This window comes from Dasypus novemcinctus, chromosome 16 (genome assembly GCF_030445035.2).
Source record: "Dasypus novemcinctus isolate mDasNov1 chromosome 16, mDasNov1.1.hap2, whole genome shotgun sequence".
Taxonomy (NCBI): Eukaryota; Metazoa; Chordata; class Mammalia; order Cingulata; family Dasypodidae; genus Dasypus; species Dasypus novemcinctus.
In genome coordinates this window covers 49,196,542-49,484,899 of record NC_080688.1, presented here as the reverse complement: position 1 = coordinate 49,484,899, position 288,358 = coordinate 49,196,542, and the positions used below count along the sequence as shown (strand labels likewise).

Here is a 288,358-nt window from a genome sequence, read left to right as displayed (position 1 = left end):
ATGGGTTTTCTCCTAATTAAGTCAGCCCTGCCTTGGATTACCTCCTATTTGAATAACATCATCTGATGTGGCACCTTAATTACATCTGCAAAATACTTTCACCTTTGCCCTATTCAATGGCTAGAGGCAATTACCAAGTTCCATCTACCTTCTGGAAGAAGAAATTATACTGGGCACGAACACCAGGGGGTGAATATGTGGGGACCATCTTAAAATTCTGCCTACCACAGAGTCAGGAGAATGATCTGCAAAAGTTACCACAATATGACTGTCCATAAATATGTTAACATCTTTTCATGATTATGTGGATTCATAGCTAAAGGAGGAAATGCAGGATTCATTGCTAAAATAAGTGATATGTACTTCTATAATTCAGCTTCTCTTTTCGAGGTTTCCATCCTCATCCTAGTAGTAAGATACTCTCCAGCTGCAAGATATATTTAGCACTGGGTTAAATATTTTTACAAAATGCCTCCTCCTATGGCTGCTTTACTATTCAAAATAAAAAATATTACCCCTTCTGGAATATATTTTTAATGGAGAAAAATGTGTAAGACCAAGATATAAATAAAATGACAGTGACAAGAAAAGCATCGATAGGCACTGAAACTGTTGAGGGAGCCCTCTTGAAGCCTCACAGACCATGTCTTTATCATGAACACACTAATTCTCTTCAGATCCAACTGTGTCCTTTCAATCCACTAAAACTGCTTGAAAGGTAATTGATGATGTATTCTTTGAAGGTTTGCTCACTTTATATTCTCCTTTACTTTTTTGAAGTAACTAACATTCTTGACCACCGATCAATCATGGAACTTCTTTGGTTATATGAGAATGATAGAGGAGAAAGAAGACTGATTAGTCTGGGAGTCCTTGAGCCTCCCCATTTAACTGCTGCAAAGTTGAATTCTATATTTTCCTCTCTGTATTTGACCACTCTTTCTCTGTCTCCTTTACTGAACAGTTTGCTTCTGCTGATTTTCATTCAAATCAGCAGGAGGTAGGAATTTTTTTTAAATAATAAAAAAGCATCATGACATTCACTTTTAGGAAAATTTGAACATAACACTTACATCTAATTTTCTAGGTGCTGCCCTTGGATTTTTCTATTTTTAGGTCTTATTTTTCATTTTACTTTTTTCAACAGATTTCCCTTTAAAAATTAGTAGGGTTCCAGCAAATTTACATTTAGACAAATACTGTGAAAATAAACGTAATCATAAGACAAATTATGTCTGATAATTCTACCCAAATTCTCTTTGTTCTCTATGGTCTCTATACCCTGCTATATATCCAGAATTTAGCCAATCACCCTACTTCATACCATTATTTGAAGAGTCTCCGTCTTGTTCCATTAAAGAGTATTTTATTGAAAATGTTGAGAAATCATTTTGAGAATTATTGAGAAAAGTTTTGAGAAAGTTTGAGAAATCAATGGGCTATGATGTAGCTATCTGTATTTTTTAACTAATTGGTTGTCCCTATTTATACAAGCTTAGATTTGGAATTTTTCAACCCTCTAATACTCCAGGTTAGGGGATTCTAAATTATCCTAGATTTCAAGCCCTAATTATAAAACATTTTTAAAAATTTTATTTTTAAAGAAGCTTTAGAGTACATAAATGTTACATTAATAATATAGGGGATTCCCATATAACCCACCCCACCCCCACTCCCCTTTTTGCCCATTAATGACTTTCATTACTGTGGTATATTTGTTACAAATGATGAACATATATTGAAGAATTGCTACTAACCATGGCCTACAGTTTACTTTATAATTTGCACTGCACAATTTTATAGGTTTGACAAAATGTTTAATGGCTTGTATCTGTCATTGCAATGTCATGTAGGACAATTCAAATGTCCCCAAAATGCCCCATGGTACACCTGTTCTTCCCACTGCATCCCATCAGAAACTCTGGTGGCCACTGCCTTTATATCAATGATACAAGTTCTTCCATTGCTAGAATAATAAGTCTACTTTAGCCCATAGTTGCATTCCCACCCCCACCCCCCTTATATTTGTTCATTCCTCAATCTTGAAAATTTGGGGATGGTGATGCCCACTTTGTTTCTGATTGAGAGGGGCTTAGATCCCATGGGGCAGATGGATGGAACTGTCTTGCTTGCAATTGTAGATACTGTTTTTCGGGATAGGCATTGTTCATCAACATCCTTTTGTTTGTTGCCCTGGGTGAGTTCAATGAACTGGACAGTAGGTGTTGCAATTCTGCTGAGAATCGGGGCTCAACTGACATATGAACAGGTTGAAGATTTAAATATGTGGGATATATGTTTAATGAGTATAGTGCTAATTATACATTCAAGTATAAGAAGCAGAAGGGCAATGTGTAGGGAAATTATAAATGAGTCTAATTATATTGGGGAACATATATTCCAAAGTAAGTCACACTGACAGCGTGCCAACTTCCTGAAATTGCCTGTGCTGCCTGTAGTGTCTAGATGTATCTAGAGCATTTGTTTTATGTTTGTCTTTTGAGCAAAGCACTATGTCTTTTGGTGCTTCTTAAAACTGACTCCCTCTAATCTGAGTTCATCCTACCTTCTACAATTCTGCTGAAAGTGGGCATAAATAACCGAGAACATATATAAACTATAAGCTTTATGTATGTAAAAATAAAGATATTTAATATATAGAGTAAAGATAATGTTTCAAAGAGAAACTACCATATATATCTACACTCATTGTGGGGGTTTTTCAACTCACTTCTATTTAAAAAAAGTAATAGATCAAACAATGAAAAATTGTTTGAACAAGATAGCAAGCTTAGTAGATAGATAGATGACTGATAGATAGTGCATAGAAATAGACCTTGTAACCATCAAATACAGACTTCACATTCTTCTAAAAAATGAAATGAAATTTTATAAAATTGGAACATGTGTTAATTTTAAATAATTAATGTCAATCCATGACAGAGTACAATTATATTAGGAATCATCTGTTAAAAACCATTGCAGTTCTGGTTGACTAAGATGGCAGCATAAGATGATCCGGGTTACCATTCTTGCACAGAATTTTTGAACAACTAGCCTTAACTGGCAGAAACATCTTCCTCAAAACTCCTGAAAACTGTTAAAGGTTGCAGCAACTGTGCAAGGACCAAATCAAGAAATTGCAGCTTTAAAAACAATAGAAGCTTGTGGCATTTTTGCTGTCCCCATCCCCCACCCCAGCCACTCACTATTGCAATCTTGAGCCAGCCTGTGATCCTATTGTGTATTCCAGAGGGAGCAGAGAAACCCCTAATCACATACTGGAGTACACGTATGTCAGTGCCAGTCTATTGGGTGGCATCCTGAAAGACTGAACCAGTAAACTCATCTTTGGCTCAATCTACCAGAACTTGACCTGTGGGCAGAAATAGTCTATGGATAGCTAAAGCAATGTAAGAAATGAGTCAAAGCAGACTGGAGCAAAGAATTACCTGCCTTAAGTCATACAGTAGAGAACCCTGAGAAAGTCTACTTCACAGGGAGTAGAGGGGCCATTCGAATTCCTGTAAACAGGAAAATTCCTAAGGTCATGAGCAACCACAAACCCAGGATAAGCTGTAGTCTCAGAAAAGATGGTTAGGACCATGTACTCCACATTTGCTTTGGGCAGGTCTTCTTGATAGGAGACAAACTCTGAAGGAGAGTGCCTTTTATAATCTATGAAAATAGACTTTTTTTTGCATTGGTTTGTTTTTGTTAGCTCCACCCCCTCAATGAAATCGCTATTGTGTCACTAGCAGGGATAAACTTAAGAAACAGACAGCTCAGGGACTAAATCCCAGAGGTAACACTTAAAAATTTTGAAATATACAGTGTGCAGTAAAAGATTACAAAAAAAAAAAAAAGAAAAAAAGAAAGACACAAGAAATAATAGCTTATCAAAATCAACAAGATAAAAATCTAGAAACCATGGATGAAGAAGACCTGACTTTGGACTTAGTGGACAAAACTTTAAAAAATGATCCTCAATATGCTTAAGGAAAACAAGAAAAATAACTAAATTATATCAGTATATATTATTTAATGAATGAACAGTGGGAAAATCTCAAAAAAGAGAGAAATTTTTAAAAAGGAAACAAACAAATACTGGAGTTGAAGATGACAATAACTAAATTGAAAAAGTTACTGGAGGGTTTCAAGAGCAGATTGGAGCTGGCAGTAAAAAAAAAAAAAATCAATGAACCGGAAGACAAAGCAAATTAAATGATTTAAGCTGAGGGGCAGAAAGGAAAAAGAATAAAAAAGTGAACAGAGCCTTAGAAACCTGTGAGGCACCATTAAACATACCAACATATGCATTATGCTAGTTTAGAAGAACAAAGAGAGAAAAGGTCCGAAGGAATATTCCAAGAAATAATGGCAGAAAAATCCCCAAATTTAATGAAAGCCATGTGTATGCACATTCATTAGGATAAACTTGAAGAGAATCATGAACAGACAATAGTTAGCCAAACTGTAGAATGCCAAGTACAGGAGAAAGTTCTGAAAGTTTTAAGTGAAAACAACATGGTATGTAGAAGGGAGTCCCAATAAGATTACATGATGATTTCTCATAAGAAAACATGGAAGCAACAGGCAGTGGGATGAAACACTTAAAGTGCTAAAAGAAAACAATTGCCATCCAAGAATTTTGTATTCAGTAAAACTGTTCTTTAACACACGGGAAGTCTGTGGTTCAAACCCCGGGCCTCCTTGACCCATGTGGAGCTGGCCGATATGCAGTACTGATGTGCACAAGGAGTGCAGTGCCATGCAGGGATGTCCCCGCGTGGGGGAGCCCCACGTGCAAGGAGTGCACCCCGTAAGGAGAGCCACCCAGCACAAAAGAAAGTGCAGCCTGCCCAGGAATGGTGCCGCACACACGGAGAGCTGACACAACAAGATGGCACAACAAAAAGAAACAAAGATTCCCATGCCGCTGACAACATCAGAAGTGGACAAAGAAGAAGACACAGCAAATAAACACAGAGAACAGACAACCGGGGTCGGGGGGGAAGGGGAGAGAAATAAAAAAATAAATAAATCTTTAAAAAAAAATAAGGGAATGATTAAAACATTCCCAGGTTTTTAAAAATAGCAAAGGGAGTTCATCACCAGAAGACATGCATTATAAGCAATGCTAAAGGGAGTAATTCAGAATGAAATGAAGTACACTGGAGAGTACATAAAGTAGCATAAAGAAATAAAGAATCCTGATAAAATGTATGTAGGTAATTATAAATGCCAGTAATATTATATTGTGTTTTGGAATATAACACTAATTTTTACTTCTTACAGGTTCTAAAATGCATAAAAGGTAATGATAAATTATGCTTTTGGACATACAAGGTATAAAGATGTAATTTGTAAAAAGTACAACAAAAAGGTGGGGAGCATAGGGGTTTAGGAATAGTGTATGAGTATGCTATAGAAGTAAAGTTGGTATTAAATCAAATGTGATTGTTATAGATTTAGGATGTTAAATTTAACCCATTGGTAACCACAAAGAAAATATATACAGAAACAAATGAGAAAGCAGTTAAAACAGCAAAGCACAAAAAAATCAAATAAATATATTAGCAGGCATTAATGGAAGACTTGAAGGACAAAAATGGTCTAAAACTTACAAAGACCAAACAGACAAATGACGGAAGAAAGTCCTGCATTCTCAGTAGTTACTTTAATGTCAATGGATTAAAATCTCCAGTCAAAAGGCATAGATTAGCAGAATGGATAAAAAAGCATGACCCAACAATATGCAATTTACAAGATACTCATCTTAAATTCAAAGACACAGATAGGTTGAAAGTGAAAGAATGGAAAAATATTTCATGCAAATAGTAACCAAAACAGAGCTGGGGTTGTTACATTAATATCATAAAAAAACATGATCCAGCTATATGCTCAATGTATATGCTAAATACATAGAACTCACCTAAATACAATAACTCACCTTAATTCAAAGACACGTGTAGGTTGAAAGTGAAAGGAGGGACAAAAATATACCATAAAAGTATTAAACAAAATAGCCCTGGGGTACAATTAATAATATTAGATAAAATAGACTTTAAGTAAAAAACTGTTACAAGGAATAAACAGGGTTACTATATACTCAAAGATTGGTCAATTCAATAATAATAATAATTATAAATATTTATGCACCTAACAGCAGAGCCCCAAAATATATGAAGCAAATATCAACAGACTTGAAGGGAGAAATAGACAGTTCTACTTTAATAGTAGGAAACTTCAATACACGACTTTCAATAATGGATAGAATGTATAGACAGAAGATCAGTGAGGACATGGAAGACTTGACTGATACTATGACCAATTAGACCTGACAGACAGACAGAAAACTTCACCCAAAGAAACAGGATACACTTTCTTCTCTAGTGTACATGGAGCATTTTCTAAGATAGACCATGTGTTAGGTCACAAAACAAGTCTCAAAAAATATAAAGATACTGAAATTATACAATGTATCTCTCCAACTACAAAGGAATGAAGCTAACAATCAATTTCAGAGGGAAAACTGGAAAATCCCCAAATATGGGGAAATTAAACAACACACTATTAGACAATCAATGGGTCAAAAATGAAAGCACAAGGGAAATTAGGAAATAATTTGGGATTAATGAAAATGAAAACACAGCATGCCCAAACTGATGGAAATTTACAGCTCTAAATCAGTTCTAAACAAGGGGTCTGTGAGCTTGAACTGAAATTAAAAAAAAAAAAACCACCATTATTCTTATGGGGATGTGTTGGGTGTAGGTGTGATATTTATTAAATAATACACAGTATAGTGTGGTCTTAGTAAGGGGGCTGTGGTTTTCACCTAACCGGCAAAGTGATCTGTGGAACAAAAAAGATTAAGAACCCCTGCTCTAAATGCTTATATTAAGAAAGAAGAAAGATCACAAATCAGATCTCTAACCTCACATATGAAGGATCTAGAAAAAAGATTATGGCAGAGATAAATGAAATAGATAATTTAAAAAAATACAATAGAGAGAATCAACAGAATCAAAGTTTGGTTCCTTAAAAGATCAATAAATTCAATAATCCATAAGATATATTGACAAAGGAAAAAAGAAAGAACACAGATAAACCAGAAATTACAAGGGGGTCATTACTACCAACACCACAGAAGTAAAATAAAAAGGATTATAAAAGGTTACAATGAAAAATTATATGCCAAATAATTAGATACCTTGATGAAATGGATACATTTCTAGAGACTCACAAACTACCTACACTCTCTCAAGTAAAACAAGATCTCAATAGTAAAGAGATTGAATCAGTAATTAAAAACCTTTCAACAAATGAAAGCCCAGGACCAGAAGGCTTCAGGTAAATTTAACCAAACTTTTCAAGAAGAATTATCACCAATCCTTCTCAAACTCTTCCAAAAAAATTAGAGGAGAAAACACTCCTACCTACATTCTATGAGTACAACATGACCCTAATAGCAAACACAGATAAAGATACCACAAGAAAAGAAAATTACAGACCAATATCCCTTATGAATACAGATGAAAAAATTCTCAACAAAATACTAGTAAACCAAATCCAACAACACATTAAAATAATTATACACCATAATCAGCTAGGATTTACCCCAGGTATGCAAGGGTATTCCAACATAAGAAAATAAGAAAATCAATTAATGTAATAAACCACCCTAAAATAATGAAGGAAAAAAACCACACGATCATCTCAAATTGACACAGTAAAGTCATTTAAGAAAATCTATCAATCCTTGATGAAAGCGCATAGGTAACTAACAATAGAAAGAAACTTCCTCAACATGACAACCCTCCAGCTAACATCATCCTCAGTGATGAAAGACTGAAACCTTTTCCTCTAAGATAAGAAAAAAGACAAGGATTCCCACTATTCCCACTGTTTTACAAAGTGTACTGGAAGTTTTAGCCAGAGCAATTAAGCAAGGAAAAAAAAAGAATAAAAGACTTCTGAATTGGAATGGAAGAAGTAAAACTTGTTCTATTTGCAGATGAAGTGATCCTATATATAGAACAGCCTGAAAAATCCACAACAAAGTTCATAGAACTAATGAACTAATTCATTAAAGTTGTGTGGTACAAGATCAACCTGCAAAATTCAGTAGTATTTCTATACATGAGTAGTGAGCAATTTGAAGGAGAAATCAAGAAATAAATTCCATTTACAATAACAACTAAAAGAATCAAATATCTAGGATTAAATCTATCCAAGGTTGTAAAGGACTTGCATGTGGAAAACTATAAAACATTGCTAAAAGAAATCAAAGACAACCTATATAAATGGAGGGACATTCAATGTTTATTTGGAAAACTAGATATTGTTACCATGTCCATTCTACCCAAAGCTATTTACAGATTCAACACAATCCCAAACAAAATACCAACAGCTTTCTTTGCAGAAATGGAAAAGCCAGCTGTCAAATTTACATAGAAAGGAAAAGGGTCCAAACAGCCAAAGCCAACTTTTAAAAGAACTCTCAAATTTAAAGTTTATTACAAAGCTACAGTCATCAAAGTAACATGGTTCTAGCACAAGAACTGACATATAAAAAAGTGGAATCAAACTGAGAATTCTTATATAAACCCTCACATATATGTCCGATTATTTTTATTTTAACAAATTGATTTTATTAATATATATTAATAAAGCATAAGTCCTTCGGTGATGGTTAGGCTAATGTGCCAACTCGACCAAGTAATTGTGCCCAGTTGTTTGGTCAAGCAAGCACTGGGCTAACTGTAATATAGGGGCATTTATGGATTTTAGTCACCATTGACTTTACTGCAGTGGTAAATCATAGATGGCAGATTACAATTACATCAATCAGGGAGATTGCCATCAGCAACAAGTGACACTTTATCCAAACAGTCAAATGCCTTAAATGGGGAAGTGATTTCAGCATTGAGTGAGAATATCCCAGCTTATCTTTGGACAGCCAACATCTCCCAGAACTCATCAAGAACCTACACTGGACTTTCATCAGAGCCCCTGGTTGCAGCCTGCCTGCAGAACCTGGAATTGTGCATCCCCACAGTCATGTGAGAGACTCTTATAAAATCACATACTACTGACAGATATCTCTTGTTGACTCTGTTTCCCTAGAGAACCCTGACTAATATACAATCCAAAGAGTGTTCAATGGTATTTGGTATAATCACATAGTTGTGCATTCATCACCCCAATCATTCCCAGAGCATTCTTATTATTCCAGTAATAAGGATGATACTAAAAAACAAAAACCAACTGAAAAACAAAACACATCACCTCTCAATCTATCCTTCCCCTGCCATACATATCAGCAATTGATTTTTCACAAGGATACTAAGACCACCCAAAAAGGAAAGAATAGCCTTTACAAAAAATAGTCCAGAAGAAAGTGGATATCCATATACAAAATAATGAAGGTGGGTTTCTACTTCATATATTATATGCATATAATTAATGCAAAATAAACCAAAGACCTAATATAATAACCAAAACTAGAACACTCCTAGAAGAAAACTAGAGAAGCCTCTTCAGGACCTTTGTTAGGCAATGGTTTCTTAGGCTTTACACCAAAAAGCACTAGCAACAAAGAAAAAAATAGATAAATGGGCCCCTCGTTTAAATGAAAAACTTCTGTTTATCAAAGGATTTTATCTTGAATGGAAAAAGAAAAGCTACAGAATGGGAGAAAATATTTGGAAATCACATATCTGATAAGGGTTTAATGTCCAAAATATACAAATAAATCCCAATGATTAAAAGATAAACAAGACAATTTAAAAATGGGGAAAAGACTTGAGTAGACATTTCTCCAAAGTAGATACACAGATGGCCAAAAAATGTATCAAAAGATGTTCAACATCATTAGTCATTAGGAAAATGCAAATCAAAACCACAGTGAGATAGCATTTGATACCCAGTAAAATGACCTCAATTTAAAATAATGGAAAATTATATGTTGGAGAGGATGTGAAGAAATACTATTCATTGTTGGTGGGAATGTAAAATAGTACAGCTGCTGTGGAAAACAGTTTGATTGTTCCTCAGAAAGTCAAGTATAGAACTACTATATTACCCAGCAATCCTACTTTTAGGTATATGCCCAAAAGAATTGAAAGCAGTGACTCAGATATTTACATACTGATGTTCATAGTGTCATTATTCACAATTGCCAATAGATGGAAGCAACCCAAGTACCTGTCAACTGATGAATAAACAAAATGTGGTATATACATATAAATAGACTATTATTCAGTCATAAAAAGAAATGAAGCTATGATACATACAACACATAGATCAACACTGAAGATACTTTGCTTGAAATTAGCCAGACACAAAGGACCAACATTGCATGAAATCACGGCTATGAAATAATCAGAATAAGCAAATTCATAATCATAAAATAGAATACAGGTTACCAGGGTCTTGGGTAGGGGTAGGGAATTGGGAGTTAATGCTTAATTAGTAGAGAATTTCCATTTGTGGTGATGGAAATTTTTTGGTAATTGTTGGTGGTGATGGTAGCACGATATTATGAATGTAAATAAAAAACCATTGAATTAAGTATTTGAATGTTGTTAAAAGAGAAAATTTTAGATTGTATATGTTACTCAAATAAATATAACAAAACATAAGACTGTACAGCACGAAGAGTGATCCCTAATGTAATATGGACTGTAGTTAATAGTATAATGATAATATTATTTCAGGTGTAACAAAGGTATAACACTAATGCAAAGTATTAATAATGGGGGTGGGTATATGGGAACTCTTTTCTGCATGACATTTCTGTATACTTACAACTTCACTAACAAAAATTATAAAATTTTTAAAAAGCATTGCATTTGGTAATTGATGGTGGTGCCGGTGGCACAACTTTTTGAATGAAACTAATACCACTGAATGGTTAAAATGTTAAAATGTATATTTTATATATAGGCTTTACCCCATTAATTTTTAAAACTTTTTTCATTGAAATATATCACTCATACATAAACATACATAATAAATGTATAATAGTTGTGAACTTAAAAACCAAACATATATAACATCTCACCCTACCACCAATAGCTTGCATTGTTTTTAAATCTTTTTAACTAATGATTAAAGACCATTGTCAAAATATTACTACTAAACAAAGTATTTTTCCCCTAACCAATCTGATTATCATTATCTTTATGTCATTTATCTATGAACATACATAAAAATTAAGTGTATAGTAAAAGTTGTGAACTTACAAAGCAAACATGCATAACATCATACAGGGGTCCCATACATCAAGCCTCCACCAACACCTTGTATTGTCATGAGACGTTTGTTACAAACTATGGAAGAACACTGTCAAAATCTTACTACTAATCATAGTTCTTATCTTACATTTGGTGTGTTTTTCCCCCAACCCACTCTATTATTATTTTTTAAATATTTTTTTATGACAGAAGTTGTAGACTTATAAAAAAAATTATGCACATGTGCAGAATTCCCAAACAACACTCCTCCATCAATACACCACAATGTGGTGTGTCATTTGCTGCAGATAAAATATTATCATCTGATTATTGCCACGTCCATAGCATACATTTGGCTCACTTTTTCCGTACAGCCTCAGTATCAACACAGTACATCTTTCGCATAGATGCAAGAATATTATATTATTACTATTAATCACAGTCCATGGGTCACTCCAGCTGTATTTTTACCATGCTTCTCCACATTCCCAACACCCTGCAGTAATGATATAATTTGTTGTAGCTCACAAAGGACACTCTTGCATCTGTACCATCAACCACAATTCAAACCCACCTTTTGGTTTACTGTGCTATCCAGTGCCTAGATTATTCTCTAGTATTCTGTCAATTGGCATTTACATAACTAGATTATCATTTTCAGCCATATCCCCATTTATAAACTAGCTGTTACTCACTGTGTTACCATCCACTCTATACATTTCCACAATTTAACAGTAAAGCTAATTAAAACTTCTACATATATTAAACATCAGTAGTCCACTCAGTCCTTCTCTTAATTCCTTTAAGAATCCATCACCTATCAACAGGTCTTGAAGATATTTTCCAATAATTTCTTCTAGAAGTTTTATGGTTCTTACTTTTCTTTTTAGTTTTTTTAATCCATTTTGAGTTAATTTTTGGATAAGGTGTGAGATGGGGGTCCTCTTTCCTTCTTTCAGCTAAGATGTCCAATTCTTTTAGCACCATTTGTTGAATGGATTGTTCTGCCTGAGCTGTGTGAGTTTGACAGGCTAGTCAAAAATCACTTGACCATACCTGTGAGGGTCTGTTTCTGAACCATAAATTTGGTTCCATTGGTCTATTGTGTCTGTCTTTAGGCCAGTACCATGCTGTTTTTACCACTATAAGTAGGTTTTATGATTTAAAGTCTGGAGATGAGGCTTCACTTTTCCTTTTTATGATGTTTCTGGCTGTTAGGGCTCCTTACCCTTCCAAAGAACTTTAATGATTGTGTTTTCAATTTTTTCTTAAATGCTGTTGGAATTTTTATCAGGATTGCATTGAATCTATATATTAGTTTGAGTAGAATTGATGTCTTAATGATATTTAGTCTTCCAATCCATGAGCATGGAATGTTCTTCCAGTTATTTAGGGTTTTTTTGATTTAACATTGAGTTGCAATTTTCTGAATACAAGTGCTTTACATCATTGGTTAAGTTTATTCTGGACTATTTGAGTTTAATCTGTCGTATTTTATTTTCACCACTCTTTTGACACTTTTAGTTACTTTTATTGATATAATCTTCATTTCTAGACTCTCTTCCAGGCCTCTCTCTCCTGTCTTTTCAGGCTCTACCACACACTTTAGTATTTCCTGAAAATCTGGTCTCTTGCTTAGAAATTCTGTCAGTTTCTGTGTATCTGTGAATATTCTAATTTTACCCTCATTTTTTAAAGACAGTCTTGCTGGATATAAAATTCTTGGCTGGAAGGTTTTCTCTTGTAGTATCTTAAATATGTCAGACCACTGTCTTCTTGCCTCCATGGTTTCTGGTTAGAAATCAGTGCTTAATCTTATTGGGTATCCCTTATATGTTATACATTGCTTTTCTTTTGCTGTTCTCAAAATTTTGTTCTCAAAATTTTCTCTTTATCTTTAGCATTTGACATTCTGATGAGTATATGTCTGGGAGTTGGTCTATTCAGAATTTTTTGGATGAAGTACATTGTGCTTCTTGGACATGGATATCTATGTCCTTCAATAGGGTTGGGAAATTTTCTACCATATCTTTAAATATTCCTTCTGCCCCTTTTCCCTTCTCTTCTCCTTCTGGGACACCCGTGACATGTATGTTTGCATGCCTTTTGTTGTGATTTAGTTCCCTGAGATCTTATTCAATTTTTTCCATTCTTTTCTTCATCTCTTCTTTTGTATGTTCACATTCAGAGGCCATTTCTTCAAGCTCACCAATCCTTCTGCCTCCTCAAATCTGCTATTATATGATTCCAATGTTTTTTAAATTTCATTGATGGCACCTTTCATTCCCATATAATCTTCTATTTTTCTATGTATGCTTTCAAATTCTTCTTTGTGCTCATGCAGTGTCTTCTTAATATCCTTAATCTCTTTAGCCATCTCACTGAATTTATTAAGGAGATTTGTTTGAACATCTATAATTAGTTGTCTCAACTCCTTTATGTCATCTGGAGGCTTATCTTGTTCTTTAAATGGGCCATAGTTTTCTGTTTCTTGGTGTGGATTGTAATTTTTTGTTGGTGTCGTCGCTTCTGGGTTACTAGAGTATTTATTCTGGGTGCAGTTTTTCTCTTTAGTTCAGAGCTTCCTATCATTTCTCCCTTGCATGTTGCACAGTAGGAGCCAAGCATGTAGCTGGTGCTGTAAGCTGTGGAGGCTCAAGCTGCCCTCATTGCACCAGGAACCTATGATGCTTCTTCCAACTTTCTCTTTTGCCAGGGGTAGGGACAAAGTCACAGCTATGTGGAATAATCCACTTGCAGGCTTAGACTGTAATTGCCCAGAGAGACAGATGGAGCTTCACATCCCTTTCTCTCCTGCCTGGGGCAGGGATGGAGCTGCAGGTTTGGGCAGCAATCTATGAAGTGCAGGTCCAAGATGACTGCAGTTGCCCTGGTAAACTTCTGATTTTCTCTGAAGTTATCTGTATAGGCTGGTGCAGGGCTCCTCAGCCTCCTTCCTGCCAGAGGTGGTGCTGAAGCCTAGGCTAGGGTTGCAGGCTGATCTGCATGAAAGAAACTGGATCCTGCCACACTGAAAGTTTCAGTCAGCCCGGCTTCCCCTCAGGCTGGGGGTGGAGCCAGAATGGTGGCTACTGGCCTCTTTCTGATTTGGGCTAGTTCTCACTCCAGCCATTCCCAGGGTTATCTCTTAGCCAGCCAAGTCTCCCAATCCATAGCAGAAATCAGCAGCCAACCACCTCCTCCTCCCCTGTTTCTGGGAAATGGAGCTTCCAATTTCTGTCACAGAACAGCTCCTGGGGTGGCTCCTGCTGCCAGAGCAGGATAATCACCGAACTCCGCGGCTTGGCCAGTAATTTCCTGGAGAGGCTGCCACGGCTCCCTGCAGCTTCCTTCCTGCTGAAGGTGGCACTGGGGCCTAAGCGAGACCTGCAATATGATCTGGATGGGAAGAAGCTGGTCTCCACCAGCACTGGGATCCTCAGTCCGCCCCGCTTCTCCTCGTGCCAGGTACAGAGTTAAGATGGCAGTTCCCATCCTCTTTCTAACCTGGACAGGCTCAAACCTTAGCTGTTCTCAGGATTATACTGTAGCCCACTGAATTTCCTCATCATAGCTGAAATTGGTGCCCAATCTCTCTTCCTCCCTGTTTTGGGGAAGTGGAGCTTTCAATGCCAGCTCAGAACAGCTCCTGAGGCTGCTTGTGCCTCCAGTGGAGGATGGGCACCGACCTTCATGGTGTGGAGCCTCTACTTACGAGTCTTCTCTGCAGAAGGAGGGCATCTCCTCCTTCCACTCCTTCAAGGACGTTGCAGGATGCTCTTCTGCCTCCTGGACCCCCAAACAGGTGCTTCAGCTAACTCCAGAGAGCTCTGGGTATTTGCTAACTGCCCTGTAGCAGGAGCTGACTTTAGGAGCTCCTTACTTCGCCATCTTGCTGGTTCTCCTAAACCATTAATTCTAAACCATTAAAGGATTGCATTTATGTGCATTTTGTGTAGACTTGTAGTAATGTTTTTGTACAAAGATATTTGGTGTATACATGGATATGTGTATATTTTAATATGCTGGGATATCTGGATTGTTTTATAACTTGTCTGTGGTAGTAGTTACACAACTGTCTAGTTACAAAATTCATCTAGTCATGTACTTACAATGGGTGAATTTTACTTTATATGAAACCTGGAAAAATGTGTGGGTGTGCAGTTTCCATTGATACCAGGGATTAATTATTCTGAATACATCTCCCATTTTTAAACATCAAGAAATGATAAATGAAATAAAAGTTAGAAAAGAATAAGCCATGTTATTTAAATATCCAAATAAAACTTCTAGAAATGACAAATATAATAAAAAATGTTAAACATACCAAGAATAATAAAAAACTAATGAATGGACTTCTGGTTAGATGTGATTTTTGAACAATTGCATTTAGGTACAATTTCTCCAAAAATTAACCTAAAAGAATACTAAATGGAATTAAAATCGTTTTTAAAGGTAGAATTTCATAGGACAACCAGACTAGCCTAAAAGGCCATAGTAAAACAATGGTAGACATTAGAAGGGTAAATGGGCATTGACTTAGATGATATAAGACAGCTGACTCCTAAGCTACCATCAGGGCAAACAAAGAAGCAATATAATTTGCATTGCAGAACTCCTTAAAAAGTCAACAATTGTGAGCATGAATTATTTTAAGACATAGAAGTGAAAGTGGAGCTGTGAACAGGGGAAAGGCTCATTTAAAAGGTTGTTGATGTGGGAGGAGTGGGGTGAGGGGGGTGCGGGGTATATGGGGACCTCATATTTTTTAATGTGGTATTTTTTTAAAAAAAGAAGGAAAAAATAAATAAAAGGAATAGACCCCACATTCTCCTCTCCATTGTCTCTCCTCAGTAGAAGAAAAGCAGCAGGAAATAAAATGTTACCATCTGGACCCAGAGACAGAAGACACATTGTAGACAAAGAAATTATACTAAAAACAGAGGGATTGAAGTTTAAATATAAATATTGAGACACTAACCCCTCTTCCCCCAGCCTTACTGCAAGAAAACTAGTAGCCAGGCTTATTCTACTAGTTAGGAGTAGGAAGATCCTTCTTCAGGGTGTCTGGCTACATCCTAAGGTAAATGTATAGATTTAAATGATCTTCTTAGGAAAGAAAAACAGTGAAAAAGTAATAACCAAAGAATCTTTGTTAAGAAGTTAGAAAAAGCAAAACTGAATAAAAAGGGAGGTATAAAGTGAAGTAAGCCAGACACAAAAGGACAAATATTGCATGGTCTCATTAATATGCACTAAATACAAATAATAAACACATGGAATTAAAACCTATAGGTTATAAGGAGATAAGAGGAGGGTTGAGAAGAACTACAGATGCTTAATGTACATAGAAGTTTAATTAACTTGACTGTGAAAGTGTGGAGATGGATAGAGTTGATAGTAACACATTTTAGTGGGTAGCAACTGGTTTATAAATGGGATTGTAACTGAAAAAGGTAGTCTGGGGAAGTAAATGTCAATAGAAAGAAAACTAAAGAATAATCTAGGGACTGAAATACACAGTGAACCAGAGGCTATTGAGAATGTGGTTAAGGGTACAAATGCAAGAGTGTCCTTCTGTGAGCTAGCGCAGATGTACATCACTATTGCAGGGTGATGGGAATATGGAGAAATATGGGAAAACTACAATTGGTGTGACCTATAGACTGTGGCTAACAGAAATACTATAATATTCTTGCATCAATACCAAGCTGTACTGTGTTGATAATGGAGGTGTATGGAAAAAGTGTGCCAGATGTATGCTGTAGACCATGATTGGTGGTAATAGTCTGATGATGTTATCTCATAATCTATAACAAATGTTCCACCAAGCTGTGGAGTTGTATGGGAAATCCACACATCTTTATGATTGCTTTTCAAGTTCACAATATCTGTAACAAAAAATATTTTTAAAAAATAGTATGGATTGGGGGGAAAATACACAAAATGTAAGATAAGGACTATAGTTGGTAGTAATATTTTGATGATGCTCTTGCATAATTTGTAACAAATGTTTCACACCCATGCAAAGAGATGGTGGAGGGGTGATGTATGAGACCCCTGTGTGATGTTATGTATGTTTATTTTGTAAGTTCTTCAATCTTTACTATACACATTGTTTATGTGTGTTCATATATGAAATATACTTCAATAAAAATTATTAAAATAAAAAAATGGAGGTATATTATTTTTAAAATAAGAGCAAATTTAATAATAGGAAATCAGATACAAGAGATTGGAAAAACATGGCCACCCATATTTTTTACATGGGTGACATTTATTACATTTGTGATAAATGTAAATCTTAGGAAACTTGGAATGAAAGGCTATTCATTTTGGTATATACCAAAAGCCTGTAGCAAATGTCACACTTAATGTGAAACAGTATAGGCATTCCCTTTAAAACCACAAGAGTGCTTTTTATTTCTACTTTTATATAACATGATGCAGGAGATCAACTCAAAGATCTAAGTATAAGAAATGGAAAGGAAAAAAAAAAGATTATTCAAAGATGATATGCCTACTGATTAATCATTAGAAATAATAAGAATTGAGAACAATTTCTGGATATGAGGTGGATAATAAAGTCAAAAACAATCTTATATACCAGCCAAAGAGAGTTAGAAAGTGCAAGCTGAAACCCTGAAGTTAAGATAAGGGTGCCCCTCTTCCTTCTTAAATCTCATTACAAAGAATTGTTGAGGTAGAGAGGACTCAAAAGTCTGTGGGCACTAAATGGATGTAATAATAAATAAGCAACTTTAGGGCCTGAGTTAGCTTTAAAATAAACCCCTAGAATAATATTAGAGTACCTGTATGAAAAGTATAATGGTTTTCTCTTCTCTCAATATTTGCACTGTATAATCATGAACACCACCCAATTAACATCTCATTTGAAGAGACCCACAAGGGATGGTATCTACCACCCAAAAAAGACTTGCTTGTTTTATCATTGGCAAATAAATCTTAAAATTTGCACTCCAAAATTTTAAGCTCTTGGTATTGGTTCCATATTTTGGATTTGTCTAGGAAAAAAAGCAACAGAAGTTTCCTTGGATGGTTGGTTATTCACTTGAGTAATTGTAAAACATAACATTTTGTAAGGACTTAATATTCATTTTGTGGAAATAGAAATATAACTTAATATTTTTTTAGGATGTTATGCTGGTAGGATAAGAATATTTACATGCAGTGGTCAAAGACTCAGAGTAAACAAAGTGGGTATTGAGAGATGAGGCAGGAGTAAAAGGTTCCATTTAAAATTATGAAGGCTCTGCTCTTGCTGTATTTTAGTTATGATGTTGAAAATGAGCAGTTATCTTCAAGAGATATTCAGTGAGAATTGCAAGTTAGTTTGCAGTTTGTTTCTCCTAAGGCATTAAAGAGTTCTTGTTTCATCTTCCAAGAACAGAACTTTCAACTTTGATGAGGCATGTGAAATGCCGTATTTCTAATTTAATCTATAGAATATATTTGTTACAGAAAGTGGAGTATTTTTATTAAGTTGAAAATGAACTGAACAGTCTTGTGTATTAAATATGTAAATTATGTGAATGATACTGTTAAACAGAAAAACACTCCTGGTGGTTTTCTCCTATAGATAAATATAGTCTATAGCTAAATATAGATAAAAATAAAATTTAACTGTGCCTCTTGCAGATTACAATCACATTTTAACATAAAGTCTTTGTTCTCTGACAGTCATACACAAAATCACCCTCTGTGTGTTTGTTGGCACAATTTTAATTCTTTCTTTCTTTTGTAAGTCTAAACTATTCAAGCTAACTTTTGTGGTAACTGCTTACTGATTTAGATCATATACCTATTCTAATTAACTGATTTCTCACATCCCCATATGTTCTTAATCATTAATATTATTTTCGACTGTTGCAATCACTTTGCTCAGAGTTCATTTCTTTTTTTGACTACCTGAAGTAGAAGGTCCATACTATTAACATATTAATACACTAATATGAATTCACATTTCAGCTTCATTGAGTACTGCCTTAATAAAGAAACAATTAGCACACTGTAATTTGCTATATGAAGTTTTCACATTTTTATCTTAGAAAAATATGCTGAGGAGGTCAGAAAGTAAGTGAGAAAGAAAACTGCTTGTTGTGCATGTCCTAGAAATCATTTCTTCTTCAGTTAAGAAGAAATGTACCTGTTAATAAAATGTACCTACAAATAAAGTACCTGTTAACTGAAAATAAAAGTTATAATCTAATCTTAACAGCTCTTAAGAATAGTAATTATAGTTTGTTTACAGTAAATATAATTTACTTGTATTATCTTTTATTCTTTTCCAAACTCTATGAGGAATAAACTGCTAATCTCCTTATTTTACTAAAGAGGAAACTGAGAAACAGGGCAATGGAGTAAGTTGCCCAAAGTATATATCAGCAAGTACAAGGAATCAAAGCCAGACAGTTTGGTGCAAGGTTTGTCCTTTTAATTCCATCGTTACTGCTTTTGACATCCTATTCACAACAAATATACCTTGGTATCCAGTTCACACCCAATATCCTTCTTTACTTGTAGTTGATGCCAGTAAAACAAAAATACTAAAATTGTAATAAGAGCATCAAAAATTAAAGACATGTCATACCTACCTTATTGAGTCTAATTCTAAACCCTAAGGCACTCAAAGAACAATCTCCCCTTTATTTCTAGTGAGTATATAACTTAAGGAGGTTTCTAAATACATATTTCATGTTTCTTTGACATTTATATATATTTTCTTTATAACCTTTTGTTCACCATGTGGTTCATTTTATTTTTTTCTGGTCTCTACCTAGAAAATTACATATTCTTCTATGTTCTCTCCTATTAAAACAAAACAAAACAAAAAAAAACACCCTTCTGCTTTCCCTAAGATCAATGGCTCCACATCTCTATTTGAAGATACTAACTCTTGTAGTGACCCATGATGGGTTATATCTTTGGACTATCACAGAAGAAATGATTTTTCTGAGTGAATCCTGTCTGCTTCCACCCCATCTCCATTATACCCTTCTCTTCCTATGTTCAGAAACAGCAAAAGGTCCATTCTATTTTATATAAAATGTATATTTGTCACCTGGTGCATTTATTTTAAAAAATCAGCTTCTTGACATTGTTTAAAAGTATTTTTAATGAAGGTAATGTAGGTTCTTAGCAGAAACTTGGAACAGGTGGCACTTTTTTGGGTATAAGAGCCATTGGATTATTCTATGACTTTTTTTTAATGCTAACTTAATCACAATAGTGAACATTAATGAAAGTTTATGCCAGATGAAATGGGAGGTTGAAGGTCCCATGAAGCTCGATATAATTAACAAAGCAATTATGAGTTTCATGAACGTTAAATCAAGTGTTTATGAACTATTTCCTTGAAAGATAGGGAGGAGAGCATCAAATTCACATTTCACATAAAACCCTTTTCCACAGAAAGTAATATTACATGCTGAGTGGTCCCGTACAGCTACAAATGTCAAGATGTGGCCAGTTTCTACCTCAATAAATATGAACCATCAAGAGGGCTCTGCCAACAAACTTTGTGTCTACTGAAGAAATCTCAACTATATTTGAATTCAAGCAAGCAAGAAAATCATAATTTATCTAGCACCTGACTTGTGTCCAGTACTATCCTGGGTGCTTTCATATCATTATTTAATGGAAATTCCTTCAATAGACTTCTGTTGAAGGTATTGATAGAGTTATCTCCCTTCTTACAGCTGAGGGAAGAGAGGCTTAACATGCTTAACTCAGTAGGCAAGTGGCCAAACTGGGATTCAAATCAGTGCAATATCCACTAAGTAGCCTCTCCTAAGGAAAGATGCATGGACTCCATTAAGGACTGATAGGAAAGGGTCAGTCATCAGGGGCAGGCAAACCAGAAATTGTTTTACTTCCCAAATGCCTCTTTTCTCTTTGCTGATGCTATACATTTCTACATTTCAGAATTAGAGGTTGGCTGTTTGTTTTTTTTTACCTTTGACTTGACACTTATTATTTTCTCCTAACATGTAAACATTCTAAGGACAGATAACAGAATATGCTATACCAGTCATTGACACTTTAGTATAAATAAGTTAATAAATATCTTTCTAGGGGTGGTTTTTAATAATGGAAAGGAAGAGGAAGAAAGAGATGCATGGGGGGGTACATTGAAGATGCACTTCAAATAATAATTCAAACTGTTAGCTCTGCATGGTTTATCTGTGTAATGAAAATTTATAAGTACAAAGGATATTTCTCTAAGGTGGGATTGTTGGATCTCTTTATTGAACTTACTAAGTTTATACAGTTCTGAAATTGATAGAACTTTTATTTCCAATTAGATAGCTAAGGCTTGCCAAGCATATTTTTAAAAAGAAGTTTATCTGTGCTTCCCGAATTCATCAGGGATTATTTTCCTAAATAGATAAAAGTGGTTTTCTAACCTTTGGAAAATCTCTAGACTTGCATTTCTCTCACAATGAATTCTCCACTGTCTGTGCAAAGGAAAGGAAAGATCCCAAACCATATGTGTTCCTAAAAACCAAAAAATCGCAAATCTGTTGTTATTCCTTTCACTTAATTCCAGAGTGAGTATTAAAGTATTTTTCCTATGTTAACTGTCCTAGTATTTAAAAAAGAAAAACTGCAACCAAGGGGAAAGAGAGTGAGGAACACAGAGGAATAAAATTATGATAATATTTATTATCTTATAAATCAGTTTGGTAATTGATAATTAATTATTAACAAGTTATAACTCTAGATAGAACATTTTTTCCACTTGGGATATTTTTCTATGCTCTATAAGCACAGCTGATAAATGTAAAGCCATAAAAACCTCATAATGTCCAAAATATGCTTATCTATAGTGGCAAGCAAGAAAGTGCTTACATATCATATTTCTTCAGTCCTTGGTGGAGGGAGTTGTAGTTTGCTTCCTGCTCTCTCAGCTAAACCCACAGAAGATTAAGGGCTATGTACATAATAGCCGGTTAGCACAGGTAGGTCTTGGAAGCTGGCAGGTGTTTCCATGAAATTTTGTCCCACCTGTCACAGTACATAGGGCAGCGAGCACCTGGCAACCTCCTAATAAATAGCACACTCTTTAATTGCTCTAAAGAAGCACGAGCAGCAGCAGCTGCTTCTGACATTGTTAAGTAAACAACAGGTTTTGCACCTGCTGGAACAAAATCCTGACCTTACTATCGGCCAATCAGGTGATACCCAGAAACCTCAGGCTGCCTGTCCTAAGGCAAGTGGCCTTGGGGAATAGTAGTAGTCCACAAATATTGATATTTCCTTGAATATGTAGTATTTGCTTCTTAGCTACCTCTTGAGAGCATTTAATTCAGCCATTTTTTTTTTTTACCTTAAAAATCTGAAAAACTGAATTGGTCTGAGGCCAGATCCTTCTAGTTCTTTCTCCTTCTGTCTTCAGCCTTTTTAGATTATGATAATGAAAACTAGATGAGTTATATCTAATTCCCATCAATACCACCTCTTTAGAGGTCCAGAGTAGTGGAGAAGAGTGGAGCAAACGAACAGTCTGCCACTGACCAATCAAAGACACAATGCCATAGTCTCCCTGACCAGAAAAATGAGAAGATGCAACAAAATACATTTACATGGAAATTAAGGACTCCTCTCAACAAAGATGGTGCATAAAATGCTCCACAGTTCTGATCCCCCACAGATCTTTGAACTAGCAAAAACTGGCAAAGCCATCTTCCTAAGAGCTCCAGAAAACAGTTAAAGGGTTGCACTAGCAGAGAGCGCACCAAATCAAGAAAATGAAACTTTAAAAATGACAGAAGAGTGGAGCATGTGTAGCTCAGTGGCTAAATTCCTGCTTCACATATACAAGGCCCCAGGTTCAATACCCAGTACTTCCTAAAACAAAATAAAAATAAATAAAAAAAAACAAAGATGGTAGGAGAAGCTTGTGGCACACTTGCTGGCCCCTCTCCCAACTCCTCTGAGTTGCACTGTGGAGCCAGCCTGTATTCTTATCGTGATCCCTAGCCCTGTGTCTGAGGGAGCAGTCACATTTATGTACAAATTGGAGCACTGTAGCATGTCAGTGCCCATTTACAGGGTGGCAGGCTGAAAGACTGGACCAGGATATTCATCTGTGGCCTGCCATCCAAGAACTTGCCCTGCCTGCAGAAGCAGCTGGCAGACACTGATGATGGTTAAAGAAATGATCAAATCAAAGCAGCCTGGAGTTGAAGACCACAATAACTGTGAAGACCACAATTACCTACACAGGTTTCCACAGCAGATTAGAGTTGGTAGAAAAAAGAATCAGATAAGATGATTGAAATTATTCAGGTTGAGGACCAGAAAGAAAAAAAAATGAAGAAAGTGAACAGAGCCTAAGAGAACTCTGGAAAATCATCAAGAATAGCAATATATCCACTATGGGAGTCCCAGAAGGAGAAAATAGAAAGGGGCAGAAGGAATAGTCAAATAATGGCAGCAAACTTGCCAAATTTAATGAAAGGCATGAACATACACATTTAAGAAGTCCAACAAACCAAAAAGTGGATAAAAGAGAAGAGAATCATACCCAGATACTTTATAATCGAACTATTGAGTGCCAAAAACAAAGAGAGAATTCTGAAAGTAGCAAGTTGTGTACAAGGATCCTCAATAAGATTAAATACCTATTTCTCATCAGAAACCATGGTGACAAGAAGGCAGTGAATTGAAATATTTAAAGTGCTGAAAGAAAATACTTGCCATACAAGAATGTCTTTGACTGTCCTTCAAAAATGAGGGAGAGATTAAAACATTCCCAGATAAACAAAAGATGAAGGAATACATTGCCACTAGACCCACCCTACAAGAAATGTTAAAAGGAGTTCCTCAGATTGAAAAGAAAAGACACTAGACAGTAGCCACAGTAGCATTAGGAAATAAAGATCTCCAATAAAGGTAAATACATGGGTAATTATAAATGCCAGTACTATTGCATCATATTTTTGGTATCTCTACTTTTTATTTCTTACAGGTACCAACACAGAAATGCTAAAATAAAATGCAAATGCATCAAATATATTGTTTATGATGCATAATATATAAACATAAAAGTTGTAAGAAGTACAACAAAAAGGCATAATTTGTTACATATACAAGAAAAAAGGTGTATATTAACAGCTTGTATATGTTATTGAAGTTATGTTGGTATCAAATCAAATATGATTGTTATAGATTTAATAGTTAAAAATATAACCCATGGAAACCATAAAGAAAACCAGAAAAATATAAACAGAAGGAAATGAGAAGGAACTCAAAATGTTTCAATACAAAATATAAAATAAAAATGAAAGTAGTCACTAACAAAAAGAGTTGAGGGATAAACATAAGTGTAAGAGAGAACTAGCAAGATGGTGGTGGAGTAAGGAGCTCCTAAAGTCAGCTCCTGCTACAGGGCAGTTAGTAAACACCCAGAGCTCTCTGGAGTTAGCTGAAGCACCTGTTTGGGGGCTCCAAGAGACTATAAGAGCATCCTGCAACATCCTTGAAGGAGTGAAAAGAGGAGACTGCCCATCTGCAGAGAAGACTCATGAGTAGAGCGCTCCATGCCACGGAGGCCGGAGACCATCCTCCACCAGAGGCACAAGCTGCCTCAGGAGTTGTTTCGTAGCTGGAATTGAAAGCACCAACTTCAGCTACTGATGAGTAAATTGGGAACAGCTAAAGTTTGAGCCTGTCTAAGTCAGAAAGAGGCTGGGAGCCACTACCTTAACTCTGTGCCTGGCACGAGGGGAAGTGGGGCAGACTGAAAATCACAGTACTGGTGGGGAATGGTTTCTTTCCATCCAGATCAGATTGCAGCTCTAACCTCGGCTCCAGTGCCACCTCCAGCAGGGAGGAAGCTGTGGGGACCAGCATCAGCCTCTCTGGGAAATTACTGGCCAAGACATGGAGGCCAGTGATTATTCTACTCTGGTAGCACGAGCTGCCCTAGGGGCTATTCTGCACCTGGAATGGGAAATTCCATTTCTCAAAAACAGGGGGGAGGAGACAGTTGGCTGCCTATTTTGGCTACTGATTGGTAGACTAGGCTGGCTAAGATATAACCCTGGGAACAGCTGGGGTGTAAATCTGCCCAAGTCAGAAAAAGGCCAGTAGAGGAACCAGTTTCTTTCACCCAGATGGGCCAGCACACCTAGACTAGGCTTCAGCCCTCCCTATGGCAGAGAGAAGACTGGCGGGCCCTGCACCTACCTATCCAGTAACTGCAGTTACCTTTGCCTGGCACAGACTGAAAATCGGTAGTCTACCAGGGCAACTGCAGTCATCTTGGACCCACACTGCAATAGATTGCTGCCCACACCTGTAGCTCCATCCTGGCCCAGCCCCAGGCAAGGGAGAGAGGGGTATGAAGCTTCATCGGTTTCTCTGGGCAACTACAGTCTAGGCCTGCATGACTTGGATTATTCCACACAAATGTGTCTCTGTCCCTATCCCTGGCAAAGGAGAAAGTTGGAAGAAGCTTCATTTGCCCTTTGCACAATGAGGGCAGCTTGAGCCTCCACAAATTATAGCACCAATTACAACCTTGGCTCCTACTGCACAGCCAGCAAGGGAGAATGGGCAGGAAGCCCTAAACTAAAGAGAAAAACTGCACCAGAATTAATACTCTAGTAAGCCAGATACCAAGACACCAACAAAAAATTACAATCACACCAAGAAACAGGAAGCTATGGCCCCGTTAAAGGAACAAGATAAGCCTCCAGATGACATAAAAGAGTTGAAACAATAATCATAGATGTTCAAAGAAATCTCGTTACTAAATTCAATGAGATGGTTAAAGAGATTAAGGATATTAAGAAGACACTGCATGAGCACAAAGAAGAATTTGAAAGCATACATAGAATAATAGCAGACCTTATGGGAATGAAAGGTGCAATCAATGAAATTAAAAAAGCATTGGAATTATATAATAGCAGATTTGAGGAGGCAGAAGAAAGGATTGATGAGCTTGAAGAAATGGCCTCTGAAAGTGAACATACAAAAGAACAGATGAAGAAAATAATGGAAAAAATTGAACAACATCTCAGGGAACTAAATCTTAGCATAAGGCATGCAAATATATGTGTCATGGGTGTCCCAGAGGGAGAAGAGAAGGGAAAAGGGACAGAAGGAATATTTGAAGAAATAATGGTAGAGCATTTCCCAACCCTATTGAAGGACATAGATATCCATGTCCAAGAAACACAACATACTCCCATCCAAAAAAATCTGAATAGACCAACTCCCAGACATAAACTCATCAGAATGTCAAATGCTAAAGACAAAGAGAGAATTTTGAGAAGAGCAAAAGAAAAGCAATGCATAACATATAAGGGATACCCAATAAGATTAAGCACTGATTTCTAACCAGAAACCATGGAGGCAAGAAGACAGTGGTCTGATATATTTAAGATACTACAAGAGAAAACCTTCCAGCCAAGAATCTTATATCCAGCAAGATTGTCTTTCAAAATGAGGGCAAGATTAGAATATTCACAGATAAACAGAAACTGAGAATTTCTAAGTAAAAGACCAGATTTTCAGGAAATATTGAAGTGTGTGAAAAGAAAAGACTGGAGAGAGGAGCCTGGAAGAGAGTCTAGAAATGAAGATTATGTTAATAAAAGTAACTAAAAGTGTCAAAAGAGTGGTGAAAATAAAATATGACAGATAAAACTCAAATAGGAACAAACTTAACCAACAGTATAAAGCACTTGTATTCAGAAAACTGCAACTCAATGTTAAAACAAATCAAAAAAGGCCTAAATAACTGGAAGAACATTCCATGCTTATGGATGAGAAGACTAAATATCATTAAGACATCAATTCTATTCAAATTGATATATAGGGGAAACGGACTTGGCCCAGTGGTTAGGGCATCCGTTTACCACATGGGAGGTCCATGGTTCAAACCCCGGGCCTCCTTGACCCGTGTGGAGCTGGCCCATGCGCAGTGCTGATGCACGCAAGGAGTGCCGTGCCACGCAGGGGCGTCCCCCGCATAGGCAAGCCCCACCCACAAGGAGTGCACCCTGTAAGGAGAGCCACTCAGCGCGAAGGAAAGTGCAGCCTGCCCAGGAATGGCGCCGCCCACACTTCCCGGGCCGCTGACGACGACAACAGAAGCGGACAAAGAAACAAGACGCAGCAAATAGACACAGAGAACAGACAACCAGGGGAGGGGGGGGAAATAAATAAATAAATAAATAAGTAAATAAATAAATAAATAAATTGATATATAGATTCAATGCAATCCTGATAAAAATTCCACCAGCAATTTTTTTTAATTGAAAACATGATCATCAAATTTAATTGGAAGGTAATGGGTCCTGAATAGCCAGAAACATCATAAAAAGGAAGAGCAAACCCTCATCTCAGACTTTAAATCATATTACCTAGCTATAGTGGTTAAAACAACATGGTACTGGCCTAATGACAGAGACATAGACCAGTGGAACCAAATTGATGGTTCAGAAACAGACCCTCACATGTATGGTCAAGTGACTTTTGACAAACCTGACAAACCCACACAACTTGGGCAGAACAGTCCAAATGTTTTGAAAGAATTAGATATCTATAGCTGAAAGAAGGAAAGAGGACACTTATCTCACACCTTATCTAAAAATTAACTCAAAATGGATCAAAAACCTAAAAATAAAAGCAAGAAAAATAAAACTTCTAGAAGAAATTGTAGGAAAATATCTTCAAGATCTGGTGGTAGGTAGTGGATTTTTAAAGGAGAAAAGAGGAAGACTGACCTGGCCTACTGATATTTAGTGTATGTAGAAGTTTTAATTAGCTTTACTGTGAATGTGTGGAAATGTATAGAGTGGATGGTAACAAATAGTGAGTAACAGCTAGTTTATAAATGGGGATGTGACTGAAAATGGTAGTCTAGGTATGTAAATGCCAACTGACAGAATGCTAGAGAATAATTTGGAACTGAATAGGACAGTAAACCAAGAGGTAGATGAGAGTTGTGATTGATGGCAGATGCAAGAGTGTCATGAGCTAGAGCAAATGTATGCCACTACTGCAGGGTGTTGGGAATGTGGAGAAGCATGGGAAAAATACAGCTGGAGTGACCTATGGACTGAGGTTAGCAGTAATAATATAGTATTCTTGCATCTATGTGAAAGATGTATTGTGTTGATTATGAGGCAGTATGGAAAATGTGAACCAAATGTACACTATGTACATGGTAACAATCAGATGATATTATCTGTAGCAAATGTTCCACCACAGTGGGTGTGTTGATGGAGGGGTGTTTTTTGGGAGTTCTGCACATGTGCATGATTGTTTTATAAGTTTACAACTTGTCATAAAAAATATATTTAAAAAATAATAGGGTGGATTGGGGGAAAAACACACCAAATGTAAGGTAAGGACTATGATTAGTAGTAAGATTTTGACAATATTCTTTCATAATTTGTAACAAATGTCTCACGATAATGCAAGGTGTTGGTGGAGGGTTGATGTAAGGGACCCCTGTATGATGCTATGCATGTTTGCTTTGTGAATTCACAACTTTTACTATGTACTTATTTGTTTATGTATGTTCATATAAATGATAAAAAGATAATAATAGGGTTTGTTGGGGGAAAAATACTTTGTTTAGTAGTAATATTTTGACGATGCTCTTTAATCATTAGTTAAAAAGGTTTAACAACAATGCGGTCACCGCTCGGGCTGAAGTGTGGTTTGCTGGCCTGGTGGGGGAGCGGCCGCGGCAGGCCAAGCCGCTGCCCCCATAATAGGGTGGCTGGTCGGACTCACCGCCACCCCTGAAGGGAGCTCGGCATGGGCGCAGAGTGCCCTCGGGTCTCCCCTTCTCGGCAGCCATGCTTCCGCGGCCACCCCTCCTCCCGGATGGCGCCACCCGATGCCTTGTGGGGCGGCACCCTTCTTCTTCCTTCTCCCTGTGCAGGCACAGGGCAGAAAATTCCAGTCTGCCCTTTTCCCCTCCCCCGACAGCAGCAACAGCCAGGCGTGGGCGGGAAACTCAAGTCTGCCCTCTACCCCAGCAACAGCAGCCACCAATCACTAAGCCCTGCCACTTCCCCCAGCAACAGCAACAGCCAATCCCTAATCACCACCCCTCCCCCATCCAGTACCTCCCACTGACCTTTCTCCAGCAACCAATCAGAACAGGGCATGGCTTTGACCAATCAGCCTCCCCCAGCCCCTATAAAACTGTTGCCTCTCCCTCAATAAAGTGGACTTGTGTGTTTACCTTGTCTCCGCGGTAGTTCTGCCATGCGCCCTCCAGTCCTGAGAGCCCCCGACAAGGGCCTGGCCTCCCTTGTCCCCAGTTCGTCGCCTGCTTCTCCGGGTGACCCCTTCATCGCCGGCTTCGCCGGGCGACCCCGTCAGCTGAACCGCGCAACCCCTGTGAGACCAACCCCTCATCTGCTGCCGGACCGACCCCTCGTCCCAAGTGGGACCGACCCCTCGTCCCAAGCGGGACCGACCCCTCGTCCAAAGCTGGACCGACCCCTCGTCCGCAGCCAGACCTCACCTCTACCGACCAAGCAAGCCGCCGCAGTTGGTGCCCAACGTGGGGCAGAGCAACCCCACCACAGCCTCACTCCATAACCTGGCGCCCCCCCCCCTCTCTTCTCACCTTGGGACTTCTCTTGTGCAACATTGCTGCTACCTGAGCCTTGGCTACCTCATATGATCCACAGCGGTCTGGGAGAATCGCTGGATGGCTTTCTCCATCCATGCCGGGGGCTTATACCGACCCACTATGATTAAGAGGAGCCTTGGATTTCTCGGGAGCGCATGCTTGCACGTCTGAAGTAACCCTCCCACAGCCCTACGCCCTCCCCTCTTCTCACCCCTATCTTTTCACTCTGCATTGCTGCTCCTGAACCTTGGTGACCTCATACGATCCACGGCGGTCTGGGAGAATCGCTGGATGGCTTTCTCATTCCATGTCGGGGGCTTATACCGACCCGCTATGATTAAGAGGTGCCAATAAAACTCTCAGGAGGGTGTGCCTGAGCACCTCCACCCCTGCCTTCACCTCTGCCTCCTCCCCTCCGCGTTTGCTCCCCTTTGCCTTGCTCCACTGCTCGTCGTTCTGCCTTCCCCTCGTCGGGGCCTTCCTTTGGCCCGCGACCACCGTTGGAGTCCCATTGGCTCCGACCCCTCGTCTCACTGCGCACCTCGGCTCCCATCGCCACGCTCTCAAGGTAAGGGCCCCTTTTCTTATTGGCTCCAAAAGGCCATTAGCAATGGGTAACATCCTTTCTGCTAAGCAAGCCCCGCAAGTTCGGGCCCTCGCCGGTCTCCTAGACACTCACCGGTGTAAGATCTCTTTGAAACAGCTCCAAGTATATTGGGACCTTCTTCTCCCCTTTAATCCGTGGCTTACCACGTGTCAGCTCTGTGACCCAGATACCTACATTTGCCTTATACATAGGGTCACTTCTGCTGTGGAGCGGGAGGGTAAAAGATTCCCTCCTGGCTTATTACCGGCGCTTTTTACCATCCGCTCCTGCCTTCAAGGTGCCCCTACCATCGACTCCCCCCAGCTGAGCCACCGCCGCCGCCGTGATTGTCAGGACGGTGACTTTAACAGGGACCCTGATTGGAATTCTGATACCGACTCTGATTCCGACTCTGAGTCGCTTGTTGAGCGCCTTAATAACGCGCTCGAAAATTGTCCCCCTAAACAATGTAATCTTGCAGTGCCAAGCGCCGGTGAAGATGGCGAACTTCCGCCTTCTTCCTCGCTCAGTAAGGGGAAGCACTCTCAAGATGGCGGACTTCCGCCTTCTTCCTCGCCCGAAAAGGGGGGGTCCCTTTACCCCTCCCTCCCCCCGACGACTTCCTGCCTGGGTGGGCCGGAAGCTCCCTCCCCGCCATTTTACCCCTCCGCGCAGGACGGTCCGCGGCCATCTTGTAGCCCACGGCCATTTTGTAGCCCGCCGCCATTTTGTAGTACCGCTGGGGACGGCCCGCAGCCATTTTGCAACACCGCATGGGCAATGGCTCCTCTCGCGCCCTCTGCGCCAGCGGCCCCCCCGGGCTCTGCCTCCCCCTGGCAGCCCCCTCCATCCGATCCGTGGCAAGCTGCCGCACGCGCGGCCCCCTCTGGCCTATTTTTGGACCCATATTCCTCCCCGCCTACCTCCCCGCCACCTCTGCAGCAGATGTCCCACAGGGAACGGTGCCAAATGCGAGTGATCCAGCACCAACTGAGCCAGCTCACCCTCCACCCCGAGAGACAACCATCCAACCCTGAAGTCCGTTCGCCGCTTGCACTCTACCGTCAGTGCAGACGCCCCAACCCTCACCATGCTGGCGAGCCAATTAACATAGTCTCTCTCCTTCTCCTTATGCTCTCCCTCGCCACCTCTGGCCAAGCTCTCGGCCTCCTCCTACCCGACCTCTTCCTGCTCACTCTTCCCGCAGGTGCCCCAAGTCTTCTGTAACCGTGGCCCCCCATGCCGCCATCGCTCTCAAGCAGCTCCAGCCCCGCTAAACGGCCCGCTACCCGCTTTCCCCAGCCCGCGGCCTGCTTTCTAGCATCTAATAACTTTTCTGCTTTTGCCTCCCCATACTTCTGCGGAGCTTCCTCCTGTCTCGACCTCACTCCTCTTCTCAGCCATCCAAAGCGTCCTTTCTCGTCCCCCGCCCCCCCCCTTTTTTGCTTGAACCCCCATTGTATTGCAGATTAGGCCGCCTCATGTCAGCCCGCCCCATTAACATCGGCCTCTCTCGCGCCCGTGGAGACTTTGGCCTTCTTGCTGTCCTCGCCTACGTCTCCACCACTCCCGACGCTGCTGCCACCACCGCCGCTGGTACCCTGACGCTACTTGTCCTCACAACTGTGATCCTCCAGACCATCACACAGTCTGCCTCTGCCGCTCTTCGCCACCAAGGAGAGATCAACTACCTGTAGCGCACTGTCACTCTGGACTTTTAACAGCAGATGGATCTTATAGCCACCGAGATCAATGAGAATTGGACATTGGCCACCCTTGCTTGCAACGGCAAGATACCACCCCCCAAATTGTACATTTATATCCCCGGCATACTCACCTCCCTCTTCAGCCCCGCTTCCCTCATTGCTTACTGCCTCTTGGGCCTCGGCTACTTGTTGCTGCTGCCATCCTGGCCCTGATTTGAAAAGAAGGGGGAAATGCGGTCACCCCTTGGGCTGAAGTGTGGTTTGCTGGCCTGGCAGGGGAACGGCCGCGGCAGGCCAAGCCGCTGCCCCCATAGTAGGGTGGCTGGTTGGACTCACCGCCACCCCTGAAGGGAGCTCGGCATGGGCGCAGAGTGCCCTCGGGTCTCCCCTTCTCGGCAGCCATGCTTCCACGGCCACCCCTCCTCCCGGATGGCGCCACACGATGCCTTGTGGGGCACCCTTCTTCTTCCTTCTCCCTGCGCAGGCACAGGGCGGAAAATTCCAGTCTGCCCTTTTCCCCTCCCCCGACAGCAGCAACAGCCAGGCGTGGGCGGAAAAATCCAGTCTGCCCTTTTCCCTCCCCCTGACAGCAGCAACAGCCAGGTGTGGGCGGGAAACTCAAGTCTGCCCTCTACCCCAGTAACAGCAGCCACCAATCACTAAGCCCTGCCACTTCCCCCAGCAACAGCAACAGCCAATCCCTAATCACCACCCCTCCCCCGTCCAGTACCTCCCACTGACCTTTCTCCGGCAACCAATCAGAACAGGGCGTGGCTTCGACCAATCAGCCTCCCCCAGCCCCTATAAAACTGTTGCCTCTCCCTCAATAAAGTGGACTTGCGTGTTTACCTTGTCTCCGCGGTAGTTCTTCTGCCGTGCGCCCTCCAGTCCTGAGAGCCCCCGACAAGGGCCTGGCCTCCCTTGTCCCCAGTTCGTCGCCTGCTTCTCTGGGCAACCCCTTCATCGCCGGCTTCGCCGGGCGACCCTGTCAGCCGAACCGCGCAACCCCTGTGAGACCGACCCCTCGTCTGCTGCCGGACCGACCCCTCGTCCCAAGTGGGACCGACCCCTTGTCCAAAGCTGGACTGACCCCTCGTCCACAGCCAGACCCCACCTCTACCGACAGAGCAAGCCGCCGCACAACAATGCAAGTTATTGGTGGTAGGGTGAGTTATGAGAGTCCTATATGATGTTATATATGTTTGTTTTGTAAGTTCACAACTGTTTTTATACACTTATTGTTTATGTATGAGTGATATACTTCAATTAATTTTTAAAAATAAGTGTAAGACTTACAAAGACAAAATAGCAAAGTGGCAGAAGAAAGTCATGCATTCTTTGTAGTTATGTTAATGTAAATGGATTAAAATTTCCCATCAAAAGGCAGAGATTGGCAGAATGGAATAAAAAATCATTACCTAACAATATGTAGTTTATAAGATACCTTAAATTGAAAGACACAGATAGGTTGAATGTGAAAGGATGGAAAAATATTTCATGCAAATAGTAACCAAAACAGAGCTGGGGTTGCTATACCAATATCGGATAAAGAAGACTTTGTTGAACTGTTATGAGGGAAAAAGAAGGGCACTATACTCTGATAGAAGGGTCAAATCAACAAGAAGATAAAACAATTATATGTGTACTTAATAGCAGAGTCCCAAAATAGCTGAAGCAAATATTAATGTTTTGAAGGGAAAAGTAGACAGTTTTATATTGATAGTAGGAGACTTCAGTACACCATTTTCAATAATGGATAGAACACTTAGACAGAAGATCAGTAAGGAAATAGAAGACTTTAACAATACTATAAACTAACCAGAAGTAACAGATGTATATAGAACCCTTCAACCAACACTAGCAGAAAACACATTCTCCTTTAGTGCACATAGGTCATTCTTTAGAATAGAGCATATTTTACATCACAAAACAAGGCTCAATATGTATAAAATCACAACAAACCAAGCCTTGTGGGATGCAGCAAAGGCAGTACTGAGTGTAAGATTTATGGCTCTGAATGCTTACATTATAAAAGGAAAAAATAAAAGGATCTCAAATCAGAGGCTTTATCTCATACCAGTAGGAACTAGAAAAACAAGAGCAAAATATACCCAAGTGAGCAGAAGGAAGGAAATCACAAAAATTAGAGCAGAGATAAATGAAATAGAGAATAGACCAAACAAACAATAGAGAGAATAAATGAAACCAAATGTTGGTTTTGAGAAAAGATCAGTAAAACTGAGAAACCTTTATGAAGAAATACAGAGAAAGGACACAAATGACCAAAACCAGAAATAAATTGTAGGACATTATTGCCAACTCTACAGAAATAAAAAGGATTATAAATGGTTATTGTCACAATTGTATGCCAATAAATCGGATAACCTAGGTGAAAAATTCCTAGAAACTCACAATCTACTTACATTGACTGAAGAAGATGTAGATCTCAACAGGCCAATAACATGTACTGAGAATGAATCAGCAATCCAACAAATAAATAAGTAAATAAACTCCCAGCAAAGTAAAGCCTTGGATTAGATGTCTTCATTGACGAATTTTACCAAATATTCAAAGAAGGATTAAAACTAATCCTGCTCAAACTCTTCCAAAGTATTGAAGATGAAAGACCACTTACTGTCATTTTCTATGAGTTCAGTCAGAATCGTTCTAATACCAAAGTCAGATAGAAAATGTTTAAAGAAATGAAAATTACAGAACCATATCCCTCATTAATACAGATAAAAAATTCCTTAACCAAATAGTAGCAGATCAAATCCAATAGCACACTAAAAGAATTATATGCCATAATCAAGTGGGATTAGTCCAAAAATACTAACAGAATAACCAAAACTATAAAACTCCTAGAAGAAAACATAAGGTATCATATTCAGGACTTTGTGTTAGGCAATAGATTCTTGGAATTTATACAAAAACAAGTAAAAAAAAATACATGAATAGGACATCATCAAAATGAAAAACTTTTAGTGTATCAAAAGACTTTTCAAGAAACCTAAAGAATGGTAAAAATTACTTGGAAATCACATATCTGATAGGGTTTAATATCCATTATATGTAAACAACTCCTACAATTCAACAACAAAACTATAAGCAATTGAATTAAAATAGGCAGGACTTGAATAGATATTTTTACAGAGATGATAAACATATGCATGATAAGAACATGGAAAGATGCTCAACATCATTAGCCATTAGGGAAATGCAAATCAAAACCACAATGAGATAGTACTTCAAACCCACTAGAAGGGACACTTTTATAAACAATGAGAGATAAGTGTTGGAGAGAATGTGGAGAAGTAGGAACAGTGGGTTCATTGTTGGTGAGAATGTGAAATGGTATAGCTACTGTGGACAACAGTTTGGCTATTAACTTTGAAAATTAAGTACAGAATTACCACATGACCTGACAATACCACATCTTGGTATACCCAAAGGAATTTAAATCAGAACCTCAAAAAGATATTTACATACTGATGTTCATAAAGGCAATATTCACAATTGCCAAAAGAGGGAACTCAGGTGTCCATCAATAGATAAATGGATATACAAAATGGGGTATATCCAGACAATAAAAGCATTCAGCTGTAAAAAGGCATGAAGTTCTGATACATGTATCAACATGATTGAACCTTGAAGGCATCATGTTAAGTGAAGTATGTCAGACACAAAAGAACAAATATTGTATGCTCCAACTTAATGAAATAATTAATATGCAAATTTGTTGAGTCAGAAACTAGAATACCTATTACAGTGGTGGTATGGAAAGTAGGGTTAATGCTTAATTCATAGTTTCTGTTTGGGATAATGGAAAGGTTTTGGTAATGGATTGTAGCATAACATTCTGGATATAAATAAACACCACTGAATTATATATTTGAAAGTTGATAAAATTGGAAATTCTAGTTTGTGTATTTGTTACCAGAATAAAAATAAAATAAAAACCATAGAATTGTACAACACCAAGAGTGAGGCCTAAAGTAAAACCGTGGACAGTAGTTAATAGTATGATTATAATATTGTTTCATCAGTTGTGAAAGTTACCACAAAAATGCAAAATATCAATAATAGGGAAACCTGTGGTGGGGGGAAGAATAGATAGGGTGTATATAGGAACTCTTTACTTTCTGCATATTTCTGTAAACTTACAACTGTTCTAATAAATGAAAGTAATTAAAAATAAAACCCAATGTAAAAAATGTATTAATTCAGTATAAGATTACATTATAATTCCAAAATTTATGGTTTTCATTACCTCAAGCTGGTAGAAAAAAATCATATAAATAGCCTTTCAAATATTATATTACAAGCATTAAAGAGAATAACATATTTTATCCCTTTAGAAGAAAGCAAAATATTAGAATCATTTTACTTTTAATCTAAAGGGACTCCTCCTCCCATGTCATGATTTCATTTTTATTGGAACCTTGACAAAGATTGTCAGAAATGGAAGATTAAATTGTGTTCCCCAATTGTGTATGGGTGTGGCCCCATTTTTAATAAGATCTATTCCAGTTGTTACTTCACTTAAAGTGTGGCCCAACTGAGTCAGGTTGGGCTTTAATCTGGAATACTGGAGTCCTTTATAAGCAGAGTGAAAGTCAGATGGAGAGAAAAGCCACTGAGAGCAGCCAGAAGCTGGAAGTCAATGGAAACTGGGAAGCAAAAGGAGATGCCTCCACGTGCGTTGCCATGTGATGGAAAACCAAAGGAACCCCATAGATTGCTGCCCAGCCAGAAGATATGGACTCCAGGAGGAAGCAAGCCATCCAGCCTCTGTAACCATGAGCCAACAGTAACCTGTTGTCAAGACAGCCCATTGAATAGTATGGTACTTGTTCCAGCAGCTAGGAATCTAAAACTACAGATATGCCTATCATTTTTTCCCAGTGCAAAAACAGAGCATCCCCACATTGTGGTTGGCTTCTTTTAAAATTTCTAGCTGCCTTTAATAATAATAATAATAACAACAATAATAATATGAGACACAGCTGGTTATAGTGAGTGTCACAGTACAAATAAATTGCAAATACAAATCTCATCAAGTGAGAATAAATTCACATTAGGTTTACATTTCTAAATCTACCATGACAGTAGATATTACCATATTTCAGTTAAATCCACATCACATTTTTGGTACAACTTTGACTCTTAAAACATTTAAAGTATTTACCTGTGTGTATTAACAAAGATGCGAAATAAGACATTTTTGTCCTTAGGGGACTGCACAGGCAAAGGACAATGGACAAATACAAAATCAAGGATTTCTTGAGTACTTTTTCTTCATTCACAACTTATACAAGTTCTAGAAGTCTCTTAGCAGATAAAGCATTGGGTTTCATTGAAACACACAGACACATACACACATCACATCTCGTATGTTGGCAGAGACAAACTCTATACGGCTAATTCATAAAGTACAGCATTTGATATCTTCAAAGGCAGTAGATGCCGATGAAATGGGCTTTGGTCTCTATTTAGGTGTATGCAGTTTAATCCCAGAACAAGCCTCATTGTGACTTGCCTGTTTTCTAAAATATAGTAAGGCAAAGGGCTTCTGTTTATAAGCAAAATGATATAATTTCAACAAAAACACCATAAATTGAGCCTTGCGTGAGAGAGAGAGAAGAGGAATAGTGTGAACCATGGTTGAATATATACTACAGCGTGAGGTGTTTCAGGTTCTTTCCTTTACATCACAAGGACACAGAAGATTCAACCTTGTAGAACAAAGACTGTGTAAGCCTATGGGCAAACAATTAACAAACCGCTTCAAATCCTAAACTCAACAGAGTGTTTTGCCTATGACTTTTTTATAGTATTTTGTTCAAAAGGAATAATGCATTTGTGAGTTAGAGCAAGGGTGAGGAATTTTCTAATAAGTTATTTATTTCCAATGATTTGGGAGAACATTTCTGCAAATTACAATACAATTCTTTTTTTACCATAGCATTTCTAAGAATTATGTAACAACTCCTCAAATCTGTTATTAAAGAAACAGTTTTTTTTCTATAATATACTTGAAGCAGTGGTCAATTTGCTATATCAAGCACATACAGTCATAAGTTTTAAATAAACATGAGTTATATTATATCTACGTGTCATACATAATAAATGAAGCATATGATAAAAAAGTAAATGTTCACTTTTGGACCATCTCTTGGATCATTCTTACTGCTATGACATTGGTAGAATACAAATTGAGAGAAAAACAAGCAGAAATTGATGGGAAAATTTCTAGGGTCTCATTGAATCCAGCCTTATGAAATTTCAAAAACAGATAGTTTAGCCAAGATTTATATATAAATAGGTGTGAAGAAAACATTGAAAAATCACTTCATCTTCTTACTTTCAGTACTGCAGCAACATCAAAAGGAAAAAAAAATATGTAAAAAAGGGACACATGTCATGATTTGGATTATATTAGAATTTAGGAGTCTTTGCAGTTTATAAACATTAAAATATCTTATTCTATTTTAGGTAATGTCCCTTTTATTTTATTTCATTTGCCTATCAATGTATATGTTTTTAATGAAAAACAAGTAGGTTAAAAATATACTGCATGATTAATGACTTGAGATGTCTGTGAGAATCTACTTACTGCGGCTGTCATTCAAAATTCTCCTCAGTAGATATAAAAATGAAGGGCTTCCTTGTGACCCTCCAAATCTGAGGACCTCTAAGGCTTGTTCTAAAGCAGTAGGGCTGGAGCAGCCTTATTTGTTACTGGAATATATGGAAATCATGTTTGAAGTACATAAATAAAATCATACAAGAAAACCAATTTTTCTTAAAAATAAAAGGGGCATCATTATGTCTCCTGATGCCCTATTCTTTGTGTCTTGGTATGTGAATCCAAGAACATTATTTGCCTTCCTGAGCTGCAGCTTCTTCATCTGTACCAGGCCAAGAACAATGCAATAACTGATAGGAATGATAGTGAAAGCTGAAGGCTTGTTTGTCTATCTTTGTAGAGCATTGATCTTTTAAAACATAAACGTGACTATATCCATTCAACACATAAAAACAAACTCAACTTCAAAAAATGACTTCCTTAAATCAGATCTGTCTCAAGGATAAAAAATAAAAATAAATGAGACATGTATGTGGATGAGAAATGTAGAGGACAGAAGGAAGTAATTAAAAAACTTCGTTTAGGGGCAGCTAAGATATGCATAGTAAAGAAAGATCATCTCTTCATAAGTGACATGAAATATTTAAGAATTTATACCCAGAATTATGGCACATGATAGAACCTAAAGAGTTTCTGAATTGAAATTTTATCATATTTGATGTCTCTCCTGGAGCTGTAATCTTGGCCCAGCACTGTACAGCTTCCAGAAGTACTTTTTGTTTTCTTTCTCCAACTACCTTTCACTAGTGCCCCAAGAGTGTCAGCATGTGCTGCCCTTCCTCCTGCCAATTAAAGCTTTGTTTCAGTAAGGGAGATGGGAGAGAAGGATCTAGAAGAGATGCCATATGCCTTCCTTGCTTCAGCGCTTATTTTCCTCGTCCAGGTCTGTACCATGAGGGGCTCTTTCTCAAGGCTCTTGCCAATCATTATTGTGAAGTCTGGGGATGTCATGAAGAAAAGCCTGCAAGTGCATTCAAATCCCACGTCTATCTGTGGCCCTCGGGGATTTCTGGCCCACACTCCACCTTTACGAATTCCTTAACGCCTTTAACTGACTTCTAACCTATGCTTGGCTGTGTCTGCCTCAGATTAGCAAATACTTGTGACATGCCCCCTTTTTGCAGATATCTGTCTTTCCTGGGACTTCAGGGTAGTGGTTTGCCTTGGACCATCACCTCTAATGGATTGAAGAACAGTTTGAATTTGCAGTTTCTTTAGCTTTTGTTTTAACAATGGCTACAGTGCTTTTTCTAGCTTTTTACATTCCAAGCAGAAGCAGGCAACCTCTGAAATGCAGAATTTTTAATTTGGTTGTGATGCTTAGTTTTAAATTTGGCATTGAAAAAATTTCATTACACTATCTTCTGAAATCCATCATTTGCGTTGAAAATCAGGTTAGGTCTCATTCTCTCATTCTCATTGTTTTTTTCCTGCATCTATGTTGCTATTTTTTTCTCTGACTACTTTCAAGTTTTTTCTCTATAATGTTATCCTTTATCGGTATAATTTGGACATGCCTAGATGTGCTCTTCTTCACATTTATTCTAATAAAAGAGTTACTGTTTTCTTTTTAAATAAAATCTGGAAAATTTTATCCAATATTTCTTCAAATATTCTTTTCTCTTTTATTCCTTTTTATACTATTCCAATTGCATGAGTGTTAAACTTTGATATTGTCCCACTGAGGTTTTGTTCTCATGTTTTCAATCTTTTTTTCTCTTTACTTCCATTTGGATGATTTCTACTGGCCTGTTTTCAATTCAGATGTTCCTTTCTTTTATCCAGCCTGGTGCTAATCTCCTCCAGTAGATATGTTATTCCAAGTATTGTATTCATTAGCTCTAAAATTTCGATTTGGTCCTTTGCATGGCTTCCAATTATTTCATAAAATTCTCTGTCTCATCACTTATTACATCCATGCTGTTCTGTAAATTCTTTAACATATTTACTGCAGTTCTTTCTGAAGTTCTTTTGTAATTCCTGTCTCTGCATCATTTCTGTATTTGTATTTTATGACTGATTATTCTTCTTAACTATGAGACATTCTGCTTTTTTATGTCTTTCTAATATTTCTTATTGTATACTGACCAGTGTGCCTAAAACAGTATGTATATATAATACAATTATATGTATATATATAATGTATATATACATATAAATATATGTATATAGGCACATATATGTATATATAAATGTAGATACAAATATAAATGCATATATACATATTTAATTCTTTTTAAAGTTTAAAATTAAAGAACACCATTCCGCTCTATTATTGTGTTAGTGTTAGGCAGCTATGTTGAGGTACAGTGAGACACTGTTCAGTTTGAGTCAATCAGGGTTTGAGCTGGTTTGGGGTGAGATTGTAGCTTTAATTCCTATAGCAGGGCTTTGGAATTGGAACACCAGGATTTAATGGATCCCTCCTTGTTCTTCAGCCCAACTTTTTCCACTGCCACAGCACTGACGTATACCATTAGAAGTTGAATTAGGTGGAATTTGTTATTCTTGTTAGACTCAAATCATCTTTGACTTCAAATATTTTGAGGTTGAGTTATCATCTTCCTACAGTAGGGTGCTGGGACCAAATCACAAGACTGCTGGACCTCAAAACAGCACAGCTGTGAAAATAGAGATTGCAAGACCACGAAGCTTCAAGACTGAGAATGAAAGTCACTTAACTGTAGGTAATGAAATTGGGAGAATTTTAGTTCTCATTCTGCTTCCAGGCCTACCCCTCGTTTCCCCTTACTCATCAAAATTCCTCTGTAAGAGAATTAGTTGACAGAAAGGTCTTTGCTTTTGAGGCTTCTACAGGTTCAAATTCAACATGCCAGGGCTTGGGTTTGTTAAAAGGTGCCTGGTTTCTCCTTGACCAAACAAATGCCCTTCTGCTTTCTCTTCTGCCAGCCCTGGCTTCACCCTCAGCCATGGCTTCCAAATATGAGAGCATTTGCTGCCCCATTCTCACAGCTGCCTGGAGTTTAGTTATGTTAGATTTCCTTTTATCCACAGCTCTTCACTGGCTTTAAAGAAAAGTATGCTTTGTTTTCTGGGTTTTTTCATTTGTTTGTTTTGGTTATCTGGTGATTTCTTGTTGTTGTTATTCTTTTAGTGAAAGTGAGAGAACTTTATTATTTTTCTATATTCTAACCAGAAATGAAATTCCTATTGAATTGAGGTTAGCTTCATATTTAAAAATTCATTGCACACAATTATATTTAGTCCATAAATATAGAGTGTCCCTAAGTACAGAGAAATATTTTATTAAGGTAAAGGTCAGATAGTGAAGATAATTATAAATTAATAAAAAAATATTTTTTAAATATCTCCATTAATCCTCCTACATCTTTTTTTAAGTATTTATATTGAGGTAAAATTTCCATGTGTCTTTCCAATTCCAGACCCCAGGAGTAATCACTAAAATTTTGATGAATATAATTTAAGACATTTCCCCCCTGGATTTATTTTTTTCTACACTTATATAGACATAGCCATATGTACATATAATCACATCTATATATGTATATATATGTATTTTTTTAAAGATTTATTTACTTTTTATTTTTCTTTATTTATCCCCCCTCTCTCCCAGATAGTTCTTTCGTTTGTCTGCTCATTGTTTGCTCACCTTCTCCAGGTGGTACCGGGAACCAAACACAGGACCTATCACATGAGAGGCGAGTGCGCAGTGGCCTGAGCCACATCTACTCCCCACGGGCTGCATCATCTGCTGGTTTGTGGCAGGGGTAGCATCTAGCTCATTGCAGAAGGGGTGGTCTTCTTTTAGGAGGCACCAGGACCCAAACCCAGGACCTCCCATGTGGTAGGCGGGTGCCCAACTGGTTGAGCCATATTGGGTTCCCACACCTATATTTTCATTCGCAGAATAGATTAATACCACACTAAAGTCTCTGTAACCTGCTTTGCCAATAGACATCTTTCCAGATCATGATATAGGTCTACCTTGTGCTTTTAAATTGCTACAGAGATTTTCATTGTGCTAGTATACCACAATTTATATTAACAGCCCTCTATTGATAGCCATTTTTGTTGCTTCCATTTTTTGCTGCTTTTAATAATTTTGTACTTATATATTTTAAATATTCCTAAAGGAAGCATATCTAAGACATAAAATATAGACTTCAAAAGATAAAAATTCAATTTTTGTAAGTTTAAGGAAAAAAATGAAGCAATTGTATTTGCTTTCATGGTTTAGTTTTCATGTTTTCTACCTACTAGTTATTTATTAATATAAATGCACTAGACATTGTTTATATTGCTGAAATTAAGCTTTCTTTCTGGCCAAGCTAAGTTTCTAAAATATTTAGCACACAATAAAAAATGCTTGAAAATGTTTCAGTAAAGTGCAGTGGAAAAAACAGGAGCTTTGTTAGCCACATGTGGCTGTGAATCCCAGCTCGGCCATGTAGCAATTTGTATATAATTTCTTTGAGGGTATAACTTGGGCATAATAACAATGCCTGTGCTTCCTGTTGTGAGGATTAAATGAGATAATTTGTGTAAGGCAATTAGACACTTTAATAGGTGTATGTTCACTTAATCCATAACTACTATCACTGTGGATCTGAGAATGTTGATCACAATAGACCAGAAAAAAGAAAATAGAAAAATTAATTACTAATAATTAAAATATGACTAGAAATAAAAATCTGTATAATAATATGTAAAAATAATAAACTTTACAATAAAGAACTACCAGTTTTATTTTTAAATTTCCGAAGAGGTCAAAATCAGTACCAATGAAATTGGATTGAAATATTGTATAATCAGTTCTCTCTTCATGGGGAGGAACATTAAACAAGAAGAACAACAACAACTCTTAGATAAGGAAAATAAGTTTGGAAAAATATTCAAAAGAGGAACATTAAGCTTTTTTCATCTAATAGGTAGAAAAAGCTGATGACTGGCAAAATGTAGGTTATTTTAAAATAAATGATGTCCTTATATAAAGAGGTAATTTTGTTTTCTAAATACTAAAGGGGAAAAAAAGAGTATCTTAATTTCATAGTTAATAGCCATTTAAGCTCCAGAAAACAAAAACCAAGCAAGCAAATTGCATTCCACCCCTTTTTATGGCATAGTGGAACAACGCCATATGCTGCGCCCTCCCGTACAGAATGGAATGATAATGACTATAGAAACAAAATTTCCTAAACTAAAACCACGTGATAACACTCCTCTGGGATAACCATTATATGACCTAGACAGAGAGTTGGGAGGAAGCTTAAATAACCTTCCATTATGTCCCTGTTAAGGAGGAAAACTACCTTCTTAGATTTTCAGTTCTCCACTGGTACCCTTTAGATCTGGTGCTCCTCCGATTTTCCTGGCAAGCCTCAAGGGACAGAGGCCTCCTGAGTGACACTAACAAACTGGCAGTCCCCTCCCACAGTCTCTGTGTTGCACATAGAATACTGACTATGATTTGAATTACAAGAACAGCTTAATTAATTGGCAACTGAGGCTACAAACTATTGCAACGGGGGTGGCAATACAAACTATACAAACACTGTGAAACAGAAGATATGGTGGTCAATTCTGTTAGCAGGAGCAGGACAAGGCTATCAGGATCCAGCCATCCATTTTTATTAGATTTTCCTTTGTACGTAAAGACATAAGGGAGAGGAATGGTGGGTGGTGTAAAGATCCAATAACGAGCTAGCGGAGGGTGGATATGGCCACGACAGGGAATGTCATGATCCCTCCTACTCAGCCTCATTTTGTGCACGGAAAACATATAACTAGCAATCGCTTCCTGACCATGCTGCCCTTGAATTTCTCTGTACATAAAGAATAATAAATACATCAGCTGTAACCATGGAAATAAGGGCAGATACTTTTTAAAAAAATCTGTTTGCTCTCTGCCAGGGTTAGCACTCACATTCCCCCTTTATATTACACTCCACTTAACCCACCACCTCTTTCCTGATAACCCAGGAACAAGAGCTTTTAACCAAGCTAAATTTTAATCAGATTCTTTTGGGAGCCCTGTCTTACAGTGTTTCAGGAACTTTTAAAATGACGCAGAGAGCTTTTCAGCATCTTGATATATATTAAGTTTTTACATCTAACCAGTAGGTGAGGGAGAAAATGCTTAAAGAGAAAAATATACAGAAAAAGAGATAACCAACTCTTTGTAATTCTGGTATATACTTTATCTATATTTGTCCATTAACTGCTCCACCAGAGAATATACCAAAATTATAAAAGAAACGAAATGGACAAAGTGATTTTTTATTACGTATCAAAAGGTACCCATGTCAGGAAGTTACCATATATGATAGTGCTGCGCTTGGCATAGGGCAGAGGGTAGGATCCTGAAAAACCTCTGCTTAAAAAGACAATCGGTGTCTATTGTTATCATGATTTTCTTTTGAGTTAAAAAATACTAACTACTGTATAAATTCCTTAATTCATTTATGCATTCATTCAACCAACCAATATTTGTGTGTGTGTGTGTACATGTCTATAGATCCAGGGACTAAGACACTTCCTGCCCTAGGGGAGTTCACTGTCTTGGGAAGGAACTGATACTGACAGAGCCTGCTGACAGAGTTCCAGGCACTGGAACTAAGCTTTTATCTCATTTGTGTCTTGCACAAATGTATAAGGAACATTTGTGAATCATGTTTTATTATTGAAGACACTGAAGCTCAGAGACATTAAGCAATTTGCTCATGGGCATTCATACCTAAGGGAAAAGGTAAGCTGCAGCCTACAGCACGCTGACTCCAAAGCACGGGTGCTTTCCACTCTACCGCACTGCCTCTAGTGCCAGAGACAGGCAGGTTAACAGATGGTACAACATCACCCAGGGAGCGATGGACAAAGAACTATGGGCAAAGAGTTCTCAGCACAATGGGACTTAACTTACTTCCTCCAAAATGGTATGGGCAAGTTAATCAGAAGGAAAGTCAGTATTGTGCTGCTTATTTTTATATTTCTGTCTGACAATCTAGATAAAGGGCTTTAATTCTTGGTGACTTTGAGGACACAAAGTCTCATACCTGTGAAGCATTGGTCCTAATGAAATGTTTTAATAGGCAATCCTTCTTAGCAAGAGTTATGAAAAATTTACATTTGCGCTCAATGCCCAACCCCCAGGAGATCATGCTCTTCCCATAGGAGTGAATTACTATTTCCTCCCCACTCCAGCATTTTGCCTATAATTGCAGCCATCCTAAATTCTATCACTCTAACTTAATCCCTTGAAAGTCAAATGTCCTCAATTCACTGCTATACCATTTTCTCCAGCTTTGTTCCCCCAATATTCCCTCACTTCTGTGTATCTTCAACATCTCTCTCTCCTGGCTGAAGGAAATTCAAACCATAAACATGATGGTATATATTCCATTCTAAATAATAAACAAAACAAACCCCTCTAAACATTGTATCACACTTTCCTATCTTCCTGCCTTTCTCAATTTTCTGGGAACATGTGTCCATATTTGTTGTGTTCAATCTCTCACTTTTATTTCATTTTCAACTTCTTGTGTTGTGGACTCTGGCTCTTCAAAATTTGGAATTATTTTTCTACTCAGTCATTCAACATATTTGTTAAGAGTCACAAAATGCTTTGGAAAAATCTGAAGTCCCTGATTCTAAGGACATAGTGTACCTTTCGACCCTGGATTTCACTGGCACTTTTTGCTGCATATGATGTTGCTGACATTTCTCTTGCTCCTTTTCCTATTCAGGCTATTCCTTCCTGGTCACATTTGACACTGCTTGTGCTTCCTGACCCATTTTTATAGGGGTTTCCCAGAGTTCTGTACTAAGGCCATTTGTTCTGTCCCTGGACGCTATCCTTGAACACTCTTAATTCTAGTGGTATGGACTATCATTTATAAACTGATGACATTGATATTTATCTTCAGCCCACATCTTTTTCCAAAGTTTCAAAATTATCTCTTCAATTATCTGGTAAAATTACAGTTTTGATGCTTCACAGATATATTAAAGTCAATAAATCACATTGAATTTTACACCAGTCCCCCAAATACATTCTGTTCCTTTATTTGATAACTCAGATATTGGTGATGTTATCCACCAATACAGAACGCTATGGGTTATCCTCATCTCTTCCTGTCCTGTCATTTATCCACTCCCTCCTCAAAACACACACACTTGAAGGGGGCTCCCAAATCCTGTTTATTACAGTTCTTAAACGTCTGTCAAATCCATTTCCCATACATCTCAGCTGCTGACACTTGCTGAGCAAGCAAGTAACCAGGTATGTAAGTGACATCTCTGGGAAGGTCTGATAAGACAGATCAGAGAAAGAACCTGAGAAGAGATGGCAGCAGGGCTCCCTTTTACCTCTTCACTAAAAGATCACATAAACTTCTCTCAGATACACAGATGCCATCTAAGAGAAGAACAGGAAAAGAGAAGGGAAATTTGAGATGAGAGCAGTTATCCAAAAGACTATTACTGGACTTCCAGTGTCAGTTCTAACATACAAAGAGCGTGGAAGTCTTTAATCCCTGTCTCAGTTCACCTGAGCTGCTATTACAAATATCACACAGTGGGATGACTTCAATAACGAGAATTTATTGACTCAGGCTTTCAGAGGCTAGAAGATTTGCTTCCTTCTGGGATCAGTAGCATTCTGCCTGGTCAGCAATCTTTGGGTTCCTTGGCTTTCCTGTCACATGGTGATGTGCTCTCCTTTCTCTTCTGGGTTTGTTGACTGCTGGCTTCTAGTTCCTCCCCACAGCTTTCTTGTCTTTCTCTCTGAGTTTCTTCTTATTATAAATGAATCTGGTAACTTGATTAAGACCCTCCCTCATTCTGTTGGGCTACACCTAAAAATAAAATCTCAAGAGTTCCTATTTACAATGAGTTCTGACACACAGGCATGCAGATTAAGAACATATATTTTGGGGGGGTCTGTAATTCATCATGCCAAACTCCCACACTTGCAATAAGAAAAAAAAAAAAGCTGAAAAAATAAAAAACCAATGACTTTTATTGGATCCATCAGAGAATTGAGGTCACAGGACAAATCACCCTCCCCTAATCTGGGAAGACAGGTAGATACAGAGAATCACAGTGAAGACCTGGGACAGAAGCTGCTGGGGCCATAAACTGTAGGAACACTTAAAGGATAATCTTGACAAATTGCTGGAGGTTAAGTGTGGCCTAGCTTGAGAGTGACATGCACCAGGGGTCACAGTCTTGGGGGAGCCCCCACACTTTCATGGGTTTAACCTCAAAGAAACAGATTATTATGCCAAAGAGAAAAGAAAAATCCCCTTCTGTCTCTGGCAGGGGAAGAGAGAAATATCATTTTGAAATACTTCCAGTGTGTTCTCTTCAATAAAAGCCTACTCTCCAGAGAAAAAGACTTTTCCAGAGCCTTATCTCATCCAGGCAGTGGAAGGACAATTCCATAATTCTATTCCTCTCTTATTTCAGCCTTCCTGTCTCACCTAAGGAGGAGGGGTGTTCTAACATGTGAAGGTCACAGACCAGAGACATAGGCCCACTGAAAGAGTGAGATTTAATTCAAAGATTATAAAATGCTTCCTTTCCCCCACTCCTTATCACTACATCAGCAGGGCTCAAGTATAACAGTGGATTACAGCTTAAGTTGCTGTAAGGCACCAACTCTATTTAAAAAGGAATTCTTAAGAAAACCCAAAGACAACAGATGAAACAAAAACAATGACACTAGAGGAATGTTTAGCCTTTGAGCAAAATAGCTACAGCAAACATTAAACACAGCTCAACTTCTAAACAGATTAGAGCAAAACCTCACGTTAAAAGCATATTTAACTGAAGTGCTATTACCCAATATATCATATCTGTCAATCAACAACCACACAAAACTACAAGGAATGCCACAATCTGAACAAAGCAAGTATCAGAACAAGATTCAGATATGATAGATTTTTGAATGATCAGACAGGGAATTTAAAATAATTATAACTAATATGTTAAGAGTGCTAGTGGAAAAACCATTAACATGCAAGAACAGAAAGGTAGTATAAGCAAAGAGAGATAGAAAATATAAGAAAGAATCAAAAGGAAATGCTAGAAATAAAAAAATCCTGTAACAGAAATGCAGAATGCCTTTCATGGTTTATCAGTAGACTTGCCATATTATGGGGAAAAAAAGCAGTGAGTTTGAAGATATATCAGTAGAAATTTCCCAAACTGAAATACAAAGAGAATAAGGGATTTATTCGTATCGAATATTCAAGAATTGTGGGATACTTTCAAAAGGTGTTAAGTATGTATATTTGGAATACCTGAAAGAAAAGAAAGGGAAAACAGAGTAGAAGAAACATTTGAAGAAATAATAACTAAGAAATTTCCAAAAATAATGACAGTCAATAAACCCTAGATCCAGGAAATCTAGATAATACCAAGCAGGGTAAATAAAAACAAAGCGAAATAAAACAAAAAACTGCTGATACCTAATCATATCAGATTAAAATTGCAGAAAACTGGGGAGTGGGTGTAGTTCAGTGGTTGAGTGCCAGCTGAACCACCAAAAAAGAAAAAAGAAAAAATTGCGGAAAACCAAAGACAAAGAAAATATAAATGAAGCCATAAGAAAGCTCTACCTTGCCTACAGAACAGAACAATAACAATTATGTTGGCTTTCTCTTCAGAAAGTGAGCAAGCAAGAGGACAGTGGAGTGAACTATTTAATGTGTTGAAAGAAAACAACCACTAACCTAGAATTCTATATCCAGCAAATTTACCTTCAAATGTGAAAAAAAAATACATTCTCAAACAAAGAAAAATTCATTGCAAGCACTCCAGGCATGCAAGAAATGTTAAAATAAATTTTTCAGAGGGAAGGAAAACAATACAGGTCAGAAACTCATATCTCAAAAAAGAAAGAAACAAAATCAAAGAAGAAATAAAGGAGAGCATAATAAAATATTTTGTTTTTTAAATTCTTAACTTATCTAATATATAACCATTTTTAAAGTTTATAATAGTTATAAAGTACAATATGAGTATAACATATAGAAAAGTGAGAAGAATTATATCAGTGTTTTAAGAGCCTTTATGAAGACTTTGGGAATACTCAATTATAAGTTACCTGCACTTCACATGAGGTGATATAGTGTTATTTGAAAGTTTCCTTAGATTGGATTTGAGTGTGTATTGCAAACTCTAAGGGAACCACTTAAAATATAAAAGCCAAGTATAATTGATACACTATGATATGAGAAAAATTTAATTATATGAAATTCTTAATTAAAACCAGAGAAGGGGAAGATTTAAAAAAACAAAAAACAAAGAACAAATGCAATGAACAGAAAACGCTTAAAAACATTGTACATATTATTACAACTATATCAATAATCACTTTAAATGTGACTGGTCTCAATACAGCAATTAAAATACAGAGATGATCAAAATGGTAAAAAAAATCAAGACAACTGTATATTGTATATAAGAAACCCTCTTTAATTATAAAAACTCAGGTGAAAATTAAAGAGGTTGAAAAAGATATACTATGGTCACATGAATCTAAAGAAACCGAAGTAGCTATTTTAATTTCCCACAAAGTATACTTCATGTCAAGAAAAATTATCAGTGATAAAGAGGGCAGTACATAATGAAAAAGGGATCCATTCTCCAAGAAGACATAAAAATCCTTAATATGTATGCACCTGTATTACTTTGCCACAGGGTACCGATGTAAAGTACCAGAAATCTGTTGGCTTTTATAATGGGGATTTATTTGGGATAAAAAGTTTGCATTCCAAGACTGTGAAAAGTCTACCTCAAAGCACCATAAGAGGGGCTTTCTCATTAAAGTCAGCTGCCATGTGTTGAGGCAAGATGGCGGGTGATCTCAAACTGGACTCAGCCTTCTCCCCTGGGCATCCTTTCTGAGGCTCAGCTGCTCTGCTTTCTTCCTGATTTCAGCTGCAAGTTGGTATAGGGCTTGTTTTTTTTCTGGGCCTCCTATATCAGTTGCCACTGTTCTTTCTTCCCAACCTCATCGGTAAGCTCTCAGTCAAAAGGCTCGCCCCTCCCCAGGGCATCAGCAATTTGAACCTCATCACATGGCAGGATCAAAACTGCCAGAGCGCTCTCTTCTGTGTCTGTCTTAGTGGGCATCTGTTAATATCAGACCTGGCAAGGTGGCACAGCAACATGTCTCCTGCCTCACTGATGCAATACAAAGTCCTATAGCAATCATAACAGGTAATCTAATCAAAAGCCCCTAGGCTGAATTTAATGCAATTAAAGGGTATCACACTCAGAGGAACAGATTAATATACAAACATAATATTTCTCTTTTTGGGAATCATCAAAAAATCCCAAACTGCCATAGCACCTAACAACAGAGCAGCAAATACACAAGACAGAATTTGAAAAATATGCAAGGAGAAATAGACAACACAACTATTATATTTAGATACTTAAATCCCACTCTTTTAGTAATTGACAGATCAAGCAGGCAGAAAATCATAAGGATATAGTGGACCTGGACCTCACAATCAAATTGATCTAATTAACATTTTTAGAAAACTCCTTTCAACAATGGCAAAATACACATTCTTCTCAAGATCATGTGGAACATTCACCAAGATAGATCACATTTTGGGTCATAAACCTAAACAAATTTAAAAGATTAGAACTCATGCTAAGTATGTTCTCACACCACAATGGTATTAAACTAGAAATCAGTAACAGAAATCCAAATATTTGGAAATTGAAAACACACTTATAAATAATAAAACATGGATCAAAACTGCCCTCAAGTGAATTAAAAATATTTTGAACTAAAGAAAATGAATTTAAAAGCCTATGAAAATTTGTGGTGCAGTGGAAACAATGCTTAAAGGGAAATTATTTCTAATACATATATTAGAAACTAATAAAGTTCTAAAATCAATAATCTCAGGTTTCACTTTAAGAAAACAAAGAAAGAAGAGCTTAAAGATATAATATCAGAATTGAAAGAGAGGTCATCACAACTGATTCCATGGATATTAAAAGGATAATAAAGGAATACTATGGACTACTCTATGCCCACAAATTTAATATTTTAGGTGAAATGGGCCAATTCATTGAAATAAACAACCAAAACTCACAGAAGAAATAGATAATCTGAATACATCTACTACCTAGTAAGAAATTAAATCAATAATATATATATCTTTCCTAAAAAATAAAAGTATCAGGGCCAGATGTTTTCACTAGTTGATTCTATCACTCATTTAGGAATGAAATGACCCTAATTGTCTACCATCTTCTCCAGAAGTAAGAATCAAAGAGGATATTCTTAACTTATTCTGTGAGGTCAGCATTAACTTAAAAATAGAACAAGATAAAGATATTACAAGAAAGGAAAATTACAGTTCAATATTTCTCCTAAATATAGATATAAAAATCATCAACAAATAACAAATTGAATCCAGCAATGTATAAAAAGAATTATACAACACAACCAGCAGGATTTATTCCAGTTATGCAAGGCCGGTTTAAAAATCAATTAATGTAATTCACCACATGAAAAGGCTATAAAGACAAAATCATATGATCATATCAATTGATGCAGAAAAAGTATTTTACTTGATGTTTGGAAAATGGATACTTTCCACTAAGGTTGAGAACAAGATAAGGATGCTCCTTCTAATTACTCTAATTCAACATGCTACTGAGTTGTAGTTAATGCAATAGAAAATAAAAGGAAATAAAAGGTGTACAGATTGAAAAGGAAGGAAAGAACTATTTTATTCACAGAAAATATGATTCTCTCTGTAGAAAATCCCACAGAATTGACAAAAAGCTTTTGGAACTAATAAGCAATTATAACAAGGTCAAAAGATACAAGGTTAATATACAAAGGTCAGTTGCTTTCTTATATACCAGCAATAAGCAGTTGGAGTTTGAAACTAAAAGCATAATACCCGTTATAGTAGCACCAAAAAAAAAAAAAAAAAAAGAAATATTCAGGTACAAATCTAACAAAATTTGTATAGGTACTTATATGAAGAAAATTATAAAACTCTTATGAAATAAATCAAAGATCTGAATTGATGGAGAGGTATTTAGTGTTCAAGTTAAGAATAAGATGTCAGTTTTTCCACAACTTGGACTACAGATTCAACATGATCACTATCAAAATTTGAGGAAGTCATATTTGAAGACATTTTTATTTTATAGATATCAACAAATGAATTCTAAAAATTATTTGGGAAGGCTAAATGCCCAGAACAGACAACAAACACTGAAGAATAACAAATTTGAGGCCTGACACTACTCAACTCCAAGAATTTCTATAAAGGCACAATAATCAGGACAGCATTAGAATAGTGGAAGAATATACACATGGATCAAGGGAACAGAATAGAAAGCCCAGAAACAGACTCACAAATATAGTTAAACAATTTTTGACAAAGCAACAATTTAATGGAGAAAGGAAATGCAAAACTATAAATTATATAAGAAAATGTCTACTTGGATTTGGGATCAGTTGTTAAATACAATACCAAAAAGCACAATCCATTAAAGAAAACTTTGATAATCTGAACATTATTAAAATTAAAAATGTCTGCTCTGTGAAGGATAGTATTAAGATAATTAAAGACAAGCCACAGATTGGGAGACAATATTTGCAAAACACTTATCTGATAAAGGACTTGTGTCCAAAATAAGCAAAAACTGTTTAACCTCAACAATAAAAAAAAACAAAACAAAAACACACACAACCCAATTATAAAGTGGGCAAAACTCTGAACAGATGACTCAACAAAGAAGAAATACATAAGGCAAGAATCATATGAAAAGATGCTTAACATCACTTATTCTGGTATTGCAAATTGAAACAACAATGAAACCACTTCACACCTATTCTAATAGCTAAAATCCAAAACACTAAACTAAATAAAAGCAAGGAGGCAAAGTAACATAAACACTCATTCTTTTCTTGTAGGGATGGAAAATAGCACAGCCACTATGGAAGGCAGTTTGGCAGTTTCTTAAAATGTTAAATATAGTTTTACAATATGTTCCATGATCATACTCCTAAGTATTTACCAAATTTATATAAAAGCTGTATATTCATATACAAACCTTCATGTGAAAATTTATACCTAATTCATTCAAAATTACTAAAAACTGGAAGCTACCAAGATTTCCTTCAATAGATGCATGGATAAACAAACTGTGACAAATCCATACAATGGAACATTATTCAGCAATAAAAAGAAATGAACTATTCAGACAAGAAAAGGCATAGATAAACCTTAAATGCATATTGCTAGGTGAAAAAAAAGACTGAAAAGGGTATATAATGTGTGATTCCAATTATATTAAATGACATTCTGGAAAAGGCAAAACTATAGAGAGTAAAAACATCAGTGGTTGCTGGAGTTTGGGGGTGGGTGGGGAAGATTGCCTAGTTGAGAGGGTTTTAGGGGAGTAAAACTATTCTTTATGATATTATAATGTTAGACTCAGGATATGTGCATTTGTGAAAACCCATAGAATGTTACAGCACAAAGTTTTGTCTTAATGTAGACATATTAAAAAATATGGAGGAGATTGGGGGATCTCAGGAAAGAATACAGACTGTGACAAAAGAATCTAACTGTATTACACATGTATGAAACAAAAAGAGAAGGGATGGTGGGAAAAGGTGGTGACCTAAGTAACTTTGGAAATGAATCAAGTCTGTAAGACTAAAGGTACATTGAACTTTATGTCTTCAGTGTACTCTAGTTAATAAAGTTGCTTCCCATGGGAGTACGGGCTAACAATTCTGATACTGCTATACATGCATGCTGGAACTGAACAATGAAGTAAATGCAGGGAAATGGTAGGAGCCAGCCTTCTCCCTGTTGGAGTGGGAATTTAGAAATAAGCAAAAGAGGAGGGTAGAATGATCAACATGATAGAAGATTACAGCTGGTATATGTATCATTTAGTACTCACATAAATATTCCTTGCTCAGTTGGCTGAAAGGGGCTAGAAACAACACCTCAATAGCAACGGGCACACCTAGTACCAGATTTTGGTTTCTAATAACTTTTTTTTAAAAGATTTATTTATTTATTTAATTCCTCCCCTCCCCCGGTTGTCTGTTCTCTGTGTCTATTTGCTACGTCTTGTTTCTTTGTCTGCTTCTGTTGTCCTCAGAGGCACAGGAAGTGTGGGCGGCGCCATTCCTGGGCAGGCTGCACTTTCTTTCATGCTGGGCAGCTCTCCTTACTGGGCGCACTCCTTGCGCGTGGGGCTCCCCTACGCGGGGACACCCCTGCGTGGCAGGGCACTCCTTGCGTGCATCAGCACAGCGCATGGGCCAGCTCCACACGGGTCAAGGAGGCCCGGGGTTTGAACCGCGGACCTCCCATGTGGTAGACGGACGCCCTAACCACTGGGCAAAGTCTGCTTCCCCTCTAATAACTTTCTTATACCTTCTTTAAAAGATATAAGGGCCCCTTGGAAAAATGGCATGAGTAAGGAAAGGAGAGAAGACAGACGTTAAAATGTTAAATTGTATATTAGTAAAAGAATTCACGAGGGCAAATGTTAACACAATTTCACTAGCCCAAACCCCATTTAGTGATTAGCATTAGTATCTACTTGCATATTCAAAAGTTAACAAAGGGATATTAAGAATACAATATTGATCCTAAGAATGAACTACAATAAAGTTAACTATATATCAAATTTGTAGCATGCAATTTCACATGTACATAAACAAATATACTATAAAGTATTTAGAATAATGCAAGCCTATTATTTAATGATGGAACTTGCCTTTCAAGAAATGCATGCATCTAGTTTATATTTTAAGAGATAAATTTTATATAACTTTAGTTTAATTCAATGTAAAGTCTTACAACAAGTTGAAAAATGAATTAAAACTAAGAGACTGTACTTTTGACGAACAGGAATCATTTTCTTTTCAAGTGAAATGCTCTTGAGTGAAAAAGCTAAGGAAAATAATTATTAAGTACATAAACATTTATAGGGTGGGTTTTAATTTGTCAAAAACTTGGCTTTTGTCCCCACCCAAATAGTTTATGTGGAGAATAGTAAAGCAAATTAAAATGTAAGATGGAAAAGACAGAAACCCTGCAGCGGACACTAAATTTTAAAAAATGAAGTAAAGGAGAAATACCATTTCCCTATGTGCAAAACTGTGAATGGACTCCCTTCATGTGTTTACCAAGTTCCAGTCAATATCATTTTCCCAGAAACTCAACAAATCATCCCCCTTAATGTAAAGTCACCTGACAGAGGTTTCTGTATTATGCCTTGAGCTGTCTCCTCTTCTCCAGGATTAATTCCTAAGGGATTACAAGAGTTACACTAAATGTCAGGATGTGTTAACGGTAGATAACAACCACATACTCTAAGTATGTAGACTACATACATCAGAATCACCTGAGGTACCTATTACAAATATAGATTCTTGGGTCCCATTCCTGATATATTTATTCTGATGGCAGAAACCCAGAATCTATATTTTCAACATATTTGAAAATTATTCCTCTAGACCTATATAATTGATTGCAGTATAAGAAATATAATTACTTGGAAGGGAATTAAAAATGGAAACAAATAAGTTGTAAAGGTTTAATGAGCTAACACCTGATTTTTTGATTACAAAGTTAAATAAGAATATCAAAATATAAATTAAGTATTTGCATTATCAGTTTGATTTGAGTTCTGTCTCAAAATGGTTTATTTAAAAATAGTCCTTCTTTCTTACATTTCTTAAAATGTGAAGCAATCTCTTATTCCAACTGCCTTTGAGATGAGAAAAATATAAAAGCACCTTATCAATGTTATTTAATTGATCATTGTGCTCCTATTATTTTCCCAGGCCAAGCTTCAAGCTTCATCTTTGATTATGATAATGCTACAGAGAAAAATGATCAGGGAAAGGGAAAGAGAGGCTAGGTGAAGAAAGCTATTATATACAAGCGGTCAGCAAAATTTTAACCTTATAAAAACACAGAACCAAATAGTTTAATTAATCTTAATGAATTTCATGTGTGGTTTACTTATCAATGGCACTTTTGTCATTAATATAAATGTATATCAATTTTCACTGTTCTGAAATTATAAATACAAATTCTGATTAATTGATATTCAAAGAGTTCAGAAACACAATATTAAATGAACATGTACCAAGACATTTTACATATTCTTAATATAATACAATATAGTATTTCTAAATTGGTCAATAGAAGGCAAGCCAAATTTTAGATTTTTTAGGTTTGTAAGGAGCTAATTCTCCAAGAAGAGAGAAGTTAAAAAAAAAATCTCCATTTCCCTTTGAGGTCATGGCCTTCTAATGTCAAAATATGATAGGAACAAGCCAAATCAAAAGGTTGCTGCAAATGTAAGAGCTCTGGGGATGGTGGGGGGGGAGGGGGGGGGGAAGGGGGTTGGAAATCAAGTAAAAATTAGACCTGTCCCTCTAAGTCCTAATCCCTAAGTTCTCCAAAGCCCATTTCCTTCCTTTAGCCTTGATAATTCAAAGACACTATTCATGAGCATGATTTCCAAGATTACTGAAAGGTGGTCCAGTCCGCTCTGCTCCACACCAACTGTTGTAGGGCACTGTGGCCCAGTAAGAATTTACCTTTACTCCACATGAGTGCATTTTTATTCATTTCCATTTGTTCCTAAATTACTTTTTGACATTGCCCTTTCAATAACTTGATTTGGTATTGACTTCCACCTTGTGAATTGTCTTTTCAATCAAAAGATGTCTCTGTTTTACTTTTGTTTGACCTGGTTGCTCTTTGGATTCCAAATGACCTCGCTTTAGGTTGAGGTATCCCAACCTCCACCCATTCTTACCTTCATGTCTCCTTTGGGAAAAGTGACCTCTTCACAGCCCTGAAGCCGATTCCAGGTTGGTTTTCTCTCCTCCTACCCAGAGAATGCAACAGGGTGCCACTAAACCAATCCTCAATATATTTCCTTCCTATTCGTGAATATATTTCATAAGCCTTTAAAAAATTGTATTTACTGTTGTGTGTTCTCACCATAAAAATTCATAGATAGGCTCGGGGATAGGGTGGGGAAAAAGTTTGGATTTTTACTTTTATTCCACCCACTTCAGGTACCCGATGATAATGTTTTGGTGTGTATCTCTCCATTCTTATCTCATAATGTAAACATCATAAGTTATGTAAACTTACAATGTCTCTAATTTTTAAAAAAAGATTATTTTAAAAAATTAAATATTTGATCGTACTTTCACTTCTCAGTTTGCTAGGTGTAGTTTGCTTTCTAAATGTTTTTGTACTAGAATTGGAACATGTTCTGGTATTTTTTTGTTTTTTTTCTTCTTGCTTTTACATCTTTTCATTTAAATCATACTCTGGGGACTTTGCCTCAGTTTATTAGGAGGCCTTCCAGGCCATTCTTTCTAGCTACAGCCCTGCTTGAACTGCAGCTGGCTGCCCTATCTCCCTGTACTGGTGAAATCCAAGTGTACTTTGGTCTCATCCACAGCTTCTCTGTTCACTGAGAGTTAAAAGTGACTGAATCCAATTCCATGAGGAGGAATTTATTAATGATTTCTGCTGTATGGTAACTGTCCATTGCACAGAACTCATGAAACATTAGATTAAGAAGGACAGCTATAACAAGAAATATACTAGAATTTGTATTCTAGAATTTGTGGAATAAATAAATAGTGTTGGCAGTTTCACTCATGTAGACCCAAAACCTGTTAGTGCTTCTGCTATGACTTGACATGATTTAGCTGATATTTCACAGAACTGGAAAATCACTGCTTTACTGGGGCAATCTGATTTTGCCTTCAAGAACAACCTTACCGGTCAATTAGCTAAGTGAATAATATACATACAACAGAGTGGGCAGCCACTGGGTGGCAGCAGAAATTTAATAAATACATTGCAGCAAATACTTTTTGTTTATCCTATCCCTTATTGTTTTAGCATACTAAACGACATAGTTTTTATTTTAAAAAAAAAAAACTTTGACAGTCATCTAACTCATCTCTCTAGTAAAACAGCATATTCAACTATGAGAAAACAAACATTTATAAGCATATCTTGCCATCCAATATTCCATGAGTATAATATAAACAATATTACTCAGGATGACTTTTTAGATTGACATAAATCGCTTTCCTAATAATTTAAAGTTGCAATTAGTTTTGATACCTTTAAAATCTGATAAACAAAGTAATACATATTCAGAGAAGAAATGTTGGAGACTTCAGAAAAGACAAAGAAGAAAATAAAATTACTCAAGATCTCTAAAGCCAGAAATAATCACCGATTATCGTTATTATATTTGCTTTTTTAATGTATAGTTCTTTTTTTCAATCAAAATGAGGCTACTTTTACATGTCATTTTAACTGTTTATTGTGCTTTCTATTTAATATAGTATAAATTATGTCCCCATGTCATTAAATATTCCAATGTACTATTTTGGTGATGCCAAATTATTCTCTCATATGACAAGACCAAATTTATATAACTAATTCTTTTTGTTAAATTTATAGACAACTACTGCTAAGTCTGTAAGCCAGACAGCTGATGGATTTCAGCCTTCCAAATGTTAAGTGGTAAAAGAGTATTTTATATAGAGATCCTGACGCAATGGATTTTTACTTTTCTCATTAGAATTATGAGTGCTCCTGAATTAGAATCTCAAGAGTGGGGTGCAGAATTCTAACAAACTACCTGAATTAGTCAAATGCACAAGCAAGTTTCAAAACCATAGACACTTTAAATAAAAATATACAATTTGAGGACCTCAACAATAACTTTTAGAGAAAGTGTGCAAACTCGGAAAAATATTTACATTTCAGTTGTCTTAGTTTCTTCCTTTATTAAATGGAAATGGTATTTCCTAAGGTTAGGGTGAAATCTAGAGATTATCCAGTCCTTTTCCAAATTTTGGAAGGCTTTAGACATGCTTTGGGATAAGCTATGCCTCTTTAAATACTAGAGATCATTTGCTGTGAGCATAATGTACAATGAACATTATGCTAAGCAGTTTACATGTACTAATGCTACTCCTTACAAAAATCCTTCCAGATTATCTATGATCCCATTTATTTATATATATATATATTATTTTTTTTCAGGTGCTCAGATGGTGTGGTAGATTAAAGTATGTGCCCCAACAAAAAGACATGTTACTCTGCTTCCCACGGGGTCTGCGAACTCAGGTATAAATAAGACCTTTCAAAGACATTATTTTAGTTAAGGTGTGGTCCAACTAATTCAGGGTTGTTCTTAATCCATAATAAGAGAGGCCTTATAAAAAGAAGAACCTAAAAGTCAGAAGCCAGAGAATGCCGCAGAGGGACCAAAAGCTAGAAGTCAGCAGAAACCAAAAGAACAGACACAAAGAGAGAAAATGACCATGTGATGGGAGGCAGAGCAGCAAACCAACAAGCCCCAAGAACACGACAGACTTGGGGAGAAAGCATGGCCATACTGATGCCTTGATTTGGACCTCTAGCCTCCAGATCCATGAGCTAAGAAATGCTGGTTGTTTAAGTCCACCCACTGTGCAGTTTTTGTCACAGCGGCCTGGCAAACCAAGGTGGATTGCTTAAGTGAATTAACATAAGTCACATAGTTTATAAATGCAAAATATGAATGTCCTTCTGATTCCATGGTATGTGCACATACTCCATCAGGCTATATACAGAAAGGTATATATAGGTAGGCAAATGGTTACTGTTTTCTTTTCCTCATGCTACTTAAAAATGGCATGGGACTAAACCAGAATTTATTGAGGCAAACCTTGAGTTCATTTGTTCTTTTGGCCTTCCTTCCTTCCTCCCTACCTTCCTCTTTCCTTTCTTCCTTCCTTCCCTCTCTCCCTTCCTCCCTTCCCTCCCTCTCTCCTTCCTTCCTTCCCTCCTTCCCTTCCCCCTCCCTTCCTTTTCTTTCTTTCTTGTTTTTGCATTCTAATGCAATAATTGTCAACTACAGCTCAGATCGTGTGATAGTTTGAAGCTTTTTAGGACCCAGAAAATCCTGTTCATAAAGCTAATCCATTCCTGTGTATGCAAACCTATTGCAGGTGGGACCTTTTGAGTAAATTACCTCAGTTAAGGTTTTTTATTAGACTGCATAACCCAGGTTGAGTCTTAATCCTCTTACTGGTGTCCTTTATAAATAGAGGTATAAAAAGCTGTAGACACAGAGAAAGCTGGACAGACAGAAATGAACCTAGAAGCTGAGCAAGAGAAGGCCATGGGAACCAGAACAGAACACAGAAGCTGAGAGGAAGCCATTTTAGCCAGCAGTTGAAAGCAGTGAGGCCAGGAGGAGAAAGGAGAGGTGAGCAGACGCCAGACCATGCCTGATTTCTCACTGCTGCAGCTCCGGGAGACAGGATCTCCTGATGATGCCTTGATCTGGACACTTTCACAGCCTCAGAACTGCACACTTTTAACCTAATAAATCCCCACTGTAAAAGCCAACCCATTTCTCATGTAGTGCTCTTAGCAACTTTTGGCAAACTAAAACAGATAGTGATACATACATTGCTCAGCAGTTTTGGGGAAAAATGTAGTGAAATGCTCCACAAGGGGGAAAAAACATATCCCTGCTGACAGTGTCCTTAAACTTTATAGCTACTCCTAACTAGAAAGGGCCCATAGCAAGGAGCTAATTCTGCAAGCTGATATTTACCTACACCTGCATGGATTCTAAAGAGCATGGCTTTTGGAGACAGTTCTTTCCAGTTTACTCTATGACTGACTCTTAGCTTTCTTGTCTTTGTCTGAAACTGGGCATAATACCACCTTCTTAGCACTCAGAGATGGCTTCAGAGGTAGCAAAGAGTATTAGAAGAAATGACACGTGAAGCCCTTTAATATCTTACTTGGTGAATAAATAATCCAACTTTTTAATAAAAGTCTAATAATACAGGCAAAGGAAAACTAATTGATTTTAATCTTTCAGGGAAAGTTACACTTTCTTCTCAATTTGAGCCTTTGAAATTAGCTGATCGCATCAGTCTTGCAAGAGACTTGGCTAATTGAAGGGCTAGGATGCACATTATTTTGCCTTGTGTAAAAGCCATCTCTTCCCATTCAGGGAATTGGAGATAATTCTAAGGAAAACACCTACCACAGCATACAGAGGCCCAGGGCCTTACATTTGCTGTTGCCTCCACCCAGAAGGCCCCTCTCTCAGATGTCCACTTGACACGATTCCACTCCTACCTCAAGCCTCTATGTAAACATCCTTCTCAGCGAGGCCTTTCCTAGGTACCTATGTTTACAACCTCCACATTCCAATATTCCCTATGCCTTTACTATGTTTTATCTTCCTCCATAGCACCTACCACTTTCCAACACGCCACCTTTCTATGTATTTCTTTCTTTATTACCTGTCTCACACCACAGGGATTTTTGACTGTTCATTGCTCACCTGTAGCACCATAACAGAGCCTAGCACAGAGGAAGCCAACAATATAAAACATTTTTCTATGAGTGAATGAACTATCTGATATTATCCATGATGGAACGTGCAAGATACCAAAATAAACGAGATGCTACACCTGTTCTTCAGTAAGTCTCAGTCCAGTCACACATATGAGGCTCACTATACATATATAGTAGATGACTACAACTATAAAATAGAGGCTCACTATACATATATAGTAGATAACTACAACTATAAAATATAGTTCCTAGATTAAGAAGGAATGTGGAAATCTGCACGGTCCAGAGAGACATGTGCTTCCCATGCAGAAACTAACCTCTTAAATTTGCTTAAATCTATTTGTGGCACTCGAGTTTGGGAACTCTGATGTCCCATTATTATAGTTATTCATTCTTGGTAATATTTACATGAGACATCTGCAAACCATAAGATTGCATTAAATCTATGTGCTCAAGTGTTTTAAATGGCTATTCTCACAGGCAAAAAAACCAACAGAAATATTCCCTGTGAAAATATTTTAATGAATGATATATGTATGAATAACTAAATGCAGAGCTCAGTTTTTCCTTTGTGAAAAATTAGTTTGATAACTTTTTTAAAAAGAAATAATTTTTCTGGACTAAAGATCTTCTACGTCAAAAAATCCCCAATTTTTATAAGATTGCAAAGGTAGGCTTTTAGTATTGTCTTGTTAATCTGAATGTAAAATATAGAAAAAGAAATAATTTTTCTGGGCCAAAGATCTTCTAAGTAAAAAAAATCCCAAACTTTTTAAGATTGCAAAGGTAGGCTTTTAGTATTGTCTTGTTAATTTGAATGTAAAATATAGAAAAAAAAACTAATCTCTTATTTAGCTAGAAAATATTCATTTTCCTGCTCAGGTCTAGGGACAAAAGAATGATAATGCACATTACTAGCTATTAGTACAATAGTGAAACCAAAAAATGAAATGAGCAGATGCTGATTTACCTTCTCTGTTGAATCATGCAGAGCACGAAACCACAATCCTGAAGCAAGCTAGACCATCTGTGCTGTTTTCTCCAACTGAGCCAAATTTGGTGACAAACCAAACACAAGAGAGTTTTTCTTTTTATTTTTCTACTTAAAACAACAAAGTATAATTCCTCCAGTAGCAGATGCAAAAACAAACAAAAAGCCACATTTTGGTTCTTATTCTACATTAACTAAATATTTTGAGTCTGGACCTGGATAAAATGATCAGGAAATTAATATGAATTCAAAGGAGGATTATTTATCTTTCCAAAACTTCTATCTTCTCAATGATTCCCCCCAACCATACCTAAACTCTTCCAGAAAGTAGGATGTTTCCTGGAAAGCTATATTTGAATGACATTTTCTCAGAAAATTCCATCTTATCAGGATCTCTTTTGGTAAAATTGTCAAATAGCAACATACTAAAAAAATGTCTTATAACTTCATCTTTCTTAAGGAATCAAGTATAGAGATGGTGATCAGAAAATTTTTTATTCATTGAATGTTGGATACATCTTGGCAATAACAGATTTCTGGTGACAGATTTCCCTTGCAAGTATTGGATGTGAAGAAGTAAACCCTGCTTATATTCCATGAGATGACAAACTCCCCTTAAGTGGGGCAAGTTAAAGCATCTCTTCAGAAATAGGGAAAATTCAATTTCTCACTAAATCTAAGCTTAAAAATAAAGATCTTATCAGATGAAGAATATACAAATAACAATTTAAATACTTAAAACATTAGGTGGACAGATGGCTTTAAGAGAAATATTTAAAAGTAGGAGGAGGAAAAAGATGCCTTTGTCCTGTAGGGAAAATAGTGAGTTGGACACTGGACAGATACACGAATAACCTGAAGTCATACCCTTACAGCTGTGATGTGACAATGGACAGTAGAGGATAGGTTACTAGATGCTACAGAGTAGGCGCCTCTCTAGAGGACCACCGAGCACTTATGCTCCTGGTTACAATTCTGGACGTGGTGCAGTAGAATTCATTTCAACAGGCAAGGTTTGTTTGGTAGACTATTGATACAGGTGAAGTTTATCTCTGGCTCTATATATCCTAGCGTTGGATTGACTGCTTTTTCTGTACTTTTCAATTTTTCCCAGCAATCAAACTGTTTCCCTCCTGTGATCACCAGCAATAAAGTGGGAAGATTATATGTCTCAACAGTGCTGGGTGAGGTCTTAGTAAGTTCCTGGACTCCAATCCATACCTGCAATATGCACGTGCTGGGCTAGCTCCTGATTTCCTTATTCTGATTGAACAACATGAATAGTCAGAAGTAGTGCCTTCTCCACTAAGAAAAAGAACCCACATTGCAATTTATATCAAGGCACTATTTTTTTAAAAACTATAATCTTTAATACTATTTGACTTCTTGATATAAAGATATGTGTTACATCAATTAAAAGGCATTAGAAAAGTCAATGGCCACCAAGGTCATCAGGTAATACCATAACATCATTTAATATGTTATTGATATTTTAAAAATTGATTGTTACTATTACTTACACCTAAACAAGCCCCTGGATTTGTGAAGAAGGGTCTGGCCATAGAGCTTTGGAATGTGTGAAGGGTTATATACCTAGAAGAGATTGTAATCAGGAGGGATAGTGTCTTCATTGATGAATCCCATCACATGGGAATGACTGGGATGCTGACAGGGGAAGAATACGCTCTCCTGGTGTCAGGTGTGTGAAAAGGATACACTTCTGCAGGTTTCATCCTCCTCCAGGGTGAAGTCTGAATTGTTTCACCCATTTGGTTCTTGGTTCCTCCCTTTCCCACTGAAATTTAACTTGTCTTGGCTAGTCTTTTCACATCAAATTAAATGTATTAAATTTCCCACCAGACTACACTTTATTTCAAGATCTAGGCCCTTGGAATTTTCTTGGATTCTCCAGTACCTAGCAGACTCTGTAGCAGCCACTGCATTCTGTATAAGAGGGTGGGCTTTGGATTCTGAAAAACCTTCTTCCATACTCCAGATCTTCTACTTGCTTAAAATATTTTTATTACCCATATGTTCTTAGGCAAATTACTAAAACTTTGCAAGCCTCAGTTTCCTCATTTATTACTGGATACAAGAATAGTGCCTACCTTATAGGGCTTTTCTAATGATAATAAGATTCTGCCTGTGAAATCCTTTGCAGCACTATAGCATTTAATAAATATTTTCTTTTTTTTTTAACAATGAGTTTGTGTTTTCAGCACAAATCTTGGATATTGTCATATTGGTGTAGTATACAGTTAAATCTCTAAAAGCTTATCTAAATGAAGAGAACATATAAACGCTCCTCCATATTCAGGCCATGAAGGGTAAAGACTTGGCAATGATTACTGAAACCAAATTAGAAAACTGGAAGTATAGAAAATGATATCCTTGATTATACCCAGTCTTGCCAGGCAAAGTCTAATCTACATTTTGGACAGAAAAGTTTCCACAGAAGAACCTTTCCATTCTCTATCAAAATATGAGAAAATATAAATGTAAAAGAGCCTGTCTTCTAATGATGAAAAAGTAGGTGATGTGCTCTGAATAAGCTCTCTGGCTGTGAGAAAATTAGATGAGTGATAGAAAATTAGAGGCAATATGTTATCCACAGAGCCCTACTCTAAAGTATTTTAAAAAATAGTTCAATGTTCCTTTTTAAGATTCCAAGAAACTTTTCCCTAGCTTTTTTTTTCTTGGAGATATAGAGGTTATTTTACAAAAAAAATGTGTTGCACTAAAAAACAAAGAACTACGTTAAGCCCACATATAAAAGGAAGAAGGGTTATAATGTCTTAGTGGTTTCCACTTAGAAGCCATCATGGAACTGTCCCCACATATACACTAAGCCTTACGATTCTGCATTTTTAGATGTAAACTAATTAGCAATAAAGTTTGTTAAAATAAGAAACCATGCCGTTTATATCTGTATAAATGGACGTTCATAAATGTTATAATTTCTATGTAGAAAAACTCAGAAGCCCATGTGGTTGCCACAGTCAATTAGTTCAACCATGTTTTCCTGGCACTGGTAGTTATTAAAATGTCCCAGAAGTGGATCCTGAGAGTCAAATGAATCAAGGAAAACAGAACCATAGTGCAGCACTTCTAAATCCCTGTATGTCCCTCCATCACTGAAGAATGAGGATATCTGAACGCAGTGTTTTCTCAAGATAAAAACTATAACTTGAAACTAGAAAAATAAGTTTGGATCAAAGGTGAGACCTATTTCCCATTTACAAGTCTAAAAAATAATAAAAATGTTGTGACAAACTCACAGAAAATAGATGGTTCTTAGGTGCCCCAAATGTCCACAACCATGTTTTCCAGCAGCTGGTGCTCTCATTCTTTGGCTATGTTGCTATTTATAAACATCATCCACGGTGCATTTGGAAAAATGCATAATTGGAAAACTTCTGGACATTTGATTATATTTGGGTTAAAGCCAAACTTTAAGCTGCCTTTAATATATTTAACAAAATAATATATGAGATTGTAGATAGAAACTTTACCTTTACTTCAGAAACAAGTTTTCACATAAATGCAGGGAGGGTACTAAGTATAAATCCTCCCCATTCATAAAAGGAGATTCAGGGAGAGCCTTCAGTCATAGAATTGATGTTCACCCAGAGAACTGATGTTCACTCACTCTTCGCTGGTTGAAAGAGCAGATATCTTAATTTGACTACCATTCTTCTTATCTATCTTACCAGATTCTAAATATTTTTAGCATCAGTTCTACTTACTGTCAGGTATCACAAGGGGATATTATTTGATATACACCAGCAAAACTTAAAAACTAAGAAAAATGGCTAAAAATTCAGGCTTTGCTTTATAGACCAGATGATCTTCCTTTAGTAAGTGAATGTATGGTAGTTAATTGCATTGGCACCCTGCATAAAAGTTTCTGTAGGAAAGATGACTAGTTTTATCACTCAATTTAGATTTCCAGATTAGCCATGACATTTGATCATTCCTACTTTTCATGTTTGCGTATCTCCGTGAATAACTGTGTATGCTTGAAATATTAAGTCTAAAGTATTAAAAGTATTTCTAAAGTATTAAAACAAGTTTATGGAGGTAAAAGTGCTTTCTAGGAATACTATTCAATACTATTCAATTGTCATCTGCAAATGGACCCAATTCTGCTGTATCAACTACTGTCCCAGCCAAATAAATTATCTTTGATTTCAATGACGTATCTATGCAAAACAGATGAATCACTAATGAATTAGTTTTTCTTCTTAGATCAGGGATATGACAGCTACAAGTACTTTGGATCCTAAAAGAGATTGCTATTCACATTCAGGTCTCATTAATGTATTAATGAATAGCTATGTATTTATACAAAAAATTGTATAATTACACCCATTTTATGAGAATTGAATTAAAACATATAAAGCATTCAAAACAGTTTCAATAAATGTCACTGAAAGAATGCTAGATTCTTCCATTTTATTTAACCAATCTTAAGGTAGACGATGCACGTGGAGTAATGTAATGAAAACAATACATAATATTCTGCAATGCTAAATAAAAATCAAGAAAGCATTTGTAAATAATGTGAGAGAAAAAAATAGCAGTAGGGTAAAGGAATGTCATCATTGTAGTGACTATAATTTAATGAAACAGAGATATCTATTCTCATTGACTTACTTGAATACGTTTTTCCTTTTATTATTATAATCATTTAGTTTTTGGAGAAGCAAGCATCCATTTGGAACATTCTTCCCTCCTCCAAAAGTAAACATACTCTTTCGCCATCTGGTGGCTGAAGACCATATTTTCTGTGTAGATGAAAACAGCTAAGCTCAGATTTGTCGATTATGTTAAAGGCTTTCTGATTTATCTTACTGAAAAGATATGCATATTTCTTTAACCTATGTAAATATAACTGAGGCAATTCTGTTCTAGTGGCTCACAGTATTATTTCCAAATAACTCTAGCTAAAATATTTAATGAAGGATTTAAAGAAAAATTAGCCCAAGCAATTCTTTTAAAAATCACTTTATGTACTGTTCATTTTGAAAGTTAAAATTAAATATGGTGGTAACGATGTACGTGACCTCAGTTCTTTTTGGTATAAAGAATTAACAAGATCTTTATGAAAATGTAAGTGTCAAAATAAATTTTAGTACAATAAGCATAGCAGCATGTTGTTCATTTCAAAGAGGTTTTGGGTTTTGTTTGTCCTGCTTTAGCAAGTTATAATTGACATGTTGACAATTCACCATACCAAAAAGAAGGATAGTTTACCACTATTTGGTTCTTATTTTCCCTATATTTTTTTCTTAATTAAAAATTTCAATGTACTACTCTTTATTACATATTGTTTATAAACTACTTCATTTCATAAAAAATGTTAAAAATGACAATTTTTTCTTGTTTAATTTCTTTATTTTCTTCAGAATATTTTAATATTGAAACCCAAAATGTTACTTTGAGAAAAGGAAAAAACAGAAACATGGAGAGACAAACATTTCATTTAACTTATGGTATTGTGAGCAGTCACTTTTGTAGGCAACACTTTCTTTCTTTGTAGAAAAGAAATAAAAAACAAACAGCACCATTAAAGAATGCATGATCCCTGAATTCTAAACAAAACACTGTCTAAAAATTTTAAAATGCTTGTTGCACTCAGTCACATTTAGTCAGGTATCAAAGCAAGCATAACAGTATTAAATTGTAGCAGTCTCACTGAATCAACTGCTCCCCCTTCTGAGGAGTTTACACACCTTTTCTGAGTTTTTCCTGTGGGAATAATATATTCTTTGGTAGAGGACTGAAGGAGGGTTTTACTTTTTTGTTTGCTGATATAAAATGTCTATGTATGTTCAGGGCCTTCGCCCCCAATCTGTGTTTGTCATGCGTGTTACGTTTGGGTTGATTTCACATTTTGCTGTTACACTGTAAGAGTAATACAGCCTTTAAAATAGGCATTAAATGGCTAATGTCAAACAGATGTAAACATTCAGAATACTGACCAAAAAAAAAAAGTACACATAAACACACTTAAAAACAAATCAAATCTGTACTGAAAATATGAATCAGATTAGGTTTCTATGAAGCAGAGGGGAAAATACAGCAGTACAAGAAAATTATGGCAACCAAGTAAAGCACTTTCTTTGAAACATTCATGAACAGTACAAATACAACAAAGCTTTTCTACAGTCTAAATTATTCTGCAACTATCAAAGAGTACAAAGAGAAATAGTGTGCGCTATTAAAAAAAAAAGCAGCTCCTTTAAGAGTATAAATGCTTTTTGTTCATTTTACAGTGACAAAGCATGAGGACTTGAAGACAGGATTTTTATATTCAGTGGCATTGGGCTACATAGTCCCCTGACAGTCTGATGAGTTCCTTTCCTAGGACTCTTCACATTGTTCTCTGGAAACACAGATGGGCACTGACTGTGGGCTCTGCTCCTTCAGTGGGGTATTTCCCATCAGGTGCTGGGCCTCAGCGCCACACAGCGGATGCTACCCTAAACTTGGCTTCGAGCTTCTATAATCTGGGATTTCTCCGTAGCATGGAGGACCGGGGAAATCAGAAGCCACAGTAATCCTCCTCCTCTGAAATTGTGCGAGTGTTTGTAAAGGAAATGGGGCTGCAGCGCAGCATCAAGGAGTCTTACTCTTGACTGCATTATAAAGTACCATATGCACCAGACTTTATTTTTAACTGAGTAAGACGATCCAAGGCCCAGAAATCAACTAAACCCTCTATAGCTCATCCCGGAAACACATACCACTACAAAGTTTTTATAGCTAAAAGGTTCAACCTCATAGGTTTGTTTTCAAGTGTTTTTTGTTTTTTTCACTTCAAATTAGACCTTAGCAGGGAAATATTATATATAACCATGGTGGTCAGCTTACCAAGATTTCTCCTATTCTCACTTGGGGGAAGGAAAAATATTTTCATTTTGGAAATGAATTTGCATCAGAACACTCTTATTAACATGCCCATGAACTATCTAAATGTCTTTATATACCTCAGGCATATGCATATCATATAAGAGCAGGACTGGACTGGGAAAAGCAGTTTTCTTCCTTCCCCTGCTCCAAAAGTGCTACTTCGGGAAATGCACCCTTTTGAGACTCAAGAAAAAAACAAAACAAAACATGTTACATGTGCAAGTTCTATTCCTGATAGGGATCTAATAGCGTCCAATAACCAGGATAATGCATACATTAAATTTTGCACATTACGCCACAAAAACCGTGTAGTAAATAACATACTCCATTTGCACAAAGGCAGACACCTGTGGGTCAGGAAACTATAAACCTATTAGGGTAATTCAAACATCCTGGCTTTTGTACATCTATCAAATGGACATCTATAGAATATCTGACTCACATTTTACTTCTGAATTTTTCATTTCCATTATTTTTTAGCTCAAAGATATTAATTTTTCAATGTTTTAAACCATATGAGGATAGTAAGAACCAGAACGGGGGCAAAAAAAGAGCAAGGGTGCAGAAAAATTGTTTTTACTTGAATGCTTTCTTCATAGTTGGGGGATAAGATCCATCCACTATTATCTACTGATTCTCCAAACCTAGGAGGTGAAATATCAAAACATACAGAAGGACAATTTTTGATCTCCAGTAAGCAACTTGCAGGCAGTATTCAACAATGACAGAGCTGATAAGGATCTCAGTATCACATCAGCTTCATTTGTCCCTCACACGCAGAGTGCAAAGGTTCCGTAGACTGGAGTTTCTTCCAACACCTTGTCAGCTACTGATATGTTTTTCAATCTGCTGGTGTAGACAGTATCTGACAACTGATATAATGGCAACTGAATATGGAAGAGGAAATTGGCTTGCAAGTGCCTATATTTTAGAGGTTCCCCACTGTGAGACTACAGCATGATCTTCTGAATTGAAGCCATATCAGAGCCAAGCAGATCATAAAAACCAGATAAAAATGACACTGAAACACAACCTGGTCCACAGAGTTAACTAAGGATCTGCTGGGATTTATGCTGAATTCCTTGGGAAAGGCTGGTTAAGTGCATTGCTAATTTTCTCAATGGAAAATTTCGCAAAATTTTAATATGAAAAACAGAAGTGACAGGATTGAAGCACTGAATCACAGCCATGGAGGCAGGTCTTTTCTTTTCTTTTTTATTTTTTTTTAAAGGTGATGTATGTTTCAGTATCAGCAATTGGTTAATAAAAATGACATCTCTACCACCTAAAGAAATTTGGCAACATCACAATAAATATGGAGTAAAAACATACACCGTAGTTATTATTTTTAAAAATCTCAAGTTATTTTCCAGGAATGTAATTTCTGCTCATTCCAGTTAATTTTTAAAAAGTATTTTAAGGGAATGTTAAAAAGTTTACGTTGATTAGGATGATCCCATGTGGAAATATTGGTCATTCTTACCCTGGATATAGATTGTTTTCCCCTATGCTTTCATTTTTACTCTACAGCCACAATCCATCAATGGGTTAATGGCACTCCACATTTTGTGCTCTGTGATCTGAAGTTAAAAGGGCATGGTTTTTGTTTTCTTTCATCTTTCCACAATGTGCATGTGCTTCTGAACTTGCTTTAGGGAACTGAGCCTCCTGAACTACAGCTGTTCTCCAGCATGATGATGGCCAAAGTACATGGAATGTAGCTAAAATACCCAACACAGACTTTACTGGATAAACACTGAAGATAATTGTAAGATGCAGTATCCCTTTTTCAAAAACAGTTCCATTCCCCCAAATACGAATAATGTATTGAATTCACCTGAGGACAAAAAAATGTCATACCTAGAACAATTTTTTAAATTAGGACTGTTTCAGAGTTAAATATACTTAAAAAGATCATAAGTCATGAGAAGAAAATCAAATCGTTCAAAAGAATGTCAACACTTCAGCCTTCTGTAGTCCCTTTTATCACCAATGACACTTTAAGTGATGGCCAACCTCTGTCACGGCAGGAGCCATAATGCATTGGTGTCATCAATAAAGGGCTATGATTATCCACCCCTCCCCCCCCCAATTTTAATATCTAGTAGTTGTATTAGAATGAAGAGAATGGACTAATATTTACATAATCAACCCATGTGTGTGTTTGCATATACAGCATTTTATTTCTTCCTTACTTTTTGACTTAGGGCAAACTTGCTCTAAAAAGCCATACACGAAGTTCCAAAAACCTGTGGCCTACTCCTGTTCATCAGCAGCCAATCATACATTATCAGGTGGCAAAGGGCCAGAACCAAATGACTGGACTGGAGGCCCATGCTGCAGTTTCCGGTGTACGACACATTTTTCTATGCTGTATGAATAAAAACTAAGGCAGATCCAGGTATTCTGCCATTATCTCTGTGAAAAGAGTAAATAGGGAAGAGAGAGAATAAGGACAGTGGAGTTCATGAATAGCATACCTCCTTTAATGCACCTTCTGTGATATGAGTAAATGTAAGGAATCATATATTTAAATCAGATTCCCTTTTTCAAATATGATTTAGTCATCATAGTAAAGGTTGGTCCAGAACAGTCGATTGTGGAAACTCTTAACTGTAATGGCTAATCGACAGAAGAATGTGGAACCACCTTAAATCACTTTTACCATTCCTTCGACATCTGTATTTCTTCTTCTTATAAAGTAATTCAATTTTTCCTTTTTCCTATCTACAACAAGGAAAAAAAAAAAAAAGAATGGGGCAGTGACCTGCATATACATGGTCAGAAACTTTCCAAAGCTGGGAAAGAACGGCAACTTAAATATGCAAAAGACATGCTGCTGGGCCATTTAGCTGGGATGCATCCTGTCCTTTAAGCAAAAAACAAGAAAATAGTAATCTCAAGGAGAACAGAGAAGCTGTTCCACAGTAAAATAAATTAGCATGATATAAAACACCAAGTTATTCAATTTGTTGCTGCTGATGCTGTTTGGCTTTTCCGTGTTGAAAAGGGATACTGCATCTTTCACTCAGCTCTTATCGTACCACCAGGCAAGCTACACAGAGTTTTGAAGGACCTATGCAGTCGTCATGGCAGAAGGCCCCGCAGCCTTTGCACACAATCATGGCTTTCAGCCGGCAAGAGCATTTCAGTTCCAGCTCCTCCGCATTGCTGCTGTCGGCAAAGTTCTGAGTGGGCATCTGAGCATTTTGGGCAGGCAGGACTGTGGCAGGGTTGGAGCCACTTCCCAAAATCCCAATGGACTTTTCAATTGCAGATGCTGCCCTTTTGAAGCTCGTGCTACCAAAGTGTATTGTTGGATAATTTCCACAGAGCTGCTGCTGTTGCTGCACCTGCATTTTCTGAGCAGCTAATTGGGTAAAAGGCTTTTGTGGCTCAGAAAGCAAATAGGAAGAGAAATCTGCATTTTTCAGCGCAAATGCTTTTAACTGTTCTTTCATTTCATTCTGGTCATAAGAAACTTGTTTCATGCCCAGTTCACAGCTGCTGCTTAAACCTTCCTCAAAAGAAAGAGGTTCCGATTTTATATTGCTACATATGCCCGCGGACTGTGGCCAACTGAGTCTTTTAGTGGTTTCCATGGTAACCGGCGGTTGTTTCTGGTCGGATGGGACTTCTGCATTAGGAAGAGGTGGAGGTAGCGGAGGTGGTGGTGGAGGAGGTGGGGGAAGAGCCAAGGGTGGAGGTGGAGGCGGTGGTGGTGGTGGTGGTGGAGGTGGAGGATGTGCTAGCGCTTTGTTTGGCATTACGTGTGCAGTGCCTCCCACGTCGTCACCTTCTTTGATGGGTATGTTGGGGGATACCATGTTGGCTAACCTTAGCTGATGAGGTGCTGAAGAAAGACTGACCTCTCCCAAACCTTTCTGTTCAATGTGCCTGTTGAAGGCAAATGCATTGCAGCCCACTGGGCTCTTGGAAGAGGCCTGTAACAGAGCTGCAGTGGGGATGGGGCCCCTTGCAGCCAGAGGCATTTGGTAAAACTGCTGTCTGTGTGAGGTACTGGCTTCCGGGTGGAAGCTGCCATTCTTGTCAACATGAAATAGGTTCTGCTGGAAGCTACATGAAGGGAGCAGCCGCTTCTGCTGTTTGACCTCAGGGCTGTGAGCAATTCTGTTCGGCATGGAGTGCTTGCTCAGCCACTCTTGCTTAAATGGCTGGCTGTGCCCGAGCTGATTCAGGCCAGAGTTGATGACACAAGGCACCCCCTTCCCATCAGGGTCCACTAACAACTTCCCAGGTTCACATTTCACTTGAGTGTGTTCCCCTACAGTCCTGGCCACTCTCTTTTTGGGGTGGTTTTCTCGCTTTCTCATTTGCAATGGAACCAGAGTCCCTGCCAAGTAGCCCTTACCATCTGGATTTGGAGAGCTAGATGGCATTTCAACGACGTTCCTCTCTGATGCTGTTTTACCCCCCGAGGTAGTTTGAAGAGGCAGGGGAAGCCTGTTAATTTCGAGCCTGGCTCCCAATCTAGGCTGTGGCAACACTTTTTCCAAAGGCAGGTTGCCCTGCAGTAACTGTGTCACCAGAGGGTTGTTTGCCTCTACTGATGACAAACGACAGCTGGATGTTCCTGCCCCAGGTCTTTTCAGGGGATCTGTAGCCAAGGAAATAGCCTCTTCCATGGGACTGGAGGTGGAAGCCTTTGCATTCTGTGTTTTCTGCACACTCGGGGCTGCTTCTGCAGATGGAGGGGGCAGCTCAGGGCCAGGGAAGTCTTCGGTGTCCATTCTAAAGCCTTTGTCCGTGTCATGAGGTTCAGATTTCACAGGGAGAGTGACGTTTGTTATGAGATTCCTGGGGTGAATTTCTGGTATGTGGGGGAAGCAGGTGTGTTCAGTTTTGACGGTCTTTGGACAGTTTTGTTCTAAGTATTCCTTCTGCTTACTCGAACCCGTGTGAGTAACCAGGGGCTGTCCTGTGTTCCTCACTGCATCATCGTTCCAGCAAATCCGGTTGCCTGGATTATACTGATTGCTACACGTTGTGTCTGCTTCGGTTTTGAAAGCAGTTGGGCCACGTGCCTGCTCGGCAAAGCCATGACTAGGAGCAGCCACCTCAGTTAACTTGTCTGGAACGAGGGGCAATTCTCGGCGACTCGTGCAGGTGGCCTGCAACGCCTTACAGTCTTGTTTTGCTGCCGATGCAGCGATGAAACTAGAACCATGATCTATGCCTTCACTTGCAACGGGCTCAGGCCTACTGATCACAGACACCTGGGGACACGGCTGCACGGCTACTTCCGTCCTCACCGGCCTGCTCTGGAGGTCTAAGTTGGCTTCCGCACTTTCGATGCAGACAGTCAGAGACAAACTAGAGGTGAGCGTGGTGCTGTGGTCGACAATGACCTTACACGGGATCGATCTGTTTACGGCCGTTGGTGCAAAGCCCCCTGGTGGTTGCTGAGGTTTTCCGGAATTGTCTGCCCTGTTTTGAGGCCCTGGATTTTTCTCCAAGCTTTCAGTGCTCAACTTGGGAGGACTATCGTAAGAGTTTATTGGTAGCATGTTTCCAGTAAACATTGCAATGGGTGGGCGTGCGACCAGAGAGTCTGTGACTACTACTGAGTCACTGCAGCCCAGGGCTGCTCTCACAGTGGTTCCCATGGATACGGCAGCTTGCTCTTCACTCCCAGGCATGGCTATCTTCTCCGAGGGAAATCTGTTGTTAATTCCCGCTGGGGGAATCAAGACCGAACTAGTGGAGAGATGGTTTGGCAAACTATTTCCGATGGAGGGAGCTGGCACCGAGGTGAACTGATTGGAGACATGGTTACCAGCACTGCTGCTGGAGATGAGCACCTGCTTATCATCCAGGGAGCTCAATACGCTTGAGCTCTCAGTAGCGGCTGGAAGAGGAGTGTTTTCAATACATTTTGGCATAATGTCTATGCATGGAGTGTCAGTCCCCTGGACGGTATTTAACATGCTTATATTACAAGCAGAAATTGTAGCGTTTGCACTGTCCACAGACATCAGAACGGAGGATTTATCAACAGAACTCACAAAGGGATGTTCTTGAATTGCTCCCAACATAGCAGTGCTGCAGACAGACACAGGGACAGAATTTTTATTAAAAAGCATGGGCACACTGCTATTTTCAGAAGAGGTAGATGAAACAATTTTCTCAGATAAATGTAGCACAGGTACATTTTCATCAGAGCTATGCACAGATAAATCAGTGGCAGTTTCTGGAAGTTTAGTCAGGTGAAGAGACTGCTGTAGGATGGTGGTGGTCTCCCGGAGGTGCGCAGACTTGTTGCTAGGAGATCTGCAGTTTGGATTAACAATAATGACACCTGTCGAACCTTCAATTTTTGCTTCAGGAAGAGAAGGGACTTCTAAGTTTGGGGGCCCTTCCTTTGAGCTGAGCGGCGGCACCCGAGCCTCTCTGGTGGCCTGGAAGAGGTGGGCTCGGGTCTGATGCTTTGCAAAGAGCTTAGCCTTTGTCTGCTCCTTGATATGGGCCAGGGTTCTTGCCTTCCCACCCTCACCGGGGCTCCCCATGGCTCCCGAGACGATGCTGGCGGCAGCGGCTACGGCGGCGGCGGCGGCAGCCTCGCGCTGGGCTCGTGCTTGCTGGGCCCGGGCCTTGATATCGGCGAGGGTCCTGGCCCCCGTGTTCCTTCCGCCACTGACTGATGTGCTAGTGGATGCTCGAGACTCCGGTTTAGAGACGGGTTGGCTCTTGATGATAAAAGGTGGCCCAATTTTGGAAAGCTGGATCTAAAGGAAGAGGAGAATGGAAAGATACAGCGTGTCATAAGTCTGATCACCCAGGAGGCATGGAGAACATGGTAATGCAAGGGAAAGGACTAGCTGATTTCTCTCATAAAGTGGAACGAACCCACCTCAATCCCTGAACGGGCCTTTCGGGTAAACGGCAACAATAAATGCGGCATGAGTGTGAAAATTAGAATTTTAATCTTCATTTTTAATCTACAAAACATCAGCAGGGAGACGAAGGATCTTCTTACTGCCTCATATAAATGGAAACAAAGTTAATGCATCTTAAAATGAGGTTAGCTACAAAGACTTAGAGATACTTAATTTGTAAGATATCTTCCTGGCCGTCCCTCAAAAACTGAGGCCTTAGGACTACTTGAGTTTATCTTTCTTAATTTGATCCAAATTTCAAAGCTCTGGCTAAGAAATCAGGAGGCTGGAATTCTCACCGGAGCTTTACACAAAAAGGCTTTGTTTTCCTAGGTAAATCGCTGTGTACCTCAGATTCTCGAATTACCTCTCCGAGCCAGAGACTGTATGGCTTTTATGTCTTCCCATATCACCTAACACACTGCCTTACACATATATAAAAACACATATTAAAAGTTTGTAAACTCAGTTGTAAAATGAGCCTAGTTGTCTCTGGTCTGTTTCTTTCACAGAGCTGTTGTAAAGAAGGAATGCTGGTGAGAGCGTTCTGCTTTCCAAAAGGATTTTATTATTAATTCGTTTTCACAAAAGCAAGGGCCTTTGATTTTCTGCCTCTGAAAGAAAGTATGGTTGGCTAGTTTCTTTTGATATTGATCATCCATAATCTGCTGAATTAGGTAAATGTCCTCGACACTCTTTACCTAGAGAAGTTAATTAAGAGACCCTCAGAGTCATGTTCATAAACCCCATGACCAAATCAGGAGGCAAAAGATAGAACAACCAAAACCAGGTGCCATAGCAGCACCTGTGACGTTCCTGGCGCTAAGAACCATCTTAGAGCCACCGAAGCTAGAAGGTATCTACTCCAAACCGACATTTTACCATTGGAAAAAACAGAGTCTGTTGTTTGTCTGGGGGTACTCCTAATTCAGGGCAGTTTACATATTCTCTAAATTTTCTTACCCTGCCACCTAGAAAAAAGCTTTCCCTAGAGAATATGGATCTCTCTTCTTAACATATAGATATTTATGTTACAATCACTTGGCACACATTGCAGGATAACATCAACTTAGAATTATGCCTTGAGATTTTGATAGATGGAATTATCTTCCTGAGCTATCTCATTTCTCACTTTCAAACTGCTTGTCAAGTCTTTCTTCTAATCCAAAGCCTTTCAAGAAAAGGCGAATTTAGCAAGAGGGATTAAATTTTCTCTTCTTTACATATTTCCTTTAGTCTAAAAAATCAAAAATATTTCAAAAATTAAAACTAGATATACTAAAGAACTCAAAAGCCAAACAAATGTCAAATTTGTAGTAGTTTCCTCTCTTTCCATTTGTCCATCCATCTATCCATCCATCCTTAAATAAGTGCCTATAATTTTAAAAATTAAGTTTTTATAAAAAAACATCAAACTGGTGTGTTTAAAAATATTTCCTATAAAAATATATTTTTTTTCTTTCCATTGCTTCAGGAAGTAAAATATATAATGGGTTATTAATTGGAGCTTAGCACTCATCTTTAACATCTCTAGAATGATATTTAAATAAGCCTTTCTTATCGAACAGAATAATTGCAACAACTCTTAAAAAGTAAACCTTGTGGCAAAAAGTCATACACAAGTAGATATTCAGCCAGCAAAATTAAAGAGAGGAACGAAAACAAAGCTTGAGTATGTTTATGATTCTAAATTGATCCTATGATTTTAAAAAATCCACTATTCTTGTAAGATAATATAAAGCACTGAATAAGTGCAAATTATAGTGGATATGATTTTTTTCTGTTACTAAACGGGGTTTCATGTGAATTAACCTTAATTTTCAGTTTATCTGGGCAGAGTCAACGTGTATAATTACTTTTTTTTAAACAAAGAGTAGAAACCTATCTAAGGTCAAGAGAAAGCATATTAAATTGGAATGTCAGTCTACATGGCTTCGTTATTTTGTGAAGTTAAAGACCTCTTTACTATCTTGGTAATAAAAAGATAGGATTTATATATTTGTATATCTAAGGATTTCTCCCTCAGAGTTCACAAAGACATATGATTTATTCAAGATACATTTAACAAGGCCAGGTCCTCTCTATTAGGCTTCAGTGGTGCTCAAAGCAAGCTGGATCATGAAGGAATGTAATGTACCTTCATCTCTTTAGGGTATTTCCCTCATCCTACTGAATTATCTTTCAAATTTCTTCAATTGTCTTACACCTCAGAATGCCAGAAGCCTGGTGTCTTGAGTGGCTTGCCATCTCCTCCAGGCCTGCGCTCCTCTCCCCAGTTCTTTTTTCCTTAATTGCCAATGTCTAAATATGGATGTGCATCTGACCTTCTCATATGAGCTCAATGCACTTTCAGAGGATCTTTGAATATTAATCTGGGTGCTAGGATGATTAGGTTATAAACCGACACATAAAACCTGGAAGGAAGAAAACCTACTTTATTCTTGAAAAATTAAGTACCTCATCACATGGAACATCCAGAATCCAAAAGAAAAGCCTATGAAACTGCCATATTTTAAAATACCATACCTTCAGAGGTGGAACCCTGGGTTCCTCTCTTGGAGGCTGTTCTTTCTCAGGTTGGTTGCTAGATGACATGTTACGATTTGACTGATCATCTTCTATCCTGGCCCTCTTTTCCTTACAGATTCCAAAGCTGTGCTGCTCTGCTGTTTTCCTCTTTGATATCTCTGATTCCCTGGTTTCATTTCTTATCCCATCAGGTGACTTGGCAGGCTCTGATGACTTGGAAGTATGTGAGGTCTCTAACCGATTCTGGGTGCTCCCTTGCTTATGTGTTTTATTTCTAGAGACTTCTGGAAATGAAGTCTTATCCACAGATGAAACATATTGCTTGTCTTGTAATTTACCTGATGGAAGCTCACTTCCCTTACTCTCTGTCTCTTCAGAAAAGACAGGTAATTCCAATGGTGAGGTCACCCCTTTCTTTTCTGTTCGTTGCAGGACACCATGATTTTTAACTTTGATCATTTCTGGAGAAGGAAGTTCTGGAATAGAAGCAGAGTAGGTCTTCTCATTTTCAACATGTGATTTACAAGGCTGTTGATTTAGGGTCTTACTGTGCAATTCTTCAGGTGGAAATGCTTCTGGTGCAGTGGAGGAAGAACCCATTTTGATTGGTTCGGGAGTATTTGATGGAGTTTTCTGCTGAGAAAGAAGGCTCTCTCCCAGGGGCTTGGAAGAGGGGGAAGGTTCACTTTTCTGTGGGGAGAGTGGTTCTTCAGCTATGGAAGATGACATTCTTTGTTGTTGGACCATTCTTTCATTCATGGAAGAATTAGAAATTGGAGATGTTTCTCCAGGGAACGGTAAACTGGACACAAAAGTGGTCTCAGATGTGAGATGTATGGAAGACACTGAAGAAGTTTCTGATGTCAAAGGTAAATCAGACATTGGTGATGTTTCTGATGTTAAAGGCAAGTTTGATACTGGGGATGCTTCAGATGTTAAAGGTAAGTTCGACATTAGAGATGCTTCTGATATTTCAGGTGAAGTGGATATTGGAGATATTTCTGATATCAAAGATGCATGAAGGTTTTCATCAGTGGACTTTCTCTGGTTAAATGTGTCTATATTTTCAGTGCTGGACACCTCAGAACAAAATGCTGTCTCAAGGGACACTGGAGTACATGATTCTTCTGAAGTCGACTGGGTTTCAGCCCCCGGAGATGTCAGGCTGGTACAGGCTCCTTCTGGGCTCTCAGATGAGAAGGAAGTTTCAGAGATGCAAGCATTTTCAGAAAGCTGTTCATCAGGATTGCTCTGTAGCTCCATATCGACAGCAATTCCTTCATTTGGAAACTGGCCTTCTAAAGAAGATGAGCCTGTTTGTATTGTTGGAGTATTGGTCTCTCTCGAGGTCTCTGGTTCCTTATGTTCTGTTTCACTGGCATGATTCACAGATGAAGTAGAAGGTATAAGAGAGTCACAGACTTCCAGTTGATCAATAACAACTGACATTTCTTCCTGGGGAGATTCTGGTTTCTCTTCCACCTTAATTTCAATAGGAGGCAATGTTTCTAAAACATCATTCATTACAACACAGGATTCTAGGTTATCCTGGGGAGGTGCTATTTGAGGCTCTTCTTGGGAGTTGATTGGACTTCCAGACTCATCAGAAAATTCAGGTAGTGTCTTATGATTTTCATCCTGACATTCACATATACTAGTCTCTACCTCTTCTGCAATTTCCTCCTGAATCAAAGATTCCTCAGGGATCAAGAAATCCTCTGATTCAGATTCTGCCATCATATCTTTAGATGGAACCTCCACTATAGGACAAAGTGTGGCACAGAAATCAGGTTCTGGAGAGTCTGGGCTTTTCATACTTTTCAGCTGCTGCTCTTCCAAAGGTGACTGTGCAGAAGAAACCGGAAGACCAGAGGTCCCACATGAGGAACTGCTTTCAGTTCCACCATTGTTTGGTCCAGAAGTGAGCTTCACAGATTCTTCTCTTGACATGCCCAACCTGAACAGAAATGAGAGATAATGAATTATCTCTCAACCACAAGACATGAAAGCTACAGTCTGGACCACTCACAAATACAGCATTTGATAGAAGTGAACACACCAAATTCATTTTATACTTACTAAAATTCCTAAGTAACCTGATTAATTTATTTAGACTAGTTTATGGTGACTTAATTCCTCTACTACTTTAATAATCTTACCCAAATGAATGCTATCTCTGGTTATGAAAGATATAGATTTTTCTTTTGTAACCAAGAAAGTATGAACCTTAACAAATGTCAGTAAAGGGAACAAATAACTTTAAATTTACTAAACAAGTCAGTTTGTGATCACTTAGACATTCCACAAAAATGGCAAGTTACAGACTACAAAAGATTTAGAAAATATGGGAGAGGTGGCAAAAGAATTTATAAGATCTAAATTGTCTTAAAAGTCAGAAAGTAGAAAGATGCCCTGTAGATAGAAAAATTTGCAGTTTTTTTTCAGGGAATGCAATATGAGCAAATAAGGTGAATGGAAAATGATTGAGTTGTAAAATTCTGAAATCAAAATGGCTTCCTAAAGTAAGTTTGCTGAAACTATTGGAAGAGGTGTTATTCAGCATCTAAATGCCTAACCTAAGATAACAACACAACCTAAGATGCAAATTTTACGAAAGTGTAGCAAACCTATTAGGGGACATTATAATTATTTCTGGCAAGACTTTTAAGTGCCTTCATGTAAATTCCTTACTGTTAATACATTCCATACAAGTACTGAAAATCAAGAAATAATCCAGCCTAATGTTCAGGTCATAAGGCAAGGCTTATCAGGTTACAATCAAGAATATTATAAACCAATATTTCTTGCCATTATAAGTTACAAGTAACTTCAGCATCAGATAGTAGAAAAATGATGTTGTTCCAAATGAGGTTAAATTAAGGTAGAAGCTATAAGAAAAATAATCAGAAGGGAAGAGAACATTTCTGGAAGAAGAAACACATATGGATGATGAAATACAGCTATAACAGTATTGATACAAGAGAATACCTTAGTGAAATACACTTTAACCTTTTCTTGAATAAAATCATCAAATTGAAAGCAAATAAAATCAAATACACCTTTTTGGATATTTGATCATAGCACTTCAGAAGGCTCTGATAAGGAGAGAATAGATACTGTCTTCATAATTATTTCTTTCCTTTCAACTTTTCCTAAGATTGGTTCAAACTAAGCTACAATTTAGAACCACACAATATAGAAAAGAGCAGAACTATTACATTACAGATAAAATTAAAGCACAGTAATCAATAAAAAGCAAGAAACAAGGTCCCTTGGATCTGGGTCAAGCAGAGATACCATTGGTATTTGGTGAAGTATGTAACTTACATAAATCTAACCACTGAAAGCCAAATTTCTTCCAGGTAATTAAGGATATTATTAAATGTACATATGCATAAGGAAATAATTTTTATATATACTGTAAATATTAAACAGCACTTTATAAAATAGATATGTCAACATTTTAATATTTTCATGGGAAAATAGACTTACAAGTACATAAGTCATTAAAAAAAAATCTTCAGAGCATACCACACACCTCAAAAAGGAAAATCCTAACTCCAGATTGTAGATCACAAACCACTGGACCCTTATAATTCTGAGTTGGCATTATTATACTGGTGATCTCTAAATAACTAATAGTATCACAATTATAGCAGAATAAGTCAATAATAACCATAATAAAGATTTCAAACAAATAGAAGAGAACTAAACTAGACAGATCTTAAATAGAAGTGAATTTGGATGGCAAAATTCATGGAAAATCTTAGAACAATGAAAAGGTCTATGGTATCAGTCAACTGAAAGTTGTCTGGTGTTAGGAAAAATTCCACATATACAGGGAAAACAGGGATTATAGGAGCAGCAAAATAAGATGGCTAGTCAATGAAATGTCCGAAATTCACCTATGATCTGATATGAACTAAGTTTTATAGGCATAAGTGTGTGTATTGTGTGGATTTTTCTGGAAAGAGTTTGCAAGATTAAGTCCCTGAGCAAATTAATTAATCTCATTGTATGAACATGGGCATACAATGATCCTAAAGATTTTGTGTGTCTGAATAATAATAAGAGTATCTATCTTATGGGGCTGTTTGGGGGATGAAATAATATTTCAAAGCTCTTAGAAAGATATTGGAACCAGAGTATGATTCATAATTATGGTTGCATTAAGGAGAGCTCTCTGTAAAATGAGCTCCTGAGAACTTCAGGCCTCTGAGTACAGAGCCTTGGGAAAGTTCTACAGATGACTGTGCTTCCAGCATCTAAAACAGTATCTGGCACAGAGGAAATGCTGGATAAAAATTGATGAATAAAAGAACAGGTCTGTCACTCAACAAAAATTAAGGACCAGTGCTCTGGAGGTTGCTACCTCAATTATGCTTCTGTGATTACTACCAAGAGGACTCCCGACTTTCCTTGTTATAGACAAAAGGAGGGGGAGGGTTCCTGAGTGGTCTTCAGTGTTGTCTTCCAGGGTTCTTAATCTTGCTGGGCATCAGTACCAACTAGAAAACTCCCTAAAATATGGATGCCTGGGCAGGAGATTCTAAATCAGTATGTTTGGGGTAGATCCCGGGCATCTGTACTTATTTTTAAAAGCTCCATTGGGGCTTTTGATGAAGCCAGGCTTGGGCCAGGCTTGGGCTTCTGGTGACTATACCTGAAGGTATATAACCAGCTGCCACATTTTTAATTTCTGAGTAAAGTCATTAATTATTACTATTTGATTTTGCTAATGCATCCAGGAGTCCTGAAGCAGCAATTACCAACAGGCCTTCTTACTCAAGAGTACTGCTATTAGGGACAAGTCACCAAAGGCTAGCCTACTCCGAGTAAGCAGTCTATTAAGCTGCCGATTCCTTTCCATGAAGAATTCACACGGGAGATTCCTCCTGGCATGCTTGTCCCCCAGTCTACACAATTTATGAAATTAGATCAAAAGGCCTCTGCTATTGTGAGACAAAGGAAGTAACGCTACTTTCGAGTTGGCTGTCACTGTCACACACAATTGTGATTGGTATTACTTAGAAAAGAAACACACACAAAATAAATACATATTATACTCAGAGGAAAATGTGAAGAGTAATACCTCAGACAAAGTCACCCAATACAAGGACTAAACACAAAAACTTAAAATGCATATGCACAACCAACGTATTTGGAAAAATGTGAGAAGAAAGTACGTACCTAAAACTACTTATCTCTAAAGTATTCGTTAATGAAAGTAGTTGGAACAAAAACAGAAGAATTTTACTGAAATCCATTTAAGAAAACCACAACTGACTTCTATAGGATTTCATATGCTATTTTCAGTAGAAAATGAATTTTTATGGACAAGTTATAAACCTTTGAAAATGCATTTTTAAAAATTTAAGTGCTGATATGCCATTATAATTTTACCTGCAATTTCTTACACGGAAGGACTATTGCCTTTTATCACAGATTTATTAAGTTTTACAGCACATGAGTATGCTATGTGAGGCAGAGAATTACATTTTCATTTCCTTCTAAGAGAAATGAGAAAAAATGCTCTAGTACTTACTTTTCTCCATAAAATCTTTCAAAGAATTTTTCTTTCCAAGGTTCGGTTTTCTTTTCCTTCTCAATTTCTTGCCTTATACGCAATTGCATTTCTGGGGTAAACTCGCCTAGAAAGAAAATACTAATATATTGAGTAACTGTGGCCATACCTTTTGCCAATTAACAAAGATAAACACATAATTAATTTGACTAAACTTAAGTAATGTTGAAAAGTAAAAAGAGGAAGAATAATATTTCTACAGCTTTTTTATGAACAGCTTTTAAATGAGTCATCTAGTTATAAGCAAATTCTAAAACCTTTAGCAAATGTAGAGTGAATTAAATGTATGGCTGAGAATTAAAGAGCATATATTCACTGTTCTCAAGGATATTAGCCTGGTGGAAAAAAGGCACATGGTTGAATAAAATATAATGCCATGCCCTGTACAGGGCATAAGATTAAATGTTGTACAAATGTAGAAGGGAAAGCACTTAATTATGTCTAAGATTAAGAGAACCACATACAGGAGTTGATTCTTGAGCCAGCTTTCTAAGGATGATCAGGCTTTTACAAAGTGATTAAATCAGAGGGCAGGGAGATATGAACATGTGTAATTATGTCCTTTTTAGTCATCAACTGTGAGTAGAATATAGGATGAATAGGGTGAAGCCAATTACTCCATGCATGTTCTAAACAGAGTTCTGAAATTTTTCTATGGAGATTGTGGTGGTCTGGAGCTGGATGTACTGAAAAAAAAAAAAAAACATGTTCTTAAACTTATTCCATTCCTTAAAATGTGTATAAACCCATTGTAAGTGGGAAATTTGATGAGGTTATTTCAGTTAAGGTGTAGCCCACCTCAATCAGTTTGGGTCTTAATTCTATTACTGGGGTCCTTTATAAGCAGAATGAAATTCAGATAGATACAGGAAAAAGGTGTGGGAAGCAAGAGGCTGAAATCCAACAGAACCCTAAAGAGAAGGGAGAGGACAGAAAAGGCCACCAAGGACCAAAGATTGCCTCCAGCCCTAGAAGTTTTTCTTTTCTTTGAAAAGAAAGCATTGCCCTGATTTGGATTTTTTCCAAGCCTCAAAACTGTGAGCTAATAAATTCCCATTGTTTAAGCCAGCCATTGCATGTTATTTGCTTAACAGCCCAGGTAAACCAAAACAGATTTGGGGTGCTGCAATTGCAAATACCAAAAAAAAAAAATGTGGAAACTGCTTTGGAGTTGGAACAGATAGAAGCTTGAAAAATTGCGGGGTGCTTGATAGAAAAAGCCGAGATTGCTTTGCAGACACTGTTTGTAGAAATATGGATGGTAAAGGTACTTCTGATGAAGCCTAGGCAGAAGTGATGAATGTTTTATTGGAAACTGGAAGAAAGGCAATCATTGTTTTAAAGTGGCAGACTACTTGGAGAAATTGAGTTCTGATGTCAGATGGAAGACAGAACTTGAAAAGTGATAAACTTGGATATGTAGCTGAGGAGATTTCCTAGCAAAGCGTGGAAGGTGCAGCCTGGTTTTGCCTTGCAGCTTATACTAAAATGAGAGAGGAAAGAGATAAACTGAGAACTGAGTTCCTGCACAGCAAGACACCAGGAACTGATGGTTTGGAAAATTCTGAGCTTATCTGGACAGTGTGCTCTGAGACTAGGGCCAGAAGTGGCTCACTCTGAGACCTCCTTGAGCTTCTAGACAGGCAATCCCCAGAGAATAAGGCTCCATGTGAGGATTTAAGTGAATATGGATCTAGTCAGCCATTTCAGTGCAAGTCAGGATGGGAAATGCATTTATGCAGGAAAGATCTGTGGAAAGTTCTACTGGCTGAAGGTCTGGTCTCCTCCAGGCCTTCAGTTAATAGGACTATTGCAAAACTGAGAAGTTTTTCACAGAACTTGTATGAGAACAACTGTGGCCAGCCTGGACTGAAGGGGACAGAGAAGGAACAAAGTGAAGGAAGAATGGCTTCAAGGGCAAAACCATGGAAGCCAAGGATTGGACCAAAGATATCTCCTCAGGCTGAGAGAGTTCTTAGAGTATATATATGGTTGTAAAAGAAAATGTCAGAGGAAAGGATGCTGGAGACTTCAACATCGTGTGGAAGAATGGGAGCCCCTGAAGGAAAGTAAGAGAAGATTATCAGAATGAAGAGCAGGAAATAATTTAAAATATACTCTGAATGTGTAAGGTAGATGGTTTCAAGTATGATGGAGTACAAATGAATGAGATATTGGAGAAGGAATATAGGAGGAGAGGACTGAGAAGAGGATATTAGACTTTGCCATTAGAAAGCCATTTGTATTCTCTACAAGGGATATTTCACTTGTCAGTGAAATGGGGCCATGTCCATCTATAACAATTTGAGGAGTGGGTAGGGAGTAAAAACTGTGGTAACACTAAATTCTTTTCAGTCTTTCAACAAGTTTGGTGACTAAAGGAAGGTGCAATGCTGATTTTAGAGGAAGAACCCTCAAAGACATTTATGAAATTACCTCATGGATCAAACACTGTAATTAAAATCACCATTCCAAAGAAAATCTTGCTATGTCAAATTTTTTGGCAAGTCCCAGATAATGTCATGCTTTCCGTAATAATATCTGACATGGAAAATGCCAAGTACCACGAAAGAATCAGTGAAGCCACTTGAAATGAGATTTGACTTTTTTACTAAATTAAAGTATATTTCAAGGAGAAAAGGACTTGGATATCAGAGAAAGGCACAAAACTCAGTATAGTACACATGCTCAAATATGTCAAGTATTAATAGAAAATAGAACTTTACCTTCTGCTAGTCGCTGTTTCCACCCTTGTGCTGCATATGCAAAGAATTCATTATTTAGAGCTGAAGTATTGAGGCGTAAAATTCCATCACTTCCCATCTAGGAAATAAACCGACAAAAACAACATTCCATTAGGAAGAATTCAAAGCAGAAGTCCACAGGAAAGAAGCAGGAATTGAGTGTTAATTGTTAACATGAGGGAGAGAAACTAGGGACTAGGAGGAAGGGAGAAAAGAAACTTAACAAAAGGTGCACATCTTCTAATATTGAAACTGCATTTTTATATTAACTATTATAATGGCAAAATAAGTCAATCTAAAGGAAATATTATTAGGCATTTTAGTATCAAATGCAATACTGTAACAAACAAATGCAATTTAATCACAAAAATTTTATATCTTTATATTTCAACATGCCTTAATCGATAATGCATTAAAATCAACATCTATTTTATACCTTTAGATTAAGTTTATAAATTAAATTGTCTAATATTTGCAAAAGCTAAAGAAATTCAGACCAATCGTTTGGGCTCTTCTGTTGACTGGCATTTATATTGATATGGGCTATGTGTGGGGGCTATGTGTTTCTTCATGAATAACCTGGGCTGTGTGTGCATACTTGCTAAAACTTAAGATTCCAGCATAAGCCATTGTGTGCATGCAAACAATAGAACTGCAGCCCCACCTTTTGTAATCATGCCAACCACTCCAGCCTGCCTAGTTCCTGGAAAGCCAATTAAGCGATATAGGCTCTATAGGCTTTGGATATTCAGGGAGGATGCAGACTAAATGTGTTAATTCAAGTTTTCCTGGAATGTGGGGGATATGTGTTAATTCAAGTTTATCTGGTATTCAAACAAAGCACCATTTGACTCCCCACTTCTACATCTTCTGTATAAAAGGCACCCAAAAATCCTATTTGGGGCTCTGGTTTTGAACAGGAATCCCTGAGCCCAGCTAGTTGTAATAAATCTTTTTCCTTCTCAAAAATATTCCTGAGTCCCGGCCTTCAATATGTGATTAATGAATCTTTCTGCTTCCACAACAATATAGCAAAAAGTACTGAAACATATTAAAACAAATACACCCTCTTCTAACTTTCTCATCCTCTTTGGATGTAGAAAATACCAGCAATGATAAAATATGTGCAACTATATGCTGCTAACCTCTTCCCTCAAGCATACTAATAGTTAATAAAATCCTGCATGGAAAAGATTTAGAAAAGTTTCATTAAAACTGAAAGTTTTCAATTTCTAAATTATTTATTGTATTTTCTATATGTATACACTCTGCTTGCTGATACAGGGGATATAAAGTTTTAGAGTGTTGTCCTCAACTGGCTTCTCATCTAGCTGGGAAGTGAAAGTGAAGCACATAAAAGTTAACCAATGTCAAGCACTGGGTGAGTATATGGGAAATAAGAAGTTGAAAAATAAAAGGGGAAGATATCTAGGAGGCCTTGAATGGTTAGGGAGAACTTGATGCAAGAGGTAGAAGTGGTGAGGGGTCCTGCGATTTTGACAGAATTTGGACTGAATGGTTAAAGATCAAAGCCTATATTATACTGCCAGAGAGCATGAACTTTTATTGTAGAGGCAGGATATCATAACCCATCAGGAACTGCAAAATTCAGGAATGTGTAAGGATGTTTTACTCTAGCATTCAAACACCTTGTGGGCTGTATTTTCAACTGCATTTTCAAAGATTCTTTCTTATTCCCATATACACACTTTGTATATCATATGCTCCACCCATTGTTCTCTGAAATGATACACAGAGATATGTTATTTCCAAATTTTTCCTTATGATCTGCTCTACACTTGATTTTCTTCCATTGAAATGCTATCCCTTATTTAAAATTTAACTCAAATAATTAAGGAATGAGGGAGAATACGGAATATGAAAGTTTTACTATCTTCTCTAAACCGGATAATGGCCAATCAAAACCAAGGAAGAGAGAAATAGAACAAGCAGGGGATATGCTAAATGCTGTCATTGGCCATGGCATCTACAAGGAAGGTCACTGAATCCCAATTTCAGATTTGGTAATCCTGAATTTATTTGAGTAAGATATTGGTAACCACACTAAATATTCAATTCACTTGGGAGATTTCAAGGAAGATTTCATTCATTCATTGATTCATTGTTTATTCATTCATAATTCACCTTTACTCAACATTTACTAAGACATTTATATGCACCTATGTGTAGCACTTAATGGGTGCTGCAAATACAGTGGCAATAAAGAAAAGCCCCATGCCTTATATTCTAGCGCTATATGCAGCAGATACTTCCATGATGCTACATCCCTTTCAACTACTTGCCTTTGGCAAAGCTGTGGTATATCCTCATGTGCACTGATCAGTGGCCTACCTCAAGGTGCAAGTGAATAAATGCCCCAGACTCCCCACGCTTTGGTGGGACAATGCTAGTGCAACATGGTGCTGCGTCCCCAATGGTCTTGGAATCATGGAATGGAAGTGAGAATAAACCCTTACACTCCTGCTCCCAGTGACCCACTTTCAGAATATGTGTTTCCTGTCTCCATAGCTCTAGGCTCTGATGGGTTAGAAGTTCATGTCCCCTGGGAGAAGTCACTTCTCTTAGGGCAGGGCTTCTAAACCTTGGCCCTACTGACATTGTGGGCCAGATAGTTATTGTCCTGTGCACTGTGGGATGTTCAGCAGTATCCTAGAACTCTACCTACTGGAAACAGTAGCAAACCCCCTCTGAGTTGTGATAACCAAAAAATGTTTCCAAATATTGCCAAATGTCCATTTGGGGGCAAAATCTTCCCCGGCTGTGAACCACCACACTAGGGGCAAGGGCTCTGTTGTACTTAAAAGTTCTGCCTGGTTATCTGTGCTCCTCCTGCTGGACCAGCGAGCAAAGGGAGGAGCTAGCCCTAATAATCATGAGAAAATAGGATCACTGTTACCTAATGGGGCGCAGATGAAGGTGCCAGGAACTCTCAGATTTCCCTGTGGCACCTCTTGGTTCCTCCATACCTGGTGATGACAGTGAGCATGGACTGAAGCAAGGGCAAGGCAGCCAATTGCAGGCCCCTCAGGAATGGTGGTCTGAGTCACTCCACAGGCAAATCAGCAGAAGTGCTGGCCCAATGCAAGAAAAACCATAAATGGGTGTCAGAGGAGGGAGATGATGATCCTCTGTCACAGCCTTGAGAGCAGCTGCAGTGATGGAGCCTAGACCTGGTCCATTACCAGTCCTGTCACAAGCCTTCCTCATTCCTAGATAGTGTGACCAGCCTCCCCTTACAGTCAGTGACAGAGTGGACTTGTCCGAGGAACAATAGGCTGAGTGGTACAAGGCATAGACTGTACCAGAAATTTGTGATGCTCCATTTCATAGCCTCTACCCCAGCACAACTGTGGTAAACAATTCAATGTACTTGTCCTACCCAAGTATATAAAGCTTTGGGACTTTCTTTGAAGCATGAAAGCCTTTTAGGCAGCTTGCAGGTACAGCCTGAAAGCGCAGTGTGTTTGCCTTTAGGGACAACTCATAATCCATGGGAGATTAGGGCCTGCGACTGAATGCCCCACTCTCCGTTTTCCTTCTGTGGACAACAATTCCAGGGGGTCTTCAGCAGAACTGAGGCCCAGGTATCAGAAAGGTTCTTTTCCCTTCTGTTTCATATGATCTAACCCCTGGCTTCTGCTTCCAAGTAACCAGTACTCAACTTTGCTCCAGGCTCTTTCTATGTGGATGAGATAGAGCGGAGGGGTGTGGGGGTAGAGGAAGATAAACTAATTAAGACACAAAGCTAAGGAGTTTGGGTTTTATCCTTTACCTTGGAGGGCCTGATAAACATACCATCAGGTAAACATAAGACCTTAGCGAGCCAGGCAGGGCTTGAATTGGCAAGAGGCCCTGGGTAGTGGCCTCTGGTTCTACGTTTCCCCCAGCATATTTACTGCCTTTTTCGATGAGTACCATGATGAGAGAAAAGTGTGAAACATGCTCTCGGTAATGGGAAATCACTAAAAATAATTGAAGCCTAGGAAAAGTCTACAGAGATTTATTTTGAAAAAAAAAAAAAAGATTATTTCAGTAACTAGATAAAAGATGGAATGGAGAGGAAAAGTCAGATTCAGAGACATTGCTAGAAAGGGAATATTTCAGGTAAGAGATGATAAAAGAAAGGTAAATCTAGAGATAATCAGGACAAGATAGATGAAGGTCTCAGGATTGGTGAGGGAAAGGCACTGGAGGAGTATTTCAGGACACTGAAGGTACTAAAGGATGATGCTAGGAGCTGGAGAGGATGGCAACGATAGCGGGTCTGTGAGCACACACCTTTACCAACTGCCGGGACGAGGTCTAGTGAAGACAACGGGCATCGTGACAAAACGTTTGAAAGATATGCCTCTAAAAAGTCTGAGATTCATTTCAACGTCCCTTGTGGTTAGGGAGCTTTGGGAGGAAAGCAATCCATTTAGGAAGTCTAAAAGGGAAGAGCTGTTCCTATTGTATAGCTAGATTTTAATTAGGACTTCTAGGTGGAAGGCAAGTTCTCTGAAGAGGTAAAGGGATTTGTTTACTGGAGAGTCCAGGTATAGGAGTCACTGAGCAAAGGATTAGAATTACCCTACGTTTGAGAGCATATAGGTGTCTCATAAACTTCCACAGTCCATGCAGTGCCTAGTATATTGCACATTCTCAGCAAATGTTTATCATACTGTACTTGCTTTGTTTAGTATGAGTTTTAAAATTTAACTCAGCAGTTAGTCAAAGAACCAGTCATAGTGAGAAGAGCAATATGCAGGATTTCAGTTCTGTGTATACTTCCAGGCCAGGGCATGATTAGGTATTACTTGAAATTTCTGCATAATTTTAAAACACAAAGAAATACCAGATTCAGATTAGTTCTGACAGATTCTCAATATTTTAGGGCATGAAAATGCAAGGCAGGGTGATATAAACACATTAAAAAATATGGAAGTTAACCCTGAAGGAAAATGTTTTTCTTTTAAAACAGAAAAATAATATTTACTGCCAGAATCCCAGCCTATATGAGACAGCACAATTAAACATTAGGGTTAAATTAGACTTAGGAAATATGTGCCAATAAAACTGTTTTAAAATACACTATTAATTTTATGGCCTTTAAGAAATACTGTCCAAAAGATATAACATTTTAATGAGCTGGAACAATAAACATTTCTGAAAGGTTTTTTATTTATTGCTGAGTTATAAATTCCTGCTTTTCTGATTAGCTACAATAGAAACATTCATTCCCCAAATCCCAACTCTTTTCTAATGAAGTGTCGAATTTAAACTATTGATGAATTATGCTTCCTTTTAATGAAGAAGAGAAAAACTCTGATCATGCTGATTTTTTCTTAATGGCACACAAAGGGAAATAAATATTAGTAAAGGGAAACTTATTCATACAGTGGTATCTTTACCAAGCCTTAAACTCTTTATCGGTGAGCATATCACTTGCTTTTGGTATTGATTATATTAATACACTTTTTCAGTGATGTGGAATTCAAAAGCTTAAACTTTGTTGCTACCTGCACCCTATCCAATGTCTGAAGTTACATGAATATTAATTTAGTACAAAAATACATTTACATTTGATAAAAATCCTTTAAAAATCTCTATTACATTCTTCATTTGTCAATTTGTTCTGATTTGGTGTTTCTTGCAAGTGATTCAGAATGCTTGGTACGTGGGCTACTTGGAAGAATAGTGAGAAATGTGCTGGAGAGTTAGAGGAAGTGGCTACATAATAATACGGCACCTATGAAATAACTAAGCAATTTGGATTTCATTCTATAGGCAAGGAGGAGCCATTCAAAGAAAAGCCAAAACATGATGAAAAGATTCCTGCTGAGTTGTGCATGGGTCAGCAGACTGCTGTAACAGATATGGCATTCAGGAGGGGTGGCCCTAACACTATTAAGGAGGGACACTGGAGCAGAAACTTGCAAGAAGTGAGAAAGCAAGCCATGCAGCTCTCAGGAGGAAGAGTGTGCTAAGCAAATTATAAATGCAAAAGTCAGTCAGCAGGTGGGTCCTGCAAGGAGGTCCAAAGAGCTGGAGAGCAGTGGGGGAGAAGGAGGAACAGGAGATGAGGTGGATGAGTTGGCAGGATAATGTTGGGACTTGGAGGCCACTGTAAAGACGGGTTTTTCTCCTGAATGAACTGAGGAGCCTTTGGAAGAATTTTGGTCAGAGGAATCATATGATTTGACATTTCAAAAGGATAGCTACGATTGCTGCATTTAGAAAAGACTTTGGAGTGGTGCTGTCCAATTTTGATAGTAGTATAAATGTGAGTCACAAATGTAGTATTAAATTTTCTAGTATTGAAAATGTAAAAAGAAACTTGTGAAATTCATTCTAATATTGCATTAACCCAACACATCCAAAATGCTATCGTTTCAACATGTAACCAATGCTAATATTATTGAGATATTTTACATTCTTTTTGTATATTAAGTTTCAAAATCTGGTGCACCTTTTTATAGCACATCGCAATTCAGACTAGCCATTTTCAAGAGCTGAACATACTATGGACACTAGTATATAGTTATTGCAATAATCTTGGCAAAGGTGATGATAGCTTGGACTAGAGTAACAGCTGTGGATGTGGTAGGAAATGGCTGGATTTTGATTATATTCTGAAGGCTGAGTGATAGGATTTGATAACAGATTGGATGTTTGGTGTGGGAGAAAGCGAGCAAGCAAGAATGACAACAAAGACTTGGGCTGGGTAATTAAAAATATGAAATTGTTATTTATTAAAATGGAGAAAATGATCATAGAAGTAGGTTTGGTTTTAGACCAATTAAGTGTGAGAAGCTGAGTAGAATTTAAGCAGATGTCTTAAGATATGCTACTCTGGATATGATGAAGACAATGCTTTGGGAAAAGTAGAGACACTGACCCCTTTAGGAAAGCATCAAGAAAAAGCCAGGGAACAAATGATGACATACCTGGCCTAACGATGCCCAGGGGTGGGAGTGAGGATGAGGAAGCATACTCAAGACAGGAACAGGAGCCAGAACTGGTGGGGCTAAGTGAGCCTGGGTTTGGGGACTGGGGGGTGGGAGGTGCTGTGGAAGAGGCAAAGGTGTGAAAGATGATTCCTAGGAATATGGCTTCTATAGCTGGGTGAATGCTGGTGGCAGACATAAGAACAGGAAATGGTACATGAGGAGCAGCAATTTAGACAAAGAGATGATGGGCTTTGCTTTGTTTTTGGTGATGTGAAGGTATCTTAAGGATATCCAAGTAAAAATGTCTAATTAATAGTTTAGAATAGGGGTAAGAAGCCAAAAAGTAAGGTAAGAATTGGACACAGATAACTAGGAGGTATTAGCAAAGAAGCTGTCATTGAATACATGAATATGGATGAGACAATCCAAAGAAAATTTTCAAAACAGAAGATGGTTTAAAATAGAGCCCAAGGGACACCAACATAGAAAAAGAGTAGGAAGCAGAAGTGGATCCTGTACGAAGACTGAGCAAAAAAGCAACCAGAGGTAGGATGAAAATCAGAACAAGAGACATCATAGGTGCAAGGGAAGAAATGTGCTACTGTCTATCAAGGCATTTGGAATTATTTATGTCAACACTATGTTAGCTGTTATGTCCAATAAAAAAATCAATAAGATTCTCACAGCAAGGACAAGCAAGACACTGGGAGACAAAGTAGGAGTCTAATGCAATAGCAAAACAGTAATGAGAATATGATATAAGCTGTTATCATTGGCACACTTACACCCTACATGATCAAGAATCCAGCGTCTTTGTAGTCTATACTCCAATATGAATTAAAATCAGGGTATTCATTCTTTCTAAAAGGTAATAGTATTTCATCTTTTACCTTATCATTAATTGTAAATAAGATGGTCCAGGAAATTCAATGAGTATGCTCAATTTTTATTGATAAGAGAAAATGTTATTCATTAAGCATAAAGTTAAGCATAAAAATGAAAGGGAGCGCTAAGACAGTGTAAGTAAGGAAAATAGGATCAATAATATATTTAGGTTAATTATACATATAAATAATCTTAATATTGCATGAAGACAATAGTTCCCAAATTGTGCTTGGCAAAACAGGTATTTTAATAGGTAATAATAATTTTAATAGGTAATCCATCTTAAAGGGAGTTCATTTTTCCATTCAATAAATATAAGCCTGGACTTACCAAAGATGGTTAATAGGTTTCTTTACTGTAAGTATTCCCGAATATGCTAACTTATTTAAACTCCTAAGAATATATCTATAAGGAAGTATCACTCAAACGTTTGAAACTTGTAATCCTCTCATACAACAATTATCAATAGCTGATGGTATAAATGTTCTCTGGGATACAGTGTGGGAAATGATGCATTAAGAAGTAAGGAAATATCATTGAAAGAAGCAAAGGAGATAAACCTCACAGAGTGACTTGCATGCACTAGATGCTCAATGACTAAAGAAATGAATGAATGAAAATTTCTAGGATCTGGACATGGGATAATTTTTAGCACAGTACAACATTCAAAATTAATAAATAAGTAAAAAATTGTACAAGATGGTGCAATGAGTTTTAGTACAAAAGCCTAAACAACCTCAAGTTCAAGGCCCACAGGATGCATCTTAATTATTTTGATATTACTTTTAAAAAATTTATCAAAGTATAAGTATATATAACTTTTTCTTTAATTAGAGACTATGGTTATAAAGTACTCAAGACTGTAATTATGTGGTAAAGAAAAAAAAACTATTATACCATTTCCATCCTCCATCTAATTTTTAAACTAATATGCATAAAACCAAGTTAACTGAACATTAAAGGCAATCTGAGAGAGAAAATATTACAAAAACATCAACATTTTGATTGAGAGGTATGAAATATGGATGGCCTTTTGTATCTTCATTGTTACACTGGAGTTTATAATTTAATTCTTCTTCTGAGCTGAGATGTTTCCTCTTCTTCCTATTACTTGCTGATTTTGTGGTCACTGCCAAGCACTAAAGAAATCACAAGGACTGAGGTCCAGCATGCAAGAGCTTGGGAGATGGCAGTTTCAGTACACTCAGGATTATGGTAGTTATAATGCTTAACTGAAATGAATTTGCTGAGAGAGAGGAATGGGCAGGAAAAGTGCATAGCAACATTTAATTATTACATGAGATAGATATATGAATATGTAAACTGTGAAAGGCTTTGAAAATTAAGGTTATAAAATGGCATTATGATAACTAATCTTCTAGAAACTATCACCTTTTTATTAAAAATATACATGTAGGGAAGCAAATGTGGCTCAAATGATAAGGCCTCTGCCTACCATATGGGAGGACCTGATTTCAATCTCTAGGGCCTCCTGGTAAAAAAGAAGAGAAAGCGTGCCTGCGTGGCAAGGCAGTGCCCACATGGCAAGCTGAGTGTCCCCACGAATGCCTGCACAGTGAGCTGACTGCCTGTGTGAGTGTCTGCATGGTGAGCCAGTGCCTGTGTGGTGAGAAGAGAGCCTGCGTGGTGAGCCAGTACCCATGTGGCGAGTTGAGTGCCCGCACAGCAAGTCGAGTGCCCGTGCAAGTGAGTCACGCGGCAAGATGATCATGCAACAAAAGAGAGATGAAGGGGAGAGTCAAGGTGAAGCACAGCAGAGACCAGGAACCGAGGTTGTGCAATTGATAGGGAACCTCTTTCCACATCAGAGGTCCCCAGGATCAAATCCCGGTGAATCCTAGAGGAGAAAGACGAGAAGAAAAAAAGAGAAACAGATACAGAAGATCACACAGCAAATGGACACAGAAAGCAGGGTGGGAGAGGGGGAGGGGAAGAAAAATAAATAAAAGTAAACATTAAAAAAAATATATATATATACATGTAGTGCATTTATAAGCTGAGTTTGGCTTAGAGAGAGGCCACATTTGAGCAACAAGGAAGGTTTCAGGAGGTAACTCTTAGGCAACATACAATACTGGGCTAAGTTTCAATTTCAAAAGAAAATGTTCATAAGTACAATCATCAATATCAAGGGCCTGGAGCAATGGTCCATTCTCCTTCACTAGGTACTGCCCCTGTACTCAGGACACACTACCTTTCCCTAGTGTGGGATATAACTCCTGGGGATGAGCCTCCCTGATAACAAGGGATTATTACCAAGCGCCAACTGGCAATGCACCTAGAAAAAGACCTTGACTATAAGGGGGAAATGGTAAATATAGTTGAGTTTTTATAGCTAAAAGATTTCAAAGTGAGTTGGAAGGTCATTCCAGAGGTTATACTTATGTACTGTCTCAGTAGGCTCTCACTGACTGCCACAGTAAATAGTGCCTCAAATAGCAGGGCTCCTGAGGGCTCTAAAAACACCCAGACAGTATAGGGAAGGCACATAGCTTAGGAACTTGGCACCCTGCCAGTGGGCTTTACCCACTGGCAGAGCACCAGCATGACAGAGTTGGAATCATTTGTTGTTTCCCAACACATGGCTCTTCTGCCCCTGCTATGTGAACTTACAGTTAGTACTATACTTGAGGTGTATGTCCAAGAGACTTAAATCTTTGGTCTGTCCATGTGCCATTTGGGCCCTGAATCTCAGCATCTACAACACCTACTCTCCACTTGATTGGACTCACCCAAGACAACTAACAAGGTGATGATGGTGGACAATGCCCATCCCAAGGAACAGAGAGAGTCTGTAAGCAAGATCACTCCATCCATCTGCCTCATGGGATCTAAATCCCTTCTCAATTAGAGGCAGAGTGGGCATCACCATCCCAGAATCCTCAGGATTGGGGAATGAACAATGGACTAAAGTAGACTATTATTCTACTATAGATTTATTGTTACTCTAGCAATGGAAGAACTTTTATCATTCATGTGGAGACAGTGGCCACAAGAAGTTGTGATGAGAGGGAGAGAGAAAAATAGGTGTAATATGGAGGCATATTCAGGACATTGGAATTGTTCTGCATGATGTTGCTATGATGGATACAGGACATTATATATTTCATCATAACTTACAAAATTGTGTGGGATAGAGTGTAAACTGTAATGTAAATTATAATTTGTGGTTATTGGCAACGTTTCAATATGTGTTCATCAATTGTAACAAAGGTACCACACTAATGAAGGATGTTGTTAATGTGGAAAAGTGCGGAAGGGGAAGGGGATGGGGCATATGGGAATCTCCTATATTTTTTATGTACCATTTATATAATCCAAAGTTTCTTTAAAAAATAAAGAATTAAAAAATACATGTATACACACATAAACATGTTTATCTACCCATATATATATGTATATGTTTGTGTACATGTGTGTGTGTGCACAGTATTTTCTTTCCCTCTAAAAACACAATTTGTATGCAATCCAACCACTTGGTTAACATGATGGTCTCCCCGGAATGGAGTATCCTGCATTCTCCAAGAGAAATGTTCTTCCTTCCACCAGATCCCTTCCTAAACATCCAAGTCTGTAGAGATATTTAATCAGACTTTGGGAAAGCCACCACTTATAGTAAGACATGTTGGCAAGTAATTTCTCAGGCTCCAATTATGGGAAAAAAGGAATTTCCTGGCAATAAGAGAGAAGAAATATTTGCTAGCAATTATTGCTCTTAGCTGGTTTGTGTGTCAGCAAAACAATTTAGGAAACCACTTTTGAGCAATACATATACCAGAAAAAGTATAAGAATGTCAATGTTCACTTTCAAAAGGTTAAATTATTGAGTTTCAACCACTGTAATTTATATGATTTATCATAAATTGCCATACAATATTTTAAAAAACAATAATCATTGCACAATGTCATGCTACACTTTCACATTTGGCCACTTTTCCTATAAATCATACTGTTTTCAAATGGCAAAAGGATAAATCCCTTTTCAAACTGATATAACTTCTCTGATGCTTCAACAGCCTGCTCAGAAGAGATCTAGCCTGTGGTGAAACAGATGAGAATAAATCAAATAAAGACATCTAACAGCAAAAAAATAAAGCCATTGGCAGAACAAGTTTTAATCAGCTTCACCAAAATCAGAGAAGTGAGTTTTGATGTTCACGGTGCATTGATTTTATTACAAATGTGTAAAAACTCCTGGCCACACTTTGGGGCATTCTGATGGGCCTTGATTAAGAAGTGATGTTTTCAAAATGACCAAAGGCAGATAAATAAAATGTGAACAAGTTTTAGCAAATAAAGAATCCATGTATGTCTCAAAAGATAATCACTCTTGTATGTCTATTTTTAGAAATGCTCCTCTGTGGAGGCAGGGGAGTGGGAAGTAAAATTCCAATGTGCCCAACCAAATTAAATAATGCTTTGTTTAGTGAAACGCAAGCTCATTCTTGTTAAGATAGAATGAGATTATGCTATAATGTAGTGGGAATCAATGAATCATTGTTTCCACTTATAATTCATTGAACAGCTGTGTGGAAGTGAATATCTATTAATCATTAATTTCTTTAACAAGTGTTTCATAAGCACCTACTACATGCCAGGGACTGTGAAATAGAAACAAAGCTTCTGCTGCCACAAAAGCCTAGCACCCAGAGTAGAACAGAAAAGGGGGAAATGTTCATGATAGAATAGTAAGTACGAGAAGAAAAGGATGCTTTGAGAACCCCCAAGTCTGAGCAACCAGTAGGCCTTTAATTCCACCTATTGCAATCTGTCAATGCCTATGCCTAAAGGTACCTATTTCCTCCTATCTCCAGTTTAATAATGTCCACAATCTATTTATTGCTCAACTGGTAACTGGTAACTATCATGAATTTAATGCCTACAACAACCCTGAAGGAAGGCAAGCAGTGAATCATAATTCGAACCACCAAATTGGTCCTTTTTATATTATACCACATGGCTTTCTTTAATTTTCAGACATTCATTCTTCCATTCAAACCACTTATATGCTTGGTGCTGGGAATACAAGGAACAAAAATAGCATGGTCTGTGACCTATAAAGTTATAATTAAGTACCATGTTAGGGCCACTGAAGGAAACATGCAAAGTACACTGAGAGACCATAGGGTGCATGTTTGTGCAGGAAGGATCATAAACAGAGATAAATATGAAGGAAGTGCAGGGAGGAGAGGACCCCAGGTAACTTGAGTAGATGATGAGAAGCCACCAAATTCTGAAAATGCAGGTAAAGAATCTTGCTATGAATGGAAATAGAGTGAGGGTATAAAGGAACATGTAGCATTAAGATTTTTTGCTGCTCTTGTTTTGCCTGTTTGCCTTTTTATTTTTTAGATGAATATTCTTAGTTGAGAAGAAGGATTCATCTTTCCATGCTCCCGTGTCATCACTTATAAACTATGACTATCAAACTATTTTCATAAGAGTTTTTGTGAGAATTAGACTTCAGAAAAATATAAAATGTTTCAAATAGTGTCTGTTTCAGAGCAAGTTCTCAATAGGTTTTTCTAGAATAATAATTATATTTATATTATATATGGTTACACATATAATTACAATTATCAATATAATAATAATAATTTGGTGAAGAGTAGAGCAGACACCCTACAGTAACTCCCAATGGGTCATGCCTTTGTATAATTCCATCCCTTGAGTTTAGATAGAATCTATGATTTGCTTGTAGCTAACAGAATATGGCAAAGGTGTTGGGATTTAACTCCACCAATTATATGATATTATATAAGACTTAGACTGGAGTGAGAGAGACTCTCATGCTGGTTTTGAAGAAGCAAGCAACTGTGTTGTGAACTGCCTATGAAAAAGGGCAACCTCTAGGAGTTTAAAGACTTTGTCCTAAACAGAATTCTGCCAACCTAAAGGAGCTCAAAAGAGGACTCTGAGTGACAAGATGAGGTTTCTAGCCTTCCTGACACCTTGATTATATCCTTTTGCAACCCTGAGCAGAGGACCCCACCTAGACATGACCCTTGTCAGATAACTCTATGCTATTTTACGCTGAAAATTATGAAGCAAAGGAAAACTAATGCAGAGGGGAGAGGAACAAAACTCGTCTGATGACTTCTCATTTCTCTGTTGGTGGAGAGACAAAATTATCTGTTGAAAATACTGTGTGTGTGTTTGTGTATGTGTTTAGGGGATGAGGGAGAGAATGTAGAACTCAAAGCACTACTATCAGAGAAGACAGATTAAATAGAAAGCACTTGAAAAGAGCAGATGTTAATCTCTATAAGGGCAGGGACTTGCATAACATGGCAGAGTAGGTGTTTAACATTTATTGTTGAATGAACTAGTTTTGTTGTGGTTTAGTTGTATGACTGCCTGATGCATCCATGTAAACAGTTCTGTGATAAAGGCATCAAAAAGATCCTTCTGTTAGGGTATGTGAACAAATGATTTTATAAGAAACATGGATAGCAGGAGCTATTTGTAGTTGCTGGGTTTGATGAGAAGTAAACAAAGAAAAAGAAAGCATACCGTGGATTTCAGCTTTCTTCTAAGGGCTATCAGTGCCACAAGTATGTCACTGTAACAACTTTCCAAATTTTGGACAATAGATCTAGTCAAGTCAAGTCAATCAGCTGTGGGCAACCCAGGCAACTAAAGAATATTCAGGGATAATTTCAATTTTATGTACACCCCAATTTCTCTAATGTCCTCTAAGCAATAAAAAACCTGATATCCGATATATGCAAGACATTCCCTGGCATTCTTCTTAAATAACTAACCCAGTGTGTGACAGTAGAAAGAGGGCTGGGTTTAAAGTTAGAAAACCTGGCTGCTAATCCCAGTTTTGCAACACAGCTGTCTGTGGATGCTCTAGCTTCTTAATGGTTCAGTGACTCTGTCTTGTTACTCAAATGGGGAAATTAAACATACTCAACTTGCAAGGCATATTAATTAGAAATAATGGGTGTGAAGAATCCAAGATACTACTTAGCACATAACATATGAAAAATAAAATTTTAAATGTTAATATATAATACTAACCATCATTCATTGAGTGCTTGAGATCCTGTAAATCTCAGACTTCGCAAGTACATCTTCCAAGTTTATATCTGAATACAGATACCATGATACAGAAGAGGCAGTTTGATAGTTGGAGAGTGTTCTGCACTGGGTAGGTTCTGATGACTGAGTGCTGCCTGGTCCCATGACCTCCACTGTCTCCATTCTGAGAAATCAGTCCTACCACCCAGGCCATAGCTGACTGACCCACACATCAGTGCCTGAGCCAAAACTGTCTCACATAGACGCTCTATAATTTAAGATAGCCAATTTGTCACCTCCTCCCTATTTGGAGGAAAGGTATAGGATCTGAAATCATAATAGATGGCTTGAGAGGGACAATGTTACCCCAGAATCATACAGCAAACTAAAATCGAGGTCAACGCATGTTTGTCCACTCTTCCCCCCCACCGCCACTTAAAGTTTTTTTGTTTTGTTTGTTTTTGTTTGTTAATCCCCAATGGATATCTATTTCTTACAACTTGATCCAGGATAAACTAACACAGCTAAAAAGCATTATACTGAGTAATGTGTTAAACATTTTCCACTTTGAAGACAGTGTGCAGTTCACTGGAGAAAGAAATTCCATTTACAAAGAAAGCCAAGACCATGAAAAAAAAAGTTGAATTACAAACTAATAATAAGCCAGGAGTTTAACCCAAATTACACTATAAGGGTAGAGTTTCATAAAGATAAGACACTAAATCAATCTTTAAATGTTAAAAACAAAACAAAAAACCATTCATGTCACCTATATTATATACCTGTGGCAAGCATCTAGATTAAAATTTTAAAATATACAGTTTTCTTTTCATTAGTAATAGAGAATGCCTGCAGTCCAGTCCTACCTTATATTTGAAAGACCTATGCCATAGCTTAATGGCATGCCAAACCTTCTTCCTTTATTTCCTCATTTTCTGAAACACATTCTATGGTAGTAATCCATGAAGTGTTTCCAGGGAAATAAAAGATTTTATGGCCAATTAAGTATGAGAGGCAAAGTTCAAATGTTTTTCTTCACTGCAGAGCTTCTGGAGCCTTTACTATGCAAATGAGGGCAGTATTTCCCAAATTCCTGGAAGTTCAGAAACCTGCTCTTCACAACTATTCTGTGGAATTGGTGTTCTATTGCTTATGTTCACGGTAGGAAATACTGCCTTACTACTATATGTGGCAGTCTGAAGCTTTTGTGGCCTCCCCAAAATCCTGTTCTTAAAGCTAATCCATTCTTGAGCAAGTACACCTAATGTAGGCAGGACCTTTTGATCAAATTACTTCAGTAAAGGCCTCAGATTAGATTGCATGAACCAAGGTGGTTCTTAATCCTTTTACTGGAGTCCTTTATAAACAGTGGAATAAAAACTGCAGACAGAAAGAAAGTTGTAGAGACAGAGAAGAACCCAGAAGCTGAGAGAGAAGGCCCTGGGAGCCAGAAGCTGAGAGGAAGTCACTTTAGCCAGAAACTGAAAGCAACAAAATTCAGAGGAGAGGGGAAAGATGAGCTGCTGCCACCACCACCATTGTGCCCTGCCACATGCCTGATCACCCACAGCTGCAGCTTGGGGAAAAGGATCTCCTGCTGATGCCTTTATTTGGACACGTTCACGACCTCAAAACTGTAAGCTTCTAATCTAATAAATTCCTACTGTAAAAGCCAACCCATTTCTAGTATATTGCTCTCAGTAGCTTTTCGCAAACTAAGACACTATTATATCAAGTCAGCACACTAGGAAGTTAGAGACCTGGAATCTGCTTTATTAGTCTGGCCCTGAATAGACACATTTTCATAAACTCCAATTTAATGTACTGTCAATCTGTTAGCAAAGGCCAAAATCACTAATGGCCTTTATGAATGATGTCCTCACCAGTCTTACAAAATAGCCATTGAAACATTATTCAAATGTCATTGAGATTTTCTGACATGCAAACCAATGTTTCCTTTGAGCTAGAAATGCAGTCTCTCTCTTTGTGCTTGCCTCCTGCCTTTACTCTCAGGAATCTCTGGACTAAGTCATGTGCTCAAATGCTGGGTTCATTCTTGTGGGTTTCTAGAATAATGCCCACATGCCACCTGGAGTAGTTTGGTATTATTTATGAATTCCAAAAACAGATATTGGCTTATGTTTGTAAACTGCCCTGTTTGCACAATAGATTGTACTGGATTCAGAGATTTTACTTTTACTTGATTCGATAATGATTAAGGTTGTGATTGGGTCACGCCAGTAGGATGTTGAGTCCTCGCCCCCTTGGTAGGTGGGGACTCACATAGAAACTGCACCATAGAGAAGGGAGGTTGGAGTTTTGAGCTAGATCCCTGGAAGTGAACATACAGGAGAAGAATACAGAGGAATAGAGACAGTTCCTTAGACATGGCAGAAGACCCAAGGAGAGAGACAGTATCATTCACCTGATAGTCTACAGCTGGGCTTGTGGAGAGAGCACAGCAGCTGGCTTTGGAGAGGAACCCAAGAAGCCTGAACCCTGGCAGACATCAGCAGCCACCTTGCTCCAACATGTGGCAACAGACTTTGGTGAGGGAAGTAACTTACACCTTACAGTCTAGTAGCTGTAAGCTTCTACCCCAAATAAATACCCTTTATAAAAGCCGACAGATTTCTGGTATTTTGCATCAACACCCCTTGGCTGACTAATACACCACCCCCTTCCTCTTTATTACCTGCCTCTTGTCTCTTTACCTATGTGCCAACAGTTTCATTTTTTAAATATATTTTAATGTTTAGAGAAGTTTTAGGTTTACAGCAAAATGATGAGAACGTTTAGAAGTTCCTGTGTACTCTTCCTCATCCCTGCATATATGATAGTTTCATTTTTTTATCATACGTATCCTAATATTTTAGGAATGCAAACAGTCCATAAATAATAAAACCAGTTTTAATTAGTAGATATTTGATAAATGAAAAAAATCTTAAAACTAAAATTGAAAATAGGACCATCATTGCTAATAAAAAATTAGCACACAGAGATGATGTTTCAGGCATCTGTCAAATTAAGGAGTTTTTCAATAATTAAAAATCAGCACTGGGCCCACTCCCTACAACAAAAGCAACTTTCCTTCCAATTACTGTGCCTTGAAGCAATACTGAAGGCTGAGCCAATATAATCAAGTTTAAAAAGGCCAAGAGATAACTCTGGGGCAAAATGAACAGCCTACAGAGAGTTTTCAAACACAGATGTCCATGCTAGAACCTGCACACCTCCAATTGGTTTCAGATCATTAGGAATGAAATTGCTGAGTTTTTAGAGAACGTGCTGGTTCAGAAGCAAAAATCATGAGAGAACAGGGCACTTAGGATATCTCAGTAGGGTCATCTGGACTCAGAATTCAAATGAAACACACAAAAGTTCAGCAAGTGAGTGCAGGGAGTGTAAAGCGGTGGTCTCCAGCATGGCACTCAGCCCTAAGCTATGGACACAATGACACTTTGGGATACAGGAACAAAGTGAAATAGAGTAAAACCCTGAGCCCTTGACCTCCATTTCCATCATCAGGTGTCACTTATGGAAAGGGACCTCCACAGGGGAAAACTCCCCCATGTTCCTTCACTTTCTGTGTACCTCAAAGCATTACACTCAACTTGTTTCCAGTTTTGTAATGTTGCCAATTATACATTTTAATTAAACCAGTTTCCCTAAAATGGACAATGGGCTAGAAAAGATTCCTAAGAATAAAAGTAGACAGCAGTTAATACTAATACGAACATGTAAGCCAACAGGAATAGAGCAGAGCTGGCCTGGCCTGTTTTGCCCATATGAATTCACAGTGAGCCAAGGAGGGAGAAGAACCAGCTGAGGAGAGTGGGGAGATGTGAGGAGCTGTCCAGAGCACGGGTCTCAAGAACATACCAATCCAGGAAGCCAACTGCAATCTAAAGCCGAGCTGGGGAAAACTTGGACAGAATAAAAACGATGAAATATGGGAGCAATAAGAAATACCCCTGGCCCACTTTAGACTTAGGACTATCCCATCTGGCCTTTGGGAAGTTACTGTAACCATATGAAACTCATTTTTTAAAAATCTATAAAATAAAGTGATTAAAATAGATCTCTTATGTTTCTTCCAGACCCAATGTTCTGTGACATAGGTATGGCAAAGAAAAATAAATCCTGAAGGTCAGGTTCAAAGTCACGACAGTTCGTGAAAACGAGGGTCAAACAGAGCTTTGAGGAAACAAGGTACTGACAAGCTCTCTAAGCAACATGATTCTATGTGCCTGTGATGTGCCTATACTGAATGTGATTTCAATCACTCAAGCTGTGCGGCACTAAAACATTTGAACAGATATTGTTGAGACGCAAACGAGTAGGTGTGGGTGCAGGGTTATCACTGAACACCTCAAAGAGCAAAGGTAATGATGATCTCCAGGGAAAACTTTTTTAGAATAAGAAATACCACTTAAAACGCATGTGTATGCATTGTGTGGGGATGGTTTTCACAATTATGGGGGTATCCCTGGCCATTAGTGAGCAAAGGGGAAAGACACAGAGGCCTTGCAACATGCGGGACCGTCACACGTGGTGGGCAACTGCCCTGCACTGCGTAGGCCTTGCGTGACCTGCTTGATAGTCTAAGACTAGACTGGAACTCCACATTTTTGTGTGCATTTTGATATATAATGAATTTTCTTTCTAGGTATGCACCAACCCCATATTTTGGAGAATACTGTACTTTGTTGGGTTCAGAACTGTTATACAAGTTCCTCATGGAAAATTCTGTTACTGGTGTTTGGGCCACTTGAGGTAGTTCTATCGACAGTCTAGCACCTCTGAGTCAGTCTGCAGGTGTAGCTACGGTGCTCCCAGTTTCTAGGTTTCTACTCCCTGACGCCTTCATGGATGTTCACACCTGACCATTTACAAATGGAAACACATAATGTGTTGTTATTATTTCCTTTTATTTCCCTTGCACCCTACAATTACCATATATTATTTACCTGTTTAAAATAGATGGATTACCTTTCAGAACTTTTGTTTCAACACAATAAAGATAGCTTTAAAAACCATACATTTAAAAAGAGGTTATTGTTGCTAAAACTTTTACTTGCATCAGTGGGTTTAAACCTTTTGGAGTCACAGTGCCTTTTCTATATCTTCTGTGTGGCAGACTGCTTATTGCCTCACACTAACCATTCTCCACTTCATTCTTATGTTGTCATGATCACCTTCCCTGAGCTTGAGCAGTTTTACAGGTGTTTCCCAGATCCCCTTGTGGTTAACTGTGGCAACGTTCTAAAGAATTTGAGCTTGCCATATAGTATCCTTACACTAGGACATGGATGCATGAGTTTCAATCACTGAGAATAAGGCAATACCCTGGCAGCAGATGGAACAAGAAGACAATAAATTTAGTTCCTACATAACCCCAATGGGCAGAACTGCCTTCTCTCCATGGACCAGCTGTCTACTTGTGCACTGTTATGTGAGGGAAAAACTGCTATCATGATTAAGCCACCCTTTTGGGGACTCTATGTTACAGCAACATAGTTCCTATTTCGACTAATACATCATGGAAACAAACAAAGACAAACATATAAACATGCAAATATACAAAATGCTGTGTAAAATTTCAGGAGTTTCATGGACCACTGAAGCTTTTATGGGGACTCTGGGTTAAAGTTTTGTCAAAAGTGGTGATAGCTAAAAAGTCTCTAAGGACAAGTGGCTTTAAAAAACATATGTTTTTTTGTTTTGGAGCAGTTTTAAGGAAGCTCATTTTGTCAGCCAGTACTGCAATCTACAGGATTGAAATAAAAGAGCTTTCTGAAATATGAATGCATGATTAAATGATCGCCTCCTTCCCAGTAACCTAAACTCTTTCATCTCTCTTATCTTTACTTTCAGGCCTGCAAGAATGACATAATCATAATGAATGTCAAAGCTTATTTAAATGTGTCAATGTATATACAAATGGAACAACAACAATTTAGACACATAATTCCTTAAATGCGAAAAATCATTAAATACCAACACCCATCTTTTCTTTCTGTCATTAATAAAGGGATAATTTCTAAAGCAAACTTACCTTGTGATAAATGCATGAAGTGGTAAAAAAAGAGCCACACTTATAGACTATCACTAGCCATTATGAACAAATACCCCCAGGATATGAGAATTTTAGTAAAATAATAGTAACTGGAGGATCAACAACAGTTATCAAATTTTCCCCAAAACAATATTATTTTCCCTTTAATTCTCACACATCCTAGCAAGCAAAAAATAATACCTGAAGAAAAAGTTGTTGTCATTGACCTGGAAATTGAAGGAGTACATGGACCTAATTAATTCATTTCATAAGAAGAAAAAGTAAAGAAATAAGGATTGCGGCTTTAATGACTGTATCACCATTTACTTCAGCAACTGCAGGAATGTATTAGAATTGAAAAATTTTTGACAGGCATTTTATACTGCTGATGGATACTTGAGTGACTAGCCAACAAATCTGAGAACACGTGAGCCATGAGAAGAATTCTTAGCAAAGCAATAGCTTTAACAATGCAGTGTTGGCTCTGCAAGGGCTACCCACGGCTCCCTCTCTCTCCACATGATGATCTAATCACACCATATGCTCTCACCCACAGGACACATATGAGCTACATGCAAACAATCAAGTCAACCATCTAATTTTATTCAAGTGATAAAAGGGAGAATGGCTTTTAAAATTCTAGGCTGTTTAAAAATCAGTGACACAATTCATTATCATAATAACTGAAAAATGTTTCCATTTCATTAAATAATAACCATATACTGAGAGGTTAAGAATTAATCATTTGGGAATTCATATAGACAATGGTTTTTACCTCATAAAAAGGAACAAAATGCAGTTAAATACACTGTAAACAATTAGAGGTGGGGAACAAAACCAAATTTGGGGGAAGAAGAGCAATTAAGTAAATTCTGAAAGTGAGTTTGAGGCATATGGCACAAAATCAAATAAAGAAATTAAATGCTAAGAATATTCATCACATTTACATATAAAGGCCACAAAAAGCAAATATGAACACCATTGATATTAGAAATAAAAATGATTCATTTCCCCAAAAGGTACAGCGAAATTATAGCAATAAAATAAATACAAACATCTGTTTACAAAATAAAATGTAATTTAGTAAATTTAGAAATCAATTCAAGAAACATCATGATATCTACACTCAGTCTAAAATGGCAAAAACACTCTGTTGGGCTAAAATATAGGAAGCTAAATAGAAAATCTAAAAGAAATAATAAATCTGGAAAAATGAAAAAAATGAATATTTTATAAGTGCTAGAGAAAAAGAATACAGTGATATGCAGGATAGGGCTGAACAGCATTTTATATAGAAGTTAATTTTATGATAAAATTTTAAAAGAATTTTATAAAATAAAGGTTTTGTAAAATATTTGTTTACAAAAATAATCACACAATCAAAATTTCCCAAAATTCACTAAAGAATCAAAATTTCTATATGGTCAGGTAAAGTGCAAATACAAATAATTCACTGTACAGTTATAAGCAAGAATTTGATACCCAACCTTTTCTCATGTTTGAAAGAAACAAAATAGAAAGCAAACTCTGCTAAATTGTTAACAAATAGATTTATATCTAAGAAAATAGTGATTCTAAATTAGGTAATAAAATCAAGGACAAAAATTCAAGGACAATTTATATTGGGGAGGGATCAATACTATTTAAAAATACAAATCTAGAGATTTATATCTTTAATGAACATTTGGTGTCTCTGAACACACTCAGAAGCTCATGTAAGGGCACAGGCATCCCTCTTGAAGCACAGTATAATCAACTGAAAGAGAAAACTCAAATGGAAAATAAAAGCCAATTAATGAACTGTTTTTTCTAGTCAAGGCATTCTAATTGTTGTCAGTTCTTTATACTGAAACTACTGGTGATTACAGTTTCCTGGTTGAGCTTGGTGAGGTGCCAGTGAAATAAGGTTCAGTGAGTAGGGGAATAAAATAACATTTTGTCCAGCCTCATGTCATGACTCAGATTTTAAGTGAGACCTACTAACAACTATCTCAGATCACTGAGCTGGGATTGTGATGGGAAAGGAGGAGTCGTTAGGAAGCCGTGGTGGGCAGCAGGGGATGGGGGTGGGCAGCACAACACAAGATGCATGTGTAAAAACAGACTGCCTATGTAGAGCCAAGTTACAGGCAGAAGAATAGTACTTTTTAAAAATTTTTACAACTTTTTATTGAAGTGCAACATACATACAGGAAAGTGAACAAATCACAAACATATAGTTTGAATAATTTTCACAAAAAGCACTCTCTCATGTTACCAGCATCAAGATCAACAGAACATAAACAGCATGCAGAAGCCGCCTTGTACTCTATTTCAGGTACTAACCCCCCCCAGGATAAAGTGATTCTGAATTCTAACACCATAGATTAGTTTTGCTTGTTTTTAACCTTTGCAGAGCTGGATTAGACTGTTCATATCTTTTGTATCTGGCTTTCATGCTCAACATTATATTTGTGAGTTGCATCCGTAGTGTTGTGTTTAGATGTTTGTTCATTCTCATTGCAGTAAATTTAAACATGGGAATACTATCCAGGAATTAATGAATCCATTCTGCTTTTGCTAGGTAATTTAGTAGTTTCCAGGTTTTGGCTATTGTGAACATATTTTTTGCTTGTGTCTTCTGGTATATGGACCTATGATTTCCACTGGATATGAATATAGGACTTGAAATGCTGGGTCAAGCCATTTTTCAGAGTGGTTTGTATGTTTCCACCAGTATGAGGATTCCATTTGCTTTATAACTTTGCCATCATTTGCTATTACCTGTATCTATTCTTGATATTTTGTTTGTTTGTAACACTAGCCATCCTCTTGAGTAGGGGTTCTTAACCTTTTTTGTTCCACGGACCCCTTTTCCAGTCAGGTGAAAACCACGGACCCCTTTTACTAAGTCTGTAAGTAAGACCCCTTAATATACTGTGTGTTATTTAATAAATATATCACACCTACATAAACATACTCCCTACAAGAATAATGCTTTTTGAATCTCAGTTCAAGCTCAGGGACCCCTTGTTAAGAACTCCTGCTTTTGGGTATGTAGTTATATTGCACTGTGGTTTCAATTTATGTTTACAAGATGACTAATGAGCCCAAGTACCTTTTCATATGTTTATTGGTTGTTAGGGTATCATGCTTTTTGAAATGCTAGCTCAAGACTTTCATCGTTTTTCTAAGTTGGCAAAAATTAGAGCTAGCATGTAAATTTAGCAAAATTGTTGGATCACTAAGTCTATATATATAAATCAATTTTATTGTTAAATGTTAGCAACAAACAAACAGAAAATGAAAATTTAGAAAGATATTGTAGAGGCCAGGGATGCTCACAGACATCCTATAATGCATAGAACAGCACTCCTCCCCCCAAAAAGAATTATCTGGTACAAAATGCCATTAGTGCTAAGGTTGAGAAAAACTGCTCTACACTGAACATTATAAAACTATTTAAAAATGTTAAAGAGTACCTAAGTAAACTGAGGGATACAGAAGGTACACAGATTGGAAAAGTCAATATTATATAGATGTCAGAGAGTAATGGAAACTGGGGTGATGGATATATTCATTACCTTGATTGTGGTAATGGTTCCATGAATGTATGCTTATGTCAAAATTTAGCAACTTGTACACTTTCAATATGTGCAGTTTATTTTATATCAATTATACAGAAACAGCTGTTAAATTTTTTAAATCTCAGAGACACAATTTGCAAAAACACTACAATTGAAAGAGAAGATATCAAAAGTTCTACATCAATTAAAGAAATTAAATCTGTAAAAGGTTTCCATAAACACATTTTAAGACACAGATAGCTTTTCAAGCTAATTTCTCCAAACATTTTGAAAGTAATACAAATCTTATACAAATAGTTCCATCAAACAAAATGCTTATCAGATTTTAAGAGGTGACCATTACTCAATCTCTTCCTTGACCATTAATAGAAAATCCTAAACAAAATATTAACAAATTGAATTTATATGTGTACATGCATGCATATATTTAAGGACTGCAAAGTTTATTTAATCCCAGAAAAGCAACTGATGTTGTTTACCACGTTAATATAATAAAGGAGAAAATGATCTTAATAGATGTAGAAAATACCTCTTATGATTAAATTTCAGAAAACTAGTATGAGAATGAAACTCAATTTGGTAAAAGTATAGATTAAAAACCTGCAGTAAACATCCTGCATACATGACATAGCAAAAGCTTTATCCCTGAAATTGGAAATAAGATAAGGATGCCAGCTATCACCACTTCTATTCAACACTATATGGAAGATAGTATTCAGTGTAATAAGGCAAAAGAAATATATATGTAAGCATTATAAAAACTAAACTGTAATTTTTATAGATAACTTAATAGTGTACTCAGAAAAGACAAAAGAAGTTATGCACTATTGGTAATAGGTGAATTGGCAAACTCACTGGGAAAAAAAATCAATACATGAAAATAAATTGATTTCTATGTAATCAACAACAAAAAAATAGAAACAATTTAGAATAGCAGCAAAAATCAAGAAATTCATAAGAACAAATCTATTGAGAGATGTGTACGACTTTTCCTAAGAGAAGAATGAATCATTATCAAGGGAAATTAAATCCTACCTAAATAAAAGAAAATGCTATATTCATGGATTGGAAGATGTGCAATGTGGTAAGACTTTCAATTCTCCCTAAATTGATGTATAGATTATATGCATTTCCTAACCAAAAGCCATGCATTTTTATGGAAATGGGATTATGAGGGCCAAGGATAGCCAAGGAAAGAGAACAAAGGTAATAGATTTACTCTATCAGATATCAAGTCACCAGTAATCAAGATGACATAGGACAGACAAAAAGACCAATGGAAAAGAATACAGGATCCATATATGGAAGCACCTATATCTGGTCACTTGATTTTGACAAATCTGACATTACACTGCATTGAGGGATGGGACGGCCCTTTCAATAAAATGTATTCGGCAAATTAAATATTCATATAAAACAAAATTATTTTTGTCTCATTTACTGAAATCCAATTCCAGGTGATCTGTAGATCTAAATTTGCAAGGCAAATTTTTAAAAATCTTTAAGAAAGTAACAGAAGAATATCGTAGGGATACCTTTCAATATCACACAAAAAGCCTTAGTAAAAAAGAAACTCAGCAAATTGGACTCAATTAAAATTAAGAACTTCTGCTAATCAAAGGCTGTGATTGAGACAGTCAAAAGACAAGGCACAATGTGAAAGAAGTTATTAGCAATGTACCTGACCAGGCAATCATATCCTGAATTTATAAAAACTGCCACAATAAAAAAAAAGATGACCCAACTTAAAAAATGAACTAGACTTAAACTGGCAACTCATTAAAGGGGATATATAAGCATGCCAAAACATGGAAATTAAAACCATACTATAAGATTATAAAGACTGCCATTATCCAATATTGGTAAGGATGTACAATGACCCGAATGTTCAGATAATGCTGATAGAAATGCCAAATTGTTATAACTGGTTATTTTGGGAAACTGTGTAACACTAATAAAGGTAAACATATGCATTTTGTGTAATCCAGCAATTTGACTTCTGGGCATGTACCCCAAAGAATTTTGTACTTGGGCAAACCAAAAAAAACTTAGTATAGATATATTCATAGCAGTAAAACTCAAAATAGCTCTGAACTGGAACAATGCAAATGAATACATGCCCATCAAGAGAACAAATAAGGAAAGTATGCTTTCGTCAGTCACAGCAAGGAGAATAAATTAATTACTGCTTCACACAACGAAATGGATCAATCTCATAAACACAATATTTAGCTAAAGAAAACAATGCACACACTGAATGGCACCGTTTAATTAATGGTGATAAAAGTCAGGACAGTGGGTATTAACAGAAGGGCCAAGGGGTTTCTGAAGTGCTAAATATGTTCTCTCCCAGTTACAAGGGTGTATTCTATTTTAATGGTTTAACTATTTTTTAAAACGTTTTGTGTTTTAAAATTCCCCAAGCTATACAACTATCATTTGAGCATTTAACTCTCAATATATTTCAATAAAACTTTATGTAAAAATAAAGGAATAGAGGAAACTGCAGGCCATGCTACAGAAACTGGCACAGTACCCAATCTACTCTGGTGATGCAAACCTTCTCAGGAGCTATTCTGTAGCTGGAGTTAGAAGCTCCATTTTGCAAAATGGGGGAGAGTCAGTTGGCCACCGGACTTCAGCTACTGATTAGTAAATTCGGTTGGCTAAAGTATAGTCCTAAGAACAGCTAAAGTTTGAACCCATACAAATCAAAAAGAGGCCGAAAGTCACATTTTAACTCTGCCCTGGCATGAGGAAAAGCAGGGCTGACTGAAAAGCACAGTGAAGGAAAGGTCTGGCTGCTTTCCAACAAGATTGGATTGTAGCCCTACCCTCCATCCCCATACCCCAATAGGATAGGAGAGGAGCTGTGTCACCTTAGCTTCTCTGGGCAACTGTAGGCACTTTTGGCCCAGATAAACTGGTTTGTTGAGCACCTTTGATTCCATCTCTACCTCTGTCCCTCCTCCCCCCACACTCAATAGGAGAAGAGGGGGCTGGTGATTCCTCAGCCTTAGGGCAATGGCAGGCACTTTTGGCCTTAACAGACTGAACTGTTGGGTGTCAGTGGTTCCATTCTCATCCCCTAAAGGGCAAAAGGGACAGTACTCCCTCCCCAGCCTCTCAGGGCAACTGCAGGTACATTCAGCCCCCATTGATTAGGTAGTTGGATACTCCATAAGGTCCCTCCCCACCCCTAGAGAGAGGGGAGATGGTATTACATCAGTCTACCTGGACAACTGCAGTCATTTTGGACCTGCATGACATTACTCCCCACACCTGCAGCTCCATTCCACCCCAGGCAGGGGAGGAAGGGATGTGAAGCTTCATCAGTCCCTCCAGGCAACTAGAGACAGTCTTGGCCTACATGACTTGAATTATTACACATGTCTGTGGCTCTGTAGGGTCACAAAGCAGAGCTCAATAAATTTAACAAGATCAAAATTATACAAAACACTACCTTTCATCATAATGGAATAAAGTTGGAAATCAACAAGAGGCAGAAAAAGGGAAAATTCGCACAAATACAGAGATTTAAAAAACACACTTTTAAATAATCAATGGGTCAAAGAAGAAATTTCAAGAGAAATCAATGAATATCTCATGATGGATGACAATGAGAACACAACAAATCAGAACCTATGGGATGCTGCAAATGCAGTGCTGAGAGGAAAATTTATAGTCCTCAATGCCTATATTAAAAAAGAAAAAAGCATGAAAATTGATGACCTAACTACATAGCTGGAGAAACTAGAGCACAAAGAACAAACTCATTCTTAAGCAGGTAGGAAGAATGAAATAGCAAAGATCAGAGCAGAAATAAATGAAACTGAGAAAAGAACAGAATTAACAAAATCAAAAGTTGGTTCTTTGAGATTAAGAAAACTGACAAACCCTTACCTAGACTGACAAAGAAAAAAAGAGAGAAGCTGCAAATATTATCTATCAACCAAAGAATGAATAAACAAAGTATGGTATATAAGTTTTGATGAAATGCTATGCTGTAGTAAGAAATGAAATTGGAACCTGAATGTATCTTGGGAAGACATTATGCTAAGTGAAGTAAGCCAGACACAAAAGGACAAATATTGCATGTTCTTACTAATATTATTACAAAGAATAAAAAGTGGATTTAAAACCTAGAGTATAGGTAATTAGGAGATAAGAGGAAGACTGAGAAGGATTATTGATGGTTAATGTATACAGAAGTTTTAATTAACTTGACTGTAAAAGTGTGGAAATGGATAGTTGATCATAACACATTATAGTGAGTAGCAGCTGGTTTATAAACGGGATTGTGTCTGAAATGGGTAGTATAGGGATGCAAATATTAATTGAAAGAAAGCTAGAGAATAATCTAGGGACTGAATAACATAGTGTACCCAGAGGCAGATGAGAATTGTGGTTGATGGTACAGACAGAAGAGTGTCCTTCCATGAGCTAGAAAGGCTGAACGTCACTATTGCAGAGTAGTAGGAATGTGGAGAAACATGGAAGGAATACAATTGGTATGACCTGCATACTGCGGTTAATAGCAACAGTGTATAATTCTCACTTCAATGCCAAGGATGTACTCTGTTGATAATGGAGGGGAAGGGTTTATAGAAAAAGTGTGCTAAATGTATGCTAGGGACCATGATTCGTGATAATAGTCTGATGATATTATCTCATAATCTGTAATAAATATTCCACCACAGTGTGTTGTGTTGGTAAAGGGGTCTTGTGTGGGAATTCTACACATGTGCATGAATGTTTTATAAGTCCACAACTTCTATAATAAAAATATATTAAAAATAATAATAGGGTGGGTTGGAAGAAAAATACACCAAATATAAGTTACAGGCTATAGTTAGTAGTTAACATTTTGATGAAATTCTTTCATAATTTGTAACAAATGTATCACAACAAGATGGTGGGTAATGTATGGGACCCCTGTATGATGTTATGCATATTTGTTTTGTAAGTTTACAACTTTTACTATACACTTATTGTTTATGAATGTTCATGTATGAATGATTTCTCCAATAAAAATTTTTTTTAAAAGGAATACTCTTTCCTTCCATTATTCCCTCCTTTTAATCAACAGGAGTCTTTTGGAGGAACAAGAAAGATGAATGTGGAGCCAGAGGGAGACCTGGCATTGATAAAATCATAAGTAGCCAGAGTAAATTTTGTGGCTTGTTTAAAATAAAGTAGGTCTAAGGTTTTCTGCAATCATCTGTAGTCTGGCATATGTTTTCAAAGAAAATCCCAGAGAATTCAAGCTTGATTTTATTGTTGAATATGAGTCACATATAAAGTTTATAATATTTGGTTGACCACATTTTTAGTTTAATAAAATTGTCATACATAATTGGCATGGGGGAAATATTTTCCATTATGTAAGAAAACATGCTACGCATCCTCAATTTTTGGAAGTGGGTCTGTAAAGTTGGTGGGATGGTAGTCACCATGCTTTTCTTCAACAATGAAATATATCATTAGCACATAGTAAGAACATAAAAAACGTTAGCTCCATTAATGCTTTAAAGTTATTTGATCTTTCTGTATGATAAAAATTATGCATTGATATTTTGCAATCTCCAGATAATATAATTTATTTTTATATAAAGAATTTATATTAATATATTATGATATATTGATATATTAATATAATAAATATGTATAAACTATCAAATTTACCTAAAAATATTTGAGCATCAATAACAGCTCATTTGATATTAACAGATTTTTCCTGGCTTACTGCTTTCCCTTTCAATGGAATCTCTGAATGGATAAACATTAGACGAATAATTTAAATAAGAACACCAAGTTCAAAAAGTAGCATTCTGGAAAATATCTCAAGAAAAGATTATAGGAAGTGGAAATTGAATCACTTCCTCAATCCTCTATCAATGCATTCTTCCTTTCTTTCACCCACTATTAATTTAATAATAATTCTAGGTATAAAACACAAAGTTTAAAAAACCAAAATGTTAGTATTAAAACATCAACTAGCAAAAAAAAAATCTGTAAAGGCTTAACGCAAAATTGCTCTAGGCAAGAAAAATAAATGAAACAAATATAACTAGTATTATCACCTCTGAAATCCAATATTACTAGCGACAAACTTCTATTTTAAAACTTAGCACACTGTTTTCTAAGACTATATATCTGATTCTCCTTTTAGATTGAAAAACCCTTGAGCTCAGGCACAAAAACTATTCATTTATTTGGCCTTCAGTGCTTACCAAATAAACAAGACAAAAAGAAACAGGTACACAATCGTTATGAATGGCAAAATGCAATTTTCTTGTGACAACTGGAAACCTAATATAAATTATTCGATTCCATAAAAAATATATAAGTAAAACTCAAAATTATGAGAAATAATATAAAAATAAAGATATAACCAAAAGAAATATTTTCCTTCTTTGAAGAAAAAATACTTTACACAATTTCAAAGCTTAACATAAATAGTTTTAATGGAAACTTTCGGCTTCCATGAATTGTTGAGTGAATCTATATTTTAATATTAGTATATATACTTAATACAAGTCTCTCTTTAGAGGCTTTAGTAATACTAAAAGTTTAGCAAAACTGCAACTTCTCTTTTAGAAGTGTGAATGTAAAATGTAATTTAAGATGATAGGGAGAATATAAAGCAGTGATTTTTTTAGATGCTTTTATTCATAGAAATAAAATGTTAATCTGACCTTCGGTCAAAATACTGGATATCTACTGCAGCATACCATATATTGAAAACACCATGCATCATTTGTATGTCACTGTAGAGGAAAATGTGGTTTATTTAATAAATGGCGCAGGCATACTTGATAATATAGCAGAGAAAAACACATTTAAAAGAGTATTTATTGTGATATACAAATGTTACATTAAAAATCTAAAGGTAAGAGAATGAGCAAGATGGCAGATTAGTAAGGAGCTCCTAGAGTCAGCCCCTGCTACTGGGCAGTTAGCAAATACCCAGAGCTCTCTGGAGTTAGCTGAGGCACCAGTTTGGGGGCTCCAGGAGAGCAGAAGACCATCCTGCAACATTCTCAAAGGAGTGGAAGGAGGAGGCTGCCCATCTGCAGGGAAGACTCATAAGTAATTCACGTCCCGGAGGCTGGTGCCCATCCTCCAATGGAGGCACAGGCCGCCTCAGGAGCTGTTCCGCGGCTGGAATCGAAAGCTCCGCTTCCCCAAAATGGGGGAGGAAGAGATGGCTGGGTACCAATTTCAGCTACTGATGAGTAAATTCAGTGGGCTAAAATATAATCCTGAGAACAACTAAAGCTTGAGCCTGTCCAAGTCAGAAAGAGGCTGGGAGCTGACATCTTAACTCTACGCCTGGCACAAGGGAAGCCGGGCAGACTGAAAATCCCAGGGCTGGTGGGGACCAGCTTCTTTCCATCCAGCTCATACTGCAGCCCTAGCCTAGGCCCCAGGGCCACCTCCAACAGGGAGGAATCTGTGGGGACCTGCGCCAGCCTCTCTGGGAAATTACTGGCTGAGCATTGGAGGCCAGTGATTATCCTACTCTAGCGGCACGAGCCACCCCAAGAGCTATTCTGTGGAAGGATTGGCAGCTACATTTCCCAGAAACAGGGGAGGAGGAGGAGGTTGGCTGCCGATTTTGGCTGCTGATTGTTGGACTTGGCTGGCTGGGATATAACCCTGGGAACAGCTGGGATGTGAGCCAGCACAGGTCAGAAGGCTGCCATTTTTATTCTGCCCCCAGCCTGAGGGGAAGCTGGGATGACTGAAACTCTCAGTGTCTGCAGGAACCAGTTTCTTTCACGCAGTACAGCCTGCAGCCTTAGCCTAGACTTCAGGCCCACCTCTGGCAAGGAGGAGGCTGAGGAGTCCTGCATCAGCCTATACAGATAACTGCAGGGAACTCTGGCTGGCATAGACTGAAAATCAGAAGTCTACAGGGCAACTGCGGTCATCTAGGACCTGCAGTGCATAGATTGCTGCCCACACCTGCAGCTCCATCCTAGACCCAGGCAGGGGAGAAAGGGATGTGATGCTTCATCAGTCTCTCTGGGCAACTACAGCCTCAGCCTGCACTTGGATTATTCCACACAGCTGTGACTCTGTCCCTATCCCTGGCAAAGGAGAAAGTTGGAAGAAGCTTCACTGGTCCCTGGTGCAATGAGGGCAGCTTGAGCCTCCACAGCTTACAGTACCGACTACATGGTTGACTCCTACTGCATAACCGGCAAAAGAAAAGGACAGGAAGCCCTAAATTAAAGAGAAAAACTGCACCCAGAAAAAATACTCTAGTAAGTCAGATGTCAAGACACCAACAAAAAAATACAATCCATACCAAGAAACAGTAAGCTATGGCCCAGTTAAAGAACTGGAACTTAGGTCCAGATGACCTAAAAGAGTTGAGACAACTAATTATAGATGTTCAAACAAATCTCCTTAATAAATTCAATGAGATGGCTAAAGAGATTAAGGATATTAAGAAGGTATTGGATGAGCACAAAGAAGAATTTGAAAGCATACATAGAAAAATAGCAGACCTTATGGGAATGAAAGGTGCAATCAATGAAATTAAAAAGAACATTGGAATCATATAACAGCAGATTTGAGGAAGCAGAAGAAAGGACTGGTGAGCTTGAAGAAATGGCCTCTGAAAGTGAACATACAAAAAAACAGATGAAGAATGGAAAAAATTGAACAGGATCTCAGGGAACTAAATGACAGCATAAAGCATGCAAACATAGGTGTTATGGGTGTCCCTGAAGGAAAAGAGAAGGGAAAAGGGACAGAAGGAATATTTGAAGAAATAAAGTTAGAAAATTTCCTGACCCTATTGAAGGACATAGATATCTATGTCCAAGAAGCACAACATACTCCCGTCCAAAAAAATCCAAATAGACCAACTCTGAGACACATACTCATCAGAATGTCAAATGCCAAAGACAAAGAGAGAATTCTGAGAACAGCAAGAAAAAAACAATGCATAACATATAAGGGATACCCAATAAGATTAAGTGCTGATTTCTCACCAGAAACCATGGAGGCAAGAAGACAGTGGTCTGACATATTTAAGATACTATTAGAGAAAACCTTCCAGCCAAGAACCTTATATCCAGCAAGACTGTCTTTCAAAAATGTCTATTCAAAAATTAGAATATTCACAGATAAACAGAAACTGACAGAATTTCTAAGCAAGAGACCAGATTTTCAGGAAATAGTAAAGGGTGTGCTAGAGCCTGAAAAGAAATGACAGGAGAAAGAGGGGCCTGGAAGAGAATCTTGAAATGAAGATTTTATCAATAAAAGTAACTAAAACTGTCAAAAGAGTGGTGAAAATATGGCAGCTAAAACTCAAATAGTCATGAATAAACTTAACCAATGACGTAAAGCACTTGTATTCGGAAAACTGCAACTCAAATGCTAAAACAAATTAAAAAAACCCTAAATAACTGGAAAAACATTCTGTGCTCATTGATTGGAAAACTAAATATCATTAAGGTGTCAGTTCTACTCAAATCGATATACAGATTTAATGCAATCCTGATAAAAATTCCATCAGCATTAAAGAAAAAACTGAAAACACAATCATTAAATTTCTTTGGAAGGGTAAGGAGCCCTGAATAGCCAGAAACATGATAAAAAGGAAAAGTGAAGCCTCATCTCCAGACTTTAAATCCTAAAACCTAACTATAGTGGTAAAAACAGCATGGTACTGGTCTAAAGACAGACACAATAGACCAATGGAACCAAATTTATGGTTCAGAAACAGACCCTCACAGGTATGGTCAAGTGATTTTTGACTAGCCTGTCAAACTCACACAGTTTGGGCAGAACAATCCATTCAACAAATGGTGCTAAAAAAATTGGACATTCATAGCTGAAAGAAGGAAAGAGGACCCCCATCTCACACCTTATCCAAAAATTAACTCAGAATGGATAAAAAAACTAAAAATAAAAGAACTATAAAACTTCTAGAAGAAATTATTGGAAAATATCTTCAAGACCTGGTGATAGGTGGTGGATTCTTAAAGGAGGTAAGAGAAGGACTGAGTGGACTACTGATGTTGAATGTATGCAGAAGTTTTAATCAGGTTTACTGTAAAAGTGCAGAAATGTATAGAGTGATGGTACCACCCAGTGAATGACAGCTATTTTATAAATGGGGATGTGACTGAAAGTGGTAGTTTAGCTATGTAAATGCCATTTGACTGAATGCTAGAGAATAATCTAGGAACTGGATAGGCACGATAAACCAAGAGGTGGACGAAAATTGTGGTTGATGGTACCAATCCAAGAATGTCCTTTGTTAGCTGGAGCAAATGTATATCACTATTGCAGGGTTTTGGAAATGTGGAGAAGCATGGGAAAAATACAGCTGGAGTAACCTATGAACTGTGGTTAGTGGTAATAACATAATATTCTTACATCTATGCAAAAGACGTACTGTGTTGATACTGAGGCAGCATGGAAAATGTGAGCCAAATGTACACTATGGACGTGGTAACAATCACAGATATTACTTTATGTGTAGAAAATGACACAGCACATTAAGGTATGTTGATAGAGGGGTGCTGTTTGGGAATTCTGCACATGTGCATGATTTATAGGTTTACAACTTCTATCATAAAAAATATATTTAAAAAATAATAATAGGGTGGGTTGGGGGAAAAACACACCAAATGTAAGATAAGGACTAAAATTAGTAGTAAGATTTTAGCAACATTCTTTCATAATTTGTAACAAATGTCTCATGACAATGCAAGGTGTTGGTGGAGGGTTGATGTATGGGACCCCTGTATGTTATGCATGTTTGCTTTGTAAGTTCCCAACTTTTACTATACACTTAATTGTTTATGTCTGTTCATATATAAATGATATAAATATAATAATAATAGGAATAATTAGGGGAAAAATACTTTGTTTAGTAGTAATATTTTGACAATGCTCTTTAATCATTAGTTAAAAAGGTTTAACAACAATGCAAGTTAGTGGTGGTAGGGTGAGTTATGAGAGTCCTGTATGATGTTATACATTTTTGTTTTGTAAATTCACAACTACTATTATACACTTACTGTTTATGTATGTTTATGTGTGAGTGATATACTTCAATAAATTTAAAAAAAGAAAAGAAAAAAAAAATCTAAAGGTAGTAGAGTTCCACAATATGAGGAGGCTCTGTAGGCCCATTCCAGAGCAAAACAACTATAGCTGGTTAAACTTAAAAAAAACAAACAGCTATTCAAAGTCTCTGAAAATTGCCCTAACGGCATATAGCAAATTAAGAAAAATATATTTTAAAAATCTTCTAAATCTTGGTAACAATAAAGCATCAGTTGCACTGAAGACCTGACCTATCTCTCTCCTTCCCTGCCCAGCTCAGCCTGATGGAAGCTCTAATCCAGGTGGGTGTGGCCAAGAAGAGGAAGCTCCCACTTCCTCATCTCCCAGGCAAGGGATGCATTATCCCACAGGGAGAAGACCAAAAACATTTATCTTCCCCTCCAACTCTGAGGTACAGAGGCTTTCCATTTGAGTACAGCCAAAAGGTGAAGGATTCTTTTCCTCCATCCATGACCACTCCTAGGGTTGTGGCTCTATGCCAGGTGCAGCGTTCCAGAACACCAGAGCCCTGAACACCCTCAGTCCATCTTGTGCATGGGGTGGAGGTTCCATATCAAGAGAGGAAAGCGGAAAGGACTAGAGTGTACTACTCCCACCTGGTGGACCATGTCTAAAGCAGAAGGGTCACTTCTGCCCCCATCTCATGAGTACGTGTTCCAAGATGTTCCCCCAAGGAGAGAGGGAATCCAAAAAACAAACAAACAAACAAACAAACAAAAACAGACATTTGAAGATCTCTGGAAAGGCACTGACTTATTTGAAACAGAGTGCAGGGAAGTTCAAGACTAAGGGTTCTTGTGATGGTTAGGATAATGTTTCAAGTAGGCCAGGTAATTGTGCCCAGTTGTTTGGCCAAGCAAGCAGTGGACTAACTATAATACGAGGACATTTATGGACTTTAGTCATCAGTGAGTTTACTGTATAGATGGCTAATTACATCTACAATCAACCAGGAAAATTGCCGTCGGCAATAAGTGATGTTTTATCCAATCAGTTGAAGGTCTTAAATGGGGAAGTGATTTCAGCATTCCGAGAGAATTTCTCAGCTTGTCTTTAGACAGTTAACGTTTCCCAGGAACTCATCAAGAACATTCATCAAACTTTCACTGGAGCCCTTGGTTTGCAGCCTACCTGTGGAATCTAGACTTTGCGTCCCCATGGTCACGTGAGGTAATTTTATAAAACCTCATACTATTTACAGATATCTCCTGTTGATTCTGTTTCCCTAGAGAACAAATATAGCACTCTTGAAAACAGTGAAGATATTGGTGGTAAGCCTATAAAAGGAAACATTGCCTCCCCCTTTTCTATCTCCAATCCATCCCCTGGTAACCTATATTCCAATTCTAATCTATGAGTTTGCTTATTATAATTTGTTCGTATTAGTGAGATCATATAACACTTGTCCTTTTGTGCCTTATTTCACTCAGCATAATGTCTTCAAGGTTCATCCATGTTGTCACATGTATCAGGACATCATTCCCTTTTACAGCTGAATAATATTTCATTGTATATAGCACATTTTGTTTGTCCATTCATTAACTGATGGACACTAAGGTTGCTTCCATCTTTTGGCCAATGTGAATAATGCTGCTATGAACATCACTTTTCAAATATCTGTTTGAGTCCCTGCTTTCAATTCTTTTGGGTATGTACCTAGTAGTAACATTGCTGGGTCATATAGTAATTTCATACTTAGTTTCCTGAGGAACTGTCAAACTGTATTCCAGACTGGCTGTACCATTTTACATTCTCACTAGCAATAAAGGAGTGTTCTATTTCTACAAATCCTCTCCAAAACTTACAATTTTGTGTTTTGTTTTTTTTTTTTTTAATAGTAGCCATTCTGGGAAGCAGAAGTTGCTCAAACAATTGGGCTCCTGTCTACCATAGAGGAGGTGGTTCAGGGTTTGATGCCCAGGGCCTCCTGGTAAAGGCTGGCTGGCTCATAAGGTGAGCTCGCCTCACCATGCGGAGTGCTGGCCTGCACAGAATACTTTCCCATGCAGAATACTGCCCCGCGCAGGAGTGCTGTCTCACTCAAAAGTGCTGGCCCATGTGGAAAGCTGCTGCAGCAAGATATCGCAACAAAAAGAGACACAGAGGAAAGACAATAAGAGACACAGCAGATCAGGGAGCTGAGGCGGCGCAAGAGAATGACCACCTCTCTCCCACTCCGGAAGGTCCCAGAATCGGTTCCCGGAGCTGCCTAATGAGAATGCAAGCAGACACAGAAGAACACACAGCAAGCAGACACAGAGAACAAACAACAAGGGAGGGAGAAGAAATAAAAATAAATAAATCTTGTTAAAAAATAGCTATTTAGTGGGTATGAAATGATAACTCATTGTGGTTTTGATTTGCATTTTCCTGACAGCTAATGATGGTGAGCATCTTTTCATGTACTTTTTAGCCATTTGTATATCCTCTTTGGAGATAAGTCTATTCAAGTCTTCTACCCATTTTTTAATTGGGTTGTTTGTCTTTTTATTGTTGAGATGTAGGCTATGTGGTTTCCTACATATTGGATACATAGTTTCCAAATATTTTCTCCTATTGAATTTATTTTCTCACTTTCATCACAAAGTCCTTTGATGCACAAAAGTTTTCAATTTTCAGGAGGTCTCATTTATCAATTTTTTTCTTTCATTGCTTGTGCTTTGGCGGTAAAGTGTAAGCAAGCGTTGTCTAACACTAGATCCTTACATTTTCTTCCAGGAGTTGTATAGTCCTGATTCTTATATTTTGGTCTTTGTTCCATTTTGAGTTAGTTTTTGTATATCATGTGAGAAAGGGGTCCTTTTGCATATACATAGCCAGTTCTTCCAGCCAGTTCTTCTTTGTTGAAGAGACTATGGTTTCCCAATTGACAGTACTTGGCAACCCTGTCAAAAATAAACTGGCTGTAGGTATGAGGGTCTATTTTTGAACTCAAAATTCTATTCCATTGGTCAATAAATCCATCCTTCTGCCAATACCACGATGTTTTGACCACAGCAGCTTTATAATATGTGTTAAAGTCAGGAAGTATGAGTCCTCCAACTTGTTTTTTTTCCAAGATGTTTTTAGCTATTCAGGCCTCCTTACCCTTTCAAATAAATTTGATAATTGACTTTTCCATTTCTGCAGAGTAAGCTGTTATAATTTTGATTGGGATTGTGGTGAATCTGTTAAAACATTTTGGGTAGAACTGATGTCTTAACAATACTTGCTCTTCTAATCCATGAACATGGAAGGTCTGTCAGTTTATTTAGGTCCTCTTTGATTTCTTTCAGCAATGTTTTGTAGTTTTCTATGTACAAGTACTTTACATCCATAGTTTAATTTATTCCTAGATATTTGATTCTTTTAAGTGCTATTGTAAATATAATTTTTTTTTTCTTGATTGCCTCCTCAGGTTGCTCATTACAGGTAAATAAAAAAACTTTTGAACTTTACACATTGACCTTGTACCCTGCCAATTTGCTTAGCTCATTTATTAGATCTAGAAGCTTTGCTGTAGATTTTTCAGGCTTTCTAAATATAGGATTATATCTGCAAATAGTGAAAGTTTTACTACTTCCTTTCCAAGTTGGATGCCTTTCATTTCTTTTTCTTGCCTAACTTCTCGGGCTAGAACTTCCAGGGCAAAGTTGAATAACAGTAATGACAGTAGGCATCCTTGTTTTGTAACAGATCTTAGAGGGAAAGCTTTCATTCTTTCACTATTGAATATAATTTTAGTTCTGGGTTCTTCATACATGCCCATTATCATGTTGAAGAGGTTTCTTTCTATTCCTATTTTTCAAAGTGTCTTTATCAAGAAAGGATGCTGAATTTTGTCAAATGCCTTCTCTGCATTGAGATGACCATGTTTTTTTCCCTTTCCTTTTGTTAACGTGCTGTATTACATGAACTAATTTCCTTACGTTGAACCACCCTTGCATATCTAGGATAAAATCCACTTGATCATGATATAAATTGTTTTAATGTACTACTGCATTCAATTTGCAAGTATTTTGTTGAGGAGTTTTGGGTCAATATTCATAACACGAATTGGTCTGTAATTTTTTCTTGTAGTATCTTTATCTGCCTTCCATATATGCTGGAATCACAGAATAAGTTGTGTAGTATTGCTCCTATTCAATTTTTTAGAAGAGTTTGATTAGGAGTGTTCTCCTTTTCATTCATGTGGTGATATTTACTGATTTCTCTTGCGATTTCAACTTTGACACACTTGTTGTATTAGTCAAAGGGGTGCTGATGCAAAATACCAGAAATTGGTTGGTTTTTATAAAGGGTATTTCTTTGGGGTAGAAGCTTACAGTTACCAGGCCATATAGTGTAGGTTACTTCCCTCACCAAAGTCCTTTGCCACGTGCTAGAGCAAGAGGGCTGTCAGGGTTCAGGCTTCCTAGGTTCACTTCTCTCTGGGCTCAGCTCCTTTTTTACCACAAAGTCAGCTATAGACTATAAGGCTCTCTAGGCTTTGCCTCTCTCAACGAGGCCAGCTGGAGACTATGAAGTAACCAGCTCTGTCTTTCTCCCCAGGGCTTGATTCTCTCTGGGCTTAGCTGCTCTGTGCCTTTGTGTGCTAACTCCAGCTCAAAATTCCAACAACAAGACTCCAACATCAAAACTCCAACTCCGTCCTTTACCATGACTTTTATCTGTGAGTCCCCACCCACCAAGGGGCGGGTACTCAACATCCTACTGACATGGCCCAATCAAACCCCTAATCATAATTTAATCACATCCAGGTACAGACCAGTTTACAAATATAATTCAATATCTATTTTTGGAATTCATGAACCACATCAAACTGCTACAATTTTTTAAGAGTGTGTTGTTCAACTTCATATATTTGTGAATTTTACAGGTCTCCACCTGTTACTGTTTTCCAGATTTCATTCCATTATTATCATATAAAGGGCTTTGTATAGTTTCAGTCTTTTTAATTTTACTCAGACTGGTTCTGTGACCCTCTATGATGCTATCCTGAAGAATGATCCATGTGCACTGGAGAATATATATCCTGCTTTTTTTGGGGTGCAATGTTCTGTATATGACTGTTAGGTCTAGCTCATTTATCATATTATTCAAGTATTCTGCTTCCTTACTGATCTCCTCTCTAGATGTTCTTTTTATTGATAAGAGTGATGTATTGAAGTCTCCAGCTATTATTGTAGAAATGCCTCTTTCTCCTTTCAGTTTTGCTGGTGTTTTCTTTGTATTTGGGGTCACTGTGATTAGGTGCATAAATATTTATGCATATTATTTCTTCTTGGTGGATGGCTCCTTTTATTAATATATAGAGTCTTTCTTTGTCTCTTATAACAGATTTTGGCTTAAATCTACTTTATCTGATATTAGTATAGCTACCCAAACTCTTTTTTGGTTATTATTTGTATGGTTTAACTTTATCCATCCTTTCACTTTCAACCTATTTGTATCTTTGGGTCTAAGGTGAGTTTCTTATAAACAATATTAACTTGGGTCATACTTTATTATCCTTTCTGTTAATCCATATCTTTTGATGAGGAATTTACTCCTTTAATATTTAGTGTTACTACTGTAAAGGCAGTGATTACCTCAGCCATTTTTTCTTTTGGTTTTTACATATCTTTTCTTGTCTCTCTTTTCCTTATTGCAACCTCCTTGTTTGTACAGTTGATCTTTTGTGGTGTATTTAAATGATCCCTTTCTCACTTCTTCTTCTGTATATTTTTAAAATACTTTATTTGTGGTTCTCCTGGGATTTATATTGTACAACCTATATCTATTACCTACTAACTTGAAAAAATATCATCTTAGCTTCAATAGCTTACAAATTCTTTGCTTCCATTTCCCTGTTTCCCCTATTTACGTTGCTTTTGTCCCATTTACCACTTTATATTTTGCATGTCTATTATCAGGAAATATGCATATTTCTTGTTCAATAGTATTCTAGCTCTTTAGGAATTAAAGAATAGAGTTATATATTGAGGATACAGTACTATTGGGTTCTGGCACTATCCTCTTAGGTACCCTTACTGTTGATCTTCATTTCTTCAAATTACTCCAAGCCACTCTCTTCCCTCTTTCCCTTTCAACCTACTACAGAACTCCCTTCAGTAATTCTTGTAAGGCAGGTCTTTTGTTGGCAAACTCGATTTGTTTACCTATAAATAATTTAAACTTTCCTTCATTTGTGAAGGACAGCTTAGCTGGATAAAGAATTTGGGGCTGACATTTTTTTCTCTTTCAATACCTTAAACACACCATACCACTGCCTTCTTACCTCCAATGTTTCTGATGAGAAATTGGCACTTAGTCTTATTCAGGATTTCTTATATGTGATGGATTACTTTTCTCTTGCTGCTTCAGGATTCTCTATCTTTGGCATTGGGCATTCTATTAGAATATGTCTCAGAGTATGTCTATTAGGGTTTATTCTGTTTGGAATATACTGCACTTCTTGGACATGAACATTTATGCCTTTCATAAGAGTTGAAAAAATTTTGGCCACTATTTCCTCAAACATTCTTTCTGTTCCTTTCCCCCCTTCTCTTATCCTTCTGCGACACCCATGATGTGTATGCATGCTTCTTGCTGTCACTCAAATCACTGAGACACTGCTGACTTTTTTCTATTCTTTTTCTCTATTTGTTCTTCTTACTATATGATTTTGATTGTCCTGTCTTCTAATCTGCTGATTCTTTCTTCTGCCTTTTCAAATCTTCTATTGTATACCTCTAGTGTATTTTTTATGTCTACTATTGTGCTTTTCATCCCCACAAGTTCTGTTAAATTTTGTTTTATACTTTCAAATTCTTTTTGTCTTAATATCCTTTACCTTTTTATCCATATTTTTCTTCATCTCCTGAAATTGATTTGAGAGTATTTTTAACTTCTCTGATTAGGTATTTCAAATTCTTTGCCTCTTCTTAAGTTTTAATTTGTTTTCTCAACTGAGCCATAACTTCCTGTTTCTTAGGATGGGATGTATTTTTTGCTGTCTAGGTACATGATTATACTGATGAGTTAACTCTGAAGGTCAGTTTCTCCTTCTTTACTAGGGTTATATTGTTGATTGGCTTTATTTTAATGTTCTTCTTTGATTCTTGGTCCAATTTATTCTGGACTTTCAGAATAACCATGGTTATTCATATTTTCTCAACTCTTCTTCATCTGATCTTTGCCCTGAATATGTGGCACAATTTTTAAGATTATACTTTTTGTGCAATTGTTTCACCTTCAATTGAAAGTTTTCTTTCCTCTGTTTCTTCTCTGGGAATCTTAATCTATTCTGTTTGTTTTCTCTCCAGCTCCATGATTTGTATAAATTCTCGCCCTCCCTCAGTGTCCCCTTTACCTTACACTTTTCAGTCTGGCATCCATCCTGTCTTACAGCAGTTTGGCTTAAACCCGCCAACCCTTTTTGTTTCTGTGAGTTGTTATGCCTCCAGTTTCTTCTCCATTAGAGTATTCTGCCCTGGGGAGCCTAATTTTCCCCATGTTGGTCATAAATATTTCTCATTAGATTTATTCCTCAGTAGTCACTATTTTTCTTATTTTTGCCATGGTAGGATGCCTATAAAGATATAAATATATTGAAAGTAAAAACGATGAATGATGTACTATACTAGAACTAGTTAAGTCAAAACTGGGCTGTCTAAACTAGTATCAAACAAAGTAGATTTCAGAGCACAGATTCTTAACTATGGACAAAGAAGTAATTTAGTGCCTAATAAGAGCTTCAAAATGCATGACACAAAGTTGATAGAGCTACAAAGAAAAATAGATCCACAATTACAGTCAGAGATTTAAAATAATATTTTCTTAATAATTTATGGAACAAGTGGACAGAAAGCCAGGAAGGATATAGAAGAGTTGAGCAACACTATCACGTAGACCTAATCATCATTTATAGACTACTCCACTCAACAATAGAACATACATTCTTTTACTTGTACACATACATTTATCAAGATAGAGCATATTCTCAGCTATAAAGACAATTCTAAATTTAAAAGGATCTAAGTCATATAAAGCATGTTCTCTTACCACAACAGAATTAAAAATCAAAACAAACATCTCTCAAAAATCCCCACATATTTAGAAACAAAATAACCCAATTCTAAATATCTCGTAGATCAAAGAAGAGAAGAAAAATGTAGTAAGGAAGCATTTGATCTGAATGTAAAATGAAAGGAACACATATCAAAAAGTCTGGAATACTAGTAAAGAAGTACCTAGTAAGAACTGTGTAACATTAAATGCCTATGTTAGAAAACAAGAAAGGCCATGAGAAACTAAAACAGAAAAAAACAACAATAAAACAAAAAGTTGGTTCTTTGAGAAGATCAACACAATTATTTTAAAAAGAATACTAAGGAAGTAAAATGAACAACTTTATCCCAATAAACTTGACAACTTATATGGACTGGACAAATTCTGTGAAAGACACAAAATACCAAAGCTTACTCAAGAAGAAGCAGATAATTTAAATAGTCCATATATATCAAATAATTTTAATTTGTAGTTAAAAATCTTCTCACAAAGAAAAGTCCAGGCCAAGCAAGCTGGTTTCCCTGGAGACTTCTAACAAAATTTAATGAAGAAATAATGCCAGTTCTTCCAGAAAATTGGAAAGGGGAAAATACTTTCCAACTCATTCTATAAGGCCAGCATTATCTTGCATTAAAGCCAGACAAATATATCACAAGAAAATAAAACTACATATCAATATCCCTCATGAACACAGCCAAAATAAATTCTAAACTAAAATTTAAAAATCAAATCAAACAATAAAAAAAAAAAGTATAACATATCTTGACCAAACAGAGTTTATCTCAGGAATGCAAAGTTGATTTAACATTTTAAAAAAACAATATAATACACTATGTTAATGAACTTAAAAGAAAACCATACACTCATTTTAATATATGGAGCGAAAGCATTGGATCAAATCCAATATCCACTCCTGATAAAAACTCTAAGCAAACTAGGAATTGAAGGGACCTTTCCTGATAACAGGGATCAATGATAATCCTACAATTAACATACATAATGTTGAAAGACTGAATACTATGCCCTTAAGATCAGGAACAAGATAAGCATGTCTGCTCATACCACTTTTATTCAATATTGTTGTTGTGGACTTTCTAGTTAGTGCAATAAGGCAATAAAAAAATAAAAGTCACCCAGACTGGAAAGAAAGTAGTAAGACTGTCTTGAACCACAGATAATATGATTATTTATGTAGAATTTCTGATGGAATATACAATAACTGAGTTAAGCAAAGTTGTAGAATACAAAATCAATTTACAAAAGCCAATTGTATTTTCAATAAAGAATCAAAAATTGAATTTAAAAACAATATCCTTTTTAATAGCATCAAAATATATGAAAATAGGAATAAATCTGGCAAAAGGAATGTCTGGAATATTAAAAAGGTATAAAATAATGGAGAGAGAAATTAGAGGACACAAAAATAAATGGAGAGCTATACCATTACTAATGGTCAAAAGACAGACTTTTCCTAAAATGTCAACTCTCCCAAAAGTGATCTCCAGATTAAATGTAATTCAAATCATAATTTTAGCACATTTACTACTTGCAATCTTGATTTTCATGTTAATTATAAACTCTGAAGGCAGGACTCCAGCTCAGTGAAGGACAGTCTCATGTGACATGATATTCCCAATGTCTAGCACACTGCACAGCCCATCATAAACATTCCACATAAAAATACACTTTCAATTCCCAAGTGCCATACATAAAGGAAGAGAGTGGTTTAATACAGAGAATGGAATGCTTTCCAGGTTAAATGAATCTGTGTTCCTCTATTAACCACCTTTTGCATGAGACTCAAATTAACTCTGATTGTCTATTATGTGCAATTACTTGCAAATCTGTAATTCAACCTAGTCTGTACATTATTTTATATACACTGAAACATATACTAGTATATTGGATTTGACATTCATTATCCAGTTAACTAAGAAATTAATAAGATACAGATGAAACCACTTCCCTCCATCAACATAAAGCCAAAATGGTAAGGATGAAAAAGCTGGTATGGACTGCAAGGATATCTTTGGCTTTGTATAATTTACTATCAGCACTACTGACTTAGGCAAGAAGGAATAATGGATTTTCTACATACTTTAAGATATGCTTTCAGAGGCAAGGAAAAAGCCAAGTGTCAGTTCCATTAAAATAATTACAACTAGGATACACACTTACTTTTACCTATAGGCTTAAGATACTAGTATTTTTTCATATCTTTAATACTTATGAATTTTAATAATCTGTAAGTAAATTGACATTTCATTATATGCATTATGTGTGGAATAAAATAACAGTATAATTTTTAAATCAATATATACAGTACATAGAGTAATCTCTAAGAGGAGCCTGAGTTATTGCAAATGCATGAGCTATTTCCATGGAGGGAAAAGATGGAAAGCTCTTTCCCATTTGCATTTATAAAGGCTGCGTGACTCCTTTAAATATATACACTGATGCCAACAGAGCCATCAGAAATCAATAAATCACATTCTCATGTGCTGTAAAATGTCTGACATACACATTCATTTTCTCAATCCAAATTCTCTATAAAAGGGACTGTGTAAATGTTCCATTTTAGTTTAATGACATTCTCCACAGTTAAAATTGTGTGCATTATTGCCAGCAAGTGCAAAAATCTGAAGAGCACAAAGCTAGATAGGATTTTAAAGAGCCTACACAGTACATATCCTTTAGTGGCCAGCCATTAAACAGACCATAGGCACACAAATACAAATGGAGAACAAAATTGGGAGCTTAGTAAGAATGGATTGAAATGCTGAAAATACCAGTTTGACAAAAAAATAAAAGGTATAATTTATTTAGAAGCAGTTGGGAAATGATCTTATAAGTATTGGAGAAACGGCTCTTGTAGCCCTGATACCACTAATGGAAGGAGAGATGAACTTCACTAAAAATGATACAGATGACAGAAATGACAACAACCTATTCATCAGCGAGGTTCAATTTGAAAGTGTAATAAAAACCTAAATATGACTCCACTTTACTTGACATTTATTCTACCTGCTGCCATATATTTTTTAAAGGTCACAAAATTGTTCTATGTAGACACAGTTTATAAAGTACAAATTCTTAAAGACAGGAGTGATCTGCTCAGCATAAGTGGGGAGTTGTAAAACTTCTCCAAGCACATCTTGCAGGAGCTATGCACAAAGGCATGTCTGGCTATGAACCCAAGCAGAGTTTATTCAGCCAATATTCCCATAAGTGGTCTGAATGAAGCACTAGCTATCATTCTACCCATTTGCTAGTACTGATCAATGCTGCTCTGACTTCTTGGTTTCTTTGTGTTTGTGTTCTTCATTAAAGTACAGTGGCCCAAGAGATGAACTTTGATCCTTGTGTTTACTTAAACCTGATCATATCTGAAGTCTGTTATTCTGAGATTCCATTACACGTCATTCAATAAGACATCCTTTTTCCTAGAATCCCACAGTTTCCTTTCCCTGAAATCTCTAGTCACTTCATCTCTTCTGACTTTGTGTCTCCTTAATTCAGGCTGTACCCTATAATCAAGCATCTACAAGTCCATAAAATCCCCCAACTCCTTCAATTTGAACCTTTGTAAATCATTGCCCCCTGCAAAATCCAACTTCTGGCACATCTGTTCCCTAGATAAAGGCACAGGTATTTAGTGTTGCAGGAAGAAAAAAAAAAAACATGCAAGTAGAACAGTTCTGCCCATGGCCATCAAAGCCATTTCAAATGGCCCTAAATGCTGCTTAGCAGCCACTTTCCCCCCAGGGTCAAATCCCTATCATGGCCCATAAAGCTACTTTCCAGAGCCTTTTTACTATTCTCAGACTCCTAATCCTCTAGTCTCTGGCAGACAAATTTATCACCACATGGCTAAAACCTCTTCACTTTCCACTGTAGTTTGCACATTTAGTTATTTCTTTACGTCTTCTTTCCTGCTTCTCTCCCCAAATCAGTGCTTTTTATTTTTCTTTAATCTGCAATTTTTCCTCCACTATAGTCCATCTTTTCCCATCACTCTTCTACCCTCAGTATCTTCCAGTAACTGCCTCCTTAGTTTTAGGCCAAAGAAAAATACGCTAAACTCTACCCTAGCTTAAACAAAATCACCAGTCTTTCGTTATTCTCAAATGTGCAGTAAACACTTCCTAAAACTTGTATTCAACTTCTGTGTCTTCTCTAAATCCAATTACCAAGTTCTGATGATTTTATTTCTGAAGTTTCTCATGAATTAGGCATTTCTTTTCTATTCTATTAATAGCTTCAACTAAAGTCCTTACATTTATGAGCTATCTTGTACCAGCCCTATAATTGGTTTCCCAGCCTATATTCATTCCTGCATCCATTCATTTATTCAGGAGACATTCACTGAGTGCTGACTGTTAGGCCAGGCACAGTGAGTAGAAGAAAACATAGGCTTTGTCCTGAGGCTTTTTATTCTCATAAAGACGACAAATAAAGAAATACATAAACAAACTAATCACAGACCATGGTAAGTGAAACAAACAGAAAAATAAGACAGAGAACCAAAAGAAGGTACTTTACATGAGAAGCAACTGTCTATTTCCATGGTTTAAAATACCTCCTCATAAAATACTATTTAATTACAAAGTGGAAAGCCTTGGGTAGACACACCTTAATCAAATGATTAAGTCAAAATAATCAGGATTTGGACAAATCACAACTTGTGTACCACCTAATAAGATGCAAGGAGAAAATCACAGCACCTTTATGGTATTTCCCAAAGGTGCATAATCTGAATCAATTACAATGAAACCTCACACAAACTCAAACTGGCTTATAATCATCGAAGGTGCCAAGGTCATGAAAATCAAGGGAAGCCTGAAGAACTGTTCCAGGCTGAAGGAGTCTAGAGAGAAATGACAACTCAATTCAATGTCTGTTTCTGCACTGGATCTTGATGCTAAAAGTGACATAATGGGCTAAAAGTGACAAGTGGCTAAACTTGAATAGGGTATGAAAATCAGCAGGTAATAATGACCATTGTTAATATCCTGATTTTTTGTTGTTGTTAATATCCTGATTTTGATTGATAGCACTGTGGTTATATATGAGAATGTCTTTGTAGGAAGTATACCCTGATGCCATCTAATATATTGTGGGGGAGATACTGGAGCATTATTCTGGAGACATTCTTAAAGGTACTTTCAACTTTTCTAAAAGTTTATGATTACTTTAAAATTAAAGGTTAAAAAAGAAGGCACAGGTACTCCTGATGTAGTAGTCCATATAAGGGGACAAAGCAGAGTAAAGAAAGAGGGCTATGGGGGGGCTATGGAGGGGCAAAGGAAAGACATCCTAGCTAGGCCCCAATGGTTTCCTAATGTCCCTCTAACACAGGTGCTGGTTATGATCTCCATATAGATTACCTCTCATGGATTTGCTGGTTTACACTGATTGCCTTACTCTTCCTCATACTACCCCTTCATAGATTCTCTTACAAGTATATTAATTTCTCTAAAATGACTATACTCTCTCCCAATCTCATCAAATTCAATGGAGTGCAACTATAATCTATGTGGCATTTTTATCACTAACCTGATCTTCTAGAATCTCAAAACCTGAATGTAAGACCAGTATGTCAAAAATGAAAATGTATTTCCTATCTCACTGCAGTGGACATTTTTTTTTAAGATTTAATTATTTTGTATTTATTTCTCTCCCTTCCTCCCCGGGCCTCCCCCCCCCCCCCCAACTGTCTGCTCTCTCTGTCCATTCGCTGTGTGTTCTTTTGCGTCTGCCTCTATTCTTGTCAGCAGCATGGGAACTGTGTCTCTTTTTTGTTGCGCCATCTTGGGTGAGTTCTCTGTGTGTGCAGTGCCATTCTTGGGCAGGCTGCACTTTCTTTCGCGCTGGGTGGCTTTCCTTACGGGGCACACTCCTTGCACGTGGGGCTTCCCTATGCGGGGGACATCCCTGCGTGGAACAGCACCCCTTGCAAGCATCATCACTGCATGTGGGCTAGCTCCACACGGGTCAAAGAGGTCCTGGGTTTGAACAGCAGACCTCCCATGTGGCAGACGGATGCCCTATCCATTGGGCCAAGTCTCCTTCCCTGCAGTGAATATTTTTAGTTGCTTACCAAGCATTTACTTCCCCTCCCTCTGACCACTTATCAAAGGTCCTAGAAACCAGATTTTAAGGGATCCCTGATGTCTACTACAGTCCACCATTTACTTCGGGTGATGTTGATTAAGTATAGGGCATGTTTGATTTAAGATAATTTTCATCATCCATTCCTTTGGCAAGAGTCATTGATAAGAAGCAGTCATGAGGGAAACGGACTTGGCCCAGTGGTTAGGGCATCCATCTACCACATGGGAGGTCCGCGGTTCAAACCCCGGGCCTCCTTGACCCGTGTGGACCTGGCCCATGCGCAGTGCTGATGCGCGCAAGGAGTGCCCTGCCACGCAGGGGTGTACCCGCGTAGGGGAGCCCCACACGCAAGGAGTGCGCCCTGTAAGGAGAGCCGCCCAGCGCGAAAGAAAGTGCAGCCTGCCCAGGAATGGCGCTGCCCACACTTCCCGTGCCGCTGATGACAAGAGAAAGCAGACAAAGAAACAAGACGCAGCAAACAGACACAGAGAACAGACAACCGGGGGAGGGGGGGGGATTAAATAAATAAAATAAAAATTTAAAAAAAAAAAAGCAGTCATGGAACCTAAGTAGTATAATTAGGGTGAATCTTAAGTCTTTTGCATGGAATTCTGAACCAGAAGTACATTCTCATTCATGCAAACCAAGAGCAGGTATTCTTTCTTGCTTCAGGTAGCCATCCTATCACAAAGGATTCAGGTTTAGAATAAAGCCAACACAAAGACGACTTTCTAAGAGTAGTTAAATAAGTAACAAATGGATTCTATAAGCCAAAGGGGTACTGAAGCAAAATACCAGAAATCTGTTGGCTTTTATAAATACATAAAATATAAAAAGTTATAAATATATTTGGGGAAGCTTAGGTACCAGGCCATAAAGCGTAAGTTACTTCCCTCAACAAAGTCTTTTGCCATGTGTTGGATTAAGATGGCTGCCCAATGCCTGTAAGGGTTCAGGCTTCCTGGGTTCCTCTCTTCCCAGGGCTTGACTCTCTCTGGGCTCAAATGCTCATTGTCTGATCTCTGCACCTGCAAACTATCAGGCAAACAGCTCGAATTTCTTCCCCGGGGACCTTCTCTCTTTCCGCGCAACCAAGCTCATCTGTATGCTTCTTGGGGCTCCAGCTCAAAAATCTAACTTCCCTTCTCTGCGGTGCATTTCTCTTTGAGTCCCCACCTGCCAAGGGGGTGAGGACTGAATGTCCTACTGACATGGCCCAATCAAAGACTTAATCATTATTTACTCAAGTAAAAGTAAAACCTCTGAATTCAAAACACTCTAATACACTGAAAGGTAAAGACCAGTTTACAAATATAATCCAGTATTTCTTTTTGGAATTCATCAATAATACCAAACTGCTGCATGGGTCCTTGATAATAACTGACACAGAGGTTAAACAATCAGAACAAGTCCACCCTAACATCTATGTTTCTAGTTACCTGAACTCCCTTTATGGTTTAACTCAGTCTGAGTTGGATTTTCTGTTACCTGCAATACAATGTGTGAAGGAGAGCAAAGAGATGATAAAAACAACTAAGTGAAATATAACTTAATATAAGTGAAAATGTAATTTAACATAAACTGACCTCTAAAAAAGGTAGACCCAAGAGTACAAACATAGAAAAAATAAATAAAACCCCCCAGTAACATTGGCTTCATGACATTTTGTAGTTGCAAGATAAATGGGAAATGTAGTTTCCCATATTATAAGGATGTGATAATGGAATGAACCATGGGCTTAATATGGGTCCAGAGAATGACACCCTGTAGGACTGTTTTGGGAGGAAATCAGGCATAAAGCTATAGGTAGTCACAGAAAGGAAAAAAGCTAAGAGTTTCAATTTTTGTATTATAAATGAATATAAGTCTTCAAAGAGGTGACATTCATAGGTATTTCATATAATTATAGTACCTCCCACTGGCTCACATAAATCTACGTAATACGATTCACACTTTGATGCCTTCTCTACTCCTCCTGACCAAGGAGGAAGTGGTGTTCATCCTCTTTTTGTATTTATAAACTGGATTGAAATAGTGACAGTCTTGGTGGCCTGCTGCACCAATTTGCCTGTCCTTTTCTGCTAGGAAAGAGAACTGAGCCCACCTGTAGCAGGCCACAGCAAGGGAGCTCTAATTTCTTGGTACCATGCACTGACGGACTCACAGAGCCTTTCTGTCCTCCCAGATCACTCCAGATAAAACTTCCTCTCATCTTCCAGACCTTTAACAACCCCTAAGCCAGAAATAATCCATCATTTAGTTCTACTTTTCCTGAGCTGAAAATATGTCTGGAATTCATCCCCTTCTTTTCATTTCCAAGAACAAAGCCCAAGATCAGGGCCTTATCCTCTATCTCAACTTCTGCAATTGTCTCTTAACCAGTCCCCTCTTTTCTTAACTCTTAGCTTGTCCAATCCATCATTCACAGGGCCAGTTGCTCCTAAAACAAAATAGTGTATTTTATTTATCTATTAGATCCTCTTCCCTTCTCCTATGTCCAGTCACCAGTCACAAATTATTCTACCATGCTGTTTCTGATTTGAAAAATCGTTGATGGGGCCCATTAGCTTTGAAAAGGTTCAAAGAGCCAAGCTTGCAACCGGGTCACCAATGTTGTAAATACTCCCCTTCTGCAGAGTATCCTACCACTTTTCCCATGTAAGATGTTCTAGTCATACTGAACTACTACTCGGGAACACAGGAAGCAAGACTTTATAAATGGCATGCCCTCTCTAAGGAAAATTTACTTTTCCTTAGTTTTAATTATAAACGATCTACCAAACTTCCAGGTCTTAAGAATGCTTTCCACTATAAAATCTTCTCCAATACTACTTTCAGATTAAATTTCTTCATCCTCTATGCATTCGCTGGACTCTCTTTATACTTCTATTTTGCATTTCTGTGACTCTTCTTGGTCTTATGCTAAATTTGGTACAGACATATCCAGTTTTTAAACTTCTCTCTCACAGTGCTGAGCAAAGAATATTTCGGTGAGAGTCTGTCTTTCTCTTCTTGACTGTTATTCCTCCACAAGATTCATCCATGTACCTCCGTATTTAGCAAAGCATATTACTAAATTGATGCTTGTTTTAGTTTGCTAAAGGCTATATACCAGAAAAGAGATTTATTAACTTAAAAGTTTACAATTTTGAGGCTGAGAATAAATGTCCAAATCAAGGCACCAGTCGAAAGAGTCACCCCAAAGATGGCTACAGGTAATGCTGGACTCCTCAGCTCGTGGAGGCATCTGCTGGCCTCAGCCTTCTCCAGGCTCTGTTGTTTTTAGCTTGGTTGCTCTGGCTGTGGCTTTCTCTCTCAGCTTCTGTGGGTTCTTCTCTGTTCCTGTGGGTTTTTTTGTGTGTTATTTTTTTCTGGTCTCTCTCATGTTCCGCTGATTTCAGCTTCTGGCTTCCAGGACTTCCTCTCTCTGCTTCAGGGAGCTTTTCTCTGTGTGTCAGTGTGTTTCTCCCATTTATAAAGGACTCCAGTAAGAAGATTAAGACCCACCCTAGGTCATGCCTTACTGAAGTGATCTAATCAAATTCTTTAAATGAATCTAATCAAAAAGTCTTACTTACAATAGGTTCACACATACAGGAATGAATAAGAATATAACATTCTAGGGTCCACAAAAGCCTCTAATTACCACAATGCACTATAAATATTTCTTAATTAACTGATACACTAAATATTATTTGAGGAATGGTATTTTGCCTTATTCATATATATTTCAAGTAGTGACTACCAAGAATCAAGAACTACCAAGAACAGAAACTCCTCCAGGCTGAATAAAATATTGGCTTTAGACTCTGGCCTCCTGGGTTACTGATATATTTGGCAACAGCTAGGATATTTGTCATTTTTTCATTTCAAAAAGTTGTATTGCACCTTGTTCATGCAAAACCTTATTTCAGGAGCTAAAAGTAGGGTTGTAAACAAGATAAAGCATACTTATGTTGAAGTGAATGAAACAGACGCATAAGCATATAAATTATTATAAAAAATAGTGTTTTTTTAATCTGGGAACTTTTTCAGTCACACAGATTTGAAAATTGAGAGTCATTAGTGATGCCTCTCTATACTTGCTTCAAGGTGTTATCTTAAAAAACATAAAACTGCTGCCACTGGATGATGACGATGATGATAGTATCATCTTCATTTTCTTTGGTTTCAATGTGATTCCCCAATTCAAGCCCTCATAAGGCCTTTTTGGAACAATTAAAATTGCTTTCTAATTTCCATTCTCACGCTTCCCAACTCTAATACATTTCCAACCAGTAATGCCACAATCATCTTAAAAAGGAATGCTCGCATTACATCATATCTCTGTTCAAAAGCCCTCAATGGCTTTGCTTTGCAGACACAAGATAATACCATTCAGATTCTTTAGCATCATACTCAAGCAAACTTCAAAAATCTACTTCCCACCCATCTCTCCAGATTCATTTGCACTGTTCTTCCTATATCCCCACCAAATTTGCTTTTGATTTAACATCTTTGGATCTTATATTTGGTACTTTTCAATCCATTTTATTCAAATTCTATTGTACCTAAAGGCTTAATCGAAGATTCTTAAATTTGTCTCTGATTTTTTGCTTCAGCCTATGAAAGTTCAATTTACTTTGTGCTTTTCCCCCCAGTGTTACCCATGTATAGCTCATGATTTTGGTTATTTACAAATACAGTTTGTAATAATATCATAGTAGTATCTAACATAGTATACTTATTTATTCAATACACATTTAATAAACATTTACTATCTTTCTATTATTCCAAATCACCTAAATGTCTTATTCACAGTAAATATTACATAAACTTTTGTTGAATGAACACTTCTTGTCAAAAAGAATTGTGTCCCAAATCAAAATATTTTTCTAAATATGAATAATCTTCAACAAATAGATAAATAAGAATGGTGCTATTCATCATAGTTTAAGTATATATGAAAGGAGGTAGGTAAGCTGGTAAGTATAAAACGGAATAAAAAACCTGAGAAAACTTATTCAAAGTAATATGGAAATACTGATTCAATCTTGCAACTTCAGTTCAGGGATGTGTGTATCATTTTGAAATACAAATTCATAAACACACATGCATTATGTCCATCAACTAGAAACTACATACTCTGTCAAAATTTATTGACATAAGAATCATAAAGAAGTGTTTCCTTGATACCATTTAATAATTTCTGTGGAATAAAATAAATGTTTACACAATTTTTTCTTTTCTTTTTAAGGGAACAGCTTTGGATGATGATTGATGTCTGCTATTATGAGCCTATATTTGTATTTCCTTATTTTAGAGGCTTTTCAAAAAAAAAATACACTTATAACCCAAAGCATTTTCAGTTATACAAAAAAAAAACACAACAAGATAAAAGGTGATTATTTATAGGCAATCTTATTCATGATGATAGGCTCTCAGAAGGCAACTGCAAACATAAATTTTAAATGCTTTTTGGAAAGAGTTGAAAATAAAAACATTTACATAATTTCTTAGAAACCCTGGCTTTTTATTGCTGTACTTCAATATTCCCTCTGGGTAAAGGAGTAGCTATTTCAAAGATTTATTTGATAATGGAATGTTTGATTTCTTTGTTTTCCTTTCCCAATGTGAGGTCTGTTTTTACTCTTCAGCAAGGTACTGTATTTTAAAATTAGAACTAGTTTGCTACTGAGACAAAAAAAGGTTTTCTTATGGGAGATTAAGAAGATGTTGCTAGCAATAAACATATATCCATATATATATATACACAAGCATAAACAAATTACATAAAAATGCTACATTATTACAAAATGGTCTGTTCATGCATCCGTTATCTCCACTAACAGCCCTGACACTTCATGATAATATAACTTTGACTGATATTAAATGTCTAAAACTTCTACTTACCTGCCTATCCACTTCTGGGAGCAAAAGCAGGAGGTATTGTTGAAAATGCTGAGGTAAGGAAGCAAATGTATGTTTATTTATTAATGCCCTCAAATTAGTGTTGACAAGAATAGATCCTGGGGTTTCTATGTCAATGTCCTCAGCTTTGGTCCACTTCAAATGTCCTGTGATTAAAAAACCAAGAAGTCAGAATTTACTATACACTGGGAAGAAATGGATGCATGATTTTTTCAGTAATATATTTAAATCAAAAGTTTTTTTTCATTATGTTTCTGACTCATCTTCAATTTTCATAATATATACTTCATTCGATATCAATATTTTTAACAGTTCTAAATAGTACATTAATTATAATCTTTCAATTAATTAGAATTTTCAAAACTTTGCAAGCATAATCTGTAACAATTACAATTTATGTAGATTCTCTAAGACCTAGGATCAACGATAACAATAATAATACCACCAGAGCCCCATGTGCCAGGTAGTACACTAAGCACTGAACTATTTCAAAATATTCCTTTCTATTCAGGATATTTCTGAGGGTGATAATTTAAAAAGCAGTCCTTTATAAAATATTACAGGTAAGGACTGAAATGCAAATATGCTAAGGGAATTCTACAACTGAAAAGGCACATGACTCCCATAGAACGTTGAGTTCACAACTGAAAATATGACACACAAGAAAAGAATTCACCATAAGGGACAGTCAGCTGACATAAAACAGAAGACTTACCACACTCTCAATTACATGAGATAGGAGAAGCACTTGCATGTGATTTTAATAGAGTAGGTTTTAAATCAGGGGTGAGCGAATTATGGCCCAAGGGTTATATCTAGCCCAATATCTGTTTTGGTAAATAAAGTTTTACTGAAACACAGACATGTCCAATTGTTTATATATTATCTATGTCTGCTTATGTGCTAATATGCAGCTGAAGAGTTGTAACAGAAATTGTATGACTAGCCCATAATTCTCAAATATTTACAGTCTTGCCCTTATCAGAAAAAGGTTACTAACCTCTGTTTTAAATAAAGGCAAGAGAAGGAATAAAAACCATTATGAATAAGTAGGACACTATGATAAAAGAACAGGCAGTTGTGAAAGAGAACCAGATAGAACTTCTAGAAATGAAAATTTGTTTTTTGGAAACATAAAAAAATTCAATGGATATAACAGAGAAAAGACTTACTGGATAATTAGAATGTAGATTTGAGGAAAATATCTAAAATGCAGCATAAAAAAAGATGAGTCAGAAAAGAGGATGGACAAGAAATACAGAGAAAATAACAAGCAAATAAGCAATCAGAATCATATCTAATAGGAATTCAGAACAAAAACCCCTACAGAGGATGGCAGAGACATGGAATCTGAAGAGTTAATGGTTGAAATATTTCCTGAGAATATAAAAAATGGGATGAATCCTCTGATAAAGTAACACGACAAACCAAATCTCAAGAAAGATAACAATTCCTACATCTGGTATATTGAAATCTCAAAATATCAAAAAGAAAAGGAATTCCTTAATATAATTTAGAACACCAGATGGATTATCTCCAAAGCGATGACAGTAAGACTGACAGAAAACTTGTTAGCACAAATAAATAACAGAAGACAATGAAATATCTTCAGAGTCAAGGGAAAATAAGCATCCACTCAGAATTTCATTCATATATACATCATTCAAAAATGACAATGGTATAAGAATATTTCAGTATCCAAAACTGAAACTCTCTTAGGGAATCCTGCTGAAATAACAATTACTGGGTGTTTTTAACAAATAACTTAAAGGAAGGTATGAGTGGTTTGTAGAAACAACAGTAAAGAAAAAGACTAATAGGCATGACTACCTCCAAACAAAGACAGACTTTAATAAATAATACTAATGACTAACAGGGAGTAAAAACAAAGTGGAAATAAAATACTAGACATAATTCCATATTTTTCTTGCCCAGTTGTTTCAATACCCTCTCTTTTTGTGTTAGCAATGAATGGAGTACATTTAAAGCCTCCCCTGTGAAGTTTTCTTCTAGAACTCTAGTACATTATTATCACGCCCAATTTAGAAACTCTTACCTCCTTTTTTGTATTCTTTAATTTTGCACATTTCTTCCTAGCTAAAATTTAAGTTCCTTAAATTCAGGGTCTTTGACCTGAATTAGTTTTTCAATGCTACTTTTTCCTACTCAGGCACTTAGTGGGAATTTTTTTAAATGCTTGCTAAGCAAATCTAAGCTTCTAATGGATATATCTGAGGAGGGGTTGATTAATACTGTCACTGAGCCCCACTTCTGGGATTCATTCCAATATATTCTATTTGCTTTAATCTTAATGTAGGAAAGAATTATGACTTTGCTGGTTCTATAAAATGTTACGCACTCTTTAAATAAATCAATGCAGAAAAATAAAATCTGAACAATGACCTAAAATCCTATCATCCAATATAATTATCCCTAGTGCATTACAAACATTATTCAACATCTCTTCATATATATGTATAGCCAGAGATAATTTCAGAAAAAAACATACCATGCCATTTAACTTAAAAGTATTAAATTTATTTTGTTTAAATAATTTAAAAGCCCAGAAGTAAATGCAGAAAAACAAAATTGCTAAACTTTGCTACAAGATATAATGGCACCTGAAAGTTTTTTCCAAAGGTATTAATATGACAAATTGGAGTGATGATCTTTTAAACTACTTGTTTCAAATTTGAACAATATATTAAAAAAGATGGGGAAAAAGGGTAGGAGGTTTTTCTTTTTGGAGTAATGAAAATGCTCTAATATTGACTGTGGTGATGAATTCACAACTCTACCAAAATCCACTCAATGTACACTTTGGATGGATTGTATGGTGTTTGAATATATCTAAAAAATATTGCTAAAATACTAGATGGGGAAATAAGTACACTTATAGTCCCTCTTATCTCTCCTTTCCCTCATCTCCGTTTTTGTGATAGTTTCATTATTGTTTTTAATTATATTCCCTTTCTAACCATAATTCCCCTCGTCCTTAACCTGACACTCTTTCTTAATGGATGCAGTGCTCCCCAGTAGACTTTTTCCACATTGCTTCATTCTTTAAGACTATGTTCATGCATATCTTAGATGACTAGATCTTGTCTTCTGATGTATTTTTCCCCTTAGACTTTGCCCTTTGAAAGCTTCTCTCTCTTTCCTGACCTCTCTTTCAGAATCATTCCTCTCTAATTTCTTTAAGGCAAGAAGAACAAAAGTTTTGAACTCCGTCTGTATTTCTTTGAGCACTTCCTCCTTTAATGCCTCTCCTGCTTTCCTGTCCTCTGGGTGAGCGTGTTTCTGTATGTGCACAACTATGTGTTAAGGCCCTGCATTCCCTTCTAGGGAGTAGGAGTCTCTAAGCCAGGGGGCTACTCCAGTGAGCGAGCCCTCCTGAGTCTGCAGCCTTTCCTTAGATGGGTGCTTACTGTCACTCTCTGGTCAAAATATAGAAAATTTCCCTGATCTCCATCAGACATATTCCCTGTGATGCTTATCATGCAGTCAGCATAGTGTCTTGTTGTTTAACATAGATTTTTTTTTTTTTTTAGGAGGTACCGGGGACTGAACCCAGGACCTCACACATGGGAAGCATGCACACAACCACTGAGCTGCACCCACTTCGCTAACATACTTTTTAAAAAAAACTTAGATTACATAAATGTTACATAAAAAATATAGGGGCTTCCCATATGCCCCACTTCCTACCCCTCCCACATTTTCCAACATTAACAACATCCTTCATTAGTGTGGTACATTTGATACAATTGATGAACACATTTTGGAGCATTGCCACTAAGTGTGGATTATAGTTTACATTGTTTTATTGTGGCAATTTGGTATTCTTTGCTTCCCCTCCCTCCTTCAGTCTACTTCAGCTATAGTCTAGGCTAAATGTCTGGGAATTAGACACTTAAATAATTGTATCCTTTTCTTCTGCTGCATACTGTAGGGACTTGGGGTACTTGCTTTAATAAGATAAGACAATTAGATATAATAGGATTGTTCTTAAGCCAATTAGGAGCACATGTGTAGGGATCATTAAAATGGAGTTAAACATCCTGTGTGGCAACAAATTTTAACAAGTTCATCTGCTTGATCTTTGTTCCAAAATTATAAAATGTATTTTGGACATCTTTGAAATAGATCTCTTTTGGCTTAGTTGTAAGACAGTATGTGCGTCTCTGAAGCTTCTTTGTTCTATAATATTCTTAGAGATTTTGAATCATACTAAATAGTAACCCACAGTTATAAAACTGGCTTCCCACATTGCTCACAGCATGCACTTCAAAAGTTTTGCATTTTTCTCAATTCCCCCAACAACTCCTCCCAATCAGAATCACTTTAAGTAAATGACCTCATCTCCTTCCATACTGAGAATATTTAGGCCATGTAATAAGAATACAGTAAAATCCCTTCCTTATTTTTCAGCATTTCTTTGTCGCTAGGTTGTGCCTTTGCTGCCATTGCTGAGAAAAGAAGCTTCTTCCTAATTCTTCTCTCCCTGTGGTCTAGTTTTGTTACAAAATACTTTAAATAAACAAACCAAAAACACCAAAAAGCAAACAAACAAAAAAACTGCAGACACTAGTAAAGTACACACCTGCAGCACCATCACCTGATTTAACAAATCTTAGGAGTTTGCCAGATTTTTTTCTAATAGGTACAACTTTAGTACTTTTTAATTTTATAAATGAGATTAGCTGGTAAATTTTGTCTCTCATACTATTCTTGTTTGTCCTTATTTTAGAATTAAAGTTAGATTACCTTTATAAAGTGAAATGGAGAGCTTTTCTTCTTTTGCTCTTCTCTGGATGATAAGTAAAATGAAGTAGTGAAAGGATTTCTTGATGCATCACTAAAATTCATCTTTATTTATTTTTTTAAAAGATTTATTTATTTATTCCCCCCCCCCCCCCCCCCGGTTGTCTGTTCTCTGTGTCTATTTGCTGCGTCTTGTTTCTTTGTCTGCTTCTGTCATCAGCGGCACGGGAAGTGTGGGCGGCGCCATTCCTGGGCAGGCTGCACTTTCTTTTGCACTGGGCGGCTCTCCTCACGGGGCGCACTCCTTGCACGTGGGGCTCCCCTTCGCGGGGGACACCCCTGCGTGGCACGGCACTCCTTGCACTCATCAGCACTGCGCATGGGCCAGCTCCACACCGGTCAGGAGGCCGGGGGTTTGAACCATGGACCTCCCATGTGGTAGACAGACGCCCTAACCACTGGGCCAAGTTCGTTTCCCTCATCTTTAAATTTATTTAAAGTCTGATATTTGTGTGTGGGGATGGGTTGGAATATTTTGCATATTGATCTATTTTTTAATTTTTAGAAGTTTATTCAAGTTTTCTATTTTAAGTTAAATTTGTAACTTTGTAAATTTTAATAGTTCAGTTTATTTTCAAAGATATTGAAATCTTTACTGTATTATAGTGTAATATTATGCTTTTAAGGTCTGTATTTAGAATTATATCTCCCATTTAAATCTATACTCTACCTCCTATTATGTCCATAACTTTCATTCTTATTCTTTAACACCATCATTCACCAGAGGTTTGTTTTATTTTATTTGTCTAATATAAATCAGCTTTTGGTTTTGGAGACAGTCTGTATTGTTCTTCTGTTTTCTACTACATGAATGCCTGCTCTTATTTTTATAATTTTTCTTTCCTTGTTTCTCGAGTTTTTATTGTTATTTATTAACTTATAGTTTAGGTCGAAGACCCTAAATTTAAGGAACTTAAATTTTAGTAAAGAAAAAATATGAGAAATTAAAGAACACAAAAGAAGAGGTAAGAGTATACCATTAAAAATGTTCACAATCCATGCTCCAAATTTTCTGAAGATGGGTGAGATAATAAAGTATTAGGGTTCTATCAGAAAACCTCACAGGGGAGGTATTAAACGTACTCATCCCTTGCTAACACAAAAAGAGAGTGTATTAAAACAACTGATCAGACCAGAAAACATGCACTTAAAACCTCACTGGCAAAGGACAACATACCCTATTCTCACCAGATGTGGTTTCTACTACTGTCTGATAATTTGGTAGCCTTCTATTTGCTGTTATAATAATTTTCAAGACCTATGATAATAAAACAGCCCTTGTAGACATTTCTAACATTTGTTTTTGTGTATACCAGAACAGTGTTTTCTATCATGTACAATTTTGAAATGGGAGAGTGACCGACAAGGTTTGCTGGTTTCTGCTTTACAATACCATCACCAGAGAAATACTATCTAAGATACAAACAAAACCCCTGCATCAAAAGGTAGTGGGGTTTCCATACTGAGCCATATATTTCTCATAAGAACTTTTAGATTACCATCAGAACAAGAATGACTGAGGGATATTTTAGCTCATTATATCTTTACTGTGAGCTCCTAACCCTCGCCACGAAGCTAGATGGATGAAAGATCTCGAGGAGGTCTGCTGTGCCCGCTACTGCAGTCCTCAGGGAGAAACTCTGGTATCCTTCTTGCTTTGGGCTACGCTCATTAGACGCCAAGATCCAACTAAAATATTTACCTCAAATAGGGTGAATATCCTGTATTTTGACAAATTAAGTAATTGCCAGAGAGCAAGAGGAAGCTCTTTGGGGACTATTACAAGCACTATGTATTCTGTTAGGGAAATCTCATAAGGAGAATGGAAATTTAGATTAAACCATGAAGCCTGATTTTGACTGGATTTGGTTTCAGCATTACCAATATAAATAAGAGCAGGCAAGGCATTTACTTTCATTCAGAAAGGTTCCAACAGCTTAGGACTTATCTGCCGCTACTACTGCCCAGAGAGGCAATGAAGGTTAGAACCACACTTCTGAAACTGCAAAAATCAGCTGCCTGACTCAGGTGGGGAAAAAACAGATGAGGGCAATTGGCCATCACATTGATGCTCAGAACTAGCTCTTCCTGTCTAGACAGCAAAGAGGTGTGGGGCAGGGTCATCTTTCTGCCTTGGTTCTACTGCTATACTTGGGTCACAAAGAATAAATTTCCCAAATAGCACAGGATCATTTTTAGTGACAGACAGATGAGGCACTGCACAACTGTGCAGGAACCAACAGGATGCCTCACTCATCCAAACCTCCCAACCCATTTAGTTACTTATACATAATTCATCCAAAAAATCACTCGGGTAGAAGATGAAGGTTCCAAAGAAGTTAAAAACTTAAGGGCCAAAGAGAGCAAAATGTACATGACTATGCCTTACAAAGTACTAAATATTATCCTGATTCTAAAATACTTCACAGCACATAAAATCTTTTACTCCACAAGGTTCCTAAGGTCATACAATAGCAAGGACATTACTTTTTTAAAAGAGATGTGGGTTTTATCTGGAGATGGTTACATTTAGGGATCTTTCTTTCATTTTATAATTTTTTTTATTTTATAATGCTGGGCATATATTGGAGACTTAATAAGCAGTACTGACTTCCTTTGCACAAAATAAGCCATTCCACTCTGCTGGAGTAGTCAGTTACACACTTCCTTTCCAGTAATCGCCTTCTGTTTATTTTGGACAGATTTTTTGCACTGATTTATTTTAAATACCATTTTCTTTCTCCTCATGTTTGACTTGTACAGGATCAGGGAGGAAATCTTCTAGTTGTTAGCTTCCCTTCTACGTGTAACTAGAAGCCTGCGTTTTAACACCTATTGTAGACTCGATTTGCCACATGGTCTGATACACAGCTCCGCAATAGTGTCTCTACAGGTCTAAAACACTGGGTGGGTGAACTGACATTCAAATGAAAGCCAGGATATTGGTTTAGACTTTGGAGATGGATATGCCTTGGCTTGTCTCTTAGCTATGCCATTTGTGGGCAACTTCCTGGGCCTCAGTTTCTTCCTCTGTAAAATGGAAAGCATTCTACTGCACAAAATTCAAGGATTAAATGAGATAAATTATATTAAAGTACCTAGAAGAGTGCACTAAAAGTGGGCAGTAAATAGATTTTCAGTTCTCCAATTCTCCATTTAGCTAGCTTCATTATTTCTATTACTTTATATTCTAAAACTGAGCAAGTTGAAAAGAACATGATGGTCTCCTTTATCACCTTTTAAAATTTGCCAACTTGATTGAAATAGTTTTGACACAGTACAATTTGTAACACGCAAGATGTTTAAAGGCATACAGGATTCACTAGGAATAGGCTTGTAAATCAGCCTTTAGAACTTTTAGTTGACTATCAATACATTTTTTAAATTCTGTTTCAACATCGACTCGAGTATAGATTTCCAGGTTATAAGAATTAAAGCACAAGGAGCCCTGACTAATGATCTGAGCTCCTGGGAAGCTCCCGATACCATAGCACACCCCATTGTTGACTTCCAGTCCTGACTATGGCAAAGTAAAAAAACGTGGGGAGGCCCCTGGGTCTGTACTTTCTTATACTTGTTATATGGCATTGATGTTACCGAGGTTGGTAGCAAACAGTTTTTAACTGAGGTCCCTGACTTTCAATTACTTAGAGCATCATAACATTGTATTCAGTTCCTTTTGTTCTGTTAGTACATTCTTTACATATTATTCTCACTGTATTTTTCTATTTCAGAAGCTGCTCATATTGAAGTCTTTATGACACTGAAAGGATGTGAATAAACATGTCAGCATATGTATGTGGTTAGACACATATACATACATTTTCAGTTAGACAATAGCTATGAAATCATTGGAACTTGGAAATAACACAAAACAGATAATTATGCTATGTTTAAAGAAATTAAAATGAAAATAAATTCTGCTTTCCTAAGAGCTTTTATCTAAGTATTTTAAAAATGCTAATAAAGGCTTTCCATTGAACATTATGTTCTCAGAATTTAGCATATCTGGCCTATAGTCAGCAATCAATAAATGCACATTGAAAAATAAATGGGTTAAAATATTTTAAAAACAGATAAACTCTGCCAATATGAACTACCCTAAGTTGCCAAGAAAGTAAGTAGCAGAACCAGTAATAAAGTTGAGGTCAATAAATTTGTAGTTTCTACAAATCATTTTCCAAACTGGTGCATTGATCCAAGTCATTACCAATACCCGTCCTCACAGGTGAAATAACTAAAAGAGAGAAATGAAGCCTGGAGGTCCAGGGCGCTCAGCAATACAAGGGCTGTAGAGAATTACAAAGTTCAGGACAGTATGCATTTGTTGCCTTTTTAATTCTCATACTCCCTTTTCCCTGAATCCTGCCATTGGGGTCTGGATGAAAAGTCAGCAGGAAGGAAATCTTAAGAAAACCCGGTGCTGACTTGCAAGATCCATCGCCTGTGCCTCCCACAGTTCCCAGCAATTTTACACTATTTTTCAGACAGGCACTACTGAATATTTCAAGCAGCACAGATAAAAAGCAAGGTAGAACATTTTACTGCAGCAGCACCCAAAGATGATGTCTCCTCCTGTTCAATGAAACCATCATTAAAAAAAAAAGTTGTTTTTCCAATACACTATATTCCAACACACTGTATTCCAATAAAGTAAAACACAGTTACACAAGACACTGTACAATAAGTAGATTCATGACTTGGCAGATAATTATTTGGATACATAATTTTAAATCTTTTATCATTAGCCTCTCTTTGCTTCACCTATTAAGAGCACTTAGTAAATAAATTTAGTAATAAACTTAAGATCATTTAATTGTAATCAGATTTTTCTTATTTAACATCCTATTTTATTTTAAGGTAAATTGTAAGGATTTTTAAATTTCCTTGTTTAAAATGTTTAGAATTTTCTATAATTTTATCTGAAAAGAAACAAATTTCTAAAATGCAAAATGATAGTCTATTGAACACTCACCTAAACCAGACTTTTTTAATCGTTTCAAGTGCTGACTTTGTTTTCCAGTGGGAGATTTTTGCCCATGTTTCATTTCTTTATCTGAACTGTCTGCTTCACCATTTTTAGATTCAGATCCTAAAAAGGAAAATAGTTACTATGTCATTATCTTCCTCTTGCTGTCATTAACAAGAAAAATTTAAAATTGTTTTAAAAAACATATATAAAATCTCCTTTTCTAAGAGAATTGTACTACCTTTGGCCACAATCCGAATCCCCTACAGGATGTAAAAAGAAAAGCCTAATAAATCAATCAAACAGAACAAAAAGCAAGAACAGATGGCCTAATAGTGAAGACAAAAAAATATGTTCACTGAGCTGACAGCAGTTAAAAGAAGGATTCAGATTAAATACACACACACAAACACGAATAACCCTTAACACCACTATACCATATAGAGACGAAGCAAGACAGAGAAAGAAAGTGGAAAAAAGAAGGGAGGCTTGGAAAGAGGGAGAGATCCTACCTTTATAAATAACTTTTGTTGAAGGATGAAGAGAAAGCAAACATCAATTTATAATAAATACAGTGGTATACAGGTGATAACGTGATGGAAGGTAAATTAGGAGAAAGGGTCAGGGCTGCACTGAGGTGAGAAAAATGTTGCCAGACACAAAAACTAATAAAGGATTCCTGCTTCTGCAGCAGAGTATTGAAAAACAAATTCACACTCACAGAACTGCTTGTGATAACATTACACATCAGCATGTGGTCCACCATTGAAGTTTAACATTCAGACAAAAGCAAAAGCAGCAACAAGATTCACCTAGTATCACCACTCATTTTCTTCCACCAACGGACATCAGCAAATGAAGTCATCTGACGATGAGCAAGCTGGTACCTATTTTTAGAGCGGGAACTACCTTATATTTTTGTACCACTGAAATAGCCAAAGGTAAAAAAGAATTAACCCAAACCTCAAGTGGAAATATTATTCAGTTTCAGAAAAAAAAAAAATCATGACATCTCTCCGTGAGAAAGTCTCCATCGGGAAGAAAATTGGCCAAGCAGAGGATATTGTAGCTCTTTACCTGAAGGCGAATCCGACTGCTCATCAGACACCTTTAATGGTGTCAAAACAACACGAGGAACAGTCTTGTTTACCATCATTGAGACTCCATTTCTTCTTTTCTGCTGCTGCCTCAAAGCCTATAAAACATGATAATAAAAATATGGCATAAAAACATAACCAACAGGATTTATTGTAATTGAATCAAATGATCCATTTGCCCCTCCTTAGATAAAACCTTTTAAGAGACTCAAATTCCACAAGGCCACTAATGAGTCAGGAATCTTAATAGTCACCTGCATGTCATTTTCCCTCCAAAGCATGAAATCATTGACAAAGGGTATAAACCTAAGATCATTTGCAGTACAATTCAGACTACAAAGCAGCACTTAACAGTTTGTTCTACCTTGGCAGTATGACTTGAGAGTCGGTGGCATTTGAAACTATGACTCCCAAGTAAAATAAATGTAAAATAAATGTTTCGAAACCAGGATAAAAATATATGTCTGCGCTTCTCTCGCAGGTGCGTCCTCTCCCGTGCACTGCTCAGTCAATCAAGTTAACACCGAGTGTCATCAGTATGGACGGCATGTAAGGACTACAGTATTGATGCACTCACTCAGCCGTGGGGAACACTGCACAAAATCACAGAACATGGCAGGAATCATTTATTTCTGTGAAGGGAATCAGTCCTAATCTTGGAAACCTTGCAGCTCTTGGCTTCTGTCTGCTTGACTTTGGGCATTAACCTTCAGAACACGAGCATAACAGCATTCTGGAAAATCCAGGAAAACACTGACACGAGAATAAATCTCTCCAAATGGGAGTGCTTTGTGTTTCAAAATGAATCAACCACGGTGATGATCACGTAATAAAAGACATTTAAAAGTTTTGAAATACAGCTTATCTAGCTGATCGCTTTTATGCAGAAAATTACCTATAATAAAAAAGGGTCTTGAGCACACGAAACTGAGGAGCCATTAAATTTACAGTCACTGGAATGCAAAAACTCCTCAAAAGGTTAAAAGGCTGGCCAAAGACAGTCTCAGATCTTTTTATTCCTAGTGTCTGTGTAATTTCTATCAATTTTACAACATCTCAGTTACTTGATTAATGTTCTTCGACCAGTAGTTGTCAGGATCTCCTGAAATACTGCACTGACTGTATATTCCCTGGCTGTCAGAAACAATGTCATTTATTTGGCAAGGGTATGGTATGAATGCCCAACTTGTTGATTAAAAGATTTAGCAAATCAAATAACTACACAAGTGAAAAATTAAGTACCATTTAAGTGAGAGAAGGAACATTCAGATGAGATTTGAATTCAGATGGGAAAAGTAAATGGCTTGGGAAATCTATTACAAATGATTCTGATGCTAATGATAACACAGGACATGTTCCTTTCAATTCTTACATTTATTGAGCTTTTATGAAGTACCAGTACCAGGAACTGGGGGAGGGAGGAGACATGTGATACTAAGATGAATAAGACATCCTCCTCCTCACTTTTAGCTTACTGGTAATAATACATTTAATGTGCTATAAAATATTTAAGGCATTTACTCTATGCAATGTGTATACATAATGACATAATCTCTCTAGGCTTGTGTAAGACCTCAAAGCACTTTGTAGATATTAACCTAAAAATCCAGTAAGAAAATAGAATATAGCAACTTAAATTACAATTTAGTCCCTCTCTACACACTCTGTAGGACTTCATGAAACAATAAAACCTATATAAAAACTAATCAAATTTTAGGAGCCTATATATCATAGACATCAACAACTTCCCTTGGCAATCCCATTAGGCTTTTTTTTTTTTTTAATCTTTATGTGTTTTGTGGGGGAGGCAAGGAATATTTTAGAAAACATTGGTCAAGAGAAAAAGAAAAAACCTAGAGGCCTGGAAACTGGCATCAAAAAGCCACTCATCTTTGTATAGTACGTCTTCCCCATGCCCCCATTCCTGGTACTGGTACTTCAGAAAAGCTCCATAAATGTATGCGGTAAACAACAATTATAGTAACAAAAATTCTGACCTCAAATTCTAGAGCTGAAACAATCTGTATTGATGTCAGAGTCAGAAAAATCAGTAGTCAGACAAAAAAAAAAGCATGGCAGAAATAATATAAGGATAAGAACAATAAAAACACTATTTTGAAATTGAAAGGATCAAGCTGGAGCCAATACAGGAATACAGAACTGCTAATCAATACAGATCCTATTTTAATGAAATTTTCTGAGTAGATATTTCCTATTCACTTGGAACATTTGCACAATAACTATCACTATTTCTAAAAGCACTGAAACACAGCACTATTTGCCCATAGATCACCAATACTGAATCCCTACACTATAAGAAAAATACTTTTAAGTGTATTAAGAAATAATTACATTTTTCATTTTACTTCTGAAAAACAAGCAGAATATCTGACCCCACATGAAATTTCTTGGAGCACATAAAAATCAAGAAATGTTTGTTTACTGTGACACTAGTCACAGTAGAGCAACAGGCTATTAATCAAACTCTGAGTAATATCAACTATCAGAATGGTTAAAAAGGCACTTTGAATCCACATCCCAGATTCACAGTCATTGTTGGAAGCATCTGTAGCTGCCTTGAAGATTTCAATTTACTTTCCAGAAAGTACAATATCTTTGACTCTGGACACTAGGGACACCCTCCACGCAGACCAGAATGCTGATGGAAGGAGGCAAAGCACAGCTGACTCAGTTGAAAAGCATGGGAGAGTGAGGGCTGACTCCAAACCAGAGAGGCTCTCTGGTCTTTATGTGTCCACAAGGCAGACATGTCCTGACACCTGCTCCTCCAAGGTGGAGTGCGCCCAACCTGAAAAGGGGCCAGTCCTTCACTGGGCCAAGCTGCTGGGATGAGACAATGATAGTGGGGGAGAATGAAGATAGGTGTCAAAGCACATTCCCCATTCGAGGGGGCAGCCGCTACTCAACAGAAGGAACAAATTTGGATTTTTAGGTCAACTCTCCTGTTTTTAAATCATGTACCAAGATGAAATAACACAACGTTGGGCCAGATTTACCCTGAAGGGGCTACTAAACATCATTCCTCAGCTCCCCTGTTCTTCCTGCCCCCTTGAGCCTAACCACTGCCTGATGCAGGTACTGAAATCTCCCTCCTCAAATGGGGTTGCTGCAGAGCAGTCTAAATGGTCATATGGTGCAATGGATAAGGATGTGAGGGTGTAGAGTCAGAAAAAGACTCAAGTAACTAGCTGGGTAATGCTGGGCAAATGATTTGAGATGAGCCTCTAAAACAGAGGCAAGTGTGCTGGTAAAAAGAGACAATAGGAAATCCACAGAACAGTACTCAGCACCGTTTATGACACATAGTAAATAGCAAATGTTATTTTTGTATTTCTATAATTCACCCAGTCTGCAATGAAGGCATGTTTTTGAAGACTTAATCTGTTGCAGTACAGTGTAAGTGCTTCTGACGTAGTACAGTGAACATAAGGTTTTTCCAAAATTATCTTACCTCATAGTGAGGAACTAACAAAGAAACATAAAATAAACATGATACTTTCACATGTAGACAGGTGTTATAAAAAATAATAATAATAAACCAGCATGCTGAGACAGAGTAACTAGGACAGGGAGAGCCAATTTAGACTGAAAGGGCAGAAAAGACCATTCTCAGGAGGTGACAATCAAGATGAAATGAAACCTAAATGACAGAAAGAACCCAGCCATGTGAAGGAAATCATTCTAAGATCCCTAGAAGGAGTGGTAATGCAAGAAAAGAAAGGAAGGCCATTGTGGCTGGGGAAAAAAGGACACGACAGGGCTGAAGAAAAACTCCCAACACTGCTGCTAAGAGTTTACTAGGTACAGGGACTTCAGTCCAATGTAAAGACCATCCTACTGCCCTTGACCTTTGCCCACTAGCCTGAAGTTACCACACTAGCACTGCGGCACTAAGGATTTGAAGAGTCAAGGCAAAAAGAAAGCAAGGGGTTTCTTCTAATAACCAAATGCTATGACTTTATTTCATTTATTCAGTAAATATTTTTGAGACTCCACTGCATGAAATGCATCACACCCCACATCATGGAAGAGTTTCTTTATAGCTGTGAGCATTCTGAGATGCCCCTTTCTTAAACTCTAGGTACACGTCTGCCACAGAGCCTTTGCATTAGCTGGTCCCTCTGCTTGGAACACTTTTCCCTCACATATCTGCAAAGTTCACCTCCTCATATTCTTCAAGTCTTTGCTCATACCCTACTAGCCCCGCCACAGTCTCCAGATCTCCCTCCCCGACCTTGATTGTTTATACCATGCCACTTACTGTTACGTTATGTCACTATCCTCCCTCTGCCATCCTCAAATTTAGTTTCTATGAAAGACAGGGATAGGTGGGTTTTGATGACTGACACAACTGTGTGTGCTTAGAAGAGTGCTGCCATATGGTAGGTCCTCATTAAATATGTAGCAAGTCTAAATTAATACCCTCAAAAATAAGTTTATTAAAATTTAGAAAAGCCCTCGCCTATCTCTTTAACATTTATTGAAGGTTATCATTCATACCTGAACATACATATACAATAAGTACAGCCTAAAGATGTGAACTTTAAAAACAAACATGCATATCATCATCCAGGGCTGCCATATATTACCCCACACCAACAACTTGCATTTTTTGTGAAACAATTGTTAGAAACTATGAAAGAACATCATCCAAATATTACTACTAACCATAGCCAATATCTTACACTTCCACACCCATCTCTCTTTAAAATAGATGGCTTGTTTATTAAAGCAGAAGTGAGAACAATCAAGGAGCAGCTTTATTCTTCTAACATTACATTCACTCATGTTCTGTCTAATTTCCCTTTCCCACTTCTAGACAACATTTTATGTAGAAAGCATAGCTTCTTTCAAGTATTTCAGGTTTGAAATTTTGAGGTTGAATAAAAATCAAAACATCTACCTTTTCCTTACTCAAAGCTTCCTCTCTGCTCTCTCCAAGCCAGGCCTATGCCTTAAGTGAGAAACTCCATTGATATGGAAGTTCCTAATTTTGCTTATCCTCTATCAAGTCCCTCTTCTTTTTTTCTGAGCTTCCCAGAGTTAGGATTGAGATTGAGGAATGAGAAGAAAAAAGCAAAGTCATCTTAATCATCATCATAGTCATAATGCCTTCTGGGGTGGGGAGACACCTAAATGCTGGATTTTTACAGGTGTATTCACGGATAGTTCAGAGGCTTTTGTGGAGAGGCCTTTGGAACTACAGGCTTCCCTGAAATGGACCACACACCCAAGGCAGACTTCCCCTCCCTTAGGCTCAGCACACCCGGGCTCCTCTCACCTAAGCAGGCAGCCTTCTTAGGTGAGGTCTTCCCCAAGTCCTTCATGCCCAGCAGACCGTGCAGCATCCACTCGGCCAAGGACACTTGGCATCCCTGACCACCATAAAAGGTGCAGCTGGATACCTTCCTTTTGCCCATCCACTCTGGGCAGCCTACAGCCTTCAACCCGCCCTAGGTTTCTATGACCCCTCAAATGACAGGAATGCAAGGAGAAGGCAACATTCAGCTAGCTCAGAAAGCCTAACAGGGAGGGAGACTGGGTTCCCTTCTTGTAAAAACCCCACCTCAATGGCTGTTTCTCTCTGACTATTCCTCTCATTTGGATTGAGGGAATGAGGGAGTGAAGCATCTTCCTTCGAGAGATAAGGAGATACGCCTCAGCTTTATCCATTCTCAAAAAAAATTCCTCCAATTTTAGCAGTATCTCGAGCTAATGAATCTTGAGCTACCCTCTCTCATAGCTACTGTGGGATGGTCAGTGGGCCTCTTTGGCCGTTTCTTAGTTAAGTCCTTTAGGGCTGTGTCTAGCATCTCTTCACACCAAGGGACATTTGCATCCTATTGTCCCACTCTAATACAATAGAAGTTAACCACAGTTTAAAGTATAACTATCTAAATTTGGCTATCCCACAGTCTAGAAAATATAAACTCATATAAAAGATTACTAGGATTAGGAGGGCTACTTCAGATGGGCCTCCTTTGAAAGAAGGGGGTACTTATTTTTTCTGTGAAACCTTCAGGGATGCCCTTTTTCTATTACACACCAAGAGGCTTAATAAGCTTGTGGTAGCCCTACTTTTTAATCTATAACTTAGATTGTTTTGATAGCAAGCTTTTTTTTAATCTGTTGTCATATTTACATACTCTTTCTTTTTAAAACAAATCTACTTTATTGATACATATCAATAAAGCATAAATTCATCTAAAGTATACAATCAATGGTATTTGGTATAATCACATAGTTGTGCATTCATCACTTTAATCATTAGAGAATTTTTATTACTTAAATAATAATAATAATAAAAAATAAAAACCAGACAAGAAAATTTCTCACTTCTCAATCTATGTTTTGCCTGTAATACATAGCTACTCTTTCTGGCTATTCTTGCAGAATAAATTTTTTTGCTGCTTAAACAGTTTTATTGAGATATAGTCATATACCATATGATCTATTCAAAGTGTATAATCAAGGCTCTTAGTATAATCATAACGTATATTCAGCTCAAGAATTTTAGAACAATTTCATTATTCCAAAAAGAAAGACTCCACAACCTTTAGCATTCTTTCCACAGCCCTTCATAACCACTAATATGATTTCATCTTCATACACTGATTTATATTTACATTTTATGTAAATGTAATCATACGATATGGAGTTCTCAGTAGACAGTCCTTACTGCAGGGCTGTGCTTCTTTTTAATTGTACGAGTTGCCACTGCAAATCAAATCATGGGTCCACTTTCTGGGTCGTCTGTATTTTGGAGATCATCTGATCCAGAAGGGCCTGTGAAGGCCCATCCTGGTCTAATTCAGAGCTCACTGACTTGGTTCTCCTTTCAAGTTCCATTTTCCTTAATATGATTCCTTTGAAAATATTTTTTTTCAATTAAAAGCAAGTATTTATTTTGTATGAAAAGAATTACAGAATACTGATCACAGGAACAATTTGCCAGTTGCACTGAGTAATTATTGTTCATATACTATAATGTTGTTATTTTACACTTATCTGGTCTACTCCAGCTCTTTTTTGGTTCCTATTTGCATAGAATACCTTTTCCAACTTTCACTTTTAACCTGATTGTGTCCTTAGGTCTGAGGTGGGTCTCCTGTAGACAACATAAACACGGTTCATATTTTTTATCCATTCTATCATTCTATGTCTTTTGATTGGGAAGTTCATTTCCTTAACATTCGGTGTTATTACTGTAAAGGCATTACTTACTTCATTCATTTTGTCCATCAGCTCTCTGTTGTCATATCATTCTATTGTCTGTCTTATCTTTTTTTTTAAAGATTTATTTATCCCCCCCCCCCCCCATTGTTTTGTGCTCACTATCTGCTCTCTGTGTCCATTCACCGTGGGTTCTTCTGTGTCTGCTTCTCTTCACTTTAGGAGGCACAGCGAACCGATCCTGGGACCTTTCAGAGTAGGACAGGTGTGTTCAAATCTCTTGGGCCACCTCTGCTCCCTGGGCTGCTGTCTCTCTTATTGTCTCTCCTCTGTGTCTCTTTTTGTTGCGTCATCTTGCTGTGCCAGCTCTCTGCGTGGGCCAGCATTCCACGTGGGCCAGCTCACCACTCAGGGCAACTTGACGTCATCAGGAGGCCCTGGGAATCAAACCCTGGACCTCCTATATGGTATATTGAGCCACATCTGCTTCCCTTCTTATCCTTTATTTTACCCTTCCTAATAATCTTCATTTCTAAACTCTTCTCCAAATCTCTTGCCCTTATTTTTTTTTTTTTACCTTTCAGGCTGCAGTACCCCCTTTAGTATCTCTCACAAATCTCGTCTTTCAGTAATGTATTCTACCAGTTTTTGTTTGCCTGTGCAGACTGTGAACTCACCCTCATTTTTTGAAGGACAGCTTTGCCAGATACAGAATTCTTGGCTGGCAGTTTTTCTCTTTCAGTACCTTAATTACATCATACCACTTTCTTCTCTCCTCCATGGTTTCTGATGAGAGGTCACCACTTAAAACTTATTGAGCTTCTCTTGTATATGATGTTTTGCTTTTCTCCTGCTGCTTTCAGAATCCTCTCTTTACATGCCTTTACATGTCTTTCATAAGGGTTGGGAAGTTTGGGGGCATTGTTTCCTCAAATATTCTTTCTGCCCCTTTTTCCATTTTCTTCTCCTTCTGAGACACCAGTAATATAAGTGTTGGTGTGCTTTACATTTTCATTCAAGTCCCTGAGACTTTGTTCCACTTTTCCATTCTCCTGTCTTTTCTAGTTCAGATGCTCTGTCTTCAAAATCACTAATTCTGTCCTCTAGCAATTCAAATCTGTTTTCTTATGTGCCTCTAATATATTTTTAATCCTATCCATTATGTCTTTCATTCTCATAAGGTCTGTTACTGTTCTTTGAAGACTTTCAAATTGTTCTTTATGCTCTCTCAGTGTCTTCTCAATATCCTTTATTTATTAGTCATATTTTCTTTAAATTCTTTGATGTGATTTAGGGGAGCTGTGTGATTATCACTGATTAATTTTATTAAATCCTGTATCTCTTCAGGATATTTGGTTTGTTCTTTATGCCTAAGCCATGTCTTCCTGTTTTCTAGCATGGTTTGTAAATTTTTGCTGATGTTCTAGGCATCTGAATATGTTAATGAATTTACTCCAATGGCCAATTTCTCTCTTTTATTTTCCATAGTTCTTCTTTGATATTTTGCTCAACTTATTCCCAGTCTTTAAAATTGCCTAGCTTAAGTTTTTTATGATCAGGCCAGGTATTCACTAGTGGGGTGCAGATTTTCTCACAGGGGTTAAAGAGAGTGCAAGCAGTTTTTTGTCCATGCAATTTCCAGACGGGCCAGCAGATGGCAGTAGTCGACTTACCATTCCACAGAGGTGTTTCAGTCTCCCCTTTCCTGTGTTCCTGTGTTGAATCTCCAGATCGGAGATTCAAAGCAGGCTCTGCTGGCTGAATTCACTAATAAGCACCTTGACCTCCCCTCCCTTTTCCCCTGCAACAGCTGACAGGGAGAAAGATGTCTGTTTCCCCCTCAGTTGGCTGTAGTGAGCCAAGGGTTTTACCCCAGCTCAGCATCTTGAGGATAGGGGAAGGGAGCCCTTCCCAGCCAACACGGGGGCTTAGTAGCTCATGTTTGTCATTTCAGCTTCTTCATCTCTCTGTCCTTCACTCTCCTGGAAGTTGTGGAGTACTGTCCTCATCTGCTGACCCCAAAAAGCAGGTCCCTTGGACAGCTTTTGTCTCTTTTTCCATTGTTTTTGTGAGGGCATTTAGCTCTGCCTGTGAGTCTGTCACCATCTTCCCATAATCCTCTCTGACATGAATCTTAAAATGTTAACTATTTTACTCTAGATTGATTCAGGGGGAGGGAGGGTGGATGATCTCAATAGCCACCACCACATCCCTCAGGCTTAAACTGCACTTTGGAATACCAATGGAAGCTCTTATTAAATAACTTCAAATTCTGTAAATTCGAATCCAGAAAGAGCATATCAAAATCAAAATACACAAGCAGACAGCAAGCGCTAGGACTTCCTACTAGGAAGGAATGTAGTTTGGATCTGGCTATATGTGCCCACACCACACAGAGTACAATTTCCAAATCTATGGCATTTGCAAGGAGTACAATTGGACTTACCAAGTATTGGGGAGTGAATCATGTCTCCCACAAAAGGCATACTCAGCTCCCAAACCCTCATCCTGTGGATATGAACCCATTTGTAATAGGACCTTTGAGGTGTTACCAGTTAAGGTGTGCCCAAACTGAATAAGGGTGGTTCTTAACCCAAAATGGCTGTAGTTCTTCTAAGCAAGGAAACTGGACTTGGAAAGAGAAGTCACAGGGAGCATCAAGAAAGTGGAAGTTAACAGACCTGGAAGAGAATGGAGAAGACACTGCCATGTGCATTGCCATGTGACAGAAAAGCAAAGGACCAAGGATCACTAGAGGCCAGCCCTGAAATGCCACAGTTTTGGGGGCAAAAGTATCACTTTGTTGGGGCTTCGATTTGGAACTTCTCCTAGCCTCCAAACTGTGAACCAATAAGTTACGGTTGTTTAAGACAACCCGTTGTATGGTATTTGTTTTTAGCATCCAGGAAACGAAAACACCAAGCTTAATATTTCCAGGTTCTGATAAGTATGAAAAAAATTTACAGCCTCCAAACTGAAAATAAACATTTTTTAAAAAGAAACAGAGATGACAGAATTAAAACAGTTTAGGAAAATTGAAGGTCATATCACACTCATATTCACTGCAATTCTGATGAAAAGGAAGAAATCAAAAGAGGCTGACTGAGCATGCCTTTCTTTAGAGACGCAATGCAATACTCTCGTAAAAAGAGAGAAGACTCTCTAGATAAACACTTTCTTTTTTTAAACAGAAGGCCTGTGGGATAACTCTAAAAATACAGAATGGTTCTCATTTCTACCCCTGTGGAAAAATAAAATAAAATTCAAAATCAGAGGCTTTTGTGCTAACCTGGAATTTGCATAAACAATTAATGCCTGCTTTATTTTAATAGAGAAACAGCACCAACGATTTAACTTAGGAAGGCAGTGAATGCAATAAGCCCTTACTGAAAATCTGAAAATATTCCATGCTGTGAATGCTAAAACTTAAATAATTAGAAATGTACACATAGGAAACAGCTGGCTGCGCCAGGCACCAAGAGCTCACATTGTTGCTAGTATGCTAAACGTCAAAGCTCATGTTCAGAAGCAGATATCATGTGACAGTCTTTGGAATTTCACAGTATTGGTTAAACACATATATAATGCCAAAGCAAAATGGCAAGAATATATCTGCTTTGCAATATCTAGAGGGAAAAGAATCTGCAACTTTATAAATAAATTCTACCACCCTAAATAATGAAGTCAAATAAACCAACAAAAACAACACAGCAAGATTAAGTTTTACCAATTATGACAGTTCAAATCATAACCAAATCCGCCCTTCTTTAAATTCTCATTTTACTCAGCTGTTTAAAAAACTTTCAAAATTTCACCTTCCTTAATTATCCTTCATAATTCAAAATCTCATCCTTTCATATATTTTGGTATCATTAAAACTAAAGTAACAAAGCAGAAAGAAGACAGGGAACAAAGTAATAATCAGCAATCTGCTACTCTCCAGAGGCTTCTGAATATGCTTAACATGTATCAAAAAATCCTGGAATAACAATATATTATTCATGAAGTCTCACACCAACATATGATGTTAACATTTTGATAAGAAAGTAAAAGGGACCCAAATATTGTGAGCAATTCCAATATTCTATGTCAGTAGCCAAGGCGTGGTATAGCTTCCACATTGTCCAGCCTATAATTACACTGCTGCCAACACTACCATGAACAAAAAGAACCCACTCTCTATAGCAACATGCTTTAGGTGGGCCTGGGGTAAGGTTTTGAGATTTGACTCTGAACATATTTCTGATAAAATAATAATGGTTAATGTATTTGAGTGTATGCTGTTAATGTGTGCTGGTACAAGGTAAACAGTGCTGAAAAATGGTATTCTTAATAACTATGCTATACTGCTTTCCTTATGCAATACAGGTACTCAAGGGTCTGAATTTCCTTGGACAGTGTCAACAAGTGATCTATCAAATTACATGCCATATATTGAAAGGTGGTAGTATATTAGGTAAAGTGGCAGAATCTGAAACTGTGATTCTGAATTCAAAAGTCCTATCAAATTTTACTTGCTGGTTGACCTTGGGCAAGTTATTTAAACTTCTCTGGGCCTTAGTTTCTTCATTTGAAAATGGAGATAACATTACTTCAAAGGATTTATATGAGGAGTTCAGTACTTATAAAGTGCAAAGCATAGTGTCTAGAATTCAGAAAATGTAAATATCAAGGCTAATATAATTATTATGAGGGTCATACAGCTGGCCTAGACCTGTAGGTTTGTGAGATTATGATTTGCACATGTATACACACACAGAAAATATATTCACAAATACAGAACATATACACATGGATATTTATGTATATGTACTTAATCATTTATAATGATTTCAACGTGGTCATCGCTATTTAACTATCAAAAAGAAAAAAAGCAAGCTTCAGATTTGCTGAGGTTGCTACAATTTAAAATGCCATATGTTCAGTCAATTTTTGAAATGCTGTCTTAAGACAGTTTGCAATTACAGGGAATCTGGACTGAATTCTGCAAGAACAGCTTTCCTTTTAAATGTATTTCCAATAAGAATATGATTATTAATCCAACATTAGCAAACTATATATTGAGGCATATTCTCCTGGTATCTAATTTGTTCCTTGGTTATAAAGTAGGATGTTTTGAGAAATGAATAAAACCTCTTTCAGGACATTAAGAAGCTTACAAGAAGTAATGGGGTTTCTCAAAACAAAGCTTAGTTCCTAAGTAAACAAGGGGTATTTCCCATGAACACATTTCACAACCAAATAAGAAAACACTAACTCAAAGTTGTGTAATATATCAGTAATTGTTAAAAAAAAAACCTTAGATAATATACAATCAAAATGGAAAAAGTAAAGAGACATAACAATACAGAAATATGAATCTCTACCCTTGCATTCACATTCTGGGAGAATTCATGGTATATACATTTTTTAAATCATTGCTCTTCACAAGTTTCATTTATGATCACATTTGCATTTCTTGAATGCTACAGCTACAAATGTCCAGTTTCATATCTTCCATTCTATCCTGGTTAGTATTTTATTACCTGCATCCTATCTGCTGCCTGAATGAGCCTCTGCTCAGACTTCCCCAATATCATCCATCTTTTATTTCATCAGTTAAGAAAGGAGCTAAACACTGAATTCGGTTTTTCTTCTGTGTAGTCTCAAATAATTCACAAAATCAATGATATAAATAGCAAGTTGACTAAAGATTATTTGACCTATGTAGGATAAAATACCATTATCACTTTAAATATGATACTATTGAATGGAAATGTGGCGATTCCAATAACCAATCTAGAATAGAAAATGAATATAATTCAGTCTGAAAATGCTCAATTCCTTTCCTAAGTTCACTTATTTGGGGTGGAGGAATGATAAGTAAAGGAATTCTGAGTCTAAGAGACTGGATGGGAAGATTGAGAAGCTATTCAGGTTGGTGGGGCTTTATTTAATTATTAATTTTATTTTAGAAACATTGGCTTCACTTCCCCTTGTTATGAATCTATCACTAGAAATGTACCCCTAAGTAAGGGGAGGGGGGAAAGGAGGGTGAGATGGAGGGGGCTGGTTACAGAAGAATCAAAATAAAGAACACAAGAGGAAAGCTGGTCACAGGCGAAAGGCATGAATTCAAGGTTAAATATGTGAGCCTTTCATTTGCTGACTCTATTAGTATTACAATCATGCAATGGCCCCATCCAACCATAGCATCTTCCCTTTCCTCCCCTGAGCAAATCAGCATTCGCTGGTGTGCTAGCAATAGCTAACATTTACTAAGGGATTATTATGGGCCAGGCAGTTACTCTACTATGTGCTCTTAGTGTTTCACTTCACTGACTACTCAAATCCCTCTCATATGCAAGGTTCCATTATTATCCACATTTTATAGAGAAAAAAAGTGAAATTCAGAGAGGAGACCTGGCTTGCCCAGAGTCACACAGTGACAAGGAAGGACTCAAATCAGGATATATCAGAGCCCACAGCCCAGCCTCCTGACCATTATCTACCACCCCCATCTCAATACAAAGTCATATACATCAAGATTGCCAATATAAAAACCGGGTAACACTGCAAAGTTAACTGACAATCAGCAAACAATACTCACTGATGGATATTCTAGATATAAGTAAGCCACAATTGCTATTTTTTTCTTAGTTGTGATGTAATGTGTATTAGTAATGAGAGTGAAATTATCTCATTTTTTACAATACCCATCAGATAAAATGGTACCATGAATAGATAAGTTATTATTTTTAAAATATGTAATACATTTATGAGTCTAATATATTTACTATAAATCACATGCAAAAAACTTAATACACATTTCAAAATGTTTCCAAGCACGTCTTCCCCTCTTAAACTGTAAATCAAAGTCCTCAACCTTACCTCTCCTGGTTTTTATCATATATTAAAATTTTTCTATTTTATCCAGTGAAAGTGGTTTTAATCCAGGATAAATTTCTACTGCTTTCAGATTTCTAGGTTCTTATTTATTTCACTTGATCAGCAGAACTGAAGGGCAAAGGATAGATGCTTTCTAATGTGATCTTACCTGTTTAAGGGCCTTTTTGGTGTGTTGCTGAAAGGAAGACACTAACTTGCTTTGTACTGCTGTGTTAGTAAGGCTTGAATCTCGAGTGGAAGACACTTCATCAGTTACCTGCTTTGCACAAACTAGAAACAGAGAGAGATAATGATATTACTAATTTGAATTCCTTTTTTATATCCACTGTAATTAACTCAGTTGGAGCTTTTCTCCAATTGAAAGTGGATACCTAAAATAAAGCAAAATAGCACAGTAAAAAGAAGAGTTTCCAGATTCAAAGTGAGAGGATCATTTAATAACCATGTGGTCACAATTACAAGACATTTAACCTCTCTAAGCCTCCGTTTCCTCACTAACTAATTGAAGATGATAATTTCTAAGTCATAGGGCAATTGCATGGACATAAAAAAAGATAGCACAATATCTGGCTCCAGATTTGGCAGTAAAGAGACACTAGCTGAATCTGAATATGGAGATTGTGCAATGAACAGTAGTCATCAGAAACAAATCTAAATTAATGAAATTCTTTTAAATCTAGCCAGGCTCACAGGTATTAATAATCTTCTACTTAACAGCTCTCCCTCTCTAGAAGCTATGACCTACCAGGGCATTTTCTTCTTTTCTGAACCAAGTCACAGAGCATGGAAAAGGAAGAATGAAATCTGAGATGCTGGTTGTCAAGACAATTATTTTCAAGAAAATTGTCACCTCTTCAGATTACAATATAATAAACCAATTTCACCAGTGTCAAACCTATTGCCTATTCTACAGAAGACTTTTTTTTTTTTTTGAAAATGACTTCTTTAGGAGAACCAATGTCTCCTTGACAGGGGTGATCCAAGGAGCTGACACATCCTTCTACTCTTATAAATGCATGTTGGGGTTAGAACTCTTCCATCAGCCCTCCTTTCACTTTCCACCTGAGAGACAAGGTTTAACATTGAAGACGTGATTTTGACAGGACCTCAGATGCACACTCTTTTCGGCGTAAACTAGGGGAGAAAGAGATATATGGAAAATCAAAGTGAGGAAGTACTAGGATTAGTGGCAAAATGGAGGCAGATGTCAAAGGCAGGAAGCAAGAGGAACCCAGGTAGAAGAAAATAACTTGAGAACATACTATAAATCAAAAAGTCACTTTTTAAAGGTATCCCATGTTGGCATGAATTCAAGAAAAATTTTAAAGGAACAGTAACTTGGGGAGGGGTCTAACCTTGGTTTTAAAGAAAGGTGAAGGAGTGAAAAGTTATTTTAGTCAAAAGGGGAAGCATATGCACACTTAACAGCAGTTAGAACATTCAAGTTGCTTTTGTTAAATACCAGCACACATTGCCCAGAAAGGAAACTGTGTTTCATGAAATAGAATTGTTGGGAGGAAAAAGAATTAATCAAATTTTGTTTTAATACAGGGGGAAATAGGGACACCACATTTTAGAAAGTAATATAATTGCTAGTTATTAATGCCAAGCACATTACATATGTGATATCATTTAATCCTCATGCCTTCCCTGCAAGAGAGACAGCTATTAGCTTCATATTGGAGAGGGAAAACTAGGGCTCAGAAAGGCTAAGTAACTTGCCTATGGTGTTGCAGCCAATGAAAGAAAGAACAGAGCTTGGATCCAAGCTAGACTGGTCTAGCTGCAGAGCCCATGATTCCTCACGTAGAACAGTTGTCCTTAAAAACCAAGAGCTGATGTAGAAAAGTAATGTCTAAGGAAGTTTAATTTAGTTGCATCATGTTGGAAGTGCTGATACTGAAAGCTAATAAGGGCAGAGGGAATAAGTCATTTGGCCCCTGACAAGAAATAACTGAGAATTGTGGGTATGAGTGACCAGCCCAGGCAATACTACGGTTGAAGGAGCAAAAGGATTTGCCAATGGCTATAGTGATAAAGGTCGTTGAACTAAAGATCAGATGACAATTTTCCTATTTGGTACAATATTACAACTTTCCATAGGATAGTCCAGATGCCCTAGTTAAGATTCTTTTAAAATGTGGCTTGCATAAACTACGGCTCCTAAGCTTCTCTCCTTGAAATGATCACTAGAGTAATTTGTAACTATTTGCTTAGATGTTCTTATCAAGAAACACTAGAAGTAATCACTACTTAATATTCTAAAGATTAAAAAAAAATTTTTGTATACTGATTACATAGACCACCTTTTTAATATTCTTAAGTCCCTAGCATGAGGGACAACAATTGGAGAGGTGAGAAGTGGGTAGCAGACATGCTCTTCAATTCCAATTGCACAGTCTAAATGGATGTAAAATAAGCACATTCAAGAGTAAAGTGTGCCTTAGCATATACGTTATATTACTTTCAGATTCTTAGAGGAACATTTCAGCATTTTGACCTAGAAAACTATAAAATTACTGATAGTATAAAAGGAGAACCAAATTCTGTCAATGGAACTTAGGGAATTTATGGAAAATATGAGAATGCTTCTACATACTGGATGTATCAATTCAAATTTACTATCAATTCGCATAGGGAATACTTTTATTCCTAAATTTTGCAAAGGTAAATGGCAATATAGCAGGACCAAATAATAAATCCTAAATAAATTCCTATATATGTAATGCCTTGAAATATTTTCTGATTGCTGCAATCAGCTGTCTTTTCAACAATAATCTTGCTGACAACTCAATTGCAAAAACCATAGAACATTACAATACGTCTTTCAGTTTATCACTATACAAGCTATATATATATATTTAAATTCATTATTGCACTGGTTTTTTAATAGTGATACATATATAGAGATATATGATGTTACCAAAATAAAGATTCTGTTCAATTGAGAGCCCAGAACTTCAGATGAAGAGCAGGAAAAAACAGTTGAAACATCATAAGGGAATACTATGAAGTTTGTCCTCAAGTTGATTCATTTTCCTTCAACTCAGTTCTGTTTGCTTTATCTTACACTACATCATAGACCTAGTGAAGCATCATGAAAATTCCTGTACAAGAGACTTATTTTTCTCCCTGATCTCTTTTTCTGGAACTTGGTCCTGACTCCAATGTCTCTGGATTAAATTGCTTTTTTTTTTCCAAATTATTTCTGATAAAATAATTACAGAAACTTAATAAGGAAAAGTAAAATGTATTAGAAAATAAAATCTACAAGGGACCTTTTCCTTTGGGTTAAAAAAAAAAGGAAAAAATAATGTGTTGAACTAACCTTCTTCCCATTTTCAATAATGGGCAGAATGTAGGAAGCTAACTGGCAGACCCTTTGCTCTTCTGCCTTTGCAAGGCTGTGCTACTGGCATACTTTGGGTCAGGGGCCAAACTCTGAGTAGGGGGCATGACCCCAGTGAAGTTCTCTGAGTGGTACTGTGGGAAGCCTGTCTTCTTCACTGATGTTGCCGGAAGTCACTTATGCTGACCATCTTTTAGAATCTGGCTTTACTAGTCTAGGAGGTATGGGAACCCAGGAGGAACCTCAGGTTTGTCTCCACATTATTCAATGCATTATTACCTACTACCTGAGAGACCACCATACCTAGATAAATATGAAAAATATTTTAGAGAAGCAGAAGAAATCAATGCAAACACCCAAATCCAGCCAATATCTGCTGGCTGCAATACAGTTTTGGCCCCAGAAAAACTGGACTCCAAAACCAAAATGGACATAGGGGGCCATGTGAAGAATAAAAAGTTATCCTTTGTGGTTTCTCTTTAAATATTGGGGTAATAATTCAGCAGAGGTTTCACAGGCGCAAATGGTTCAAGCAGGTTTTCTAATCTGATGGGCACCAAAAAATCTCTTATATTGCAAAATTAATAGTTGAACTATCTCAAAGAGGGTGGTTTAGAGCAATTGTGAGGTCCTGTTCTGCGGAGAAGTCCTGATTTTGTTAACATTGGAAAAAAAGTCCATTTAAGTCTAAAATTTAAAGATGTGATAATGGATGTGAGGATGTTTATATATGCATACATCATATACGATATATAAACTTGTGCTGTAACCATTAACCATAGTGGTGGGTTAACCAATTAGGTACTATCTTAGAGTAATATATATTCAGAATAATAAAAACTCAAGCTGGAGAAATGACTCTTGATAGACTGAAACTTGAGCAAATGGAACAAAATGCAGATTGGTTAAATTAGAATCACTAAAAATTTTTGTTTAGTAAGTTTGAAATTTCTGGATTTTAGGCCTGTTATATTTTATTTCATTTATTTTGCAAATGGTCTTTTCCATTGATGGTAAAGTATACAATCTTTACCATGACTGTATCTACTTAGTTTAAAAACCACCCCAAGGTGTAATACTTCTTCAAGGTATGTTTGTTTTTACATTTTGTTGAGGGGAGGACCTAGCAGTTTATCTGAAAAACATATTTTCACATGTATGTGTCTCATATTTTGAAAAATGAAAAGATGACAGAATGAGTGAATTTTTCCTTGCACTTCCTACTTTATACCATCCACTGAAAGAGCCCACTGTAAGATGTGCCTCAAAGGGACACTGAGACATGCTACTCATAATGGAAAGCATGCTGGTTGCCAGTGTTCAGGATGTCAGTTTTAAGAAAAAATGAAGCAGTTAGCTATGTGATTGCAAGGTTTTGTGTGGGGATGTGCGTTGTGTTTTTGGTTTTGTAGACTGCTTTGATAAACAAAGACAATACAAAAAAATTTTAAAAAGAAAAATAAAGTCTTCATTTTAAAGAAACATCAAGAGGCAAGTACCCAGGACTCTTGGTTCTAGGATGAACTTGACTTTAAACCCAGTGACATAGGCTCAAAAACCCAGTGCATCTATCGACTCAAAGCAGTTTACACAAGTTATTTTTTCTTAGGTACTGATGAACATGGACTCTTTATCCAGACAAAGAGTCACTTCATTCATTCTTTAACCAAGTATTTGACATGAGGATGGCTGCATCTAAAAACACTTGCTCACAGAGTGGAAAGATTGTGTAGGTTCACATAGCTTCGCATTCTGACAAAATAAGATTTCTGCTTTTACTTATTCTTGTAGCTTTCTTAATAATAGATGTGATGAATGAATAATGTAGGGTTCATTTTAGGCAGTTGCCTGAATATTTATATAAAGGTCTATGTTTAGGCCTCTGAAATACAAGCCAAAGAAAAATTAATGTTAACAAAAGAAGCAGGGAAATTCTCCTGTATGTAAAATTACAAGAGCCAGGAAAATGAAAAATTAGGACAGATGTTTTATCCAATAAATATCAAATGCTGACATATAGCTTAGAAAGTGATATCTTTTTGGCATTCAGAAGAGAATGGGAACTATTTTTTTCTTCTAACTGTGCACTGGCATGAGCACAAAACCAATGTCAAGACTTTATACCTTGAAACCCCACGGGACTGCCTCTGCTTTTCTTAGCTGGACAAACAGAAGACAGGAATCAAAAATGAGAGAACCAGTTTTACTTGGATCTCTTATCATCCAACATAGTATAAAAAGATATAGGAATATAATTACAGTCTATATTCTGCTTGCCTGCCAAAACTAGACAAGCCTAAAACATAGAGCTAATGTTCTGTATTAAATTTCAGTGGTTTAGTGGGATTCTACTTCCACTTTCATTCCCACTCCCAAACTCCTCCTCCAAAATTTCTATTTAGAAGGTCCAGGAGCACAGAGAGTAGAGTATGATGGGTAACCATGAGATGGTCTTGAAGGCTAGGGAAACTGATGACTGTTTCAGCAAGACAGAAGAGTTTAGTCTCTTAGAGTCTCAAAACGTTTCCGCTCTCCACTTTTTCATACACATTCACCATGAAAATGTTATTAAACTAAAAAAATGTGGATTACAGCTCTTATTTTAACATGTGAATACTAGAGAATAGCTTTGAGTGGTATTCCCTGCTAATCTAATCAGTAATCTACTGACAGGTGTACAACAGACATCTGCAGTACTAACTGTGACCTTCAACCCAAGACAAAAAAGGAAAATCTTGCAATCTTGACACGGTCTCATTTCTAGTCTCCCATCTTGGCCACCTGCCCCATCCCCACCCTTTTTGATCCAGCCAACTCAATCCTGTCATGTTTCCTGAACACACAGTTGCTATATTTGTTGCACTTGCTCTGACTGTCCCTTCTCCAAATACCCTGCTGCCTCTCTCTGCATGGCATACCCATCTTGACAGACCAAACTCAAACAGCTCCCCCAGAGCTTCCCTGTCTACACAGTCTCTGAGGTAGACTTGCTCCTCCCACACCCTACCCATGGTTCCTTGGAACTTAGTGTATAAATCCATACAGTCTCTGCAAAACGTGCTGGTGCCTCCTTCGGCACCCACAGCCTCAGCTCCTCGAGGACTTACTCAATTGCAAAGATGGGCGCAGAGCAGTTGATTTATAAATGCTGAATTTTATTTTATTATAATTACCTATAGTATCAATTTTTGAAGTTAATTTGCAGTTATTTTAACAGAAATTCATGGAAGTGGAGGTAAGAAAAGCAAAGTCTGTACTATGCTAAAGCATACATAAAATGCAAAAATTATTTGAAAGCAGATTTCTTCTTTAAAAAACACCCTACATCAGTTAGGGAAAATATGTAAGCTGAACCACAGAGCTTCCTATGCAAGATAGTGGGAAGTTGCATAACCTACCACTAATTGCTGATACATTCATTTCTTTGTGCTATCCTTACTCATTGCTTATTTTAAGAGGAAAGTAACAGTTTGGGGGTTTGGCCTAGTGCATAAAAATAAATAAAATGTCAAAGGCAAAATTAGAAATCACGATGCTTACTTAAAATGGCAGAAACCGTGTGGGGGCAGAGCCACAACACAGACCATGATCTGGGCATCATATAATCACTGGTATTTCCTACTATTAATTGCTCTAAGTCCCACTGAACCACAAAATAAGTAATAGGCAATCTGAAGGCACTAGCTTGAGTTCAGAGGCCTAATAAAGGCAAGGATGGGGAGCCTCCTTAAATCAATTTCATTTCTATCAGTTCTCCCTCCAAACACTCCCTGACAATTTTCTAAACAATCAAACTAGAGGCTCTTAAATCAGAACAGTTTTCTATAGAAATGATCCTGAAATACATGACAGATTTAACAAAGTTTTTATGAAAAAATTTAAATCAGAGTATGTAGTATATATTGACACAGTGCTATCATTCAAGGAGCTTTCTTCCTGGGTCTTACAGGAAGCTTATTTATTTAGTAATAATTCATTCAAATGTGCAATGTATATTCAGCACCTTTCTTCATGCCAAGCAAGGATAACATACTGGCGAAAAACAATGAATAAGATGCAAGGACTGATGATGAAAATATAAGGTTTAAAAGAAAAAGTGTTTTTCAAAGAACAATGGTATGGATTCATGAATCTTAGCTAAGGTAAACCACATCTATGAAAACCTAGCAATGATAAGTAAAATTTGTTGCAATCGAGAGATATGCAGATAAAAGAATTTAGTTTGGATTGGTTAGCTTTATATACTTACTTTTGAAATTGTGTATATCAGATGTTCAGGATATACTCAACAATAAATTACATGTCAAGCACATAAAAACATTACTTAATGAAGAAGAGGGATCCCCATCTGATACCAGGTACATATATCCTGAACTACATTTCTTTCCCAGTGAAGATAATTCTTTAATACTTTTTCGGTCCAGAATAAAAGAGTTCTGTTCTCCCAAAATAGTCTTTAAATACACACACACACACATATATAAACACACACACAATTTGTGTTTAAACAATTTTTCTTCTTGCATTCAAAGAAAACATTCAGAGGGTAAGAAATGCCAAGAAAGACCAGCAATTAAATCAACACTGGCAATACAATAATGGAAATAGCAATCTTCCCCTAAAAATCATTCAATGGAGAAAGTCAAAATATTGTAACATTGACGTGCTTGATAATATTTAGAATATCATCTATTAATGAAATATACTTAACCATTTGTATAACTAAATTGTTTATTTTACTATGTGCTGCATTAGTCCAATGGCTGGGAGAAATGATCAAAAATTTGAGGGACAGAAGGTCCTTAAGAGGAAACAGTGCTAATATTTTCTTAAAATTCTAAGCAGAAATGCATGTAGTTAAACCATCCCAGTAAGGTACAGAAACAAGGAAAAGTTCGCTCATTTCTCATTTCTCTGAGCTCATCTTTTTAAGAAAAGGTTTGTGAAATAAATAAATAGTAATGGTACATCAGTCATAATTATACTAGTTACATATGTATCAGCAAGAGCATGTTTGTTGATAGGAGACGAGAAATGATGCAGAGCAAATTCTGTATGATTTTGGTGGCAGGTACCATATACTAAAAGCAATGCTCATCCAATCCCACAGAGCTGGATAAAGAACAGCTTCCTTGCAATCTCCAATCTGGTTCACACACACTTTGGTTACCCATGGACAGAACACTGAGGCACCATGGGAAAATAGGGGAACCTTTCACACACTGCAGTTATAGCTCGAGGAACCCTTCCTACAAGCACTCAATTTATCAAGCAGGGCTATTTAGTTACACGGAAAACTGCACTATCCATAAAACTACTTCTTCAAAACAGAGACCAGAAAAGAGAAACTCAAACTAGAAATAAATTCAGTAGTCAAAGCATATTCTATAGGCACCAGTCTTTAACCACCTACCAGAGAAGCAAAAAGAATTTTACTCACAGAATTACTGAAAGAAACAACTCAATACTTTGCTTGTGGTGTGGGGGGTGGGGGGTGGGGATTACTAGAGGATATTTCTTTTATAAACACACATCTGTGATATATCACACTACCTCAGATTCCTGAAACCTCTGCAGAGGACGAAAACAATTGACCTAAAGCTTGAGAAATAGAAGGGGACAGAGAGTATATTAGCAAAAGATGGCACAAGTCAAGGGAAAGTGCTTCACTAATGGGCATCACTCTAATTACTTTACATTTTAACATATGAACCATCAACTCCAGTGTATAAGGGGAGTAGGTAAGGTGTCCAGGCTGTTAACTGTTGGAGAAATGAGCAGAAGGGTATACATGTTCATTTCAGAGAGAATGGATTATCTGGCTTCAATGAAGAGACTTTTTTTTAAAAATAGTAGGTATGTTTTGCTCCTACATATCAATCACAAACTATATAAATCAGACCAAAAATTGGCTAGTGAAGATGAATAACTGGGAGAATACCTTTAACTTTGTTTTTATTTGAGAGGGAGTATTTTTGCTGTGAGATCATATTCTTTTTCCAATCTTTATCTCCATATTATTATTTCTCTCATAGTATGAAAAAAAGAGGGAAAAGTACACTTAAATGGGTCACTTAATCTGTGCTCAAAAAGAAAACTTTTTTTTTTCCTTCATGACTTCTGGGTTATTAAAACTGACCAAGATGCATTTGTAAAAGAACAAAGTTCACAGTTCAAGACAAAATATGTTAAGACAAAGAGGTCCTTAATGGGTAAAAGAAATGGAAAACAGTATCGTTAAGTAATGTGTGAAAGAGTTGGGGTAAGTCATTTGGAGAAGTGAAGATGAAGGGATGGTATCTAGATGGTACCCAGCTGTTCTCCATCATCAGAGGGAGGAAATGAGGAAAGTGGTTTAATTGAAAGCACAAAAGATTTCAGCATAAGGAAAAAATTCTTGATGCTAAAATGTATCTAAAACACACAGGAACAAATACAAGGGATTCCTATCCCTCTGGACTTTAACATTATGACATTATATGATACTATGTTAACAATACTATTATCATTAATGTCTAGTTGAACTGACTGGCTTAAATAAAACACTAGCATGACAGAAGATCCAGTGTTGCATGGGCTTTTTCTGAAGCCCCTCATTCCTCTGAGGAACTGTGAAACCTGTGGGCCGGGATGAAAAAGGAAGAATGAGAAAGAGTGGGCAGAGGAAGTTTTATATCCTGCCAATGGTCATTTCTAGCTGTGAAGGCTGTTCCCTTTCCTCTGTATTTTCTTTCATGTGTGGCTAAAACAACATCAAATTCATGTACTTAAGTTTCCCCAGGCCACCAAAGTAGAGCAGGTGTGTCTATGAGCTAGCAAAGCTGTTAACTGGAATGCAGATGTTCAGTGAGAGACAAATGAGCTTAATCCAAGAAAATGAGGGGATCTGGTAAAGTCCTTTAAAGAAGGTCTTTCCCTCAACTGCAAGATTCTTATATTTGGCTGTCAGGTAGGAATTTATCATGCTGCCTTGTCTTCCATGAACATTCCAGGCCAGTTTCCCACCCACCCTCACCCCTTGAAAACAGGCAGAGATTCTTGCCACCCTGTATCAACTCACCCTGGAGCATTCACAGGCAAGTTCCTGAGAAACCTCCAGCCAGGTAAGATAACTATATGAGGAGAGCCACACCAAACAGGCTGGCAACATCTTAAAAAGTCACTCAAAACACGCCCTTCACAAGTCCACAGAGGTCCTCATTATCCTTTCCCTAAATTGTCAGTGTGGCCACTGCTTGACGGTGTCTAAACCAAAGTACTCCCTTAAGCGTCATAAGCACACTCCTCACTTTCTCCCCAAAGTTGCTCATCTGTATGTAACTGATGGCACACAGAAACCTTATCCCCACATATCAGGCCACCTTAAAGTACTTTTCACTTTTGAAAACAGACCCCTCAAACTGTGGCCTCCCAGCCAATAAAAACAAAGAGTGAGCTGAATTATGTTTCATTAAGTTAGCACAACTCTGCCAAGAATCATACAATCAGAAACCAACTTATAAAATTGGCCATAAAGAATAATGAAACAGGACCATATAAAAGTCTTCCAACATTGGAGTAATTATTTACCCCAGGGTCTGAGGACTAAAACAAAGGAGACAAGTTCTCTCTCTATTTTTTTCTTAACAGAGACTTTCAAAATGTTAATTCCCCAGCCAGCCTGCTGCCTCCTCCCTTAAAGCCAGGAGGGTTTGTAACAGGCAGAACCTTTTTTAATCTCTGTGGATGAAAACTGTACATTCTCTGTTTCCTTCATTAAAAAAATAAATGGGATATTTGCTTCTCATTTTAAACACAAAATATATTAGGGCCATAAGAAAAGAAACATTTTTTTTCTTGTTAACAATTTATAAATAGTAGGTGAAGAGGGTAAAGATTGTAAACTAATGGTATCACTTCAAATAAAATACATATGGGTTCTGAAGGCCAGCAAAAGTCAACTTAATATATGTGAGCAAACTCATGATATACCAATGTATTAGGTTCAGAAAACAACCCAGACACAAACACAGCCATAAATCTCTGACTAAAATAGCCCATAAAATTCAAAATATTTTCTTAGGGTGACACAGATCTATACTTATACTGGCATAAATGGTCATGGGTTGTCAACACAGATATATCAAGTGATTCACCTAAATCACTCTTCAATCTCTGGAGTTTAGCTTGTAAAATTTGTACAGTTTACTTTCTTAAGTCTATATCTGTCTAATTCTTATTTACTTGAGAAACTTTAGGAGTCAAAGAAACATTCTGCATAAAGATAGCTTTTGTGACTTGGAAATTCTACTCTCAGTAATATACTACACTTCCAACATTTAAGATTATCCAACAAAACTTAAAATATATATATCTTGGAAAGTCATCTGTTTCCCTAGCTGATTCCAAGAAGTCGCCTGATTCCCTGAGGAAGAATGAACTAAGATTTAGTCACTATCTTAGTTTTACCTAAAGACTCAAGGAATACTCAAGTTGCTAAAGGCAGGAGTTTAATTTCTTTATCGATATCAGTTTTTGTAAAGTGTTTTCCTGTCAATTATTTCTTTGCTTACCACCTTTAAAGGTGTAGAAAATGTCAATTAATCTTTATTAATTTGAAATGACACTGAGGTAGCAGAGGCTCATTCTTTTGACTGCCTCAAGGGATATCTTAGCAATTTATGGTTATTAGTCACCTCGATACTTTCCACTCTTTCATCCCAAAGGAGGAAAGGAGAGGGGGGTAAAGATACAAAAACAGAGGGTGAATCTCTCTTCTCTGCTCCCCATTCCTCATCAGAATTTCAAAGTATATTTTTACAGCTGTAAGAAGTATGGAAAACATATTCATGCTAACTTCTGATACAAACATGTATTAGAAAGCAGAGTAAGCCACCAATTTAGAGTCACGGAATTTATTACTAATTGGCGAGAAATCATTAAGAGCGTGATCTCAATACTCCTTAATTTGGATAAGCCAGAGGTTCCTCTTTCTCAAAATCTCAAGTGTATAATCCGAATAGATTTGGACAAGTGCAGCAAGGCAAACTGCATTAATGACCACTGGCTAGTAACTGTTCCCTGTGGTTCCTGGATGAACAGCAGAGTCTTTAGAGCCCAGCCTTTGGTGTCAGGCAACCGAGCTTGTGACTTTGCTGAAATATTTAATTTATCTTAAGTTTCAGTGTCCTCACTGGTAAAAGAAAAATTACAGAGCCCATAAATATTCCCTACCTAAAGGAAGGCGTGAGGATTAAAGTATATGCATGTAAATAGCTTGCAAGGCTGAACTCTGTAAGTACTTAATGCATTTTAGATATCTAGGTTTGAAAATGCATCCCAAGGCTAGATTAATAGGCTATACACAGAGGAATATGGTACTTGCATGGTTAGGAATATACTTCTTTTGCAACAAGCAAAAGTTTGCTATAAGATGCAAAAGTGGGCAAGTCAAGGAACACTCTAGGAAATAAGCTATTTATTATTCTTTCAGTGTTTCCCCAAAGCAATTTCTCTAATGCAACTTCAAAGGAGAAGCCAGGAAATCTAGTTTTGGTCACATCAGCTGGATATGTGTGGGTATGCCTTATTTTGTGAAGTGCCCATTCACATTTTACATTAGGGGAGCTTCCCTGCTTTAGTTTAATTACTGGCTGAGTTCTCTCACACCATTCCCTGCCCCTTCCCATTCCCTAAAACTTTTACTTCCCATCGCTTCCTTTGGCATTCAGGTTTAGTCATTAGCAAAATCTCCTACATCCTCCACTTTTTTCTGAACATTCCTTTTGTATCTTGATCTACAATGAATGAAGAGACTGGTCTCCTACTGGCACTGCTCTCCTGGTGCCTTCTTAGGTGGTGGTCTTGGACCACTGGGCCCAGAAATGGGTGGCCTCTATTCTTCCCATTGCTCCTTCCACTTCCTGCTCCCTTGATGCCTCCAGCATTGTACCTCAATCATCAGACTTTACCCATCCTTACTGTACTTATCTACTAATTCCTGAGTTACTTTTCTTCGATTTTTGAAGATTTTACTCTTCAATGTCACTCTTTCAGTATTAGTATTATCCTAATTGCCTGTCTCAATAGCCACAGAGATGATCACCTAATATTTTATGCAAGGGCCACCACCACCAGCCTTTAAAACATCTTTGTGGAAAAAAGAAAAAAGTGATGTTTACTCCAGGTAGATCCATCCCCACGCTATGGCACTAAGCTGGGCCAACGGAAGATTGGTGCATTTCAGCCAGTGTGGGCTCTTCAGTTAGGCTGAGGAGTGCACATGCTACCTAACCATTTGTGGCACCCTTAAATATGGCCCCTTCTTTCCTCTCGTTTCAGACATTCATTGCATAAAATTATCCTTAACTCATCTTGCATGCTACTCTCATGTCACCTATACCTCTAGCTCACTCCCTCTAGGACACCAAATCAATCAATCCTTTGACCCCAAGGAAGACCTCCTCCTCTATACCATCCCTCCCACAATCACATCTTCACTCATCTCCACAATCAGCTTAAATTGTATGGATAATTATTTTAACCACTCCATTTCATACACTTTCAACTCCATGGTCCCTCTCTTGTTCCATCATGCATGTCCCAACTCTCATCAAATCCAACTCTGTGCCCACTCTACACCTGTACAGTGGTCCTGAACATGATGAAATTACCAGAGAAAGATGTACAACCATGCAGACTGGCCTCACGTTAAATTCACAATAAGTAATGTTCTCAGGCAAAAATTACCTTCTCCTTAAATCTCCAAAATCACCTCCCCTATCCTTACCCTCAGTTGATGAACTCGTTTCCTATTTCACAGAAATGGAACAAGAAGAGGGAAACTTCCATGAGCCTCTTCCAGATACACTCACCTGCCTATACCTCCACCCAAATACCCTGACTTTTCTTACAGCTTATACCAGTGGGCATGTCCATACCCTTAGCAAAGACCAGTCTCTTCATTCATTTAATAGATCCCATTTCTTCTCATCTAATCAAGCACATGGCACCAGGATACTCTTCCTGCATTACCAACTTCTCCTTCTTAACTGAATTCTTTTCATCAGTATACAAATACCCTAATCTCTATATCCTATCTCTTTTTAAAAATCTCTTGATTCCACTTTCCCTAGCAGGTATTTTCCCATTTTGTTCCTTCCCTTTACCTCAAGAAAAACCTTGAAAGAACTGTCTATACAGGTCTCCAATTTGTCTCTTCCCATTCTCTCCTGAACCCATTCCACTCAGGATTTTGCTTCACAAAAGTGGTCATTGTCAAGTTCACCAGTACCCTCACATAGCTACATCCAGTGGTGATTCCTTAGTCTTCACCATAATTTGATGCAAAAAAAAAAACCTGAGTCACTCATTCCCCTTTCTTCACATGGTTTCCAGGACAGATGACACATTTTTCTGTCTATTCATTCTAAGTCACAGTTGCTGGTTCCTATAAGCTCTCCAACCTCTAAAAATTGAAGTACCCCTGGGTTCAGTCTTTGAGCCTCTTCTCTTTTTATTTATTTTTACTTCCTTGGTGATCTCAACCAGTTTCATGTCTTTAAATGTCATCTATAAACTGCTAACTTCCAAAAGCATATCGCCAGCAATGCCTTTCCCCTGAACTTCAGACAGACAATTCCAACTACTTAACACACCCAGCTGGATGTTGAAAAGGAATTCATGCTTAATATCTCAAAAGTGAACTGATCAACAACTCCCTGCCCTAAACTACTTCTCTTTCAGCTTTTTTTCATTTAAGTTACTGACAATACTATACTAGCCTCTGCTTGCTCACAAACTTTAGAGTCATCCTCAAGCTGTTACCTCATATCCTTCTTAATTTGTCAGCAAATCCTGTTGGATGTATGTTCAATTATATCGAGAATCCAATTTCTCCCCACCTCCACTGCTACTCCCTTGATTCAAAGCACCATCACCCCTCACTTAAATTATGGTGATAAATTCCTAAGTGGTCTCCCTGTTTTTGTCCTCATTCCCCTAATTTTATTACTCTCAGTGATCCTGCTAAAATACAAATCAGATCACTGTCTCTTTTTAGCTCATCTCATAATGGTTTAACATCTTACTCAAAACAAAATCCAATGTCAAGTCACTATACAATACACACTATTACTTCTCTGACTTCATATTTTACCGTAGTCTCCCTTTCTCACTCCAGTCTCCAACCACACTAGGTTCTTGCTGCTTCTGGAACATTGCAGACACTCCCACTCAAGTCTTTGTTCCCTCTACCTAGAACTCTAACTCCCTCTTGTCCCTCAGGTCTTTTTCAAACGCACTCCTCTCCTTCTCTTATCCCCTCTATTTTTGCCCAATATGTAACTGTTCACCACTTAACAGGTTAGACATTTTACTTATATATTTTGCTTATTGTCCTTATCTCCCAACAGGCATAAGGTGCCTGAGAGGTTTGTTTTTGTTTGCACTCTTTACTGCTGTTAATTCAATCCCCAGAACAGTACTTGGCACTTGGTGAGAGCTCAATACAGATGTTGAGAGTAAGAGTGAGAGTGAGAACTAATGCCAGCAGGCAGCTTAATGATAGGAATAATCCCAGGAAGATTCCCCTTCATTCTATTGAAGGAAAAGAGTATGCCCCATCCACCAGCCCTTCTAGAAAGCCAGAAACTGCCATTCACTCTGCTTTGTTCTCTCTCTAACCACAAGGACCACCAGCCAAGGCTCACGATATGACCAAACAATGGGGAATCTAAGTTTTCAACAAGTTCAGGAATAGGGATATCAAGTCAAAAGAAAATTAGTAAAAAAAAATTTTTTTTTAATAGGTAGAGTCTACAAAGCAGTCTATAGGCATTTTACTAAGAAAATGATCTGTGTTCCCTGTGCTAAATTCCCAACCTCTGCTGCAGGTCAGATAGGAACTGAAGCAGCATCGGTCTCAAGGGGTGTAACAGAAAGCACATCAATTTAAAGGGCAGGTGTGTCCATTTAGCATGCATATAAAATCCAAAGGGACTCTTATGGCTATTAATAAAACTAATGGCTCTGGGCTATTACTGAAATATGATATTTCTGCAACAATCCTCGAAGTATGCTTGTTTAAAGATAATTTACCAATTTCTATGAACCCACTGACAGATAACCATAATGACAGCCTTCCTTCTAAATCATGATCTGGATCCATTTGTGGGACTGGTAGATAGGATAGAAAAAAGTAGAGCAGCTTCTGTGGGACAAAGATCAGCACAACTACAGTACATAAATTACATACATCAACAGAATCACAAGTTGATTTTCTTCAGAATAACAAAAATGAATTAAGATGGATAGAATTTAGAGGCAGAAAATGCCACTCATAGAATTCTGGAAGAGGTATTCATTTCTCAAAAGTGTTTAACAAAAATAGATCTTGTTTGTCCCTGTTTCACTGTGAAGAATGACAGCACTAAGCTTCCTTTACAAATGGCAACCCAGTACTAATGACCACAAGAAAATCATCACAATCAAAAACAAAACACTGCTATTCTCAGGAGCATCATCAGATCAAAACCACTGTTCCCAGGAGCCTTCTCATTTGGCAGGAGAAATATGCTGACACTAATAATGCTCAAGATAATTCTCCAGGAAAACTATTTTTAAAAAAAGCAAAAAGCAAATAACTATTATCTTTCTTAGGTGTTAACCTTTTCAATTAAAATAAACAATAAATCTGAGTAAATGGAAAAAATGTAGAAAAGAAATGTATCTACATGTTGGGGAATTCAATTAGTGGATTCTATGTAACTTTTTAGAGTATAATTGTTTAAATCATGAATTTTGTCACACTTACCTCCATTTTCCTCTCCATTAGCATTTGCCTCAGCCATTTCTGTGCCATCTAATTCAGACTCACAGCCTAAATCCAATGTTCCATCAGTTGGGCATGATGATTCTTCTTTCTATATTATTTTTTTTTAAATGATGATTTATGGAGACGTGTTAGCAACTGAAAATACTCAAAACATTTTCAGAATCCTAAAGTATTATCACAGTTATCTATGATCTGGAATTTCATACTAATTTACTTTTGAATATTAAATCACACTGAAAAATAAAATATTACATTGTTACTTTTTATTTTTTGGATAACCTTTTAAAATCTGACTACTCCCCCCACCCAAAAAAAGTCTTCCTTTTAACATATGTTGGTTTTAGTTGTCATTTCTGCATTCATCATTATATTAGGAAAAGTTCATAATTCAGAATTTGAATCAGCATATTTAAATACCCAATTAACTACAAAAACAACTAAAATAATACAAGCCCTTTTAATTAACCTGTTATTTTCTGAAACACAGAGAGCCAAGTACCTCACACTCCCTGGTTTATTGCCAGGTATAATTTTTGGCATTTAAAAAATGACTTCTCAAAGGAAAGTAATGGACTTTAAATATGAACTATCATTTATTAACAGTGACTTTATTTTTAATTTAAAATAATACATTGATTTTACTTGTAGCAATCTTTAAAACGATTTGTGGATCACCAACTTCTGTCCTTCCCAGGATTTTCCATTTTAAATAGCCTTTCCTATTCTAGATAGAACTAAAAAAACAAACAAACAAACAAAAATTACATGGCCCTGAAATAATTAGGCCTCATTTATCAAAAGCTTTTTAATTTTATTTCTCTATTCTCTTATACCAAGAACGCATTAGCAATAAAACTCTACTTGAGATCACCGTTTTAAAATTACTTGATGTAAATTAGCAAGTTTTCAAGCAGAGTAAATAAATTACTTTTTTTTTTTAAATAAGACAAAAAAGCATACAAGTGTGAAGACTGAATATCAACCGATGGCCACAGTAAGTTCTTGTTTGATGAGCCACGGCACACCTCCATGTAAATTTTAAAGAATCAGTCATTGTAAAGAGGCCACAAGTATTTTTCATTACCATATGTTAGAATGAGACCACAGATATGCCTTCCTTAATGGAAAATGTCATTGTTAATTCTTCATATGAAATCATCTTTAAGACACCTGAAAATATTTAGAAGGAATAGGGGTCATTCTTCCACTTTACTCTCCACCCAAATCTAGTTTTGTTTACCTTCACACGTCTAGGAAAAAAAATGCATGAAATAGAGTAATAGCTTAACAGACATAATATGCAGAACAATCCAACTTACTTTGAGAGCATAGAGGCCTGACTTTCCAGGGATTTTGAAGAATGTTCCATCCCCAATTCGAGTGTTAGTGTGAAGCATGGCATTCAAACAGGCTAATGGAGAGGTTCCACTAGAAAATAAAAGTGCGCAAAAATGAAGCAGTCTGAGATGGAGAGTCTGTGACAAAAATGTTTTCTCAGTCTCTTAAAAAAAAAAAAAAAAAGACCCTCTTGCATGCCTTTTTAAAATATCCTCCCACCCCCGAAAATATCTACATTACAATAACAGGCCAGTCCAGTTTTCACAAAGTTAATCAGATGCATCTGTTTTATAGGCTTCAGGCTAAAAGTCTGAATTGGGATTATGTTTTTATTCAGAAAGCAAACAACACAAAATTTTCAAGAAACCAAAGTCCAAACATTTATGTGGTGCTATTTTACAAACACCACCACGAAGCCCCAGTTTTTAAATATTATAGACAACTTGATGGTTGCACTTGAATGATCAAAAAAACCAAGTTCAAGGACAGCTCCATCCTATAGGTTGAAAAGCAACAAAAGAATAATAAGAAACCAAGGAAGAACTGATTTGAAATTACAAGTATTTAAGTTACTGACAGGACTGCATTTCTCACATGGCCAAATGAGTATCTAAATCTGTGTTTATACCCTTGATAGAGTTTCTACAGTGATATCCTTCTCTCAGTTAGATATGTCAAAAAAAATAAATATGTGTTTGGGAATTCTGCCGAGCTAATAATTATGTTCTGTAGTAAAGATGCAACTGAATTATTAAAGCAACAGATTTTTAAAAGTAAATCAAGCATTAAAAATTAAAACTATCAAAGCACATGCATACAAACATTGCTGAAATATATTCATAAATTTGGAAAGATGATTATGAAATGTATAATATTTACATATTTCCTGGGGTTGACATTACCCCAGGAAATATGTGTTTTGTTTGCAAACAGGTATTTTTAAGGAAATAGAATTATTGCTTTCAGTTAATTATAATGTTTCCATAGAAAATTTACTTCCTAATATACTAAAAGATCAATATTTTGTCAGACCGATATTGATCAGAAGCCCCACATACCTTTTAGGAGTTCTGGATATTTAATCCAAAACATTCTTGGGCAAGAAGGGCCTTTAGGAATTAAGCCTGAAGTTTGAATTTCTGGATTTGAAACATCATTTTATGTTACCACATTAAAAGTTTTCTGAAAACTGAGATTATCAAATCTCTTACTTACTATGAAAAATGTTGCTCAGAAAATCACCAGTAAAATGAAAGTCAAATTTGTTGAGTTGCCAGCACACATTTGAGAGCAAGTTAGTATATATATATATACACACACACACCCACTCACCAACCCCCCTCCCCCCCATACACACACATATATCCATGGTCATAAAAGTTAGTATTACAATAAGAAGAATACACATTATTATTTTCGGAGACAGTTTCTCTGTGCCAACACATAAATATGATTTCATTGGGTCTGACAGCAAACAAGAGCCCTAATAGAAATCTGGTCATAGCACAATGCAGTTATAACTCTACAGTACACATGGTAATGATGCTGTGTGTTTATGTAATTTTCTTTCCTCATGAAGCTCCTACAAGATTACAGACCTCATTTCATTGTTTTTCCTCACAAAAGATTTTTGGCTCATATTTAAATTGGGCCCAGGCATTCAGATAAAATAAAATACATTCATCTCCCCAGCAATGTCTCTCCTTGAACAAACTCCAAATAATGCCATAAATGTTACACTGAACATTGCAAAAATACATTTTTATCATTATACTCTTCAGACAAAATATAGGGAATTTGAAGCCAGGGATCACTATGCTGGATTTTTCGCAGTTTTATTTTAGTAAAATTGTCAGAAATGTAAACTTTCCATAAGGATTTAGCAGGAAGATGTTAAAACTATGTATTAAATAGAATCCAATACATACAATGACACAATGTAGACTTTTAAAAAATAACTTAATAAAATCATACCCCTAACATCAAACCTCACACACACTCTTTCTGTTCTTGAGTCATGAAGTACTAATAGCCACCATTCTAAGAACTCAGATTTAGAACATTAAAGAATAATACAGATTTAAAGAAAACTAAAAAAACTGAACAGGTAAAATTTAAAGTTGCCAATAAATTACATTTTCTTTCTAAGGTACACCAAACTGAAGATAATTACAGAAGGTATACTGGCTATTAAATAGCAGCTTAATGAAATGCTTGCTGCAAACACATGTGATAAGTATTCAGTTTCAGACAAATAGTAAGCTCTGTATGATTATTAAAATAATCTGTATGATTATTAAATTACACTGCTTATTAACTCATTGATTAAAAGATTTCCTATGCAAATATTTTTAAATTTTTGTGTGATTTACACTCATAAGATACCTCCAAAAGTCTCAATGACTTCTGTAATTTCCCTCAATCTTTCCCAAAACAAACATGAAATTTGTTTTATTCAAAACTATACGTTTACATTTTAAATGAATTAGAAAATATTTCATAATCTAATAGCAATTTTATAACCTAAATCTTTCTTTGGTCATTCAGTTGAAAGCATATAATTTGCCTTTCTCTGCCATGGACAAAACAAAATAAAACTATTTAAACATTCCTTTTCTATTTAACAATAAAATATATGCATCAAAAGACATACATGCTTTTTCAAGACAACTTACTTATCTAATACAGAATATACATAGAAAAATGCATTCAAAGAACATTTTATACCATTTATGTGTTGCTATTAATGTCACCCAATTCCATAAAGCACAGAAAATGTGGACTGTTTATTCCTGAAGAATCATATGGCTAAATTAACTGCTATTAAACAAAAATAAAATAGAAGTGCTTTTTATAAAATTGTTTTCTTTTCATATTCACAAAAGCTAGACCTATTAAGAGCCCCTGTTGAGGTTGCTTTAAAGAAGAGGCATATATTTCAAAGGCAGTGATTAACTGTGGGTATCAAAGAAAATGTATTTAAAAGTATACGTCCTTAGCATGAACATCTCCTATATAACATTATTTTTAATTCATTAAAACAATTTTTCTTCATTGTTAATGCAAAAGTTAAGCAACTCAGTCAAAACTAAAAGTTAAAAATTCTGGAACAGTGTATATGCATTAAGGAAACATCAAAGTTTTCACAAAAAAAAAAACTTTTAAATTTCAGAAGTTACTTACTTTCTACCAAGATGAATCGGAAGAACCACGATATCCCGATTTATAAAGGGAAAACAAAGAAAAAGGAAGGAAGAAAAGAAAGTTAGTTTTCCAATTTAAAACATAATTCTACATCTTACCATTTCAAAATAGGACATTGTAAAAGAAATATACCTAAGTGTTAGGTTTGACTGCCTAAGGGGAGGTGAGGAAAGAACCCCAGTGTTGGGAGAAAAGGCGACTTCTGCTCTCTTCCCTAATACTGCCATAATGTTTTTATGTTGTTCACAATGCACATTTATTCACATATAATTTAATTAGACATAATTAAGTAGGACAAAATTTGCCCTTGATTCTTTTCTTCAATCCCCTGTTAAAATCTGGCTCTTTTCTATACACCTGCCAGTGTAGATATACAGCTTATTCTAGTTGGTTGTTCCTCCCCCTAGACTGTAGAGATGTGGAACCCTTCTGGTTTGTTTTCATTTCCCACAATCCCTGAAGCAGAACAGGGGTGGAATTTGGAGGCAGGGGAGCAGGCATAATTTAAACTGTCTAGACATCAAAGAATCCCCAGAGACTCTTTGCAGAACCCTGGTGTTGCGTGAAATACAGAAACACCATTGCTTTATCTCATCAAATTGCTGATGGAACATGTAAAATTTTACCAAGAGTGCACATTCAGTGGAGTAAATGAATGGCCTGTCTATTTTAATAATTTTAAAACCAAGAAGAACCTGGGGAATGTGATAGGAAGACATGATAAAGAAAATATCATAATGTAGGCATCCATTTCTTCATCTATAAATGATCACACTTCACAAGACAATATTTATTAATCGAAATCTTTTTCTTTTTTATTAAGTATCACTTACTTCATAAGATTTTAAATAAAAGCTATATCCTGAAAACATTTTTAAATCTCATTTTTCAAATACAGGGACATCAAAAAATTAATCCTATACAATGGAAGTCTAAAACCTCAACGAATTTAACAAGCACCATTATTAAGATCCTTATTGTGCTAGGTACTATTAATACAAAGGAATAGAAGCAACTGTATGTTCACTATCCTTTTAAAACAATTAATGACCAGATCCTCTTATATATTTCCAGTATGATAGCTTAGAGAAAATACCTTAATTATTATAAAGGATTTATTTTTAAATTAAATTATGGGGGACTCTGGGGTACAGGCAATATGTTATTTCTTAAAATCAGATCTTTGTGTTTACTGTGTAAAAATTATATTATTAGGATTTGTGCCCTTAACTCTCTCTATATAACACTTCATAAAACATATTAAAATGTTAAAAGTGAATAATGTACAAATGAATTTGTCTCTTATTTATATATTGAATGGGCATATTTCTACTAGTAGAGTAGAATAAACTATTTCTAACAATGCATGATGACTCAAACACACTTAGGTATACATGTTACGTCAGTAGATACATCAATAACCTAGATGATTAAAAACCATCTGAGAAAACCAAGGCCAAACTAACAACTCATTCTTGAGAAATACTACTGCTAATCAGTATGACATTAAAAGCAAGAGCAATTTATATGCAGTCTGTATAATCCCATCATCTATTAGCTTAAAAGTAACCCACAGCAACCTTCAAAGAACAGGGCCCCAAACTGCAGTCCCTGAAGGAGTTTGCTAATTGAAGTTTATAATGAACATTGATATATGAGGAATAACAATGATCAGTGTTTAGAAAAACATAAGAAGAAATTGGTATAACCAATCAACTCAATTTAAGATGGGTCATATTTAATAGGGCATTTTGCAAATTTCTATGTGTCAGGAATATCTACTTGATTTTTCAATATTCTACATGTCTCTAAGGTAAAGTAGAAATGGAGTCCTGGCCCTCTTTCTATTAGGTGGGGATAGTGAGGCAAGAAATAATTGCCAAATGACACACACTGTGCAATTTAATGGTAAATTAAAGAAACAATGTTAGACTTCAAACCTCGGCATGCTTCTGATTGGCTTGAACAATATAAAAAGACACTTTTCTTAGATTACAGACATTTGAACTTAGACCTTTTATCCACTTTATAGAGACTACCAAGTTACCACTCTGTGGACTACATTGATTCACAAAGCCATTCTCCACTAAACTGAACTTTTGTTTGAGGAGGCAAAAATTCAGGGCTATAATATAAGGACAAAAGACTGGTCGATATTATTTTAAAATAGGGTCTATAAGGAATTGAGTATAGACCAAAGCATGTATATCTTTTATAATTTTTAAAGACCTCCAACTGAAATATGAGGTGAGGTGGTTATTTTCTATTATGTACATTCACTAAGGAATATACCAGAAATATAGCCCTTCATGGGCTACTGCTCCTCTACAACCGTGTATGTCACACCACGCCAAACTATCACCGCTATACCAGGAAAGGCAGTAGACAGACTACAACGAGTGAGGCTATGGTGCTGGAGCCAGGCAGCCTGGGGTCACGTGCAGTCCAGCCATGTATTAACTATGCTACTTTAGACACAATCTCTGGGTCTCAAGTTCCTCAACGATAAGGTGTAGGTAATAAAAGTCACTATTATTTCATAGAGCAAGGGTTCTTAACAAGGGGTCCATGAGCTTGTATTGAAATTCAAAAAAACATTATTCTCATGGGGACATGTTGGTGCAGGTATATTTATTAAATAATACAAAGTATAGTATGGACTTAGTAAGGGGGCCGTGGTTTTCACCTGACTGGCAAAGGGGTCCATGGGACAAAAAGGTTAAGAACCCCTGTCATAGAGGATTATTCTGAAAAGTAAATGAGTTAATACATGTAAAGCACTAAAGTAAGTGTTAAAAAATGAGAGCTATTAATGTTATAAATACTGTAATGCCATTCAAAGTAACCAACATGTAGAAGTACAGAGGATGGCAGCGGGAAAGAAATTAATATTTCATTGCTTGTTTAAAGGGTTGGTTCAGGCAGGATTTTGTTTAACATCTTCTAATTTCATTTCCCCTCATTAACAAAAATGAGAGAAGAAATCGAAGTGCATATACTCCCAAGTCCATAGTCTTGTGAATGGTATTGAAAATAAGTGATTACTTACACAGTAAGGACAGAGGGAAAAGAATGGTAGTAATAACTAATTTAATCATTAGAGTTACCATTTACTGAGCATTTCTAATGTGCCTGGGCTCTCACACTATTATCTATATTCCTTACAGCCACCATAATATATAAGCATGATTCCAAGTTTTACAGAAGTTAAGAATTTTATGGAAGCCAGATATCAATTCAGTGACAGAGCTGAAATTCAAATTCCAATCTGATACCAAAGCCCATGCTCTCTTCACTATCCCACATCCTCTCTCCATAGAGTTGCCTCTCATTTAATTTCCCATGAAAGCTCAGAAAGAACAGTTCATACTTCAGGGAAAAAAAGAAAAGTCAGATGTTGCTAAGTGATAAGGTGATGACTCCATCTTCATCCAGCACTGCCTAAAGCTAAACTTTCCCAGAGTGGAATTCAAATGTTAAAGATGATTTTGTTGCCTCAGGTAATGCTTACCCATGAAAACTAAGGACAAAAGATTTTGAGAAAATATGGAAGAGAATTCAGGTCCATCATCTAGATGACTCTTTGTACAATCATATCAATGAAGAATACACTCCATTCATTGAACAAACATTTATTGAATATATAATATATGTCAAGCTCATCATGAAACAGATTTACACTCTGATAGGGCTTTACACATAAGAAATGTAGGCTGAGCTCAACTAAATTTCCTGAATACACACAAAATGGCAAAGAATTTGGGAGAAAGGCAGCCTCAAAATATGTTGTATAACAAGAGGAAAATCAGTTAGGCTTTAAATGCTATACCTAATTTATTCCAAGCAGACAACTTAGATGCAATCATGTGCAGATTGCTTATGTCATCAACTCCAAGGCAGCGGCAGGCAATCCGTTGCCCATAGGTGGCTCTTCAGCTCTTTATAACTGTTCCCCCTCCAGCAAGCACAAAGATATTTCCAATGAGGCCCCCAAAATACGTGCTCTAAAATAAAATTGTAAAATTTCATATATTAAAGAATAAACATTGTAATTATAGTTCACATGATAAATTAGTTTCATATTAAAATGTAAACTTCTATGTTCTACTTATAGCCCCCCATCTTGTTAGCAAAGGCTACTGGCACTGCAGCTTTTCCAAAGTGTGCTCTATGGAATATTAGTCCCAACTGATGCTTCCAGAAGACTGTTACATGAGTTTGGAACAGGCAGCATACTGTATTCTCCTTTTGTAAACTCACTAAATATATTAACAATATAAAGTCTCTGAAAAACCCTGCAGTCAAGAAACTTGCTTAACTCAGTATTTTCTAAACATCTGTAATAATGGAATCCTCCCCACTGTAACACTTATCAGCATGCCCTATTTTAGTTTGCCAATATATATGAGGAAATGCTATATTTAATTCATCTGATTATACTGTATTTATTTGATTAGGGTCAAAATAAAAAGTACCTAGTCGTCATCACTCCTGGGAATGCTTGATTTTATTAGACAAAGTTTTATTAACTAAATTCTTTTAAGAGTGTGTAAAATATCTGTTTTCTGTAAAAAATAAAGAGTGCCATGTGATGATTATTTTCCCTGTGTACATTCACAACAGTGTAAAGTATATCCAGCAAATTTAGCATTGAAAAATTTGCAAGTAATATCCTTATATGTTTGAAAACACTACATATTTTCAGTGTTATATTAGACAACAGATTACACAACTAAACATAAAACCATCTGATTCACACACACACCCCCATGCAACTCTTCCTCCTGATCCCCTGTTTCTCTCAATGATGGGTACTATCCTACTTATCACCCAGAACTGAACCATTTCTTGGACTATTCCCAGGATTCTGCCTCCACAAAGCCTCAACAAAGTTCATCTCTCATTGTACATTTTTACTTCGTAATTTAAGCAATCTTTACCTCGCAAAGGAACAACTCTATAACCCCTCAACTGTTTTCCCTACCTCCCAGTCCTCCTTGTTCCAATTTAGCATACACACTGGATATCAGAACAATCTTCCTTAAAAAGAGCACTGCTCAGGCCATGCCATATCAGGTCTAAAAACAAAACAAATCAGTGGTTTTCACTGCCTACCAGAAGCAGCACAAACTCATGAGGCTGACAGTCAGGGCCCTCTGCGACACAGCTGGCAACAACTTCAGCTCCTCCAACGCACAGACCACTCTCCTGTAATCCAATCCAACTCAATAAATCATGATGCCTCCCTGGTTTCCCATTTCTGTGCTTTTGCTCTTAGGAAACCCTGGGCATGGAAGAGCCTCCCATTCCTGCCATACTCCATTTTGCTATGCAAAATTTTTACAGGAGAGTTTAAATACCACTTGTATAGTGAAGACTGTAGTGATCCTAGGAAACTCCCTTCCTTTAGAACAATCTTAACACGATGCAGATCTCTTACAGCTTCTTTCAATCAGACTTGTTTATGCATTTATCTTTCCAGTCCTTAATATTTCCAATGAATTTGCAAACATCTTAACTGATAGATATGCTTCTTGTTTACCTTTGTATTATTTGACAAGCTATCCCAAAACATTTAAAAAGCATTTGTTGAAATGAACGTAAACACTGCTATAAAAGTTGTTACAATCCTGGATTTGTGAACTTGAAGGCAACTACAATGAATATCACCTATATTCTTTTTAAATTAGATGACTACAGTCAGATATATAAAACACTTTCCATACCAAACAGGCTACTGTGGCCAAATTATTTTTCATGCCCTGCATTCCTTTCTTTTAGGAACATTCCCTTCTTTAGGCAATGTGATTCCAACATAGCTGTCAATGAAATGGTCCCAACTTCCCCACCAGGTGTGAACTTCTCATCTACACTGGCCAGATAATCCTATCTCCCTGGCCAAAGTGACTGGTCAAATGGTCAGCATTTGAGTGTCTTTTGTGAACTTGTTATAGAAATAGAAACAAAGGCAAAGGGAATAGATTATTCTTAAAAGGAACATTAGCTGTAAATGTAAAAGAAGATTTGAGATTCTGGGCCTATCTTTGCATCCATAAGGACAGAGCCTGCTGAGAATAAAACTAACCAGAGGAATACACAGAAAGAGGACACTTGAACTGGATTACCTAAAAACCTTGAGGATCGATCTGTTGGATATTCAAGTTAAATTAGTCAATAAATCCCCCACACTTTTTAAATTTTTGTCATTGGACCAATGGAGAAGTTAAGTAATTTCCAAGTTGACATTTTTCTAGGCCTCAATTTCTCCATCTGGAAAATGATGAGTTTAGAAAAGACATGCTTAAGGATCTATTAACACTTTTCTCATTAAGGTTTTAAGAGCAACGTGAAACGCTTTGACCACTGGCTTAGTGTTCATTCTAACTATGCTGTCTGCCTTTATACTTCCTTCAGCCTCAATGACCTCTGCTCTCGTCTCTTCCTGTTCATTTGTCAAGATCCCTCACTTTCACCTCCTAAAAACTACTAATTAACTCTCCAGTCTATAACAATCTTCTCTGAACCTCGACAGGAATTGCATTGGTAATGTAATTGGTAGCTTTTAGTTCTGTACAGTCAAATACCACATGACTAAATAGCAACTAGCTCCTTGAGGACTCTGACTTTATCACAGTTCTTTGTGGATCCCGACATTGGAGCCTACGACCCTTGAACACTCTGGAAAAATTCATGAGATAGTCGGTGAGCCAACATTTCACAATTCACAGAGTGAAACAAAACACAAAACCTGACAATATCAACTATTGGTGAAGATGTCCAGAAATGGGAACTATGCTACACTCTAGTGAAAATGCAAATGGAAACAACTAATTTGGAAAGACATTTAGCAGCATCTAGTGAAAAAAACTGTGCATCCTCCATAGATTATCATATGTTGTTAATAACTCAAATATCCATCAGTAAGTAGGTTATAGCTATGTAGACATAAATATAATTTACCCATTTTTTCATAGTAAAAACACATTATTTTGAACTATAATAATATACAGCAAATTTACAGTACTGGTTGCTTCAGAGTACAAAGAGAAGGAAATCAAAGGAACTTTCGATTTTCCTGATAGACTTTTTTTAATCTGAAGCAATTATGCATGCTCACAACTGTTAATTCTAGCTCGTGTTTGGGTAATGTGTTGTATTTTCAAAATTTTTCAGAACAGAAAAAATACGATTCTTGCTTTGCTTTATCCACCATTTAGCTTCCCTCTAATTCTATTATATTCTCCCCTTAATTAAACTCATGATATGTTTTAAGAGTAAACATCAACTGTTTAGATATTAAAAAACAATTATATAATGTATAAAGGTATCTCATTATAAACAGTTAAAAGCAAAAAGAGTCTCTTAACTCTTCCAACCCTGCCATCTGTTTCCGAATTAATGACTTTTAAAGATCTAATGTGTTTTCTTCCAGAGCTTTTCTTATATTTGCACTTATAGATGTATATATTGAATTCCATGGTTTGGTATTTTTTTATTTATTTCCAACATAAATGAGAGCATTCAGTGACTAGAGGGAGGCAATTTTTTTTTTTTTTTTTTTTTTTTTTTACCTAACAGCTTGGGAGATTTTAAGACAGAACATTTTTTAAGTGCTCTTAATATTCCATATAATAGATAAAAATTTGTTTAAATAGCTTCTTTCTGTTGAACATGTAGTTTGCATCTAATTTTAACTATCAAATGTTACTGCAATAAACAGTATTGTATATATTTCTCCATAAAGATTTCTCTAGGATAGACTCCAAAAAAGTAGGATTTTAGGACTTAGGAGGTGATTTTAAAATTCTGATATGTATTTCCAAATTATCTTATAATGAAAAAACATATCTTCCCCCACCCTAGGCAACAATGGGTAGTATTAATCCTTACGAGTTTTGCTAATCCAAAGGAAAGGTAGGGGTGACAAGGCATGGTAAAGGGAGCAGCATAAAAAAAAGCACAGGTGGACAGAACTGAATGTGGTCTGCAGATACATGACCATTCAGATTTCCAGGGCAGTGAGTAGGAGGGAGAGAAGGGTTGGGATGGGTTCTAGCAGGAAAGTATGTGCCACATCATGGAGAGGTTTTAAACTCCACAGCAAGGAACTTACACTTTTAAGGAGGAAAGCGACTTTGTCTCTCTCTTAGCATGGGGAAAATTTAAAATGGATGTACCTAGAAGAAGATCAGTCAATTACAAGGTGCCTATAATGGTCCACAGAAAAGATGATGAAGGCCTTGCCAGAGCCATGATAGGAAGGGCAGAGCTCTGAAATAGGACCCATGGAATATATGGAAGAAAAAATGTCAGCAGGACATGAAACTGACTAGTAAAGTAATAAAAGAAGAGAAAAATGACTGGCTTGAGTTTATTATATCCCAAATGTTAGAAAACTTTATGGGAAAATAGTCGAGATAATTCTTGAGAAAATGGAAAATTTATATTAAAGATTTCATAATATTATGAGGTATATCCCTAACTTCATTATAATATTGTTGTAGAGGTCAGAACAAACCTCTATATTCATAGATATAAATAACCTATAAATAGGAAGTTACCTAGAGGATTCTGCCAGCAGGAACCTTAGTTTGTAAACATAATATAATAAACGAACATTACTAAATATCTGCCAAGTGAAGAAAAGATGAGGAAAATCCCCTGAATCCCAACTATGAGCACTTTATAAATGTTTCTCTAGTCTATTTTTCTGATGTGCTTTTATTTCAACCTTATAACTGTAATTTAATTAATGTTAAATTATAATATTTCACTAATACTATACTCTATTTCATAATTCTACAAAACCATCATGAATATCATACCTAATAGTTTAAAAATTCTATCAATTTGTTTGAACTCAGTGGTTTTCAACCTGGCTATGTATTAGAATTTTTACAGAAATTTCTTAAAAATGGAAATGTCCGGAGCCAACTCCACATCCATTAAGTGAAAAATCTCTGGATGGGGCTAAAGCATCAGAATTTTCTTAAATCTTTCCAAATGATTCTAATGTGCAGCCAAGTCTGAGGATCACTGATTGCCCAATGATATTTAGATTATGCCCTTTGATTACAATAAAGAAACACTGATATGAGTCTTAGTGCATATAACACTTTTTTCCTCCTATTTCAGAATACTTACTTAGGATATGTTTCCAGAAGTGGCATCAATAAGCTACAAGATATAAATTATTTAATGACCTTTTGCAAAATAATACCAAGTGGCTTTTCAAACGAGTTGATTTGGTTTATACTCTCACCAGTAGTATACAAGCAAGGAGTATTAGTTGAAATAAGAATGAAATACATGAACAGATTTATTTACATAAATTATGAAACAATCTCCAGTGATTACTTTAACTTGCCTTTCTACCATTTCCCACACATTTGTTTATTCCTCAATTTTATGCTTTGGAGCTCCTCTGTTCATGCCTTTTGTTCGTGATGCTGCTAAGATCATCATTTTTTTCTTACTGTTTTAATTATCTCTCTATGTAATACCTCTAGTATATTAATCAAAAATATTTTCTCCATATGTTTATTGCCACTTAATGTTTTGTTTTTTATATGCAAACATGTAAAATTTTATGTAGTCAATTATGTCCATCTTATCCTTTGTGGTTTATTTTACAGCTTCTAAGTGTGAAAGTCATTTAAATCCAACTGTCAGAGGTGGAATTAAATTTCAGATTGGAATTTTTTTCCTAATTTTTTCCAATAGTCTGACTTTTGTATTTAAATATTCAGATCAGGTACATGTCTTCCTTAACTAGCTCATTATGTGTTCAATAAATAGTTATTTTTAAAGATTTTCTATGGTTTAGAAAGGAAAAAGCAGATTTCTTTTCTTTGTCCATTACTTCGGTTCTGACTTATGCTTTTCCCTTGCAGCAAATTCTCGTACTACTCATCTGAAATTCCTTTATCAGCAGACTGTCAAAAGAATTCTTCTCAGAGTTGTGTCGGCTATGGGGAAAATTATACCTTTAAATGTTTGATAAAGGAAATATCTAAAAATAACTAAATCAACCCCTGCTTTTAAGGATGGCATTCTTAACATAGGACAAGTGTCAATTTAATTTAGCTTTCCTCTTTCCATCTCACTCTTGCTCCTCTTTCTTTGCCTTTTAATACTTACATTGTCAAGGTAATGAGTTCAACAATGGTCTTCTACTGAAATTATTGTCTATCTAGATATTTATAAACAGTGCCAGAGCTTTCCACTGAAAAAATGCAAGTTTTGTGAAATTCAAACATAGCTCTTTGGAATGGTATAAAATACACTGGTAAAATTGAGACATAATTATAAAATGGAAAGAAATTTTAATATACTAAAGTCTAAATTCAGTGTAGGACCTATGATGAAAACAATATGCTTTCAGAAAGGAAGCATAAAGAGAAATATTCATGAATTCAAGTTTCATTCACCTCCTTAAACTTAGCATGCAATGCCAAAAAATGCTATTTTTTTAAAGATTCTGGCACCAGGCCTAAAAGAAATTTAATACACTCAGTTCTTGTTTTAATTTTACCCTCAGGGAAATATGATTCATGAGCGTCCAAAGTTGCGGGAAGGGGTTGCAGAAATGCTTATATTTGCTACCAGCTGTTATTAATACTCTTTCATACAGGGCAAAGAGGAAAGTTAGGGTAAAGATGGCTAGGATCAATGCACATGTTAAAAGAAAATAAATAATACTGTTTCAGGCTAACAGTTTTTGAAAACTATAAAATTATATATATGCATAGATATTAATAAATTCTAAAAGCAATGCTACTAGGAGGTTATATGCGCATTGACACTGTTTTACAGAAATAGACATCATCCTTAGGAAAAAATGCGCATTTTGATTACCCATGGGGAGAAGTGCATCTTTAGAGAAAACGAGATTTCCTGTACATTATTTTACAGCAATATCAATGTTCCAACCAGGTACACAGAGATCCTGCAGAGAACAACTCCAGTAACAAATAGGGAGATCAATATGTAAATGTAATCTGGGTGGAAAGGAAAAAAAAAATGGTGTGCCAAGGAAAAAATATTTTAAGCCTCAGGCACTATTTAATCCATTAAATAAATGATAACTGATTAAATGGCTACTGAAATTATAGAGAACTATATTTTCATAATGATAGGTGAAATGTTCAGTCTTTCTTCATTTTTCAATGTTTTGAAATACAAAACTTGAAAAACCATGGCTGCTGGCCATTTGGCAAACATCTTTTTTAAGTAAGCACAACTCCAACCCACTCATTTAACTTGAATTAATATTCCTGAGGTTTTAAATTGCCACTTAAAGCTTTCAGGAAATAGTTCCTCGATGCACCTGCCACCTAATTCCATGAAATCAATATATCACTTAAGCTAAGTCAGGAAAGCTTAAGGCGTTCTCAATTATCAATGTGTTACTCCATGAGCTGCTCGTAGATAAAAGAGAGCACTGAAGTTGAAAATCGTTAGGTTAAAATGTTTTACCTCTTTTTTTGGGGGGGAGGGGAGGACTTGGTTTCTATGGTAACATTACCCTAATAACCAAGCATCATGTTAGAATAACCATAACAATAGTAATAAATGTTCCTTTCTATTGGTTCTCTTTTTTAAAATGTCCATTTATAAGCACAAAAACCATGTTCTCTGGCTAGGATGAGATGAATATTGTGGAACATCATTTCTCATCAAATAAAAACAAAATACAAATAGCATCCAAGTGATATTATGCATGTTAACTAATTACATGGACCCAAACTTCATCTAGTCAAAGATGAAAACAACTAATTACAGAAATCCAAACAAATCACTACTTAAATGAACACAAATGTCCACATCTTCAGTAATAAGTACTACAGAAAGCAGTGGTTAAGCGGAAGTTCCACATGAAAAAGTTTCGCAGACACTTTTTTTTTAAGTTTATATAAACAGTAAACACATGTATTTTAATTCATATGGTATCTTTCTTCAGATAATTACTAACTACCTTACCTCCATTTAAATGTAAGGATCCTTTTAGATTCCTAGAATCCATCATGGGGTGGCATTACTTCATTTTCAGCACAAAAAGTGAACAAATGTCACAACAAGATAAAGCCCAAATTCAAAGCCTGGTCACCCCTCAAAAATGGTAAACTTCTTTTTGTCACTTGGCTTATCAAACTGTCTTAAAGTCTGAAAATACTCAAGTCAACATTATGCTAGTACATTCCTATATCTATCATTTGCTTTTTGGCTTTTTTGTTTTGTTTTGTGTTTTGTTTTGCGTGCTTTGGGGTCTTCCACTTCAAGTTTAACATCTGCCTGTGATCCACCATAACGGAAATAAATACTGGGCTTTAGAATTAGCCAGATCCAGGCTCAAATATCAGATCTTATGTGCAGTTAAGCAGGATATCTAGCTTTTCTCAGCATCAATTTCTTCATTGTAAAATGAAGAAATAGCACCCACTTCTCAATGTTACTGTGAGGATTAAATGAGCTAAAAAATAGAAACTACTTGGCTCACTGCCTGACACTGATCAGTTACTGCACAAATGTTAGTCCTGCCCTTTTGCCAAAACACATTCAATAGACAGTTCTAATGATATTTACAGGCACATACATCTATCTGTGTTTCTTCTTTTCATTTCTTTACCTGTATTCTACTCTTGGACCGAATAAATTTCCTCCATGTCCTACACTCAGTAAGCTTTTCATTGCCCTAAAGGAAAATAACTGCAATAATTTTATGTAAAAAAATCACAGTAAAGGAGAGGCTCCAACTTTCTAAGAATATATTCATAATTGAAGAAACTCTTGCATATTCCCTGTCAAAAGTTAAAATGCTCAAGCAATTTAAAAAGAAGAGGCAGCATTTACGCTGCAAAACTCCTTAAAAGTACAACCCAATTTGAATCTTAGCATAACAGAGTCAGAATAATGAAGAGCTTTCAGTAAAGATAAAGCAAAACATTTACTGGAAAAAAAATCACCCATCACCTTCAAGAACATTTATTAATGTAGTCAGGCTACTTTGCTTGAAAGAGCCCCAAGCTAAAGAATGAACAAAAGCTGACTACAGCTTCAGCAAGAAAGGTCATGGAGATGCAGTCAATGTTCACAGGGAAGAAGGCTCTGGATAAGCAGAAGAAAGGAAAAAAAAAAAAACCCAAAAACACATTTCTACCTAATATTGAAATGAGGTTTTCATTTTAGATAAATTCATCAAAATTGGTCAAAATATGGCCACAGTTTATACAAACTGTAATTCAGACAGAGAAATGAGAAAGTACACCAGAGCCTCCTGAATTTTCACATCCCAACAAGTCACACTTTCTCAGTTTTGCTTCTAGTCTGCACTATCAACACTGACAAAACAGAAATAACATATGTGAGCAACATCAAGCTGGGAATCTCTCTCATAACCTTCCACACAGTCGTTCAGATCACACTGCCTGGCCTTGAGGTGTCCAATTATCCTCTCATACCCACTAAACAGAACAGGGGAAGGATTGACTCCAACGGGGTTCCATAGGGGAAGGCCCTCGATGTCCATTTTCACCCATTGCCACTAGCTGGTACCTACCCGGAAGGAATGAACGGAACCACTCCAATGCAATCCCAGCCACTCCTGCTAGTTCAAGTATTCGGTTCAGCATCACCTCATGACCAACACGAAAGCAGCTGAGGCTCTAATATAATCATCATGGAAAGTTGTCCCAAATCCTTCATTCGAGGAAGATCCTTCATACACACCAACGCTGTCTCCAAGCCATGACGGGGTCTGAAACCAGACTGGAAAATATTATATATGTGTATATATATATAGTAAAACTCCCACAAACCACTCTGCCACTATATTTATTTATTTACTTATTTACTTATTTATTTATTTACAACTGCTTGATCCATCCTATGTAGATTGCCTTCTCAAGGTGAAAGTATGAAACAGCAAGGAAAGATCACTTCAGTGGTAGAGTTTAGACTTAAAACATATTAAGAGTTGGTCTGCCTGGTAAGGTAGTTGGAGGTCCCAGATGGAACACAGGTTGTCTGTCCTAAGGGAAGAAAGAAAACCACAATATTTATTTCCAAGGCTAATTTACTAAACTTGGTGCATGGGATCAAACTACTCTGAAATTTTAAAAAGCCTTGGCTTTTTTAGGAGATGGGAAAAAATGATGCCAGAGTAACCCTTGAAGTTCTACTCAATAGTACAAAATGTGCCCTGCCTCCTCCTGAACCCCACTCTGTGGACACCACTGTCAGAGGCCTACCTACCATCACCTTGACTACACTGCCAGCCTCTGTATAAAGAGCTCTGGACTGACTACATGTAATTATTATGGAGATGGGGCCAGCACCCTTTAAATGAATAACAACTTCAAATGGAAAAAAATGAAAATGATCAATGGAGCCCCAAGCTATTACATGTGAAAGAGCAAGAACAAATCAAAAACTGAAAAATATCAACTTCTTACTTTATAATGGGTAGACTTTTTAAAAATAAAGTGAAAAGCATTACATAGTAATGATAGTAATGCTCAGAGTACATAGAGAATTCACTATGTTTATTTTATCGGGCCCTTTAGAACAACATAAAGATTAAAGACTATATACTTCTTTTGCTTGCCCCTTTCTTCTAAACTATTCCAAAAATCAAAACTAAAACTTACTATTCCAACACAATATTTTGCCATGTTTCCCTATTTCCAGGATGTGTATAAAATAAAATAGGTTAAATCATGCAGTCTTTTCTATATATTTAGTCTAAATTATTATTTACTATATCTAGCAAATGGCTATCTGTAAGACTACTCACCATATATGATTTCACTTTAAATTAATACAATTCTGTCTCCTAATCTTCATTTCACTTGTTCTAGTGACCAGACCCATCCCATCCTTGTCAGTTATGATCACCTGTACTAAACGCAAAGGCTTGGAAATGTCATCAAGTACACTGCCTCACCTATCCACTCAGTACATACTTTGATTCCAAAGTCAACCTATTCTACTGATGCCAACTATCCAGCAGCCTTTGACAGGTTTGGAACTGAGATTTATACCAAAGACAATACTCATTATGTTTTTTTAGACACTCCCCACCAACTAATGTGACATGCCTTTCACTAGAGATAATGCAAAGAAGGAATGACTCACAGAGGAAAAGACTTAGAAAATATTACGCTGAAAGGGAAGTACACTTGGTTGCTTGTTAGAAATAGAGTCCACTTGATGCTTAGAAATATATACTGCTTTTCCTCCTAAAGTTTAAAGTGTTGCATTATCTGAGAATCTGATGATAGTAGAGAAAGTACTCAAGAGTCTTCTCAAGCCATTCCTTATATGAATGTTAGGTAAAGATATTCATAAGCAATATATGTTCAATCAAATAAATATTTACTGAGACGCCTGCAGAGATCTATGAACTATACAAAACATAGAAATATGTTATGCCATTTGCCAATTTGGAATTCATAGTTAAGTTGGAGAAAGACACATAAAAAGAACTGTGATAATGATACACTAAAAATTTTCCTGAGAATACAAAAGAAGAAACCAAATTTCTTCCTGGAAACCTTGGAAAAAGCTTCCCAGGGAAGGTATCAACCATATCTTAAATGATAAATAGGTATAACCAGCAGCAAAACTACTTCAGGATAATGGAAAACTCCTAGCATATTATGAATATTTGGTAAGTATTAAGCAAGTAAAAAACTATGTGAACCTCCATGACAGAAGCAAATGACGATATAGATTTTCTAAAGAATTATTCCCCACATGTTTAAATGTAGAACTCCTAAGAGACAGCAAATGGTTTTGTTCACCAACATCTATTCTCTAAAATTTCACTTTGTGTATTCAGAGTTTTATAACTGAATTTCAAGAAGAAATTTGGTGCTAGTACAAATACACAGTACTTTAAAGCATACCTTCCCCCCACCCCAGAAAAAAAAAAAAAGCATGTCTGTGGCAGTTTGATATTATTTATGAACTCCAAAAAAGAGATTTTGATTATGCTTGTAAACTAGTCTGTTCCTCTGGGAATGATAACCTTTTCATTGTATTAGATTCAGCTGAGACATATGATTAAATTATGTTAAGATTAGTGTTAGGGCTTTGCTTTAACCACATCATTAGAGTGTGACAGTGCTGAGTTCCAGGTTACTTGATGGTTGATAAAACAGACTCTCACATGGAAGTAGATACACAGAGAAGAAGAACACAGAGGAAGAAAGACAGCTTATTAGACACAGCAGAGGCCCCAGGAAGAGAGATGAGCCTGAGTCTAGTGAAGAGAACAGAGCAGCTGAGCCCAAAAAGAAACGAGCCCTGGGGAGAGAGGCTAGCCTTATGTCTACAGCTGAGATAGAAAGAAGTTGGGACCATGGAGCCTTAAAAGGAAGAAGGAAGGCTGAAACCTCGCAGGTGTCACCTGCCACCTTGCTTCACCACTTGGCAACAGAGTTTGGTAAGGAAGTAACCTTGAGTTGGATTCTTTAGGGCCTTGTGGCTATAAGCTTCTACCCCAAATAAATACCCTTCATAAAAGTCAACAGATTTCTGGTACCTTGCATCAGCACCCCTTTGACTGACTAACACAACTACCAATGAGATAGTTAGCAGGAAATACTGTCAGGATACTACATGTTAACACATTAAAGTTTGGAGGGAAGGAAACCAAAAGAAACACTATATCAATATTGTATATTTAGAAGGCCAGAATAGCCTAACAGTAAGAGCTAGAGAAATACCTTCAGAGTTACAAATAATATCCCAAAGAGCATCTCCTTTCATGAAAAATAAGTTACTCATCCATATATTATAAATCAGGAAAATCTTTGATCCTAAAGTCCCAACATTAGTCATTGGCATACATCCTATTAAACAACTCAGTCTCTGTTTAATCAAGTAACAATGGTTTTAAATCTCATCATAAAATCTGACTAAAGAAAAACTAACTAAAAACCATTTTCTAACAACTCCATGAAAGTTTAGATTAAAAATAGGTATTAGGCAAAATTACACATTTCTTATTAAAAAACAAAATAGTTCACATGCTAAAATACTGCTCTGAAAATATATTAGAACACAAATTTTACTTAATAACTCATTCAATCTTGACCAACTTTCCCCAAGTTCCTAATAAATCAGCAAACAGTAAAATCTCATAAATCAAATATCTTACAACTGACAGCACATTTTCAAAGTTTTTCCAAATTATTTCATCTTTATAACAGCGTTATGATGCAGATAGAGTTAGAACTTTCCCCATTTAGCTTGAAAAGGAAAGACACAAAAGACTGATTCACTTATCCAACACTTTACGTAAGTAGCAGAAATAAAGCTTGAATTCAAATTTCCATTTACTCAACGAGAAAGTATCACTGGCCTCTTATGTGAAAAACACTGGGAAAGAGAAGGATCATAGAGACAGGAGCTCTACCATTAAGGAAAATGAAGTCCTCCTACAAGAAAAACATCTGAGAAAATCTATTAGCTATTACAACAATGGAACATGAATATTATGGCATAGCAAGAACAGAAGAGTGGATTGGAACTAAAGGATTTGAAGAATTCTTCATAAAGGAAATGGTACTATGGAATTTGACTTGGCTCTTGAAGTTTCGACAGTAAGAAAAAGTTAAGGTCATTACAGGCCAAGCAGAGTCTACAGAGACCTGAACATATATGGAATGTTTACATAATGTCAAGGATATAGGTTCATGTTTTTTGAAGTATCAAAAATGATAATACATATCTGACCTAAAACAAACCCTAGGATGAAAATACTTGAAAAAATAGGTATGGCAAATACTGGGGGTTGCTTCTGAATTTCCATTCTCCCCAAGAGTTCAGTTTAGCTGGGAACAAGACTCTGGCAATGAGGACTACACTTCCCAGGCTCACCTTTCGGCTGAGGGCAACTATGTCAAGGGGCATGAGAACTGATGCACTTAACTTCTAGAATTGCCTGCATGTGACCTTTCTTCCAAAAGTTGTTTGGTATACAGATTTTCTCAACCACCTGAGACCATGGGGGTGAGGACAAAACCTGAGGGATGGCAAAGCAACAAGATATAATGACTAGGACTCCCTAGACATCCTGGCGGAACAAAGCTATTTCATCATCCCTGGACTATCTACCTTCAGATTATAACTTGAGAAATGAACTTCTACTGGATTAAGTCACTTACATATGGGCTTTCTGAGATGCCTGTACAAATTGATACACTAATTTATACAATAGGTTATGCTATAAAGTAAATAAAAATTACAAGAAATTTCTTGGATCTCAATTCTCAAAGACTAAGAAGAATAATCTGAAAATATTTAAAATAATTTTAAAGAGTTTAATAAAATCAGCACCATCTGATTGTAATAGGCTTTCAAACCTGTTTTTAAATTTGATTTATTCAACAAACCTAGAAATCAATACTGTCATTTTATAAATGAAGAATAAGAGGACATACTCTGAATTCATTACAAAAAGAATTTGGTAGTTTTAAATTTTATTAGGCTATGTATTTACATGAAGAACACTATGGGGAAAAGAAGGGTTAAAATAACCCAAATTTTATTGGGTTATTTTATTTAATCTGCAAAATAATCATTACATCTATTCCATACAACACTGGCATACTAAAGATCTAATTATACAGTAAATGCAAATGAGTAATGCCAGAAAAAGAATCAATAAACAAAAACAAGATTTTTGCTGTCAATTTATATTAGTTGACAATGTTTTCATTTCCCCATTGGACTTTTTTTTTTATTTTATTTTATTTATTCATTTTTTAAAAAATATTAGATTAAAAAAATATGAGGTCCCCATTTACCCCCACCACCCCCACCCCACCACTCCCCCCACAGCAACACTCTCCCCCATCATCATGACACATCCATTGCATTTGGTGAGTACATCTTTGGGCATCACTGCACCTCATGGCCCCATTGGACTTTTTAGACCACTCCACTTCTTATCACAATGTAATCATATTGAATATTTAACCACTCTCCATTCTCTTTTTATAAAACAGAAGGAGATTTTAATAAGTAAATATAAAAATACTCTCACAAAGTGAATGAAGAAACAGTGAAGGTTGCAAGAATCCAACGGAAAAATCTGAGAAGAGAATGGGCGCTAGAAGGTCCTTTGCATAAACTCTGCAGGCAAATCTATTCTCCCTCCCTTCACCTGTTCCATTCAACCCAAGGAGTAGCTGGAATAAGAATAGTCAAAAAACAATTCCTGTGAGGTGTTCATTGTCTGCTTTGTGCTTTAGTGAATTTATGGGCTCTCTACCACAACCTATAGAGCAAGAAAGTTAGGCAGCCACAACCTCTTCCCCGATTCTCCTAGTCTCCTATGCGAAAGGTCTTGATGGCAACAAGGAACCCATGAGGCCAGAATGGAGAATTCTAGACCACTCTTTGAAGTACAGATGTCAGTAAAACTTCTCTTATACCCCTACCGTCAAGTTTTACTAATATGGGCTATTAGAGACAAGTAAAATCAGATAATAGAGAGTGACTGGGTCAGTGAAAACCCATCATTTCAGGAAAAACAATTGAAAGACATGTCCCATCTAATAGTATCTTCGAACAGAACATTTATCTCATTTTCTTTATACAGTCTGGCCTACAGTTCCTGTGGGGCTTTTATGGTTCTTCTCAAATTCTGAAATGATTAGCCTTTTCTTAAGTTTGAGTCAAATGTTTGCTAGCTCTATTAGGGTAGACAACTCACTTGCCTTTTCTAAGCTTTAGTTTATTAATCTATAAAATAAAAGTTTAAGATCATATGATATGCAAATTCCTTGCCAGAAATGAAATGTTAGAATTTTGACTTAATGTCCATTCAACTCTTAGAGTGCATTCTGATGTAGTAGAGGCTGTTTTGACTATCCCATTTTTAAAATGAAGCTTAGTCTCAGATCAGTTCTCAAAAAGATGGTTTAAAGTTGGGATGGTTAAAACAACAGCAAATGGCCCATTGGTGAAACTAGTCCTGACCTTTACTTTACTAAAGGACATAACTCCTAAACTATTATTAATTGAAAAATATTCCCCCATCACAAAGGCACACTTTTAATAAGGAATGGAAGTTTAATAAGTTTGGTGACCTACAGCTGGAAACTGGGGTGGACACAGGCTGACTGGATTTAAAAGATTACATATTTATCTACTGCAAGTAACTCAAAAACCTTCAGATCTTATTGCACAATTCTTCATTGTTTTCCTTTAAGAAAAGAAAAGAGGAATATACTATTGTACCTCCTATACAAACTAAAATTAGAATTGGCTAACTCAAAACAAGTGTCTAAGAACAAATTAAATAAAATCGAATCTCAAAAATCAAGTTAACAGTTCTAATACTAAGGTTATGTAAGTGAGCAGTAAAACTTTTCATAAAGTCCATAGTAATTCCTAGGTACCTGATTCAGTAATTTCCTGCTTAGGGTGGGGGTGGCAGAAGGTTCCAAAGTGGTCCTTGCTAACCCTAACACCTTAGAATTTAAGATTTGAGCCGTTCTTTAGACTCTCCCACTGACAACATTCTGTTCCAACAAATCTTCATGAATGCCATTTTTCTGTATCTAGTAACCCACAGGACACCTTCAATAAACACAATTTAAGCAACAAATTGAATAATAAATATTATACATATTGTTGTATTTCATGCAGACATGTTAGAGAAGAAGGAAGTCACGAATTCAGGCTAGCCACAGTGGTCTGAAGGAGAATAGACAGGCACTGCCTGACAATTTTATATGTCTTCTGTAAAGGCTGAAAATAAAAGTAAAAAAGAAAGAGAGGGGGAAACGGACTTGGCCCAGTGGTTAGGGCATCCGTCTACCACATGGGAAGTCCGCGGTTCAAACCCCAGGCCTCCTTGACCCGTGTGGAGCTGGCCCATGTGCAGTGCTGATGCGCGCAAGGAGTGCCATGCCCCACACAGGGGTGTCCCCCGCATAGGGGAGCCCCACGCGCAAGGAGTGCGCCCATAAGGAGAGCCGCCCAGCGCGAAAGAAAATGCAGCCTGCCCAGGAATGGCGCCGCCCACACTTCCCGAGCCGCAGACAACAGAAGCGGACAAAGAAACAAGATGCAGCAAATAGACACAGAGAACAGACAACCGGGGGAGGGGGGAATTAAATAAATAAATAAATCTTAAAAAAAAAAAAGAGAGAGAGGGAATACAGTAACTGTTCTTGATAAAATTAAGAAAAAACAGTAAAATATCTCTGATTAATCTTAAGAAAATGTTCTTAAGGGTGCAGAGATATGCTTCTGGAACTATACTCACTTTTCCATTTGGGTCTCCTTTTCTCTCCCTAGATGCATTTCTTTAGAGGAGAACAATGTTTATAACTTAACCTTCCCCTACATAACATGGCGTAGACAATCCTATCTATTTTCATTCAGTTGCTCCCACAACTGTGGTTAACTACCACCCATAAAATTGCCCTTTTGGATGAACTATATTTTGTTAGCAAATATTCTTTGCCCACAGTCTGTTTCCCTCCCTTACTGTATTATCTTCTAAAACAGTAAGTTGTAATAGAAGGTACATTTAAAATATATCTTAATGATATTCAATAGCTCAGACCTTTACTCAAAGTTCTATAGCTCTTACTGGATTAGCATAGCAGTTAAAGTTCTTCTGAGGCTTTGCTTCCTCCAAATCTTGATTGGTTACGGAAATGTTTTGTTCCTCCTTCAATCCTACCTACAATTAGGCTATCAGTTGAAAGTGTCTATAGGCTTTGATCTCAGCAAGCAAAATAAAATGTAAAACATTCACCGAGAAAAGCTGTCTTTCCACCTCTAAAGCAAGGGAGGACATCCACTTTTAGAGAATCTTACATCATATGTACATATATCAACACTTTATGAGGCTCAGGCTACAAGTATTTAAAAAGGTTAAGAACAATTTGCTCTTAAATTGCAGGGTGCCACAAGTTAGGTGGATGGCCTTTCTCAAGTTATTTAACCTTGAAAGCCTCAGTTTCTTTATTTGTAAAATGGGAGATAGTGATATTCCCAACCACCCCAAAATTTTGTTTAAGATAATTCTTAAAAAGTACTCACATTGGGCCCATTATAGTAAGTAAACACTCAATAAAGGTTAAGAATTCCTTTTATCATAGAGCCACTACTCATATCTTTGTACCTATTAATTTGCTTGACATAGTACTTAAAACCTGGTATCAGCCAAACAAATTAATGGATAGAGAGATGTGAGATCTCTACCTTAAGGAGTTTATATTTGTGATAGGAAGACAACATTTCTTGACAAGTTTGAGCATCTTCTATTTCATGAAAAATTCAAGAAAGAATTGAGATATTCCTAAATTTTAAAGAAAGATTTAAAAGAAAACATTATGGACTAGATTTAGACATGCTTAATTGAGATGTTATAATCCATAATCCAATGACACAGTGATTCCTGGAAGAGAAGAATAGTCTGGCGCTACAGAGTGAAATTCTCAAAAGCAGGGACTATAACTGTATTCGTCTATTAAACTCCAGCCCCTTTTACATTCTCAAGAACACAGCACGGATTTAATGTTTGTGGAAAGAATGCATGCCTTTAGGACCCCAGGATCTAACACAGTGAGCAGAGTAGGCATTCATAAGGATTTAATTAACATCATCTTATGATATCTGTATATTTTAATATCCTCTCATTTGATTATTAAGCACCTGACATAGGTTTTCACAGTATAATCTCAATACGATTGAGATTATATTATCCTGCCCAGGAGGTGATTATTAACAGGTGGAGACTGTGTACAAGTCCCGAACAGCACCTAGCACAGACTTTAAGCCAAATTTAACTGAAGTTTAAAAAAAAAAAACATGTTAGTTAATAGAATACTCATTAGAATTTCATGCAAAATTCCAGTCAACAACTACCAATTTTATTTTGTGTGGGTGCATGGAGAGGAGTAGGACAAATAGTTCTTTAGTTATTCTAAAAGAACTAAGAAGTACTTTTAAGAATTGTATGCTGTAACTTTTAGAGAACCTGGCTCAACAAAATATAATTTTAATTCCTCTGAAAACAAATCAACTATAAAAAGAAGTTCCAATGTCAGCATATCAACTGTTTTGCATTTGAATTATGTTGTCAAGTTCAAAACAATGAAGCAAAGGTAAAATCATTTAGGCATGTGGCAATTAAGAGTATAAGCAATGAAATGAAGAGCAAAGCACCACTTAGAAAAAATTTAAATAAAATCACCCCAGTTAAATGTCTATTCTGACCCAAAGATGTTCGCCTGCATCTGATACTTAGATTCACATGCAATGCAATTTTATATCCATTTCTAGCTCTATTTCTGCACTGAAATATTTATAGAGCACTCAGTGTTTCTGGAATAAATTATACCTAGATCTGGATAAAGCTGAAATCACCAAAATTACCTTTTCAGTTCAATTATTTGGAAGAACAGAAAAAGAAAGCTTGATAGAATTTTAAAAAACAGTATATTAAGAAATGGCCATTTCATAGCTATAATTGCATACCTTACAGGACACAGATGCCTTGAGGGTACTATGCAGTCCCCACAGTTATTTTTACCAAAGGCCTCAAATAAAATCCAAATCAATTTATGTTCTGTGAGGATACACATTATACTTGAACACGAATTTTCTTAACTCAGGTATTCCATTCAATTTATTTGTTAGGAATAATGTATGAAAACACGTATTAAGAGTAAGCAAAAATGGAAGCATATCACTGTGCTAAGCATATTCTTATGAATACCTTCCAATACCTTCTGACACTCAAACTTCTAGAGGTATTCTTCTGGTATGCTGTGAACTCTGAATCAGAAATAATGTGACCTATCTGGTAACTGGGGAGAGTTCTGTTCCAAAATCACTTCATTACTGAGAGATATTTTGTCTGAAAAGGGTCTCCTCCCCACTCAGCAATCCAATTTTAAGGTCTCCTAAGGAGCAATGTGGTAAATACCAGAAGCACACGCACGTGTACACACATACACACACACACACACACACACACACAACATAGTTCAGGAATGCCTTCTGGGGCTCTACTTCTAGTTTCCAAATCATGAAATAATGAGGGAAACTTCACAAGCAACAGCAAGCGGTCAAGTGTGGCTGCAGTATCAGATGCTTGACTGTGGAGCCTTGAAAACTATTCAAAGTCCATGTTGATCAGAATTGTGCTGAGGCACTGGGACCTGACCATGTGGGCAATGTTTCCAATAATTACTTTTTTTCCAATAATTACTTTTAAACTCAGAAAATGCTTCCACAGTAATATATAATCTTGTAATCCCCTCAGGAATTATTTTGATCATTTTGTCACTAGAAAATGTACCATCACCAATTTCACTTAATTGCCACAAAACATACAACTGACAGTATCTTTTCATTCATAATTTACTAGGTAGAATGTATTCTCTGGAATATCATGGATTAGCTGTTACTAAGTGCTGCTATAAATGATAGTGGTTGTTTGAGGGTGGGGAATGGATTTGAAAAGGGGAAAACCAGAGGTAAAGAGATCAGATGAAAAGAGAGTACAATAACCCAAGTAAGAAATGATACGTGTTTGAAGACTGGCAGAAAATGGGGATATAGAGAAGGAAAGAAGAATTTAAGTAGAACCAACACTACTCAAGGACCCATTGGGTTAGGGCAGAACAGAGTTAGAAATGACTCAGAGTCTAGTCAGTCTGAGTAATGAGGACAAGTAAATTTTTTATGTCAACTAACAGCTAGATAATCCTGGACGCTTGCTTAAACACACACATGAACACACCCCCACATATATGCAGATTACCTTATGCTACTGTTTAATAACGCCCGTTGTCTCATACATCCCTCTCTAAGTAGCCGACCGTGCACACCATTTACAAAATGAGAGAATGAGATGTAACAAATGACAGAGAAGACATCGTGAGCTAGCACAGTAATTCCATAAAAGCCCAATACAAAAAAAGTAGACCACCATTTCAGTATGAAAGGAAGGATACCAACATGGAGTCTGGAGATAAGAATTGATTTTGCAACAGAATTTATCTGTGTTTCTTTCTTATCTCCAGACAAAACATTTCAGCAGCAAAGAAGAATCATCTCTTATAGCACTAATTAGAAACATAAATCTCACCAAGGGAAATGCCAAGATATTTTATTGTTTGTCACTAAACATGGTAATAGAATTTTCTGACATTTTATCCCCCTAGAAAAATGCGACATCTTTAATAAACCACAGTGTAAAGTGGAAATCCTAATTTCAGCGTATCATAACAGAGACTGCAAAACAGGATATATAAAAAGCCTTAAGGCAGGTAGCTAAAAACAAATTTCTTCTATGAATTTATCAGTGGGAACAAAAAATTCCCATTGATACCAGAATAACTGCAAACTCTAAGGCTGTCACCTGCATGCTCCTCACCACAAAATCGAAAACATGTTCATACTCTTAGGAACACTAAATGCAACAGAGACTGTGTATAAAACTTTTTAAATGTCCCTACTGTGACATGTAATTATAGGCTGCTGCTCTGTAAATAATTGATGAAATCTAAAATAGATTTTATAAGTAAGGCATCTATAAAATATAAAACCCAACAGAGGACTTTTGCTTGGTGTGGTTTTTTCCCAGCCTCTATTTTATGACCACCTCATCTCCATTAGAAACCTATTTACCTATTACCAAATAATATTAAAAACTGTATTACAGCTTATGCTACATTAATGACGTATATCTCATAATGAAAATGTCCAGCACATAAAAAATTATGCCTCACACCTCCGATGAATGGCTTTTTGGCTCTTGGTAGGTAAGTGATGTGAGCCTCACTTTGCAACTTTCAGCCCTGTATATGTTGCTGTACCAGAGCCCAAATTTCTTTGAAGGCATTACTTTAAATGTACATGAGCAGAGAAAAACACATCCTCAGGCACCCTCTTTGTAAAGGAATTACTTCTGAATGAATAAATCAAAAACAGACAGAATTAGGACAACCCCCAAAATCATCCAAAGCAACCTGGTAACTTGAGTTACTTTTTTTCTAGGTACATATTTTTTAACTCTGCAGACAAGATCACATCCTACAGTAGCATTCCTAACTCCCAACTCCCTGAGGAAGTACAAATATTTAGCTATGTATTCCCCACAGGAAATCAAATATCCATTCACAAGAGAAGCAAATTGTTATGTGTACATTTTAATGCCCTCTATACAAGGTACAAGGTTAGCTGCCTGATTTTAAGATTCTGATGATCTGAGAAACATTCCAAAAAACTATGTATGATCAATACTTTGACAACCTATAAACACAATGTAACTGAAGCCTGAAAATACTTAAAATCAGTAAAGCACATATATAGACTGAAATATATACACTGACAAAATCTTCTATCGTATTACATAGAAGGACAGTCACACCCAATGTATTTTCATTAAAAAAAAAAACAAAACAATTCTGGAAAAACAAATCAGGCCATGAGCATACTAATAATTTTTTCAACAAACACATGTCCTTTGACAATTTATTATACTCATATATCGTTTTAAAAACCACAGGGAAAGCACTTATTTCACTCTGGCTTTCTAAATAGAATTTAATTTTATTCAACACATTTCATCAAAACCATGAAGGAGATACACAGAACACTACTTAGAAACATCTCCTCCTTTTATCATGTCCACATTGAAAAGCATGTAATTCAATGGATGTCACTTGAAAAGAGAAAAAGATAGTATAAAATGTCAAGAATTTCATCTCAGTCATAAAGTAACAATATCATATATACTAACACTGAAAAACATCAGCTTTGCCGATGCATCACTGGTACTTTTTTTTTTTTTATTACAAGTTACAAATTTAAACCAGAGTCTTTTACGGTGTTTAAAAACAAGCAATAGCAGGATAGCCTCATATGTTCAACAGAAAATATTCTGGAAAGCGTGAGCATGCATATATTAAATGGAATTCCCAAAAAAGTGTTATGTTCATTTTGATTTTAAAAACTAATATAGAGGATGAATATATAAAACTTGCAATGTTAAAAAGGAGTTTCTGACTCTGACTGCCAGCCAAAGTGGTCACTAAGAGCTGGCAAATTAACATCTAGAGAATGAAGAGTATTTACTCAACAAATATTTATTGAGTATCTGCAAGTGCTAGGGGTATTAGGTACCCTACCCTTAAACAGTAAGGCTTAAAGGCTTCACAGCTAGGCAGAGAAGACAGACAAGGGCAAATTTAGAGAACAGCAGGATAAGGCTGGGGGCAGGGGCCTATGCTGGCCAGGAGAGAAAGAAATGCCTCCAGAGTACTGGTAACAAATGCCTGACTTTAAGTCCAGGTTGGCATGATGATGGATAAAGACCCAATGCTCCCTTTTCTAGAAATACTAGTTATATCGAGGAATGTTTGGGAGAGGACCAGAAAGATGTGCCTTGCATCCATACAGGAGACCTCCTTAATCACTACCTCATCACTATCCTTTGTTTAATCAGGCATGTCTCAAACCAGTACTTCTTGAAAAATGCATCATTAATAAATACCTAGAAATTAATCAGCTATGACTGACCTTATGATGACAGAATTTCTAAGGAAACATAAGTTATGTTTCATTTATTTGTTCAGTTACCTTAAATAGTTGGAAAACATTTAAGAACTGGGAAGGTAGCAAAACAGTACTCTAAGTAGGCAAAATAAATGTCAGAATCTGCACCCAAAAAAATTATACATACACGTCAGAAAGCCTCAGAACCTCATTCAGAATCTATGTACCTTTAGAAATGATTCAGATAAGCAAATTAGAACTAGAAAACAACAAGGAAAGAATACACTACACATAGATGCTAGCCAAAAATAGCAAGTTACACATTGACAGGAAGGAGGAGATTTAAAGAAATATTATGTGAAAAGAAATGAAAACACAATGCATAGCTGTTTGATGCAATTCAATGCAAGCAGATTTTACAGAATAAAATTCAAATACAACTCTGGTCTCTTTCATTGCCTTTTCCCTTTCTTGTTAAACTTGTGAATTCCTTACAAGTACCTTCAATATTACTATACAGGTTCATCAGTAATTCTAACAATGGAATGTTTTTTCCTTTATAGAAAGGTAGAGTGGTGGTTGGGGTGGGGGTGGGTGAACAGGTATTAGAGTTCCCCGATTCAATGTTCTTTAATTACTCTAATAAGTTGTCTTGTATTTGTTAACTATGTAGGCTTAAACCTCTTTAATACATCATTCTGGAAACTCAGCATTGTCAAAACTATGAAATAATGCTGTTGCAATAATAAGGGTATTAAAATGCACTTCTGTGTCATGGTCTCATAATAACCAATAACAGAATCTCACTCCTGTGAAGAATACCTTAATGAACAAATTTCGAATGTCTAATGATAGGAGATGCTTTTTTTGTCTGTGTGGGCAGAGTCCTCTGGCATAAAACACACATTCCACAGAAGCTGATAGCCTTAGATTTTATCCCCTTTTCTTCTGGCTATGGCACAAATATTTTCAGTGCTTTCTAAATGGCATAAATATTTTCAGGGTTTTTGACAGAGAAGAAGAAAATTAATTTCTAAGTTTCCCCATTTTGTTTCCTAACTCCTTACATGGACATCTGGGTTAGAAAAAGAACCTCATCTTACAGAGATATCAGGTACTGTCAACAACTCCCTCTCTGTGACAGTTTGAAGCTGAGTTGATCCCCAGAAGATCATGTTCTTAAATCTAATCCATCTAATTCATCCTGTGAGTGTAAAACCTATTGTAGATGGGGCCTTTTGATTAGATTCAGTTAAGGGGTCATCCTTTTGATTAGATCACTTCGGGAGGGCATGACCCAGGGTGAGTCTTAATCCTCTTACTGGAGTCCTTTATAAACAGAGGAATAAAGAGCCACAGGCAGAGAAAGAAGGCTGCAGTGGCAGAAAGAAGCCTCCAGAAGTTGAAACCAACAAACCCAGGACAGAGAAAAGCCACAGATGGAGTAGCTCAAAGCAGAACTAGCAACAAGGCCTGGAGGAGAAGGGAGAGACATGTGGATACCACCAGGAAGCCTTGATTTGGACACTTTCACAGCCTTAGACCTATAAGCTTTTAACCTAAAAAAATTTCCACTGTAAATGCCTACCCATTTCTGATACATTGCTCCCAGTAGCATTTAGCAAATTGAGACACTCCCCACTGTGGCCTCTATTCTGTGGGGAACAATCATTGCAAACCTAGCAAGTTACATTATTTCAGGCTAATTCTCCAAAACAGGCAGAAACAACTGCCCAAAATACAGAAGAAAATGTGACTCCAAATGTCCCACACCCCACTGAATTGTGACTTTATGACTCTTAACCTGCAGAAGACACATTTAAACCACTAAAGTTTGATGTTAACCACACTTTACAGTTATAGGGGTTGGAGGTAATATCTACTTTTTTAGGAAAAGAAGTCTACCCAAAAGACTGCCTCATTTTTCTCAGAAGTTCTATCTTGATATCATTAAACCATTCAAAAGGTATTTCAGTCGGTTTAGTTTTCACCAAGTTGCAACCACTGAATGCTCAGTGGCTAGCAGATAGAATCTGATGCACAAAAATCCACTCTCTGTACCATGGCTGATTACACATACCTATGACAACACCACGGTTAGTTTTTCCCATAACAAAGCTCTTTTTCTCTCTTGGAGAAATATAATCTACATGGCTCTAAATCGCTGGCTAAAGTCAAAACTATACAACTTTAAAAATAAATAAAAATAATGGATCACCATAGATAAACAAAACATGGTATCACCATCCATACAATGGAATATTATTTGGCAATAAAAAGGAAGTACTGATACATCCTGTAACATGGATAAACCCTGAAAACAGTAGGCAAAATGAAAGAAGTCAACCACAAAAGGCCATTTTACATGCTTCTGTTTATATGAAGTGTTCAGAGTAGACAAATCCATAGAGACAGAAATATGAGTGGCTGTCAGGGGCTAGGAAGAGGGTGGATGAGGATAAGTGATATAGGGTGTCTTTGTAGGGTGATGAAAATGTTCTAAAATTAGACAATGGTGATGATTATGCAACGTTCTGAATATTTACTAAAAGCCACTGAATTGTACATTTTAACAGGTTGAATTTCATGGATGGGAATCATATCTCAAAGCAGTTAGAAAAAAATTTTGAAAAGATCAACAGCTGATAAATGATGCTCTAATCAAAGGAGTTCTAAATATAGGAAGACTAAATTTTCAATCGTATTCATTGGTACTATGAATTGTAAATTTTAAAGTGAGCTCATCTTTACATCTTGGGATCTATCTATTAAGCCTGTGAAAGTGCTTCTTTTTCACTACTCACTTTCAGAAACATAATCTCTTATGAAAAGACAAAAAGGAATACTCCAATGAGGGGCTAAGTCACACAGTGCAGCACTTTGCTAACAAAGTACGCTTTGTATCCATCCATTTAATGTAATTTATTAAGCTAACAGGCAGTTCCAAAGAAATCCTGCATCATCCAAATATCTGGCAACCACAAAGAATTTGCGGGTAGTGGCTTATTTCAGAGTTGACTAAAATGTAAAACTCTAGATACACCTATTGCTTTGCAACTCATGTCAATTATTAATCAATAAAAGGAGAAACATTTTGAATACAAATACTGACCTTGTTTCTTTTAACCCTTCTTTCTGAATGACTTCCAATATCTGCTTTGCTGTCATTGGTGAGTTGGGGTGTTTTTCTAGTGCCTAAAAAAGAAAAATAAACATAAGATTTCTAAATTATTGCATGAAACTACAGAAGCAAAAACAAGTGAATCATGCAATGTTTGTTTAAAATTTAAAAGGGGTAGGAGCTTTTATGTCAAAATGAGATCCCATCATACAGTTCAGGTGTGCAAAGTCAGAGTGTAAAATTTTCTGAACATTTAGAGCAATTTCTGCAAAGTATAGGGGCCAGTATTCAAAAATGTCACAAAGGCATACAAACCAAAAAGGAAATGTAAAACCTAAGGAAACCAACTTAATAAATATATAATTTCCTTGTATTAAAACGTGCTAATGTTTTTGGTAGATATGTTTTCAGGATGGCACGATGTTTCCTAAGTTTCCAGGACCTTGGAAACATGGAGCCTGAATACTACCAATAGCACTTAAGAAAATGCTGGCTGGAAACAACCTCACCAGGTTCATATTTTGATCAGTTTATTTTGTATGTACATATTTTAAAACAGACAGACAGCATTTTTCAAAATGCTGAAAAAAGCACATAGGAGTCCATGTATCTCATTACAGTGTGTTTTCCAGTTCAGCTCGGTTTCCTTTCCTTTGCCTTTCCAGTTAATTTCAAGTAAACCCTTTCCTCTTCCCATTCAGCCCATCTCTGTTTTCAGGGAGTGAGTTCCATTTTCTTTCTCTTGCCTTCTACCCAGTTTACTTGGGGGAGGGGGAAAGAGGAAGATTATTTCAAACAATGGGCAAACAGGGGAACACATGGGATAGCGGTGATTTTTTCCACTGGCATTAGGCATCAGCCCCAGAAATCAAGTTCCTTTAGTTATTCAGGGACTTAACTACATGTAATGGAAGCAGTAAGCAGCAGTTCCCTCCTGCTCACCAGCATGCCCTGCAGGGACTACATCTTGGTACAAGAAACAAGTCTACACACATCCTTACAATGACCTCCTCCAAGGTTAGACAACTCCTACTTAAAGATACTGCACAGGAGCTTCATGCACAAGTCCTGTGCCTGACTCAAATATTAGAGTCTACAGATTTAATATTTATGATGATTTACTAGAAGGGCGATAACTGTTAAGAATTAAGAGGGTCACTCTAAAAACTAAAAATTGAAAAAGCTTCCAAAACTGTTCAAAATAGCTCTTTGCATCTCTCCTACTACCAATGGCCAAATTTTAATTAGTTAACTAGCAAAGGCCCTGCTCATGATGATTTTCCAATGAGGTACATACAGCCTGCCCCTCTTTTACTTTGCCATTATGTACATTTTCTGTTGCCCCGTTTCTAGTTCCCAGGCAATTTTCCCAACTATTTCCCAACCTTGATGAGCCTCTTGGTCATATTTGGTCTGTTCTTTAAAGAATACAGAAATATGAGCTAGACTACAATGATCTGGAGGCTATAGCAACAAGTTATTCGATAGGGAAGAAGGAAAATGGCCCTCACAAAAGAGGCCATTGGAGAGCTGAACTGAAAACTAGGAAAGGGGAAAAAAGGAAACAGGCATAAGCTGTATAGGGAAGAGGAATAAACTGTAAAAAATTGGGAAAAAGGCAATAAGGAAACTGTGTGATAAAGCTGAAAAGGAGAAAAGATTAGATCATTGAGAGACGGGAAAAAGGAATAGACAGAAATGAAAACAAAAAATCTGACATAACTTTTAAATAAGAATTGTAAGTAGAACAGTGCAAAATTGTGAATTACTGAGAGGGGATGCTTGTGAACACGGATATATAGAAGGTGAGCATCAGCCCAAATGAGAGGCACACTGGGAACATTAATGTTCTCTCATAGAAGATATGGGCAGAAGTCAAAGACGCAGACAAGTGAGCAAGCGATGAGAAGGGAAAGTGGAGGGGAGAGGCAGAGGATGGCAGACAGAGGGAAAATAGAAGAGAAGGGAGAGAAAGGAGGAAATTGAGCTGAACTGGGAATGTGCAAAAGGCAAACTGATTAAATCTAGAAAAGGCCAAAGAGAAAACTCCACTGTACTGAACAATGTTTTTAAAGGAAGTTTGGGTGCACTTTAAAGTGGGGTTACTCACTGTGGAGGATTCCCTGTTTCTCTTCCTGAGTACAGGCCCCTCAGCACACCTGGGCAGCTCCTCCCAGCAATTGAGAGAATTTGGATAGCCCTGTCCCCTTCTCTATGACATCACATCCTACTCTACAAAGGAAGTAAAAGTGCCAAGAATTACATCATGAAGTGGAAGAGAGGCAGGAAGGAAATGATGAAGCCACACAAAACACCGTAAGCCACTCTCAGTTCCTCCAAGACAGAGAAAGGAGACAGAAGGAGGAGAGGTTCCTGTGCGTGAACAAGCTTCACTGAACTAGCTGTGTTGAACATTAATAGAACAAAAGAGATGGAGAAATTAACATGACAGAACAATACACTGATATCATCAAAATAATGTGACACAAGGCAGAGACATGAATCAGACACTCAAGGCAGCCATACTCTAAAACAAGGCACTGTGGAGAAGCCACATTCCAGGGAAAATGGCTTCCTAAGCAACCGGTATCAACCTGAGACCAACCAGCTGTCCATTCTTCCAAAAATCTTTTGACCCTGAGGAACTACCATTTCATATGTCCTACAAAATTACGTTCTGGATTATCCCCCTTGACATTTTCAAATATAACTGGTATTTGGATATATCTTCATCACATGTAACACTTAGAATTTAATGAGTAACTCCAATTGCTTTCTACATTGTACCTACCTCTTTAGAGAATGGGTCAAGTAATCAACAGCTTGATTATTCACACAATCTTTAACACTTTTTCACAATAAAATTTTTCTAGAAATAGGGACAACAAATATTTCAGATAATCAAAATAGGTTTAAACTGGCTTGCACAACAATAATGTAATTGTAACAAAATAGGGACTCCAATTTTACAGTTTACAAAGTAAAATAATTACGTAATCTTGTTTTCTAATAAAAAGTGGACAATGCAAATTCATATCTTATAGAGGGAAACAAATGGAACCTACAAGTCTACAACCAAGAGTTACCACTATTATCTTTGTTTTCCTTCTCATTTTTTATATTCATACAATATTAGTTTTTGGGATTTTTGGGATTTTTTTAGGAGATTCCAGGGAATGAACATGGACCTCACACATGCAAAGCACATGCTGAGCTACACCTGCTCCCCATACATGTTATCTTTTTGTTTCGTTTGTTTTAAAGATTTATTTATTTCTTCCTTCCACGCCCTGTTGTCTCTGCTCTCACTTTCTGTTCTCTGAGTCCATTTGCTGTGTGCTCTCTGTGTCTGCTTGTCTTCTCTTTAGGAAGTACTAGGAACCAGATCTGGGACTTCCCATGTGGAAGAGAGGGACTCAATCACCTGAGCCACCTCAGCTCCCTAGCTTATTTTGTCTCTCACTGTCTTTCCTCTGTGTCGCTTTTGTTGCATCAGCTCAAAGGGCTGCCTGCTGTGCCAGCACACCTTCAGGAGGCACCAGGAACCAAACCGAGGACCTCCCATGCAGTAGGAGGAAGTCCAATTGCTTGAGCCACATCCATTTCCCCATACATATTATCTGAATCTAATTTTTTATATTAATATACTAAGTGTACGTATTTTTAAGTGTTTCATTTTTCTATGCATGATTTGAATTCTTCCAAAAAGAGCATCAAAATTAACACTTCACTGAGGATAGACATATATATTGTTTTTAAATTTTGATTAATATATTTTCAATGAAATATGAATGTAATATCCTTAGGACAATATTGAGTCAAAGACTGAGCTTTGTCATGACTCTTGTTACATTGCCAATGGTTTCCAGAAAGATTTAACACTTAAGCTCCTACCAGGAAAGACTGAATCTGCCTCTCACTGTATCCTTGCCAGTATTAAACACTAACTTTATTGTAATATTTGCCAAATTCACAGGCCAAATAAGTGGCAATCCATTTTATTTAAGTATACTTCTGTAAATATTAATGAGGCTAAAGATTTTTTTTCATATTAATATCATATGGGATATATACTTAAGATATTTCTGTTTTCTTAATGAAGAAAGCTCTTTATATATAAAAAAATAATATTCATTGCTCATCATATTGATAATATATATTTATTTCTTGTTGTTGCTTATGATTTGAATTTGTTAGGGAGATACGTGAAGTTTTCTATTTTCATATGAGCAATGCCATCAGTCTATAGTCTTTTCCTTTGACTTCTTATGCTTTTGTTTCGAAATTCTTTTTATCCAAATAACACAGAAATACCTATGAATTAAGTACTTTCATTTTTTTTGTTTTTTTAAAATTTATCTGGAATTTATCTTTTTGCACAGAGATAAAGAACTACCTGATGCCTCCATTTTCAATTTGTAAAACAAGTTTCTTCAACATCATTTGTTTCAAAAGCTACACTTGGTTAGAGAGACGTCCCCCCACCATATATTAATGCTAAATAGTAGAGTAATGGAAACATTTTTAAATGGGAAACCAATATATAAATATGGTAACTAAATATAGAAAGCACACAAAAGCAGGGTTGTTCTTGTTGAGATAGAGATAAAAGAGATCGAAGTTCCCAATACCCACTCCCACTAATGGCTAAAGATACTTCTGGGAATCTTCAAGGACTATGGCATAAACCAAAAACCACCATCTTTGAGGTTCTTCCAGGAGTCCTACTAGCTTCCATTGACTTTTCCGTCAATTGTTGTGCCAGCACCGCATCATTGTAATCGCTATAACTTTACAATGTAATTAGAAACCACTGGCCAGATAGCACTATCTCTTCTACACAAATCAGAGTCTGTCACAGAGTTCAATATGTACATAGAATCCAAACTGTTCTCCTCTGCAAAAGCTGTATTTGTGATTCCACTTCATTCTCCCCTCCCTATGAGTAGGGTCTTGCATCTCTCATGCTTCTGTTTCATGCACTAAAGTCCCTTCAGTTCTCATCTGCCTTCTTTATCTTGAGTTGCTACTCCTCAACAGGTTTCAACTTCAGCACTGTTTTCTAAAAAGGGGGATCTCGATGGCTTTGGACACAAAGCACATGTGTTCAATCTGCTGCCTTCCTACAATGGAGCCTCATCTTTTTTTTTTTTTCAAAGAAGGTTCAAAAGAAGCAAATATACCACTGGCTCACCATCTTTACTTACATGACAATAAGGCATCTGATTTCAGGCAACTTTGATACAAGACAGTCTCAGCCCATAAACTTCCTTCTCCAGATTTCTACTTCTACCAAATAGAAAAGCAAAAAACGAAAACAAAAATAAACCCTACAAAACAGGACAGCAAAATAAAGGCAAGAGAGGGACGGGGAACTAAATAAATGAGGAATACTGGGTATGTGGAGAATGCATTTTTCTATGTTTTAGATAGAGTTTTTAAGTATTTTCTGGTCTAGAAATACTGTCTCAAACTTTTAAGACTCACTCAAGATTTCTTTGGTACCTCACAAACAGAAAAGTCATTTAAAGTATACCTAAAATATACACATTACACTAGTGCTCATCTAAAGATTAAAACCTTGGCCCTTCAGGCCCCCAGTAAAACTTTCTGGGAGATCTTACTAAATTGGTTGCAAGTTTAAATGATCTCCACAATTTAAGAACCATGTCAATGACACATGTTCACACCTGTGGAATACTCAAATGGTATCAATGCCCAGACTCTCTCCCATTCTCTAACATTAGTGCGCCTTACCTTCATTTGCACTGGCAGTTCACTAGTATGTTCGGCTGATTAAGGTCTCATGTACGTAAACAATGGTAGGGCTATAACAACAATAAGTTATCATATAGTCCTCCACAATTTACACAAGTTTTACAGAGCATATATCACTTCATTTTATCCTCACAACAACTCGGTGAGATGCATACAAGAGATATCATCTTTCTCTGAGATGTTCAGAGGTGAAGTAATTGGCCCAAGGTCATAAAAGCTAGTAAGTAGAAGAACAGGACTTGTATACATGATGATATTAATGATGACCATGTTTAAATATAAGAAGAACAGCTAATCCTTATTAAACAACTCTGTGCTAAGCCCTCTCTAGGGGCTTTACATAAATTACCACAGACTGCAGGATTCAAATATTTAACATTCCCTTTTTCAGCTACTCTTGAGAAACCTCAAACATCCATGGCACTTTGATAAAAGATGAATTTGAATCACAGGTGGTATTCAGATGAGAAAAAAAATCCTGTAAAAAGTGAAAACACCCTGCCAACTGCCCAGCATCCATAGCTCAATAAGGTTGTTCTCCACTCGTATATGTGGTTACTAGTTATGGGTTTAAAAATGAAAAAAAAAAAAATTTCCACTTACTTGAAAACATTTATGGGGAAAATATATACTGTGTAGGATTCCTGAATGTGTAACTCAAAATACTCAAAAAGTATCCTTATAATAGCACTGAGCATCAATCTTCCTTCACAAAGAGGGCAGTCACTGGGTGGGTTACAGGTGTAGGGTTTTGGATGTTGCGGGGTACACAGGACAGGGCACACCAAGGGCAGGCTTCTATGGATTATGTATGTGTTCATCTTATCATACTGCATTATGTCAGTGGGTGGAGAACTACACAATAATCAAGGAAACATCAAACTCCCATCCTGGGGAGTCCTGCTGTGTTCTCAGTTAGAAGGACAAGAATCCCTCGAGAACACAGGCAGTGACTAATAAAAGAAAAGAGACCAATATGTCAAGCCTTCAATCTTACTGCATGTAACTATGAATCTTCAAAACATTCTTCAAAAACTGAAACTCAGTAGTTGCCATAGGGGAACCTTCCAAGGAAAGGGGAAGGGAAGAATAGAATAGATGGAATGCAGGGCATTTTTAGGGCATTAGAATTGTTCAGCATGATCTTGCAACAGATGCAGTCCACTTCGAATTTTGTCAAAACCTATTAAAGTATACGATCCAAAATGTAAACCATAAAGTAAGCCATTGACCATGGTTAGTAGCAATGCTTCAATATTTGTACATCAATTGCAACAAATGTACCATCCACATGTAAAATGTTATTAATAAGGGAGAGAGGGAAAAGGGGAGAAAGTTGGGTATATGAGAATAACTTGTATTCTCTATGTGGCTTTTGTACCCTAAATTGTCTTTGAAGATAAAATGAAAAAAACAAAAAAACAAAAAAAAAAACAAATCCCAGGGGAATATATGGAAGAAAATGTCGCTGTCCATACAAGACAATAGATCTTACAGTGACGAAAGACACAACGTATAAAATAAATTTTTAAAACTTTTTTTGTACTTAATTAGTTATTTTTTAAAATTATTTCATTTTCTTATTAATTTTATTTGGTTATTTTGTTGGCTTCATTTCTGGAGAAGTTTTGGATCACAGAAGGGTCACAGCAGTGGCAGGGGAGGATCATTCATGCTGGGTGTCAGTGATGGGGGATGCATGGGAAGGTGTTCACCTGGGGCATGCCTTTACAGCATATGAATATGTTCAAGTATTCACAGGGCATTGTCTTGGTGGGTGGAGAGCCATACAATAATCGAATGAATACTGAATTCCCATCCTGGGGAGTTCTGCTATATTCTCTAATATGACCACAAGAATCTCCCAAGTGTAAGGGTGGTGGCTAGTGAAGCAAGAGAGATGATTATGCCAGGCCCTTGATATTGATGACTGTACTTATAAAACTTTTCTTGTAAAATTGAAATTTAACTGAGTATTACATACTGCCTAAGAATTACCTCCTGAAAGCCTTCTTGTTGCTCAAATGTGGCCTCTCTCTAAGTCAAACACCATATAAACTCACTATCACTCTATTCTGTTTCTTGAACCTGAGAAGAGGGCAGAGCGGGCATCCAAGTGGGCACTGTTCATATGTCTGGGTTACCACAGAAGACTTCGCCACATTTGATTATATACTATAGATAGATGAAAACAATCTGAGAGATCTGAATAACAAAGGTAATCATGATAAAAACCGCAAAGTTAAAATTGAACTACTTGGAGGCCATGATCCACCAAATGAACTTATTATTGAAAACCCCTATTATGGGAATGACTCTGACTGAGTCTTTGTACCACAGGCGTGTTGGGTGCTGCAAAGCATTTCTGGAGAAGTCACAGTAAAGCTGCATCCATTCACTGATGAAGGCCAACATGATTAACATCTTTACAGTTGATGTTCCAGATTTTTCAATCAGTGTATTAAGTAATGTTTCATAGCTCAAGGCCACAACTGTTTGTGTTTTTTTTCAATTGACTTACTATTTCTCATCTTAAATAATTTTGGTGGAAATCAGTGTTATGTTTGGCAGAAGAATAAAAATCTTTGATTCAGATAGTATGGGGTACATTAAATGTTCTTAAACCAATTAGACCTCTTATCTTGCCCCAATTACAAAAATAATGAAAAAAACAAATAGTAGAACCACAAAATATAATGTTTTGTGTGTCTTGTAATACAGTAATTTTTTTCTAGTGTTTAGCCTTAAACTAATCTAGAGACAACATTCTAATATGCTTAGTTTTGATCTTAATAATGAAATAAAACAAAACATCACTATAAGGCCCAAACCAATATCTGAACCCATTGAAACTTTTAATAATCTACCTCTTCAGTAAGTTGATATGGATAACTTGATGGACAGATGTGCTCTATTCAACTATACTACCTCTCTTTATCCCAGGGCACTTTATTGAATTCCATAGCCCTAATCATAGGTGTCAGAATATTGATTGGAAGTATTCTAATTAACACACACAGCTATAATGTACATTTGTACAATAAGGATAGGAAAGAGAGAATGATTTATGGAATTAATCTCTAGCATCTTTGATTATTCTTTTTTTGTTTATCTAGTCTTTCATAAGGAAGTCACCTTTTGCTCTCATTTGGACCACTTTGCCTATGAAAATTTAATTATATCCAGAAAGGATACTGAATGCTGTTTTATCTTTTGCTCACTTTGAAAAATGGATTTGTTTTTATATGCACATATAACCCAAATGTAAAATATATATTGACTTAGATTATGCTGAAGTCCTTAAATAGTGTTAAGTATTTTATCAGTGTTTCATTTATGGGAAAATCTAAATATTTTTTGTGTATTTTGAGATAACTCTAATCTCACTCATTTGGATATACATCAAAATAAACTGATGTATATATAAGTACAATTTAGGGGAGAAAAGCTAAATACACTACCCCCCCTTCCCACACTGGCATGGGACATGACACCCTGGGATGAGCCTCCCTGGCACCAAGGGATTATTACCAAGCACCAATGTGTCTGGATAAAGAGCTTGACCGAAAGGGGAAAATGGTAAATACAAATGAATTTTATGGCTAAGAGATTTCAAAGTGTCAGGAGGTCATTCCAGACATTATACTTATGCAAGTCTCAGCAGGATCTCATTGACTGCCACAGTAAACACTGCCTTAAAAAGCAGGGCTCCTGAGGGCTCTAGAGACATCCAGAAACTAAAAGCAAGGAGTTAGCTCAGGAATTCAGTACCCTGTCAATGGGCCTTACTTTAATATTTATGATCCGAAGTGTAACAGAGTCAGACTCATTTATAGGTTCTCTGTCCATGGCTCTTCTGCCCCTTTTATTTGAACCTATAATTAGCACTATATTTGATAAAAATAGGCCCCAGAGACTTATATTTTTGGTTTGTCCATACACCAGTTGAGCCCTGAATTTCAGCAGAGTTGTAACACCCACTCTTCAGTTCTGGACTCACCCAGAACAACTAACAAGGAGATGATGATGGACAACACCTATCCCAAGGAACAGAGTATCTGCAACTGCTATCAAGATAGTTCCAACCCTTGGCCTAATGGGCTCACCCCCTCTCAATTAGAAGCAGAGTGGGCATCACCATCCCAACATCCTCAAGAAGGGGGAATGAAAAATGGACTAAAGTACACTCATTATTCTATTATAGTTTAGACTTACCATTATTCTAGCAATGGAAGAACTTTTATCATTGATAAAAAGGCAGTGGCCACCAGAGGTTCTGAGGGATGGGAGAAGGAAGAATAGGTATAATGGGGACATTTTCAGGACATTGGATTTGTTGTACATGACATTGCAGTGATGGATACAGCCCATAGTAAATTTTGTCATAACAAACACTGTGTGGGACAAAGTGCAAACTATAATGTAAACTGCAGTCCATGGTTAGTAGCAATGCTTCAATATGTGTTCATCAATTATAACAAATGTGCCATACTAATGAAGGATGTTGTTATTGTGGGAAAGTGTGGGAGGGGGAGGGAGGGGGGCATATGGAAATCCCTCATTTTTTTATGTAGCATTTATGTAATCTAAATTTTCTTTACAAATAAAAAAATTAATTTAAAAAAGATATATACAGTATCTACTCCATAAGGCCCCTTCTGGCAATCTCCCAATTATGAACAGACATTTCCTTGAACTCTCAGACAATGGTTTAAACTCTACTTGCCTTTTGTTGCACCTGTCACAATTGCCATTAATTAGTGTTTAATGATACCTGTTTAATAATTCTTCCCAATATACTATAAGCCTTGTGAGATGATGGACCTTGGTCTTTTCGGTCACCTCTGTGTCCCCAGCTTGTGAAACTACCAAGTAGGTTTCACTAAATAAAAATCAAGTCAATTTTGAGAGCAATGTTTTGAGTCACTCAATATTTTGTGTTTTTATAGCAGAATAATGAAGATCATGAGCTTTGTCATCAGATCAACCAAGAAGTCCAACTTACTAGTTGATCTCAGATGATCATAAATAAGCTGATCTTAGATAAGATATTTAAGTTCCCTAAGTCTTACTTTCCTTCTTTTACTTTTATAGACAGTTGTAGAACCAAATAAGATAAATGAATGTAAAGCACATATTACTGTAATGTAAATAATTAAATATTAGCTGATAAAATTGGCTGGGGAAAAAAAAGATTCCTTGAGCATAACCTAGAAACTCATGAACAATTTTAATAAACAGAAAAGAGCTAAAAGAAATGATGGAGATTAGATACAGTTTTTCTTTGAGGTTCCCTGGGTAAATTACAACAGGGTTTCCAAAAACCAGATTAGGCACATAGTCCCATCCTATATCACTTAACCACCGCCAAACTTATTCCATTACAAATTCACAGGTAAATCTGCACCCCACAGTGCCCTGTTTCATGATTCTAGAGACTTCCTTTCTGGTTTCAACAAGAGGATCAGACAATATGGCATACTTCCAACACTTTCCTGATACCTGCAAAGATAGCACACCACAGGGACAAATCATCCTGTTGTTCTTGTGTTACAAATCATGTAGAAATTTGGAATATCAACAGTAACAGGCGGCGGACTTGGCCCAGTGGTCTGCCTACCATATGGGAGGTCCGTGGTTCAAACCCCGGGCCTCCTTGACTCATGTGGAACTGGTCCATGCACAGTGCTGATGCGTGCAAGGAGTTCCCTGCCACGCAGGGGTGTCCCCCACATAGGGGAGCCCCATGCACAAGGAGTGCGCCCCATAAGGAAAGCTGCCCAGCGCAAAAGAAAGTGCAGCCTGCCCAGGAATGGTACCACACACACAGAGAGCTGACACAACAAGATGAGACAACAAAAAGAAACACAGATTCCCGTGCCACTGACAAAAGAAGTGGACAAAGAAGACGATGCAGCAAATAGACGCAGAGAACAGACAACCGGGGGGGGGGGGGGGGGGGAGAAGAGGAGAGAAATAAATAAATAAATAAATCTTTAAAATAAAAAACAACAACAGTAACAACTTACTTCCAACAATGCATACCTTAAGACAAACTTTCAATCAACTCTGATATAAAACATCATAAATAAGAAGGAAATTATCTTACAGCAAAATTATTTTAGTTGCCCAAGGTCATAAAACCTGAGCACAAATGACAGAAGAGAACCTTGGAACTCTCAAACAGAATGATCACAAACGAAACTGGCAGATAAACACCCATGTAATCAAGAGATGAATTCTAATTTCCTGTAGAATTTTGGCAACTTTTGTTCTCCAGTAAGTTCCTGATCTCTCGATACATATTAGAGACACATACACACACATACAAACACACACACAGAATAAAAACAGGAAGTGAGAGCTACCCAGAATTCATACACTGTTCTAAAAGTAGAAAAGAGAAACAATTATTTAAATGCTGACATATATGTAAATTTGACATGAAAGTAAAATTTCTTTTTAGTGAGAAGAAATCTTTCTGCCACAGAAATTTGCAATTTTTTTCCATTCAGCACCTACTAATTACTAGAATTTTTGTCTTTGCATCAAGTAAAAATCCCCCTCTCCTATAATTTGCATCATGTAATCCTAGTTTTTTCCTTTGAATATTATAATTATTTAATATTAAATTATAAGCACTTTCTAGATATTTCAGTTTAAAAGGAAATTATATCATGAATTTACAAAATGGGGTCCAAAAACTTATTCCCAGGATATGTTGCCACATGTTTGAAAAAACCATTAGAGACTACATTTCCCTTTGTTTTCTAATGGATTCTCAGTTCTTTTTATCTATCCTCACATTAAATAATTTGCATATGCTCTACCATCCAGGATCTCCCTTCTTTGAATACTCTCGAGTTTGCCAATGTCCCTTTTCAAATACATGTATTTAAGAATTATATTTATTAGAATAAATGAACTAAATACCATTGATAAATATTCTAAATGTAGTTTAATCAAAACACAATATAGAGAAACTATTACCTCCCTTTATCTAGCTCCTAAAATTTTATCAATACAACCAAATACGACACTTTTTTAGCAGTCACCTCACACCACATCTTTCAACATTTGCTTCTGAAATCACATCCTTTATTCTGTTGTAATTTCCAAAATTCTGACATAAATGTACACTTGTTTAATGTACTTTTATTTAAAACTTTTATTTTTGTAGCCTCTGAAATCTCATTAGCTGATTATCCAAGGTAACAGCTACATTTTGTGGCATCACCAAATCTAAAAAATACATATGCCAATTAAATTTCATCATTTTACTTATAGGCCATTTGTTCAAGCTTATAAAGTTATTTTGGAGTCATTCTGTTGTCCAATTGTCCAGTTTCCTTTTTTATTTTGTGATGGCCACACATTTGATAAGCATGATTCTGATGTACCCCTCAGAATTATTCATGACAGAGCTGAAAAAGGAAATAGAAAACAAAGCAGTGTGGCTGCCACTGGGATCTCATTTTAGATTGATAGTGAATAGTCAATCAATATAGATGACTATATTGATGTTCATTCTGCTACAAATTCATTTAATTAGACTGCCCCTAGTTCACAATTGTCCATCTCTTCTAAAAGGGTTCATAATAGACTCATGTCAAATGACCAGCTGAAATGTAGTTCCAAGAAGAGCATCCTCCTGAGGTATAAATCTAATAATCCTATTAAAAATAAATTAAGTTAGTTTGACATGAATTAACTTAGAGAATCCATAATGCCTTCCAGGGATCACTACTTCCATTTGTATATGCTCGCAGACATCTGTTTAGTAATCTACTCTAGAATTATGCTGGGAGTTGAAATCAAGCTCAACAAATTTTTCTTTTTCTTTTCTTTCTTGAAATAACTGCAGCAAACACTTACATACCAGTTATTTTCCATCAAGTACTGTTCTAATATGCATATGAACTCATTTAATCCTCAAAACAACAACCCTATCACTTAGGAACTATCATTGCCCTCATTTTACAGATGACAGAAGAAGGAACTAAGACAAACAGAAATTCAACTTAATTGCCCAAAGTTCCACAGATAGTAAGCCAAGATTTGAACCTAGGCAGATGGGAAAATTGTCCAAGTGCAGTTTTCTATTACTTTCATGTTGTCTGTGATTATTCCCATGATTATCAGCAACATTTCTTGATCAAATCTGCAGTCTTTGTCTTATCATCGAACTATTTCATCACTTCTCATTCCATCAAAAGCACATTGGATAAAACTTCTTTTGGAATCACTTTCCTTATTCTGCCTCCTTTTAAAAAAAATCTGTAGTAGTGTACAAAAGAAAAATGCAATGAAATGTTTCAAAAATGAGAAATCATGCCAGATGATAAAGTTGCTATGACCCTGATCTAGGACACTGTCCAAATTACATTGCAGTTGAAATGTAGAGGCAGGCATCTAGACGTTAGTTAGTTAACTCCTATCAATTAGTTAAGTGATAGAAACATTAATTTGTCAGCATAGATAAAGGTTTTCCTAACTCCAAATTTGACAGACTCATACAGAGGCTCTGGGTGGTAATGGACAATGTCCTCAACGAGACTCACAAAAGCAAACATAGAACACACCTAACTTTTGTTGTAAAACCTCCTATAAAATCTAAACATAACACAAAAATATAATTGGGAATATCTCTGAGCAGTCTTCTCAATGTCCAGTAAAATTAAATCAAGGTTATATATTCTAACATCCACTTGGATTATATTTATATTTAATAACTATGTATAGATAAAAAAAACTCTGAAAACTAGGATTGCAGGTGGCAGGATTAATAGTATACTATGAAAGTTAAGGAGCTCAATGTGTATTTTTATGCACCTATGGGAGATTATACCCTTACCCACATGGAAATGGGCAAGAGGGATATCTATGATCAAACCAGCATTCTTTTCAGAAGCAGCAATCAGCTGAGATTCCAAATTTCAACATTTTCGGGAATCCTGACAAAATCTCACCATGGTAAGAATAGCTAATACTTATATAATGCTAGAAAGTATGTTGCAATAGAAATATGCTGGGCACTATTCTAAAAACCTGACTTAGGTTAACACATTCAATCCTCACAATCACATGTGGAGGTAGGTATTTTTTTGTCATTGTTAGATGCGAGACCTGAGATAGGTTTAAAGATATGTTAAAAAACATAAACCAGGTTATTCCCAAGTAAGAAATAGAGCTGGGATTCAAACCCAGGCCCTCTGACACTAAGTATTCCACCATCACAGCATAACATCTTAAACCAAATGGTACAGACTTACTTGGAGGGCAATTTAGCAGTACCAAATAAAAGGCAGGTGATCTCATTCCTTGAAAGGAGTCTACCTTTAGGTATTTTGCTTACAGAAATCCACATTCCAATATGCATGCTCAATGAGGTATTATTTGAAATTCCAGAACAAACAAACATGACACTGGGTAAAAAGGGTGGTTAAATAAAATAAGACACATACACATCACATTATATAGCTATTATAAAAAATAAAGATCAATATGTACTGACCACGAAAAGACGTCCAGGTTTAACCAATAAGAGAAAATAAGCAAACTGAAGAATAATATGTATAGAGGAAGCATGTATGCAAACAAATGTGGTCTACACATACCTAAAATCCCCACATGTATTCATACTATATAAAAATTTTCTCACATGTAACAATTGTTACCCTGGAGAACGGTGGAAAACCAATAACTGAAGGAGGAAATTTCTTTTTTTTTTTTTTTTTTTTTTACAGTTTTATGTTTAGAAGCACAACTTTCATAATCTTTAAATTAATATTTATACACTATGTAATTTATATAATATGCATGTATATAAATTAAATAATCATAAATTTGAAAATAATTTCTAAAGTAAAACTAAAGAGAATGCCCAGCAACAAAAATAGTTATATACCTGTTGTGGGTTGAATTCTTTCCCCTAAAATGTTAGGTTCAAGTCACATCCACCACCACCACCCACCTGTGTACGTGACCTTATTTGGAAATAAGATCTTTGCCTATGTAATTAGCTAAAATGACCAGACTGGATTAGGGTAGGCCCTAATCCAATATGACTGGGGTTCTTATAAGAGGGAAATTTGGACACAAACACCCAGGCACACGGGAAGAAGGCTATGTGAAGAGGAGGCAGAGATGAGAGTGAAGCTGCACAAACCTAGGAATGCCTGGGCTACCAGAACCTGCAAGTGGCCCGGAAGGGCCTCCCCTACAGGCTTTGGGGGAGCACAGCCTTACCTGTACCTCTCTTTCCCACTTCTAGCCCCCAGAACTTGGAGAGAATACATTTCTGTTGTTTTAAGCCATCCGGTTTGTGGTAATTTGTTACATCAGCCCAAGGAAATTAATGCAAGGCTTTATACTGTAAAGCACAGTGGAGGAAAAAAAAAATAGGTAGATGGAATTTTTCCAAAGCAAACATTACTCATCATTCAATCAGAGTCAGGAAAATTCTTCAGTGTTATTCTCACAGACAAGTCTTAAATGACACAGCATCCAGAAGACTGCCAGAAGGAATTAATTGCAAATTACAAACGACATCTTTAATAATTGTATAAAATGACTTGCTATATGGAATTATTTAATTCTGACCACTTAAATGTTAAAGAATGACAAAGACAATGAAGCTTGTTTTGTCACAGTGAATAATGGCCTTTTCTTCTGATTGTACCTAGACCACAGTATCACCTTTTCAAAAATTCACTGATATAACAAATATTTACCAATCACACACATAACTAAAACGAAATACAATAAAACTTCTTAACACCATCTCTGGAGACACATATTTTAATTTACACAAGGGAAGGATGGCAAATATCTAATTTATTTAGAAATGGATTAAATTAAAAGGAAGGAGACTAAACCATTTGTCTTCTTTCATATTCATTTAAAATGCTAAACAAGTCTACCTAGAAATGACTCCTGCCTAACGTGTTTTCAGTAGTGGTATTATAATTCAGATTCTATGAAAGTAGTGATCATAAAGGTATTTTTTTTTCCTTTTGTTCGTTGATATATTTCCAATGCCTGACACACAGAAAGTGCTTAAAAAAAACTTGCCGAATGAATGAAAACAAGATAAGCATTATACTTAACTGTTTTTACATAATTTTAAAGGATTCAAATTCCACCCCCTATCTTAATTCACTCTTAGGATGTAGATTCTGGTTTATGTGATATCTCAGCACAGTTCCCATTACTGTACCTGTTTTGGGGACTGATATTAAAGGTAGGCTTAAGGTAGGCTTGAGGTAGGATTTCCTATCTCTGTCATATTACTACTCCTCAGAGCAATGATGATAACATAATGAACAGTAGCATTTATAGAGTGTTTTCTGTGTGTCAAGCACTGTGTTAAATGCTTAAACTATTATATATTAGCTCATTACAGAGATGATGAAACTGAGGTTCAAAGGTGTTAAGAAATTTGCCTAAGATTTCACAGTTAGTTGGTTGGCCAAACTAATGTCCTTAAGTATTACACTCTTAACTCTTCTTCTTTTCTGTATGCTATCTTAATTGGAATCTTGGGAATAGTTGCAAATAACCCCTTTCTTATTATTTCTAAAATGTAGACTTGTGAAACTTACCAGTTGGTTTATTATTAAACTCTGCCCAATAATAAGAGTCAAAATATCTACTGTAAGTTTTATACTAAAAACCAAGTAAAGATCTACCACCCAGATTTACAATATCCAAGTAATTATGACTCAATTAAATATATACATTGATGAAAATATAAGCAATAGGTGGTGTGTGTGTGTGTATATATATAAATATATATATGTCAGGCATACACACAGACTCACACAATGGAATATTATTCATCTATAAAAAGTAATGAAATTCTGATACAAGCTACAACCTGGATGAATCTTGAGGATGTCATGCTGAGTGAAATAAGTCAGCACAAAAAGACAAATATCATATGATTTCACTGATATGAACTATTTAGAATAAGCAAATTTAGAGAGACAAAAAGTAGATTAGAAATCACCAAGGCCTGGGGGAGGGAGAAATGGGACATTATTACTTATAGACACAGAGTTTCTGTTTTGGGGGGGGGGGATAAAAAAGTGTTTGGTAATGGATGGCGGTGACAGCAACACAATATTGTAATTAACGCTACAGAGAACTGTACACTAAAAATGGAGAAGCACTAGAGGAATGAAGGCCATATCTATTAGGGCACAAAGCAAACAGAAGTTGTCTCTTTCAGCCAATATTTGTTGAGATGAAATATGGGCTGAGTTTCTTTAAGGAGGCAGTAGAGTATTAAAACTTAGTTTGGCCAACAAAGATTCTCTTTGAAATCAGATAGTCCCTTCTGCTTCCTAGCCTTCCTCGGTCCTGTTTTACCAGCTGAATTTCCGCATACCATCAAGCTGAAAGCTCATTATACTATAATGCCACGTTCAGATGTCAAAATGAAGAAAAATGATTAAATTTGATGTGATCACAATATGTATCCCTTTGAAAGAAATACAGCTCTAAATTAGCACTTAAAGTTTTACTTAGATTTTTTCCCCCAGAGTTGTCATCCAGAAATATTAAATTATGCCTGATGATAAATTAAGCCAGATGTTTTCCCCTTAGATTGACCCAACCACATTCAGTAGGCACCAAGCCCACAGGAATCCCTTTACTAGTGCAAGGAATGTATAGGAAAAGCTGTTAGCCATCCTGGCATTCAGGTTTAAGATAAAACTAAGCCTGCCATAATGTGCAGAGAATGCAGAAGAGAACAAACATCTGGAAACGCTGTATGTATCCTACTTCAAAGGGGATGTAAAGGTTAAGACATACCAGCTCCATATTAGTGGACACAGAAACAGGAAGATGAGGCTCTGTTCTGTGACTTTAGGAATTCAGAGGTGGACTTGCCTATAATAATTAAAATTAAGTGGCTACACTCCTAAATAATGGCTTACAACTTTGAAGATAAGGAGTTCACTGTGAAAAGCAATGTCTCCTGCAGATCAATTATGCCATAAACATATAATTTAAGAGCTTGTGCATTTACAATTGCAGCTACATTTAAGGAAAGGTTTGGAAGAAAATTCCAGAAAACTTAATGATTTTGAGCTTTTGCTTTATAGAATGGAATAGTTATAGCTGCATGCTAGTGAGTTACAGGGTGAACAAACATTGTTCACCTAGCTTAAAATGCATATGGTCAACACATTCCTTTTGGTATGAAAGTCTGCAGGCTTTCAAGACCAGTTTCTTTTTTTTTCCCCCCTTTTCTTACATGAAGGGATAGGGCTCAATGGGGAGTCCATCAGCTGTCAGAAATTTCTGTATACTATATCCAGAGAAGAGCGGGAACTGGTGGGAAACAGCCCGAGGGTGACTGAGCCCTCAATGGAAGGGAAATGGAGACAGGGATCTCAGACAGATTGGGAAATATAATCCATTAGTGGGGTGCTCCTCTCTACCAGCACTCCTCCAGGCAAAAAAGAGAAAGGGAAAGAGAAAAAAAGAGAGAGATATTATTACAGTGTCTGCTTTCCTCTTCTCAATGGTGTGGAAATCTGGCCATACCTTTTTAATGAAACACAATTTGTCTGGACTTGGGAACTTGAACTCATTTAAAATGTCCAGGTTCTCTTTTTCTCTATCTCCTCAACTATCTTGGAATTCAATCCTTGTTAACCATAACTGTTCCACTCCTGTTAGTTAGAAAACTGTCCTTCTCAACAGGGAGACAGGAGGAAAAGCAATTATTTCAGAAGGTAAAATATAATTATCTTAAGATGGGAATACAGAAGAATTTTTCTGATAATGAATATTCTTTTGTTTACTGCTTTAAAAATATCAAAGCATAAATACTAGAGAGGAATCAAATTAATGTAATTGGAGAAGAAAAAAAGGGACTTAACTTTGTTTGTCTTACCAGACCCACTAAGCATGTAATTATACATTTTAGTGTCCTATAAACGAAGTGAAAAGGTACCCTTTACCTATAAGGAATGTATCTGCCAGGATAGACTGGGATATGCAACAGTAAAAACCAACCCCCAAAGCTTAGCGGATTAAAACAAATGGTTAATTTTCATGCACATGCACATATGTAACCAAGAACCAGGTTGACTGAGGTTCTACCATAACACAGGAAAGAAATAAGGTAAATAGCACATTGATATTTAAAATCTTCAGGCTAAAGGTAGCAAAACAATTCCTGTGTACATGCCTAACTTCAAGAGAACAAAGAAGTAATCTTACCATATGCCTCTAAAAGGAGGAAAAATGAAGAAAATGTGCACCAACCTTTCGACTATAAGGATATCCAGTTGCCCATGTATTAAAGACAGAGAAAGTTTTTTCAGTAGCGTAGTGATAAACAATCTTTCCTCCTGTAGATTCTATCCACCACCATTATGCACAAATGCACACACACACGATATTATAACAAAATACTAAGTTTTATTAAAGTCTCACTGTTTGTTTCTCCACTACCCATTCTTGTGAATGACACCTTTTATGTTTAGAGTTTCTTCTAAAGTGCCTACCACTATTTACCAGTACCAAGCAAGTAAAAGAAAATTTCATGAAAAGATGGGTTATATTTAGGAAGTAGACTGGACTAATTAAGAAAGGACCTCATTCTCCACTGCAGCTTTTAACAAATGAAAAATACGTTTAACTTTCAGGAGACTTGCATTTCCCTCCAGGAAGCTGAGATCAGTAAATAGTGAATTGTAAAAAAAAAAGCAGAAGCAATAGAAGATCAAAAGGTAATATAATATATGTATTTACTCATTGATTTTTTTCCCTTGCTGATAGTTCATCTATTGCTATTTAGTTACTGGAATTTAGCTTGTGAGGATATCATTAGCTAAAGCATGACAAGACAGATATATAAAAACGGGGAAAAGTATGAGATAACATTTTTGTTTATGTCTATCTCTTTATCTCAAGCCCACATTAAAATCCCGGCAGATCTGGACAGTTTTTCTCTTTATGGACAGTAGCACTTTTGCCACAAAAAAAAAAAAAAACAACACAAAAACACTAACCCTCTCAGTATTATCCACCTTCATCCAAAGTAAAAACATATGGATATATTTCCACATGGCTGAAGAAAAAAAGGGGGAAGAGAATACGAAATTTTCTGAAACACTCTCTTAGTTTCATTAAGGCTCCAAGAAATTACAAGTGTTATTAGATCCATGAATAAGAAATTACAGAGATAAGGCTGCAAGGTCCACAGAATTCTACGTGAAATAGAGTCATGATCTGATGCTGACTATCTGAATATTTAGAGACATGAGGATTTAATCTATGTACAAGAAAATTTTGCACTTCTGCTAAACATCCTCTAATGATGATCAATTGTTGAAAGAAAAATGGCATTTTAGACAGAGAACAAAATATTTCTCTACATCTAGAAAGTACCTCGGGGCTTCATCCAGAAATATATATTTTAGCGAGATAAGACCTAAGTAGTACTCAGATCCTGAACTGTGCTAAACTTTGTTATAAATATTACATATAAACTATTCACATACAATTCTAAAAAGAAAAACTAGTCTGTGTGGAAATAGAACAAAAATCCTCTATGACAACTTCTAGCCTTTAAATCAGAAAAGTACATTTCAGTGAAAACAGAACCAAAGAAATCTGAGAATGTTTGCAATGGCTACCTGAGTTTTAATATTTTATTAATATAAAACAAATATCATAAAAATAATCCCAGAAAGAATACATGAGAAAACACATATAGTAATGTAGTTCAAGGTTTGGAGCTCTAAAAATGGGTGAACATTGATTTGAAGTATTGCTCCACTACTTACTAGCTGAGCAAGTTAATTCACCCTTTCTGCAGCAAAAGCAATGGTATTTATAATTTGATTTCCCAACATAGTTCCCACTTGCTTTTTAATGGTAGTTTTGAGTAATTTCCCTCTGCTCTACATAATGCTTCTGTGACAAACAATCCCTTTACCTGACCCTGGCCATTGCTATCAATGCAATAATTTGGGCACATCAGCCAAGCAAAACCAAGTGGGGTTTTCTCTGGGATTGACACTTATTTTTTTCCCAAAAAAGAGAGAGATACTCATTATGCTGCTGTGGCTAAGTTTGGAGGATACAGGTCTGTGTTCAGTGACTATCTTGCCCAAACTTGGACAAAACCATGCTGCCAGTACAAAAACAAGGAGAAATAATCAAGGCAAAACACAGAAAGCAAATACCTTTTTTGATGATATTGATGACATTCTCTAAGTCTCTACACATCTATTCATAACTGAAGTCCACCCCTGGACTTTTTTTGCTTAAACTAGTTTGAGTTAAATTTATGTCACTTGTAACTAAAAGCAACTCAACTAACAGACTCTCTAAATCTCAATTTCTTCATTTTAATAATGTGGATAATATCACAATATGTCTCCTAGGTTTGCTCTTAGGATTATGTGACAGATTTCATATAAAAAGTTTAATGCAGTGTGAGGCATATTAGTACTCAATAAGAGTTAGTTCATATAGGCCATTATTTTTAATTAGTGATAAAGATGGTACAGTGCTCTTGCAATAATACTATTTTATGATAATTGATATACTAAGACTATTCCATCACTAAATCAGATTTCAGTGCACTCGGTACAGGGAGGCTATGACAACAGGTTTATGAATATTTTATTTGCATGAATAAAGGAAGATTATTTACTTTGCAAACATTTCCAATCTGTGTTATAATCACTGTACTAAATAATTCTTCTATTGGTTTGGAAGTCATAGCAAAGCCTTTAGAAATCATCAGGGTACTTCATTAAAACCAAGCACAAAAGAATATTATTTTTATGTTACTTAATTTCTACTATGATGCACAACTTTAAATTTACAGAGGCAAAGTGTATTCGTGCCTTAGGGTTTGCTTTTTTATTTAAAATGTGATTTCCCAAAGGTCATGATCCATATCTTACTTCACACACATGGCACCCAATATCTTGGTAGAAACTGAATATTTTCCACTGCTATTAATTATGGTGTGTATCAAATTATTATTTCAATGTAATGAAAGTATCAATAGTGGGCTGACAACAGACTAGACAGCCTAGATGAAAGGGACAAATTCTTAAAAACACACAAACTACCTACACTAACTCAAGAAGAAATGGAAGATCTTTTCATTAATAAAGAATAAAGACATTGAATTAGTCATTAAAAATCTCCCAACAAAGACAAATCCAAGACCTGACGGCCTCACAAGGAAACTTTACCAAATATTCCAAGAAGAATTAACATTCATCCTGCTCCAATTCTTCCCAAAAAATTGAAGGGGGGATAACACTCCATAAAACAAGGCCAACATCACCATTATACCAAAGCCTGATAGAAGTACAAGAAAAGAAAATTAAAGACCAATATTCCATCTATGAATATAGATGGAAAACCCTCAACAAAATGCTAGCAAAACAAACCCAAGAGCACATTAAATTATATACCATGATTAAGTGGGATTTATCACAGTTATGCAAGAGCAGTTAAACATAAGAAAAACAATTTATGGAATATACTACATTAACAGAACAAAGGAAAATCCATGATCATCTCAATTCATTCAGAAAAGACAAAATCCAGTACCCTTTGTTGATTTAAAAAAAAAAAAAGGAATAGCAGGAAACCTCTTCAACATGATAAAGGGCAAATATGAAAATCTCACAGAAAAAATCATACTTAATGGTGAAAGACTGAAAGTTTGAAAGTTTCCCCTCTAACACCAGGAACAAGACAAGGATGCCCACTGTCACCATTGTTATTCAACATTGTGCTGGTAGTTATAACCAGAGCAATTAGGCAAGAAAATGAAATAAAAGGCATCTAAACTGGGAAGGAAGAAGTAAAATGTTTTCTATTTGCAGATGACATGATCCCATATCCAGAAAATTCTGAAAAATTCACAACAAACCTACTACAGCTAATAAATAAATTCATCAAAGTGGTAGAGTACAAGATCAACACCCAGAAATAAGTAGTGTTTCTATATACTGGTAATGAAATACTGGAAGACAATAGCAATAAAAATGCATTTATAAGGTCAAATATCTAAGAATATATGTACACAAGGACATAAAGGACTTACATGCAGAAAAATATAAAACATTGCTAAAAGAAACCAAAGACCTAAATAAATGGAAGACATCCCATGTTCATGGATTGGAAGATAAATATTGTTAGGATGTCAATTATACCCAAAATGATTAACAAATTTCATGCAATCCCAATTAAAATTCCAATATCTTTCTTTGCATACATGAAAAAAACAATCATCAAATACATATGGAAGGGTACGGAGCCCCGAACAGCCAAAACTATTTTGAAGAAGAACAAACCTGGAAGACTCACACTTTCCAATCTTAATACTTATTACAAAGCCACAGTAATCAAATCAGCATTCTACTGGCATAAGGAAGGAAATATATAAACCAATGGAACAGAACTGAGAGTTCTGAAATCAGTCCTCACATTTAAGGCCAACTGATTTTTGACAAGAATGGCAAGTCCACTCAATTGAGAAAGAACAGTTTCTTCAACCAATGATGTTGGGAAAATTGGATGTCCATGTGAAAAGAAATGAAGGTGTACCACTGCATTCTACCATATATAAAAATTAACTCAAATGGATCAAAGACCTAAATTCAAGAATAAGAACTACAAAACTCCTAGAAGAAAACACAGGGAAGTATCATTATGACATTTTGTTAGGCAGTGGTTTCTTCACCTATATATCCAAAGCACAAGCAACAACAAAGAAATAACTAATGTGACCTCATTACAATTAAAATTTCTGTGCATCAAAGAACTTTATCATGAAAGTAAAATAACCCACACAATGGGAGAAAATATTTGGAAATCACACATCCAATAAAAGGATTTAATATTCAGAATATAGAAAGTCTACAATTCAACAATAAAAAGACAAACAACCCAATTTAAAAATGGGCAAAGGTTTTGAATAAACATTTCTGCAAAGAAGATATGCAAATGGCTAAAAATTACATGAAAATATGCTTACTATCATTAGCCATTTGAGAAATACAAATAAAAATGACAATGAGATACCATTTAACACCCACTAGAATGGCTACTCTTAAAACAAAACAAAACTAAACAAACAAACAAAAAAAACCCAGAAAATTAGAATTGTTGGAGAGGATGCAGAGAAATAAGAATATCCATTCATATTTGGAGGGAATGTAAAATGATGCAGCCATTGTGAAGACAGTTGGGCAGTTCTTCAGAAAGTTAATTATAGAGTTGCTATATGACCCAGCAAGCCCACTTCTAGGTATATACCCAAAGAATTGAAAGCAGGGTGCAAACAGATATTTGCACACCAATATTTGCAGTGTTATTATTAACAATTTCCAAAAGATGGAAGCAACCCAATGTCCCTCAACTGATGAATGGATAAATAAAATGTAGTATATATACACCATGGAATATTATTCAGCTGTAAAAAGGAATGAAGTTCTGATACATTTGACAATATGGATGAACCCTGAAGACTTCATGTTGAGTGAAATAAGCCAGACACCAAAGGACAAATATTATGTCACCCCACTGATAATAAGAATTAGCAGATTCTTAGAAACTATAATTTAGGTTACCATGAACTGGGGTGGAAGAAGGGAATGGGGAGTTAATGCCTACCTTGTATAGAATTTCTGTTTGGCATAATGGATGGCAGTAATGGTAGCACAGCATTGCAAATATAATTAATAGCAGTGAATTACATATTTTATTGTGGTTATAAGGGGAAATCTTACGCTGTATATATGTTACTAGAATAAAAGTGTTTTGTTTTGTTTTTTAATTCATAGGACTGTACAACAGTGAACCCTAAAGTAAATCATGTACTATAGTTAATAGTCTAATTATTAAAATGTTCTTTCATCAATTATAATGAATGTACCAAACAAATGCAAGGTGTTAATAATAGTAATAGGATGACAGGCGGCGGACTTGGCCCAGTGGTCAGGCCGTCCGTCTACCACATGGGAGGTCCGCGGTTCAAACCCCGGGCCTCCTTGACCCGTGTGGAGCTGGCCCATGCGCAGTGCTGATGCGCGCAAGGAGTGCCCTGCCATGCAGGGGTGTCCGCCGCATAGGGGAGGCCCACACACAAGGAGTGCGTCCCGTAAAGAGAGCTGCCCAGCGCAAAAGAAAGTGCAGCCTGCCCAAGAATGGTGCCGCACACACGGAGAACTGACACAAGATGATGCAACAAAAAGAAACACAGATTCCCGTGCCACTGACAACAACAGACGCGGACAAAAGACGACGCAGCAAATAGACACAGAGAACAGACAACCAGGGTAGGGGGGAAGGGGAGAGAAATAAACAAATAAATCTTTAAAAATAATAATAATAATAGGATGACATATGGGAACTATGTATTTTATGCATGATTTTTTGTAAACATACAACTTCTCTAATTAAAAAAGGAGAAAAAAATAGTGGGCTGCAAATAAGCACAGACTTTCCTAATCAACTAGTTATCTATCTGATTCTTGGAAAATGTGATGCCTTCTCTGGATTCAGCAATGAGAAACAGAAATTAATCGAGAGGACATAAATTTAGGGAGAAGTTGCTCTCCATTTTTATAGCTCTTTCCAACTTTTAAATACTTGGCTCTAACAGCTCTCCTGAAAAATCGTCTTGGACTAATTCATTCAACTCAACAACAATCAGCACCAAGTTAAAATGAGGCAGTACATTAGGCATTAGGCCCTTGGGAAACAACTGTAAAAGCAAATGGCAAATTATAATATGTTGTCCCAGGTACAAAATGCTTTGGGAACAGACAAAGGCTTCCCAAAGGAAGCTGAAATCTGAAGGGGACCCAGGAATTTATCATATGAAGAGAAGAATAAGAGTGAGGAGAAAGGGTGCTACAAATAGAAGGAATAGCATATACAAAGGTAAGGCAAAATATGAAAGGCTGTGATAAATTCAATGATCTGAGAGTACTTTAATATGGCTGGAGTTTAGAATGTCTGTACCAGGAGAATCAAGCAATGGGACAGGAGAAGCCTACAGAGAGATCTAAAGGGGTCTTGAAACAAAAGGGACTGTACTCTGAGAATAAGAAGAAGCCGTTAAAAGAGTTTTGTTTTTTGTTGTTTTTTTTTTAAAAAGAAGTATTCTGGATAGTCTCTATGAACTCCTCCAGATACACTGTTTATCTTTCTCTACCTAGGCCTGTGCCCCAGGAGACTGACATCTAAGAATTTCCTTAACAGAGATCCCCTGTCCTCTAGATTCTGGATGGGTTGATGCAATAGGTGGCAGCAACTGGAGAGCAGAAAACGGAAGGAGCGAGGAGTCAGAGTACTGACGGCCCTCCATCGCATAGACAAGGGCTGGCTATTGCTACAGTTCACTGCCTAAGCCCTGGATACTTGCAGCAACCACCCTCTACCCTTCCTGATATTTCTTGCTTCCTGATTTTACTAACCCTGAAGGGCCTCACTATCTCTGGTTCTTTTCTTTTACTGCATCCTAATTTTCTTCAATCACCCCTTTCAGATAATATCCATCTGTTTCCTGCTGAGACTAGGATGAACTCAAGGGAGTACCATGAACTGGATTTACCTTGAAGTAAGTAGTTGTGGATGAAATAAGGAGAATGAATGGAGGCAAGTCTAGAGTCAAAAACACTAGTGAGAAAGTTATTGCAGCAACTTGAGAAGATAGAAACAACCAGATGCTAACAATAACCAGCATGAGAGGGTTTCCAACTACAAATGAATATGTCATAGCTTTCACTGAAAAGTCAAGGAAAAGAGAAATGCTGGGAGAAGGTGGTGAAGAACTGAAGTCTTCCATTTTATACTGGTTGATTTCATTATTGCTCTAATAAGTGCATATAGAGATGCATTTAATTCCCTTCAGGTATTGAAGGGTCCATATACATCTGCTCACCACTCCCTAGGAATTAAGGTACAATCATGGAATCTAGAGTCTGCCAATTGTACACTTCTGCCCACAAATCTGAATCTTGAGATGGGATACAAAGATAGTGCAGGTTATATACATGCTCATGGCACATTGGCAGCAATGGCAGCATCCTGTGTCTTCCCTGAGTCACAGTTGATACCATTAATAAAGATAGTGGTGTCCATGGTGACATCTCAACTAGACTATTACTGTAGCATGGCTTGCCTGTGAGCCCCCAAGGGTTCCTGCTCATTTCCAAAGCCTGGTTCTCCAGAGATTTCCCCATGATTATATGACTACTTTATATATTCCAAAACTCCTTTTCTAGCTAAATAAGCCAGAGGTGTTCTCTGTTGCATGTCCCAATACATTCATCTCTGAACCCTGCTCAGTATTAGGGGAGTCTTTTCCCCATTGTTTGTAAATTAAAGCATTTATAACCTCTAATCTAAATGTGACAGATGTACTAGATAGATGCAGAAGGTACCCTTAGAAGACCTCAGAGAGTTCATGGTCAGGCAGGGATACAATGAAATAAGTTCTAATTAACAACACAATTAAAATTTTTAAAGGCATAAAAGGGGAAAAATTAGTTATACTCTTAAATATCAAGTAGAATAAAGATAGATCCACCCACAAACATAAACATTTGAGACAGAGCATTACAACTGCTAACTTCAAGGATAAAAAGAACATGTAACAACCATCATATACAAAAATAACAATGCCTCCAAAAAATAACAAATTCACAGCAGACTTTTCATCATAATTCTTTTTTTTAAAAAAGATTTATGTATTTATTCCCCCTTCCCTTGTTTTACCCTCACTGTCTGCCTTCTATGTTCATTCACTGTGTGTTCTTCTGTGTCTGCTTGTCTTCTCTTTAGGTGGCACCAGGAACCGATCCTGGGACATTTCAGAGTGGGAGAGTAGTGCTCAATCTCTTATGCCACCTCAGCTCCCTAGTCTGCTGTGTCTCTTATTGTCTCTTCTCTGTGTCTCTTTTTCTTGCATCATCTTGCTGTGCCAGCTTTCTGCATGGGCTAGCACTCTTGCGCGGGCTAGCACCCTTGTGCAGGCCACCTTGCCTTCACCAGGAGGCCTGGACATCGAACCCTGGACCTCCTATATGGCTTGAGTTACATCCGCTTCCCTACATTACAGCTCTTGATGAAGGAAAACAACAGGTATCTATTTCCAAAGTACTGAGAGTAAATAACTATTAACCTAAACTTTTATAACCAACTAAATTATCATTCAAAGGTGAGAGCAACTAGAAGTCTCTGAAGTATCTTATAATTGCATGTATATCTATAAGGATCATAAATAAAAACTCCATAAAAATATTTAAAAGGGGATAGCAAAGCAACATTATTTTAGACATCTAAAGACAAAGAGTATTAATATCAGAAACCTTTTATTAAAAAAAAAAAAAGCTGTTAAAGAAAGAAGGGGGAGTGGGGAGTAGGATACAAGAAATAAAGTTGAGCACAGAAAATATAAAATATGTTGATAAATTTAATTAACTATTGATTGTTAAATATAACTAGCTTGTATTTTACAGAGAATACAAAATAAATTTAAGGCTGTAGAGAGTAGCTACAAGAAGAGAGGGTTGGTATGGTAAATAATGAAGAGTGCATGCTAAATTCTGCACCCCATTAAAAAGAACAATCATATACCACTTAAAAATGTTTCCTATTTTGAAAAGAGCATTCCATAATCTGATGGATTTTAACTTGAAAGTAAGCAAAAGAGTTTTAAAGCAGAGAAATGATTCTATAATACGTTTATAGAAAGAGAGAATCAGTAAGCAAGATGATTTGGAAAAGAGATTAGAGAAAAAACTAACTGGAAGACTGGAATCAGGTAAATTGTAATGAATGAAAAGAGAGTGAGCTAAATTTGTGCTATATTTAGGAAAGAGGATTTCCCACTCTCCACTGAAACCTTGTGTTTAGGTATACATAAATAAGTTCCTCCTGGGCAGGAATGTTGTCACAGTCTTTTTCATGTGCCCAATGTTTGACACATTCATGGGAGGTGTCCAATAAATGCTTAATTGAACTGGGTAACTCCTTCGGAAATATCCATAATACACAGAGATGGTGACTACAATTCTGAATCAGGGAAAATCAAGTCTGGAATTCTTATCATGGGAGACTTGCCACCCAGGGTGGGTGAGACTGCCCAAGAAGAGGAGGCAATGAGAATAAAAAGGAAGGGGTAGGTAGGACCCAGAGCATATCAACACTAAAGAGGCAAGTTAGAGAAGGGGACCCTGAAAGGAACAGTAAGAAGAGAGATAGGAAGAGATTATAAAGACGCTAGATACATTCTTAAATGAATAGCTAGGATTGATTTAAAAGAGAGACAAATAATTTTGCAGAAAGGATTTAAAAAATGCATTATGACAATTTCTGATAGTAAAGTTTTCAACAATATTTTAACATTTCTATGAAGGAGGATTTTCTTATAAATACTTCTTAAAATAAGAGATTTTGTGCTTCTTTTGGAGGCGGGGGAAGCAGAGGGTTAGAGAGACTGATGGTCCACACAGCAAGGTATGGTACCTTCCTCTACTTAGTTCTGCAGTCATGTCAACAATGTTTTGACATATTACAAATTTCACATACAGATATTTTTTTTTTTGGCATTAAAAAAACTAAGAAGAATAACAGCCTGTATCATGTTTTCTCTATGGCTCAGCAGGAAAAAACAAGCTTAAAGATCCTACCTCATTTCCTAATTTCTTGAAAATATTATAATAGGTTCTAATAAAATCTTGGAAATGCCATCTGTCTTCTGAAGGTAAAGGAAGTCCATTCTGTTCTCTTATTTTAAGGCATAGGCAATATATTCAGAAATCAACAGCTGCATAACAAATGAAAAATGGAACATTTGCAAAAACAAAACAAAACAAAAAACCCACAAATACCAACTTCAGAGTTATTCTGTCAGTGGGGAAATGTATTCTCCGAAATAATTATCCAGTTTATTCTGTATTAATTTATGCTAAGGATATGCAAAATAAATCCATGGCAAATAAATCTATCATAAATTAAATTATACAGCTACATACTTTCAAAATCTTACCATTTTTAAGCATGTCCACTAAGTATAAGTTGTACTACCTTGGAGAATTCCTCGGGTTCCAAAATTTGCACCAAAACTAAGTCCTTGGATGTCACTTAAGTCATGTATTTCAGAATATTAAGGTCAATGTTCTGACAAGCCCTTTGGCTCTAACCCCAGGACATGAAATTGCCTTAAAACGACAAAAGAATGTGTCAGAAGGCTACATGTCAATCAACCAGGAGAAGTGCCTATTCCCAATTTAGTGTTGTCAGTTGCTGACATTAAAACCTGCAACAGTTAATTGTCAGTACTTCAAGTGGGAATATTAAGGGAAGAGAGAGGTAGGTGTCTAAGTTCAAGCCGATAAAGCTGTTAATTGCTACCCTTTTATGTAGATTTGTTTAATAATGAAAACAATGTGGCTAATCATATAATGTTACTATTTGTTCTCCAAGAGCTCTTCAAGGAAAGTTGGAGTCAGGGCTAGATTTCAGCAGCTACCAACTGTGCAGGGACAAAAGCAGAACAATCAAGGCACTCAGTGCTGGCAAATATCTGAAAGTGGTTCTATACAGATGCCCCTCATCAGGACCCTATCAGGAAGGAGGCAGGATCTGCTACGAACAACAGTTGGGGGGTGGGGGGCAGGTGAAATAAATAAGCAAATAAAAAACTTCATGCAGAATTTTTTTAATACTAAATAAGAAAAATAAAAATCAGGCAATCTAAAATACAGGGAATAAGTCTGATAAAGGCTCAAACCCTCCTTATGCCTCAACAAAACCAATCGTTAACTATACATCAATTAGAATGCTCTTAATATTTTTTAAAACTCAGAAGGCCAGCAAAGCATTAAAAAAAGAGTCTGTGGACTCAGACCATCAGACTCAGTCTGGCTTTACTTATTGTAGGCACAATGGTGGTACTGGGCAAGTCATTAAACCACACTCAGAGGCCAAGTTCCTGAAATAATCACAGCTGCCTACTGATCTCATGAGAGTGTTTTAGAGAACAAATGGAGTACTCCCTAAACACTTCTACAAATGGAATGTATATCACTTACTGATTTTTACTTTGCCTCATTTGGTAAAGGACATGCAACAGAATAAGGCTGTATTTTTAGAAAAAAAATATATTTTTAACAATTTTGTTTTCAGACTCATTAGTACCAAGCAATGGAAGCATCAGAGACATCCCCAGACCACTGGTGTTCTTTCTATTACTGTACAAACATATATTATTATAAGGGATATTCATTTGATTTAGTTTTTGTTTTAATTCCCCTATCACTACCACTTACTCCACCAGCTCCATGCTACCACTTCTAAGATCCAACTACTGGGAAGCAGATGTGGCTCAAGTGACTGGGCTCCAGGTTACCATATGGGAGGTCCAGGGTTCGATTCCCAGCCTACTGGTGAATGCAAGCCGGGGAGCCGGCCCACACGGGGAGCCGGCCTAAGCAGAAACCTGGTTGAGCAAAATGACACAACAGAAGGAGATGCAGAGGAGAGATAGTAAGAGACGTAGCAGACCAGGGAGTAAAGTGGTGCAAGAGCTTGAGCACCTCTCTCCCACTCCAGAAGTTCCCAGGATCAGTTCCTGGTGCCACCTAAAGAAAAGACAAGCAGACACAGAAGAACACAGAGTGAATCGACACAGGGAGCAGACAATGGTGGGGGCAGGAGGGGGGCATTAAATAAATAAATAAATCTTTTTAAAAAAAATCCAACTACCTTAAGATGACTTCAAATCCCTCCCCAATCTGTTCACAATCTAATTTTCAGGATCATCTCCAGAACCTATGCCCTCAAGTCTTCTGTTATTTTTAGACCTGCCTGTCCATGATCCAAACCCATACTGCTCTTGCTTGACACTGCATCTTTGCCCGTGGCATTCTATCTCCTCACAATGTTCTTCTCTTGTTACCTGTTTAATCTTACTCATATTTCAAGACCAAACCAAGTTTCACCTAATCCATTAGGCTTCCACAATCACCACACACCACACAGCTTCTCCCTTGGGTAAATCTGTAAACTGCCACCTGTTTGATCATTCATTTGGCACCTACACATGGTGTTTGTCCAGTTTTTTTCATCTCCTCTACTCAACTGCACTATCCTTGAGTACACATCTTTGCATTGTCCTAGTATTTGAACCCTGTATGCTGTAGACCTCAGAACATTTAGGAACCATTTCACATTTTCAAGGCACTTCAGTGTTGTACAAAACTATTAAATTATCACAAGTCAAAGTTAATAATTTTATAAACTAGCTTTACTATGATAAAATTCCTGAGAGGTATAATCTACAAGTCTAAAAGTCAAAGTACGCCAAAAGACACCATTGCTGTTAGCAAGAAGATTATCTGGTACCAAAGAATTTGTCAAAAGAAGAGAAATACTTCAGAAAGGAGCAGTTTCTAAAATTCCCTTTCATATCAGCAGGAAATAAAAAATTAACCACCTAAACGCTAGGGCTAAGTTCACCTTTCCTATTATTTCACACTCATTTTTTCTAACATAAAACTCATTTTTTCCCTAGATATGCATAGAGTTCACTATACTCATTTCTATATTGCAAGCTGACAATTTAGGTTTTATATCTGAAAACACAGAGACAATGCTGCCTGTAGATCACGGAAAACAGCCGAGGGAAACCAATTAAAATGAAAGTGTTATGAAAATCAAACTCCATTTGTTTGCACAATTTATTAGCCAGGTTGTGACCCACTAAGCGCAGCTGCATTTTACTCATGTGCAACTTCTAGCTGACTCCCAAATTACAAGTCTAAATTTTCTCAACTGTTAAGGTCCTGATCAAAACGTACAATCCAATCACCATTACCATTCTTGTCAGTCCTGAAAAATTACACTGACTTTTTAAAAATATAAAGAGAGACCTGAGGCAAGGCAGCCAGTAAATTAGCAATTAGGAATTATTTTCTATTTTAATAGCTACCAATATTCATCCTTATTTTACAGCAACCCTAACAGTTTATTTCAAATGTAATGCATTATGCAAAAGATTCTTAACTGTGCAAAAAGATTCACACAGATTTGCTTTAATTAATAAATCCTCCCACACTTAATTTTTAATACAATTAGCAAAAATTCAATTTATTTAAAACCTCCAGTAACCCTGCTGTGCATAAAGGGATTTGTGCCTGTTTTCACCCAACAAAGAGACAACTTTGCCATTTAAAAAAAAAAATGTTTTTCCCAAAGGTCACCTTGAACTATAACAATTTAAAAAAATAAAAACAGACTGATATTCATCATTATCTGTGTGACTATATCTAAACTAGAAGCAAATAAATCAGCCACGTTACCAAGCACAAAGCTATGGAAGGTTGTTAAGATTTATTTTCAGGTGCCAGTGAGACTAAACAAAGATAGCAAGAAATAAAACAAATAGAAGGAAACTCAGAAAACGAATTAATACATTGAACCCTGCTCTTCAAAGCAGCATTCCAGATAGAACAAAGTGATGAAACTATCAAAAAGCACTTCTCAAGGCAACAGCATTTTTGCATGTCAAAAAAAAAAAAAAAAGAGTTAACCTAGAATAAATATAGAAATAACAGTATGGTCTGTGTTAAGCCAGTAACAAAGAAACCCCTCAGTGCAGTAAAACAAAGTCCTGTCAAATCCCCATTTTTTTTACAAAGAAGCATGAAGATCCTTTCACAATGGTTTAAACTGTATTTATAGTAACAGAGTGAAGACTTGAGATAAAAGTCAAAGGGATTAAAGTCAAAGCCCCAGCTCGACATGAGTTATGGTTTTGATTTTTATTCTTATTGTGGTCTACAAATATTAAGACAGAAGATACTTCCATGTGATTGTGGGATCCTCTGAGACTCTACAACCTTAGAAGAGCAGATAAAACAGATGAAAATGCATCTGGTTTGGGAGCAGACTCCATATTAAATAGCAATGCGCAAAGTAACAACCACAAATGCAGAAGGCCGTGGGGGAGGGGAGGAGGCTAAAAACTGAAATTCTGCAACTGATGAAGGGTAGAAAGTAAAAAAAAGAAAATAGATGGGGTACTACTATTTTAAAAAGACAGCCTGAGTTTCTGAAAATACATGGAAACTACATCATCATTCCTTCTTTTGTAAGCTGTGCAGGCCTACCACATACAAACACAACATACTTCTAGGAGGAAAATGGTAGAGCTTGCAATAGCTGCAAAGTCTGAAACAAAATCTCTGGAGGTACAACTCAAAGTGCACAGATAAGGAGACCTTATACTTTTCTCACAAAGAAGAAAACAAAATTTCTCTTGTCAACTGGAAGTTCTTCCTCTAGAAAAAACAATTCTTCCATATATTTTTTCTTAAAAATGAATGCAAAGCTACATTTAAACATAAGCTTTAGATTACAGCTCAAAAAAAAAATCTATTTTGCATTTCCTTTCCCAAGACATGCTCTCTTTCAAGAAAACCTACACATACACAACACACTCCAGAAGGTTTTACATACACTGTATGGGTTGGAAGGTTATTATTATTAATTTGAGCATTCTCTCTTTAGGTCATATATTTCAAGAACCCCATACTGAGTGGCATATCTTTGACCCATCCTGAATTCTTAATTTAAAAAATTAGACACCTAGTTGAAAAATTGGTGGAGAAAAGGTTAAAAGTCTTAAATAATGACAAAACTCAGCAGGAGCATTTTAAAATTTGGAATGACAGTATTTCTATCACGGAAATGCTAAAAAGACATTACATTTTGTAAACTAAAACTATCAATTACAAGAGTCAAAACATTCTATCATGCAAGTTTGGAAGAGAGTTTTAAATCCACATGTACTCATATAATCATAAAGAAAACATGAAAAAAATGGCACTATTATCCAAATGGATCAATTTCTCTTTTATTCACAAAATAAGTTTAGAATTATAAGTCACTTTTACAAATGGTATTTCTGAAAAAACACAATTACTTACAATTATTCAGTATTTTCTTTCAACTCTCACATTTTGAACGCAACACATTTGTACAACTACCAGGGGAAAAATAACTTGATCCAAATTGAAAAATTACCATAACTACTAGTCCAATATGTCTGGTTAAAATAGAGACATCTGGTCTATCATTAATTCTTTTGTGTGGATGACTCCTAGAGTGTCTTTTCCCATCAATGAACTTTGCAATAGAAAAATTCTACTTTAACAAAAGAAGACGATGACTTAGAAACATATTTCAAGATGGATCAATAGAGATATACTATCATTAGATCAAATAACAAAGCACAGTACTTTCAAGCATAGTAACATAATGGTTGAATACGAATAAATGGCTAGCCTTAAATTCCATCAGAATAATGTCACTTATTAAATAATTCTCTGCAGGCAGGCATGGCTAATCCATGAATCATTATTTTAAAATATTTATAAATCAACTCATTGTTCACTTGTTTAAAATACATACACTGAAGCTCTCTAATACGAATTGATTGCCACTCCAAGAAACCTGAATAATGCATTTTCAGGAGCTTTACACACCCCCACACAATTCTGAATTAATGGCCGAGCAAACAATAAGTAATGTACTATGCTCTAGCAAAAACTCAGCGAGAACATCAATCTGGCATCTACTTAACACTTACTGCTTACTTCTCACATATTCCCCAGGAAGTAAGTTGCCCTTGCCAGATGCAGTTCATTAGAGAACGACTATCACCTGCCCATTCATCTGCAGAGAGTGATTTAGCGATTAACACCACCACAGATAAGGGGAGAAATGATAACACAGCGCTACAAAATAAAGAGATGAGGTAAAGGGGTCTGGACACTCCTGCTACCAATAACTAGATTGCAATTAAAAAGGAGTTTTGTCACTTCCTTACCGAGCAATAGGGCCAATTATCTAAAACCCTTTGCTAGAATCCAGAGACATACCAGCAAGGCCCTTCAACCAAACTCAGATAATTACTTTTGACAAATGTTCTCCAAGAGCATAACATAGTTGCTTAAAGCTTTAAAAAAAAAAAATAAATAAAATAAAATAAAATGACCCTAGTTATAGGAAAGCTGTCTTTATAAAGTCAGCCCTCTAACATGTCCTCGGGTCTTTTTTTTCCCTGCTGCATGCAGTCTGCTCTCTTTTGGCCAATTTATAACAGAGAGTAAGTTGGTGAATAAATATTTAATTTTATGCAGCCGAATCCCTGAAAGGCTCAGCTTCAAATGTAATGCCTTGCATTCCCGTGAGACACACTGTACAGAAATATCCTTTCACACACACACACAAAAAAATCCGTTTACAGCTGTCCTTTAAAAGAAGGGGGGGAAAACACACATACATACACACGCATCAAACCAAAGACGACGACGCCCCTCTGCCAACCAGCATTTCTATAGAGACATTCTTTCGATGATTAAAACGTAAGCTCCGAAAGGTTAAAGAAAACCAGCCAAGTAACACCGCCCACGAACCCAGTAAAACACCTAGCTGTACACTCTTTAATAACCTCCCACTACAAATGACACTGACCCAACTTCACCAAACACACACACACAGACACCGACACACTCACAAATCGCACACACGTGTACAGAATGTACACACAAACATCGAGCAGAGCACAATACCTAGAAACACAAACGAACCGGATCCACACAAAACATGCACGTATCAATGTGCATCTCTAATGCACACGACACGGCACACAGACACGCAACGACCTACCCCACATGCATACGCCCCACAAGTCCGTATCGGACACACACCGTACATGCACGTGTAAAATGTATGAACTCACAAACGCCGAACATACACACACACAGACCGTGCACAGAGAGTTATTGATGAAATTCCGGGGGGTGGGGGGCCGGGAGGGAGTGGTAATTGCCACACAAAGGTCTCCGGAGCGGCAGAGAGGGAAGTAGAGCGGGACCGAGCGCTGGCAGATCCACCCGAGGATAAGGCACAGCCGAGCCCGGAGCGCGAAGTACCGGGAGAAGTGTCCCGGGCGGTCCCGGGAGCGGCCGGCGCGGGGCTCCCCGAGATAATCGCTGCGCCCCTCCGCGCGCGCACGCACACACACGGGGCCCCTGGGCAAGCCCACTCCCGCGGAATAACAAAGAGCAGGAGCCCGGCGAGCCGGCGGCGGCTCGGGCTGGAAGTGGCCGTCTCCGGCGCCCCGGGCCGGCGCGGGGCGAGCTGCGGGGCCGGCGGGACGCGCGGGCGGCGGGCGGCGGGCGGGGGGCGGTACGTACCAGGCGGGCAGCCTCGGCCCAGGTGCGGTCCTTCTTCTTCCTCTTGTCTTTCATGTTTGCATCTCATTGATGGTTCTGATGATGACGTGGGGGATTCCACGGGGTGCTCGGGGTTCGGGCGCGGAGACAATGACCCAGTGACCCGGTGACCCGCACTCGCTCCGCGGGGGGAGGCGCGCGGGCGGCGGCGAGGGCGGCGGCGGCGGGTGGGAGGGATGGAGCGCGGGGGTGGGGTGCGCGGGTGGGGGCGCGGCGGCGGCGGCGCGCGGCGGGCGGGCCGGGGGCGGGGGCGGGGGCGGGGGCGGCGGCGGGCCCGGGGCCGGGGCGGGGGCGGAGCCGGCCGGGCTCGCTCGCGCGGGGCTCGCGCTGCGCCGCCGCCGCCGCCGCGGCCGGCGCGGTGACAGCTCCGGGGAAGCTCCGCTCGGCCCCGCTCACACAATACACTCTGACGTCACGGGGAATGGCGACGCGGCCGCACACTCGCCGCGCTCACACTCGCCCTCTCGCGCGCGCACACCCGCGCACACTCGCCGCGCGTCCCCACTCCAGCCACGCCCTGAGGCCCCCGCGGGAGCCCCCTCCGCTCTACCCACCCCCCAAAACCCACGGGGTGCTACTCTGGCGTGCAGGCCGTGAGTCTTTGGCTCCGTTAGGGCCGAAAACCGGGGTCACGGCGGCCCTAGAACTTGGGGACGAGTCCATCCCGCAACTCGACGCCTCTGTCCTACGCGCGCCCAGTCACCCTCACAAACACACGCACAACCCACATCCCCACTACTCTCCTCTGAGGGACTCTTTAACCCGGTTAAAGGGTTTCTGCTTGACTCCTTGGATTCCCGGAGCCGGTTACAAAACCAGCCTCTTCTGATACAGAATTAATAATGAACGTGAAACTTGACACAAGGTTGAGCCACCTACGTCATCTTACACAATGCAAGACGAAAAGAGCCGTGGCCGCGGATCGCTAATGCAGTGCCGTGCAGTAACACTAATTATTTTTAAGTAGCGTACAGTCATCGTTGTGTAACAAAGTAGATCCATATGTAAATACTGCCCAGTCGATGCTTGAATATGTAAATTATTTTATAATTACTAGGTACAAGATGCATGAAGAGTTGGATTGTTAACCTTATTAGCAAACTACCAAAATAAATAATATCATAAAGCTTATTGTAGCCTTTCCAACTTCTTAAATCGTTGGTGAACTATTTAGATCAATAAATGTATTATTAGGCAGAGAAAGAAATGGCTCTATGACTTTATTTATGTGTGGTTTTATCTTGAGTATCTAAAAAACAAAAGGGCACTCACCCTGGATTAGTTATCTAAAGTTAGTTACTTCCTGGATATAATATTAATAGTATGCAAATAGTAGTTTTGTTTTTTTAATGTTATCACATTTTCCCCTCTTCTATACAAAAGAGAATACGAAACTCAAAATGTTATATTGGGGAAGCGGATTTGGCTCAAATGATAGGGCCTCCACCTACCTACCTGGGTTCAAACCCAGGGCCTCCTGACCCCTGTAGTGAGCTGGCCCACGAACAGTGCTAATGCGTGCAAAGAGTATCCTGTCACTCAGGGGTGTCTCCTGTGTTGGGGAACCCCATGTGCAAGGAGTGCGCCCCTCAAGGAGAGCCACCCTGTGCAAAAAAAAAGTGCAGCCTGTCCAGGAGTGGCGCTACACACACACAACTGACACAGCAAGATGACACAATAAAAAGAGACACAGATTCCTGGTGCTGCTAACAGGAATGCAGGCGGACACAGAACACATAGGAATGGACACAGAGAGAACACAACGGGGTGTTGGGGGGGGTTAAAATAAAAATCTTTTTAAAAAACGTTATATCCAAGTTTTCTTGCCAAATCAGTTGAGAACTGAACCCAAATCTTTTAAAACGAATTCCATATTGTTTCTACTATTCTTTACTGCAGTACTTAAAAATATTCATATCTAAGAAATGAACATCTACATTTAATAAAAGACACATGTCTAAGCATGGGAAAAATTATAGTAAGGTGATGCCTTTTAAGGACATTGTCAAATGATTGTAGTAATAGATATGTTTGATCTCCAAAATTGATTACACTAATCATTTTTTAATATTTGTTTTATTAATTCATTAGAGTAAAAATTAAAGATATAGCAAAAGATTATCTCTGGTCATCTGTTCCTTCCTTCCTTTTTTCCTTCCTCCTTCCTTTTTCCCCCCCTCCCCTACCCGTCTCTTTCTTTCTTTCAATGAATTTAGAGGACACATTGAAGTTATCCCTAGGGGAAAGTTTTACCCATGCAATGTGCATAACTCTGTCCAGGTGTATTATATTTTTACTTTGCATTTGAAATATATTAAATATGAATCACATTCACATCTGCTTTTATTTTAAAGAATTCTCTTTATGGATAAAGTAATCGATGTGTTTTTATTATATTTTCTAAGACTTTTTTTCTACTCAGAAATATGTATTTTACACAATAATTTGTTGTTTTCTGTGAAATAGAGCTTAATAAGAAGTTTTGGAGCCAGCCAAAGGAAAACATACATATTTAATTGCTTCATAGAAAGGCCAAGTTCTGATTATTAAAGAATAGAAAATGCATTGTCCCCTTAAGCAGATGTAAATTGAAGGTAAAAATAACAACAAAAAACAAACGAAACGGTTGCTTATGCACTCCTTGTCTGACTGAAGCCAAATATAAATAACCAATATTATGAACTGGCTTTTGGATTTTACCCCTATCCTACTTTTGTGTACTTAAATATAAATAGCTCATAACATGTAAGGCTGGTTAAAGATCTGGTGAATATTCTGTACCAAAATAATAGGTATATCATAGCACACCAGAGTGGAGGTAGGCATCATTCCAGAGCTGCTATAGTTGTTGTATTCCTTTTTTTTTTTTTTTAACATTTACCTAGGTTCATTCAGCCATGCTTTTCTTTATGACTCACTCATTCTCTTATGAATATTTGTCTATATGGGGGAGGGGGGAAGGAATATATGAATCAAATACAGATCTTTTATAGTTTGGTAAATTACATGGATATCTTTTTTTTTTTTAAAGGTTAAAAATAATAAACTTCCTAAGAAATGTACTGTGTACTAATAGAATTATGTAAAATTATAAGTAAAAATTCTCAGCTGGGGAGATTAAAGAAGGCTTTAAGGAAGAGATATCCTTTGAAAGAAGACTTTAGGGATGGGTACGATTTGAACATTCAAATTGGGAGACTAGAGAGATGCTTTTCCAAACAGAAGTCTAGGAAAATCAGGATAATTAGGGAAAAGTTCCAGCAGATAAGATCACATGTATTTCAAGAACTCTTCCCTCAAATGGAGAGGAACAATAACCCAAATAGACCAGTTTCCAGTTAAAACTGCCCCCATAAATTCTTCCTTTTCAAAGAGCCCATCCCAAGTATACTGCCGTGGGGGAGCTCCGTGGTGTAATTGGCATGTAGCAGCACCTTCTCTGCATTCCTCTGCTCCCTTCATTTCCATTCTTGCCATGAGATTCCGAATTCAACAACTCTTGTTGTGCATGGCCCCCATTCATCACTAGCAGCAGATCTTTTCATCTCCTGGAATAGTTTTTTGTTTTGTTTTGTTTTGTTCTTAAGAATTGTTACACGTTTAACAACTGAAAAATGCTCAATAGAGATTAAACCCAATCAGTAATAAATGTCAATTTATGTAAGATTAAATTGAGGTGACTGTGTAATGGAAAAGGGTTAAAGATAATATGAGAAACCAATAACAAGCATAGAGATATTTTAAAATGTGGCAACAGGGGTCCTGGTGTCATGATTGAGGTCCCTCAGGGGATACAGGATTTCACCATGGAGCCTACTCAAAGAATTAACCAAATATTGGAAAATTTCGGGGTTTCAGGCAGGAATAAAGGGCTGGGTTGTTCTTAGCATTCAGAGCCTCTGTGTATTAACACATAACTGCCATCCCACATGTCCACTGCATGAAGTCAGAATGAATGGAAATATTTCCCACCTCTCTCACACACACATTCGCCAGCATGCACACACAGGGGAGAAGGTGAGGTAGAGAAGAGCTAGTGAAGGATGGGGAGAGTAGAGGGAGGCAAGCACTGCAGGGGAGAGGGAAGAGGTGTTAGGTGGTCCTGATGACCATGCAACCAGGTTTTTATTTTTGAAATATATTCACTATGCATAAGCTTGGGATCTCTGAATTCTACAAATAAGGACACTTGATAATCTTATTTTTCTTAAACATCCTTATTTAACCATCAGTGAGGGTATAAATAGCTTGGAAATTCCTTGCTTCCCTGGTCCATTGAAGAATTCATAGAATATCCAGCTACAAACAAATTACTTGTAATCTAGAGTACAATGAATATTTGCTAAGTGAAAAATGATTGAAAATTTGTAAATTAACCTCTTTTATTGTGAACATAGTACAATTCCAGGAAATCAATATGTATTTCCATTTTTTTCTACCCTTAAGAGCAAAATTTTTTATCTTGTATTTCACTGAGAGCTTCAGGAATAATATAAAACGAAGTGAAATAAAGCAAATATTAGCATTATTTGTCATGTTTAGTTAGATATTACTGAGTGGTGCTCCTAAGGAAGGGCTAATGAATTTTTATCATGTCTCTTACTTCAATCCTATATGCCCTATGTAATATACTTCTCAAGTCTTTCAATATATCCATTTAAAATCAGTTTAGACTAGTACTATAACATTAGCTGCACTATAGGAAGATACACTTAGGTGTTTTAATAATATTATCTGAGATTATTCTTACCTAAAGTAGTGACCATTATCCAACCAGGAAATCAGTATGTTCATGTGATCATTTTTTTTACTTGAAATATGTACCTTAATATTTTAAGATTTCAATATACTTTGAATTATGGAGATACATGGAGCTAAAAAATAACCATGGAATTTCATATCTCCAAAACTTTTCTGTAGCTAATGTTATTTATACTGTCATGACATATAGTTTAATTTTTAAAATTTATTAAAGCAGGGGTTCTTAACCAGGGGTCCCTGGATCCCCAAGGGGCCTGTGGAAAGATTTCAGGGGATCTGTGAGCTTGAATTGAAAAAAATCAACTAATTATCTTTATTTTCTCTGACCTTTAAATGAAATCTAGCATTTCCTTCATTACGAATGTATGCAATAAATTACAGTAGTATTCATTTCATTCACATTACAGTTGTTGCATATCTCAAAAAATAGCTTAAGCTCATCCATACTTTGAAATTAGGTAGCTGTTAGACTTGATGCTAATTGAGTGTAATAAAACTATCTCCCACTACATTCTGAGAAGGGGTCCATGGTTTTCACCTGACTGGCAAAGGGGTCCATGGAACAAAAAAAGTTAAGAACCCCTGTATTAGAATGATTTTAGGACCTGTTTTTGTCTGATCAATTTGTATTGTTATTACATTCCAATGCTTTAATTGAAAAATAAAATCATTCATGACAGATCCAGTGTGAAGTAGAATAAAGTAGCTAAAAATATTATAGTTTTCCTTTTCTTCACTCTCTTAAATTGCTTGCTTATTTTTCTGCTTTGTCTCTTTACTGTCTTTGTTTGATAACAAACTATGCTTCAGAGCAAAGGTCTTCATTCAAGAATTTACCTTCTTTCCCTCCTCTAAGCCCTTAATTAAGCATAGCAAACCAGGTCTGATTTATGGCTTGGTGTTTAACAGGACTCAAACTTAATCCATTACACAAAGAGTGATACACATATTCCCTAACTACACCACTCATTATTTATACGAAAAGAAAAGAGAGAGAGAGAGAAAAAAAAACATACTTAGGAAATGTAAATAAAGCTTTGCTTGATACTATCTTCTTATGCATATGTAATGTGATCAGAATATCAACATTGCAGTGTAACAGCTTTTTGCTTACTTTCAAAACCACAAATTAGATTTTTCTAGGTAAACTCTAATTCAATCCCACATTTAGTGGATAAGAAAGAAAATTACATGCTGCTAAATCCATCTTTATGTGGAAAGAATGTTCTTAGTTCATGAAGGCGACTAGAATTCTGATTACCACTGCTGTCTCAGACACTGTAATTTGCAGGAATCTTGACTGTGTCTTTGATATTCTCCTGGCCTCAGTTTCCATGTAACCAAAATGGATTGTGATTGAGACCCCTCAAAAAAGCACTTTGGAGGAATTACTTACAAATAACCCATTTCAGTGACTTTTCACCTGGATGCTATTTGAAGTTGTAAAGTAAGATAAATAAAGTATAGAGTATAGGTATTAATCTAGTATTGGAATTCCTTCTCTGTGTGGTACACATTACCAAAAGCTCAACAAAAGTAGATAGAAAGGTCATTCTGCAACTTTTACAAGGATGGATTGAAGTGATGGGGAGATAGGGCTCCTTTTGTAACTGAAGAATTCTTATTGCTTTCCTGTTGAGTTTTATTGCAGGGACAGGACTGATCATGGTAACCAACACACTTCTAGTAACCATGGGTGACATGATTGATTAGCTAAATAGCAAGAATAACTGGGAGATCTCTTAGGAGCCCATTGTAGGCAAGGAAATGCCATCCAATTATCCCACTGGCTTATGTGATGAGAAAAGAAACGGAGTGGGGAGCACAGAAACTGCCACTCCCTCACGGACCTACCTAAGCCAAGTGGAAATGCAGCAGGACTGTATTTCAGAAAAGCGAACAGTGACCCTTGGTGTCTGAAATCTGTCCAGGGTCTTCATAGTGAGATGAAGGGTGGGCATGAGGGCCAAGAATATTTATATTTGTGTAAGAATAGAGAGATTCAGAAAATAGGGATTCTTGCTTGCCTCCTCCCTCTGACTTTCTAACTCTCTATCACATTTAGGTAAGGCATCCCCAAGGAGAAGGATCAAAGATAGTTATGACATTTAGATGTCAAAATAATGAATCATGCTTTTTAACATTACCTGGATTGAGTCGCTAGTAAGAATTTTGATCGATGCACGTTTTTTTCAGTAGAAAATTCTTTTCTCTGGAACCCCTCCTCCCTTTTCAGGCCAAGAGATACTTAATTCTGTAGTAGACCCAATATGTCTAAATCACAATTCTTCTGTTTGAACATACTCAATTAATTTCCATTTCTTAAAACTAATTCCTCCTCCTTTTCCATGCCTGGGTTTATTGTTGAGTTCTTTATGCAGGCAAGGAGTGTTTGACTTAAAAGAAAAACAAGCAAAGGATAAAGTTTCATTTCTATTCTTTTAAAATTGGGACATAATAGAAATATATTAAAATATACTGGTCTTTAGAGTTCTGTTCCATGACGTTTAATAACTGTATATACCCCAGTAACTACCATCCAAAACAAGACACAGAACGTTTCCATTACCCTAAGAATGTTTCCTCAAGACATTTTTTTAAAGGAGGTACTGGGGAATCCAGGCATTTCTAGTCAATACCCACCTTCCACAACTACTTTCTGATTCAATCACCCAAGATTAGCTTGGACTATTAATGTACTGTACGTATTTTTCCCTGCCAATGGCTTGTATTCATTCTTGCAGTTGTGTCTGATGGTATTTGATGAATTCAAATTTATGAATTTTTTCTTTGTTGGTAGAAATTTTGGTTATTGCCTAAGAAACCTTTGCCTGCCCTATGTTCTAAAAGACATTCTCCCATCATTTTTTCTAAAAGCCTTACGATCTGGATTTTACATTTATGTACGTGATTTAATTATAATTAAGTTTTGTGTATAGGATGAGATAGGAGTCCAAGTTAATTTTTTTTCCACATAGATATTCAGGTGTTTCACAATAATTAAAAATAAATACTTTACCCATTGAATTGAATTGGCACTGTGGTTGAATATCAATTTAATTGTGAGTCTACTTTTGTACTTTATATTCTGTTCCCTTTAATCTATTTAATTATACTTCCACAAATAAACTTTTGATTACTTTACAGAGGTTTACAGACAATGCAAGTCCTTAAAATTTCTTCCTTTTCAATATTGTTATGACTTTTCTAGGTCCTTGCATTTTGTTATAAATCTAAAAATTTGCATTTTGATAAGGATTGAAGATCAATTCAGAAATAATGGAAATATTAATAATATTGAAATTGGTATATCCATAAAATTGGTAACTCTCTCCATTTTAGAGGGATTTACTTAATTTTTCTCACAGCCAGGTTTTAAATTTTCAATGTAGTGCTTTTGCATATCTTTTGTAATATTTATTCTCATATTATATTTAATGCTTTTGTAATTATATTTTAATTTTAATTTTGAATGATTCACTGATATTTTATAGAAATACAGTTAACTTTTGAATATAGAGCTTGTATACTGTGGCCAAGCTAAGTCCACTTATTGCTTTTTCATAGATTCAAGTAAAATTTCTATACGTACAATTGTTCTTTACAAATAATAGCTGTTACACTTTTTTCCCCAATTTAATGCTTTTTATTTCTTTTTCTTGCCTTATTGCACTGACTAGAACCTCTGGTACAATTCTGAATACCGATGGATGTAAACACACTTACCTTGCTCCCAAACCTTGGAGTAAGGAAATTCATGTTCCACTTAAATATGATATTAGCTATATGCTTTTTTGCAGATGCCTTTTATTTGATTGAAGAATTTCTCTTTTTTTTCCTAGTAGGGTAAAGGTTTGATTTGTTTTGTTTTCCCATGAATGCATTTTACATTTTTATTGAAAGGTTTTCTATATCTACTGACATGATTGTTCTCCATTATTCTGTTAATGTAGTATGTTACATTGATTTTCTAATGTTAACAGACTTTTCTTTTTTTTTCATAAATCCCATTTGGTCATTATTACTATATTTTATATGTCTGGATTCATTTTTTTCTAACATTTTAATGATTTTTGTTTCTGGGCCCATAAAAATATTAATCTCTCATTTCCTTTTCTTTAATACCCCCCCCCAAGATGGCCCCCTTGTCTGTTTGCTCATTGTTATTGCTCATTGTTTGCACTAGTTGTCTGCTAGTTGTTTTTGTTCATTGTCTGCTATCTGTTATCTTCTTTAGGAGGTACCAGGAACCAAATCCAGAACTTCTCATGTGGGAGGTGGGTGCTCAATTGCTTGAGCCACATCTGTTTCCCATCTTTTCTTAATAATAACTTTGAATGTTTTAATATTATGGTATTTTTGTCCTCAATTTTAGTTGGAAAAGGCTCCTAGCTCATTTGTATGCTGAAATGCTAAAATAATTTTTGTTAAATTAATAATATTTCTTCCTTAATTGTTTGATAGAATTCACTGATCAAGCTACCTATAACTGAAGTAATTATTAATTTTTTGTGGAACTGTTTTTACCAGATAACTTAAGTTCTTAAATATATGAAGGGCTATTTTTTAAATTATTTCTCTGAATTCTACTTTATTTAGGTTTTATCCATTTTACTGAGGTATAATTAAATACCACAAACTAACCCAATGTAATTGTGTCATTTGATGTTTTAAATTTTGTAAATTTATACAGATGTTCAACCCTGTCCAGTTAAAATAATTTTGGAAACTTTTGGTAACTCTAAAAAGTGCTCTTGTCCCATTTAAAGTCAAACCCAAACCCACCTCCAGAACCAGGTCTTAATGATCTCATTTTTCTCTTTAGTTTTGTTTTTTCTACAAATTCCTATTCATGGAATAACAAAACAAGTAGTTTTGTTGTGACTGGATTTTTTCACTTAGAATAACCTATTTTGGAGTCATCCATTTTGTAGCATGTATGAATAGTCTGTTTTTTTTATTTCTAAGTATTATTCCAGTATATTGATAGATGACATTTCATTTATTCATTTATCAGTTAGACCTTTTGTTTTTTTCCAGTTTTAGGCTTTTATAAAAAATACTGCTCTGAACATTTGCACTCAAATCTTCACACAGACACATGTTTTCATTTTTCTTCATAGATAACTACAAGTGGATTGCTGCACCTTATGACTAATATATATTTAAGTTTTTAAAAAACTGCCAGACTCATTTCAAAAGTGGCATAAGTTCCTTGGTAAATATTCAAACCTTTACCTGTTTTTAAAAAATTATCATTTGTCTTACATTTTGAGTTTTACAGATTGTATTAGCAACTGGGTGCTTATACAAAATACCAGAAATCTGTTGGATTTATAAAGAGTATTTATTTGGGGTAGAAGCTTACTGTTACCAGCTCGTAAAGAGCAAGTGCTTTCCTCACCAAAGTCTATTGCCACATGTTGGAGCAAGATGGCTGCTGACACCTGCAAGGGTTCAGGCTTCCTCTTCCTCTTAAAGCTCCATCGTCCCAGCTTCTTCCAATACCTGCTGTAGGCTGGGTTAAGTCTTGGCTCTCTCCAGGCTCAGCTATTCTGCTCTCTCCACAAGGCCACCTGTAAACTATCAGGCAAACAGCTCATTTTTCTTCTTGGGGCCTCTGCCGTGTCTAATGTCTAATGTCTTTCCTCATGTGTCTGCTTCTCTGTGTATTTACTTCCCTGGACTCCAGCATTAAAAGTACAACTTTCTCTTCTGCCATGTCATTTTCTCTGTCCTATTGATGTGGCCCAATCAAAGCCTTAATCATAATTTAATCAAATAAGAGTGAAACCTCTGAATCCAATACAATCTAATATACCCGAAAGAACAGACTAAATTACAAACATAGTTCAATATCTATTTTTGGAATTCATAAATAATACCAAACTACTACACAATCCAATACAATCTAATGTACCCAGAGGAACAGACCAATTTACAAACATAATCCAGTATTTATTTTTGGAATTTATAAATAATACCAAACTGCTACAGAGGTTCTTCATATATTTTCATAGAAGTCCCTTATAAAATTAATGACTTACAAATGTTTTCTCCTATACTGATATTTTGTTTACTTAATAGTATCTTTTAAAGAGCAAAAGATTTCAAGTTTTATGAAATCCAATTCATCAATATTTGTCTTTTATTGAGTGTGATTATGCAGTCATATCTAAGAAGACTTTGCCTAACCTAAAGTCACAAATATTTTCCCTTATGTTTCCTTTTAGAATCTTTCTAGTTTCATCTTTTGCACTTAGATATATGATCAATTTTGAGTTAATTTTTATGTATGATGAAGAACAATTATCAATTTTTTTTAATTTTAGGCATATGAATATCCAATTGTTCTAGGAACATTTGTTGAAAAGACCTTTAACCCCTTGGTTTTTCTTGGAACATTTGCTGAGAATCTAGTAACCATAATTATGTGGATGTTCTTATGGACTCCCTATTAGATTGCATGCTATATATGTCTGTCATTATACTAGTAGCATGCTGTTTGATTACTGTTACATTACAATAAAATTTGAAATCAGGTAATGTAAGACCTCCAACTTTGTTTTTACCTTTTTTTTTAAAGATTTATTTATTTATTTATTTATTTCTCTCCCCTTCCCCCCACCCTGCCCCGACTGTCTGTTCTCTGTGTCTATTTGCTGCATCTTCTTTGCCTGCTTCTGTTGTTGTCAGCGACACAGGAATCTGTGTTTCTTTTTGTTGCATCATCTTGCTGTCTCAGCTCTCCGTGTGTGTGGTGTCATTCCTGGGCAGGCTGAACTTTCTTGTGCGTGGGGCTTCCCTACACAGGGGACACCCCTGCGTGGCACGGCACTCCTTGTGCGCATCAGCACTGCCCGTGGGCCAGCTCCACACGGGTCAAGGAGGCCCAGGGTTTGAACTGTGGACCTCCCATGTGGTAGATGAACGCCCTAACCATTAGGCCAAGTCTGCTTCCCAACTTTGTTTTCCTGTTTTCTAAGTTGTTATGCCTTTCCAAGGTCCTTCTGATTTCAACATAAGTAATAGGATCAGCTTGTCATTTTCCATTAAGGAAAGTAAATGACCTGCTGATATTTTGATAGAGGTTGGATTCAATTTATGGATATTTAGAAATAACTTCCTTCATGAAAATATAGAGTTCTCATCCATGAGCTTTTACTGTCTGTACATTTACTTATAACATTTTAAATTGCTCTTACCAATACTTTGAACTTTTTAGTGTATGGGTTTTACATTTTTTCAAAAACGATTTTCCTAAGACTTATATTTCTTTAATGTTATTTTGAATATTATTTTTTCTTGAATTCATTTTCTCACTTTCTTTTTAAGTATAGGGAAACATAACTGATTTTTGTACATAGATCTTATTCCCTACAACTTCTCTAAACTGCTTGCTAATTCTGTTAGGTTTTTCTTTGTAGATTTCTTATACTTTTTGACATAAAGCCATGCTATCTGTGAATAAACTTTTACTATTTCTTCTCAATCTGTGTAAATGTACTATCTTTTTCTTCTTTTTTAATTGTCTAGTGCACTGATTAGAACTTCCCATGAAATGCTGAATAAATGTAAGAACAGACAATTTCCCTTGCCATTGATGTTAGCTACATTTTTCAGATTCTTTTTATCAGATTGAGAAAGTCCATTTCTACTTCTAACTTATTGAGTCTTTTTATAATGAATGAATGTTGAATATTGTAAAATGATTTTTGACATATATTGAGACAATCATTTGAGTTTCCCTATGTTCAATAACTGCAATATACCATATAAACTACATTATAATGATTGCTTTTTGGAGGTTAAACCAACTTGCATTACTGGGATATATCACACTTACCCATGCTGTGTAATCCACTTTATATTTTGTTTATTCTGTTTACCAATATGTTAAGCTTTTTTGCATCTGGTTCCTAAGAAATATAGTTCTATAGTTTTCTTTCTTGTGATGCCTTCATATACTTTGATTTTGATTATACTGGTCTCAGAGAATGTGCTGGAAGTTCTTTCCATTTTCTCTATTGTCTGAAACAGTCTGTGCAGGATTTGTGGTTTTTTTTCCTTAAATATTTGATAGATTTAACAAGTGAAGCCATCTCAGACTTTGTGTTCCTTTGTATGAGGAATTTAAAGTACTTATTCAATTTCTTTTCATTTTAAAGATCCAATCAGACTTATTTATTTCTTCTTGTGTTGATTTTGGTGATTTATGCCTTCCTAAGAATTTGTCAACTTGCTCTAAATTACACAACTTGATAGCATAAATTTATTCATAATATTTCCTCTTAGTTCTTTTAATTTCTGTGGAGTTTTATATATTCCCTCTTTTATTCATGATTTTGATAATTTGTGTCTTTTCTCTCTTTCTTGGTCAATTTAGCTATATGTTTAACAATTTTGATAATATTCTTAAAGAAACAATTTTATTTCATTGAGTTTCTCTACTGCTTTTCTATTTCATTGATGTCTCCTCTGTTCTTTATTATTACCTTCCTTTTACTCACTTCAGGTTTAATTTGCTTTTCAATTTCTAGCTTCTTGATTGGAAATTTAGATTTATTTAATCCTTCTTGCTAATGTGTTTAAAGCTAAAAACATCTTTCTGAGCAGTTTTTGCTGTCTTCCTTCCAAATTCGATTTTATGTGTTGTCCTGGTTTGAATCTTTTGTAGACCCCAGAAAATTATACTCTTAAATTAACCAATTCCTGTGGGTGTGAACCTATTATATGTGGGACCTCTTGGTTAGATTCAGTCAAGAGACATTTCGATTAGATCACTTTTGACTAGATCAATTCAGTTAAGGCCCTAGATTAGACTGTGGGGCCCAGAGTGGGTCCTAGTCCTTTTACTGGTGTCTTACATTAATGGATCACACAGAAAGGGAGTTGCCATTTATGCTGCCATGTGAGAGAGAACTCCAGAATTACCTATAGCCTCAGAAAGACTGAGAAACCCTGAGAGGTTGAAAAATGGGCTGGAGGTTGGAACCAGTGGAGCAGCCTGAAGCTAAAAAGACAAGGCCCAGGGAGAGATGAGCCATATGCCTGATCACCCACAGTTGGATTCAGGGAGAAAGTGAGTCTGGAGGAGAAGCCACAGATGGGCCGCCATTTTGCCTTGCCAAATGGCAGGAGTTCTGGATTGGTGGAGCAGCCAAATTTTGGTGAGCAAGCATCTCTGATGATGCCTTGATTTGGGCTTTTTCACAGTCTCAGAATTTTAAGATTTTACCCTAATATATTCCCATTAGAAAGCTAACCCATTTCTGGTATTTTTGCATAGGGAGCCTTTAGCAAGCTAAAACATGTATTCGTGTTTATTTAATTCAAGATATTTTCTAATTTATCTTATGATTTTTCTTTGACTCATGGGATATTTAGAAGCATGTTATTTAATTTTTATATACTGAGGATTACCTAACTTTCTTTATGCAGCTGATTTTTGATTTAATTCTACTGATTTTGGAGAACATAATTTCACTCCTGTTAAGTTTATCGAGACTTGTTTTATGGTCAAATATATGGTCCATACTGTAGAATGTTTCATTTGTACTTGAAAAGAATGTGCATTCTTCTACTGTTGTGTGTGATGTTCTATAAATGTCACTTAAGTTGTTGGAGTATTGATAAATATTCTCTATTTTAACAATAAACAACAATGTTATTTTTCTGTGTAGTTTGTTCCATCAATTACCAAGAGAAGAGTATTAAAATTTCTAATTATAATTGTCTATTTCTCCTTTCATTACAGCCAATTTTGCTTCATGTATTTGGGGCTCTGTTGTTATGTGCATATATGTTTGCAATTTTTATATCTTCCTGATTTGTTGACTGTTTTATTATAGCATTTACCTCTTTGTACTCATATATTTTCATAAATTCTATTTTGATAAATGTTAATAAAAACATTTTAAATGTCTTATGGTTAATGATTGTATGGTATATATTTTTCCAATGTTACTTTTTTAAATCATTTTTTGAACTTTAAAGCATTTTTCTTGTAGGCAGCATGTAGTTGCCTCTTGCTTTTTATACAGTCTGACAAACTCTTTTTTTAACTGTTGTTTTTAAATCTTTTATCTTAAGTGTAATTAGTGATATGGTTAGTTTTAAGCCTAGCAGTCTGTAATTTGTTTTCTGTTTGTCCTGTCTGGTATTTCCCTGCTGTCTCTCTTTTCCTGGATTCTTTTGGATAAAGTGAATACTTATCTTTTATATCATTTTATCTCCATTTTGTTGAATTAGCTATAAATTTAATTTGTTATTTTAGTGATTGTATTTAAGGTTTGTAATTTATATCTTTAGTTTGTCACAGTCAACTTTCAGGTGATACTATATCACATTACACGTAGTATAATAACCTTACTGTAGTTATATTTCTCTGGGTCTAAACTTTGTGTGATTTCGTCTTGTATTATAACATTTTAAAATATGTTTTATTACCCATCCTACATTGTTATTTATTTTTCTTTTTAATTATTAATATTCTTATATTGATTATGTATTTATTCATCTTTGTAACTGTTTCCTGTGCTCTTCATTCTTTTGCATCATTTTCCTTCTGCCAGAATGACCTCCTTTAATAGAACTTTTAGTATGGGTCTTCTGGTGAGGAATTATTAAACTTTTTGTTATATCAGGAAAAATCATTTATTTCACCATCTTTTTGAAAGTTATTTTGTGGTGTATAGAATTTCAAGTTGACAGTTTTTTCATTTGATAGTTTATTGATGTTACCTCACCCTCTTCTTGTATTGTGTATGATGAGAAAATTGCAGTCATTCTTGGTTCCTCTGTTGTTTTGTGGATATTAACATCTTACTTCAGTGTGCTACATTTGTCACAATTAATCAACTAATATATAAACATTATCAGTAACTAAAATCCAAGCTATATTCAGATTCATTGTTACATATTGTTCTTTTCGTTTTCCAGGAGACCACCCAGGATAGCATATTAAATTCAGTTGTCATGTTTCCTTCCTCAGCTTTTGGCTGTGATAACTTCTTAGACTTTCCTTATTTTTGATGACCTTGACAGTTTTGGGAATTGCTCAGATATTTTTTAGATTGAGATTGGAGTTATGAATTTTGAGGAGAAAGACCACAGATTTAAAGTGCCATTCTCTTCACCTTATAACAAGGGCAAATGTAATCAACACGACTTATCATGATGCTAATCTTGATTACATGCCTGAGATTTTGCTGGTGAGATGTCTCCCTGGAAATTTACTCGTCCCATCCCATCCCCTTTTCCATGCTGTACTCTTTGGAAGGAAGTCAATATGCATGGCCCACACTTAAGGAGCGGGAAGTTATGCTCCAGCTTTGTATCTTCATAGCTTATTTTATATCTTCTGCAGAGGACATTTATTTTATTTTTTAAATCTTTTATTTATATCAGAATGAACATATATCCATATTTCTTCTAAATTTTGTGTTATTATATAATACTCCTTTTTTATTGTTCAAATTGTTTCAGTTTTTGTCAGTTGAAAGTCTTTGAAATGGTTCCTGTGTCTCTTTCATTTACCTTTGTCATTATGTCTATTATTTTATATGTGTGTTTTTGCTTGTTTTTCTTTTTTGAGCATCTTACTTTCTGGTCTTATTTCCTACCTCAATCCTAACATCAGCCATTTTTTCTAGGAGTCCTGGTTCCTTTTATTGGAGAAGTATATTAGAAACCAAGATGTGTGTGTGTGGTATGCTCACTGATACTGAAGTGTTATTGTGTCTAGCCCCACTCATCTAAAAAAGCAAGGAAAATATGTGTGAATACTAAATGATGTATAATCACGTATCTGTAAATATTATTATGCATAAACATCTATACCTATATTAAGCTAAATTTAAGTGCATTCTGATGTCTTCAACTGTAATTCATTACCATACAGATTGTTCTAGTCTCTTCTCCTTGCTTATCCATAACCTCTTACTGCAATAGTGAGAAATCTAGATCTCATCATCTACCACCGATTTATTTAACTGTTCAGCTGTTTTCATGTTGTATGTAAAAATTCATCACAAAACCCTAGGCTACATAGATTTTATCCTATGTTTTCTTCTACACCTTTTATTGTTTTGTATTTTACATTTAGGTCTATGATTGATTTTGAGACAGTTTTTGTAAAAGTTGTGAGGTAATGTCTAGGTTCATTTTATGCATATCGACACCATTTGTTCAAGCACCATTTGTTGAAAAGACTATCCTTTCTCCACTAAATTGCCTTTAAAATTCAATTGAGATGCAATTATTTAATGCGTATATATTTAACTCATTAATGTAAAAGATGGTGCTAATGAGATCCTTACTGAAGTTAAATCTTAGACAAGAAATTTGGATTTATACATACAAAATGTTTCCGACACATATGCCTTTGAGGGCTGGGATTTCTCCAGACTTCTGCAATAACTCTGCCTGCTGATTTGCAAATGTACACCCTTGCTTATAAAGGGAGAAATATTCTAAACAGCTCACTCAGGTAAAACCCAGCACAACAAAGGTCATATTGTGAAAATGGTAGGCCTTAATGCTCCATTGGTATGGAAAAAAAACAACAAAAAAACAGGAAGTAGGTAAACATGTGCTGGATTAGTAGCCAAATAAGTATTAAATATTCTGAATTACAGTTCTTTTTTCCCAGTACAAAGTAGAATTGCAGGCTGCTTTTGATGTTGCTGTTCTCTAGCCTGGTTCCTGGAGTAATGGGAAGGGAGTCATCAAAAATTAGAAGAAAAAAAAATGCTGCTGCAGGGATGTCTTAATTATCACAGTGTTCATCAGCTCCCAATAATCATGAGTTAGCGTCCTACCCTAAACTTCATGCCTATGGCAAATTATACTACTGCACCCCTGGTGAGTGTTTCTGATCACCATCAGGTTTTCTTTCCCCTCCTAATAAAAATCATCATGCCCTGGAATTCCTGCAGTGATAAAAATTGTAAATGACAAATGCCTAATAGCAAAACAAGCAAAACCAATTTAAACTCACTTTGCAAGATAGGTCACTTATATTTAAAGCTAGTAAAAGTAACATCAACCTAAGTTCTGCCCTGCACCATAGCTTTGAAAGACATTGAATAATGGAAGAGGTTATGCTGATGTCTCTTGCCAAAAGCCTTGCATATCTTTATTGTGTACATAATAAAAACAAAGCAATAAGAGGTATGCCCATAACTATGAGTTCATAAAACCCACTTCAGAGTCCAAATCAATGTCACCAAATTTCACTCATCTGAGATCTGTGCTTTTATAATTTTATTGGCTTGTCAGCTGTTTCATTAACATTTTATAACAGAACTTTAATGTCTTGAGATTTCAAAAACATCACAAATGCATGGCTTCATGCTAGTGCTTATTATAATATCATCAAAATCCTTTAACGTATATACAGAAACTTCCTTTACTGGGAACACCTTCTATTCTCAGTTTATACATATGCAGAGGAGTGAAAACCTACAAAATTCAACTTTAATGTCACTGAAGACTTGGAAGGCTGTTTTGGAAATCTGTGTACTTTTTTTTTTTTTGTCTTCTTGATGGTTCCCATGGTGAAGAATATTCAGCACATTTTTTCAGGCAGCATCAACCCTCTTGCGTTTTTTATTATTTTTTTCTGGCCTCCTGTTTACAAATTGAAAAAGAAAATATTAAAATGGAATGAATATAAATAGCAGCTGTAGAATGCATTCTGCCAAGAATGAATCTTGTGTCAGAATAGCTGATGTGTTAGAACAGTTCATATTTTATAGGGAAAAAAATACATTTTTTGACATTTCTTACTCAGTGAAGATTCCACTCCAGCTGTAGTTGAAACTAGAGATCGTGTATACATGAGCAGATTGAAGTGAAAATTAAGGCAAATATCAGAAAAATTATCTTTCAAATAAATATTTTCATATAGCAGGGGCCCAATAATTGCTTGTTGAATAGAAGTGGTAATTAGGAAATACATCAACATGGAAAAATTACTTTTTTCAAATTACATGTATGGATAAGAGCTTTACTCTTCGAACATGTTACCTTGAAAATGTTTCAACGATTCTAAAAGCCGAAAGAATTAATACCCACATATTCTCCATCTAGATTCAACAATTGTTAATATATTGTTACATTTGCACTTGGATACTCTATGTTTCTGTGTGTGTCTGTGTGTATAAATAGCTTTAGCAATAGGTTTGGGGGTTTGTGATGAGTTCCTTCACTGCCTCCTGTTCATGTTTGCTTGGAATCTTGGGGTACTGTTAGCTTTAGAGAAGCAGAGAGGACAGCAGCAGACTCAAAGGCAATGGACTTGTAACATTGTTTTTCTAAATACACATCCCAAAGTTCAGGAAAAAAATGAACCCCACTGCAAATGCTAAAGTGCTACTATATACTATACTACTGTGCAATGACAAATATATATTTAATCTTTGGAACTGGCATTATAAAGTTCAATGAGATTTTAAAATTATTTTTCACTTTATTTAATTTCCTAATAGGACAATATAGTTTTGTTCTCACACAATATGTAATAATGACTATTCTTTTTTGGTGAAAGCCCTGTGGTGAAAAAGATTTTATTATATTTATGCTCAAGTGATACAGTTCTAAATTAGGCTTAGTTTAAGTTCCATTTCTAATGACTATAGAACTGAAATATACTTGTCACAGATATATAAAACCAACTGCCTTAGTTTCCTCAGGCTGCCATAACAAAGTACCACAAACCATGTGGCTTAAAACAACAGAATGTATTGCCTCACAGTCTAGAAACTAGAAGTTCAAAATCACTGTATCATCAGGGCCATGCTCCCTCTAAAACCTGCAGGGGGAGAATCCTTCCTGAGAAATTTCCTATTCGGTGGTGGTTTGTTGCCATCAAAGCTTGGCCTTCCTTGGCCAGCAGATGCAGCAAGCCAATCTCTACCCCACCTTTGTTGGCATCCTCCCCTGTGACTCTCTGTGTCCAAATTTCTTTCTTATAAGGACGCCAGCCATATTGGATTAGACTTTTCCACAATCCAGTTTGGCCTTATCTTAACTAATCATATCTTCCAAGACCCTATGTCCAAATAAAGTCACAGTCATAGTACCAAGAAATAGGACTTGAAAGCTGAATTTAGTAAAACGTGATACATAGTTTTTCAACTGTATGTGCCAGTGAGGCAAGGGTTTTTGTTGGAAAGTTAGCTAATATAGTTCCATCTTCCCCTGTGCCAGCCAGTAGCTTTATCAAACTAATTGGAATATGTGGGTTTTTAATGATTTTAGCAAGTTGGTTAAAAAGAAATTCCTGAAATTCTTCATTTGAAAGATTAATATGTTAGAGAATTCTGTTTCCAAGTTTTTTCCTGTGACCAACTATGAAAATCTCTACTTTAGAGTTAAAATGCTTAATATCATTTCAGCAACAAAAAGGTCATAATGAGAGCAACAGTTTCGAACATCCGTTTCAAAGTTCTCTTTTTTTCTATGAGGTCCTTTAAAAAAAAATCATTATTTTCTCAATTATTGTTAAAATAAACTTTCTCTATTAAAAGAGCAGATTAAGTATATTTTTTATTTTTTTATATATTTGCTAGATAGCTTACAGTTGATAGCTATGCATTATCATGGAAAAGATGTGCGTAATTGGAACAAATGTCTCTTTTTAAAAAAAATGTAACTCATCTTTAAGCTCAATGAGTCAATAGTTTGTCACTATTGATAATATTCAAGTTCCTGTATGGTACAACAGTTTTTCATGGTCATTCCTGTTTTCTTTACAAAGTTTTCTAAAGATTCTACTGCTTAAGGGAATATCTTCTGTAAATCCATTACTTTACGATACACCGAGAAGCTTGAATATGGATCATATAGTGACAGGGCCACTACAAGGCCCTTCATGTTGTATAACTTTTTCTCTTCCTTCATGTCTCACATTCTCTTCGTCACATGTATACCAATAGCACTTTACATATCGGATAATAGAAAAGCATATGTTTTCTATTTTTTCTCTTTTATATAAAAAACTATAAATAAATACAGCCTAATGTTTGCTTCCAGCTCCTTAATATATATAATCTTACATGTTCCATGGGATATGTGCACTCTTTTTTAAAATAAGGATATATCAAACTTGGGTGTGATTCAGCAGTCTTTAGTAGCAGGAGGCACAAATGTCTTGAAAACACCTATTTCAGGAAGGCTTAACCTAGATCAGGACCCAGGAAGACATCTTTCCAGGAGATTTGCCATGGGTAACAGACACTCAACAGATCCAAGCCTTTAGGAAGGGGTCTGGAAGGAGGAGCAAGGGTAACAGGGCCCCAGGCAAAGACTTGGTCATCCAGGCCATAATCAGAGTTTTGCACCTGGCAGATCACGGATTGGAAATCAAAATGATGGCAGTGAGACAGAGCATGCTGGAACCAGAGTCCAGTGAGCTTGTGGGACTGGCTTTCAAATACCTAATCATGGATTTGACTCACAATAGGGAAGTCTGACAGGGAGAGGTGGAAGGGCAGGAAGGAACACAGTTGTCATGAAGAGCCATTAGATTCCAGGTATGAGTTTAACTACTCCAAACCCATTGGATGTTTTGAGCAAGGCTGTGCCATATACTTCTTTCCTCATTCAGGATTTTCTCTGAATTTGAAGGAGATTTTGCCTGCAAAACATGAGATAAAGAGCTAAGAAATGTTACCATACATTAGAAAATAAACACTCTAATGTATGGAAGATACCATTTAAAATACTCATGAGACATTGGGAAGCAGTACGGTGAAGGCTACCAATTCAGTCAAGCTTCACACTTAGTCTGATCCTAGTTTATAAGCTTATCTCCATCTAATTGAATATGATGTCCTAAAGGCAGTCACAGGGGCTACTGAAAAAAAGGACTTGGCGTTTCAAATCAAATTTCACATTTTACTACTGTGTTAACTAAGAAATTTGATTAACCATTCTGAGTGTCAGTTTCCTTAACTGTAAAGTGAGCACAATTATTTTTATTTCATAGATGTGCTTTGAAGATTAACTAGATTATTTTTTAAGTGATTAATACAATGCCTTACACAGTAGGTGCTTAAAAAGTAGCTATTTGTGATAGGTAGCTATTATTGTTCTTACGTTAAGCTCTCAATATTTGATGAATGAAAAGTCAAGCATATCCAATTCCATGTGTTTATATTTTTAAAACTAACTCTCTAGAGTCAAGCTGAACTTAACTCGTAAAACAAAAAGGATAGTTCTGGGGATTTCAGATTCAGAAAGCTGGGGTAGATTAGATATACTTTTCCCTATTCCTCTTACTAGATACAGCAAAAATCCTTTGGCATTTTGTATAGGGGAAACACAAGAAGATTCTGAAAGGTGGAGAGAAGAAGGCAGACCGAGTAGGAATCACAGAACCCAAGGAACGACACGTAATGAGTTACCTGAGTTTTATTTTTACCTCATATATCCCAGACTGGGTATTAGAGAAGCCAACAACCCAGAAACCTTAAAAGCACAGAAAGAAAAATAACAAAGGCTACTGTCTCTAGCTAAAGGACCTGTAAAGGGGTAGCTTAGAAAGGCAGAAAGCTTTTAGAAAGTAACTGCTATAATCCATGTGATACAGCCGTGCTCGAAAATGTATTCACCAAATGCAATGAATGTGCCACAATGATGAAAGAGGTTGTTGATGTGGGAGGAGTGGGGGGGGGGTATATGGGAACCTCATATTTTTTAATGTAACATTTTTTGTAATATATGTATCTTTTTTAAAAACGACAATCAAAAATTAAATTAAACTTTTGAAAAAGAAGAAGAAGAAAAAGAAAGTAACTGCTGTACTCCAGCCAATCACCACAGGAAAAAAGCTGTGTGGCTCCATGCTCACCCATGCCATCAAGGGTGGGGAGCCTAGACTTCCACCCTCATTTGCCTGTAAGAAGGACTGGCAAGTCCCCTTACTTTCTTTTACAATGTGGGGATGTCAGAAAAGGACACGTGCGAAACTGGGACTTTCATCCATGCCAAGTAATAAAGCAGCCACCCTACCTCCACAGTCTCAGTGGAGAGCATGGACCTCCACCCCCAACCAATAGTAACATGTTCCATCTCCCCCTTTCTGCTGTGATGGTGTCAGAGGAGGTCTCCGGGACTGTCAGGGGTTTCACCAAGGCTCAGTCACGACAGCCACAGGTCCTCACACATCAGTGGAGGCCACATGGGGATCATTAAAGGGCTGCCTCTTCCCTTTCCAATCAGGATGGTATCAGAGGAGGCCTGGAAGAGAGTCTGAACTTCCACCCCACCCAGAAGTAAGAAAGAGCCTCCCTCACAGGCACTGAAGAGGCCAAGTGTAGAAACAAGCCTTCCACCCGCTTTGGGCTGTAAGGATGTGAGGTCTGTCCTTCCCCTACGGGAGCAGTGTCAGAGGAGATGTGTCAAAACACAGTATTTAAGTAAGATCCAGAGTCTTATAATGTAATGCCCAAAAATGCTGGGTATCAATTGAAAATTACTAATTACACCAAGATCCAGAAGGACCTCAGCTGCATTAAGAAAAGACAATCAACAGATGCCAACACTGATGACACAGATATCAGAATTATCTGACAAGGATCTTAAAGCAGCCATAGTAAAAATACTTAATGAGCAATTATAAATACTCTTGGAACAAATGAAAAAATAGAAAGTCTCAGCAAAGAACTAGAAGATATAAATAAAAATCAGATGAGAATGTTGGAAATAAAACATACAATAACTGAATTGAAACTTTTTTTCAATGGTCTCAATAGCAGGATAAAGAAAGCAGAGGAAACCATCAGTGAACTTGAGAATGTACTGATAAAAGAAATAATAAAACTAAAAATTGGGAGGAGAAGATAAAGGGAAATGTAAAAATAAAATAAAGCTCATTGATTTTGATGTTGTATAGGGAATGTTAGGAATCAAAAGATAGCATTATAAACTTATATACTAGATAGTAAAAGCTCTATTGAAAAATAGAGGACTAAGAGCATTTACACAGGTGAAAGAAAAAAAGTAACTAATAGGACAAAATGTAAATCTTCCCTAATACCATAATAAACTTAAAAATATATTAAAAAAGCAAAGAAAACACACTGCATAGAAAGAAACACATTAAGTATAGCATAATACACACATAGTCATTATAAGATAAAATAATATGACTGAGTTGGTGACCAAACATAGCTATTCTATCAGTTAACCCAACAAATCATTAAATGAATGGGATTAGTTATTAAGAGAAAAATATCTTTAAATTGGCTCACAAAGCAATGTTCAATTCTGTATATATAAGAGACCAACCCAAAACAAAATAATACAGAAAAGCCAAAAATTAAGCAAAGCAGAAATATAACAAGCAAATACAATAAGAAGGCAGGGTTTAGAGTCCTGATACCAGACAAGTAGAATGCAAGTCAAAAACATTATACTATGACAAAGAAGGACACATTTTAATACTAAAAGTAATATTTTACAATATAGCTATAAACTTTTTAGATATCTATGCACCAAATAGCACAGTGTCTACCTTTTGAAAGCAGAATATGGAAGAAGAAGTGGACACAAATATAATAACAGGATATTAACACAGGTATAGCAGCTTGATATTGTTTATGAATTACAAAAATTGATATTGGATTATGTTTGTAAACTGGTCTGTCTCTTTGGGCGTATTAGATTATACTGCGTTCCCTTTTACTTGATTAAATTATGATTAAGGGTTTGATTGAGCCACATCAGTAGGATGTTGAGTCTACACCCCTTTGGTGGACAGGAACTCACAGAATAAACCCCGTGGCGGAGCAGAGGTTGGAATTTTAATGCTAGAACCCAGGATGCAAGCACATGGAGGAACAGAGTAAAGGTTCCATTAGACATGGGAGAAGCCCCAGGAAGAGATGAGCCATTCACCTAATAGTCTATAGGTGGCCTTGTGGAGAGAGCAGAGGCAAGTCCCAGGAAGAAAGGAACCCAGGAAGCCCAAATGCTTGCAAACATTGGCAGCAATCTTGCTATAACATGTGACAATAGACTTTGGTAAGGAAGGTAACTTGTGCTTTATATGCTGGTAACTCTAAGTTTCTACCCCAAATAAATACCCTTTACAAAACCAACATATTTCTGGTATTTTGCATCAGCACCCCTTTGGCTGACTAATACACAAGGCCTAAATATAAGTAAGGCTATAGAAGATGTAAACAACATAACAAATTAGTAGACCTTATGGATATATATCAAACTTTATACCCTGAAAATAGACAATAAACTTCCTTAATTTTTTATGAAAATAGCAAAAAATTACCACATATTAGGTCACTAGAAAGTATCAGTAATTTTCATGAAAAAGGATTATAAGGAACACTCAGATCACAATACAATAAAAACTATAAATTAATACCAAACTCAAAAAATGAAAATTATCTTTCTTCTTGTCAATTTGAAAACCTTCTACTAAACTCCTGAGTGAAAAGGGGAATAAAAACTTTTATACAATGTTTTTTAAATAATGAAAATGGAAACACTGAACAGTAGATATTATGGGAAATAATAAAAATATGGCCTCAAGATCATATCAAGGAAATTGAAATATGAAAATAAGTGCATTTATTTGTAATTTTAAAATGAACTATAAAATCAACAGCAAGCTAAACTAAAACAAAGCACAATGAAGGGAAGAGTGAAGATAAAAGCAGAAATTAAGGATGTAAAGTATAGAAAAATGATAGCTCTGACTAGTTTAAAAACATATATTCCCTTAAAAAACAGCAAAATATTCAAACCTCTAGCTAATTTAATCATGGAAAATGGAGAAAATAAAACAAATATACATCTAAGAAATGGCATGATGGTAATGAGACAGAAACAGAAGAAATGTTAAAACATATCTGAAGAGTCTACTTTGAAAACCCCTACACAAATACATTTAGAGATGCAGTTGAAATGGATAAATTTGTAGGAAAATAACATTTACCAACATTTGTTTCACACCAATTTCTATGGAAGAAATGGGGAAAGCTATTAAGAAACTACTCTAAAATAAAGCACCAGATCCAGTTGTTTCCCACTTGAGTTCTACCAAATCTCTGAGAAACATATAGTAATAGCAATGCTACATAAAATGTTTTGAGTGGAGTGAATGAAGAAAAATGCCCCAGCTTTTTAAAAGCAAGTTTAATATTTACAAGTACATCAAATAATGGTAGCACAAGTAAGAAAGGTACAAAACAATAAATAAAATATTAGTGAAGAGAAATCCACACCCAACGGCACTTTAGAAAATAACATATATACCACAAGTAAGTGGTATTTATTTCAGGAATGTAAGATTAGTTCTCTCTTTCTCCCTCCCTCCCTCTCTATTTTTATCTGTGTGTACACAAGAATGTGTGTACATATACATCAGGGTGCTTGTGTGTGTATGTGCGTTTAAAGGAAGATCAGGAATAAGGTAAATATTTCACTTCTCTCCTCTTTAACACTATACTGGGGGGTATTGCCCAAGGCAATTAGATAGCAGCAATCACTCAGAGGCATGTGAAATAAAAATAAATAAGAGTAAAAGAGTCTCTATTAGAAAATACAATGATATAGCTAGAAACCCCCAAAGAATCAATGATTATTAAGGCAAATAATTTTTAAAAATTGAGTAAGGTGGCAGCATACACAAATGATACACAAAATCAATAAACTTTCATATATTATACATAAACAATATCCAGTTAGAAGTTAAAATGGTAGAGAAAATTCCATTTTCAATACCAAAGAAAATAAAATACTTAAAAATAAATTCAGTAAGAGATGAGAAACCCCTCTATGGAAAAAATTAAATACTCCTAAAAGCTAAACATAAATTTGTACAAAGAAAATGCCTCCCTTGTTCTTGACCAGACATGGTAACATCAGAAAAATGTCAGTTTTCCCAAGAGTAGTTTGTAAATTTTATACAATTAAAAAAACCCAAAACACTAAAGAAAAGAAAAAAGAGAAACTAGGTAGGGTTAGCTTCACCAGATTTTGAAAGATATGAGACAGCCTGTATAATGAAAACAGTATAGTACTAGCCCATAAATAGTCCAGAAGAGATTAGAACATTCAGAAATAGAGCAAAGAACATAAGGTAATTAAGTATATGTTAAAGGTGGCATCACACAAAGATAACTTTTTAATAAGTGGTGTTGGGACAACTATATAGCCATTTTGAATAAACAATAAAGATTAAGATCCATGTCTCAGATCATACATAAAAAAAACTCCAAATGGATCTGGGATCTAAATTTTAAAAACCAACACACACACAAAATCAGACATCTATATGTTCCTCAATAACCTGTGTGCAGAAAAGGCCTTCTAAATATAACTCAAAATCACAATGTAAAAGTGAAAATTTAGAAATTCTACTATAATAAAAAAAGACAACTTCTGTATGGCAAAAACACTATAAGACAAATCAAATTAAAAATGATAAAGTAGAGAAAATATCTGCAATTATATCACAGCTAAAGAGCTAGTAAAGCACGTTAGTAAGATAGGGAATTAATAGATGGACCTGGAACCTGGCAGAGAGAGCATGTGAATATTAATAAGCCCCAAGATGGCTGCTGGAAGACCCCCACTGCCAAGAGTCTGCTATTCAGAACAAAAACTTCTTCTGGATGCTAGGAAAAGCCCTGGATGTTCCCTAGGGACTTTATCATTGGGCCCTTACAAGGAAGTGATGGGTGGGGTAATCAATCAAAACAGCAAACAGCTGGAACCCTCTCCCTGCCATTAGGAAAGGGGTGGAATAATTAACAGTTTAAAAACCAGCACAGGCCTGAGCACGCAGGCGTCCTGCTCTCTTGCCTCTGGACCTGTTCCTGCCCTTTACACACCGCTCTCGCCATTTTTAACTCTGCCACGTGGCCACACAAGTAAACCTGGGGATTTATAACCTATAATAGGGAATTGTAGTCTGTAAATCAGCCCTTTTTATCACTTTTCAGCCTTCCTTTCTATCTAGAACCCCTGATCTGTTATTTTCTCCCATTTCTCTTCCCTCCCTACCTGAATAAATTACTGGCCTAACTCACCTGGCTGGCGTGCTCTTGAAATTCATTTCTGCAGCATAGCCAAGAACCTAAATAAAAGCTGGTCACACTAGTATCCTTAGTATTTAAAGAACTGTGAATGACATCATCATCACTATCTTGAACTAGAAGTATTAGAAGAGTTATTCACTACACATCTGAAGCTTTCTTGTCATAATCATATCTTTCACATAGAACCATCTATGTGGTAGCTAGCTTAGAAGAAAATATGCATTTCTATAATTTGGATAGCATTTGAGTGTAGCAGTAAATTAAGTATACTGAGCCTAAGGCAAAATTGTCTTTTTGCAAATTGAAGTGAAAATCTCAGCAAATGAAAAAGTCACACCATCAACCTAATTTAATGCTAATTGGCCAGGTGATTCAGGCTTTAAGATACAATTTCTTTTCTTCATTCAGATCTACTTCATGTTCTGGATTAGTCTACGGGTAAATCCACCCAAGTCTCTTTGACTAAATGGATGTTAATGAATACAATATTGAGCTTTTCTTGGCTAAATTACCTCTAACAAGACATTTCAGAGTTAATTTAATGAAGTAAACTAGGAAATTAAGTGGCTTATTTCATTAAGTGAGGCAAGTTGGAAGAAAATAAACACAATAAATACTACAAGGCATGGGTAATTTTATTGTTTACAAAGTATTTTGAAATACTTCAAGTGAAAATGTAAACTGCTATAATTAGTCACCCCCCTCTATGTTTTATCTCCTTGAATATTAGATTGATAAATTTATTTTATCTATTGCTGTTTTGATCCTGAATAATTTCAGTTTTTTTCTTTAAATCACATGTAGATAGTAAGCAATATTTCTATGATACCTTAATACTGGATATATCCCCATAGTATCCTAAAGTAGAAAAAGCTGCATTTTGAACATTATTATATAGGAATATATGTATTTTCAAAAGGTGAACTACAGATGAGAGGAATTGATTTAATATCTTTCCTTATTCTTACTAAAGTTTATATAGCATTTTTACATCCATTCTTTTGATTCTCACAGCAAACTTTTGAGGTTAAAAAAAAAAGATTGCTTTTTTTTTGTGGCCCATGAGCTCTTAGCTCCCTTTCAATTAGAGGCAGAGTGGACATCATCATCCCTAAATCCTCAAGATTGGAGAATGAACAACGGACTAAAGTAAACTTACTATTATTCTACTATACACTTATTGTTATTCTAACAATGGAAGAATTTTATTATTGATGTAGAGGCAGTGGCCACCAGAGGTTCTGAGGGGAGAGAGAAGGAAAGCAGTTTTAATATGGGGACATCTTCAGAACATTGGAATTGTCCTGCATGACATTACAATGACTGATACAGGTCATAACCTATTTCGTCATGACTTACAAAATTGCATGGGACAGAGTGTATACTATAATGTAAACTATAATCCATGGTTAGTGGCAATGCTTTATTATGTGTTCATCAATTGTAACAAATGTACCACACTAATGAAGGATGTTAATGTGGGAAAGTGTGGGAGGGGGAGTGGGTGAGGCAAATGGAGATCCCCTATATTTTTTTATGGAAC

General features: G+C 36.6%; 1 protein-coding gene across 1 annotated transcript; it reads right to left on the bottom strand.

Annotated features, from left to right (window-relative positions):
• Positions 1-72,605: 72,605 nt before the first annotated feature.
• ASXL3 (ASXL transcriptional regulator 3) lies at positions 72,606-259,029 on the bottom strand. The gene is made up of 12 exons (XM_004472558.4): positions 258,944-259,029; positions 220,884-220,966; positions 187,009-187,117; positions 185,669-185,777; positions 168,676-168,797; positions 154,426-154,543; positions 153,355-153,471; positions 143,538-143,701; positions 87,877-87,973; positions 85,112-85,217; positions 79,564-81,523; positions 72,606-76,887 (listed from the first exon to the last, which is right to left on the bottom strand). The coding sequence occupies exons 1-12, from the start codon at positions 258,995-258,997 to the stop codon at positions 73,177-73,179; spliced, it is 6,750 nt and encodes a 2,249-aa protein (XP_004472615.3). The 5' UTR covers positions 258,998-259,029; the 3' UTR covers positions 72,606-73,176.
• Between the last annotated feature and the right edge of the window lie 29,329 nt (positions 259,030-288,358).

Coding starts and splice junctions, on each gene's coding strand:
- ASXL3 (XM_004472558.4), bottom strand. CDS start 258,997: ATGAAAGACAAGAGGAAGAAGAAGGACCGCACCTGGGCCGAGGCTGCC. Junction 87,974..143,537: donor TCCCAGAAGTGGATAGGCAG/GTAAGTAGAAGT, acceptor TTTATTTCCTAG/ATGGGAAGTGATGGAATTTT. Junction 85,218..87,876: donor GAAACAGCGACTAGCAGAAG/GTAAAGTTCTAT, acceptor TTTTCTTTCTAG/GCGAGTTTACCCCAGAAATG.